The sequence below is a fragment of the Colias philodice genome, chromosome 7 (genome assembly GCF_061535455.1).
Source record: "Colias philodice isolate Cphi_HAF_F1 chromosome 7, ilColPhil1 Martin Lab GWU primary, whole genome shotgun sequence".
NCBI classification, from domain to species: domain Eukaryota; kingdom Metazoa; phylum Arthropoda; class Insecta; order Lepidoptera; family Pieridae; genus Colias; species Colias philodice.
The window spans coordinates 2,719,292-3,007,649 of NC_143092.1; the positions used below are offsets into that span (position 1 = coordinate 2,719,292).

At 32.6% G+C, this 288,358-nt stretch overlaps 12 protein-coding genes and 3 long non-coding RNA genes across 18 annotated transcripts; 6 read left to right on the forward strand and 9 right to left on the reverse strand.

Annotated features, from left to right (window-relative positions):
- Positions 1–4,526: 4,526 nt before the first annotated feature.
- LOC149486939 (uncharacterized) lies at positions 4,527–22,426 on the reverse strand. The gene is made up of 8 exons (XM_089697003.1): positions 22,145–22,426; positions 18,389–18,599; positions 16,073–16,429; positions 12,776–12,961; positions 11,991–12,112; positions 11,185–11,346; positions 5,378–5,548; positions 4,527–5,102 (listed from the first exon to the last, which is right to left on the reverse strand). The coding sequence occupies exons 1-8, from the start codon at positions 22,322–22,324 to the stop codon at positions 4,812–4,814; spliced, it is 1,680 nt and encodes a 559-aa protein (XP_089553129.1). The 5' UTR covers positions 22,325–22,426; the 3' UTR covers positions 4,527–4,811.
- LOC149486940 (uncharacterized) lies at positions 8,725–95,734 on the forward strand. The gene is made up of 2 exons (XR_016315827.1): positions 8,725–9,347; positions 94,966–95,734. It is a non-coding gene; the product is annotated as an uncharacterized LOC149486940 (long non-coding RNA).
- On the reverse strand, positions 29,842–47,614 carry LOC149486941 (uncharacterized). The gene is made up of 10 exons (XM_089697002.1): positions 47,503–47,614; positions 45,702–45,969; positions 41,581–41,791; positions 40,956–41,318; positions 40,008–40,193; positions 37,941–38,062; positions 36,738–36,899; positions 35,751–35,918; positions 34,916–35,173; positions 29,842–30,269 (listed from the first exon to the last, which is right to left on the reverse strand). Exons 2-10 carry the CDS (start codon positions 45,906–45,908, stop codon positions 30,237–30,239), a joined length of 1,710 nt encoding a protein of 569 aa, XP_089553128.1. The 5' UTR covers positions 45,909–45,969; positions 47,503–47,614; the 3' UTR covers positions 29,842–30,236.
- LOC149486942 (uncharacterized) lies at positions 50,850–65,251 on the reverse strand. The gene is made up of 9 exons (XM_089697180.1): positions 65,003–65,251; positions 58,573–58,783; positions 57,740–58,102; positions 56,355–56,540; positions 53,761–53,882; positions 52,739–52,909; positions 52,212–52,382; positions 51,836–51,917; positions 50,850–51,469 (listed from the first exon to the last, which is right to left on the reverse strand). Exons 1-9 carry the CDS (start codon positions 65,195–65,197, stop codon positions 51,261–51,263), a joined length of 1,710 nt encoding a protein of 569 aa, XP_089553306.1. The 5' UTR covers positions 65,198–65,251; the 3' UTR covers positions 50,850–51,260.
- Positions 66,922–67,916, reverse strand: LOC149486943 (uncharacterized). The gene is made up of 2 exons (XR_016315858.1): positions 67,636–67,916; positions 66,922–67,179 (listed from the first exon to the last, which is right to left on the reverse strand). It is a non-coding gene; the product is annotated as an uncharacterized LOC149486943 (long non-coding RNA).
- LOC149486944 (uncharacterized) lies at positions 70,313–76,560 on the reverse strand. 3 transcript variants are annotated; one of them, XM_089697181.1, is made up of 9 exons: positions 76,246–76,560; positions 75,842–76,061; positions 75,265–75,475; positions 74,072–74,428; positions 73,761–73,946; positions 72,595–72,713; positions 72,131–72,295; positions 71,735–71,905; positions 70,313–70,734 (listed from the first exon to the last, which is right to left on the reverse strand). In XM_089697181.1, exons 2-9 carry the CDS (start codon positions 76,031–76,033, stop codon positions 70,444–70,446), a joined length of 1,692 nt encoding a protein of 563 aa, XP_089553307.1. In that variant the 5' UTR covers positions 76,034–76,061; positions 76,246–76,560; the 3' UTR covers positions 70,313–70,443. The 3 variants fall into 3 exon arrangements, with proteins under 3 accessions (XP_089553307.1, XP_089553308.1, XP_089553309.1); XM_089697182.1 differs by having other exon boundaries at positions 76,242–76,560; XM_089697183.1 differs by lacking the exon at positions 76,246–76,560 and adding an exon at positions 76,136–76,158.
- LOC149486945 (uncharacterized) lies at positions 77,248–79,753 on the forward strand. Its single transcript, XM_089697091.1, has 2 exons — positions 77,248–77,415; positions 77,877–79,753. The coding sequence occupies exons 1-2, from the start codon at positions 77,309–77,311 to the stop codon at positions 79,603–79,605; spliced, it is 1,836 nt and encodes a 611-aa protein (XP_089553217.1). The 5' UTR covers positions 77,248–77,308; the 3' UTR covers positions 79,606–79,753.
- LOC149486946 (mitochondrial genome maintenance exonuclease 1-like) lies at positions 81,421–88,241 on the reverse strand. Of its 2 annotated transcripts, none has more exons than XM_089697041.1 (5): positions 88,115–88,241; positions 85,712–86,173; positions 84,200–84,413; positions 83,472–83,817; positions 81,421–82,724 (listed from the first exon to the last, which is right to left on the reverse strand). In XM_089697041.1, exons 1-4 carry the CDS (start codon positions 88,224–88,226, stop codon positions 83,481–83,483), a joined length of 1,125 nt encoding a protein of 374 aa, XP_089553167.1. In that variant the 5' UTR covers positions 88,227–88,241; the 3' UTR covers positions 81,421–82,724; positions 83,472–83,480. The 2 variants fall into 2 exon arrangements, with proteins under 2 accessions (XP_089553167.1, XP_089553166.1); XM_089697040.1 differs by lacking the exon at positions 88,115–88,241 and adding an exon at positions 86,395–86,733.
- Positions 88,344–95,734, forward strand: Sou (required for meiotic nuclear division 5 protein souji). Its single transcript, XM_089697042.1, has 9 exons — positions 88,344–88,435; positions 88,518–88,660; positions 89,258–89,350; positions 90,496–90,656; positions 91,020–91,226; positions 91,468–91,645; positions 91,845–92,029; positions 92,906–93,057; positions 94,183–95,734. Exons 2-9 carry the CDS (start codon positions 88,525–88,527, stop codon positions 94,247–94,249), a joined length of 1,179 nt encoding a protein of 392 aa, XP_089553168.1. The 5' UTR covers positions 88,344–88,435; positions 88,518–88,524; the 3' UTR covers positions 94,250–95,734.
- Positions 95,735–97,359: 1,625 nt separating this feature from the next.
- On the reverse strand, positions 97,360–135,248 carry LOC149486948 (forkhead box protein N3-like). Its single transcript, XM_089697047.1, has 8 exons — positions 135,128–135,248; positions 126,717–126,931; positions 106,789–106,889; positions 106,172–106,239; positions 105,510–105,788; positions 104,926–105,000; positions 103,420–103,602; positions 97,360–102,726 (listed from the first exon to the last, which is right to left on the reverse strand). The coding sequence occupies exons 2-8, from the start codon at positions 126,929–126,931 to the stop codon at positions 102,586–102,588; spliced, it is 1,062 nt and encodes a 353-aa protein (XP_089553173.1). The 5' UTR covers positions 135,128–135,248; the 3' UTR covers positions 97,360–102,585.
- Positions 135,249–137,310: 2,062 nt separating this feature from the next.
- On the forward strand, positions 137,311–147,452 carry Grp170 (hypoxia up-regulated Grp170 co-chaperone protein). Its single transcript, XM_089696975.1, has 9 exons — positions 137,311–137,489; positions 137,594–137,910; positions 138,269–138,411; positions 139,238–139,398; positions 139,874–140,028; positions 141,791–142,001; positions 144,011–144,243; positions 144,987–145,098; positions 145,316–147,452. The coding sequence occupies exons 1-9, from the start codon at positions 137,475–137,477 to the stop codon at positions 146,711–146,713; spliced, it is 2,745 nt and encodes a 914-aa protein (XP_089553101.1). The 5' UTR covers positions 137,311–137,474; the 3' UTR covers positions 146,714–147,452.
- On the reverse strand, positions 140,798–141,525 carry LOC149486950 (uncharacterized). The gene is made up of 2 exons (XR_016315828.1): positions 141,286–141,525; positions 140,798–140,982 (listed from the first exon to the last, which is right to left on the reverse strand). It is a non-coding gene; the product is annotated as an uncharacterized LOC149486950 (long non-coding RNA).
- A 5,794-nt stretch (positions 147,453–153,246) lies between the features above and the next one.
- Positions 153,247–201,068, forward strand: LOC149486951 (interference hedgehog-like). The gene is made up of 17 exons (XM_089696990.1): positions 153,247–153,425; positions 172,391–172,462; positions 176,362–176,597; positions 177,727–177,921; positions 178,361–178,533; positions 180,086–180,290; positions 182,335–182,548; positions 183,303–183,433; positions 185,330–185,417; positions 186,151–186,257; positions 187,388–187,506; positions 189,814–189,970; positions 192,367–192,447; positions 193,027–193,146; positions 193,712–193,895; positions 197,371–197,450; positions 199,395–201,068. The coding sequence occupies exons 2-17, from the start codon at positions 172,405–172,407 to the stop codon at positions 199,512–199,514; spliced, it is 2,268 nt and encodes a 755-aa protein (XP_089553116.1). The 5' UTR covers positions 153,247–153,425; positions 172,391–172,404; the 3' UTR covers positions 199,515–201,068.
- A 36,787-nt stretch (positions 201,069–237,855) lies between these two features.
- Positions 237,856–243,078, forward strand: LOC149486952 (uncharacterized). The gene is made up of 3 exons (XM_089697300.1): positions 237,856–239,152; positions 239,197–239,840; positions 240,053–243,078. Exons 1-3 carry the CDS (start codon positions 237,888–237,890, stop codon positions 243,076–243,078), a joined length of 4,935 nt encoding a protein of 1,644 aa, XP_089553426.1. The 5' UTR covers positions 237,856–237,887.
- Positions 243,079–255,419: 12,341 nt separating this feature from the next.
- On the reverse strand, positions 255,420–256,954 carry LOC149486953 (uncharacterized). Its single transcript, XM_089697092.1, has one exon. The coding sequence runs from the start codon at positions 256,554–256,556 to the stop codon at positions 255,633–255,635; it is 924 nt and encodes a 307-aa protein (XP_089553218.1). The 5' UTR covers positions 256,557–256,954; the 3' UTR covers positions 255,420–255,632.
- Positions 256,955–288,358: the final 31,404 nt, after the last annotated feature.

A 288,358-nucleotide genomic window follows, 5' to 3' on the forward strand; every position in this document is an offset into this window, starting at 1 on the left:
TAAACTACTGAACCAATTTGCATGAAATTTGGTATGGAGATAAGTATTTTGATACCCAAGAAAGGACATAGGCTACCTTTTATTGCGAAATATGTACCACGGGCGAAGCCGGGGCGGACCTCTAGTAATATATAAAGGTTAGACCTTATTTCTCATTATCACGTACATAAAATAAACCTTAAGAACATTTCTCGAATTCATGCAAAATTTCTGTAACGTATTTCTTTATGTAAAGCTCCGTAAGTGTACAATAATTTCTAAATATTATCATTATTCGTTTAATAAAATTCCAAGTGACAAACAGCCGAAAATTCAAGGAATGTCACAACGTAATTATTATTGCTGTAAACAAGTTAAGTATATTTTAATATTACACATTTCTTGTAAATTCTTCTCATTGTCAAGATTTTAAATAACTAATATGTTAGCCTGTGACCTATTGACGCTCATAAAATTTCGAGTCAAAACATTACATAAAAATGACAATCATCTACTATCACTATCTGAATTATTATTTATTTATTGTATTGTTAATTTATTTATTTCTTTTTCAAAAATAGCGACGCAGTTATATGTAAATAAAAGATAAACACACCAAATATTTTCCGAGACCGGTTTGTTTTTTTTTTTCAAAATATCGTAAGTAAACATATATAAAATAAAGTTATAAAAACAGGAAACGTGTTTTGTTATATATTATGTTTATTACCATTTATTTACGCATTTTATATAATATTATAACGCTTTATTTGTAATGAAGTTACGGAAACAGTAAAGCTTACAATTTATGAATAGAATCTTGTTCCGGCACGTATGTGAAAACTTGTACATAGTATACCTAATTTAAAATAATTACAATAAATGAGCATATAATTTTTTCTAGCAATAAGTATCTGTCAATAAAAATATTTTGAAGAAAAACAATGAAAATAATGACACAAACAGAGTTCAAAAAAAGGAGAAAGTTCTCAATTCTTCGGAATCTTTTTTTAATAAGTATATTATTTTTTTTATATACATATATTACAGACAATCGAAGCCAATGGAAAATCTAACACAAATGCAAAGCAATTTAAGCTGTGAGAACTTCTTTGAAGACGATATCACAAAAATTCAAATTAAGCAGCCCTCGGAGTCAAAGCCATTATAATGTCAAAGCTACTACGAAACGTAAACAAAATACCAATATAATAATAGCGAGGAATTCCAATTTTACATTGGAATTCAAATAAATCGTCTCAATCAATTTGGATATCCCATAAAGACGCAAAATCGTGGCGCCTACATTCTTAGCATTGTCATAATAATATGATCGTAGGAGCCGACTGACCGTTTACGTTTATTTGTTTTTTCCGCTTCTATAAATTACGTTATTAGCTATATTAAATCGGCTATTCACCTACCTACAGCAGGGGCAATATTGAAATTACACCCTTAATTGCGATGTGTATTGTCTATACACATCATAATTAGGGGCAATTTAGAGAACTCTGAAATTGCTCCGACCGCCGACCAACCGAGATTGCCCCAATATAATATAATATTGCCCCTGCGGCAGGTACGTGAATAGCCGGAATTATAGTGTACTAGATTTCCGCCCGCGGCTTCGCCCGCGTTTTCAAAGGAAAACCCGCATAGTTCCCGTTCCCGTGGGATTTCCGGGATAAAACCTATCCTATGTGTTAATCCAAGTTACCCTCTATATGTGTGCTAAATTTCATTGTAATCGGTTCAGTAGTTTTTACGTGAAAGAGTAACAAACATCCATACATCCATACATCCATACATCCATACATCCATACATCCTTACAAACTTTCGCCTTTATAATAGTATTAAGATTAAGATTAAGATGGGCAATTTATAAAACTTGCGTCTTTAATAATCCTTTCGTCGATGAATTTATAAGTTTGTGACTTTATTATTTTAATACATAGGCATGTTTCTATGGACTATTGATCAGAAAATACCCAAATTATTATACTGTTATAAATTCGGACATAAAAATATTTTAGAGCACATCCGTTATGTTAAATCACAGAAAATACCTAATATCATGTTAGTAGCGTATAAGTAGGAAGAAACGGAAATTTTTGTCAAATATCCATAGACCGGTCATAGTTCTAAATTCCAGACACTTTATGAGAAAAACAAAACCCTTTCAGCCATTTTACATCTCAAAACACAACATGTTTATTTGCGACTATTTAAATTTTAAACAATCTAAAATAAAATTACAAATTCATTATATTACTTTAATATTATCTAAATTTTCGGGTTGTCTGGCAGAAATCGCTTTCAGCGATAAGACCGCCCTCTCTACATGTTATACTTGTATGGCTCTTAGTTTATAATCCTGTATTAAGTGTGCAATAAAGTATTTTTCATTTCATTCATTTCATTTCATTAAACAACAGACTATATACACGCAAAAGTATATTGTTTTTTCAAAAAATCTGTGGAGTCAAATCGTGAACTCTGGGAAATACCAAAGCCCACGCCGCGGCCCAATATCCGACTGTTTTTACCTACCAAATATGGAAAAACAATATTCGCCTTCCAAATAGAATATTCAACATGTGCTGTTTGATTAAGATTGGATTCAGGATATGAACATTTCCTGGATAGTAGCGTTCAGATGTTCGATATTAAATTTCGTTTTTAAATACAGTTCCGAAAGAATGAAATATTTAACCAATAAAATTGTTTGACTGTAAAAGGCTTTAATTTTACGCATACGACGTTAAAATGATATATATAAGGTAAATCTACCAATAATTTATACGTATTAACATTTTTCAACATTTATTACGGCAATTCATTTACTTAAAGACGCAGGGAATGCATATCTTCTAGAATAATTGTAATTTAATTAAAATACAAGACATGTGACAGTCATTAACAACGAGGTGTGTATTATTTTATGTATTTTATTTCTTCATACGTACATATGTAAAAACACTACTGTATGTACAAGTTATCCTTGTACATTTAATACACATAGTTTCAAAGAAAAAAGTGAAGATGAAAAATAAATATAATATGTAATATCCCATAGTATAAAAGAACGTCTGTGATCGGCACGTGTCAAAAGTGAAACTTCTTTGGCAAGATTGATCAAAATCGTCCCCTTACTCAATGATGTGACGGTATTGCCATGACGTGACTTGAAATTTTACTCTCAACGCGCCTAAAGAAGTTTCGCTGATAAAGCGCACTATGCGGATATTAAATAAATTTGCATATAATAAATAAACTCCTTGAATGTCACCTGGAATCAAGAGTAATTTACTTGATGGGATCATTTATTTAACTTAAATAAATCACCCATACAATGTCGCATTAAAGCGTCAAGTATGTATTTATCGTTTTTTGCAACAAAAACTTGCAACATCTTCACAGAAAAAACATTTGATTTCCTCTTATAATCTACTAGCATTCTTCAACACGATGAGTACACTTGATGTCTTCATAATAAAAGGATATAGAAAAATTATATTTTTTGCAAATATTGATTTATTATTAATTTCTTTTTGCATCGTAAAAAAAACAAAGCAATGCGTCGTGGTCATCTTTATTTTAACCTATAGGTAAAGATAATATAATACTATATTCTATAGTAATGTCGACTGTCTGTTGGAATAGTGGTTAGCATGAAGTTGTTACAACTTTATAGGAGTATATATGAATAAAAGTCGTGAAAATACCACATATTTGACAGAGGCTTCTCTTTTTAATCATAACTATAACAATAACACTAAATAAATCAATGAATCAGGGATTTATTAACTATTCTATGAAGTCCTTGAGACATATTATTATACAACATGGTCTATCATCATCTATCAAAGTTCATTTTAATTTAGAGGTAAGGCTGACATGAATCACTCTAAATTACACAAGCAAAAAATATCGAAATTGCTGTGCGTACTTCAAATATTATGTAATGATGATCAATGAGAGGAACCGCGTGTACAATTCGAGATTTGTTTTGATCAATTGAAAATATCAAAATTTCTAAGATAGATCATTCAAATAGAAAATACCTCTGAATTTTTATTTATCTGTGTCATTTCTATGTCTGGAAAAATCTAACGATGGTCTATATTTGCTCGATTAATGCGATAAGGCGATCGTCATCATTTATTTTCTAGAAAACTCGAAAAGGTTTGTGAAAAAAATCATACAAATGCATTTGGGCTTTAGTATCCTTGTATTTAATAAGTAAGTATTTTATATCTAAGCTGATAACTTATTCCCACCCGATATTTTACAAGATCCATAAAATTACCCATAAGTCCCTGTGACACTTGAAATTATCTGATGGAAATAACAAATACTTTTATGTTTAAAACCTAGTTGATAAAGCAAGGTAATTCATTTAAGGTAAACTTAAGACTGCCACATTTGGAGAAGGTAAGTATGAATATTTATCATTATTACCCAGATCTTGAGACGTTTCAGATAATTGTTTAATCCATGGATATTTTTCTTCTCTTCGGATATTTATGTTTGAAATAAAATACAGTTAAACCATTTTGGAACATTTTATTTGTCAGCACATAAAAAACCTCACGTTCAAAATGTAAGTCTTCCAAAAAGGGAAGCTCATAAACAAGAGCATAAACAACTCTCTAAAACTTTCTATTTACATTTGCAACAATATTTTATTACCATAACATAGTTTATTTTTCAGAACCAGTTCAAGATAATTTAATACCCATCAACACAATTTTATAAAAAAGCTTGATACAAAAACATTTGGAATAACATCTTATATTAGACTGTCCTCCGCATTTCATCGATACATATTTCAACAATATTTCTCTACGAGAACTCTTCTTAGTATTTTACCAGACGGATTCTTAGGAATTTCTTTGAGGAAAACTATTTCTTTAATTCTCTTGTAAGGGGCAACTCGTTTGCTTACAAATTCCAATATTTCTGATTCAGTTACATTTCTATTCTCGTACAAAACAACGAATGCTTTTGGTTTTTGACCCGTGGCAGGATCAGGTACCGGGACGACAGCAGCATCGAAGATATCTTGATGTTCTTTTAGAACGCTTTCTAACTCTGCTGGTGGTACTTGATAAGCGTTTACCTGCAAGCATCATTTATAAATTAAGTATATGAACTACATGAAATATATTTCGTACTAACAAGCACTCCAAATTCGTTTAGATCTCTATCATTCATACCGTCATCACATATTAGTAAAAAATAATATGCAAAAAGTATTTGTACATCGTCATGCAGTTCGTCATAAACAAGTAGGTACCTAGGTATACGCAATTGTTCATCTTTTATTAGTATTAATGATGTTATATGGAAAATACGTAGTATATTGACTTGCAATTTTAATTCTTATACATATACCTTTATAAGTTCTTTCAGTCTATCAGCAATAATAACAGAGCCATCTTCAGCTATCCTGGCTTGATCTCCGCTACGGAACCATTTATCTTCAAGGAATACTTGGCTATTTGCTTCTGGATTGTTCTTGTATCCTTTCATGACATGAGGACCTTTTATGAGAAGTTCGCCAACCTGAAAATTAACTTCAATTAATAAAAGCAAGACCACACATTCACGTATTCATTAAATAGTTTACAAATCGTACACAATAAATGTAATTAAAAGAAATTGTTGTTGTTTCAATGTTATAAATACCGAATTAAGTCACAATAAAACCTCTATCATTACGTTAATGTTCCGCTATTGTTTTACATTTTAACAATTGTAGCAATTATTATATTTATATTTGTATAGGTATGTGAACGGAATCAATTATACGGCAAAATTTTGTTTCCATTAATCCCAATATTTTACAATTAGCAATTATCATTTAAATTCAAAAGAATTATTTCAGAAATCAGACTTGAATTTGTAAGAATTATCAATAATTATGATGTATAAATGAGAATGATCAATAGAAGTGTGCAGGTACATATATTGATACATTTCATAGTATTTTAAGCAAGGTTTAATTATTGAATTTTATTTTTGAGTTCTGGTCACGTGTAATGATAAATTACAGTCTAGAATAATATAATTTCAGCTACTCATTATCTATACATAATTTCACATACTAATGACTACGATTCTACTGAAGCCAAAAATTATCTGTTTGCAACAATTTTAGTCTTTAACTATACATATTAAAGGTCAAAACTAAAAAAAATCTTTACTTCAAAACACAACTCGACACTCATGTGCATCAAGCCTTATAGTATACTACTTATAATATACAGGGTGTCCCAAAAAGTATGGATGAACTGAAGCCAGGAGGTAGAGGACCTAGAGGGCTATCCGAATCACCCCCATGTATGTTATGCGATTTTTCGTAGTTTCGGAGTTATGACTCTTTTTTCAATTTTTCACTTATCGCCGAGTACGATGAGATTTTGACTCATGGTGACGTCAGTTATAGCGGTAGATGCTTGATTTTTTTTTGTGTGCTAAGCTGAAAGATAGGCCAATTCAGTATGGTAACATTTACTGTCGTAAGATCTTTGAATGGAATAAAAAAAAGAATTAAATGCCAAGAAAGATAAAATCACCCAGTAAGTTCACAACTTCAAGGGCCCGTAAAAAAATAAAATTACATAAAAAAAAGTTTTCCGTTTGGCATTTAAAAACTTGCTCTATCCATCAGGTAGCTACGCTAAAAATTTTATTTTATTATTCAGAAGGCTTCAATCGAAAAATTGAAATCTAAATGTGATAAGTGCAAAAATTTAATTAACATGATGATTAATAAAAACAAATTAAAACCAATAAAAAGGTGTTCAATTACCAGAAATTTTTAAAATAACCCCGCTGTTAGTCGATTCAAGTGCCACACCACCATAAAAAGTTGTCTTTTAAATGTCTGAATGCCAATTTATCATTTTAATGGTTTCTTCTGCTATTATGAATTTCCGGGTTATTTCGTCCAAATTGTGGCATTCTCTCAAGTAGCCGAGGTCTTTGTAGTATCCCCATTGAAATAAATGAATGGGGTTTAGGTCGAGGGACCGTGGAGGCCAGGCTTTAAGGCAGGCGTCACCGGCGCATGCGCAGGCTGCAACGACCAATCCATCTTAAGCTTTGGTCTGGTGATCATGACGCACAACGCTGAGGTATGCGCCCCAACGCAGCGTCACGACGCAGCATTTACCTTCCCTGCGGAGAGGTGGTCAGTTGATTTTGCCGCAGCTACCAAGGTAGACGTGAACGTGAACAATTTTGCTGTAATTATCAAACTTTTATGTTTTTTGTCTTTATTTTTATATAAAGAAGGATAGCTGCGAACTAATTCTATTAAATTGTCTTCGAAAAAATTCATATTGTCGCATTCATATATGCCGTGACGCATACCCGCACACCGCAGCGTTCAATCGAGAATGACGCCGCGCTGTGCGGGAGTACACCTCCCCACTCACCGCGCTTGCCCTTCGCCGCGGACGCATACTGCGACGGAACAAGAGAACATTGTCGACGTTTTTCATATGATTGAGTGTCCGGCATCGCAAACCGTATACCTCAGCGTTGTGCGTCATGATCACCAGACCAAAGCTTTACAGGGTATCTTTGCCCTTTAACCTGGCCTACACGGTCCCCAGACAAAAATCCCATTGATTTTTTTCCGTGGGAATACTACAAAAACGAGAGAAAGCCACAATTTGGACGAAATAACCCCGAAATTCATAGTAGCAAAAGAAACCATTAAAAATGATAAAAGGGCATTCAGACATTTAAAGACAACTTTTTACGGTGATGTCGCACTTGCATTGACCAACAGCGGGGTTATTTTAAAAATTTCTGGTAATTAAGCACCTTTTTATTGGTTTTAATTTGTTTTTATTAATCATCATGTTAATTAAATTTTTGCACTTATCACATTTAGATTTCAATTTTTCGATTGAAGCCTTCTGAATAATAAAATTAAATTTTTAGGGTAGCTACCTGATGGATAGAGCAAGTTTTTAAATGCCAAACGGAAAACTTTTTTTATGTGATTTTATTTTTTTACGGGCCCTTGAAGTTGTGAACTTACTGGGTGATTTTATATTTCTTGGCATTTAATTCTTTTTTTTATTCCATTCAAAGATCTTACGACGGTAAATGTAACCATACTGAATTGGCCTATCTTTCAGCTTAGCACACAAAAAAAATCAAGCATCTACCGCAATAATTGACGTCACCATGAGTCAAAATCTCATCGTACTCGGCAATAAGTGAAAAATTGAAAAAAGAGTCATAACTCCGAAACTACGAAAAATCGCATAACATACATGGGGGTGATTCGGATAGCCCTCTAGATCCTCTACCTCTTGGCTTCAGTTCATCCATACTTTTTGGGACACCCTGTATGTATTATAAGAATTAATTTTATTCAATACGGATCGAATACCATAAACTTGTATGGATGTATTAAAATTGTATGAATAAACTAATGACGATCTTATATAATAAAGCAAACTTTTTAACGTCAATCCTTATGATACGATGATGATGTCAATATTAAGCAATTTAGAACCTATCTCAAAAAGTATTGTTTATTTTACAATTAGTATAGTTAAAATGCTATTGACTCCGAACTCCAAGAAGGTAACGTCATATTTTAAAAAAAGAAATAGTGTTAACAAACCGTTTATAACACCATTACTTCAATGTAAATAAATTTCTTTTCTAATATTAAATATTATATTTAAATGAAATTACTTCGCATTTACAAAATTTTCTTGTAACTCTATAAAATAATTATATAATTTACCAACGCATTTTATATAATTTGGTCAAAAACTTAGTAACATAATATACCTACACAACAACAGGAACATTCAAAATTAAACATCTCATAACATACTTTCGTCTTTATATACTTTTCTAGCATGGACGTATAAAAAAAGACGGACGCCGTATGACGAACAAACAACGTGAAGCCACCATAGTAAGCTAGCGATCGTGTAAAGACAATGAACACGCACACACTCTCACCATAGTAAGCTAGTCGGCCGCCATTACGTCGTGAACTACCGACTGATTAACTGCGTCACTGTTTCACAAAAAATATTTAAAATGCTGTCTTGCGTGGTTAAATGGTGTCGCAAAAGTACAATTTTAAATAACAAAACACAAGGGATTACATTCCACAGGGAAGCAAGTTATTTCTTTTATGTTTTAATGACAAAATTATTACGGCAAAATTTATAGAAAAAAAATACAGCCGCCATTGTCATCAGGACAGCTGTTGCCATGGCAACATGGCACACACACATGGATGTTTCGCCGCCATTACTAGGCTTCACTCAATGTTTAGGCGATATACCGTCCGTCTTTTTTTATACGTCCATGTTTTCTAGTATTAAAACATCATAAATATAATCTATTTACACAACGCATGGCAATACGGTTACAACCAAAACAAACTGTGATCTTTCAAAATAAACGTCTGATAAATGCATTACACAAACAATATACAATTTGTAATAAATACACATAACCTAACACTAAGTTTTTCATGTTTCTGATAAGAATATTAAATATTTATCACATGTTTTTCCCATAATTGGCGCCAAAACCCACTTTGCAACAGACTGGGGTCACTAACCTGTATCAATAACTTCGTCTAGGAATTATATCTAGGGCAATAGGAATTCTAAGAGGTGTTTAATATATAAATGTATTCAACCGCAAACTAGTTGTTACGTATATTGTTACCGACCTATAATCACATGTTAACTGTATCTAATTCAACGTTTAGTCCTTTCAATGTTTTGTGGTATACATAACTCAGCATAGTATAAACTATAAGCTATAAGTACATTTATTTCTCATTTCAAATTCCTAGGTAATCTTTAATTGCCTACTGGAATTTATACTACATAATAATCCTACTAATCCTACTAATAGTAATATGTATTATAAATGCGAAAGTTTGTGAGGATGTGTATGTATGTGTTTGTTACTCTTTCACGTAAAAACTACTGAACCGATTACAATGAAATTTAGCACACATATAGAGGGTAACTTGGATTAACACATAGGATAGGTTTTATCCCGGAAATCCCACGGGAACGGGAACTATGCGGGTTTTCCTTTGAAACGCGGGCGAAGCCGCGGGCGGAAATCTAGTAGTAATATGTATTATAAATGCGAAAGTTTGTGAGGATGTGTATGTATGTGTTTGTTACTCTTTCACGATAATACTACTGAACAGATTGCAATGAAATCGAAAATCCCACGGGAATGGGAACTATGCTGGTTTTTCTTTGAAAACGCGGGCGATGCCGCGGGTGGAAAGCTAGAATGTTTATATGGTTTTAAAGTATTGTATCTAGTTGGGGTGGTTGATACCTTCATTGAAAGCAACGATTTAAATATTATACCCTCGTGTAATAATTATTGTAAGCCTCTTATTGTCTCTATTTTTTTCTGTTTTCATACCCAAATTTGAAACCAAATTCATAAGTAAACAAGTTCTTATTAATATAGGAAAAAATTGTCCTGTTTCGAAAATACAGGAGAGTTTATTTGTATTTAGGTCGATTCAATTGCTACCTCACAGAAAAGATCTCCTCTAGGGAGACAATACGTTAAATATTAACGATAGCAACGTCTCTTTAAAAGGAAACTTTATTTTCAAGGTAAATAAAAACGTGAGTAATATAATATATGGAAGTCCCATTTAATCCTGAAAAAATATGTGGCCTATATACAAATTGTTTATTTATTCAAAACTGAAATCTTGCATTAATAGTAATCTGTTCCATCTAACACTAAATGATTTTTGTCTTGAATACAAGAATCTGTAGAAATTAGCTACAATTTTTTGTTGTGCATGTTCCGCAAAAACGTCATTCTTAATCAACCGAAACTTCGCAAAAAACTCGTAATACTGATCATTTATTGACGAACATAATATCTACCAAGCATTTAGCTAATAACCGCCTCCGCCTCCTTGGTTCAGTGGTTGACGCCTGAATATAGAACCGAGGGATCCTGGGTTCGATTCCCGGTGGAGACGAAGAAAAAAAAATGTCTCAGTCTGGCAGGACACAGAAAGCTGATCACCTAGCTACTTGTCCCTAAACAAAATCGATCAGTGAAAATGATGTAAGGATAATGCATCTGCCCCTTACCCCACTCGGGAACACGGGACTTCACTTAATTTAGCTAATAATGTAAGTTTAATTTACCTCATTAGGTCCCATATTGTTGAACTTTTCATCCACCACCCTTAACTGTGTATTTGATAAAGCAAATCCCACACTAGTATAGTTCTTAAATCCTATCGGGCTGATTGTGGCAAGAGGACTGGTTTCAGTCAGCCCGTAACCTTGTCCGACATGTAAGTCCCTCTGTAATAATAACAAAGATTATAATTCTATAGTTTAGTAACAAAGTACAGAATTTAAAAATTAGTATTTAGAGAAATAAAGAAAAAAAAAATACACCTTATGTTTAAATAATGGCAATAATGTGTAAGGCTATTTTAGCTCTTATCTTCTGAAGTAATAGAATAAGTAGTCATTGCGTTAATGACAGAACTTATGCACCAAAACTCATATTCAGATAAGGCAACATGCATTTTAAATCTACTTGGCTTGCTACTATCATATCTATACTAATATTATAAAGCTGAAGAGTTTGTTTGTTTGAACCCGCTAATCTCAGGAACTACTGGTCCGATTTGAAAAATTCTTTCGGTGTTTGATAGCCCATTTATTGAGGAAGGCTATAGGCTATATTATATCATCACGCTAAGACCAACACGAGTGGAGCAATGCGGGTGAAACCGCGCGGCACAGCTAGTAAGTTATAAATCTTCTTTGTCCTCCAGCCCACGTACCATGATGTCTTAAAGCAATATTATTTCCATTGTGGAAAAATAACGTGTCATCGCTTTCCCACACTCAATAATACTGCTATAAGTCGTCATCAACTATTAATGCGACTTATTCTTAATAAGGGATAAGGGATTAACGGTTAACCACATACTCACATTCATTTTTCTTAAAAACGTCTCAACATCAACTTTCGGTAGAGGAGCTGCTCCGATAGTGACAGATCTCAAGCGATCCAAGTGTTTTGCTTTTACTTGAGGGTAGGTTGATAGAAATAGTACTGGAATAAATTATTTTGTATTTACAAATGGTAAGCAACATTGATCGTCCGTTCTATATAGGTATTTTTAACTGTATACAATATACATGATATGAAAAATATGAAATAATAATAAATGGTACAGTTGCAATATTTTTCTAGAAGAAACCTTATAATAAACACAATGCCGCAAAACGGCTAAAAATATAAAAGTTAAGCTATCGACCTAGCTTAGGTTTTATTCCAACCCAGAAAGTCACGTCTCATAATAAAGCTTTTTGAAGACTTTTGCTGAATGAAATAGACGTTGATCACTAATTTAAGTCAAGGCTATAAAGCTAGAAAAATAATGTCATATAGATTTAGTATTAATGGTCTTTTCTAATAAACTTTATAATATAAAGCCAATTTATAATATACTAGATTTCCGCCCGCGGCTTCGCCCGCGTTTGCAAAGGAAAACCCGCATAGTTCCCGTTCCCGTGGGATTTCCGGGATAAAAACTATCCTATGTGTTAATCCAAGTTACCCTCTATATGTGTGCTAAATTTCATTGTAATCGGTTCAGTAGTTTTTACGTGAAAGAGTAACAAACATCCATACATCCATACATCCATACATCCTTACAAACTTTCGCCTTTATAATATACATGATTAGATATATTAGATTCTCTGGATACTCACACAACGGTGGTGCTAAGAAGAAGAGCTCCATCTTATGCTTCTCTAGAGCTTCACAGAAAGTGTCAGGTTTGAATTTCGGCAGTGTCACCAGTCTCGTACCAACAGACAGCTTATGAATTGTAACTATACTAAGACCATAGGAATGGAACATGGGTAAGATGGCTAGAGTGGAATCCTGGTTTGAACCTGGAAAGAAATAAATGGCATATTTTAATTAAAATTCTTATTACGGTACGGTATGATGTGGATGTTTGGTGCTTCTTCATGCAATTTGATTTGACAGAAATTTAAGGCAGCAGTTGTTTATTATTTTGTTTTTAACACCACATGATTACGAAGTAGATAATAATTGAAGTAAATCTATCTCCCTTTGGTCTGTAGTTAAATTTTTTTATTTGAATAAGTAGATAATCTGTTCAGAATAACGCAAAATTGTCAGAAGAACGAACGAATAAAACATCAGAATAAGGCTTCTTATTCAACTATACATACATAGCAATTTCCACATCTTAAGTCTAGAATCTAGATTCAATAAAACCACTATATAAGTAATAACTTCAAGTAAGTCTAATACTGAGAACCCTACAAACGTACAGACGGTAAGATTGGCAAACGAACGTGTTTCCAGAATTGTAAGAGTGATTACACAGCGGGATTAAAAACAACACCATTGTTGTTTGCGTCTTCAGACAGGGGTAATATTTCTAGGGGTGATGACAAAGCGTAATCCTCGTATATAATATGTTACCAGTAGTTTGGTATGGGGTATAATGGTTAACTTATACGTTAAACTGTCTAATAAGTTTGTTTATAGGATTTATATAGGGTCAACCGGGGCAAATGCAACTATGGGGCTATGGCAACTAGTTATCATAACTAATTTATTAGAGTTGTTGTAATAAATCGCCACCTATGATTCAATAACTCAACGACTAATAAATCTTACAAGTAATAGATGGTGCCCCTACGATGAAAACTATTTGATTGATAGGCCATTGTGTCAAACCGCTATTTTGAAGTTGGTGTGCGTAAAAACAGGTGTCGAGTTTTGCAGACAAAAAAATTGTTTAGGAGTGATTTTTTGCAGGTGTTTTTGATTGGACACGATTATCACAAGCCGTTAAGCTTATTTCATTTATATTTTTAGTGCGTTAGTTGAGTCTATTTTGTGTTATTGATGCAGTTACAATTGCCTCATGAAAATTTCACTGTGGGGTTATTGCAACTGTGAGGTTAGTTACAATAGCCCCTTATATTTTTGTATGAAACTAAAAACACTAGTGATGTGACAGTGTCGATATTTTTATTATGTATCCTTCTTGGTAGTCAAAATATACTCTCTTTATGATTAATTAAAGAAGAACCATCGATTATTTCTTCGATATTATACCCAGAGACGGGTTCATAAGTAAAATTCAAATTAGATAAAGCGTGGTTAAAGAATATAAGTAACTAAAAACGATAGGTAGGATAGTTCTGTGATTGTTCAAGTAATTTTGAGTAAACGGTTGATTAACTAATAAACGTATTTTGTTTGGTTTACGTTTTTAACAATATTTAACACAAAGAATATTATTTGTTCTGACCAAAAACTAAAATTGACTTAGTAGGTAGTACACTGTTATTTTTTTTGTTGCGATTTAAAGTGGTAAATCAAAGTAGGTACATGAGTTTTTCCTCTAAATAATGCGGCGCCATCTACGATCGCAACGTTATTGTATAGATAACGTTATTGTATATATATATAGAATAATAAAAATATATCGATGAATAAGTTTTTTGCATTCCCCACACTAATTCTCTAACAAATAGTTGCATTTGCCCCACAATCAGAAAAATAAGATTTTTCCTGAAAACTCGTCCTTGCTACACGGTAATCCAGTTCAAACTCCTATGAATAACATGAAATCTCATAAATATATTCTTTATTCGTTGTTTTATATGAAATAGAAGAAGAGCTATGGCAGTTAGTTGCATTTACCCCCGACTAGGGGTTAATGTAACTTTTTCTACCAATTTTAGGAAATATTCTCACTACCAGTTATTTATAAGACTACTGTATTGCTTGATTGGTTGAAAATAATCTTGAATAAATACAAAAATCACTAAATGGGTCAAATAAATGACCAAATATAAAAGGAGATAACTGCAACCGATCAAACTTGAAACTTGTTATTTTTTAGTTGCATTTGCCCCGGTTGACCCTACCAAAGATTACAACTAGGTTACAACCACTTTTTTTAAGGGAAAATATACACCTTATGTGATACATCAGTTAATGTAACAACAGATTTGAGCTATTGTGTGTATGACTACAATTCAGAACGAGAGGAGTCTTGAATGGACAGTTTCTTAAAATAAATCTGTTGTTATTAAAATGTGCAGCACTTTCGATAGTTTTTGTTTGACCATATGCATCATGATTTTCGATACATTCATAATAGCAATCTAGTGAAATTGATTTTATAAATAAATTAAATTGATAAACGCAATCAATAATTAAATTGATGAACGCAATCAAAAATATTAATAACAGAAATTAAATACATGAAATGGTAACTATATTGGAGCAAAACTGTAGCATTTTATCCGTTACATTTGTCGTAGTAACCAGGTATACAGCTCTAGTAAACAAAAACCTTTTCATCACTTTCACACTACGAACATTTACATATTTTCTTACAGATAATAATTATAGCATTAAGTTTATTTAACCTGTGGTCAATCGGAAGTGTAATATAGTAAATATAATGTATTTACATTGACACACTAATATGAATTGCAAATATTGAATATGTTAATCGAATTGTGTGACATTACGTAGTATGGATTGTTTTAACAAAATTGCCATATATATAGTCTGATTTAAAAAAAAAAACAGTGGCAGTTTTTAAGATTTGTTCCTAAAATTATTATCTGCCCTTCGAATATATTATCGTAAGTTTTAAATGATTTTTACAGAATATATTCATCAAAGATATTAAGAGCGACTGTTGGTGTCAGAAATCATTCTAGATTAGAATGAATTTTTCAGGTCTACAGTCCACAATAGCCATTAAGAAAGATCTTCTGCTGCGTTACCACAATTATTCGACAGCCTCATCTCACAAACAATTCAAAGAATAGAAATATAGAAAAATCCTGCTTTAAACTATTTACTAGTAGCGTTCAAAGCTGTGTATTTGAAAACACAGACGTTATTTGCATTTGAATGCATAAAAGTCTAAAAATAAAGTCTTAAACTCTACTATCAACATCAGACACGTTCGTTTAATTTAATCATAAAATAAAAATTACCTGTTGTATCCGTATGTAGCTTGCATTCATAATTTTGCTGTTGACAATTAGTAACTATGTTATGATGAGTCAGTTCAACTCCTTTAGGTAATCCCGTGGTACCGCTTGAATATGGTAAGAAGGCTACGTCATCGAATTTTCGTTTAACTTCTTTTAAAATACTAATATCTATGTTTGTATTATTAATTATCTCTTTATAAGATATTGTTCCTTCTGGTCTATTACTGATTGTATCCATTGATATAATTGGTATACTTTTTTTGTTCAATTCAAGCGCTTCTCTGACGACTGGGACGATATCTGGTATTGTTATTATCAGTTTTGCTTCTGATAACTCGATCTGTCTTTGAACTTCATCTGGAAAATAAAAGAGTATTTCTTAGTAGGTAAATAATTAAATTATTAATTCATCGTTGTCTATACCTTCATTTAAATGACTATTTCGGAGATGATCTAATATCTAATATATATTATAAAGGCGAAAGTTTGTAAGGACGTATGGATGTATGGATGTTTGTTTCTCTTTCACGTAAAACCTACTGAACCGATTACAATGAAATTTAGCACACATATAGAGGGTAACTTGGATCTAGTTCCTAATAATTTCCTTAATAACTTACATGTTTAAATAGCTAAATAATGACATTTTATTAGAACTTAGATTTTAACTAGCTTTCCGCCCGCGGCTTCCATAAACCCGCATAGTTCCCGTTCCCGTGGGATTTCTGGGTTGAAACCTATCCTATGTGTTAATCCAAGTTACCCTCTATATGTGTGCTAAATTTCATTATAATCGGTTCAGTAGTATTTGCGTGAAAGAATAACCAACACACACACATCCTCACAAACTTTCGCATTTATAATATTAGTAGGATTAATAACAATAATTAATAAAAACTCTTTTAATCCTACGTCTGGACAAGTTTTTATGGTAAGTTATTTTCTTTTATTTTTATTGGCAGCTGATTTTCAAAAACAAAACTGTTAAATTAAAATATTATTTTGTATAATTAAATTATTGTTCTCTTACAATTTTTTTCCACCGCAACTCTAAATGAAATAACAGGTATAAAGATAGATCAAAATAAATATGAGATGCACAAGTCACTAAAAAAATTATTTCATAACTTATTATGGTGTAGTGAGTTTTTTAAGGAATGGTACAACCTGGTAGTAATTATTATTGTAATTATTGTAAGAGCAGTAATTATCTCAATTATCTCGAATCCTCTTTTTTAGCACAAATAAAGGTCTCATCTCAACTGTTGAAGTACCATGCTTTTCGAAATATGTACTTACAAATTTTATAAAAGCGAAAGTTTATATGTATGGATGAATGGATGTTTGTAACTCTTTCACGTTTTAACTACATAATATTTAATTACTGGACGGATTTGGATGAAACTTAACAGGAATATAGATTTACATTTTTATGTTTTATCAGAATAAAAATGAATTTTAGTGATAAGTCAGCGGGTGAAACCGCGCGGCACAGCTAGTGTAAATAATAATAATATAATGTAAACTACTAGAGCTTTTAACGTAAAATTAATATTAAATTCAATTACCAAACCATAAAATCACTTACTGAATAACAGAGCAATGCGCGTCGCAAATATTAATTAAACTAATACAAAAGCATTAAATGGAAATTTAATCAACAATGTACTGAAATATTATTGAAATAGACAAAAGCGCTTACTATTAAAGTTCTTTAAATACATGTATTTAATATAGTTAAAGTGATTAGAGATGTGGTATGAAAGTTAAATGCGTTCAAAAGTCTTTTCATCAATCTATTATTATTTTTGCACTAATTTGATCAATAAGAGTCGCCCTAACATAAGCAGAGGCGCTAACTATCATCTTTTCAAGATTTAGGAGATATGTATGTAAGAATGTAGCACAAATACCTGTACGTGTAATATTTTATTTATAATTTTATACGTAAATACAATTTTGTGACAATAAGCAATTGCAATTTTCCCTGAAGTTGTTGTTGATAATCGTGAGGAGATTATTAAAAATACGTTTCCATTATTCGTTAATTTTAATTCATGTTTGTTTATTTTCATTAAAAAGTCTGACAAAATAAAATCTAATAGTTCTAATAGTTAAGTATTTTATTTTTATTTCGGTGACATTACCTAAATGATGGTCTCATACTATGTTAAATAATTTATAAGTAATAATCACCAACAGTATCGTTGCACACAGCGATAAAAAGAATGACAATGCAAAAATTGCAAAAAAGCAGGATTATACGGATTAATTTGTCTGACATATTATAAAATTAATAATCTAAAATGGACTTACATGCTGTATAAATAGGGTTCAAAGTCGTGACAACTCCACCCGCAGACAGTATCCCGAATATAGTTATAGGGTATTCTGGCAAGTTTGGCATCATAATAGCAACAGTGTCGCCATCTTTTACACCGAAGTTCTTTCGTAAATGTGCTCCCAGTATTTGCGAGTGCTTGTGGAGCTGTGCGTATGTGTACTTTCGTTCTGTAACCCCGCATTGCTTGAAAATAATATTTTAATAATTAAATTAAAACAAAAATAGAAATTAAAAAACATCATGAGGAGGGAATTAAACTCGCGGTTTTCGCCGTCTGGTAAATATTTTCTAATCTTAAAGTTTTGGTGTAGACACTAGACACATAAATTATCATAGGCGTATCATAAAATATACCATGTTTGAATTATCATTAAATATTATAATAAATTCTTTTATTTTCCAGTAGTGAAAATCTAATCTACATTCTTCAGTGCGTTATAAATTATAATTATTGCACCTGTTAGTAATAGATAATAAAAATCAATCAATCCCTTAATATATGATGAGGTCAATAAAATTTATTTATCAATATTACATTTTATACAACACGGCTTAACTTCGCTGGGCGTAAAAAATATTGTTATTTTCCATTTATATCACAAACAAAATATTATCAACCAAGAATTCTGTAAAATTCAAAAAGTCTAGCAAACTGCGTTACTATGTTAATACCTACTTAAAATACTGTAAACTCAAAACTTTATTAAGATAATAAATGAGTAAACAAATCATTTAAATTCTAAAATATATTTTAATGGAATATGAGCTGAAACATAAATCTACTAGTTATTTGCGAGTAATTCAAAAACTCTGTTAATTTGTAATGTTCATATATGTATAATTTCATCTCTATTACAAAAACTGCATCAATGTCAAAATCATTACAGTATTGAAAAGATACAAAGTCATACAGCAAGTAATACGGGTATATTATTCTCTAGATTGGTCAATTTGTAAACTATTATTTAATTTAATGGTTATTTACTTATTTTCATGTTGTGGTAGGAAGTTGTAAATTATAGCTGTTGAAAACTATAGTAGACGAAATAATAATAGAACAGAGTCTGTTTGTTTATGTTTTTGTTTACTTTGTCGTGTCATTATTACTATCTCTATTTTGTATGTTATGGAGCAAGTTAGGAATAGAGGCAATTTTCATTATGTCCATGCATAGAATATACACCATTTTAGGTGAACATAATAATCAATACGTTAATGAAAATATGAAACAAAAACTCCTAGAGTTAAACTACATTTGGCCACAAATACAACAAATTAAAAATCATTATCAAATATTATAAACCACTCCACATTTAGGATAAAATCTTTCTCGAGATCGTAAAGCATTATAATTATATACGAGCTAAAAATAAGTTGAAGAATTTAGTAATTTTCTGAATTATCTTATTTTTTAACAGAAGCCGAAAACCACTTATATTAATTACTTGATGAATCCTTACATACGTCCAACTCTTGATAAAAAGCTATATGTATTTCAATTAAACTTATTTATTTTTTACCAAAGTTGAACTAAAAGATCATTGTAATTACCAACATACATTTGTTTACATTTTCTTAACCCTTAAAACTACGGGGCTCAATGCCCCGAACGGCCCGATCGGTCCACGACACAATAGATTTTCTATTGTGTCTGTGATTCCGGGGCCTGAGTTATTAAAATTGAAACAATAAAAATTTTACTCACACAAATAGCAAGAAATTATTATTACTATAAAAAATTGCCATTGTTAATAATGACTGGGAAAACGCTTCATAATTATTGATTTGATTTTTTGAGTGATTCGATTAAGTAACTGTTTATCAAACTGTAAAAATATATAATATTGATTGATTATTTATTGCATTTATTGAGGATACTACTGTTACTGTATAATATATTATGATGTATTTTGTAAAATTGTAAAACTGACATGTTTTAAAAGAGCAACTATGGAGTTTCTTACCGGTTCTTCTCCGTAGATACTGCTTTCCGAATCGGTGGTAAATTTTAAAATATGTAATGACGTTTCAAAAGTGCTTCTATAAGAAGTCTAATTGAATGAATAAATGTTTGAGTTGAGTTTGAGTTTACTTGCTGATAATGGTTGCTTACCACGACAAGTATTTAAGGAATTTTATTAGTTCCACGCCGCAATACAGCACAGTTATTGTAGTTTTGAAAGTTTTTAACTTTCCTAACTATCATTTGGAGACAAATCCGATTAAGTTTGGTTATCATCGAACTTATGAACTTCATTAAAATCTCAGCAGCTCTCGGTTTATTCGTGATGTTACTAACATGACTTTCCTTAAAAATATACATTACCTAGAGGTCATTTTAGCCACCGGTGGTTATGAAATATGTTCATAGATGCAATATTGTAGAATCGCAACTACAAGTTTCTCACAAAAATCAGTTAATACACATCATAAAAGTAAACAGTTGTCGTTAGCATTGTTGTCTACATAGTTTTTGTCTTTTCCTTCAAAAAACCACATACCTAATAACTTTTTGCTCCCATATCTCCTAATTCTACCTGCCTAAACTATTTGCCAAGGTCGATAAATTATAAAAACTGTGTCTTAAGATTTTTTGTGTTATCATCGGTGCAAAGCGATCTAGAAACTAGTAAGAAACAATTTTTTAGATTTAGAGCAATATTTTTTGTATGAATGTGTAGTTCTATCACGCGTGTCGCAACAACTAGGTATCCACAGGTGTCATTATACTTCAAAAACAATACTATTGGTATTTCAAATAGTTTAAAATCGTAAGTAATACCATATACAGTGCGGAAATTTTCGATGGGCCCTGGAGGGAAAGTACTTGAAATACTGAAGATAGCGAATTTTGCTGAAAGGAAACATTCCATTATTTTTAAAACAAAATAGAACAGCTTTCAAAGATTTTCAAAAATTCACTTGCTTCGACCGGGAATCGGGAATCTTTAACTGATATTATCTAAAATAAAATTTATATATTTATTTTATGGTAGGTATAAATAATGCAAATCATTATTGTTATTAAAAGGAGATTGATAACATTTCATATCGATACATTAGTTCATAATTTTCCTGAATATGAGATAAAAACTTAAATTATTAATTCCAGACATGATTCTGAATTGTCGTTATTATCGAATTTCTTAACCTGTTATAAATCTAAATAATAACATTCGCATTTAATTGATAATATTTATCACATTATATTTATTAATTATTTTATTTATATTTTTCTCAAAAGTTTGCATTTATCGTCGGTTATTTTTTATTATTACCTACTAGCGGTCCGCCCCGGCTTCGCCCGTGTTACATAATATTTACGTTTTCTCTACATAAGAACCATCCTCGTACTTCAAGGAATATAATAAAAAAAAGAATTATCGAAATCGGTTCAGCCGTTCAGCGTTCTCGAGTTATGCGCTTACCAACACATTTTGCGATTCATTTTTATATATAAGATATGAGAAATATTTTAAAGAAGAAAACAAACATTATAAAAACTTTTTGATTGCCCGGCAAGATTAAATTAATTTTAATGTAAGCCGTTTGTAATTTGTATACATATAAAAATATACGCGCAACAAAAATACAATAAAAAACCATACGCGTATAAATCCTATATAAACTAATTTATTGTGTCAAACTATCTGCTCACCGCAGTTCCGTCCTAGACTTCTTTTTACAAATTATTCAATACATATATACAGAGATCATAAAATACATACCACTGCAGTTTTATCCGCCCATTTATTAATATTATCCCAAACATACTCCGGCAGTGTGACCTCTGGTATATTTACATCCCGGAACGGTGATTTGACGACATTCCCTTTAGTCCACACATGGTTTCTTCTAAAATAACACAACACTCCATTGCCTAAACTCGTTTCCAAGCGCCTAAACATGATTGGAATTTATTTTTAATTTAACGTAATAATAATGGGTCGTTTACATGCTATGTTAAGACGCGCGACCGGTATGGTAGTATCGCTTAGCTGGTAGATTATACCTGACGAACGGATTTTTTACACCGAATCGAATATTACGACTTCGGTGGGGACACTGGTCGGACTTTGAATAGATGTACACATTGTATCGTATGTAATTAGTAAATGATTTAATGATCGTATGAATTATAAGGAAGAACACATAGTACCTAACTATATTTATTTATTTATTTTGGTAAAGTTTTGATATACAAAATATATGATTGATTGTATAGTTACTAAAACATACGTGTAGTATATTATTATTAGTCTGTGCTAAAACTAATAATTCTTCTCGTAATAAAAATTACTGCAAAACATCGAAACACGTAGGTTTACCTTTGTCATATTAATATTGCATGTTATTATAATATTTAAGTGTCGAATAAACTTTTGTTACGCTACGGTGTAAGTAATAAACCTAAATATATTCTATAAAGATAGTGGCACAATGGGATAAAAACATTGTAATAACAATAACACTTAATGGTTAGGGAGAGGAACAGTATTTGGCACTTCATAATTATAAATCAGTCAATGATAGAATAATTATAAAGCGTGTGTATGTGTAAGTAGACAATCATCATCATCATCATCATCAATACATATAATAAAATTCTAGAAAAGTGGTGTCTGTACAATGAAAATATGTAAAAAAAATTTAGCAGGGGTTATTACTAAATCGATCCCAAACCCAAAACTGTCGTTAAAATTTTTTTTGTCTGTTTGTCTGTTTGTCCGTTTGTCTGTTTGTCTGTATGTTTGAACACGCTAATCTCAGAAACGGCTTATTCGATTTAAATGCGGTTTTCACTAATATATTTTGGTAATCTTCATTTAACATTTAGTGTTTATTTCATGTCAATCAGTTTATAAATAAAAAAGTTATGACCATTTAAGTATTCACGGCGAACATTTGCATTCTATGGTACACTATTATACAGTGTACGATAAAACGTAAGTTATCTGTTATACGCTACAGTTATTTCTGGTGGTGGGGGTGGGGGTGAGGGGGTAAGCTGAGGTAGTAGGGGGGGAGGGGCAAATTAAAATTATGCTTATTTTTAGGTAAATTTTATACATAAAATGTCCTTTAAATTATGTCGTACTACATATATTTTTAAGCCCCGACGCAAAAATATGAGTGATAAGTGTTTGACCGCTATGTGTGTCTGTGTGTGTGTATCTGTTTGTTCCACCGTAGCTCGCTAACAGGTAATCCGAATAAGATGCAGTTTTTTGTAAGGCAGCATATTTTCCGACGCTGGTTCTTAGATAAAGTGTATCAAAATCGGTTCATCCATTTATTATACCTACCTATAGGGGTAAAAGTCGGAATGAAAAAAATTAAAGTTGTCGAATCTAAGTCATATATATTAAACTAGATTTCCGCCCGCGGCTTCGCCCGCGTTTTCAAAGGAAAACCCGCATAGTTCCCGTTCCCGTGGGATTTCCGGGATAAAACCTATCCTATGTGTTAATCCAAGTTACCCTCTATATGTGTGCTAAATTTCATTGTAATCGGTTCAGTAGTTTTTACGTGAAAGAGTAACAAACATCCATACATCCATACATCCATAAATCCTTACAAACTTTCGTATTAAGAAGATTAAGATGAAAGTGAACGTTTTATCAAAATCGGTTCATCCATTTATTTGATATAGGGGTAAAAGTAGGAATAAATAAATGAATTTTATCTGAGGAAAATTCGTATAAGTCCAGAAAATTTCCATACGCCAGGAAAAATTCTATACGTCGGGAAAATTTATATAAGCCAGGAAAATTTCTATACGTCAGGAAAAATTTCTATAAGGTGGAAAAGGATAGGTTAGGTTAGGTTAGGTTAGGAAAATTTTTCTAAGTCTGGGAAAATTTTCATACGCCAGGAAAATTTCTATACGTCCGGAAAATTTATATAAGCCAGGAAAATTTCTATACGTCAGGAAAATTTATATAAGCCAGGAAAATTTCTATACGTCAGGAAAAATTTCTATAAGGTGGATAAGGATAGGTTAGGTTAGGTTAGGTTAGGTTAGGTTAGGTTAGGTTAGGTTTGGTTAGGTTAGGAAAAATTTTCTAAGTCCGGAAAATTTCCATACGCCAGGAAAATTTCTATACGTCAGGAAAATTTTCTATAAGGTGGAAAAGGATAGGTTAGGTTAGGTTAGGTTAGGTTAGGAAAATTTTTCTAAGTCCGGAAAATTTCCATACGCCAGGAATATTTCTATACGTCAGGAAAATTTATATAAGCCAGGAAAATTTCTATACGTCAGGAAAATTTTCTATAAGGTGGAAAAGGATAGGTTAGGTTAGGTTAGGTTAGGTTAGGTTAGGAAAATTTTTCTAAGTCCGGAAAATTTCCATACGCCAGGAAAATTTCTATACGTCAGGAAAATTTATATAAGCCAGGAAAATTTCTATACGTCAGGAAAAATTTCTATAAGGTGGAAAGTTAGGTTAGGTTAGGTTAGGTTAGGAAAATTTTTCTAAGTCTGGGAAAATTTCCATACGCCAGGAAAATTTCTATACGTCCGGAAAATTTATATAAGCCAGGAAAATTTCTATACGTCAGGAAAAATTTCTATAAGGTGGAAAAGGATAGGTTAGGTTAGGAAAATTTTTCTAAGTCCGGAAAATTTCCATACGCCAGGAAAATTTCTATACGTCAGGAAAATTTATATAAGCCAGAAAAATTTCTATACGTCAGGAAAAATTTCTATAAGGTGGAAAAGGATAGGTTAGGTTAGGTTAGGTTAGGTTAGGTTAGGAAAATTTTTCTAAGTCCGGAAAATTTCCATTCGTCAGGAAAATTTCTATACGTCCGGAAAATTTATATAAGCCAGGAAAATTTCTATACGTCAGGAAAAATTTATATTAGGTGGAAAAGGATAAGTTAGGTTAGGTTAGGTTAGGTTAGGTTAGGAAAATTTTTCTAAGTCCGGAAAATTTCCATACGCCAGGAATATTTCTATACGTCAGGAAAATTTATATAAGCCAGGAAAATTTCTATACGTCAGGAAAAATTTCTATAAGGTGGAAAAGGATAGGTTAGGTTAGGTTAGGTTAGGAAAATTTTTGTAAGTCCGGAAAATTTCCATACGCCAGGAAAATTTCTATACGTCCGGAAAATTTATATAAGCCAGGAAAATTTCTATACGTCAGGAAAAATTTCTATAAGGTGGAAAAGGATAGGTTAGGTTAGGTTAGGTTAGGAAAATTTTTCTTAGTCCGGAAAATTTCCATACGCCAGGAAAATTTCTATACGTCAGGAAAATTTATATAAGCCAGGAAAATTTCTATACGTCAGGAAATATTTCTATAAGGTGGAAAAGGATAGGTTAGGTTAGGTTAGGTTAGGTTAGGTTAGGAAAATTTTTCTAAGTCCGGAAAATTTACTATTTTTCGATAATATATTACCCATGTTTTATACCTAACCTAACCTTAACACACGCACACACACACACAGAAACCTAACTTTTAGTACATTGAGGTACCTATTTTTGTTGTTGAATAGCCGAATGTTTTTTTGAAATTTTCCGAGAAAAGAGAAACGAAACAGCTAATATATATATAGTTTTAAAAAATTACTAACCTAACCTAAACACAAACCTAACTAATAAATCGTCACACAGAAACCAAACTATTAGTACATTGAGGTACCTGTTTTTGTTGTTGAACAGCCGAATTTTTTCGATTTTGAAAAATTTCGAATTTTCCGAGAAAAGAGAGACGAAACAGCTAATATTACGATTATAAATTTCGTGGCCAGAAATAATTTAGTTTTAAAAAGCTAACCTAACCTAACCTAACCTAACCTAACCTAACCTAACCTTACCTAACCTAACCTAACCTAACCTAAACACAAACCTAACTATTAAATCGTCACACATAAACCTAACTATTATTACATTGAGGTTCAAATTTATGTCTATCAAAATTTAACGCCCTCTTTTGTTGTTGTCGTCGTTGTGTTGATTCAGCTTCTTATAGCTTTTTGTGTATCAGTTTGTTTGTTTGTTTGAACGCGCTAATCTCGGGAACTACTGGTCCAATTTGAAAAATTCTTTCGGTGTTAGATAGCCCATTTATCGAGGAAGGCTATATCCATACTAATATTATAAATGCGAAAGTAACTCTGTCTGTCTGTCTGTTACTCAATCACGCCTTAACTACTGAACCAATTTGCATGAAATTTGGTATAGAGATATTTTGATACCCGAGAAAGGACATAGGATAGGTTTTATCCCGGAAATCCTACGGGAACGGGTTTTTCTTTGAAAACGCGGGCGAAGCCGCGGGCGGAAAGCTAGTATTGAAATAAATAAATCTTATTTCGCGAATATTTAACTACAATATCCACCATAACAATTGCTATATTTTCAATCAATACTTCTAATGATTCCTTTATAAATGAGTATTAATTAAGGTCATTATTTTTTATGATAACTCGGTGTATCACCAGCCTTACTTGCAAGGTCATATACCCTACTCATTATCATTTTATTACGTTATCATTATAACACAGCATTATCACAAATCAAAACACAACATTATATTCATATATGGTTATTATTGTTTTAAGATATTTTTCATATTTTAATGTAATGATGAGAGTAAGGGGGCGTCCATAAATTACGTGAGTTGTTTTAGGGGGGGAGGGGGTCGAGTAAAATCTCATCTAACCTTACGTTGGGGAGAGGGGGGGTGTCGGCAAATATCACGCAATTTTTTTTTAATTGAAACAAAACAAATTATACTCTTTTGGTCCATTTAATCCATTTAAATATTCTATTGTTATCTTGTTACACTAAGGGCCGACTCTTCAATGCTTGAATAAAACTTATTCGTCGAATAATGTATAAAACTACCATTTTAAAAACGTATTCTAATTGCCCGTATTTGACAGTTTACGTGACATTTTAATATTATCGTGTAATACTTTATTGGACGGATAAAGTTTCATCCAAACACTGAAAAATCGGCCCTTATTATAACTTTCAGCAATATTAATTACTATTTTTAACTAGTCGTAACCAAAAGCACGAAGCAATTTTTTTTTATTTTTACAATGACAAATAAACATAAGAAACCCACATTTTGAAAAATCTCACGTGAGATGGGGGCATGGGGGAGGGGGTTCAATCAAATCTCATTATATCTCACCAGAGGGGGAGGGAGGGTCAAAAAATGGGCAAAAACACCTCACATAATTTATGGACGCTCCCTAAGTTAAAATTATTTTGTGAGTGAATGTGTAAAATAATTATTAAATACTAAAGATATGTAAGTATATGGATTTTATTCTATAGTCACGGCTATTAACGAAATGTCGAATTAAAATTAAAGGTAGGACGTGCTAAATTCAATTCTTGAAAAAAGAAAACTTATCGACTTATACTTAATTTTTAATCCTCATTAAAGTTCCACTAAATTAAAAATTTGTCCCCGAGTATTTCCATAATATGTTTACACCGTTAGAAGAAAATAATGTGTTATGAACAAACAGATTGCGATACCATTTGTGCCAGTTAATGACCTAGTGTTTTTCATTAAGATCATTGACCTCAAAATATTTGACAATTCAATAGCACGTGTACCCTTGACCCCTTATAATCTTTTCTTTAAATACTACTGTCTACTAGCTTTCAGCCAGCGGCTTCGCCCGCTTTGTCTAAAAACTAATAAATTATATATGTATAAACCTTGCTCGAGAATCACTCTATCTTTTAAAAAGCATCAAAATCCGTTGCGTAGTTTTAAAGATTTAAGCATACATTGGGACAGAGAAAGCGACTTTGTTTTATACTTTGAGGAGAAGAGTTCTCTTTGTATGTAGTGATTTAAGCTGTAGGTATCTTAGCGTTATGATATTATAATATAGCCTATAGCTTTCGTAGATTGAGAACTAAGAATCGATTCTAGTGATTACAAAAAATTTTAGATAATTAGTAATACAATAACTTTGTATTGTTCTTAATTTTTTTTTCAAATAGCTCACTATCAGTATTATCGCATAGATATTATCATTAAAATTACCTTATCTAGCATTAGAGAGTTTATGAAATAGGTACATACTTGTTAATTATATGTTAATATTTTATTACGTTTATCTACATACTAGCGGTCCGCCCCGGCTTCGCCCGTGGTACATATTTCGCAATAAAAGGTAGCCTATGTTCTTTCTCAGGGTCTAAAGATTATCTGTGCTAAATTTCATCAAAATCGGTCCAGTAGTTTATGCGTGAAAACCATACATACATACATACATACATACATACAAACCTTTCCTCTTTATAATATTAGTATAGATTACGTTTTAACTTGCTACCAAGATGTTATTATGTACTGATGTGTACTTGTTGTATTTGTCATCATTTTAAACGTCTACTATATGTATCTATGTAATTGATCAAACTTAATACTAATAGGTATATGCAAATGATTATGAATAACCTTGCTGGTCATATGTTTTGTGTTCATAATAATAATGTGATCACTATATCAAACGAAAGAGACAATAAAACGCCAAAATATGTGTTATTATTTTATTATAAACTTCATAGTATGTATTATTTTTACATATAAAAATATAAGATACAAAAACAGCCTTCTCTTAATAATTTTCTTATACTTACATATACATTTCTGTTTACTTATATTATAAAAATAAATCATATACATATCCAAATTAATATTTGTGACATAAATGCACTTAAAATTAGTAGCCACTTTTTACAATTACTCGGATTTTTTACATCTTCTAGTTCACACAACAATATTATTATGAAGCGTAAGCATATATTTAAATTTTTAATACAATTTGTGGTATGTTATACACATTTATATTTCATTAGCGGTCCGCCCCGGCTTCGCCCGTGGTACATATTTACGTTTTCTCTACATAAGAACCATCCTCGTACTTCAAGGAATATAATAAAAAAAGAATTATCGAAATCGGTTCAGCCGTTCACACGTGATGCCGTGACAACGCGAAACGGGTTTCATTTATATATACGTACATATATATAGATTACATATGTACATTTTACAGGTTATAACAAGTTTATCTACAGATTAATAGAACATTTTGAATATGTTTATTTCGTTTTTTACAATTGAATTAGATTTGAAATCTTAATTTCACAAACGTGAATTTGAAATGTTTATAAGACTTCTTTGACATAAAAATTGTCGCTCAACGTTGTAAGTCAACTTTAATAAAACATTATTTTATCATTCTTATTTACAAATAGATACTTATCTGAAATATAAGGTTTCCATATTATGACTCATAATCATATTATGAGTGTATTTTATATCACCATGGATTAACCAGAATGCAGCCATCATTTTTTATCTATGGTCTTTACAAAACCTATTTCCATGGCATAGAAATAATGTCCTCTGAATTCCATCAAAATATCGGGGGTTTCGAGCATGATGTCTAAGTAAACAAATACCTATAGTTTACAACATTTTAGAAAATTATTTGAATTAACTTTTAAAGAAAAAAAAGTCGGTAAAATTCCAAAGTCAATTAATTGGCCTTAGGTCTCAAATATTTTTAAGCAAATTAAATGCTGTAAAACAAATAATTAAAATTCAACATATAACAATTTCCAATACGCACTTGATCACTTAAATTCTCTGAGCATCCTGTTTACAGTTTGTCTATTCTTACTTACTTACTCCTATTGCCCGTAAACCCCAAAGTGGGTCTATTATAAGTGGTTGTCTATTATTAACAAAATATATTATAGCCTATAGGTACTTATAACGACCCTTTTCCAAATTCATACCAAGAAATCAAACATAACCCACAAATTTAAACCTAACAATACTTAGCCTTCAAATCCTTTTTAAGTATCTAGTTACGCATCCACCGCAACCCTCTGTATTAGGTTGAGCAATAGCCTTCCGCTGGCCTCAGCAAGACCACCGGAGAGTTCTTGCAATTTAGCATAAGCGTTGCAGTTATTGAAAAACATTTATTTCGCAATAAGGTAACGATTGTATCATTGCATGTAATTCTGGCATTAACATTTGTGACTCCAAATCGTCCACTTGTTATAGTTAATAATTAAATAAGTTTAATTTTAATTTTATTTTATTTTTTTAAAAAAAGTCAAATCGCTCCCGCAAAGTTTAACTGGCGCAGCCGGTAGGATAGCCATATAAGGTCTGCATGTCTAGAGGTCTTCAAAATTAGCCCTAGAACATTGCTATAAAGGCCGTGCTATCCTAAAAGAACCGAAAAATAAATTTGTTAAACGACCACGACGAGGAATAATGGGATCGACGATCGGTTGGTGAGTAAAACTTTTTGCCATCCTTTCTGATATATTCCCATATCCTTTTCACGAGAGTGTAATTTTGACTTTTAACTATTTTTAACTGTTATTTTGGGATTGAACGTCTCGCATTATAACGGATCTGGTTTTAATATGAAATTCTATTAAATCAGTAATTAGTTATAACTTATACATAAGAAATATCGTATTAAATTCTAAGAATTGTCTTGCATAAAACTCTGCACAGACTAATTAACTATAGAGTGTAACTTAATTAAAAGTTTTAAATTATAAAATTAAATGATTTTTGAATAAAGAAATATTAATATTAATTGATTTAATTGATCTCAAAATCGATCGTAATTCAATTAATAATTTTTATATTTTATATGTGATTTTATACCTTACTTCAAGTTTTAATTTTTATAGTAATTGATAACATATATTTTTTTATTGTGCTATATTTTAAGAATTTTTATTATATTGTGTTTTAAATTGATTTCTGTGTGTGTGTGATTTTTATAATTCGAAATTATTGTAATTGGTTAAAGACTTCAGAACTTTAATTACTCTGTACTTATTTAACATGGAAAGCGTAAACGTAATAACAATTCCGAGTGATATGTTAAAGCTTATTCCTCTTTTTGGTGGAGACAAAAGAATTTTGAATCTATTCTTTCGAAAATGTGAATATATAATTAATAAATTTAGAGGACATGAAGAGCAGAATATTTACGTTTTACATGCTATAACTAGTAGATTAATAGGCGATGCCGCCGCGTTATTATCCGAGCGCGAAGATATTAATACTTGGCCCGCGCTAAAAGAATTACTGGAACAACATTTTGGCGATCCGCGAACTGAGGATTGCATAAAAATCTCTCTCGAGTCCTGTAAAATAAAATCCGGGGAAAGTTAACTTGAATTTTGTAATAGGATACAGAATATTAGATCGTTACTAATATCGAAGGTTAATTTATCGGTAGATACGGAAATTAAACGCGCGAAAATTGCGATTTATAATCATACAGCCCTGAACGTTTTCTTGTATAATTTGCCCGAAAGCATGGTGCGAATTGTTAGACTAAAATCGCCTAATACATTAGAACAGGCTCTAGAAATTGTGTTAGAAGAAGTTAATTTTCACGAACAATATCAGTCGCGCAATCGTACCCATAATAATACAACGGTGCCCCAATTTTTACAAAATCGTCAACAAAGATTTAATTTTGGGACACCAAATGTACCTCAAAAATTTGGTTTTAAATTCACACCCCAACAACCGTTTAATAAAAATCCACAATTTGGTTATAAGCCACCGTTTAATAAAAACCCACAGTTCGGGTATAGGCCTTCATTCAATCAAAATCCACAATTTGGTTATAGACCAACATTAAATCAAAATCCACAATTTGGTTATAGGCCAACATTTAATCAAAACCCACAATTTGGTTATAGGCCTCCTGAAACTTTTGGTATGACGCCACAGAATTTCGGTCAAAGACCTCCTCAAAATAACCGCTTTGAGTCTACTGACGTTTCCATGAGGACGGCACCCCCTCGACCACAAAATATAACTCAGCCAGGTTTCAGAGTGAATGAAACCGACTTACATAATGACAATTCACTATATGATAATTATTACTATGGCTATAATCCTTACGACTATACGAATTATTATGGCTGTAATCCTTACGATACGAATTACGAATACGTCGCGAATGAGATTTATACACCCACTGACGATAATCAAGACGTTAATGTGCTTCCGTCTGATGAAGAAAATTTTCAAACGAAAGCCTCTACAAGGAAAAAATCATAGAATCAAATTGCGATCCAAATCTGAAATTTCCACACAATTATATTCCTGAAACTAATTCCAAATTTATGGTTGATACTGGGAAGCAAAATTTTAACGCGGACGCTTTATCTAGAATTAGAGTTAACGCTACGCATTCCGATAATGAAAACGAATCCATGGTTGTTAATATAGGCGATAAAGACAATAGGCCAAGAGCGCGTAACGACTCTAGTACAATTACTATATCAGAACGCGATTCTAGTGAAACGATATCTATTCCCGACTCTGAAACTTTATCGGCGCTAAGTTCTCCTAGAACATGTGACTACCCAGTCAGGTCACCTCGGACATCTGTAACGTCAAAATCGGATACAGTTCATTCAGCTAATATAGTAGAATCGTCCGGTATACCTATATTACATGAAGCAATAGATACGAAACCAAATCAAATTTTAGTATATACGTGGTTTAAGAACGAAATGCAAGTTCACGACCTTTCACGTGAAAAGCAAAAAGTAAAGGATAGGAGAGGTGGTGAAGATCAAATCAGTCTCCCTTTAGGAAAAATTATATTTGCGAAAGACGTTAATAAGCGAAAAAGCAAGGATAAGCCACGATTCCATAAAGCTAAGGTTATAGGTCAAGGTTCAAGGAACGTTATACCGATAGAGATTGGTAAAAGGAAGACTATGGTCCCTATCAAAAATGTAAAACGCCTGCCGCGTTGTGGTGTTGGCTGATAGTGACGAAGTCCGCGCTGCCCCTTCAACTACAACCTCTTAAACATAACCGGAAATTTAGACTATAGTGACGCAATGAGATACAATAAACTTACAGCTAAACTTGAAAACGATCAAACTATCATTAGAAATAAAATTACTTTAATATCTAAAATGCTCGATATTTTTATCAATTCTACTGAAGTCTTAAATCAAAATTCTAATATATTAGATAAGCGTTTAAAAATTGTAGAATCTATGATTAAGGAATTAGCATCTAAGGATAATCATTGGGTTTATACTACTTATGTTGTAAGCCTTTTAAATTTATTTGTTAGTAATTTTCGTTCTATTTTTATAAAATTAGGAGAAATAGGGACTGCTCTAGCATTTAGTAAAGTATCCATATTACATCAAAGTATTATTAATTCTACTGAGCTGTTGCAACATTTAATTCTTATATCTCAAACTGAAAATTTAGTGTTTAAAGCGAGTGAGGCAAATTTAGTAAAACTAGAAGAAACTATTAATGTTAAATCGTATATTAAACAAAACCAGATTACGTTCATAATGGAGGTTCCAATTACAGATAATTATACTTATAACTATTACAAATTATACTCTATACCTATGTACCGTGAATCCGATAGCAATACCGTTTCCATTTTTCCTAAATATCCTTACCTGTTGGCAAAGGGGATGAAATACTTACCGGTCGTAAAACCGTGCCGATCGCTCGCTGCTGGAGAACAATTTCTATGCGATGAACAAAATCAAACGCCATATCCTGAAACTACTTGCATAGAACAACTGCTTAAATTTGAAGGAAACCCAATGCACTGCGAACAACAGCTAATCAATATAGAGAATGTAAGAATTCAAAGAATCACACCTATAAGTTGGATACTTTTCTCAAAATACAGAAATACTCTGACTCAAATTTGCAATGGTGATGTCAGCAAATATCCCGTCGTGGGCACATACATAATGACCATCGACGAACCATGTAGCATCGAGATCCAGAATATAACGATTCGCCCTCACCAAGTAATCACTGAGAATGATCCTGTGGAACCAACAAAAATTATAGTTTTGCCGCAATTACCTGTGAATAGAACTCCAATATTATCCAGTACACGTGTACTCAATATGCGAGGCATCAACTTGGACGAAGTTAAATATATGTCAACGATATTAAAGCAATCAGTGTTCAGTGATAGTGAAATGGTTAACAGTGAAAGAAATTTTAGATTCAGTGCTACTTTAGGCTATACGTCTCTATTTTTAATCTTTGTACTTGTAATTCTATTTTTACTTTACTTACTTCGTTATAAGATATTAAATGTAACATGTCTGCGAAATCATCGGATAGTTATTAAAAATGAACAAACCGATAATTTCGCACTTAAGGAGGGAGGAGTTACGCATCCACCGCAACCCTCTGTATTAGGTTGAGCAATAGCCTTCCGCTGGCCTCAGCAAGACCACCGGAGAGTTCTTGCAATTTAGCATAAGCGTTGCAGTTATTGAAAAACATTTATTTCGCAATAAGGTAACGATTGTATCATTGCATGTAATTCTGGCATTAACATTTGTGACTCCAAATCGTCCACTTGTTATAGTTAATAATTAAATAAGTTTAATTTTAATTTTATTTTATTTTTTTAAAAAAAGTCAAATCGCTCCCGCAAAGTTTAACTATCTTTCCCGCAGCAGATTTCGGAATACTATCAACAAAAACAACATCATCTATATGTTTAAATGCCGCGACTTTTTCGTTAACAAAATTACAAATATCTCTAACATCATTTTTAGCGTTTTCTTTAATAACTACAAATGCTTTGGGAGTCTCGCCTTTAGTTAGATGTGGAACTCCGATTACTGCGGCGTCTTTGACAGATGGATGATCTCTTAAAAGTGCTTCTAGTTCCGCTGGTGGTACTTGGAAGCCTTTTACCTGGGAAATATTAATATAGAAATTATAGTCTTTTAAGCGGATTTTAAACGCGATTTTAAACCTATTACCGTGAATATAGTCTCTTTGGGACCATGCTCGCTGTGTTCGGAACTTCAGGTTAATGATATAATAAATAAATCGCGTTTAAAACCTGTCAAAATGTCTATGATACCTCAATAGTATTAGTTACAATATTATCTAAATGATGTATTGTACACTTTAAATTTCATTTTTATTGACTTCAAAATCGTTAACAATGCTATCTGTGGAAATATTGTTGTTCTATCCAAACTGTTCTACTACAAATATTATTTAAGGAAGTAATTAGAAAGTTTCATTATAACGTGCAGTAATTATCGAATAATACGTGATAATAATACTTGGCACATTCATATTTAATGCTATATTTTATTCTATAAGTGATTTCCATAGTTCTATAGGTTAATATTTTAAAATGCTATCTGTACTTTCGACCATTGAAATGAAATGAAATAACTTTATTTGCTATCTCTACTTTAACTAAATCCTTAACCTTTCCAATTTTACAAAACTGCCTCTAATAATTTAATATTCTTACCTTTATAAGTTCCTTAATCCGATCAACAATTTTAACAACTCCATTTTCATCAGCGACCGCCATATCTCCAGTTAGGAACCAACCGTCAGAAAACGCTTCTGCATTGGCTTTAGGATTATTCCTATATCCTTTCATTACTTGAGGACCTCTTACTAGAAGTTCACCAGTCTGAAATGTATTTAGTTTTGGTTATATTTTAGTTCTAAGATCTTTTGTTTTGATAGCAAATTTTACAATGAGATGAAATCGTCTATAATCTGATTCTATTGCAGAAGTAAAGTCAAGGTTCCTGGATTATAGCAATTTTTACACTGACGCAAAAATAATACTTTTAATAACATTTTTTTTTTGTTCATTGATTACCTATAGCAATTTTCATAGATTAAGTCTAATGAAGTAGGTATATTTCAATTGTTCGGTTGCATAATTAATACAAGTGGTAGTTACAAGGTCAGCAATTTGCAATATTAAAAACAACATTGTTTTTAGATATCAACATCATTACGTAATGTTTGGGAATACATAGTTATTGAACTTGGGAAGAACAGATACAATGGCGATGACTTCGAAAAGGTAAGTTACACACACACGAAAAAAATTACGAATTGTGATACTATTTACAACAAATATTAACGTCATTAATAGTTTCTTATAACAGAGGACCCTTATAAATTATCAACCTATCTATTAGAATAATTGTAACCCATGTTAGAAATTTTAAGCCATTGTATTCCTTCGTTCCTACGTTCGAAATTTTGTGTCAGTGTTTCGGGTCATTTGTAACAGGATGGCGGTTCTACAGGGGTCTTAGTACGCAATGACAAAAATGAAAATGATGGTCAGAACGCTGATACCGGATACCTTAAGATACTGTAATATTTTATAGTAGAGAATATTAAAATAAAATATTATAGTATCTTCACCGTGTGTGACGCGCTTTACTCCGCATTCAATATAAATCTATCCATTACCAGATTTAATATTTACCTGACCAGGTCCCAAAGGCTTCCCATCACTCCCAACAATCTTTACTTCAGTACTAGGCACGGGAGGACCAACAGCGCTATAGTCCTCCGAGTCTATAGGCGCTACACACACTACAGGAGACGTTTCTGTTAAACCATAGCCTTGGTTGAATCGGATTTTACGCTGGAATTATTAAATCTTGAATTAATATAGCTAAAAATTACAGTTATGAAGTGAAACAGGCACGTTGAGAGTAAAATTTAAAGGTCGCGCCATAGCAATACCGTCACGTCATGGAGTAAGGCGACGATTTTGGTATCTTTTAATTTTTCCAGAGAAGTTCCACTATTGACACGTGTGTTTGGTACACTGTACACACGCTCTTTTTTTGTTTTAAGTTTGCGTTTATTTTGCACGCAACTACAACTATTCTTGTCGGCTATTTGGACAAAAAATATAGCAATTTTAAACCCTTGTACAAGTGAAAGAAATAATTTTCAAATCACATTTTATCGTTCGTTAGTCGGTACCTTAGATAGTACTTAACATTTAGTTGAGAAACGTGTGCTTCATTGTATTACCATGAATATTAAACATATTTTCCTATTAGATAAAACAGTAGGGAGTAATTTTCCGATATCATCTAATTTATTCACACAATTGCATTTTAAAGAATCAAATTACGCTCATTGAGAGATACCTGAGTCATAGCGCATATAGCTTCGTTCGTCAATAATGTAATTGTTGACATGGTTCATTTTCATGTTAGTATCAGATAGAAATAGACTTCGAACAAACCTTACAATTATTTACTTAAAATATCTGAAACGGGAAAAAAATATATCGGGATTACACTTTTAAGAACATGTCCAGTTTAGGTATATTTTGTCAAATGACTGAGATGATGAAAGAACCAGAAAACGAGCTGTAATTTTAAGAAGTTTTCGTTCTATGACTATTGCGTTATAGTACGTACAACATAATATTATACATATACTATTCGTAGAAATAGCTAGTGGTTTTATAGCAACTATATTTTCAATTTCTATTCTATGCCTTTCCCATTAATTTTATTTCATGAATTGTTTAAAATCATATACCTTAACCACAGAATACATAATAGTAGCTACCTTAACTTTAAAGTTGTGTACGATCTTATATACTTATGTAATTTCTACTCTATTACCTTCTGAATAAAGTTAATATTCCAATAACTATATTTACCTGAACTTTACTCAAGAACCGTTCAGCATCAGACGGCGCCATTGGAGCCGCGCCGTTTATCACCATTTGTAAGTGACGATATGTTTTTGGTGAAGCTGCAGGGTGAGATGCCATCAGGAGTACTGAAAATTTTGTCCAATACGATAAATCTATACTAATATTATAAAGCTGAAGAGTTTGTTTGTTTGTTTGAACGCGCTTATCTCAAGAAATACTGGTCAAATTTAAAAAATTCTTTCGGTGTTAGATAGCCCATTTATTGTGGAAGGCTATAAGCTCACTAATCACTATCATCACGCTAAGACCAACAGGAGCGGAGCCACAGCTAGTAAATAATAATTAAACATTTGAGTTTCAAAGAATAGAAAAAATCGATCATGAGGCGAGATTCGAATTCGCGTCTCTCGCCTAATGATGTCGTGATCGAATTTTTACTATTATTTTAAATTTTATCATTTATAACGAATGCTATAAAACTAAATTTTGAACATCATATAAGTTGAAAAATGGTTAGATTCTATTTATACACGGGGGAGAATCTCATCTCACATTAAAAAAATAATAATTACATACTTAATTATTCAAAATCAATACAAATTGCATTACCTGTTAATCGAGAACATTTTTTAGCATAATAATATAATCTTATTAGAAGTTCTATGTGAATAAAACACGCACATCATTGTGTGCAAATGTCTGTTGCAAAAAATAGCAGACAGATAAAATAAGAATGCTTCATGCATATTAAATAATACTGTGTTAAAACATGATTAACTCTGCCAATAATACTTTATTATTTATATATTTTTTAATGTTTTATTGATTATGCAAAAAGAATCTAATCAAACTGCTAAAATTCTCATATGCTATGCTTCGTGCAGAATCTAATAGTGTTTTCAGTACTGGGATGAAAAACATCCATAGCTAGGCAAAAACTCATATACCTATACCAGAATATACTTATCAGATAAATCTAATATATAATACTTATTTCGAGCAAGTTATAACACCGAAAAATACGTAGGATTCTTCGATAGAACACAACAATTACCGTTATGTCAATGCATTAGAACTAAGTATAGCTATTGTTACCTGAATATATCTACAAACATTGCATATTCCTGAAGCCGTATTCATAGTAAACATTTGTTAAGCAAAAAATTAAATTAATTGAAAAGTTAAATTATTTCTGTGTTAGTTAACATTTAATTAAAGTTAAAACGACACGTTAAGAACGTGTCAAACCATACTTAAGAGCGCATATTCTATTTAACGCAAGTCAAAAACTCCGCGATCTATTACGATAGATCGCGGCTTGCGCTATCCTTTTACTATGAACAGCATAGGTCCACAGGAGAGCGCCGAGCAACATGTCCTCTCTCTGGAAAGGCTCGCTGCCGACTGATTTTAATCGGGTCGCGCGCAGTGTTTTATAGTACTTTAAAAAAATTTGTAGAAAAATAATAGAGGTACCTTAGTTGATTTTTTAAATTTTATCTTATAAGTAAGACATTCTTTTATTGCAATATGTATAAATTATATTCAATAAAGTCAAATATCTTGGTGAAAATAATCATTTTGTCGACTATAATTTCTAAAAAAAATCACATTGTTCGGATTTTAATTTCGTAAGTTAGGAGTCCAAAATAAAAAAATCTTTTAACTAACTATTTTAATAAGGATTTTTGCAGTTAGTTAAAAATAATTGTGTGTTAGATCTGTCAGCAATTTCAGATATTTTTGGCTTCGAAATTGACACTAAAAGTGAAATCAAGTAATCATCGGCTCAGTTATCTTGATGGTATTCAGAAATACTGTATTAATTGAAAAAAACTCTTAACTAACTACATAGACAATAAAATTTCCTAAAATTATTAGTAATTCATATGTTTGTAAGATAAGTGGTTGATGGACAATCTGGTTTGAAAAATCACATATTTGAGCCAAACAGCGCACGGACCGCGTACACGGCCTTAAACGCTGCTTAACTAATTTCTAGTATTTTATAATATCTACTTCTCAAACCTTTATCAATTCGACTCTCAATTCATACAATGTATTACTTACCTAGAGGTGGTGCAACAAACACCAAATTAGTTTTATATTTCTCCAAGGCGTTCACAAAATGGTCTGGGTTCATTTTGGGCATCGTCACCAATTTGATACCATGCGACATTTTGTGAAACATCAACACTGTGGCTGCGTAAATGTGGAAGAATGGCAGCACTGACATTACTGAATCTTGGTGGGTAGCTGAAAAGTTATTTTATAACATTAATACTTAACGATGAACCGGAACATACAGAGCCGTCAGTAATTATTATAGAGAATAAAAGTAATTTAAATACCCAAGGTGTCTATTAGTCTGAAAATTCTACATTATTTAACAGAATTTAAACAATTTATTGAGATATTGTGCATTTAATGGGTATAGATAATGCGAAAGACTGAATAAAAACTTCTGACAATCCATGAAATCGTTATATAAAAATATAAAAAATCCAAAAGTGGATCTTTGTATTTTTTACATTTTAAGGAAATGATACAAAAACGAATTATTGTCTTATGTACCAGTAAGATTCTAAACAGCCAATAGATAGTAAAAGGTGAATTAACAATAGCGTGGACGAGGTCCACCTCAAAATTACGTAATCTGCGATATCATTCCAGCATAACTAGATAATGTTGTTTATATCCGAATATTTGAATTCTATCATTATTAGTTTTGTGCAAAACTACTTATTAATTAGGTACACATCAAGAACATTTTTACACGGTCGTATTTTAATTAAAATGCCTAAGGTTATCTTAATTGGCTTACTTAATAGTCAATATATATGAAGCCTAATTAAATTCGAAAGTAATTTTGGAGTTAGATTATATCCTCTATTTTGAAATATGTACATTACATGTAATTTCCTTTCACGAAAAAAATATGTAATTCGACAACTTGCCAAATATTTTTAATAATTACGGTTACACAATTCTATTTAGATATTATAGATTAAATCTTACCTGTAGTTTCGTTGTATAATTGAATTTTCGGCTCGTTAATTTGTTCGCAATTTGCTGTTATATTCTTACTGGTCAATTCTACGCCTTTCGGTAGACCAGTTGTACCACTTGAATATGGCAGAAAGCAAATATCATTAGGTGACCTTCGAACTTCTTTCAAACAAGATGTATCTACATGAACATCTTCACTGAGGTCATTAAATGCTATGGTACCTTCTGGAATGGATTCTCCATTTGTCTTAACAACAATAAGTGGTATTTCTATTTTGGCCAGGGCAAATGCATTTTTTATTACTCCTACTAATTCTGGTAATGTTACTATAGCTTTAGCTTCGGACATTTGGAGCAAACGGTGCACTTCATCTGGAAAGGATTTATTTTTTAACACCTTCTATTTGCAATATTTTTAAAAGTGACCTTTGAAATGTAGTCTTAATGACCTTTACCACAGTGTGTATGATACGTAATTGTCTAAAATAACGAACGAACGAGTACAGTATTATACATTTTGCGAAATAAATTGTAACTTCTAGTTATAATTAAGGCAATAAGGAAATAACGTGTCGTTTTTATAAAAAAAAATGCTATAATAATTGTATTTTTATCGTCATAGGACACTACTTACTTGCGGTATAAATCGGATTTATGGTAGTGATAACACCTCCAGCCTGTAATATGCCCAGAGATACAAGGGGGTAATCAGGTACATTCGGTAACATAATCGCAACGGTATCTCCATCTCTGATATTCAACTTTTTTCTTAGATTTGCAGCAAAGGCGTTTGACAGTTTGAATGCTTGTTCGTAGGTGTAGCCTCGGCCTGTGATGGCACATACCTGGAATTAGCATTTTAGATTAAATTGGTGTATCTCTGGCCTTATAAATTACGGTTTGAATTACTTATTTTTCAGTATCACTTTTACATTATAATTTATTGCTCATGCTTATATTTATTGCATGCTATATATTCATGATCATCGTTGGAAAAGGCAGCTCTGTAACAAAAGGCATTGTCTTCTAGGCTAATGATAATGCAAATTGTGAAGTTCTGCTGTCTACTAGAACAAGTATTCAGTCAATAAATTATATGATTTGGTCTGAGGATACGACACAGTTAAAATAATCTGTGTCTTCCATAATGGTAGATGTATGGTCAGGAATCCGTGTCAATACATAGATTCCCTTTACAAATAAGTAGTTTGCAGTGCTAGAACTGCGTGCAAACCTGTTAATTTTATTTCGTAATCTAACCAAGACTAAGCGAGATCTTTATAAAATATCACATTTTAATGATATTTTTTAGATAGCATAAATATTTTTATTATTGTCTACTTTATCTAATCTGTCTTTCTTATTACACAAATATCATAAATTTTACTTTTCCATTGGCAGATAATAACCATAATGAAGTAACCAAAATAATAATTACAACATATTAAAATTCTCTGAAGGGCCTCCTCCTATATCTCCACGTAGGCTTTCCAAAAGGACAGGGTCTTTCCCGTGAATTATGGGGAGAAATATAATAATATAAATAAATAATAGGTTCCTAATTGAGTGCTATTGGTTGGAATTCATGGCTAATAATTCCTCATATACCTATGTATATGTAGCAAAAAGAAATAGAAGTTTGTCGAAAAGAAGATGAATTGTTTTCCTCAAAACATACGTGACTCTTATGTATGTCAAAATATTGGATTCTCATTAAAAACTCATTAACTTCGACATTAATTACGACTTTTTGTTTTTGTTTTACGGTATCTCATTAACCATTGACGTATCAAACTGATATGAAATAAATATTGACATTTTAAATGGTAATAATTAGACAATATTGCGGTTTAAAAAATAAATTTAGTAATAGAGTCCCTTAGTAGAGTCCTAATTGCCACAGGGCGCATAATAGCAGAATTTCAAAACATAAGTAATTTTACACGGTAATTTTATAAATTTCGATGGACGTTGTGTTTGTAAGTTAAGCATTTATAGTAATTTTATAAATTTCGGTGGACATTTTAAGTTAGGCATTTAATTAAATTTTACTTTGCTGCCGAATTGCTATCTAGATTCTGCAATAATTATTTTTTAAACATAATACCTACATATTATAGTAGATAGTCGTTAAAACAACGTTGCAACTTTCAGCGTTCTGTAACGGCTAAAAGATGAAAGTAGGACAATAATAATTAATGTTGGTATATTTAATTTTACTTCTTGCAACTAAATTAAACAACTGCAATTTCACATAAAGGACAGCAACTTTATATCTACATGTATAAAAACTACAAATAAAATTATCTCGGCTTTAGCCTGTAATTTAATAAATATTTTTTCTTATTAATAAATTAGATTAACCTATTCGTAAGTTTCTGTAAAGAATTGAAGAAAAACTGAGTAGAGTAAAAATTTAGAGTTAATAAGTTTAAAAGTAGAGTTCTCCTACCTCTGCATATTCTGTAGTCGTTCGTCGAATTTATATTAGTTGTCTATTTTTTTACAGATAGCATTGTACCTACTCGCAGTAGGTTTTTATTCAATACATATAATTATTTAAATAAAATTGTACTACAAAAACATAATTGGATCGTGAATATACAAGGTCATTGAGAATATTCATAATGGAAAAACTTGCCCAAAACAAAGGAAGCCTATTAGACTAGAGTAGATAATTTTTGAAACAAAAAAAAATCGCAGTCGGATGAAACCCATTAGAAAAGGAGGGGAATATGATAAAAATGTAAGGAAAAATAAATTACGGTCAATCCGAGTTCGGGAAGCGGGAGGGGGGAGCTTTTAAGAGAAAAAAATGGTTTCTCTCGATTTCCGACAAAACTACAAGTCCTATAGAAAAAAGTTCAATGGCAAAGTTGTAGGTAATTAAAAGTTCTACAACTTTTTTATTCACAATTTTTTCACATAACCTAAAAATTTAGGTGAAAAATTCAAAAAACCAAGTTTTTGGTCTTTTATTTCTATCTACTTCAAAATTTATTTTTTTTCTACGAAATTTGGTGGAAACTTACTTTATTATGTCCCAAATACACTGTAATTTATTTGATTGAAAATATTTATTTTTTCGCCTTATTTTGAATGAATACCAAAAAAACAACCTAATTTTCAATCGAAAAGTCACCCGTCAAAATATCAGCTTTTTTCAAAAACTTGGGGTGCCTTTTATTCATTGAAATCTCTACTTTCATATGGTGTAAAAAAAAATAAACACCACCATAGTAAATGTTCTCAGGAAATGCATACAAACAGTCTGAAAATTTGCTTTTACCAAATCAGGCACACTTCTCGAACTACCTGAAATGTTTTTATCGACATCATTTTGCTTTTGAATATGCTGTAAAATATTAAACTTAGAACAGATAATTATTTTTCTTTTGAAATATTACCGAAAAGCCGATACAAGAGAAGATATAGAGTTCAAGAAATGTGCCTGATTTAGTAAAAGCTCATTATCACACTGTTTGTATGCATTTCCTGAGAACATTTACTATAGTGGTGTTTATTTTTTTTACACCATATGAAAGCAGAGATTTCAATGAATAAAAGGCACCCCGAGTTTTTGAAAAAAGCTGATATTTTGACGGGTGACTTTTCGATTGAAAATTAGGTTGTTTTTTTGGTATTAATTCAAAATAAGGCGAAAAAATAAATATTTTCAATCAAATAAATTACAGTGTATTTGGGACATAATAAAGTAAGTTTCCACCAAATTTCGTAGAAAAAAAATAAATTTTGAAGTAGATAGAAATAAAAGACCAAAAACTTGGTTTTTTGAATTTTTCACCTAAATTTTTAGGTTATGTGAAAAAATTGTGAATAAAAAAGTTGTAGAACTTTTAATTACCTACAACTTTGCCATTGAACTTTTTTCTATAGGACTTGTAGTTTTGTCGGAAATCGAGAGAAACCATTTTTTTCTCTTAAAAGCTCCCCCCTCCCGCTTCCCGAACTCGGATTGACCGTAATTTATTTTTCCTTACATTTTTATCATATTCCCCTCCTTTTCTAATGGGTTTCATCCGACTGCGATTTTTTTTATCTTTTCATTATTTTCAAAGGCTTCTACCCCAGTCTATATGTTATGAATCATAATAATATTATGTTTCTTCTGGTAAAAAACTCTATTATTATTTTTTATTTAAATTTAATTGTACTAGTAGTCAGTAGAGTCATGCTCACATAAAAATTGGGGAAGTCGGTATGTCTGCCCCCCTAGACAAGTGGCTTTCTATAGCGTAAAGTTGAATAGAATAGATTATGAATGTATGAGATTGACGTTTGATTACGACGACGACGACGATTGATTATTTGTAAATAATTATTTGGAAGTATTGTAATTGTAAGTATTTGGAAATAATTGTGGTTATAGGTACTTAACTAGCAAAATATAAAAGATTATAAGGAAAATTTATGCGTCGGTACGAAGTTCAGCTCAACTATCTACTAACGTCTTTATTTCATAATTAGGTACATTTCTTAATAAAATTCAGTCATATATATTATTTTGATGTACATAGTTTAAAATTGAATCAGCGATGGAGAAACTCATGGCTGGCCAACATGTTCGAATAAGAATAAGAATTTAATGTGTTTAATTGTATGAATGAATGAATGAATGAAAACGCTTTATTTTCCCCCTTACAATTAGAAAAAGACACACATATGTATACAGAAGAGAGAGTAGACACATGCACAAATGTATGTTAACTCTTTGGAACACTAAAAAATACTTACAGACAGTGTCCTTTCGGGCCATCTTTCCAAATTCTGCCACACGTAGTCATACAAGGTACAATTAGGAACCTGTATATCCTTAAAAGGTGATCTAATTACTCCATCATTAGTCCAAACACTATTATGCCTCACACACATGACAGAGCATTTTGAACTCTTATTGTATTTAATTAAAGTCCTTTGTGCACTGCGTAGAACCTTCTCCATATTGCACGTCGTGATTTGAAGAGAATATGTTTATTACTGACTATTATCTGCTCAAAACAAACTATAAGGTGATAAATTAATTGATAAATGTGTTACTGAGGCACTTATGTTTTTCCTATCAATAACAAAATAAGACCATAAAACCATAACCATAAAATATACACTAACATAGTATCGTAAATCTTCAAGACTAGGCCATTATGTAATTATTATTTATCTATGTGTCCAGCTGAAGAGCGATGAATACCTATCTGCTGTAAAAATACATTCATAATCTGGTTAATTACCGACGTCGCCTCTTTTTTTTTACTTATTTGTTGATTTAATTTTGAAAAATATAAAGAAACTATAGGTATTTTACAGTTTTCGAAGGTGTTTCAGAGAGCGCAATTACAATCAGTTAATCTTTTTTTCTTTCGATACCTATTCATTTATTATCATAGATTCTACGCTAATCTATAATATTATAATCATTTTTGCACAATCAAACTTTTATATTTATAAAAATGTTTATCTGTTCGTAATTTCTATTTACCTACCACGATTTTATCGTAGACAAAACCGGAAAAAATTTAAGTTCGATGCCTATTTTACGAGTAAAATTACCATAAACATATTTTCTTTAAAAACGTTACTTGAGTATAAACAGGCGGATACACAATATGGTTTCTGAATAATATGAAATACATATTTATATGCTTATCTCATTTAATAGCACAAAACGTGAAAATGACGTAAATCGGGCTCATAAAATTAAAATTGTTATTACGTTTATGACATGGTGGTTTTAAGTTTCCGTTACTTCATCAGTTTTTAAGCTATATCAATAGTTAATTGTAGATTGAAATTTTGTTAAAATTAAGAATACTCTATAGTCTATATTATCTACTGTAAGAATAGTTTCTACTATAATATCTATAAGTACTCTATTTGCCTATTTATTCTGTACAACTGGACTCTAGGTGTGTGGATCCGACTCGCTCTTAACCGGCTTTTCTTATTTAATAATATTACAAGCTGTTGTTTACGTCCTATATTAACAAAGGTGGCCTTGGATATTCGCAAATAGTGATACATAATGTAAACACTAAGCTTCATCACAATACAGCTTGCGAAATAACATTAAAGCTATTTTTAGATTTCAAGGATTATCACTTTATATTTGCTGGTCAATGTTTATCTTGTTTTATTGTCATTATAAAAGCTTTAATTATGAACATATTTTCAGCAAAAAAATAGTCCAAACATGGACCTTTTCATAAAATAATATTCAAACAGGCCTTCCTCTTCCTTCATCTTAAAATTCTCTAGACGATTTCAATTGACTCACGTAAAAGTACACCTAAGAACAAATTTATTTTAGTGGACATTGCTTTAAGTACTCAAAAAATTGACAATACACCGGAAAATTTCAACAACAACAACAACAACAAGTTACAAGACAGTTTAACGGTCAATCGTGACTATTAAAAATTAATCGACTTGATTCCGATTAACTTATAACGCATAAACAGACACATATAAACTTGCTTAAAATGTTTCATACTAGAATTCACATTGCACTATCCTATAAAATCCATAGAGCATCCTATACCTTTATACCTAACTGTAATAAAAACAAAACATAAACAATAACAAAAGCGCTATAAACTTGATCAAGGTTTTTTACCACGCGTGTGAACGCGCCCGATACCGGTATTATACTGAATACTGATGCTAAATGCTACTAGCATTGAATATAAACACATATTAATGCATACGAAGCAGTGTATTTTAGTGCAACAGTCAAGTGCAATTTGTTTACAAAAATAAATGGATCAACTGAATAAAATTTAGCGAGTGCTTCCTCGTTCGTTGACCTATAATGCTCAATGATTGACGGAGAGCAATATTTCACAGGAAACAACAGATAATTTAATACTTATACTACAGTGAACGAATAAACTGTATTCCTAGAAATTTTTTGGTGACCCGTAAATTTCAGCAATGTAAGTTTGGTAACCTTAGGACTCCTACAAATACTAAAAGTTCATTATCTTAGGGTACCTATTTTTTAAATCAGCTCCCCTTAAAGATAATAGAAGGACTCTACAATTACTAAACTGTTTCCCGTTGTCTGTCTGTCCCTAGGTATCCTGAGATTATTTTTAACTTTTAACTTTAAAACTACGCAACGGATTGTGATGCGTTTTTTTAAATAGACAGAGTTGTTCAAGAGACACATTTTAGTATTTTATTTGTTTTAGACATCGCGAGCGAAACCGCGTGTGGAAAATATATAATGGGTAAATCACACGCCTATAAAATCTAAACGCCCACATAGCAATGTATTACCGCAGATAATATAACATACTAGGTATTACGTATTGCGGTCATATTGGTTTAAACATTCATGCAGTTCTACTATTGACCTACGATAAGGCAATGAGTCGGTTTACGTTTTCATAAATATTAATTTTAAATGTTATTTCTTATTAAATAAGGTTGAAATTTCAACGGTACAGCCGAGATTACAAATATTGTACATTCTAAATATTGAATGAAACCGACCTCATCACACAAAATCAAGAGGAAAATGTTGACAAATACCTACACTATTTTTTATTTTGAAATAGGGTGTATACCTACTTGAAATTATAACTGACCCTTAGACTCAACTGCACTTCAAAAGCAAATCATCTCTAGTAGGCACTTCTTGCAAAATATACTCCCGCTAAAATAGATTGTATAATTTGCTCTTCCTGTATAAGTAGATTGTATTTGAACGATTTTCATTCTAGAGGAACTGCTACTCTTTTCTACTTCCGGAAAATTTAAAATAAAATGAAAAAATGCAGGCTATTGATATACATGGTTAACGTGATGGCAAATTTTATCTAGGGTATCTCTATTTATTCAAATATCTTAATTTGTGTAAATTCATATTTAAAGCGAAATAACAAATTGTTAAATTGTTATCGAAGTAAATCAAATACAATTCAGAAAGTATAATAATATTATCCAGGTATTTCAGTATTACTTCATGATTCCAATTGCAGAAAAAACTGATAATAATTAGAATGACTGTTCTAGTAAATACATAGATGTGTTTTTGTTTCAAGGCGCAACAAAATCCATAGAACTCGTTATATCAATTTTGTACATGTTTCTCATTTTGTTTTTTTTTTATTTTTTTACTTGAGCTACTTGGTAGTTAAAAAATAAAATTACTTAAATTGAAAACAAAAATTTATTTTCCAATTTATAAGTGCCTATTCGAAAAATATATATACATATAAAATTTGATACAACATGATATTAATAATAAATTTGATAGTCAACAATATATTATACAGGGTGTCCCAAAAAGTAGTGATGAACGGAAGCTGGGAGGTAGAGGACCAAGAGGGCTATCCGAATCACCCCCATGTGTGTTATGCGATTTTTCGTATTTTCGGAGTTATTACATTTTTTTCAATTTTTCATCTATCGCCGAGTACGATGAGATTTTTATTTATGGTGACGTGAATTATTGCGCTAGATGCTTGTTTTTTTTGTGTGCTAAGCTGAAAGATAGGCCAATTCAGTTTGGTAACATTTACTATCGTTAGATCTTCGAATGGAATAAAAAAAAGAATTAAATGCCAAGAAAGATAAAATTACCCAGTATGTTCATAACTTCAAGGGCCCATAAAAAAATAAAATCACATAAAAAAGGTTTTCCATTTGGCTTTTAAAAACTTGCTCTATCGATCAGGTAGCCACCATAAAAATTTCATTTTATTATTCTGAAGGCTTCAATCGAAAAATTGAAATCTAAATGTGGTAAGTGCAAAATTTTTATTAACATGATGATCATTAAAACCAATAAATAGGTGTTTAATTACCAGAATTTTTTTAAATAGCCCCGCTGTTGCTCAGTGCAAGTGCGACATCACCGTAAAAAGTTGTCTTTTAAATGTCTGAATGCTTTTTTATCATTTTTAATGGTTTCTTCTGCTACTATGAATTTCCGGGTTATTTCGTCCAAATTGGGGCATTCTCTCAAGTAGCCGAGGTCTTTTTAGTATCCCCATTGAAAAAAAATCAATGGGGTTTATTCGAGGGACCGTGGAGGCCAGGCTTTAAAGCAGGCGTCACCGGCGCATGCGCAGGCTGCAACGACCAATCCATCTTTCAGGGTATTTTTGCCCTTTAGCCTGGCCTCCACGGTCTCCGGACATAAACCCTATTGAATTTTTTCCGTGGGGATACTACAAAGACGAGAGACTGCCACAATTTGGACGAAATAACCCGGAAATTCATAGTAGCAGAAGAAACCATTAAAAATGATAAAAGAGCATTCAGACATTAAAAAGACAACTTTTTACGGTGATGTCGCACTTGCATTGAGCAACAGCGGGGCTATTTAAAAAAAATTCATTTTTAAACACCTATTTATTGGTTTTAATAATCATCATGTTAATAAAAATTTTGCACTTACCACATTTAGATTTCAATTTTTCGATTGAAGCCTTCAGAATAATAAAATGAAATTTTTAAGGTAGCTACCTGATCGATAGAGCAAGTTTTTAAAAGCCAAATGGAAAACCTTTTTTATGTGATTTTATTTTTTTATGGGCCCTTGAAGTTATGAACATACTGGGTAATTTTATCTTTCATAGCATTTAATTCTTTTTTTTATTCCATTCGAAGATCTAACGATAGTAAATGTTACCATACTGAATTGGCCTATCTTTCAGCTTAGCACACAAAAAAAAACAAGCATCTAGCGCAATAATTCACGTCACCATAAATAAAAATCTCATCGTACTCGGCGATAGATGAAAAATTGAAAAAAATGTAATAACTCCGAAAATACGAAAAATCGCATAACACACATGGGGGTGATTCGGATAGTCCTCTAAGTCCTCTACCTCCCAGCTTCAGTATATCACTACTTTTTGGGACACCCTGTATATCATTAAAATGTTCACATGTATAAAGATAGAAATTTGAGAAGATTCGAATATGACTTGACAAGAAAAAAATAAGAAACTTTTGTAAATGTTTTTTTAATCAAAAAACACGTCAAAATAATTAAAAACTACTCTATAAAGAACATCATCAACATCATACCATCTCAAATTTCAATCTAATAAACAGGTTTGTATAGGACGGATTTAACCTTTCAAAATTTTAATAGCAAAAACGACAAGCTAAAAATTTGTAATTAAAATTTTCCCATTAAAAATATAAACTCTCTTAACTGACTTCTTAAGTCATGATGGAATAAAAAATACTAAAAATAGATTTAATTTCTTAAACATCTATAAAGTAATTTCATCCAAGCATTTGATTCAGTCTCTCTTATGAAACTTATATATTATTTCACTAAGCGTACATTTTTTTCAAATCCTTCCTTAAAATCTTTCCTGTACTAGTTTTAGGGATTTCATTTACGAAAACAACTTCTTCTATTTTCTTGAAAGAGGCGACTTGGTTCGCGACAAAGTCTTGGAGTTCCTCAGGGGTCGCGCTGAGACCATTTTTCTTTATAATAAATGCTTTTGGAACTTCGCCGTGGAATTCGTGGGGTACTCCTAGAATTTAAGAATGCAAATGTATGAATTTAAAAACAATTTAAACAACCGTCTAGAGTTTAGACTAAATATTTTTATAAGGTGTATAGTATAGTATGCATATTACTACGCATTTTTTTAAATATATATTATAAAAACTAAACATTTGACTTTTAAAATATTAACTACATTATACCTACTAAATACAACCAATTAATAATATTCATCCAATATAAAATTTCTAATGTTGCTTGAAAATAATTAAAGCACCATTTATTAACTGATAAAATGTTTGTTTTGTGAAATTTTAAGAAACCCAATAGGTACAGTTTTAATCTTGTTTTCTTGTACATTAAGTTATACATATAGCTGTACTAAATTCCTTACCAATAACAGCAGCATCCTGAACGGCTGGATGCGATCGGAGCAAACTTTCCAGTTCCGCTGGTGCTACTTGCATTCCTTTAACCTGAAATAAATTAGTACCATATGTTGTTACATTCCATTTAATTATGTTGATAAATAAATTAAACAATACAACCTTTAAATATCAACTATTGAATTAAAAGAACAAATATAATATATTAAAAGGCATTTTTCATAATCGGTCGGTTTTACCAATTTCTTATTATTGTTCCAAATACTTTTCAATTCATTTATTATTTAGCAAAACAGAACATATCCAAACTACCATAACAATAATTGATGTCCTTTTTTATCTTTTTAAGTATCCACATAATTATGTTTTTATTAAACAACAAACCTTAATAAGTTCCTTAATCCTATCAGTCACGTACAATCCGACATTAGGCTTATAATACCCAAGGTCTCCAGTTTTGAAGAAACCATCTTCAGTAATTGATTCTTTAGTTGCTTTCTCGTTTTTGTGGTAACCTTTCATTAGGGTTGGTGATCTTACTAACAATTCTCCCGACTGAAAATTAAATATGGGAATTCGTCATAGAAGTGTTATTTCTCTAAGTTAAGCTCATTAAACAAATAAAAAACTATCGACAACATGACAAGAATTCATTTATTTCAGATCACCATGTTTTAACATTAGCAAGATAAAAAATTCAATCATGATACAGGATTCAAACCCATCATACATTTTAACAATCTTTTTACTCTTTCGATTTTATAGAATAAAATTTAAAGACATTTAATTTGAAGAAATACAATTTCACTTGCATCTGAAATGATATATTAGGTAACAAAAATATTACTTTAACTTTAGGATTTTTATAATATCAGCTATATGTATTATAAATTGCATTTATTAATACTTACTTCACCAATAGGCACATCATTTCCAGTAACCGGATCAACAAACTTCAACTCAACATTAACCATCGGTTCGCCACACGACGAATAGTCTTCTATCTTTGTGTCTATAAATGTGGTAGTTGTTAGCGAACACGTTTCTGTTGCTCCGAAACCTTGTCCGAACGCTAGGTTCGACTAGAAATTGTTAATTTTAAGTTAAATTATTAAGGGCCGATTTTTCAATGCTTGGATAAAACTTATCCGTCCAATAAAGTATAACACGATAATATTAAAATGTCATGTAAAGTGTCACATACGGGCAATTAGAATACATTTTGGTGTTTTATATACATTATTCGGCGAATAAGTTTTATCCAAGCATTGAAAAATCGGCCCTTATAAGAACAATCAGTGTTTCCAAAATCTATTTAGTTTTATTTCCTTGGATAGTATTATTCAAGTAGTATTATTCAATAAAATAGATGGATTAATTCTGTATCATTGTAACAAGCAATCAATATAAAAAAACCTTCTGTTCCTTACTAGACTATAAGCTTGTTCTACAACTTCTGATGATGGTCTGTATTGTCGGTTAGTTAAAACTTCAAATTAAAATTTTAGCAATGAGTCGTCAAGCTGGCCTTATCAGTACTCAATTACATATTACTACTTATAATATTGAAGTGAAACTTCTTTAGGCGCGTTGAGGGTAAAATTTCAAGACCATCACATCATCAAGTAAGGTGACGATTTTCGTATCTTTGAATCTTGCCAAAGATTTCTGACACGTGTTTACATCCGTCTTTTTTTTCTTCTATTAAACCTTTGATTTTTGAAGTGAAACTTCTTTATCGGGGTTGGACACAAATTTAGTGTAACATTTTTGCGTTACGCCGTACGCGTGACATTTTTGCGTTACGCCGTACGCGTGACATTTTTGCGTTACGCCATACTCGTGACATTTTTAAGGTCATAAAGAAGTTTCACTTCTTACGTGTGTAGTCTAGTACACGCATACATTTTTTTTCTACTATTTCTATACTCACCTTACTCTTTTCCAGGATAGCATCAGCATCAGATGCTGCTAGCGGTGCGGCTCCACATATAATTCTACGAACATTTGTGAAATGTTCTGCTTTTACATCGGGATGTTTTCCTAACAGAATCACTGAAAGAATAATATCTATATATATCTAAAACTCAAAGGTGACTGATATAGTGATCTATCAACGCACAGCCCAAACCACTGGATGTATCGGGCTGAAATTTGGCATGCAGGTAGATGTTAGGACGTAGGCATCCGCTAAGAAAGGATTTCCCGAAATTCTTGCGGGAACGGGGAAAAAGGGGAATGCACGTACAAAGTCGTGGGCGGAAGCTAGTTTATATATAAAGTATTTGTTTCAAATTTTATTACTATAACCTAAGACTATAAAATTATCAATTTGTGCAATCTAATGATAATTACTAAATTTACGGTATGATTAACATTGAAAAGAATGCAATTCTTATCAAATCCTCAGATTAATATGAAAAATTTGGAATAACGTCAACATTCTTTAATTATTGTTATGCAATATAAAGCTTTTGGTAGATTTTAGATCTTCCGGAGAATGTTCTATCATCATGATTATATCTAAGACTAGCGGTCCGCCCCGGCTTCGCCCGTGGTACATGTTTACGTTTTCTCTACATAAGAACCATCCTCGTACTTCAAGGAATATAATAAAAAAAGAATTATCGAAATCGGTTCAGCCGTTCTCGAGTTATGCGCTTACCAACACATTTTGCGATTCATTTTTATATATATAATCCAGTCTGTAGGTATTTATGCTCTACAAAAGGTGGGGTAGAAAATGTTTTGAAACGATATTGTTTAGGTATGAAAGGTTAATCAAAATCCAAGTTTTCGACCTTGACGGACCCAGGCGCTAGCCGCCATCTTGAATTAAAGGTGCTAAAATTAGGTATATTTTAAATAACTTCTCAATTGTTTACTAAATCACAAAAGTGTCTATGAGGGGTTCAAAGAAGACAAAATTACCTACATTTTTTTCATACATGATTATTCTGTAAGTCTTAAAGGTAAAAAGTTACAAGCGACGGAAATAATAATATTTACAGAAATCATATAATTTTAATTTTGTTTAAAAATTGTATAGCTATCATTTTTTAATTCTCTTTGATGGCCCGGGCTGGTTAATGATGGCTTCTTCATTATCGTCGCTGAAATTTTCTGTTTCATTGTCTGTATTTTTAGTTTCCAACCATGAAATTTCGTCATCATGACCAGAAGAAATCGAAGACGCTGGAGCACGTTTTCTAGTAACTTTTTACGGAGGGGACATGGATAAGGAATCCTTAGAAGATATCCGATATGAACGATTCGTAAAGTTATCAATAAAAAGTAAATTTAATCGACGAAATTTCATGGTTGGAAACTAAAAATACAGACAATGAAACAGAAAATTTCAGCGACGATAATGAAGAAGCCACCATTAACCAGCCCGGGCCATCAAAAAGAATAAAAAAAGATTGCTGCACAATTTTTAAACAAAATTAAAATTATATGATTTCTGTAAATATTATTATTTCCGTCGCTTGTAACTTTTTACCTTTAAGACTTACAGAATAATCATGTATGAAAAAAATGTAGGTAATTTTGTCTTCTTTGAACCCCTCATAGACACTTTTGTGATTTAGTAAACAATTGAGAAGTTATTTAAAATATACCTAATTTTAGCACCTTTAATTCAAGATGGCGGCTAGCGCCTGGGTCCGTCAAGGTCGAAAACTTGGATTTTGATTAACCTTTCATACCTAAACAATATCGTTTCAAAACATTTTCTACGCCACCTTTTGTAGAGCAGAGGCTTTTAAATTTCCCCACAGACTGGACTAATATATGTATAAGAGAAGATTGTCCATTATTGTTTTATTAGTCCCAACTCCCATAACATATTATGTATGTACCTATATTGTATATTGCAACATTACGTCAACTTTTTTTATGATTTGGGAATTCACCTTACACCTTTCATTGGCGTAATCTATAGATAGATGGCCACTTAAATGAATGCAATACTGGCAATCTTTTTACATTGCTAGCTCTTGTTTATTATTTATTTCATTTATAGTGAGAATTATTAATGCATTTAGCTAACACAAAAAAAATAAACTTAATAAATATAAAAAATGCTACATCAAAGACAAGTGTTCTTAAGTACCTAATTAATGGTCTCTATTAAGAATAATTTTGAAACATCATTAAAATGCAAACTAACTGATTGACTCATATTTTCCTCCTAGATTATCATCTTAAAAAGGGGTGTCCTTGCGCGACGTTAAAACGACTTCCTTAAATCAGTTTAAAACAATATTATAATTGATAACTGTATTTTTACTATTATTATATCTTAAAAAACTATGACGGTCACAATATATTTTTGAAGTGAAACTTCTTTAGGCGCTTTGAGAGTAAAATTTCAAGGTCGCGTCATGGCAATACCGTCACGTCATGGAGTAAGGCGATGATTTCAGTATCTTTGAATCTTGCTAAAGAAGTTTCACTTCTGACACGTATGCTCAGCACACACGCTCTTATTTATTTTCTTTATATGTTTGATATTTTTTAACTCACCAATAGGCGGAACCACATACAAGAGATGTGGTTTATCGTTCTTCAGAACATCAAAGAAGGTAGTTGCAGAAAATCGTGGCATTGTGACCAATTGGCAACCCTTGGTTATATGGCCTATTAAAGTTACCACTAGCCCATAGATGTGGAAGAATGGCAGGATACAGGGCACTATGTCTTGATAATTTGCTGAAATATATTCAAAAAAACTTTTATGAATATTACATAACAGCAAATTATGTATTATTAACTGAAATTGTCAAAATCTAAATAAATAGGTAATTATTAATTTACAAATGAATATACCTAAACAATTTTTTGCGTAATATTTGCTAAATCATGAGTCTACTAAAATTAACGACAAGTATGTAAATTTATAGATGAATGCACAAATTCTCACATTAGTTGTATTGCGTTTATTTAATAGAAATAACCGTATATGAGTTAAATTAATTAGGTACTTATTAAAATAAAATCAATTGTACAACAATTGATGCATACAATTGAGTCATGAAATCCAACAATTCAGAATATGATGATGATTCGTTTATGAAACTGAAAATGTATTTTTTACTAATAAAATCTACTCGACTTCTTAAATACGTTAAAAATAGAAAACTATTTATAAAACGAACCGTACAAGAAATGATGTAAGTACATAATCGTTTGAGTATAGACCTAAACCAGTAATTATTAACTACGAAGTCGATACCTTAGTTACTTAAAAACTAGTTTTAGTAACTGGGTCTCGATAGTTACATTGTAGAGTTGTATAATTTGCTATCCGTATAAGAACATCTATACTTAGTAGATTTAACAGTTTAACAGATAGAATTGAATGACGGTATTAATCAACATATTATGAGACCAAAAAAATAAACTGCAGTTGGCAAAATATTGCCACTCTCTAGTAAAATTCTTGTTTCTTTATACTTAATTTTCCTGATAGCTTATTTTTAAATTTACATTTGTTTGTGGAGTTCTGGTGTATTGATTATTTTATTCATTTTAAATTCATACATTTATCTTACAACTAGCTTTCCGCCTGCGGCTTCGCCCGCGTTTTCAAAAAAAAAACCCGCATAGTTCCCGTTCCCGTGGGATTTCCGGGATAAAACCTAGCCTATGTCACTCAGAAATGATGTAGCTTTCCAACAGTGAAAGAATTTTTCAAATCTGCCAAGTAGTTTCGGAGCCTATTCAATTCATACAAACAAACAAACAAACAAAAAATCAAACCTTTCCTCTTTATAATATTTGTATAGATGTATAGATAATTAACGTACTAACAATTTTTTTTTATGTATCGATTAAAATTTCCATTTATTTACTATGTAGTAATCAAAACACTATCTAGATACTCAATTACTACTCAAGGAACAACTTACCATCGGCCATCAACGCGAAATCATTAGGCTTTTGGCTCATCAATGTACTACTGGCTAGTAAATTCCCATGCGTTATATCAACTCCTTTAGGAAGACCTGTTGTTCCACTAGAAAACGGTATAAAAGCAACATCATCTTTCTTCCTCTCTATTTTTTCCAACATAGCATAATCAGCCTCTGCATTTTCAGCGATTTCAGAAAATCTTATCGCTCCATCTGGTAAGGTTTTGTTTGGTTTATCTAATAGAACAATTTTAGCTTGACTTTTAGCACTTTGAAGACCCTTTCTAAGGTTATCGTAACATTCGGAAATTGTGACCACCACTTTTGGATTTGTTGTCGCCACTTGATGGCCTATCTCCACTGGAATTATAAAAATCAAACTTTATTAATAATTATTTTTTGTTCTAATTCAATAAAAATATTTTAAATAAAATATAAAAGATATTATTAACGTAAGTAATAGCAAGTTATTAACCTTGACAATTTTTAATTGTTTTGAAATTCACGTTATTGTTATAAGGACTTTTTTACACTTTCAATCTATTTTTATTAATGTCATTTAAAACGCAAAAATAAATCTACATTTAGTATTCTATTATTAGTAAATTCATTTTTCAGCAAAATGTCTCACGTTTTTCATGTTCACGAGTAAATAATTTAGGTATCATCAATATTTTTTATTATAAATACATAATTAATTTCCTATTTTGCTTCTATTACACGTGTCTATATTTGCATGTCAATTGGTTCTTCAAGTATCAGATTACAGTTTATATTGAGTAAACTGCAAACTACCTTTTCAACGCTAAAGGATATTAAACAATTCTTACTTTCTTTATAAATAGGGTTTATTGTAGTCACAATACATCCTGCCTTTAGAGATCCAAAGGCAACTACAGGAAACTCTGGACAATTAGGTAACATCACTGCTACAACATCGTTTGCTTGTAACCCTAATTTCTTCCGAAGGGATGTCGCGAATACTGCTGTATACTTCCATAACTCTGCAAACGTGTAGGTCTTCTTTGTTTCTGCACATTTCTGGAATAGATTAGATAAGGATATTAGTGGCTACACTTCACTTGGTATCAATATTCTAGCATAATATATGATGAATATATTGTTAAGTACGAGCAGTGGGGAGGACCTCGGACTTCAAATCGGTAAGTCGGGGGCTGAAGACCAGGTGAGTACGCCGGAAATAAATTGTTTTTTCAATTTATCTGCGCATGTTGATGATATAACCACTGTTCAAAACGGTGAAGGAAATCATTGTGATGAAACCGACATGTCGAAAAATCAAAAAGTTCGACGATATGTGACATCTTCCAACCCGCACTTGTGCACCGTGGTTGTTAGTGAATGCAATTGAGAATGACTGAGACTACTGAGACGATTGAGACTGCAGGTTTACGAGCCCGAATCCTGCAGTGAGAACATAATAGGATGATGATGATGAAATCATTAACTGTTAATTTTGTTTTATTTAGCTATCAAATTGTCAAACAATTTCTTATTTAAGAAGATGTGTATTGCATGTTGAACATCTTTATGCATGTATTTCCACTTAGTTCCTTGCAATTTTCAGCAATTTGGTAAATTGTACTATAGATTGTTTACTTAAGTGTGTAGACATAACAATAATCACGCTAAGGTCGTCTAATGTCGATATTATTGCTGAGACTGTCTCGTAGTATTAATAATGTACTATGTGGTCTCGTAATCCATTTATCATTTAGAGATATTGGCAAATCCTCTTTAATTACTATTTTATCTGACTTCGTGTAAACTCATTATTTCATTATTAATCAACTAGATTTCCGCCCGCGGCTTCGCCCGCGTTTGTTTTTTTTTTCCCGTTCCCGTGGGATTTCCGGGATAAAAACCAAGTGTAAAAACCAATATGTGTTAATCCAAGTTACCCTCTATATGTGTGCTAAATTTCATTGTAATCGGTTGAGTAGTTTTTACGTGAAAGAGTAACAAACATCCATACATCCATACATCCATACAAACTTTCGCCTTTATAATAAGTATATATATTAGAATATTAGATATTAGATTTAGAAAGTTAAATAGCAGTTGTAGAAGAATATAAATTTTAATTTCATGTTAAGGCTTCTCTGTGATCGTTCAAATAATACCTACTTACGAAGTAGGTATGCAAAAAGTCAATTGTTTTTATCGTTTTAATTTAATCAAAACATTAACTTGTACACACCTTCATTCGTTTATCTGTCATCAAAACCGCTATCAGTTATGGTATCACCACTCGCATATTTTAATCTTATTTACTTTATAATGTGCGATTACATTATCTTTTTTGGGCTATCAAGCTTTGAGTCATTTTTTTTTTAATTTTAGCAAAATTTTACGATACTATCGCTAGGCCTAATGTCTGAAATTCATTTCATTATTTCTGTTATCTGACATCAGACGCTGATAAAAATGTAATTAAGTAAAAAATCCCAATGAGGGGCTACAATTTATCATGTAGACCTAATATTATGAATATTTTGACTTTTTCATGTAATTATTTTTAAATTCCGTGTGAATTGAGCATTTTTTCACGAAAAATGTATGTGTGTATGAAAAATCGTCAAACCTATCTGACAATTATAAAGCCTTATCAGATAGGTATCATAGAAATATTTTGACTCACGGGGTCATTATTCCTTTATCAGCATACATTACAATTATAGCTATATAGGTACATTATCAAACTAAAAATTCGGGAACTAGGTATTATGAATGCCGTGTGCATTCCTACAAAATTCCTACACCAACTATGGATTCAGGATTTGCAAGGCTGGCAAGATTGCTTCCTAGCACAAAATAGAATGTCCAAAACCATTCACTTATCAGTTTGAGCAATACAAATGAAGATAAAACTGCGTTATATTGTGAAGTTCTCGAAAATTCGACTGTAACTAACTATTTATTTTTTTAAAGGAAATAATAATAGGAAATAGGTAGTTTTAATATATATTTTTTAATTTAATGTAATATTAAATTCAACTTCCTAGAAAATATTACTACTTTTTGATTAATATAATAACGAGAAATAAGTACTTCCATAATTATCGTATAGAGGAGAAGTCAAGGAAAAAAAGTAGCCTTAACTTACTCAACTTTATAGCTATTGTAATAACTATCATTGGAATTTTCAACATAATATTATATTTAAATTCCTAGTAAGCTATAGATAAATATATGTTTATCTATACTAATTCTATAAATGCGAAAGTAACTCTGTCTGTCTGTTATTCAATCACGCCTAAACTACTGAACCAATTTGCATGAAATTTTGTATGGAGATATTTTGATACCCGAGAAAGGACATAGGCTACCTTTTATTTCGAAATATGTACCACGGGCGAAGCCGGGGCGGACCACTAGTTGGTAATAAATATGTGTCAATAGATTACTTTTAATCACTACATATATAATATGATACTATAGAGTAAACAGGTAGTCAGGCCTATACCAAATGTAAATTGTAAAATTCTCCTCGATGATTCATGATTTCAAGAATTATTTATATTGATTTAATTTTATACTAAACGTAAACATAATATTATGTACACACCTACATCATGTTATATAGAGGTTATGTTGATATATTTTATCGTTTTTTCTTAGATTTGTTCATAGAACTACCGTAAACAAGTTGTGAACTTGTTTGTTACGATAGCTACGTCATAATATTACCAAATCTAGGAAAATTTTATTTCTATAAATATTAATGCAAAAAAGTCGATTGATACTTAATAATAATAATATAATGTTCGACTCTACCTTTGAACAGAACTGAGCAATTTTTCGGTAACCAATAACCATATTATAACATAAGTACATATACGTATGTTATAATATGTATTTACTGCTCATCAGGCGACCGTGCGACGATATTATTATAGCTATTTAATAAATTTCATCTAGGTATACTATATTTATAACAGTCATCATCTTATTGTCAATACATCCATATCTATACTAATACTAGCGGCCCGCCCCGGCTTCGCCCGTGGTACATATGAAAAATAGATGTTGGCCGATTCTCAGACTTACCCGATATGCACAGAAAATTTCATGAGAATCGGTCCACCCGTTTCGGAGGAGTATGCAGACTAACATTGTGACACGAGAATTTTATATATAAGATTCTAAAGAGGAAAGGTTTGTATGTATGTATGTATGGTTTTCACGCATAAACTACTGGACCGATTTTGATGAAATTTGGCACAGATAATCTTTAGACCCTGAGAAAGAACATAGGCTACCTTTTATTGCGAAATATGTACCACGGGCGGCTAGTATCAAATATTCCGTAAAATCATCGTCTCGAAAGCCGAGTTCACATAAACGGAAGTTACAGTATGACATAATAGACAAAATCTGCATAACCTCAACCTTGATAGTTTCTGCTCATTTTATTATTCGGCTTACGCTAAATGACCTCGTCGCCAAATTAGCGTTGCGTGTATTATTTATTTTTACCGGTAAATACGATCGTCTTTTGGGAAAACTGTATTTCCTTCTACGAAATGTAATTGTAAAATATATTTAATTTAAGTCTTGTTTTACTAACCTTTAAACTGTTTTAATTAATGTATTTGTGATTCATATAACGTTACAGATTACTTAGTTATTTATTAACCTATTTGTCTTTATCATAATATATGACGGGGAAAATGAGGAGATTATTTCGTTCGTAGTCATTTCATGAATGTAGAGTACCTAGTAGAGAAATATTAGGAAATATTAGTTACAGATTTTTAAACGTTAAAATTGCTTTTTTATCATTTGGTCGTAACTATTGTAGGTATACTATTTATACAGGTGGGTGACATTTAATTTCAAAATTTAAGAAGTATAGAATATAAAATATTTTTAAACTAGCTGCGCTAGCTATCTATGAGGTAGATTAGATGCGTACCTAACTTTTTGTTTGAAATCTTTTAAATTGGATAAATATTTCGTCTCATACTTATCTTATCGAAAGTAATAAATATTTAAAGATTTATTATAAAAACGTCTACCTAGGTAAAATGAGAGAGAATAAAAAGGCCAAAGATTATTTATTGTCTCGTTAGATTTTTCAGGTGACAAACAACAGTTTCAACACAAGATATATTTAACCTGATATTGTTTATAATCTTTTTACAAGGCCACAACTAATACGTAAATCTGCTTATCTTATCTGCAAACGTGTGGACTTTGAACAATTATGCCAAAGTCCACATGCAATAAAATTAAAAATATAAAAATAGCCTAGGAATAGCACGTTATGTTGTAAAGAACGAATCTGGATGGTGAAATTTTCCATAAGGAAAAAACCATAGGTATGGTGTCCACCTTCTGCATAATATAAATAGTACACTATAATAATTACTTATTATGATATACCTAAGGGCTTTAATATTATTGAATAAAAATAACAAAGTTATTCAAAAATTAATGAATATTCGTATGAAATAATATCAATTCTTTATGGAACCCAATAAAGATAAAATATTATGATATGAAATTGATATTATGTTTCACATCATAGTGAATAGTGATATAGGGGCGAAAACTAATTAAGTATATGCTTTTGATTTTAAATAACTGACTCTGAAGCTACCTACATTCGTGTTAATTTTACGCAAGTAACAGTGACTTAATTTGATTCCAATATTATCGGTTTATCTAACTATAACTAATTAATAAATATTTTTCGATAACAATAAAAAAGTTGTCCGATTTTGAAACATTTTATTTCATACGAAAACTGTTTCAGATTTAAAGATTTCAGACATTTCCCTCATCTTAATAGAATTGAGATTTACAATATAACGTTATAACTTTCAAAATAAGTATTTAGGATATCTAGGTAGTAGGTACATATCAAATCTCTCAATCAGAAAATCCTGCATGCTTGATTTGCTCATTGCCTTTTTTGCCATGTTGACATTACCTATTTGGATAAAAATTTATTTTTTGAATTAACACCTTTCTGAATATAGTATACGGTCTACACACGTTATAATGTAGGTACTTATATACAATGTAATTATATTTATATATGTATTTCATTTACAATGTAATTATTGTCTTCTGCAATATCACGTAATAATGCCCATAAAATTATTTATAAAGGCAATAAAAACATCGTAAAAATTACGATACATATTTATATAAGTATACCTATAGTTACAGGACAAAATATACATAACATATTTAATACCTACTTCATTCTTTATTTAGATATTATGTAGCTATACCTGCTAAAATAATTATATTAATCAAAGATGTGTCAAGAACCAACGAATAGGTGGTAATAATAGATTATTTTCATAATCATTAGAAATGGGTTAGGGTCATCCAATTGGTGGAAAAACGAAAGTAAATTATTTATTTTTACAAGGGTCAGTATTGATATGGTATTGATAATAAATCAGTCCGGACCATCGGTCCGGACATCTATAGGTACTTATTTTTTTATTTTCTATTAGATACTCGCTTTTATTATATTCTCTCTATTTCTTATATTTCATACAACGCTTTGAGAGACAGAGCTGTAAAAGCTAGAAGGCATGCTATACAAGATGACTTATTGTGTTTCTAACGATGGCAAATCACTTATTGTTCTTTACTTCCTGAATTTATAAATGCAATTGCCCCAAACATTGGTTATATGTAGGTACCTGGTAACAAGGTAAATATTTGGAGATCCTGGTTCTATATCAAATTAGTTCAAAAATAGTTCGTAAAATTTTAAAAATAATGAGCAGGAAATAAGAGAAATATTTAAATTTTCTAGTTTTTATAACACGGAAATAATAAAAAATATATTATGTATATTATATATTGAACAAAGTGACGTTTTCGATTCAGTCTCACGCACATTCGCAAAAACCTGCCCTTGATGCGAAGTTTTTATTATTATATTATTTTGTATTGTGTAAGTATGTCATTAATTAAGTTTTAAAATCTTATCCACTATCCGCAAACTATAAACATTGTGGACAATGGACATGTTACAGGAGGCCGATTAGCTAAGATAATCGGTATAAACCTGAGTAGTATCTGAAATTGCATAATATTCCTCAAGCTGCAAGCATGGCCTGTGACTTATATGTAATATCCCAGTTGAAATGTACAACCTTTTGTTACATCTAAACAAAAACGATGTAGAAATCAATTTATGTTAGTGTACCTAATGTATATTTTATTTCATGTTTTATACTTTATTGAAGGTTTATTGTTAGAACTTACAAGAGCGATATGGTTGCTATTCCATCGATGAGAATCAATCCAAAGCCGGTCTAAAAATTTCATATCCGGAACAACTACATCAGGAATCGATGATTTGACTATAAATTGTTCATTTTTATTCAATTTCACACTCGCAGACAATTTTCTAACAGATTTCAATTCTTTTATTTCACGTAACAATAATTTTCGCGCCATATTTACAAATTCGCGCGCGCTTTTCTCAACAGCGAATTGTAGACTGAAGAGCTTCGCGAATCGCGAGTCGCGTTTTACGCAAACTTTATAATACTGCTAATTTGAGCTGTGCGAAATGAATGAATCCAGAATATTTTTTATTTGTTTATTAACAAAATACTTTTAATAGTGAAGGTGGAGCATTTATGTTTCATTTATATATGCACTTAATCAATATAATATTGTATAATTATAATTATTATCTTACACATAATGCATAATAAGGCCAATCCTATCCGTGCGACTTTTATATTAGTTTTTCGAAGTATTTGAGCAAAAAATATGTTTAATCTGCAATATAAAAATAATTACTATATATTAGTAGATTCATATTTTAGGTAGGTACTTAATAATAATCGAAGGACTGATTTGTAATAAGTACATTATATTATTATTATGTTTCTATGTCCGAACTCCGAAACTGATAGCGAAACGCCCCTGTATTCGGGTAATTTTTTTTTTTCAATGAGCATACATATACGTATCCCGTATAGACTTTTTCCAAGATTAGATACTTAATAGGTACCTATAAAATATGCAATAGCAAATTTGAATCTATAGCACATATTACGAAATAGTTACTTTACCCTTTGTTAATTGAGTTTTTTTATAAATATTTTGCGACTAACATGCGACCCGGATATTCGTACTTAAAATTATTTATCTTCAACAATTCATTGCCCCCTAAAGATTAAAAAATATGACGGCTAGAAAGTACGTACAGATAAGATAAAATAATAATAACGATATAATTCGTTTCAATGTTTTTTAGTCACAGAATTTTGCGATAAAGTGCTAAATTTTAATACAACATAATTTAATATTTGTATTACTTTGCGAGCAGTTGTTATTATCATCAAAATATGCCGATGTTTATGTATACCCCATATCTGCTGTTTATATACAGCAGATATGGGGAAATTTGTGTATGCCAACTTCAGTAGATCATTTGATTGTAAGTATCAAACTCAAACATTAATTTATTCAATTAGACTACTATTTAGTAGCACTTTCGAATCGTCATTACATAAGTATTTTTAACATTTACCACCGATTCGGAAAGCAGTATCTATGGAGAAGAATCGGCAAGAAACTCCATAGTTCGTATCGGGTAAGTACACTATGAGAATATACAGGACTACAGGTTTGATAATAATTATTACAGCAGTCATACTATTATATTTTGATTTACCTTTTCATTAACAATAATTCTGGTATAGCTTTTAATGGCTTTGGAATTACCAGGAAATAAAAGCATCCACTTTAAATTTTAACTTAGGCGACCATTGTTTCTAAATTTTAACTGCTATGCTACTTTTTTAATATATAGGGTAACGGCACCAGTGGTCAGCCTCATAACAGCTTTTTGAAGTTTTGACAATTGCCATTTCTACAACAATCGTCGAATAAAAAAACGTACAACATGTATGGATTTATTGTTTATTGTAGTTTCGAATCAGCGTTTATCAAAAACAATAATTCTCTTAGTAAAATATATAATTAATTTTAAACAAAAAATGGCCCAGTGTCCCAGTGAACAGCCTCTAAAAACCAATAAACAGCCTTGTTGAACCCAGTGTTCAGCCTTTAGTAAGTATAACTAATTATGAGATCAAAATAAACAATGTTATATCAAAATCAACTATATTAATCACATTTTTATAGCAACGATTCACTTAGCACGAAAAAATATATATCGTACATAATACAAATATTATTTTAAACATACTATTACAATCTCTTTGTGTCTTCTTATTTTCTAGGAACTTCTTATTATTTATCATAAAAACAGCAATAATTCTTTTAAAAAAAATCAGCGATATTAGTTTATAATATTATTGATGTATCTATAATCCACAATATATATAATTATAATCAACCACAGGAGGATCTCTTTCGGAGGATTTCTCTGGAGGATACTGTTGTCTTGGCGGCATTTTTAGCTAGAAAAAAAGGGAACAATAATAACTTTTGGATATGAATACACATAATACCATTATTTCAGGTAAAACTTAACTAACATGAAGTATTACTTATATATTTAAACACAAACATTCGCATTTATACTTAAAATATTATTTCAATAACATCGTGGCTGAATACTGGATCATTGAGACCACAGATTGAGATCCAGTGGTCAGCCGCTTGAAAAAATATTTTGAAATGCGGCTGACCACTGGGTTTTCTAACAATTAGGAATAATCCCAGTAATCAGCCCCAGGGGCTGTCCATTGGATCTTTCATAAAAAATCAGTATCCAATGGTCAGCCCCTCAAATTTTTAAGTAAAAAAACAATATTTTTTATCAAATTTCATAAAATTAAATGCTCTAAGTAATCTATAAAGTTATTATCTATAAAACACAATCACATTTCATACTAAAATATGTTATTTCTCACCTTTCAAAAGAGCACCACGTGAAACAAAAAATATTGCAGACATGACACTTTTGCTCTTGTCGGCGGACAGCACCTGTACGAACGTGTTTACTTCTCTCCCCTGACCCCCTGCTGCTCCTATCGCGTGATGCATGAACCAATAACGAAACAGAGCTTCTATTTAAGTGCGCGTGATTTGGTTATTTTGATTACAGCGATATTTATGGCGAATAAACAACGCAATAGGCTGATCACTGGTGCCTGGCTGACCACTGGTGCCGTTACCCTACCTACGATACGAATATAAGCCACAGCGATTTTTTTTAACTAAAATTGGATGTGAGTCTTTCAAAAAAATTAAACACATTATTATAATAATTATCTTTTTAGTTTTTAATAAAAGGCAGGTTATAAAAACATTACATAACATAATAACAATAATCATTTTTATAAAGATCCATTATATGGATTAAACAAGCACCAATAAAAACACTTTAATATACGTACGTATTTTATGATATGTTTGATTTAACTCCATAATATAAAGAGATAATATTTTTTTAACAAGCGTTAAGTATAAAATCAAAGAAAAAGAAGATGCATTTTTTTTACTATTGGCAACAAAAATAGAACAATAGCTCATTTTAAATATTAAAATATTTAATAAAAAATTATGCAAAATACAATTAAAGCAAATATACGAAAACATGTTTAGAACGACGGAGATTCTTAAATCTTATAAAATATAAACCATTATTATTTATGCCAATACTTCAATAATCGTATTTTTATACAAAACTATGATATTCCGATTTATTAGATATTTAAATATTATAATCATACATTGTTCTTCGATATATTTAAGGTATTTAAAAATATGCTTAAAGCTAAAATGTATTCAAAATAACATCAGGCTTAACCCTAATTTTAAAAGAATAATTATTATAGACTAGTATACTTTTAAGGCACTTTGTAAAACTAAAGTAAATGTAAAAAATTAATAACAAATCCAAGTACTTATACCTCAACCGATAAAAAATATATTTCTAGCTTATAATAGTAGCTTAATAACTTTTATATTACATGCAAATATATTCTTCAGTGTAAATAGATATTTTGTATGATAAAAATTTTGATTAAAATTGACCTGGACCCCTTCTGAGTTCACCTAATCAATTTTCTTTATAATGTAATATTTTGTAACCACTACTGACAGTACCAAGGAGGGTAAAATGTATGATGTGTATTTTTGAAAAATATTAGAGATGAAATCGTCAATAATCTGATTCTATTGCAGAAGTGAAGTCAAGGTTCCTGGATTATAGCAATTTTTACACTGATGAAAATACACTCACTTGTGCAAAAAAATGTGTGCGTGTACTAGTGTACACACGTAAGAAGTGAAACTTCTTTATGACCTTATTTTTCAAAAAATAATTTACTGTATGCAACTTTACGGAAATACGTCGAATCACGCGTGGTAGGGATAAGAAAAAGATGGCGCGTAACGGAAAAATGTCACGCGTAACGAAAAAATGTTACACTAAATTTTTTTCCAACCTCGATAAAGAAGTTTCACTTCAAAAATACGAAACAAGTTATATAGATAATGAAGCAGCAGTGATAGAATATTCTAAAAGATTTTTTTTAATACATATAAAGTGAAATTTACCATAATTTCCTTGAATTAGTACAAAAATATTTATTAAAAGTCCAAACTCAAAGGATCTCTTTCCCTTTTATATTATTGAACGTGAAAAAAAAGGAAGTCAATATCAAGTTTAAATTATTGATTTGTCAGTAATCACTATTTTTAATCGATCTCTTGGAAAAGATGTATTAGCTACATTTGAATTGGATAGAAAATTACTATTTCAGTCTTGTGTCATAATACGTTGTGTTGTCTGTAAATGCATTTTTAAAAAATAATCAAAAATAGTCAAAAATGTTGCATATAGTTGCGTTCAGCGAAGTTATAATAATACAGGGTTAGTTTTCAATGACCGGCCAAATTTTCAGAAATGGTTCAGAATCGATAACATTTTCGATCTAATGAAAAAAAAAAGACGTGTGGCACTCGGGGACTGCCGCGGTAAAGCATAGCATGCCTTCAAGACACACCTCCGTGTCCGTCGGAGTGGGGAGCGTGAGGTTTTTCGTTACGGAATATCTCGATTCGGTCCCCGCGCTCAAGGTCCGCGATAGAAGCTATGCAATAGCTTAAAAACGTTTTTTTTTTTAATTAGATTTCATTCCTGTCCGCCACTAAAAAGCGAACGTGTGAACATTACAAAAGCACAATTCAGTTCAACAACCTAGATAGGTAGAAGTTAGCACACACATAAATTTGGCGATGCGCGCACGCACACAAGTGCATTGATTCTCAATACATGAAAATTAATGTAAAATTAAAATTAATTCTCAATTCTCGCGTGTTTACGATTTAGGAAATTTTTAAGACATTTTCAAATGAATGCTATTATTTTTTTTTTTATTCGACAATAATATTTCAAATGTACCTTTGGTTTAATATCTAGATCTTAATTTTAAATTTTGGTTGGTCATTGAAAACTAACCCTGTAGACAGCTTTTGTTTTACATAAAAGATTGTAAAATAAACGTAAAAGAATTATGTATAAAATTAATCGTAAATTATGCAATGACAAACTAATACGTGCTTATACATAGTACATCTTAGTTTTTACATAGATACATTAATAATTTCCATACAAAAAGGTGATGACACGATTAATTCTAATTCTGTTTTTGTTCTTTATTCAAATCTTCATTCGTCATAAAAAAGCTGCATATATAATCTGTAGTCCTTAACTAGCAATACTTGGCCTTTAGATCTTTCCTCAATATTTTTCCCGCCGGATTTTTCGGGATCGAATCAACGAATTGCACTTCTTTTATATTCTTAAATGCTACGACTTGTTTGTTCACGAATTCGAGTATTTCTTTCGGGTCCAATGTTTGTTTCGGCTGAGTTACTATGAAGGCTTTTGGCGCTTCTCCCGTAATATCGTCTTTAATTCCTATGACTGCACAATCTAGAACTTTAGGATGCATTCGGAGTATTGTTTCTAGTTCCGCTGGTGGCACTTGGAAACCTTTTACCTGGAATTTCATATTAATATTAGTAGTACTGTAGAAGGATATTGGGAACAATGTTTAGAACTTTTATCAAAAGTAAGAGCTCTGAGATTATTATCTACTAGCTATCCGCTCGCGGTTACGTCCGCTTTATCTAAAACCTAATAAATAATGTACTTTAAAGCTTAAATCATTAAGTAATGGATAACACTCACAGGCGTTTCCCCTGTTGCCGAGGTATAAGATTACTACCGCATCAAAATCCGTTGTGTAGTTTTAAAGATTTAAATTTTAAGCATACATGGGGACATAGGGACAGAAAAAGCTTTGTTTTATACTATGTAGTGATACTAGCTCCTAAATTACATTAACTGTGTAGATAATGTGCATATATGAACAATATTAACTGCACATTATCTTCTCAACTATTTCGATTGTTGAAGGAAAAGATCATCAGAAACATCAGGAGAGCCAAAAGTTCGACATATAACATCTGCATTTTATGAAAACGTTATTTTTTAACGTGATAACGTTTTTAAAATCGTTTTAGTCGGGTGACATGTTCAGAAACTTGTGTCACACCAAAACCTCACGAGCGCGATCGCAGGTATAACGAGAGAGAGACGGACCGATCTCCCGTCTCATCTCGAGCGCTGCCACCAATAAGACGTTATCACGTAAACATCTCGATCGTAAACCTACTTTACAAACAACCAATTTTTATATGTAAAAGCGAATTACTGAATAATGAAGCGATCACCATGAGTACTCACAAAGTGAGGCTGGCTCATGGCTGTGACTGATTATAACCCAGCAAAAAATCTTCTCAATTAAACTAGTAAGTAAATTAGACTCTCCTTTTTGTTATTGCAATTAAGTTTTAATAAGTCTGACCTTGTTTAAAAGATTAATAGTTGCAATATTATTACTCAAATAAAATACTTACATATTTTACTAAAGTTTTATCAGGAAAAATGAAGTTTTATGAGAAAAAATTACGGAAAATATTCATAAAAAATAATACCTTTATTAATTCCTTAAGCCGGTCAGTAATATACAAGTATTTATCATCATCATATTTCCCAATATCACCAGTTTTGAACCATCCATCTTCTGTGAAAACTTCCTTATTAGCTGCGTCATTTTCATAGTAACCTTGCATCATTATTGGACCACGGAACCAGATTTCACCCTCCTGTTGAAAACAGTGAATATTTCGTTCAGAACTTGTTACATTCACTAATAATAAATTAGGCGAAATCTATACAATTAATTAAACAAAAAAAATGTGTGTAGTTACTCTTATGGTTAAATTTTGATTCGTTAGAATTGCTCTCCGCTCGGATTACAAAATAATATCTGTAAAAAATGTGAAAAACTTACAAGCGGGTAGTTTAAAAGTAACATAAAACAAACAAACCTCATTAGGACCCAAAGCTTCCTGTGTCTGCAAGTCGGCAATCTTGACTTCGCAACTCCCAAAAACATGGCCGACAGCCGCGTGGTTATTATCTCCCTTCTTACCTACCGAAATTCCTCCGTTTGTCTCAGTCAGTCCGTAGCCTTGGCGGAAGTTGATGTTCCTCTGAAAATATATTTATTTATTTAGAAAAAAATCATGGTACATAACGCATTTTGGTTGATATTATATACTTTTGCTGTTTTTACGCATGGCAGAACAAAACTAAAATCATCGACAATTTAAAAAAAAATGTGTGCCTTTACCATTATTTTGACATTACTCCTGTTTGATAATGCTTGTATTATAATATATCAGCAATACTCTTAACTTAAAACACTCAAATATTCGGACAAAAGACATTTTCCATAAAAAAACGTAACGAACAAACACCCATATATTTTACCCGCATGCAGCATACCTACATTTTTCTTTAGCAGAGCCTCTGCGTCGCTTCTGGCCAAAGACGCCGCTCCACAAACAATAGTTTTTAACGATTGGACGTGTGCTGGAGTAACCGCAGAATGCTTACCTAGGAATATTACTGAAAAAGATTAAAATAAAAATTACTATGGGAGAAAACAATAAGAAATATTTTTGCCATGATTTTTTCGGAATAAATGGAAAAAAAGGAAAAGATCAGGCCTTGCTTATAATTGAAACTCCTAATTCTTCGAAAAAAAAGATTAAGAATAATTCTTAGAACGGTTACCACAATGACTATATTAATCAGAACATTTACTTCTCTTTAATTAAAGTTCAATTACAGACTGGGATTCATATAAAACGGACAAATAAGGAAAACCTTATAAATAAAAAGGTCACACTGTTTGATACAATATTTATTGTTGTCAAAAACACTTGAAATTATGATAGCTGAAGATGATGATGAACAATTTGTCCTGATAGGATAAGATAAACCAACATTTGAAAATAATATTTTTGTTATTTTTCCTAACCAAAGGTTTCCTTTTATAGCATTTCGCGATTAAACCTATTTCTTGTTTGTGACATTGTTCACACAATACTTTCATATCCTATACAAAAGAGTGTCCCATTGTATTGATTTTATAATTATTTATCTGCATGGTTTTTATGCCTCCTCTAATAAATACGACAATTTTCACATGTTAGAATATTTCAAATGTACTTTAAATATTTTATTTGATAAGTTTAATTGATTATAATAAAAAATTATGAAGGCAAAAAAAATGCAAAGGCAAAACACAAACACGCGCTAAAATTTAATTATTTTATAAATAATGTGAATACGAAAGCTTGGAGGAAAAACTCCTCATAAAAAACTATTAATATAAAAAGTGAAGAAAAATTGATTAAATTGTTATTAAAGTAAATAGGAATTTAAAATAACTAGCTTTCCACCTGCGTCGTCGCGTTTTCTAAAACATAACAAATCAGATACAAAAACCTTCCTCGAGATTCGATATTGGAGAAAACGGAATGAAAATTTTGTTTTTGAGTTTATTGCGAAAAGACAGAAAGTCAGCGAGGAGCGTGTTGTATAAACTATAGTGATAAAATAAAAATATATTTAAAATTGTTAACTATGTAAACAGTAAAAAATGCTTACTCATTGGTGGTACAGCATACATATGTTGTGCTCTGTGTCGCACGATTGTTTCCAAAAATACCTCAGGTTTGAAAGAGCTGAGCGTCACCAATTTCACTCCCACACACATTAGATTCAACATTAACGCGTTGAAACCAAATATATGGAAGAACGGTAATATTCCTGGCAACACTGATTGGTAGTTTGCTGCAAAAAAATTACAGGAAATGAAATTATTTTTTTTTTTTTGAGGTCTGTTCTTTTTCTAGGAATTTTTTGCTAGTAATAGTTTTTTCAAGCAAAATAAATACATTTTAAACTATTATATTTACCTGATGCCTCTTCTATCGCGACGATATTAGGATCCAGAATAGCTTTATTGAAGGACACAACAGATTTATGTGTACAAACAACTGCTTTAGGAAAACCAGTGGTGCCACTTGAAAACGGCATGATAGCTACATCTTTGGGACTCCTTTTAACTGACTTCAAACAATCTATATCCACATTTAGATCGTTAGCAAATTCGGCAAACTTTATCGTTCCTTCAGGAAGCGAATCATGGTCAATAAGAATAACTGGCAGATTCTTATTCATAGCACTTAGTGCTTCTGAAATATTCGCGTATGAAATTTTCGAGGCAACTATGGCTTTGCATTTTATTTGTTCCAATTGTCGTTTCAGTTCGTCTGTTGAATAAAAAATTATAATGATTGATATTATTTATTGCATTCCAGAAATTGAATTCATAATATAATTACCATTTACTATGAATCACACTCAATTTGGTAAAACCATCAAAACAAATTGAATCAATTTCATATACAGATATATTAAGATGTGAAATAGGGCGCAGGCTCTGCCTAATGCAATTTAAAATTGATATACTACAGGCTGAACCTAATAAATTTAGCTAATAAATACTAAACCACATTTAATATAAGTTTTTCTTAACAATGATTGTAGATGTACTTTATATATTTGTTTTTTTAGCTAATCTTAAGTAGATTATGGGGAGGTATTACAAATAATTTAATCATACATTTTGCAGTGAATTGCTTATTTCAATGAGATAAGATTATAATATTTTATATGATATGGTTTTATCATTTGTATCTCACTCAAGGTGTGGCAATTGTCAATTGAACCATCAATCAATTAATAATGTTTATTATTTTTATCAAACGGTAAACACTTTGTACCTCGGTTCAAGAAACTGGATTGGCAACAACATTGAAATATAATCACACTGAATTAATGGGAATTTGTAGAAATTTCCTGTATGTAGATACATAATGAATTTTGTTACACTACAAATGTTTCCAAAAAACATTAGTTTCTGATAAAAAAATTGTTTAGGAAGCAAACCTATATGTACATTCGCAAAGTAAGTAAAAAATAATTTAGGAAGCTGTATATTCGCATATTAGTAATAATTTCAACAGCATGCAATCTAACACAATTTGGTGCAAGTAATATATTAGGTGTCTTAGCTTAAGAATTAGTGTAATAAGTTCAAACTCACGAGCATTATATGCCGGATTCATCATACTGATCACACATCCAGCTTCCAGAATACCCAATGTTATACAAGGGTATTCCGGAACATTTGGCAATATGATAGCAACTGTATCATCATTCTTTAGCTTTAATTTTGTTCGCAGAGATGCTGCAAATGTTATAGACATGCGGTATGTTTGTGCATAAGTATATCCATGTCCAGTTGTGGCACATACCTAAAATCATGATTAATATTTCAAAACTATCGGAAAAAAGACACACAAGCAATTTTATTTCTAATTGAATGTCACTCTGTCTGCTAGTTACTTTATACAAAAACAATGTATCTATATTAATAACAAAAAACTATAAATTAAATATGTATATTCATTTTAAGCATATTATAGAAGTCAATAATATATTTTAGGAAGTAAAACAATAAAAATACAATTTGTCTTTTAAATTTAAAATTGTATAGGTACTTACTTTAAATTAAAGTTTTATTAGTCATAGAAAAAATTGTATATGTATAATGTGACATTGCAGAGTGCAGACTTAGCCCCAAATATACATTTACAGTTGGTAAAAAAAAATAAACTTACTGTAAAAGTTTTGTCTGGCCATCTGTCCAAATTTTGCCACACAAATTCATTAACTGTGTAATTGGTATCCTCAACATTTTTAAACACTGATTTAAGTATTTTAGAATCTGTGCTCTGCTGAAGTATGGAGGAAAAATAAATATTTCTTTTATTTATTGCTTGCGAAACTGTTCGTCTTAGTGTTGAAGCCATATTTACTAAATGTATTTTTAAGCAGCAGCTGTAGATAAAGAGAAAAACATATAATTAATTTCTCTACTTCAAAATAACTTCGTGCTTAAATATTTTTATTACTTCTGTTATAATATATTCATAGAACTCGTTTACGAATGACTGGTTTTTATTATTGTGATTGAACTCATTTCATTTAGAATATTTTAAATATGGCTAAAGAACTTACTTACTTGTCTTTTTGGTAGCTGCCTATTAGTCCTATATGCCCACACTCTACCTATCGAATTAGACTTTGTACTGGTGCTCAAATTAACATATTGTTTCTCTGATTGGCCTTGTTGTAAAAAAGAAATATACGTCCTATCTTCTAAACATTAACAATAGTTCTGTTTCACTTTTAACGTTATTAAATATATATAAAAAAACAAATTCCAATAATAAAGATAATCAAATGATAAGAAAATAAACAAATGATAAAAAAAACTCCGTTTATCAACAACAAGTAGACAACAAGTAGGTACCCACTCCAAATAGAATAGAAGTTAAACCGTAAACGTCAGTGAAGTGAAACTTGTCGTCTGTCAAGAAACGAAAACGTCATATTAAATACGTAGTGCATAACGGAATACACCCTACAGTATATAAGTATAACCCGAGCTGCGAGCAGATAGTACTATATTACTTGCTCTGTGGATAGAGAATAGATCTGAAGATGGCGTTCGCTCGTTCTCGCTCACTCTCTTTCGCTGTCTATACTCACACAGTGAGGTACAAACAAACAAACAAAAATACTTTATTGTACTGTATTGCACAAGAAATAAAAATTACACAAGTAAATACATATTATATAAAAGAAATAGACACAGTTGAGCACAACAGGCGGTCTTATCGCTAAGACAGCGATCTCTTCCAGACAACCTGGTGGTCAAGGAAAAACAGTGTAAGTACTTGAGTAGTACACTTGCAAACACCTCCAAGTTACTTTTTTTATTAAATCGGCTGGCGGGTGTTTTGAATTAGTACTCGTATCAACAAACACACTCATTTAACAATACTACAGCAAACACCGCTAACTGTCGTACAAATTTGAAATAAAAAGTGGATCCTGTTTCAAAACTCTCTAAGTTAAACCAAGTGACAGTTGCAAAGACCGCTTACTCAAACGCCACTTGCAAAAGTCCCTATGTTAATTGTGTCCACCAACAAAGACCGCCATCTTGTTAGTGTTCATTTCTGTGTTCTACGCGGTGGTGTGAATATTGCTGTTACTTTTAGTTAATTTAAATTGTGAAAATGGAGGAGACCCAAGAACAAGAAGTTAATTTCGCAGCTCCGGGGAAGGGTCGTAAAAAGATAAAAGACAAATCATCGTGGAAACGAGAGAAGGCAAAAATTGAAAGGTAGGAAAACAATACATAACCTTAAAATTTTTCTTTTCAATCTCAGTTTTATTATGTTACAAGTGTTTCCAGTATTTAATTATAGATTCCCCACTAGCTACGTTTTAACATTCCCCGGATATTTTTAGATATCATCTAAGTTATCCGTACAGTACCCGGATATTTTTAGATATTATCATCTAAGTTATCCGTACAGTAGGAAAGTGGCAACACAATACCAATTACTGTCAATTATTATACTTAAGTACCTCATACAACTTGCGTTAGATTGGGTATAGTGTTGCCACTCTCCCACTACACAGATATCGTGGATGATCTCTATTTTATTTCATAAATTATTGACTGAACGTATCATGGATAGGTAACTAAAAAAATTGTTACACGGTACGCTTTTTGGTACAACATTTTGTAAGTCTAGTTGGTCGGCTGGGAAAGATAATAATAACGTTTTTTCGTTTCAGGCACAAACCTAAAGGGCTACCCAGGCTCCCTAAATGTGAGCATGGTAATAAAAAGCAGGGATATCGATGTGACGAATTGATGATTCAGGATGTCAGCAGATTTCATAGACATTTTTATGAAAATTGTGATAAAATCAAACAAGATACTTTCTTGCTAAAATATTGCTGTGCTAAGACTCCAAATAAAAAAGGTGGCAATAATAAAAGGAAACAAACTATTACATATTTTATACCTAAAGCAGAAAACACGGAGCAAGGACGAAAAATAAAATTAATCAAAGTGTGTCAAAAATTTATGACAACAGTTCTTGGTATATCCAAAGATCGCATTCAAAGAATATGCAAACAAAATTTAACCACAATGTCACTGCCAAAAGAAAACCGTGGTGGTGACAGAAGGTCGAGTAAATATGCTGGTTGCACGGAATCAGTTAAGAAGTTCATAAAAAACTTGAAATCATTAGAATCTCATTACACACGAGGGAGATCTCAAGTCCAATATCTGAGCAGTGACCTCAGTATACGTAAACTGTGGAGAACTTACAATAATACTCATGAAAAGCCAGTAAAATATGAGTTTTTTCGACGCATTTTTACTACAAAGTTTAACTTAAGTTTTAAAACGCCCGCCACAGATGCCTGTTCAAAGTGTGCTGAGATGAAAGAACTTATAAAAAATGAAAAAGTCCAAAGCCGCAAAATTCTTTTGATGGCTCAGTTACGGGTACATAAACTTCGAGCAAAATGGTTTTACAAATACCTTGGGTTGCAGAACGATGATGAGATAACCTTTACATTCGACTGCCAGAAAAACTTGCCAGTACCAAAGCTACCAGACCAAGCCACTTACTATAGCCGACAGTTGTATGTATACAACTTCACAATTTGTCAAGGCTCGTCTCGTGCTAAGCAAAGTCCGAGCAATACATTTATTTATACTTGGCTTGAATCAGAAGCACCAAAAGGAGCCAACCAAATTGCGTCTGCAGTGTATCATAGACTCATAAATACAGATTATCCAGAAAACGTGTCTCACATACGTCTCATGTGTGATGGCTGTGGGGGCCAAAATAAAAACACTATCCTCTTTGGCATGTTGGCTTACTGGCTCAAAGTAAAGGCCCCTAAACACATACAGAAGATTTCTGTGGTATTTCCCATAGTTGGGCATAGTTTTCTTCCGCCTGACCGAATTTTCGGTAACATTGAACGGCAAATAAGAAAAAATGAGATCATATTATTACCGAACGAATATTTTGAGCATTTTGCAGTCTACGGAACTGTTCTACGGTTGGGTCAAGAATTTCAATGTTATGATTGGAAACAATCAGTGAAACTAACTCTGAAACCACCTGGGTCTTGGCACTTCGGTTTCAAAAAGACAAAACTATTCACAATGATGAAAAATGATAACGGTCGTATCGTTGTGAAAGGAGAGGATAAGTACATATCACAAAATTCTAATTATGGCAGTATAGTAAAGAAAAACAAAACCTTGATAAACATGAACCCATTAAGAATTGATGTTGGTCATCCAGTTAACCCTGCTAAACTAAAAGACGTGCAGGCTCTCCTCAGAAAGCATTTTGGTGAGCAATGGCAAAATCTTGGATGTTTGCAATTTTTTGTGGCTTTACTAAATCAAGATCCAGCCGTTGAACCTATAGCTGATGATGAGACTGATAACGAGTCAACACTGATGGAAGAATCAGAAGATCTTAGTGTGTAAGAAATGACATTCGTGTTTTATGATAAAAAAATGTTTTAAATATTAAGGAAAGTTGATTTTTGATTTGTATGATCGCTTAATTAAAACTATTGCATAACTAGCTAAGTTATTTTATTACACTAACAAAAACCTCTAAGTTTAATATTCACTTTCAAAACTAGCTAAGTTGAATTATAATTCACGATTAATGAATCCTTTTATTTCTAATCGCGGCTTATTCCTGATATAAGAACAACAGTAATAACCCATTCTTTTGGGTAAACTCATTTAAATTACTGGCAACACCAATTATGTCGTGTGACAGTTTTTTCCGTTTTACTCGAAACTATGACGAAGATACTTAGCTGCGTTTGCAAGTGTACTACTCACTTATAAGTTTTTAAGAGGTGCATTTATAAAGTTAAAATACATAAACACAAAGAACATAATATATATATATATATATATATATACACATCCATATTATACACATACATATACATACCTAAAACACATACATACATAAAAGTAGTAAAGGTACGTAGATAAAATAATATAAAAATCTTAGAGTATATAATTATTATTACAGTAGTATATATTATACTCTAAGATAAGAATACAAAGTACATAAATACATCCATATTATATACATACATATATATTATATACTCGTACAAACATACATACACATAGAAATGAGCTAATTAGCCCAGTCATTTAAGGTTAAATTAGGTAAGAATCTCGGAATTCGAGATACCCAGCTGTAAGTCTGTAAATACTTGAATATTGATCGGCGGCGCATACGGCGCGCTCTCCGCCCTCTATCTCGAAAACGGTTCACCGTAATAAAAAAAATTTAAACAAAATTTGTAGAGAACTTTCTATTCTACAATATTGATAATAAATACAAATAGCAAAAAACCCATCGGAAATGAGATATTTAAAAAAAAAACGATTTTTGTGACCTTTGACCTTGAAATTTAATAGTTGCTTACACCCTACCATAATTATGTAGGTTTTGACTTTTGAGACAACTTTTATGGTGCTAATATACAAGTATATACAGACTTACAGTTGGGTATCTCGAATTCCGTGGTGAACTTCCTTTAATGACTGGATCAAATGAAGTACACGTTGCAAAAAAATAATCAGGCGGGATTCGCTTTCTAAGTTATACTTAGTTGTTTTTATTGATATTGTTGTTTTTGTTGAGTTCGATTGTTATATTGTTTGCGTTTCATTTGATTGTTATTTATTTTCGTTAAGTTTTTGTTACAAAATTTAAAAACAAATGGATGAACCAAAAACTGTTGATAGTACGTTTGAAAAACGGTGCAAATATTTGTAGAAGAAAAAAATATTGGCGACATTCGTAGAGACGAAATTTTAACAGACAACAGTTTTTGATTTTGAAACACTCGAACCGTGCTGTTTCTAAATTGTTGTCCAGAATAGGGTTAAATTAAAAATAAATATACAATCATATTTTTAAACTTTTTATTAAACAAAAATGGCGTGTTTACAGAGACGGCTGAATAAATGCTGTTATAATAATTATTAACATATAAAATTGTGAGTGAAGTACAAACAAGATGACTAGTCTTTAACTATTTGGCGGGAAAAAGCAAACGGATTACGGAACTTACAGAATCTAGGTAAGTAATTATTGATAACACATTTTTTCACGAAAATCATCAAATTTATAACACGTTTTTCTAGTTTAAAAAAGAATGACGCATCATTCTCTCTTAATATTGATGTTTAAAGAGTTACAATAGGTATAGGTAGGTATAATGACTAATAACCTAACTGTTTAAAACTCCCACATTTTTGGTAGGTAAGTACCTAATAATGAATAAGTATTCTAATTTTTTTACTAGCGAATTTTTGGTTATCAAACATCCTTTAAATTTACTGAACAATAATTTAAATAGAATAACATTTAACAATATGTATTTTACTTAATTAAAAGCCAAGAAATTAAGAGAAGACATACCTACTTCATTGGTCTTTCTATCTTTACACATTGAAAAAGCTATGGGGAATTAACATTAGGAGAAAGTTTTCATCTTATCAAAAAATTGGTTGTCTGTAAAGTCGGTTTACTGACGATAGTTGAACGTGACAACGTCTTAAGGCCGATTGTGCTTCTTTGTCGCTCGTTCCGCGCTCTCACTTGCACTTCAAGCCTTACATGGAACGCCTCAGAGCGAGGTAACGCCGCATGAGTCATGTTTTTTCGAGCGTGCAGCCTGCTCAATCGAATTATAAGACGTTGTCACGTCAAAATTACAATGTCTTATCAAGTGATATTGAGACATCCTAATCAAAACTTTTCTGTAACTTTTTGGGAAGCAAATTCTTACTAAACTATTAAACACTAGACACTAGATTATGGTTTTTAACTCTATATGTATAGACTATATAAATTAGAGATACAAGTAATCAACCATCACAATAACATACCAGTCTTTTCCACATTCAATTATTTACGCCTCTAATTTCTTACTTATGTGCAATCTTTGAAGATTCTATGAATTGCAAACTACTAACAATATAATAATAATTGATATTGGAATCTTCAATATTGTACATAAGAAAGAATTATCCAACACTACTCATACACTCACAATAGTCATGTTATTTATTTCCTTTTATATATAAACTGGGTGAAAACTGAACAGAACATAAAAATACATATATACATACCAATATCAAAGTAATAATAAAGGAACACATATAATATGAAATAATACAAAATCAAAGAATATTTCAATCAAATCCTAGAACTTGCGAACAATATCATCTTACACCAATACCATTTTTTTTCTATTGTAATATTTTTCTACAAATAAACTCTGTGACATTTATGATCATCTATATTAAAGAGTACATTTTTTTGCGCTTGGTTTAGCTTTACAATCAGCGTTCTATCCTTATCTTATAACATAAAAAAAGGTTTTATTATGGCAATGGAATTTTCGAGTACTGAGTATAAGAGATATGTAAGATTGTTTATTTGTTCACAAGTGCTATTGACATAAACTTTATAGTATCCTCCCATTGTAACATGAGAGAGAGTAGCTCTAAGCATGAAAGTCTTTTATTCGAAGTATGTTCAATCGAGATGATTCTGCCTCCTGAAAGTAATATTATTATGATATATTGCGAACAAATTGATAAAAATTAGGTGTATTTTTCAAAATTGATGAACATCCAACAAATTGATCTTACCGTTGCCGCACACGAGCCACGGGCCACAGCCACAAACGCCGCCACGAGAAGCTAGACGTAGCTACAAAAGTAGCTAATGCGCGCGACAGCCCCTTGTGGCCGGTGGTCGCCACTTGTGGTCAGTGGCTGCTATTTTTTTAACCATGCAAATACAATGCAGTTATCATAATGGACTCAGACGAAGAAGGTTAAATTGCGCTGCTTCTGATAAGAACACGTTGTAGAAGGAGACGAAACCGTAGTTATTGGATACATCCAATTTTAACAAATGTACATAATTGGAATCGCGCGAGTGGCGTGTGGCGACGTTTTGTGTCGGCGTTTGTGGCCGTTACGGGCCACAAGAAGCGAGCAGCGACGATAAGAAGCGTGTGGCGGCCACCGGCGTCAACCGTGTGCGGCGAGTCCATATAAAATGTATGAAAAGTGTAGGAACAATGCCGGTGGCGGCGTTTTGTGGCAGGTGGCCGGTGGCCCGTGTGCGGTAGCCCTTAGGCTATATATATTAAATTAGTGGAGACTAGATAAATCGAAATTTTGGTCTTGCAATGCAAACTTTAAAAATCATAATAATCAATTAAGTTTAAATAAAACAGCAGCACTGAATTTATAATTTGCAAAAACAGCTAAAAAAACCATGTAATAAAACTTACCAACATTATTTAGAGATTCTCTAATTCCACTTCGAAAAGCCGTTTGCCACCTTTCAAAAACTTCTCAGATTCATTGTTGTGAGTTTTCATATACTCTTCTAGTCTTATTAACCACTGCGCCCAATGTTCCCTTAACTTGTCTGTATGTAAGTGATATACGTCAGCTTTCGATCCATCAGTGTATGCAATGACTAGTAACGCGTCTCGCACATTTAAATGTTTGTAGTTCAGATCATTGCACACGGCCCCAAAGTACGCAGCTAGCTGTACGGGATTGTCGTAAGTGAGTGCTAACGATTTTCGAGGCTTGTCGGATTTCTTCCATTCAATTAATGTAGGTTTGTCTCTATAAAAAATAAAAGTACACATTTTTTTTAATTCTTGCTGCTGAGATTAATCATATTTCACTTAAGATATACTTTATCATTAAATTACCACAATATATTTATTATGTTTATATATTATAGCAGGATAAAGAATATCAAACAAATTTTATGATTGTTTTTTATTGTTGAAGGAAAATGTTTACAATAAACTGGAATTACTAACAAAACCAGCAGTATTTTTTTAAATAATGAATAAAATAAAGGTAAATAAGGCAATATTTTCTAATTTATTGGAAACATAATTACAACATAGGAAATTCTGTCTTCTTCTGTTGCCTCATAATAAAAGAAATACTACAATATTAATTGTGCAGGCCATTAATAATATAAAACAAAACTTACTCATAATCAGCTATAGCATCGAAAATCCCCCTATACTTCAATACAGGATGAATAACATTGGATTCTATTGCCTTCGGTGAGGATATATTTTTCAATACCTCTGACACTGAGACCCACACACCCTCTACATCTTTCTCAATTCGCAACTGCGTTTGTGGTTGAGTAAAATAGTTTTTTAATGTGCTATGAAACTTTGTTCCAACCGCCATTTGTGCTGAAAATAACAATGTACACATTTGTCAGTATTTACAGCCAAGAATGTGTGACATAAAAACAATAGTCTTGTAAAAAAAACAACAAATTAAATGATATTGAGAAGGTAGCTACTGCTTAGTAATTGTGTCTATGTAAATGTTAACAATATATAGAAATAGATTTTACAACTTCAGTATTTATAAGCATATCACAATAATGTACCGATAGCAATGCAAATCTAAAACAATGCCTAGAACAATAAGTAGTATAAATAACACCTATGTAAATATTATAGAACTAATTTTATCAGTATATCAATTTTCATTCTTATTTATCATCACACATAATCTTGTCTTCTTATATATAAAAATGAATCGCAAAATGTGTTGGTAAGCGCATAACTCGAGAACGGCTGAACCGATTTCGGTAATTCTTTTTTTATTATATTACTTGAAGTACGAGGATGGTTTTTGTGTAGAGAAAACGTAAATATGTACCACGGGCGAAGCCGGGGCGGACCGCTAGTTATGAATACATTTAAATCAATTTATGTATCTATTCTATACATAGTGTTTTAGTAATGTGACTATACAAGGGGATAGAGAAAATAGTAATACTGTTTCAATCAATATATGGTTGATTTACAGTAACCAAATTGGAACATAAATTGGCATCGGTTTGAATAGTAAACATACTTTGTAATACATGCAATATTTACATGTCACCTTCAAGACAATACAGTCCGAGTGCAATGTCCTTTATTCAAATGCACTTGTGCCGATAATATAAGCGTAGAAAATTACAATAAGTATGAGTTTTTGATTCCTTCCTAATAACAAATAACAATCCGATTTATTTATATTATTGTGCAGTAAGCACTAAAGAAATGTAATTATAATACTTTAATGTTATCAAATAGGACCGATTATTGCTTTAAAAATTTTAATAGACATTCATGTTCTTAAAGTACAGTAAGAACATATGTTCAAGTGGTTGACCTTGTTATGCAAGTTTGTTGGGTGAATTACTGCAGGGTATATTTGGTTATAACTGGTTGACCATTCCTAGCCCTGAGCAATTTACACATTGAAGCTATGCAGATCCAGATGCCGAGTTATAATTATATTAAAAGAATACTCTTATTTCCCAATTGATTAAAAATAAATTGATTTGGCATTGTGTTTTATACATACAATTTATGATATAATATTTTATGTATTGTCTGTTTTAATTAGGCTGGGCAAATCACTGGTATTGCATACACACAAGGTATTGGAAATGACACTAATTAAATTAATCAAACCAAAAACAACTCACCTTCATAGAACATATTAAATTCTTCTAAGCCCATCTCTTCTATTCTTTCCTTTTTCCACTTTTCTAATGCCTTCTTCGAATCTTCAGTCATTGTTTTGTTCAAAATAAGAGTAACAGATGGATACTGCTGAGCATAGTCATTTCTGTGCTGCTTTATTTGGAGAATCTTATCTTCACTTACAAAGCCAGGCTCTGCTGGAATACTCTTAGTTGCATTCACCAAAGAGGATGTCCGTAACCCTCTGATTGGAACATTATTCAACACTGCACCAGCAAAATTCAAAATGTTCCGCGTATTTTGATACATCATGTTTCTTACACTCGAAAACAAGTATGGCTTGCTTCTTCTGAATCCTACTGAATACAGAGCGTCTAAAACATTGTTATTCGATGTTTCTAAATATTTTTGCGTACTCTCACTTTGCACTTTTGTTCTGTTGTTTTGATGTGTACTATTTTTAGCTGCGAAAGATAATTTTATATATAGTGAATGTTAATGCGTATTTATCACACGGCGCTACTGTCATATGATAATGTGTATTGGCAAAAACACCATGCACGAGTTCAGTATACTATTATTTAATGCGTAGTATGAATTGTCATTTGTCACAGTTTCTCACGGTTTCCTATGAACGACTATCGTATTCGTAGTTAACTAAAACCTTGAAAGTGAATGCACTAACCTTCTTTTTTCAATCGGCTCTTTTTTTGCTTGTTAGTTTCTATTAGGGGACCAAAAAGTTCTTTATTTTCTTTATTGTAAAGCTTTAATTTTTCCGCAGGTTTCAAAAGGGACGCGGGTCGAACCACCTTGTTTCTAATAAATTTTTGTTGCACAGAAATATTACAACCAATTTTAGTAATCGGTCGAAACATATTGAATATGGATATTACAATTGTTACTCATCACCATTAACTAGCGAAGAATGCTGCCTGTAATTACTATTTTAACAAATCTTCACGTAAATCTATATTTTAAGTTTGAGAGCTAAAAATAAAGTATCGTTTCACTTTTTAGTTTTCTCCATAGAACTCTGTGCATAGAACCACCATAGAACTTGAATTGAAAATGAAAATTGCATCAAAGAGTATAGTAACTATTTAGGGAAAATTGCATATTATACCATAGGACATAGACCGTGATAAGACCAAAAATTGTTTTAAAAGATAACAGCTTTTATTTAAGTCCAGAAATATTAAATAATTTCATACTTACAGTGCGACACAAAAGAGATGAAAATAAATGAGGGCGCCACCGTCGCTCATATAGCAACACTGATACTACGACGCAAGCGATCTTGATACTATAGAATAAAAATCCAAAAATCTATATATATATTCTAAAATAAATACCGCGATTTAAACCGTTATAATTGTTTCATTGTAGCAATAGTGTAAATTTAAGACAAAAATACATTAGTATTTTAATTGACCTACCTAGGTCAAATTTTACTTAAATGTATTTGGAATTAGTTATTTTATAAAAATCGGTCAAGTGCTTAGACTGCAGAGGCGCACATAGAATCAAACATACAAACAAACAAGCATACATGCAGCTCAAACACATTACCCTCTTTCTGGGTCCGTCGGGTAGAAAAAAACAAGGCGATTTGAAAACCACATATTTTTATTTTTTTTGTAGATAAATTTTGTACATTAATATAATTCATCAAAATCTAAATATTCTACTCCTTCAAAGGACTGATCATCACTCTGTTTCGAAGTACTGGCAAGAGGGTACGGGGCATCTTCAGTATCTGTAAATATGATACAGTAAATATGATTTTTTTTCTTATGGTTTGATTGATTAATAGATAGATAGCTGTATGAAAACAGTTATCACTATACTTTGTAGTAAAATCTAAACTAGGTACTTTATTTGAGGCTGGTTGGATTGGATATAACTTCTTGACTCAAATTGTGCTGGTCGCACTATAAAAACTAGTTTTTGTTTACATACAAATAACCTCAAATTAAATTGCGAAAACGTAATAATCGCCATACATACATACATTAAACACTCGTCACTAATGGAATATTCTATTTTACGTAGTACTGAGCAAAAATAAATGGAATCTCACCGGTATATTCTGCTGTACGTTTGTAAACGTTTTCCAAATCAGTCAATAAATTTCCAGCTTGAAATTCGGACAAACACCGAATAAAAACTTTATACACCACATCACGGACACCGCTACGTTTAACCTTTTCATGATGTCTCCTTTTTTATTTAAATTTCTTGTTCTAAATAACAATTTTATCTCAATAATTCTCCACTTCACGAAAAAAACAACAAATTTTTATTCAACTTGACAGCTACATTGCCAATTCAGGGTTGCCAGGTAATGAAAAACGAATTAGTTCCAAAATAATTAATTTCATCTCTTTTATGTCGTACTATACACACACTTACTACAGAATAATATATAAAAATATTTTTATAACACAAATTACTGTAGCATTGAATTTCCGTGGAATTTCCATTCTCTCCCGAAACTGTGGGGACTGGGGCCATAAACAATGAGAATTGAGAAGAGAAGATAATATTTGTACGACATGTCAAGAATGACAAATAACACTGACAGCTATACATTTGACAAATTGATATGTCATAAGTGATTGAAAATAAAAAGGTGAAAACTGAATCAAAAGCAAAGCAGTCAAAGAATATAAATATGCTTCTGCATTGAAAATATTATCAAAATTCATTTCGATAAACCAAAGGTATCAACACTTACGATATCTAGTCTTAAAGTAAATACAATATTGAAAGTTTACGTAATATAGTTTTGAATATACATTCAAGCAAAACAATGGATTCGTGTCTTGGTGTTGAACAAGATTTAGACAAAGCAACGACAAAATTTACGGGTATAAGCGATCATACAAATAAAGTCCTGCAAGATTTGATAACTCAAGTGGAGAATTTAAAACAGGAGATATCTCAACGTAAGTACCATCTATCAGTAGGTATATTTGGTATAACAGGATTCATGAACATGATTTGACATTTTTGTTTGTATTATTTGAATTTTATGACCCTAATTTGCCGATGTTCCAAATGTGTTTATGAGACCATATTACAAGTAAATTATCAAACATTCTGTCTTCAAGGAGAGTTTATTCAATTCACATAGTTAAATAGATTTCAGGTTTCTTTATTAAGTAATTCTTGTTTTAAGTTTCATTTGGAACACTATGTATTTGTATGAATGTGTTGATTATTTAAACTACAACAAATAATTACAATGTAATTTTAATATTTTATGAAAAAGTGAAAGTTTTGGTACTAATTAACTTCTTTAATATTTTAACAGTTATTTTTTGTGATCTGGTTAAGAAACTTTGCTCATATTACAATAGTATAAGTCCCTTACTCTTATCATTTAGGGGTATTAGAGATGTTGATTGATTCACAGACCTACCCAATAGCCACAGCAAATTTCATGAGAATTGAAAAAAGCAGATTACCATTACACACTGTAACATAAGAATGTTCGATTTTCAAGCTTCAATATAATTTAAAGTTTAAAATTATTATTCCAGAGCCAGAAAATGAAAAGCTTTCTGAAGCGCAGGCAATGTTGGTTACTGAACTAGCTGCAACACTAAAACAAACTGTGTTTCAGATGTCTACAGGTATGTAATTAAATTAAATCAAATTTGAAATACAATAAAATTATTTATAAACATTATAAAGCATTTTTTTAAATATGTATTGTGTAACTATTGATGAATGTAGTCCAATCCATAAATACAGTAGATGTCTATCAATGGATAATGAATAAAGAGAGTATGGTATATACTTTTTGTGTAACAGGCCTCAGAATTTGTTTCAAAAGTGAGAATAATATATGATTGAATATGTGGAGGTGTATATTCAAATTTAACCACTATACCTAAAATTATTATAACATTTATAATTTATTTGCATAGTAGAAGCATAGTTGAAAATTTGAGATTTTTGAGGATGTAATATGGTATATATTATTAACTAGCTGCTCCGCGCGGTTTCACCCCCATGGCTCCACTCCTGTTGCCCGTAGCGTGATGAAATATAGCCTATAGCCTTCCTCGATAAATGGGCTATCTAACACCGAAAGAATTTTTCAAATCAGACCAGTAGTTCCCGAGATTAGTGCGTTCAAACAAACAAACAAACTCTTCAGCTTTATAATATTAGTATAGATGAAGAGTTTTAAAATTGAATAAAATCTTTTCACAAAGACATTCACTAGGTATTGTAAAACTAAATTGTAGTGTACTATGCTTTCAAACTACGCTATAATTTGTGTCGAAAATAAAAATAAACAATAACTTATGTTTGAAGTGAATTGATGACTGGAAACAGGTTATTATTGAAACCTATTTCAACTGACCTTTTCTATTAAACAAACAGGTTTTTAATCACCTTAAGGAATGTGAATTGCTTTGATTTATTAAGTGTAATAATTTTCAGCATAACACACAAATAACATTGAAACATAATGGATGTAGCACTGAGATTTTGATGTTGATACTATGTACTAAGTAAAAAAATAAAGATTCTTTTTTTCTAAAACATTTTGAAAATCAATCAAGTTCAGTAAAATCAATTAGTTCTTCCATTATATCTTAATTTTTGAAAATAATTAATGAAAAATAATACTTTTCCATTTTCTCTATATTATTTCATAATTCTGCAAAAATATATGCAGACTATGAAACTCAAGTTTCATAGTCTTTATAAAGGTCTGATACAAAGAATATATATTTTTTAATTTATATTCTACATGCAATTTCAGAGCATCGTGAGTTACACGCAACAGTGTCTCGTGTCGGCAAATCAATTGACAGGCATTTTATAGCTGACTATGCGTCTGTTGCGCCCAAAGCAGAGTCCTTCTGCAATGATACCAACAGGCCTATTATGGAACAGGCTATCGCTCAGCATTTGTATAGACAGGTTTGTGTTTAGTGTTAATAGTTATGTTGTTATGTTACGCTGATGATCGAAAACGCTCATTGATCGAAAAAATTCGTTGTGATCATATTAACAGATCCTCTTCGTGAAATTTGTCGTACATTTTTTTTTTATTTTGATTCGTATTTGTTTTTGTAATTTATAATATAATTATTAAACCAAACAATTACAGGGTCTAGAAAATATAAATTAACCATGACCATGTTTGCTGCAAAGTGTGCGAAACGTGGGGTTAATAATATAATGAATAAATCGCGTTTAAAATCCGTTAAAATATTTAATTTCTAAATAATACTCGCGTAAAATAAAATAAAATAAAATCAAACCATAAGTTACTAATTACAGGGTCTAGAAGAAGTGGGTGACATATTCGTCGCCGAAGCACAGATACCACCCGTAGAGCGCACATGCACGTTTGCGCAGCTGCAGCGTTGTGCGGCCGCGCTCGCGGAGGGAGATCCTTCTTTAGCATTAGAGTGGGTGGAGAAGAGGAGCCAGGAGCTTGCACACTCGCCGCTGCCATTCACTTTGCATAGGATGCAGGCGTTGAAGGTGGATTACTTATTCAGGGTCATATTACAATCACATGTTATGTTTTTGGTTTGCAATCCGATGGTATTTTTGCTGGATTAAAATTTTCTATCAAGTATTCAGCGAGATTCTCAGAGATCATTCAGCTGAATTTTAAAACGTTTATCGATAATTTAAGTTTTTGATTATTTTTTTGATTCTGCAAGTAAATGTTTTGTGTCAACGTTGCGTTTTTCCTTTTTAAATTCTCAATTTTTCGCAGCTCGCGCGCGAACAAGGCGTAGTGGCGGCTATAGAGTACGCGCGGCGGCAGTTCCCGGCGCACGCGGCGCGGCACGAGCGCCAGCTGCAGGCGGCGGTGTGCGCGCTCGCCTGGTGCACGCCCGGCGCGCCGCCCGCCCCCGCGCACTACGCGCACCTGCTCGACCCCAGGGCGCTGGGTGAGTGTGGTAGTGTATCGAATACGCGCGGCAGTTGCCGAGCACACGTGCCAGAAGTGAAACTTTTTTGGCAAGATTCAAAGATACAGAAAATCGTCGCCTCACCTCATGACGTGACGATATTGCTACGATGCGACCTTCAAATTTTACTCAACGCGCCAAAAAAAGTTTCAATTGAATAAATAATGTATCGTTTCAGGTCTGGAAGCATCCGAGCTGTTCATATCGGAGGCGTGCTCGGCGCTGCGGCTGGCGGCGCTGTCCCCGCTGGCGGGCGGCGTGGCGGCGGGCGCGCGCGTGCTGCCCGCGCTGCACGACATCCGCAACAAGATGGCGCACCCGCACGTCATCGCCGCCTGGGCGGACGACGAGCTGCCGCTAGAGGTTATACACAAACAAACAAAAACTTTATATATAAAGCCAACAAAAACTTAGATATAAGACGCGTCGCCGCATGGGCGGACGACGAGCTGCCGCTTGAGGTTATACCACAGAATGTATAATAAGTACTAGCTTTCCGTCCGCGGCTTCAACAGCGTTTTCAAAGAAAAACCCCCATAGTTCCCGTTCCCATGGGAATTCCGGGATAAAACCTATCCTTTGTGTTAATCCAAGTTACCCTCTATATGTGTGCTTTATTAAATTGTAATCGGTTCAGCAGTATTTGCGTGAAAGAGTAACAAACACACACATACACATCCTCACAAACTTTCGTATCTATAATTGCAAAAAAGTGATACCGCGTGTTGCAGCATCATGCTGCGTGGTGCGTGATGCCGCGTGCTGCCGCGCACCACGCACATCACGCACCACTCTGCATCACGCACTACTCTGCATCACGCACCACTCTGCATCACGCACCTCTCTGCATCACGCACTACTCTGCATCACGCACCACTCTGCATCATGCAACACTCTGCATCACGCACCACGCGGCATCACGCACCACTCTGCATCACGCACTACTCTGCATCACGCACCACTCTGCATCACGCACCACGCGTCACCACGCGGCTTGATGCAGCAACACGCGGCATCATGCACCACGCAGCATCACGCGGCATGATGCAGCAACACGTGCTATCACGCACCACGCAGTATTACGCCGCAACACGCGGCAGTCGGCACCCACCGACACACTTGTTCACACGGGAAGCGAATCAAATTTTAAATCGGTTCGGTAGTTTTTGAGTCCATCGCGGACAAACAAAGTGCCACGTACTTTTTATATATATAAATAATACTCATACTTTGTGTCAGGTGGAGCTGGGCGCGGACGGCGGCGGCTACCACTCGGTGTTCGCGTGCCCCATCCTGCGGCAGCAGGCGTCCGACGCCAACCCGCCCATGCGCCTGCTGTGCGGACACGTCATCTCGCGGGACGCGCTCAACAAGCTCGCTATGGGCGTCAAGTGAGTTGTGTCACAGAATACATAATAGTAGCTAAACGCTACAGAACGGACACTCTCCGCCTCCCGCCAAAATTAAACACTTACCTCACCCCGCACGATCAGGCTAATAATGGGCCACATTTTTCTGCAAGGACGATACGCAACGAAGATTGACAACATTAATCAAATTGATTTAAAGTATGTAATTGTATTATTTTGGATTTGCGATTATCGTTTTTCGTAGAAAATGGTTAGATATTGTGCTGTTTACGGATGTATTTCAGCAGAAAAACGCGAATTTTTTTACGCTAGTCACAAATGTGCCAACCATAAAGCGTTAACACACACATTTGCAGTTTCTACAGTGTGACCGTCAAAACGGTAATTTTGTATGGAGTGTCCGGGGTGTGGTTGTATAATAATTAGAAAAAAAAATGTGTGCGTGCACTAGTGTACACACGTAAGAAGTGAAACTTCTTTATGACCTTTCAAAAAATAATTTACTATATGCAACTTTACAGAAATACGTCGAATCACGCGTGGTATGGATAAGAAAAAGATGGCGTGTAACGGAAAAATGTCACGCGTAACGAAAAAATTTTACACTAAATTTTTTTTAACCCCGATAAAGAAGTTTCACTTCAAAATAAAAAATTAATAAACATACCTTTGGGAAAATATGTGATTGATGAATCATCATCATACATAATACGACTTTTTTTTAACGTTTCGCGACAAGTCCTGAACCTGTCGCGCTGCTATTGCGCGGCTATCTGCTGATTTTTAAAGATTGCTAATTTTTAAAAAATGCTTGATTTTCCTGCTAATAAGGATAATAGGGCCGGTTTGCGACCGCTCGGCTAGTTGATAAACACAGGGCTTGCACAACGCACGCGTCTTGTTTATGACTATAGCTGTGCTTCCCTCTTATTGGTCTTAGGGTGATTGTAACACATAATTATAGCCTTCTACAATAAATAAGTAATCAAACACTGAAGTAATTTTTCTAATCATATCTGAGGTTATCGCGTTCAACCGAACAAAAACATCTTTGATGATATAATTCTAGATCACATTATTTTTTTACCTTTTCATTCATTGTGAAAAATAAATAAAACAAAAATAAATACATAATATTGTTTTCAGGTTGAAATGCCCGTACTGCCCCATGGAGCAGTCGCCGGCTGAAGCGAGACAGATCTACTTCTCTTGAACTAGTGCATTTGAATATTGTAGACTTTTTGTTAAGTTGTACGGCTCTATGTATAGTCTACTCTTTGGTAGAATTACGTGATAATTGTTGTTGAATAAATTTTATTTTGTTGCAATGATGTTTTATATACCTAAATATGTTGTGAGTGAGTTGAAAATATAACTTTTTTTGTTGTTTTGCACATAAAAATAATCTCCTATATTGTATGTGTTACTGTCATGATTTAAAAGGAAAAAAAAACATTTATTTTAAGGCATACAGTATAAGAAATATGCGAAAGACTGGGTTCGATAGATACCTATTACTACAAAAGTTTGTGCGATGAATTTAATAATTTTTGCAATGTATGTGTGTATGAAAACATGTATTTATTTATGAATTACGCCATGTTTGGGAATTGCTTGTGCAGAATATTTGAGATATTTATTTTAAAATAAACTGTATTTTATCCTTCGCATTAACTTAATGTAGGTAAGTATCATGCAACTAAATAAAGTTTATTTGATGATAAAAATCAACTATTAATGAAGTAGATGCAATTTTTATAATTATTATTGTTATGTCTTTGAAAAAAAATGTGTCGTTTGTGATGAAATTCGTCGACGCTCAAAAAATTGGAATACAAAACTCAATTATTAAATGGACATAATATGTAATATGTTGTCTTATTTTTTGTTTACATTATATGAGAACTAGTGGACAGCTGCTTACTAGAGGTATATTTTTCTCTTGGAATTTGTCTATTTGAGCGTCCCAATAACGTTTTGACAGCTGTCAGCCAGTAATGGCCGTTCCCAATATCATATCAGCTATCTTACGATAGATAGAACCTTACTAGCTATCGGAGATAGCTGTCTATCTATAACCGTAGTTTGAATATTGGGAACGGCCATTAAACGCATTACTATTCGGAAGACTTAATTAAATATCAGTCTTACTATGACAATATATTATATGTATAAAACACACGGATCCTTTGATAGTCAGATCGTTATAAAACAGAATATTATAACGGATTTTAATCATCATTCTAAGAAACATTTTCATTTTAGCACAAATTTAAAATCAATTTAATTAAAATTTAAAAATTTTTAATGTATAAATTCAAATTCAATTTTAATATTTTTTTTAACTATCAATTAACAGAGTTTAATTTTTAACGAATTATTGTTGTGAGCAAGAAAATATTTATATTATATTTTTAATTCAAACGTGTATTATAGTATTATGTAAAATATTTATAGTCGTGTTTTACGTGCAGTAAGTAATGATAGACATAATATTCTAGATTTTTCTAAATAAGGCAGTTTATATAAAATAGAGTAACAGTATGAATTTTCATGTAACATTGATGTCAAATTAATATTATCTTTAATATCAATAGGAAGTTATTTTTATTCAGTAAACATTCTAGTAATATGAAAATGTATTCAATCGACAGGTTGTAGAAAACTATCGTTTTTGTAATAAACAATTACTAAATTATGAAGTGTTTTATTTCAGAATACTTTTGACATTACAATTTACAAATGCAAGAATCTTAAGGTTTTCTTCCCTAACTCAGTTAAAGAAATCCTCAAATTCAGACCATAATCTATTTTCTCACAATATTATCAAACAAATCCGATCACTACTTTTTGTTTGTGGTCAAACTTTACATACCAAAATTCGCAAATTTCCATAAAGCTGAAAATTGGTTAAAAAGTCCCCTGCCATCTGACCCTTCGCATATTATAATCACAAAGCTATTTGCGTTTTATAACTGAACTTTTGTGGTATAATAGACTCACAAAACATGCATACATACTTATTCATAATTTTACAGGCATTGAAACAGACTTTTAACATTATTTCTATGTGTTTAGGTTCAAAGTTTGTTGGCGAAGAAAAGCCGAATTTTTTCGAATTTGTATTTTTCTGAGCAAAATGAAACTAAACATCTCATGTACCTGGGGATGTTATTCGAAAATAAACCGTAGAACCGGGAGTTAGGGTACTATAAAAATGCTGTATTTATTTTTTAAAGTTAGTTTTCACTAAAATGAAGCTGTCCAATAAAAGGCATAGTTTACTTGTGTGTACTGTTTAGCTATAGGTAGCTTTTTACTATTTGGCAACAGTGGTTTTCATACTAATTATGACATTATAGCACTTCTATAGTGTCTTGTTATTTAGATTTCTATGATTGAAACTGTCTTGAAAACGAAATAATTTATTTAGATAGTTGAATTAATAGAGCACTACCTCTCCGATGTGTACAAAACATGGATAACATTACCACGCCGGTAGTCTCATACATTGTATGAGAACATTTCCAGTTTGTACAATCGTACTTTTTTTTACCTACTGAAATATTTAAATGTAAGCAGCCTAAGGTAAGCAGCATCCCTTCGCTCGGTCACGCTTGGTTATTGCTTGAGAGACTGCGCTGTCGCATTAGGATCGAATTATTATTAGGGCGTCGAATTTTTTTACGGTTAATTTTAACACGCAACTGTCATCTTGAAAAAAAAAATGTTGGTGGATTATATGAGCAGGTAACCTTTTTTGTATGGAGCGATTTATCCTATTACGTTGCAACTATTAAGTATTAAGTAATCTGTGGTATGGTGGTATGATTTTGATATAAGCCTTTCAAGTGTTAAAAAAGTATGTATGTATGTATTATGATTACAATAGTTGAACATATTGGCCAATATATATTTTTTTTGCTTTTTAGGTTGATGAAAGCTTTTATCTAATTTTTAACAAATCAACAATCCTTGAGGTATATTTACTTTGAGTAGTAATCTCTAGATATTCTTGTTTTTTCTGATAATTAATATGTACCTTCACGTGATAATCTATCTTTCTAATAGCAAAATATAGGTCAAGTCGTTTTCGAGTTCATTCGTTACATACAAAATTGCAATTTTTATTCCTAAATTATATACTTACAAAAAACCTCCTTGCAAATTATATTATATTTTATAATATCCATAGTGACCATATTATAGTCCTTGATCATAATGATCCAGTGATTATGCATTTGCAGCGATCACATGGCATTTGTTTGTGTACTTAAATTAAAGGGAGGAACAGGGTGAGGATATTAAAATAAAAGATAAATATCGTCGGTACATAATTTATTTAATGGATATGTACAAAGACAAAAAGATTTTTGACAAATAAAAATTTTGGCAATAATTTTCAACAATAGCAATAAATATTAATTAATTGGTGTGTCATTTGCAAGCCGGCGAAAATATTAACAACAACAACATTATACTTAAATTATAGTTCGGACATACCAACTTAAGCTAAGTGGCGCCATCTTTAGTCGCAGTGACTGACTCCTTGCAATATGTTAGAATTATCAGCCAAAACGCAAAAAATGACGCCGTAAAATTCATAAAACCATCACTCCAAATAAAAATCAACAAATTACATTATTTAAAGTGTTTTCGTTTTACGAACCGATCACTATAGGAAATAAGAATAACAATTTTACTAACCTAAATAAAAAATAAATTAATCGTTAAATTATTTAGATAAATGAGCCGCGTAACAATTTTAATATCATATTGATATAACTCTTCAGAGATATTTTGGAAGCATAAACAATTTTTACAGCAACTCCGTTTAAAACGTCGCCAATACGAATATTGTTTAAGGTTACACAATTAAGATAGCACTTATTAAATAAACCGCAGTGTATCACACATAATATAAACCTACGAGCAAAAATCTACATTATGTACTAATTATTGCTGTAAAATTTTTCCTCTACATTATGTTTATAACATCAAAAGAAAGGCTAATAGGCGAGTCGTGTCCAAAAGCCACTCCGTAAACCCGTAAAGAGACACACAGCAAAACGTATATCGATAAAAGTTATATCTAAAATTATTATATTTTAGTTGCGTCGACTTTTCGACACGACCGTATTTACTTCTACGAGAAAATTATGGGTAAGATGGAAGACGCTTCTAAATACAGCAAAAATGTATGTAATTCATTTTAGCATTAAATTATATCTATATCACTTATAGCCTAAAACTATGTGTTTAAATATATAAATAGTTATATACTGGTATCTATTTATTTGGATTTGCTTGCAATAGGATTTCTCATTTGGCACAGGTGATCTCATTTAGATATGAAAATATCATATAGCCATCGCAAATCAGTAAACATAAAATGTATGCACATGAGTTATGAACATAATTTATTTTCTACTAATAAATAATATTGCTTTACGATTCAGTCGTTGCCTCAGTCTATTTATACTTTCTACTACTTTTATTGTAAAGATACAAGAGCATCGTATAGAAGACGCGAAATTAGTATTTATTACATGTTCAATTACGCCTACTTTAAAATTGTTAACATATTTGACACACACTACAGCTACTACACTTCATACGGTTATTATGCAAAGAACAAATTCCAAAAACTTTGAAAAGAGCTAGTCATGATAGTGTCAAACGTTTTATTATAATTCCGTTGCCTTTCTTTATGAAGACATTTTTTACAAATTTATATTCGAAAGCGAACGATTCATAAGAAATTGATTATTTAGAAGAATAAGAAATACGCGATACAAAGCAGGCACTTGGTAGCTTTTATCAGAGTATTGACCGATCAAATTATCGTCTCGAAATATCAATCTCCGTATACCTTAAAGATATATGTATTTGTAACAGATGAACGACCGAGAAACATTTTGAATGACGTATCGATGGTACAGAAATGAAACGAATATTTAAAGCGATGACAGTAAAGATCACATAGCTATGAACACAAAACGCTTTGCTTACAGCTACGAAATATATTTTATATACATCTGTTTAAATATAATTCACAGATCACACACAGTACTCTTTATAACTAGATTGCTCAGTTTTGTGTGGGAGTGTAGCTAAACCGGAATCGATAGGACTATTCACTTTTTATCATGATAAAAGAACGTTTAAACATTGCGAAAAAAAAATAAAAGCGTTATTATTTTTTCTAATTTTATTGTTATTTCGTATCGATTCCGATTAATTACATCCCTTATTTAGAATATAGTTTTCATTTCTTAAAGTACACTTATCAGCACGAATCGATGAAGCTACACATCTAATCCCCATACCTCTCGCTAGTGGGATAGGGCAGACATGTTTTCCCATATTCTATTAATTTTCCTTTTATTACTGGCAAGAAAGATTAACTTTAAATACCGGTATTGCGTTATATAGCTATTAAAGTACATAACAGTTTCCAATTCCCATTTCTATAACTATTTAAGAACGGTCAAACTAAATGCAACGTAATCTACATTATCATAAGGTTTACTTTCGGTCACTGTTATATAAAATATATAATTTGTATCGTCTCTATTATCTATTATATACTATTGAAGTTAAATATGAAATTGAGTAACTATTATAATACTTTATGGCAAAATTACTATTAAATCGAAGTACCTATTATTATTAAGTGTTTCTAGAACTGTGATGCATTTTTCTCTGAAAAGAATTGAGTAAATAATAAAAATATATGAATTTTATACCTATATTATAGTTATATTTTCTTATTAATTATTATCTACTAATATATTATATGTCTGTATCAATGAAAATGAAAATGTCTTAACAGGACTAGAGAATGGTAAACGTTTTATTTGTTTATTACTAGAGGCGGCCATTTCGAAGCCAAATATTAAAGGACCTTTGTTTATTGAGACTGACCCAAGATATAATTTTGAATGTCATGTTTAAAGGCCCGTCATCTATTATGCCGAATTAACATAACTCTGTCTCTTTCTTCGCATGTAAACGTCGTATAATAGAGCGAGACAGGAAGTTTGCTACTAGCCAGCATTCTTTCTCGCTCAAACATATGAAATTTCTATACGATAGAAAGATTTAAAGCTATCAGTTATTACGAAAATAGTCAAATTGATATAGTTTTGACAAATCACACGTCAAAATTTATTGGAATATACAAGGCGTTTATCGAATTGAATGGGAGAAAAATCCATGACTTTTAGTCCAATATTTTAATAATTTTTTTAGTTACATTTTAATAATGTAACATCACTGTGTGAATAGGCTAAGCCCGAGTTGGGAAGTAATAAATTTAATCATGACCTAACAATAACTTAATTTAGAATGTTTATATGTTTGAGCAGTTAACAAGGAAAGTAAAACTTAAGGAATAAAATTATAAGTAGATGTGAATGGGAGTATGTTATAAAAATATTATGGCATTACATTGCTAAAGTGAGGAAATTAATATTAAAATATCCGTAAACAAAACCTTACAGATTATTAGTCTATTAAATCATAAGTTAAATTTCTTTATAAAAATTGTCTACATTTGAAATGATGTCGGTAACTTATAATATCATCAGAAATTTTAAGATTTATATATTTGTTTTAACCTGTACAATGCAATCATAAAAATAAATATTGAATTTAGGTATTTATCCAAATGCCACCCTGACAATAAATTAACTAAGTAATAAACTAAGTATAATCGACAAAATCAATACAGAGGTGGTGAACCTTTTACTCCCGTAAGATTTAAAAGTAAAAAGGGGATAACCGCAAATCTATAGAAAAATATTTTTACATACGAACATACAGAAGCTGAATGATATAAATGTCTTATTAAATATACTACAGGATTAAAATCTAAACTTGTCGCGAGGTTGACAACCCCTGCATTGTTCATCTACATTTGTACCTAAATTTCCGTACTGATGTATTTGGAAAACGATTTAATATATTCGACCCAGAAGGTTTATAGAAAAAGCCTTTAAATAAACACTATTTACAGAAATCATTATTTCCTAGTTTACTTCACCTGGATAACAAACAAATGTGTAAAGAAAAAAGAATAACTGGCTTACAAGAATTCATTGCGAATGACTTCTATAAATTTAACTAAATTATGAATTTTTCAAAAAAGTTATACCACCACAATACTATCTGTCATTTCAATAGGTTTAACACCCCTGTATTACTAGCGTAAATCTCCTACCTACCTATCATAAGGTTCACCACCACTATACTATCGGAAACTTTTCACAATCCATTCTCATACAAACGGTTGACGACCCCTGCACTATTCAGATAACATCTATTTGCACTGGTGCACTTACTTCCTTAATGTTCACTACCCCTGCTCTGTTAATTTAACTATCAATACCCATTTAATTCAAGGTGCGACACCCCTGCACTTTACCATACGACTTCCACTTTACACCTTGCACTATCATGAGATAACTTTCAACACCTACACTTTACTCAAGGCCTTCTGCACTGTATTACCATATTTCTTCGACACCTATATTAACAGTTAAGACGCGTAACCCTTATTAAACCTAGACCCTTTTTAACCCTACACTGCTGATATTTGCATCGCAATGACCCGTATTTAAATGCCGACTACTGAGCAATGGGCAAAATGTTGTGTGTCATTTTATGTAGTTAACCTCTGGTGGATTATTATTAGCCAACGAGAACTTAAAGCAGACGTCGTACTGCATCTTGGCACTAATCTAGCTGGCAGCAAGATATAAATAAATAAATAAATATTATAGGACATTATTACACAAATCGACCTAGTCCCACAGTAAGCTCAATTAAGGCTTGTATTGTGGGTACTAGGCGACGATAAATATAGTATTTTATAAATACATATATAGATAAACACCCAGACCCAAGAACAAATAATTGAGTTCATCACACCAATATTTGCCCTGATCGGGGATCGAACCCGGGACCGTCGGCTCAGTAGACAATTACTTTACCACTGCGCCAACCGCGTCGTCGAATATGGCGGTGTTCGGAGCGTTAACCGACTAGCAACGCTAAGTAGCGTTGTGTAGTTAGATGCCAGATGACTAGCAGCTAAATGCCGTGTGATTAGCGGTGAGCAGTTTGATGCCCGGATCGCTATATATCGAGATAGCGATGCCAGTTGTAGTGATACGGACAGCTAGGTACCAGTCACGCGATGCAGGTAGGGGTCGCTAAGTACCGTTTCTATCTAGATGTCCAGGGGCAGCAATACAAGTCTTCTATCTAGCTGTTCGGCAGCGATGTTCAGATAGATACCGGTCACTCGATAACTGGGGCTAGTTACGCAAGTGTGTCTAGCTAGCTGTCCGACACCGATGGGCAATTAGATACCGGTCACGCAATGTAGGTCGTTTCAATCTAGATGTCCAGGGGCAGTAATGCAGGTGTATCTATGCGTCCGGGGGCAACTAGGTGCCAGTCACATGTACTAGAAACAGATATAGAGGCAGCAATGCAGATGTTCATGAGCAGTGATGCAGGTGTCTACCTATCAGGTTACCGCTAGCTGAGCGCTGGGGGCGGACAGGCCACACCGGCCAGGTTGAGCAGCGCCTCGGCCGTGCGCCGCTCCTCGCCGCCGCCGCTGTACGAGTGCTCGTCGCGCGCGCAGCGGGAGATCACCAGGTGCGCCTCGGGCGGCAGCTGCGAAACGAACACAACAGATTATATTATATACATGCCTCAGTCAAATGTTATTTTTGGGAAAATACATTAACAAATAAAATTATTGAATTTGATATTTTTTGGTTTTACCACATTCAAATCTATACTACTATTATGAAGCTGAAGAGTTTGTTTGTTTGAACGCGCTAATCTTAGGAACTACTGGTCCGGTTTTAAAATAGCCCATTACTCGTCCGCGCCGGGCTCGGGCCGGTCCTGTGCCACACTACACACACGCACCTGGTCCATGACGCGCGGCCCGTACTTCATGGCGAGCACGGTGGCGGCGGCCAGGTACTCGTCCGCGCCGGGCTCGGGCCGGTCCTGTGCCACACTACACACACGCACCTGGTCCATGACGCGCGGCCCGTACTTCATGGCGAGCACGGTGGCGGCGGCCAGGTACTCGTCCGCGCCGGGCTCGGGCCGGTCCTGTGCCACACTACACACACGCACCTGGTCCATGACGCGCGGCCCGTACTTCATGGCGAGCACGGTGGCGGCGGCCAGGTACTCGTCCGCGCCGGGCTCGGGCCGGTCCTGTGCCACACTACACACACGCACCTGGTCCATGACGCGCGGCCCGTACTTCATGGCGAGCACGGTGGCGGCGGCCAGGTACTCGTCCGCGCCGGGCTCGGGCCGGTCCTGTGCCACACTACACACACGCACCTGGTCCATGACGCGCGGCCCGTACTTCATGGCGAGCACGGTGGCGGCGGCCAGGTACTCGTCCGCGCCGGGCTCGGGCCGCTCGGCCAGGCGCCGCGCGAGGTGCGGGAACAGCGCGGGGTCGGGCGTGTTCTTGTGCTCGCTCTCAGCCTCCACCGGCGGCACCGGCTGCCGGCCGAACGCCTGCAAATTAAAAAATATAAAGACTAGCTGTCCCGGCGAATTTTGTTCTATCTTACTCTGTCGCTCAATTCTTAAACTTACCCGATATGCACACAAATAACGCGACATGATAATTTAGTATATATTAAATCTCATTTTTTTTTTTTTTTTTTTTTTTTTATTAGAGATTAGGCAAGCATTTGACCATCGCTTCGCCTGATGGAAAGCGATAAGCATGGTCTAGGATGGAGCATGCTGACCTAATAGATGCCTATTCACTTTTCTTTTGAATAAGTCCAGATTGTAATTATCAGGAAACACGCAGGCCGGAAGATTGTTCCATTCCCTACTGGTACGCACGAGAAAGGAAGAAGCGTAACGCTTAGTGCGTATAGGTGGAATGTCGATGACATAGGGGTGGAGACCAGCACCGCGTCGACTCGACCGGTGGTGAAAAGGAGAAGCAGGTATCAGGTTGTGCAGTTCTTCAGCACATTCACCATGATAGATCCTGTAGAAGACTGCCAAACTAGCCACTTTTCGACGATGTTCTAAGCTGTGCAATTTCGAGGTCGTGAGGGCCTCATTCCCGATAAGCCTTATCGCTCGTTTTTCAATCGAGTCCAAGGCGCTAAGTTGGTATTTTGCTGCACCAGCCCAAAGGTGAGAACAATACTCCACACCCGACCGAACTTGAGCTTTATAAAGGTTTAGGAGCTGTTCCGGTGTGAAGAATTGCGCCACTTTGGAGAGAATTCCCAGCTTCTTGGCGGCAACTTGCACCTTGGACTCAATGAAGGTTTTGAAGTTGAGGTTAGAGGAGAGCTTTAGGCCTAGAAGCTCCAGTTCATTGGACAATTCCAGGGACACATCCTGAAAACTAGGTGTTAAATTTATTGAAGAGAATCATTTGAAGTGAAGGCACGCTTTTTCAAAAGAAAATTGACAAAATAGAAACTGACCATTACCAAGTAACACTATCGCGTTGTGCAAAGCAATTATTATATCTGTTAGTATTTTCCTATACAATATTTCTGTCATTATCGTTCGGGGCTCGACAAGAAAGTCATCGCGCGTCATTTGTGACATAGGTACAAAAATAAGAATACATCACTTTCATTCATGTTTGGGTGGGGCAAAAAAGGGATTATTAAATTTTTTTTAACTACGATAAAGAAGGTAGGTTGGTAGGAGTCATGAAACAACAAAAAATAAAATTTTCAATGGCAACAAGTAATAAAATGTCTGGTAATGATAAAACTTGGCTACAAAGAAATTCGGTAAGGAAATTGAATATTGGACATTTAAATTATTTGTATAACTTTCTTATGACATAATACAGACCTGTAACAGTGTGGAACGATGCTGTGGGTCTACAGTCCACAGTGAACCTTTGCCAACACCGGGCGCGGCTGCAACCTAAAAAATAATAGTATAAAATTTATTAAATGCATACAGGAATAAATTTTAAAATTTTCAAGCAGGTTTTTTAATACAATAGGGTTATATATATACATTCCAAAGCGAGTTTAATATATTTTTAATCTCCGTTTGTCTCCGTTTGTGACAAAAGATACATTTAATGTATATCTAAAAGCATTATCAGCATGACTTTGGTCACAAACAGTGACAACAGTTTAGTGAAAGCTTGTGCCCCTATATACAAACCGAAACCATATCTCTCTTGTCATAAGGGAAGTACTGTTAAAAGTCGAACACTTTTATGGTCAATTTAACACTATAAGAGATAAGAAATACATATTTGTTCGACTTATTAATTGCATAAAATTTACATGTTTCATACAGTTTTTTGCTCGACATACTCTGCAGAAATTACTTTCCAGATTAATTTAATTCTATTATAACAATTCTAAATCGCTTTCAAACTAAGTCTACCCAAAATATTAGTTTATTTTAATCCAACATACCTTATGAAAGCACTTATTCAACGACAGGTTATGCCGCACGCTATTCTTCCAGCCTTGCGGCGCGTGTTTAAAGTATGGAAAGTGTCGAATAATCCAAGCATATATTTCCTTAACCGGTAAGGCTCTGGCCGGAGCAGCTTCTATCGCCATGAAAATGAGGCACGAGAAGGAGTAGGGGGGTTTGGTGTGCGTGTGCGCGGGAGGGGAGGGGGGAGCCTTGCACGGCGTGCGAGGGGGGGAAGGTACGCGGGCTAGGGGAGGGGGGGTTTTTGATTCTGTCTGTAAGAGATAGACGGATACGATGGTTAATCGTCTTCGCACTATAAAAATGTGAAAAGTTAATGAATAATAAAATAAAATGGCTATTAAAAAAAAATATCAGCTTCTTTTTATGTTCATTTTTAAGTGAAGACAAAAGATCATGTATGTATCAAAAATAATTGTGATAGATTGTTACATTATTAAACAAAAGATTATCGAAAATGATCATACTGGCTCTGTTCTAAAAGATTTCGAGTAAAGCAGATAAATTTCGACGTAATAAGACTGGCCATTTTATTTAATACTGGCTAAAACAATTACCCTAACCCATTAACGCAACCCTGTCTCCACCTGGTACACTCATAAATTTAATTAAAGTAAGCAATTCAACTCTTATTTACCTTGATAATAACTTCGTTCCTTATTATTTTTGTGTCTTCCATGTCACTTTTTGTTGTTAGATTGATACCTGAAATGAAAAAAATCTGATATGAAATATCTAGTGAGATAAAAATATGTTCATACATACAAGGTTTCCTTTACATATTTTATGGAATTTTAAGCTTAAGATAAATCGCGGTCAATGTGATTTTTATAGATACATAGTTACGTCAGATATATTTAAAGATCAATCAAGTAAGTTGCCATCTATTTTCTCGTGTATGAGTCGGCATCTGCGTGATATAAAATTCCTCCATTTACAGACAAATATTATTAGTATTTTAAAATAAGTAAGAAATACACACAAGATCTAACATCGCAACAAAAATAAATATGTACAATAAATACAAAAGTGTTTCTTATTTTTAACCGACTTCCAAAAACAAAAGGAGGAAGTTCTATATTCGTCTGCATGTAATTTTTTTTCATAATATCAAAATTCAAACCTCATTACTTTAAAAGATTTCTGCTGTGAAATTACAGTTATCTTCAACATCCTAATAGCAATAGAATTCGCCAATGTCTCTACCGAACTAAAAACGCTTAAAACCTAGAGAAACAAACAACATTCAATTACCTCTTAATAGATTTCTGTCCTGTAACCAGCTGAGGCTTGTGAGGTCGTCGTCATGGTCCGCGGGCGGGAGGTTGCCGGCATTACCGGCGCAGGCCACTCTTCTGTTCAATTAATTACATAATTATTTAGTGTTAAAGTGATATCTATAGTCTATACTATCTATAGTAATATTATAAAGCTGAAGAATTTGTTTGTTTGAACGCGCTAATCTCAAGAACTACTGGTCCGATTTGAATAATTCTTTCGGTGTTAAGGGCTTGGTCTAGTAGTGCAAACAAATGCATCCTATCATCCTATATGTAAATCATGGACTAATAGAATCTAAAGAGGACTGATGATTGTCATACTAGAGATCGTACCCCGTAATTTCAGCTTATTGCTAGATGGCGCTCTCATTTGAGCTTATTATTTAATTTGCAGTTTTAAAAGCGCCACCTAGTGACCAATTTTAGAACTAAGGAAACAGCAAACTATCGATTTTCAATTATTACATCTAGAGGGCGTTGTTTTAAAAACTCCGGTGTTTTTGAATTATTATTTTAATTTTTAGGGAGCATCTAAGGAAGTGAGTACCTCTATTACGATTTCGACACCCACTACAAACATTCGACATAGTGATCAGAGTAGTGTATATAATATAATTATTAATTATATTATATATATTCTTTATTTTCTGTTAAAAAAATGTCTATATCTTTTTTCTTCTTAAGTATTCCCTTGTAAACAGTATTATTTATATGACCATAAAATACGGGAAAAGAAAAAAAAATGTGGATGTACAGCGATGATTTGAACCAGCATCTATCGATTTTAAAGTACGAGACTCAGTCAACACAGCTACAGGCACTTATACGTCTTACATTGAAAAATATGCTCTAATTGTTCGAGTATTTCTTTGATAAATACAGTTCATAGCAACGCGGTGGTGGAGCATCTTAAGGAAGTGAGTACCTTTAATAAGATTTCGACACCCACTACAAACATTCAACATAGTGATCAGAGTAGTGTATATTATATATATTCTTTATTTTCTGTTAAAAAAAATGTCTTTTCTTTTTTCTTCTTAAGTATTCTCTTGTAAACAGTATTATTTATATGACCCTTAAAATACGGGAAAAGAAAAAAAAATGTGGATGAACAGCGATGATTTGAACCAGCATCTATCGATTTTAAAGTACGAGACTCAGTCAACACAGCTACCGGCACTTATACGTCTTACATTGAAAGGAGATTGCCCAAGTGACTATGGCACTTGGTATCGCAATCAAACTTATTGTGTCAAGATGAAATATAGCTCAATTTAAAGCTTGATGTTAGTACTTTTAGAAACGATTAAAGTTTTTATGTAAATAAGCCGCAGTTCACGACAATAAAAATAAAACAATAGTTTTATTCAACGCTTCAAAAAAATACTTTATCGAGTTTATACTAACGATGAACGTTAAGTTTTACATTTATTACATAGGTAATATTTTAATTTACAAGACAAATGTGAAAAGTAAATCGTAATAAACATTATAATTCAAAATAAATAACGTCGAACAATGCGTCGAACACATTCATTCAACTATGACATATGACGCAGGACGCTTGCAAGAGAGATAGATATAATGTGTCAAAACAGAAACTTTTACTTTTATTTCTATTTATTCGGTATAATTACGACTTAATAGTGATAAATATGATCATTATAAATACAAATAGGAATTAACAATATCACGAACACGTGACACAACTAGTATTTTACCGATTCCATACGTGGTCATACATGTTTCAAAAGAATAACTTTTACTATTATTTCAATTTATCCGGTATAATTAAGACTTAATATTGATACATATGATCATTATAAATACAAATAGGAATTAACAATATCACGAATACGTGGCACAACTAAAATTTTACCGATACCACCCGTGGTCATTCTCCTTTATGCTCTAATTGTTCGAGTATTTCTTTGATAAATACAGTTCATAGCAACGCGGTGGTGGAGCATCATAGAGTAACTTATATAGGATTGTGGAGCATCTTAAGGAAGAGAGTACCTTTAATAAGATTTCGACACCCACTACAAACATTCGACATAGTGATCAGAGTAGTGTATATCTTTATAATATAAAAATGAATCCCAAAATGTGTTGGTAAGCGCATAACTTGAGAACGGATTAACCGATTTCGTTAATTCTTTTTTTATAATATTCCTTGAAGTTCGAGGATGGTTCTTATGTCGAGAAAACGTGAATATGTACCACGGGCGAAGCCGGGGCGGACTGCTAGTCTTATATATAAAAATGAATCGCAAAATGTGTTGGTAAGCGCATAACTCGAGAACGGCTGAACCGATTTCGATAATTCTTTTTTTATTATATTCCTTGAAGTACGAGGATGGTTTTTATGTAGAGAAAACGTAAATATGTACCACGGGCGAAGCCGGGGCGGACCGCTAGTAATATATATTATTTAAATTCTTTATTTTCTGTTAAAAAAAAATGTCTATATCTTTTTTCTTCTTAATTATTCCCTTGTAAACAGTATTATTTATATGACCATAAAATACGGGAAAGGAAAAAAAAAAAGATGTACGGCAATGATTTGAACCAGCATCTATCGGTTTTTTAGTACGAGACTCATCAATACAGCTACGGGCACCTATACATCTTACGTAGAAATTTATGCTCTAATTGTTCGAGTAATTCTTTGACAAAAACAGTTCATAGCAACGTGGTCCATGGTCTTAGATCATTAAGTAATGGATGGAGTACGCTGGCAAATGTTCTAACTAAACTTTCTGCTGATTTTGGTGCGGGGAAGGTAACTCACACTATTGAAACACAATCACACATTCACAAAAATAATTTGTGTCACGAAAGTCGTAAAAATTTATGACCTTTTAAGCGACGAGTTTTTAAATTCAACTCTATCCCTAAGTTCATAAAGATTAAATTTGTATTTCATTCCAAGTTGTCTCGTGGGGAGTGCGGTTCAATATCGCGTTCTAAATTCAACTTTATAACTTAGATCATAAAGATTAAATTTGTATTTCTTTAATGCCTCAGCCCCCGGAATCACAGACACAATAGAAAATCTATTGTGTCGTGGCCCGTGGGCCGTGGTCCGATCGGGCCGCTCGGTGGTCAAGGGGCTAAAAGATAGACTCGTAAGGAATGCGGTTCATTATCGGGTTTTAAATTCAACTTTATCTCTTAGTTCATAAAGATTAAATTTGTATATTTTCTTTCCATGATAGTCTCGTGGGGCCGCATCAATGATCGAGTAAACGACTCGATTATTTGTCTTGATCATATCGCTAAACGATACATCGACGATTGTTAGAAATTGCATTTAATTAGAAATGTACGTTAAAAAAATATACACAAATGAAAGGTTATTCCATCTTTTTTAATATTCGACATGTTTGAATTGCTTCTGCAAGGCTTGACAGTGCAAAACGGCATTTTTAGCGGAGCACTCGCAGACGTCCTTTCGATGTTTTAGCCTAGGAAAACGCAGAGTGTTTGTAATCGATTACGCAAGTAGTTTTTATGAAAGCATAAGATTTTTCGATTCGAATAATCTTATACCTCGACAAAAGGGGAAACACCTGCGAGTGTTATCGATTACTTAATGATCTAAGTCCATGGTGGTCACGAAGTCACTCTCGAACAGCGATGAACGAAGTGACAAAAATAGGCGGTCCATCCTAAGGAGCGCTGGTGCAGTGAACTCCCATAAATAATTATAATAAAGTTGTGCTCATTCATTTAACAATTAATATATCTTTAATTTTAAATTAAATTTATCGTATACCTAAACTCCAATACGAATATCAAATGCCTAAATACGGAATCCAATAAGAGGTTAAGAGAAATTTTCAGTCCTTCGCGAAACAAAAGATCACGTAAACATAGCGCAATCCATTTTATAGATCATCTTCATACTTGATAGTATTATTTTTTTATATTTTTATTGAAATTGATTCCAGAAGATAACTTTAAAAATTCATTTTGTTACTTTTATTAGTGATCCATTGAAATGTTACATTTTTTAGCCCTAACCTTGCATTTTTTAGAGGACGCAATTTTGTTTTTTTGATGTGTAGGGGGGGTCAGTGTGAAGCTAAAACCAAGTTTGTGGGGTCGCCACCCTTGTCCCACGGCCGCCATCTTGAAAATAGCGGTTGAAATGGTATTTACGATATATCTCTTAAACTATTTAACTGATAAAAAATATCGTTAACATTATTTGTTGCAAATCGAAATATTCCAATTATTTGTAACTAGCGGTCCGCCCCGGCTTCGCCCGTGGTACATATTTACGTTTTCTCTACATAAAAACCATCCTCGTACTTCAAGGAATATAATAAAAAAAGAATTATCGAAATCGGTTCAGCCGTTCTCGAGTTATGCGCTTACCAACACATTTTGCGATTCATTTTTATATATAAAGATTTAAGATATTACTTTGTTCTCATGCTTTGAGTTAAAATTGTACCGTAAAATAGCGTTTTTTGTTAAAAATCTGTAATAGCACCCTTATTGTGGTGCTTTTTTTTTGTAATGAATTTACTACGCTACTGTATTTTCTTTGTTTTAGACTTTAGTTCAATACTTAATTAAACACCCATACAATTTTGTCACGAGTCGCCTCTGGTCAAACTAACCGTTATTAGTGTTACGTTTACTCAAAATACAAAAATGAAGAAAGTATTATTTTACGCTTATTAAATCTTTAAAACTAAAACAAAATGATGTGGAGGTAGGGAGGTGGATTTCCTCAATCGAAAAAGGGAGAGACTAGTCTACTCGACCGGCCGGCCGTAAAGGCCCCGATTATTAATGGCGGAAAGTTGTATATATGCTCTGTAACGAAAACATTTCGCTTGCGCGATTCAGAGCAAAAAATAACATTTAAATAAAAATATTTTTTTGCGTATTATATTTTACGTATTATATTTTACGTTTTTTGCGTATTATATTTTACGTCAAGATACTATTTGGCACATTGATTTTTTTTGTAGCGACATCTCTTAGCTTCATTAAACCGACTTAATGCTCTAAGGCGACATCTAGTTCTTAAACGTATAAAAAAGCTTATAAAAATGCCAAATGCTACTGTGAGTGACATCTATCGACAAAATTGGGAACTGAGAAACGAGTTACGTTTTTTACTATGGCGATTGTAAGTCTTCTTGAGTGTATTAGTCTATGATGTAAATAATACAAATGTACTAAGGGAAAGTTGCTCCACTTAATTTTTAAAAATTAAATCATTCGTATAATTTAATATTCGTAATAAGTACCAAAAATGACAATTTGAAACAATTTTCGTGAAAATTACACCGGGTGATTTTTTTTTATCAGTACACAAAATTTGCGAATACTTTCTATTGATATCTTCAACTTCATGTTTATATAACTGATCAACTTTTACAAAGAAATTTGGACGAAATATAAAAAAAAAATAAGCTTTCCATACAAAATGCATAACTCTATACATTTTTTTCGACCTAAGTTTCTTAGTGAAAGTTGTTCAGTTTAACTAATAAAACGGATAAACAAATTTTGTATTTAATAAAAAAAATGTAATGTTTGTGTTAAAAAATTATAAAATAGAAAAATACGCAAATGAAAACAAAAGATATTTATTTCTGACTAGCTTCCGCCCGCGACTCCGTCCGCGCGGATGTCAGTCTTCGCGTCTTCTACAGATTTATTATATTATGTATAATATATAGATTTATATTGATAAACCTAATAAATATTTTGCTAGCATTCTGATGCTTTATCGGTTGCACTGGATTTATCTCTTTTTTTTCAATCGCTTGAATGATATAGGATGGGTCCTTGATGGGCATCGAATGCTGAAGTCTCGAATCAATCAATTCTGACAGTAGGCAATTTATGTAAAATCTTGATAATGGTCCATCATTTTATTTTGCCTAAACGTTACATACTTTTTTTATATATTCTATTTTTAACGAATGATTCACTCCAGTCCAAACAGCAAATAAGCAGACTTCTGCTTCTGCAACGTTTAGTTGTCCCTGAATTTGGAAAAAATAGTCATGATTCTTATCTATGACAAAAGTGTTATTTTTTGCATTGTATTTCAAATATTAAATTTTTTTTAACCGCATCTTCCGCATTCATGTCTTTTGCCGGAATTAGACATTTAACTTCTACTAGTCCCATTTTCCCTTTTTGATAAAAAAATTTACTTTATACACTCCCAAGTGTATAAAGTAAATTTTTTAGATATTTCTCGTTATACTTTTAAAAAGTTATTATTGTCATTTTGCTCATTAGGTAAAGTAATTTCGATATCAGTTTTAAGTTTTTTGATACCTGCAATAATAACGTCATAATCGCCTGCACATACTTATCGATTACACCCTGTATACAATCCACCATCCACATTCATAATGTTTTCCTGTCCTCCTCTCCTTTACGCTGTTCACCGATACATTTTAAATGAGTAAATCTGCTACCACTGAAGGATGTTTCATTGTGATCAGCAAATTTTCACCACTGTTGTCGATTATTTGTTTTTCATTTTTAATCAGCAATTGGGAATCATCAGTTTTTTTTTTGCAGATTGGTGATGTACCCTAACAATACGTCGAAAAGGGAAAGCATCAACGAATTATCGTTTTCGTCCTCTTTTTTTATTCTTCGCGTCTCTGTTACTTCTGTTTGTTTAGTTCTCAACCCCACTGAATTTTGATGATGTGATGATAATCCATTCGTTTTAATATTGGTACTTAGAGTTGGTAGACTAAACTAGAAATGGTGGACAAAATTTGTCAGCGCGTCTGTAAGATCAGAATATAAAACCAACATATTTAAGTTACAAAATTAATAATCAAACAACATGCCGCTACGTTGAAAATGACTAGAAGAAAAAATTAAAACACCTCGGATCAATTTTGGAGTAAACAAATCATTTTCCCCGTATGGGGATTTCCCCGGATGAACTTGGGAAGTTCAAGTTCTCAATACAAGTTTATATTATATTTCGTATTTCTCAAACGAAAAATAAACATTTTTGGAACTTCAAAAAAATTATATTATAAGAAAATTTATGAGCTTACTTTAGTTTTAAAGAAATATACATCCCTTTACTGACACCCCGTAAAATAAAGAAATTGTTGCCAATCACCTTTGCAATCTATTTGGTTTCATTAACTTTATGTTCGAAGATAATTTTTTTTCTAGTAGTTACACGCGTATTTTTTTCGTTTATTTTCCATATCGAAATCAAATGTTTAAAAATACGAATATTTGCACAAAACTAAGATAAAAATAATCAATTAACAAAAATATTAAATTTAATGAAGTAGAGCAACTTTCACTTCGGTATGAAGGAAAATCGAGCGTAGAGCACACGTCATAACGCTCCGGCCCAAGGAGCGCGACTAAAGAAATTCGCTAGGATTTTTCCTTATTATTTTAAATATTTTTTTAATATTTAAAGAATTATCAAAATTCAAAAAAAAATTTTTTAAAGGATTAATACTCATTGGTCTTCAACCAACTCGAATAAATTAATGGAAAAAATAACTTTTAGCAGTATTTATCAATCGATTTTGTGAGGCAAAAAATGGGAAATTTAATGAATTTATAACGTTCTAATTAAGAAAATCATAAGTTTTTCGGCAATTGTATTCAGCAGTTTTTAATAACGACTATATAAGGATAATAATGCGCTGATCAGATTGTGTAAATTGTAATCGGTTGCAACGTAGTGAGTGCACAAACTTAGCTCGAAATGATTTTGGGGGAAAGAGACTTATCTTGAAGGCCTGATTAAGGTAACATAAAGTAACTTTATAAATGTGAAAAAATTCACGCGCATTGCGTATATAACACTAATTGATAAACAAGAAAAAAAAATTCAGTTTATCATTTCATTAGCCGGGAAAAAATTGTCAAATAACTTGTTGAAAACGCAATTTTGCTAGACTGCAGCCTTAAGGCTATAGGCTATATATCATCACACACATAAGACCAACAGGAACGGAGCCACGCGGGTTAGTAATAGATATAAAGATACTTTATTGATACTGTAATCTGAACAATTTATGCTGTTGTTAAAGGTTAACAAATTACATGTTTCGTTTTAAGGTCATCAGTATGATTTTAGTCAATGTTTAAATTTCCTGAAAGTGAATAAAACGCGTAATATTGCGTGTTATTCAGATCGACGTTATCTTTTCCATATACACTGAGAAAATTTTGCTTTAGCAAAGTACCAATTTAGCTCGGTTAAAAATTATTCTGCTGCATTCAATCAAGACATATTTAAAATGTGCATTAAAGCTTTGCTAGTATTATACAAGCAAGTATTGCTAAATATTCTTAGCTATTATTAAAAAAGTACTTATTTATTTCAAAATTAACGACTCGGTCAATATTACCTTTACCGAATTAGGTTCAAAATAGACAAGCTTACGTTATTATTTAATGATAAGTAAGTTATTTATTTTTAGACTTAACTATAGTTGGCTACTATTTACACAGAGTTCGGTTAAAAATAAACAAGCTTACATTATCATTGAATGACAAGTAAATCATTTAAATTTAGACATAATATTATTTGGCTAAAATTAAATCACTTGCTATGAAGCATATAACCGTGTTTCTTACTTAAAAACAAACAAGTAACTTATCTATTGGTACATAAGCATAGCTCGGCAATTAACAACGGAGCGAATACTATTTTTGACCGAGTAACTTGATAAAAATTAAACAAGGAATTGGCTGCGTAGCCTGCAAAGTCGGCCATTTCTATCAAATCATAGTCGAGTGACGAACGTGTCTGTTGAAGCGCCGCCTCAGCACCTACAAGGCAGATTCAAATTTACATTAAAAACAATAATTTTTCATCATCATTTTGAATTTTAATCAAACTATTATAGAAGAGCAAGATGCAGAAGACAAACTATTATGGCTCAAAAACTCCTCTGAGCCATGGACAGCCGTAGAACTAAAGTGGCAAGAAACTACAGAGACGAGGCTAATTGCTGCAAAAGAGTTAACCATAGCTCCAATACCTCAATACAATGAATATGCTGCTCTTAAAAAACCCAAAGGATATCTTCTGGTGAGTTAAGTTTTTTAGAATATTTTGTCTGCTTTAGTTTAATTACTTTTGTATACTTACTTACGTTTTTTTTATTTGTTTACAGCTAGAAAAAGATATGAAAAGCAAAGGACAATATACCGAAATCACTGAAAGCTTCCCCACAATCAAACCAAAAATAAATTTGAATTAGTAAGTTACTTCTGATCAAGCATCATATTGTCATATATACCTATTACTTTAATATGTAAATTACATAAGGTAGGTACGATATAGTTCCGATATGATATCTGCATATCTACACATCAAATTTGTAACGAGGTTCAACCAGAATATTTTATAATAGAAAACGAACAATATGTTCTTATTGTAAGCTTATTGTACTTAAATTTTTTTTGGTGCAAAAAATGTTTAAGTTTTAGCATTTATGATCATTTTCCCGAAGACGAATGTGAATTATGTTTCAATGAGAATAAATTTAAATGTTTAAAAAAAATGACGGATTTACTTGTTGGGTTGTAATAAAATTATTAGATCAAAAAGATTACTTATTCTCCTAGCTTATTCCATGGTTTTTGCCTAAACTTTTGACTTATCAAATACATTAATTATAAGTACAATTTAGGTGTATTAACTTGCTTACATTACCATAATGGTTGTTTGTTTTTATGTAAACAAACCTAAACCACTTTCATTAGAGAACAAACTCCAACATCGCGAAATAAAATCAGCTGTTCCGTAGATTTTGACATAGTAGATAATTCCACTTTTGTATATTATGAAACAGCTGATATTTCTTTTACGATGTTGGATTTGGTCCTATACCTAATTAAAGTTGTTCAGGTTTAGTCTGAGTCATTCCTTAAAAGTTTGCTCATGATTTATATTTCACCCTGTTATTGTGAAAATTAAAACACAGAACTCCAGTATCGTTTCTTGACATTGTGAATTGTGTACTATTTTTAAAAGTAGTAGTATTTAATAATTTAAGTGTAAGTAGTAGATATGTTACTTGAAATGATTGTATCATGTACTGAATAAAGTTAATTTCATTAATGTGCATAATTTTCTTTCAGTTTCTTCTAAGTTTTTGGTGTGTCGGGAAATTAGTGTTGTTTTCCTACATGAACGTTTCATTGGCTTTTTTTCCGACATGCCAAAATTTTTCCCACTGTATTAATAATGGTAGAAATGACAACATATCGAACTAGATAAATATTTTCAGTATGAGCTGACCTCACATTGTATACAGAGTGTAACAGAAAGGGGGTACACATCTAATCAGGGCGTGATGTACTGATGAAACTGAACAGTACATCACGCCCTGTTCGGATGTGTATATCCCCTTACACCTTGTATAGGTTTTACGAACATTCACAGGTCAGCTTATACTGAAAATATATAGCTTATTATGTGTCGTTTGAATTATTACTTGCAACCAAGTATTTTAGCTATGGTTACCTAATAAACCCGCCTAAGAATTCAAAGTAACTTGGCTAAATATACCAATCTTAATTGACTAGAAAGAACAGAGTATATTTAGTTATAGTTACCCAATGAACACGATTGACAGTACCCAGTAACTTGGCTACGTATACAAATTTTTAATTGAGTAGAAGTAACAAAGTAGATTGGCTGTCCCTACCCAATAAATATGATTAACATTATTGTGTTACTTAGCTAGTTTTACAAAGCAACATATTTGAAATCACTGAATTACTTTGCTAAAAACAACAGAGCACGTTGGGTATTGTTAACAGAGTAACACGATTGACTATAGTAAATAGGTTTGTTAAGTTTACTGAGTGAATAGGTTAAAAGCAACAAACCCTAAATACGTATTTTTTGACCACCTTAGTGGGCTTATATTACCAACATACGTTAACAAAGTTGACTTGTATAATTTTAGCAACAAACTTTGCAGGCTCCCTCCGAAGCAAGTTACTCGGTTGTAAATAGCAGCAACTTGATTATTTATAGCCGTTACGTTTTCTCAGTGTAGATGACAGTTCCTAGTTGTATGAAATAAACATTGTTTTAACTTAGCGACAAATGTCGAAGGGATAATAATATTTTTGAGTAGAAAGGGAAATTGTTTAAATGATATTTCCTGCGAGCATAAAACTTAGTTTTTAGTTGTCGCAGTAGGTACACATGTTTAGAGAGATAGCTAATGTTACATTAGGAAACAATTTGCAGTAATGATGGAAATAAGCAATTCTGTTTACAAAAAAATACAACTCAGTTTCTCAGTTCTTACCCAGTAACCTAAAAACTTATAATCAGCGTTATCAGCTGGTGCCGTACAATTGGCGTTGATCGATCGAGTCTCTGACTGAATCACTGATAACACAATAATCTTCTTGCATGTCTTGGAATTAATTCGCTTGTTACACGCTTGTGACGTAAGAAAATACAAATGTTTGTTGATCACATGGTTAAAATTTTATAGATGTGTATGTTTCTGTTGGCCGTATTTTCACATATATTATTTTCTAACTTATATACGTACTAGCTTACCGCCCGCGGCTTCGCCCGCTTTGTCTAAAACCTAATAAATTATATCTAATAACCTTCCTCTTGAATCACTCTATCTATTAAAAAACCGCATCAAAATCCGTTGCTCACTCTTAAATACTACTTTTCTTTAATTGTATGCAAAGATGAATATCACAAAAACATTTTGTTAAGATCTAATTGGTGTGTTTGTTTTTCAACATACGTTTTTGTTAACAGATTTTAGGTTGTTTTAATATTAAATTCACATGCTTCGAATTATCTTTACATATTCTCTAGGTCTAGGATGTTAGCATAACCAGCTTTTCATTTAAATACGGCTGGTCCATTATTAATGACGTAGACTTATGGAATACCACATAAAAATGAAAAATATAAACACATAGTATGGATAAATTGGCTTTGTAAATTAAACAATATCTATACAATGACTGGATAATATACATGTAGTTATCTATGATAATACTTATTATAGTTGGGGTGACGTCGCGGATGTCAAGCGCAGTGCATACGTCTAATGCGAAATATTAATTTAAAATCCTTAAGTACAGTTATACTTACCTGTTTCAAGAATAAAGTGCACAGAATTGTTAAGTGAAGTTTATCGAATGTTCGGAAGTGACTTTTTAAATTCTATCGTGAATATAAACAAAGTTATAAGTGCTTAATTAAACTGATCACTATACATTATATTTTAATCTACCCAAAATATTAATGGTGCTATACCCTCGTTTTGATTAACTTTATAATCAAAGCACAGATAACGCAAATATAGATCTTTTAACTTAGACATCAACCCATTCACTGCTGCCATCTAGTGTGGATACGCTGAACTCCAATCAAAATGGTTAAATGCAATTCTTGTGGTAAATTCTTGTCACAGATAGAGGGCGTTAAATGTATGGGATGCGCTTTAGTGTATCACCGGAGTTGTCTGGGTATAAATTCAAAAACAAACATACCACAAACTTGGAAATGCTCAGATTGCAGGAAAAATCATCCTAAGACTACACCGGTTAAAGGTGCACACCCCAATGTCTTATCAGTTAATTTGCCGGGAAATGAATCAGATGAAGACCGAAATATTTCGTTTCAGTCAACTTGCTCTGTTGAAGACGGACAGCTAGATTTGGCTCGAGAAATACGGCTATGTCGAGATGAAATGCGGACTATTAGATCTGAATTGCGGGACTTTCGTCAGGAAATGCAAAGCGTCGCTTCGTCAATATCATTATTTGAGCAACGTATGGATGTCTTAGAGAATAGAGTGAGTACCTTGGAAGATGACTTAAATATAGTTAAGAATCAAAGAAACGTCGAATCTATAAGTAAACTCGAAAATACTATCGCGATTTTACAGTCGGACCTTCGTTCTCGTGATCAAGATCTATTACTAAACGACATAGAGATCAGCAACATTCCGGAGCTAAATAATGAGAATGTGTATCACACTGTTGCGTTAGTTGCCGCGAAAATTTCAATTAAGTATGATGAGCAGGATATAATACATGCTTATCGAGTTGGATTACGCAACAAGGATGTTACCGAGGGCACTCCTCAACGCCCTCGACCGATAGTTGTACGTTTGGCTCGAAAAAAGATACGAGACGAATTTCTTAAAAATGCTAGGATTCGTCGTGGATTGACAACGGAGAACATGGATCTAGTAGGTGAAACAAAAAAGTTTTATATAAATGAACGCCTTACAAAATACAACAAGCAATTATTCTTCAACGCGCGTCAAACATGCATGCGCTTAAGGTGGAAATATTCTTGGACAAGAGAAGGCAAAATATTTGTTAGACAAGAAAGTAATAAACCAGCCTTCATTATTCGCGAAGAGTCTGATATAATGAGTGTTTTTGGTTCACATGAAGTTAGCTCTAATAAATAATTGTACAGTTTTGTCACCCCATAATTTCCCACTTAGATTAATGTTTTTTAGATATTTAAGTTTACATATTTTTTTATATAGCTTTATTTCCAGATATGAACTGCATATTATACACTTTTCGTGTCAACGCAGACTTATTTTATTTTTAGTATTACTGTTATATGCTATTTTTTTATTTATGTTTAGTAAATTAACAATTACCATCAAAGATAAAAACATTAGAATTCCTCATTGTATTTATCTTTATACGTTAACTTCACTGCTGATTCTAAGATTGCTTTCTTATATTTGTATGCTAATAAACATGGTAAACTTTTTCTTCACCTGTAAATTAGGGACTGAACGATATTTAATTAAAAATATGATAAGGCTTGAAATGTATGTAAAACCCATCAATGTTATTACATTTATGAATCGTGCAAATTTTGTAACATTAAATTATGTATATTTTGTTGTTCGGCAAATATTCTGTATCTTGTATCTTAACCATTTCTTTTTTATAATTATAAGAATTGTTAATGTTAATAGAAGTCGATCATATTGTTATGCTGAGATAATGTTATTGATGTTATGTTCAAGCGTTAACAAACTTTATAGATGTTTTATTTCTGTTTTAGTTTATACAATATATTGGTTCTTTATATATTGTGATAGTAGTTTTTGTTATAACTATATACATTTATATAATTTAATTATTTATTTATTTATTATCTGTTTTTGCTTGGTAATAAATGATAGGGAATAAACACATTAAATTAGGATTATTGAATGCTTGCTCTCTTGGCTCTAATCAGGATGAATTCCTAGTAGCTATGGCTCAGTATTCGGTTGACATCATGGCCATCAATGAAACATGGCTACGGCCAGGAGAGGATGGTCGCGCGCCTACAGTCCCCGGATATAATTTGAAACATGTGCCTCGCCCAGTCCATATCCGTGGCGGAAGAGGGGGAGGTGTTGCTTTTTATGTGAAATGCGGTGTTAATGTGCGAGTTCTTGCTCATCCTGCACACCGAGATGTGGAACAATTATGGTTGTCACTTAACCTTAACAGCACTAAAACGATAATCGGTACCGCTTATAGACCACCTTGGTTAAATTTGGACGTTTTTATTGATGGTTTAACAGATAGCATTACCTCTCTAGCACCCTATGATAAAATTATTCTACTTGGGGATTTTAATGTTAATATGTTGAACGAAGAGAACATTAATACAAAAAAGATTAAAGATTTTCTCAATATTTTTGCTTTAAATCAAATTGTTTGTTCACCGACTCATTTTATAGGCGATAGTAGTTCTTTAATAGATATTATTTGTACGGATGTTGATTGCAAAAACGTTACTGTTGATCATATTTCAGAACTTGGCCATCATTGTTTTATTGCATTTGAAACTGTATTTAAAAAACAAAAGTTAAAACCTAAAACAATTACTTTTCGACCCATAAAAAATATATCGTTTGACTCATTCTCAAAAGACCTTGAACTAATTCCATGGTATAGGATAATTAATAATTGTTCTGATGTTAATGCAAAGGTTCATCTACTACAAACATACATTTTACAGCTTTTTGATGCTCACGCCCCCCTGAAGGTCAGAAAATTTAAAACACCCCCAACACCTTGGATTACTGATAACGTAAAATTGTTGTTTAGATTAAGAAATAACGCTAAAAAGAAGTTCCGTAAATCTAAGTCTGATATTGACAAGAAATATTATTTGGATCTAAAACATCAAGCTAATGTTGTATTGCAAAACGATAAAACGGCATACTTTCAGAAACATATAAATGATAACATTAATAATGCCAAGTCTCTGTGGAAAAACCTGAAGTCCCAAGTATTACCCTCTCATACTAGTAGCTGTGTCCCGGATTGTTTTGATAACCCTGATAAATTAAATGAAGACTTTTTAAACGTACCAGGATCCATAGACGAAAGTGCTTGTGCTACACAGTTGAAATTTTTTAAGGAGAATAAATATAGTATAGCTGAATTTAAAATAAAACCAGTAAGCGAGGATACAGTCTTGAAAATTATTAACAACATTAAAACAAATGCTCAAGGAATAGATAACATAAATATAGACATGATTAAACTTACTTTACCAAACTCACTCAAAGCCATCACTGATATAGTAAATACTTCCATAACTTCTGGTATATTCCCTGAGTTTTGGCGTCGTGCTATAGTACGACCCATTCCCAAATCGTGTAATCCAACAACTTCAAAGGATTTGAGACCTATAAGTATCTTGCCATGTCTCTCAAAAGTTTTGGAACGAGTAATATACACGCAGGCGGTAGAGTTCATAAATAAGCATCGTATCCTTCCAGAATTTCAATCGGGGTTTAGAAAAGGGCATGGGACCGTTACTGCTCTGAGTGATGTAGTAGGTAACATATTGGAAGCCTGTGATGAGGGGGAAGGCACGATGCTTGTTCTATTGGATTATACGCGTGCATTTGATGCAATTAACATAAACTTGCTCTTATCAAAATTGGCGTACTATGGCTTTTCGGGTAACTCTCACAAATGGTTCACAAGTTACTTATCTATGAGATCACAGATTGTTGAGATACGTAATGAAAACGGATCATTGCTCAAATCTTCCCCGCGAGCTATTTGTAGAGGTGTACCACAGGGATCCATTCTGGGACCCCTTCTTTATATTATCTATAGTGCTGACATAACTAAATGTTTTCGTTACTGTAGATATCATATGTACGCAGATGATATCCAGCTTTATATTTCCTGTAAGCCAAATTGCACACCTTTAGCTGTACAGAAAATAAATGAAGAACTGCAGAGGATTGTAGAATGGTCTGAACAAAATTCTCTAATGCTGAATCCGCAGAAGTCGAAATATATTGTTCTTGGAAGTAGGAAACAAGTTAAATCTATCATTAACGCTAAACCCCAAATTGTTATTAACTGTAGTGTAATTGAAGGTGTCAAAGTCGCGTGCAACTTAGGTCTTACAATTGACCCACAGCTCCGGTTTGAAATTCATTTAAATAATGTTGTGAGAAATTGTTTCTATAGGCTAAAAATATTATACTCATTTCGAAATTTTATAACCATTTCACTTCGTAAAAAATTAGTTGAAAGCTTGATTTTATCCAAACTTAATTATTGTGATGCAGTTTATGGTCCATGCTTGTTGGTTAGAACTGAGCGAATGATTCAGAGAGTTCAAAACGCTTGCGCACGATACTGCTTTGGAATACCAAAAAGAAATCATGTAACTCCTTATCTCAATAATAATAATATTTTAAAAATGGCTGCAAGGAGGAGACTACATCTGGCTAATATGGTATTTTCAATTATCAAAACGGAGTCACCTAAATATCTTTACGATAAAATTAAATGGAGAGAACAATCAAATGTGTACCCTACAAGAACAACGACGAATCCTCTTATAGTACCTAAGTATCGTACAAGCGCTTTTCGAGGTAGCTACAAATGGGCAGCAACGCATTGTTGGAACGATTTACCTCCGCCTATTCGAGATAAAAAGTCAAAATTTTCATTTAATAAGAATTTAACAGCATACCTTTTATGTAAACAGAAAAACATTTAAACATTTTATAGCACATTGTAACTACATACACACAATATATTATTCTCGTCATGGTTTCATTGTATATTTTTATCACACGTATTTATATATTTATTAACACAATATGTTTATTTATTTAAAAATAGATATTACTATTTATTATTTTATTTATTCTTTTTATTTATTTTTATCTATTTATTTATTTATTATATTGAATCTTAGAATTAGATATCGCTGTATAATTAGGTGTCGCTGAAAATCAGCTCTACAATGAAGGCCTGTGCTTTTCATTGTAAAATGCTGAGCGGCAATCCTTTTAGCATTTAGGTTGTTAGATTAAGTAGATTGTAAGTACTTAAATTGTTACCTATCTGCTAATAAAAAGTTTTATTATTATTTTTTTTTTAGTTATTATCTATTTTGGCTTCGATAAGTATTAAACATTCGAGTCAGTGTGAAAAAGATAATCATTTTTATCAAATATTTAGCTGAATAATATTGTTTTGGAATAGTTATATTATGTATTGGACTACATAGATATATTGAGGGTCATGGCCTAAATAATATAGATTGAGATATCCCCTTTAAATAATAAAGGTTTTTAGGCAGTAATATTAGTCCTGAAATATCATTTAAACAGATTGTTTTACGCATAAAGGGCTGTATTCGCATATGAATTGTAAATAACAAATCATTGTTTAGAATCAAACAAAAAAGTTATTATTCACGATTTTCATACATATTTCCGTGTTTGAAAATGGAAGTTCATTTGACTAGAATTTGGAGTATGTATTGCTATAGGCTGTTGAATCGGAATAATCATGTGCTATGCCTATTTCGTATGAGGCAAAGGAATGTTTCGGAATTTAATTTCTGTATACATACATTACGGTTCGAGTGAAATCTTAATCAAAAGCTTGATTAAACTAATATAAATTTGTGTGAAACGAATAATTTCAATAACTAATCAATTGATTTACAAATTATTTTACCATAAGATAGCAATAAATAATAATAGCTTATTTACAATAAAAAAGGCAATTTATTCTATCTCGGTTAAACCCGGGTAAAGGGCATGTTAATCTCTTTTCTCATTAAAACCACTGGATCGATATGAATTATAAAAATTGCTTAGACCTTAAAGGACCTTGAAGGCTACTTAAAGACATCAAAATAAAACATAAACAATTGGAAATAGAAGGTGGAACTTTGTTAATTGCTTGCAAGCTGCAAGCGTGCGAAGCGAAGCTAATTTTAATACGGAAACATAAATTAATGAAGGGAAAATAGCAAAGAATTTGTGATAAAGTTATAATCAATCATTCTGATTAAAAACCTTAATTGATTATATATAAAGTGCGTAAAATACTTCTATTATTTCTATTAAGACTACAAGTATATACGTAGACATGTACATTAAGCATCACAAGTCGTTGAATAAATTAATATTTATAATGTAAGTACACGTTTTTCAAGGGCTGTTTTAATTTGTTTAGCGACTTATGTTGACTGTACTACATACTCGGTTGCTACGTATACAACTTAAAAATCGTTAAAACTTTAATGAGTTAAAGTTTTAGTGGGTTAAAAGATTCAACGATCGAAGTATTAGAAAGTTATTTACATTCTTGTTTTCCTGTTTATCTGGGAAATTCTGATTAATTTGTAATAAAAATTCATAGAGGTTCACAAACAGTGAAGGCTTCTTACGCTTTGTAACAACATTTTGTATCTTACATAACCCGTAGCAATCAATAAGCCAACTTTCATACACCTTTCACATTAAAAGTGAATGCTATTCATTAATTTAACATGTATAATGCATACTATTTTAATCTTTTAATACATATTTATATTAGTACAACATATAAAGAACTGTAAGAAGGATAATGGAGAAGTTTTGTATACAGTAATAATAGGATCAAACTATTTACATGTAATAATTGTTCCATAAACAATTTACCAAAATCAAATTTAATCAAAACGATCTACTTGACCCAGCGAACTTCCTACGGTTGCATCATGAATTTGTAGTTTGTTTTTTTACGTGTTTCTTTTACTTTCTTATCTATATACATCTATTAATAGAAAAATCAAATATGCATCCCAAAAACAGTTCAGCTTAGTTTATAAATAGTTTTACTAACATTCGTTTACACATAATAAAGCTAAGGTTAACTTTTTAATGCCTATTTTTTGTACAATTTTGAAGGAGTATTCAAAACATTTATATAGTAAGAAAGTCGTGTAATAAAGTCCGGTCTATAACGTTATGCAACCGTCTACTGAACATGTCTGCGGTTAAATGCGAACGAAATCTCAATTTATACGCAAATTTATCAAACTAGCAGGAAAATTTTATATACTCGATTCTATACATTATACAATATATAAGCTTGCCAATTGTACAGCGTGATATTTAAAATATGTTAAACGTTCAATCTAACAGGAGCGACTGAATCAGTACATTAAAAAATCACAGCATGTGCTGAGTTAACTGTTAAATTCTTATAGATAAATCACCTAAATCTCAAAGATAGTGTATTTATAAATTTTAAAGAAGACTGATAAGAAGCTGACCAAGGATTTAAACTGGGGATTCAATACACACACGGTGCATGCATCTACAAATGAATTGCATACAACAACAAAAAAATATCGCAGTCTATGCTTCATGTCTACAAACAAAAACTTACGCAGGTTGCGGGGTTTCCTTATCCGATTCATCCGAATCTATGTCACCGAAGTTGTCTATGACTCGGCCAGAGACATAAAGCCTGCGGAGGGACCGGCCGCTAGAGGCCAGGTGCCTCACAATCTGGATGAGTCGGCGAACCAGGCGTGCTATAGCCAGTTTACTAACAAATACTTACGCAGGTTGCGGGGTTTCCATATCCGATTCATCCGATCCGTCGTCTATGTCGTCGAAGTTGTCTATGATTCGGCCAGAGACTTCCAGTCTACGGAGGGACCGGCCGCTAGAGGCCACGTGCCTCGCGATCTGGCGGATGAGTCGACGAGGCAGCGGCAGAGAGGCGCGCGCGCCGCGGGCCGGGGAGCCGCCTCGCTCGCCGCGCATTGGTGCCATCTGGTGGTAGATTGGTGGTTTATTAGTTTGTATATTTGATTAAATTTGATGAGGCAGTGAACATAATATTTATAACCAGCGTGTGTCTCTGTATATTTTCTGTTTAGCATGTCAGTTTAAATGACATAAAGCTAAGCCATTACACAAAAATAAAAAGCTAAAAAATTACTACAACCATGGACAAACTAATATCGTGTGTAAAATAATCTATAATTATATCCAAACAGTATAAATATCAATAAGTGTTGGCATTTGTTGCAAAAACAACGTTTCTTCCCCCTTTAATTAATCTATGGAGAGCAGTTTCATGTCTTTATTGTCATTTTTATGTTTATGAGATTTCGCATAAATTATGCATGATGAGTCAAGGGGCTTCTTCAAAGGGTTTTACCAAGGTCACAGTTGCAATTAGTGTTGCCGAACTATCGATAGTTTGACTATCGATAGTTGACCTTGAAAATAAGTCAGAATATCGATAGCACTATCGATAGTATCGATATTATCGATACTATCGATACTATCGATAGCGTTAATCATGGAATACTATTGATGAACTGCAATAGTATCGATAAAATCGATAGTATTGATTGCCAATAGTTGCTATACTATCGATACTGTCGATAGTATCGATACTATTGCTACTGAATATTGCAACTACAATCGATACTATCGATAGTACTGATACTATCGATAGTAGTAAATTGTGCAATAGTATTGTTCACGATTTCTTGGTATAATGGGTCAGTCAATGGGCTTATTGGATTACGAATTAACGAACTAAAAAAAATGGATTGTACAAAGCGCCAATAGATAACTTGAAAAGTATTATAACCAAACATCTAGTTCTGTCATCCACTATAATATTATTGATAAAGCAATACTATCGAGAAAAAGGTCACTATCGATGGGACGATATTATCGATAGTATCGACACTATCGATAGTATCGATAGTTCGTTCGATATTGAGCTTCGATAGTATCGACACTATCGATAGTATCGATAGTTCGTTCGATATTGAGCTTCGATAGTATCGATACTATCGATGGTATTGCTATGTGTCGATAGTATTTACGCTTATAGGACTATCGATACTATCGATAGTATCGACACTATCGATAGTATCGATAGTGCTATCGATACTATTGCTTTTCCCCAACTATCGATAGTTAATCGATAGACTATCGATAGTGGACTATCGAGCGGCAACACTAGTTGCAATCAACGTCGTCGGCAAGTCGAATATCAATTTGTATACTTATCAATGTTAGCAATATTTTGTAAACAGTAAACACAATTGAAAGTTTAATAGAAATTGTTAACCAATTAATAATACTGTAATAAATATAGAATCGAGCTGTCACGCAATGTATTATTATAAGGTATTTATATTTTTATTTACATTTGAATGACTGGAAAAAGTCATTTATAAAAGTGAAGAGGCCGCTCTCTTTGCTATTGATTCAGGTGTTTAAGTGGATTTTAGTACAATAAGCATTGTAAAATATTCTTCTAATGATCATACAAATGAGAATATTATTTTGAGTTTGTCGCTTTGTCCTTTGTTCAAACTGAAACCGACAAACTGATTGGCGTAATAATCAATGCATAGACAAACTCAGTACCGGAAAGTGACAGGTTTCTTTCCTTGTATAATCGATCCAAACCGCGGATTAAACTGAGTATGGAAAGCATTTGAGTCTGTTTATTAAAACATCTACATACATCATAAATTCAATACATTAAAGGCTTTGTCAGACAGGACGCGTACTTAGCGCGCGTCAGAGCGTTAAGTTGACGCCGCGATATGACGCTAAGATGTGTTCTACTATCATCGTAGAATACCGTCAAACAGAGCGCCGGCGCTAGCAGTACGCAACGCTCTGTCGCGGCGTTGGGACGCTTTAACGTCGGGTGTTGTATTTTTTTACAAATTTTATTTTAGCGTCGGAGTTAATAGGCGTAAAATAATAATAAAATACTGCATAATGACCAAAAATTTGATAGAATTGGTTAGAAAATATCCATGCTTATATAATACGAAGGATAGTTCATATAAACTATAAATATATATCAATGAAGGCAAAATTGTGGGCACAAATTGGAGAAGAAATTAATGAAACTGTTAAGTAAAAAATTCTTCCGACTCCGGAGTTAATATCGCTGTACCTTGTTTTGTTCGTAAGTAATAATTATGTAAACAACATGCAGCTTTAATAATATCAATTGCTGTGTCCTAACGCGCGCTAAAGCGTTCTGTTTGACGAAGCCTCGCGCGACGTTAAAACAGGACGCTGTAGCGCTACTACGCAGCGCTAAAATACGCGTCCTATCTGACAAAGCCTTTATTCCAAAAATAAAAGCGCTCGTAACTTTGGTTTTTGATTACGTTTTCGTCAGAATACGTTACAGTTGTTTAATATTTAAACATGGTAAATATCTAATTGATATTCATTTAGGTTGCATATCGAGTCTAGAACCACTGGTGTTAGATTGCGCAACATTTTGAGATACATTGGAATACAAAGACGATCGTAATTAACGAATCGACGTAGAATCTATATTATATTATCTGTTGTAGAATGTTGCATTCAATTAATTGCACATTGCATTGATTCATACACGTCTTCTTGATGATTTTAGTGTGGGAGACTTCATTGTCACAAACAATCTCTACTTCATTATTGCACACATGCTTTGTGGTACAAAACGCTCGATTTAATTACTCCTTTATACGTCTTGAGATCTAAGGTTAATTAGTTAGGACACGTGTTTAAGACATTATTTCTTATCGGTTCATATTTAGAATCCATACTATAATATTATAAATGCGAAAGTAACTCTGTCTGTCTGTCTGTTACTCAATCACGCCTAAACTACTGAACCAATTTTTATGAAATTTGGTATGGAGATATTTTGATACCCGATAAAGGACAAAGGCTACTTTTTATCCCGGGAAAATGACGCAATCCCGGAAATCCCACGGGAACGGGAACTATGCTGGTTTTTCTTTGACTGCGCGGGCGAAGCCGCGGGCGGAAACCTAGTAGTATATAATTTAAACGAACCATTGTATTAAATAATTAGAAATACGTATTATAATAAAAATTAGAGCTACAGAACAATAAAATATTATTATGAAGTTTCCCTTTCAATTGTTATGATACCTTTCCTGTAACAATTGAAAAAATAACCTTAAAATCGTATCATTGCTGAATAGAGTAGCAGAAAAGATTAGCAGCATTTAGGTCAAAAGAAGCATTAATCAAATTAAAAGATATCGAACGTTTTGTGCCACCGTGGCGGAGGAACGTTCGTTTCGGCCTTGAAATTAAAGCTAAATAAATAGATATACACGCGTGGCGTCAATAGCTAGTTTATTCTGAATAATTTGAGTGAATTCTCAAACGTTCGGCACACTGACCCACTGACTGACTGATAGACGAAGTTTGTCGAGTTGGCACTGAATCTGTTACAACAATGTGATAAGAATTCCAAAGATATAAAAAGATGCGTGTGTGTATTATGTGATTATGTAACGTACATAGATAATAAATTTTACAGTAGTAAATACTTATTGCTAAGTGGCTTATCGGTTCTACGCGATTGTAGGTATTACTTCGACATGTTATACTTATACGTGATTAGTTTAATTAGAACATATTTTCTTACTTCACTATTTAATATATTAGGTAGGTCATTATGGAATAGCCTTCCCGCGGCGACATTTCCTAATGGCTACAACTTGAGTGTCTTCAAGAAGAGAGTGTACCTCCACCTTAAAAAGTCGGCAACGCATCTGCAGAAGCCCCTGTAGATGAATATGGGCGGTAGACTGGCATTCCACAAGCCCGTTTGCCCACTCAATAGTAGCTCAATTATAAATTCAACGTGTCGTAGTACTAATTTTAGTTAAAAAATAAAAAGATGGCGCATCGGAGATTATAATTTCATTGTCCTTCACCAATGTTAAATGTATTCATAAGAAATGTAACCAGTGATTCAATATTATATTGAAAAGTCTACGCTATATTAAAATGCCAATAACCCGCATTTCCCAGGCATCTCATATTTCTAACAATAATTTCGCTCGACCGATACTCCCGTTACTCAATAGTCAATACAGGTTCCATTTGAATACTAAAGGTCACTCCAGTGACGTCAGCACTCAGTCCTATCTTGATATTTCGGCTTCAGCATTGCTACACGTTTATCTAAGACTTATAAAAATTAAGATAATAAATCGTCGCATAAATGACACGCTCGTCGAAAAAATAATTTATTCACCAAGGAAATATATCTCTTCTTTTATGTTTAACAGCCGATTGACCTTTCAGTGTATTATCTAAATATTAATTTTAATATTGTACATTATTATAAAATAGCACGTTTGTTAAATTCTTCTTGTAGATATAAGATACGCCGATATCCAAATATTTTGACATCATCTTTATTGCGACGAAGAATTTTATTCATTGTCTCAGCTATTGCACGCCTCATAAGCGAAGCGTTGAGGTGGGTACTACTGTCACTTCGCGCAAAACATCTGATTTTTCAAACTTAAAATGTCTTTATGTATCATACATTGCACTTGTAAGATAATACATACACACACATATTAAGAAAAAACACTATTTTTAACGTTCATGATATTTTTGATGTCATTTTTGTTATTTAAACTAGTTAAAAAACAGTTTAAAAAAGTTCTGTCTTGGACGTCCGTGTGTCTGTATGTGCGGATCCTTTTTCTTGTTAACACGATAGCGACCGAAATACTTTACTAATCGAGTCTTTTTTTTTCTCTTACGCTTGAGTATGCTCAGGAATAGAACCCTTTCATTTTTCAGGGTCTGATTCGATGTGGTTTAATTGTTATTAAATAAACAAAAATAATAATTAATAAATATTTATTATAAAAAAATTATGAGGCGTGCACTTTTGGATTTTCCAAATTATTTTGAGATTATGAATGCGAAAGTATTGTAGGAACCTATTTTATATTTTCCCTTTTCACGCCTAGACTAGCCAAGTGTTTGTTTTGAAGTTTGGTAGCTAGGTACCTACTAGCACAGATTAGATACTAGCTACTAGTCCGTATCTTTATAGCAAAATTCATTTGACACATATGCTGATTGACTGATGTACTGGGAACAAGATTAAAAAAAAAAGGTAATTTTTGTGAGATAAACTAACCATAGACGTAGCAAACAATTACCTACCAAAAACATCTAAGCCGGTCTCAATTTAAATTTAAAACACATGTACTTACAACCAACGTAACAAAAATGTTAACAATTTGTGCGGAATTGATGTAAAAAACGCTACAAATCGATGTAGAGCACATTTTAGATTGAGCTAGGTTAGTAACAAGCAATGTTATAATACGTCATCCACTCTGATACCAACAGCATGGAGCCATCGATGAAATGAGGAAAATGACGTAATTCTTATAAACGGTGAACTGAACAGGAAGTCAAAACAAAAATAGAAACGACCTCAGATACTGTAAATGATATTTTTATACTAAAAATGCACTTATTGGAATCCTATTAACCTAGGCCCTAGGGTCTAGTCCATGTCTAGTCACTAGTGTTAACTAGGAAATAAATTATCTAAAATGCAGTTCGGTAGAGAAATCGCTACCAGTTTAAATGAGAATGTGTGGAAATACCCAATGGGAATACCATAGCGCATAGGTGGGTTAAAACTTAAAACCTAGACCGTCATTGAATAAACAAAAATTTACGATAAAATGTTGGAGACGATCAATGAAAACAGTTACATGAAATATTGTATTTCAGTAAGCATGTGTTTACATTAGAACAACAATGTTGTCATTTGATTGAAATCTAACACCAAAGGAATTGAAATAATGTCTCATAAGAACTTGCCTGACCACTCCTACTACAAATATATATACCTACATAGATATGTTTGTTTGCAAGTTATCCGATAAACAGGATATAACATTACGAGACATAATTAACAAAATATATGGAACCTTAATGACGTCAAGAGTACCATAACATAACGTAGGGATTTACCGTAATAACATTGTTACGAGAACAACCAAAAATGTAGGTAGGTAGTTTATCTGGGTAAAAATATCAGAAAAATTACGACACAATGTTTGCGTTTACCTCCTTGACGTGTACTTACGCTCGTTGCGTAATATATTGTATTTAGGATAATAATGGGCGAATGTACGATGAGAAAAATTGATAGGGTTGCTGAAATGGATGGGCAGACGTTTTATATGAGCCGATTGGATAACGGCATGCATTATTTACTCCCATAATTTATTATTAATTTAGGAAAAATGTAGAAAGTGTGAGTGTGTCACACCTAATATTTTTAAATCAATAGGTTTACATCAATAATTGTTACGATGTCATAATAGCAAATGGCGCTACACGGCGCCGCACAAAAGTATAAACGACGCTACATTCTATGACGTACAACGCAGTAACACTCAATGATAACTACTCTAATGAAGATGACAAACAAAATTTACGTAAAAAAATACAAAGGGCCGTCGTTTATTAAGATGCAAATGGCCTTGCTTATGATAATTTGTACATTGTATAAAACATGTTATGGTTGTGAAAAAAAATGCAATAAAATCTTATAAGCTTAATATTATAATGAAATTAAACAATATTTCTTATACCTACCTATATTAAAAAATTGAAAATTAAAATGTAAGTGAAGGAAAACATTAATTAGCCGTGGTCATTATTATAATTAACTAGCGGTCCGCCCCGGCTTCGCCCGTGGTACATAATATTTACGTTTTCTCTACATAAGAACCATCCTCGTACTTCAAGGAATATAATAAAAAAAGAATTATCGAAATCGGTTCAGCCGTTCTCGAGTTATGCGCTTACCAACACATTTTGCGATTCATTTTTATATATAAGATTTACATTGTTCAGGACTTTTTCCGTAAAATTTAATTCTGCATACCTACTGAATATTTCACATGCAATTCTAAATAAAAAATTAAATTAAATAACAAATTTGATATTGTTAAATTAATTAAGTAGTGCCTATGGTATGCCTAGGTATTTGTTGTATAACTAAAATTTTACAACCATAATATGATACATACTTACATCATGAAAGAAATCACACTACGCAGAACAGTTATCTTTTTATAATATGGTATGTTGCCTTGAAAATATTCTTTTATCAGATTAGGAAAATGTATTGATGCTATTGTCCAATATCTCAAACAGCTCAAATTGAGTTTACAATGTCTGAGAGATTAGACAAAAATATAATTAGTCAAATTTAAACTAGAGCATGACACCGCAGTCAATTTATTTTTAGGTTCCCAATAGGAAGTGTTAAACAGAATGTAGGTCATGTTAAGGTCTCCACTGTTAACGACATTACCATAGACTATCTTTAAATTCTTTAGATTGTGATAAATTAAGACTGTTTAATTGTTTATGCAATATCATGGTCGTCAAGGTTGATAAATGCAACTAAAAAAAATCTACTCTAATACTCACAAGGATTAGTTGTTGTTCAAAGTCCATACAATAAAATATTGTGGATTCGATTTTAATGTTATGGCTAATCAAAATACCTAGCAACGTAAGTAACGCGAAAATAGCGACGCGTGGACGATAATGTGATGTAACAACGATTACCATGTGTTTTTGTGTTCATTGGGTCAGTGGTGGCGTCAACAACGTGTTGCTAGGAAACTAGGGGTTTTGGAAGTACGGAATACTGAGTGCGGCCGCGTGCGTCGCAACTAGCCTCTCTACGTGGAACCTCCGCGTGCCCACACCGTATGCACGTGCTGACACGCATTTCTAAGGGCCATTACATAACTGCAGGGACACCGAACGTCCCCGAGCATGCCGTGGACATTACAAATAAGATGCGAATACGACTCGTTCCATTTTTAGAAAGAGCGAATCCGACAGCGTCTCTACTATACTCGTGCGTCCCGTCACATTTTTAGAACCGCATGTAAACGATACTGCACACCCCACGCTGTTTTGAACACGCGCAACGTGATATCCAATCAATGCTCATCAAGGAACAAAATCCAAAATGCGTATATAAATGTTAATGCGTCGTCTTCATCTATCCATTTATTTTCGAATTGCACAACAGAAAAAATGCTTCTGATATTTACAAAAATTCTCGGCAATAACAATTTCTATGTATCATTAACTTACCTTTGTATGTTTATCGCACTAATTAAAATTTAATAACAATAAACAGCATAACGCTGTCTCCGTTGTTAAAATCAACACTCAACAAACACCTCAACACCCAATCAATTCATAAACTAAAGAGTAACCTACATAAATAAACATATGATTTTGATATTGGCAAAATTGTCTATGGTAGATAGAAATGTCAAAATGAAAATAAAGCAAAAAACAAACAGTTAGGTAAGTTATAGATAATCGAAGGTTAAATCGGCACGTTTAAAAATTATAATAAGACAATATTGAATGTGAAATTGCGTTTTAATATGTTCGAAATGTAGATCGAGAAAAATTTACCTATTTTTGTGAGGTAGTATTATTTTTCCTTAGTATTTTTCATTGTATATATTATACTACCTATAGAGTGCGAACAACGAAGTGGGAACAGTTCTCCTGTCTTATCGAAATTTATCTGACTTGTGGATTTTCCTGACTTATAGAAATTTTTGCGGCAAAGAAAAATTTTCCTCACGTATAGAAATTTTCCTGGCTTATAGAATTTTTATTGGCGTAAATAATTTTTCCTGAATTATACAAATTTTGCTGGCTTATAGAAATTTTGCTGGCTTATAGAAATTTTCCCGGCTTATAGAAATTTTCCTGACGTATAGAAATTTTCCCGACGTATAGAAATTTTCCGGGCGTATAGAAATTTTCCCAACGTATTTAAATTTTCCTGGCGTATAGAAATTTTCCGGACTTATACAAATTTTTCCCGGCGTATATAAATTTCCTGGCGTATAAAAATTTTCCTGACGTATAGAAATTTTCCTGGCTTATAGAAATTTTCCTGACGTATAGTAATTTTCCTGGCTTATAGAATTTTTCCTGGCGTATATAATTTTTCCTGACATACAAATTTTTCCCGACGTATATAAATTTTCCTGGCGTATAAAAATTTTCCTGGCTTATAGAAATTTTGCTGGCTTATAGAAATTTTCCTGACGCATAGAAATTTTCCTGGCTTATAGAATTTTTCCTGGCGTATAGAAATTTTCCTGACTTATACAAATTTTTCCCGACGTATATAAATTTTCCTGGCGTATAAAAATTTTCCTGACGTATAGAAATTTTCCTGGCTCATAGAAATTTTCCTGACGTATAGAAATTTTCCCGACGTATAGAAATTTTCCTTGTTCATAGAAATTTTCCTGGCGTATAGAAATTTTCCTTTCTTATGGAAATTTTCCAGCTTATAGAAATTTTCCTGGCGTATAGAAATTTTCCTTTCTTATGGAAATTTTCCAGCTTATAGAAATTATCCCGACTTATAGAAATTTTCCTTATAGAAATTTTTGCGGCAAAGAGAAATTTTCTTCACGTATAAAAAATTTTCCTGGCTTATAGAATTTTTCCTGGCCTATATAATTTTTCCTGACTTATACAAATTTTCCCGACGTATATAACTTTTCCTGGCGTATAGAAATTTTCCTGACGTATAGAAATTTTCCAGCTTATAGAAATTTTCCTTTCTTATGGAAATTTTCCTGTCTAATAGAAATTTTCCTGGCGTATAGAAATAGAAATTTTTGCGGCAAAGAGAAATTTTCCTCACGTATAGAAATTTTCCAGGCTTATAGAATTTTTCCTGGCGTATATAATTTTTCCTGACTTATACAAATTTTTCCGACGTATATAAATTTTCCTGGCATATAGAAATTTGCAAATTCAATGGCCCGTAAAAAAATAAAATCACATCTTCTTATATATAAAAATGAATCGCAAAATGTGTTGGTAAGCGCATAACTCGAGAACGGCTGAACCGATTTCGATAATTCTTTTTTTATTAGATTCCTTGAAGTACGAGGATGGTTCTTATGTAGAGAAAACGTAAATATGTACCACGGGCGAAGCCGGGGCGGACCGCTAGTGAGAAATAAAAATCTGTTTGGCCTTAGATTAAGGATTGGTCTCCACTATCTTTAGATCTTTGAATGGATTATAAAAAGGAATTTAATTATTTTAAAGCCAAAAAGATAAACTTACCCAGTATGTTCACAAATTCAATGGCCATGTTTGGTGGCGTTTCATATAATAAAAATATTCATTGGAAATAATTATTTTTTTTTGTTGTAGTACAAGTGTTGTACAATGTCTAAGAAATATTTATTTTTGTATCTGGCTACATAAAATGCTATTGACTTGTGAATTGTAGGTAACCAAAAAGAAGAAAACACGTTAAAATTGACGTGGACGATAGTAGCTGGCTTAAATAGAAAACTCAATAATGTACGCGAATTTCTAATAATTGTACTATCGAGGAAGAATAAATCAGTTGAAATACATTACTTAATGTGATTAAGAAATAAATATGGCTTTACATTTCGTAAGTTCATAGTTTTATTAAAATATCAGTGCGTATTTACAATCGGTAATATTCTTCGATCTGTTTTCAGTCAGTTTTCATATATATTTTTACAAATTTTACAGAAAATGTATGGTGTGGTGTGTTCCGTGTTATTATCTCTATTATTAAGTCAAAATGTGGATGCAGCGGCGGTCATATCCATTGATTTTGGATCGGAATGGATGAAGATCGGAATTGTTTCGCCGGGAGTACCTATGGAAATAGTGCTCAATAAAGAATCAAAGCGGAAAACGCCAGCTGTTGTTGCGTTTAGAGATGGTGTAAGAACATTCGGTGAAGATGCGGTAACCGTTGGAGTACGATTCCCGAAGAATTCGTATAAATATTTGCTCGATCTATTGGGCAAACCATTTGATCACCCATTAGTGAAAGCCTACAGGTATGAATCTAATAAGTACCGTTACCTACTTTGACGTGTTTCAACTTTGGCGGCTTTGTGTGATAAAATGTGCTTGAGTTTTACTTTTACCAGGCTTTTTTGGATGCATTATCAGTAAGAATGACTTGGCAAGAATTTTTTAACAAAAGTACGATTGCAATTATATTTTAAAATAAATCATATTCATTTATTTATACTTCGAATTTAGAGAACATTTTGGAAACATCTATATAAATCTGACTTATTATGATAATAATGATAATGTGAATAAATTATTAGAGGGAATAAAAAAATAGTTGGTTCAAAATAATTTATAGGTTAGACTGTTACATGTTTTATAACTTGTTCCTCATTGTAGAGAGCGCTTCCCATACTATGAGATGGTGGCTTCAGAACGAGGCACACCAGAGTTCATTCATGATGAGAACACAAGATTTACACCTGAAGAGCTGGTAGCTCAGTTACTTGGAAAAGCTAAGGAGTTCGCTGAAATTAGCCATGGTAAGTTCTTAGAATATTTCTCATCTATATGTTCAACTAAATCAGTTCTATTTTCACAGTAGGGAATAAAACTAAGGATGGTGAGCAATAAGATAACTAATTAGGAGTTTAAAAATTTTGACAGCTAAAATTTCCAGTCATCCTGTGGTTGAATGTTTCCACGAACATGTGATTTAGACAAAATTAAATTATGTTAATTTTAGGTTGATAGTGAATTATTGAGTCAGATATTGATTACATATCTAGTTCTTTGATTAAGGTATAAACTTTCAAGCTAGAATCATTTGAAATTTTTGGAATAATAAATCAAACTAATAAAATTAATTGATAGTGAATAAGATTTTGAATCTCATAAAAAGTTTTATGCCTGATAAATACATTGTAATAAATAGGAAATTTCTGGGTACATAAAAAAAAGTAGGATTTCAATATGATGTTACAATAGCTACTATAATATAAATAGAAGTATTAATGCACAAATTCACGGTTAAATTAGATTTGAAAGTAGGCATTAAACATTGTGATTATTACTTATTTAATGGTGTTCCGCATGGATAGGAAATTCCAGAATTTTCTTTACAGCATTTAATTATCTATAATATAAAAATGAATCGCAAAATGTGTTGGTAAGCGCATAACTCGAGAACGGGTGGACCAATTTCGATACTTAATTCTTTTTTTATTATATTCCTTGAAGTACCAGGATGGTTCTTATGTAGAGAAAACATAAATATGTACCACGGGCGAAGCCGGGGCGGACCGCTAGTTTTATATAAAAATAGTTTCAACACCAACAAGTTAGTTTAAAATTTTATAATCTTTACAGGTCAACCAATTACCGAGTGTGTTATAACTATACCTGGTTACTTCAACCAAGCGGAACGCAGGGCTATGAAAGAAGCCGCCACATTGGCTGGCTTGAATGTGCTGCAATTGATCAATGATTATACAGCTATTGCTATTAACTATGGAATATTCCGGAGAAAGGTAAGAATGTATTTCTATGTCTCATGGAAATAAGCATTTAAATAGAATTTTTAGAGGACATTTTTTACAAGACATTGTCTATTTCAAAAATATGGGTTTACTAGATTTCCGCCCGCGGCTTCGCCCGCGTTAGCAAAGGAAAACCCGCATAGTTCCCGTTCCCGTGGGATTTCCGGGATAAAAACTATCCTATGTGTTAATCCAAGTTACCCTCTATATGTGTGCTAAATTTCATTGTAATCGGTTCAGTAGTTTTTACGTGAAAGAGTAACAAACATCCATACATCCATACATCCATACATCCTTACAAACTTTCGCCTTTATATATTAGATATATTTCTTTTTAGTTCTTGCCATGGTTTTTAAAATATTATTGAATGTAATGTAATGTCATTACTTGCTGCTTTTTATATATTAAATGATTTTAAAAAGGCATATTATTTTTATTCTGAAATATAAAACAACTTTTTTTTAGGAAATTAATGAAACAGCATGGCACACACTGTTCTTCGACATGGGAGCGGCGTCAACCAAGGCAGCTCTGGTTGAATACAAAACAGTGAAAACAAAGGAAAAGGGCTATGTTGAAACTGTGCCGCAGTTGCAAGTTATCGGCGTTGGTTTTGATAGGTATGTTCTGTGATGGAGTTAAATTTAATTCTTTTGCAAGTTTTAAGTTGTATGAGATTATAACAAGTTGTTCTGAAGGATTACTGCAATAAATTCACAATTTAAAGTCATCTGTTAATTCATTATTTTTTCGTTTCTCTAACCGATTTCAAATAAACATCAATTCGTATTGTATCAGCAGTCGTAGCACTAGGTTATAACCACAGAACAGTAAAAACATATAGAAGTGCTGTAATGTCTAATTAGTATGAAAACCAGTGTCGCCAAACCCACACATTTAAACCGATAGTTATACAGTTCACTACAAGTAAACTATGCCTTTGATTGGACAGCTTAATTTGAGTAAAAACTGACTTAGGTTATAAATTCAGCATTTCAATATGTACCCTAACGCACCATGTTACGGTTTATTTTAGTATATAACATCCCTAGGTATATTAGCTGTTTTGTTTCTCATTGCACAGAAATTCCAAATTCGAAAACATTCAGCTACTCCACAACAGAGGGCGTTAGTTTTCGATAGATATAAATTTGAAACGCAACACATAGAGATAAGGTTGAAATTTGTGTCACTCAACATTAATGACATTAACTTGATATTTATCTGAGGGATGTCAGCCTTGTTATCGATAATTCACAAATAAATATTTTTTGTGTATTTTTTTTTCTTTCTTTTATATGAGTATAGTATAATGCGTCACATTTTGGAGTATGTTTATTACTACTAAGTACGTCTTTTTATATTATTATTATTAAATAAAAAACGGAATAGAATAGTATAAATCTATATTTACAAAATACAAACAGAAAATATGCATTATTTTAAATCTTGGAACTGCTGTAGGTTTGATGTATCGGTGGCCTTTGTTAGACCGCTTAGTACTGTTCGGCATCCAGTTAACTCGTCACGTTGCATTTATCCTTTTCTCTTTTAAATTAGCCTCTTTGGGAAATCTATAAATAAATTAGACAAATGAAAGCTAAGGAAAAATAAAATAAAATTTAATATTTATAATGTTTGTCTTTTCTAAAGTATCGATACTGTCGATATGCACCACAAGCATCACTAAAGCGAAATTCGTTTGTTTATTACAATAATATTCCAGAAAGTCTTGTTTGCTGTTCAATCTATAATAGTACTAATTTCTTATGGATTAAGGTTCATTTTGACTAGATATTTGTATACAATTTTGACAAATTACGACAAGCGAAGTTATAACATAAAATATAATTAAAATAAATTAAAATAAGACTTACCGACGGTATGAAATGCCTTCATTGCTGATATTATTTCGTCTGCTATCATTTTTGCACTCTTTATACCGAACAACACGTCCTAATTAATGAATAAATATGGAAAAAAGGTTTGACAGCTGACAACCGACTCGAATATTTTTCTGCGCACAACTGAGAGCAAGTTAGGTGATCTAAACTTATCATTGACACGTGGGCCACGCCCACATCACACTTCTATCTACTTTACTGTTCTGTGGTTATAACAGAAACTCGAATGCTAACAACAAAAAAAAAATCTTATAATATAAAAATGAATCCCAAGATGTGTTGGTAAGCGCATAACTTGAGAAGGGCTGAACCGATTTCGTTACTTCTTTTTTTTATTATATTCCTTGAAGTACGAGGATGGTTCTTATGTAGAGAAAACGTAAATATGTACCACGGGCGAAGCCGGGGCGGACTGCTAGTACTTTAATAAATTCAGTTAAACAAATGGAAATGACACAAAAGATTAATTATATTACAGAACTCTTGGTGGTTTGGAAATGACATTACGTCTTCGTGAACACCTCATCAAATCTTGGGAGGCCAACGGTGGGGGTGATGTTAGGGCTTCGCCCCGCGCTATGGAGAAGTTGATGCGCGAAGCAGAGCGTCTGAAGATTGTTCTCTCGGCTAATTCTGAACACTATGCGCAGATTGAAAGCCTATTGGACGATAAGGACTTCAAGTTATTGGTATGTTTTTGTTGTAAAAATGCGTTTATGAGCGTTTCGTATTGGATAGAGTGTTTGGCTCATTCTTGTATGTAATTAATGATTGGATAGGAATGAATGAATAGGAAAGGTTTGGTCGTAGAAACTTCACATTATCAACTGATTAACAAAATTCATTTAATAGTAATAAATGTGTAAAATTTTTACTTCTCTTTGCTGCATTTAAGAATTATATTTCCAACACAATAATATAATTTTGGCGAAATTTTCCGTATAAATTTTATAACAGGAAATAATATAGTAAATAATAATAACAACAAATTAAATATATAAAACTTGTGAAAATGATTACTGAAGTTTTTTACATCACTGCAATACACTGAATTGAATTGAATTGTTTTACCATTTGAAGAGCAATGGAGAATGTTCACTAATTTTGATTATTAGCATTCCATATTCTCTGTCAAAAATAAAAAATACTAGTGAAAAAATTACTTCGATACGTCAATTAGTTTCCGATTTAGAAGTAAAACAAGTTGTAAACGCCCGGTGATGGTGTGACGTCACACCACAACACGCTCAATCTGGCTCACTCAGTCCGCTAGCGATCGCGCGCCCGTGCCGTCGAAATTATAATTAAATACTTTTAAAAATGTCCAATCCAAATACCAGAAAATCATGTGTTGTTCCTAAATGTAAAAATACAACTACCAATTCGCCAGATAAGTTGTTTTTTATAGTTGCAAAGGACGTAAACAAAAAATGGTCAGAGGTGCAAAACCTTTGGTGTCAGAATTTTCCGTGTTCTTACATAGTAAGTACTACATATTATAATATTTTGAGAACATTGCAGCTGTTTTGTGTTATCCTTTGTTTTCTATACAAGTTTTAATCTATACTAGACTGTGCTTCTGCTCTGCTCGTATGGGCTAAGTATAGGTAGATGGCTAGTAAGATTTTTTCTTGTTTTAAGTTGAGAATGATATGGAGAACTATACTAAAATATAAGTTGGTTGGGGGAAGAATTAAACAAAAACAGGGTATAGTTCCACACAAATTCAAATGTCAACAGGAAAATGAAGATAAACCTCAGAGATCAGCAGTGCAAAAACGCAATCGTATAGAATATTTTGAGAAACTATTAAATAAAGATGAAACTTTGGCATGACTGTTATTTTATTAAACGAATAATAATTACTATTATTGGACTATTAACGAAATTCGCGGACGAAAACCCATCAAAATACTGCGCAAGCTATAACACCTACTACAGCGCTGCCGACTTGATACGCGCGGGGGCGCGGCCGCGCGGCGCGTTGTGACGTGACGTCACAAGCGGTCACGTGACTATTAGCGGGACTCGATATTTTTCGAAACTTTGAATGCGTATAAAATCAAAACTACTTGGTATTTTTGACTACGACAAAAACTAGTGTATTTGTATACATACAGGCTTTACTGAGACACAATTTCAAGGGATTTGGCATACCTAGTAACATTCTTCATTCTTTGAAAGTGTTATTTGTTTTTGATTTCTTGGTTGTTTCCATTGTTATGTATTCTAAACATTGAGATTTTTCTTTGAACCCATGTTTACATACCTTAATTAATTATTGAATAAGCTTACTATATTAACAGCAATAGCCTTTTCATCTACACTAATATTATAAAGAGGAAAACTTTGTTTGTTTGTTTGTTTGATTGTAATGAATAGGCTCATAAACTACTGGACCGATTTTAAAAATTCTTTCACCATTCGAAAGCTACATTATCCACGAGTAACATAGGCTAGGTTTTATCCCGGAAATCCCACGGGAACGGGAACTATGCGGGTTTTTCTTAGAAAACGCGGGCGAAGCCGCAGGCGGAAAGCTAGTTATTTAATAATTTTAATTCTGTATGAGTGCCTATTAGATATTTTATCATACATACATTTTTGTTATTCACTAAAGTTAAAAAAATAGTTATAGATAAAACCGTAACTATTGTTTTACAAAACAATAACATTTATCAAAACTTTATTCTTTCAGGTAACCCGCGCAGACCTAGAAGCCCTATGCACAGATCTATGGGACAGAGTATCTAACGTGATTCAACGAGCCATTTCTTCAGCGGGTGGTTCAGGAGCCGGTGCCAAAGTGATTGTGGCCGGTGGAGCGTCCAGAGTACCCGCAGTACTAGAGGCTTTGCGTAAAGCTGCTGGTGTCGAACCACACAAGTCTATCAATGCTGATGAAGCCGCTACTATGGGAGCTGTCTATAGGTTAGTTAGTCTGTGTTGATGTTTTTGTATGTAAAGTGATAGTGGCCGGTGGAGCGTCCAGAGTACCTGCAGTACTAGAGGCTTTACGCAAGGCAGCTGGTGTGGAACCACACAAGTCTATCAATGCTGATGAAGCCGCTACTATGGGAGCTGTCTATAGGTTAGTTAGTCTATGTTTATGTTTTGTATGTGGTCAAGGTGATTGTGGCCGGTGGAGCGTCCAGAGTACCCGCAGTATTAGAGGCTTTGCGTAAAGCTGCTGGTGTCGAACCGCATATTAAGTCTTTCAATGCTGAGCTGTCTATTAGTTAGGTTAGTTAGTCTGTGGAAATAATGTTCTTGTATTGGATTCCACCAAATGAATGTCCTCAGCTATTATAATTTGAAGCAATTGGTTTTTGTGAGATTTTGTTGAATAGATCGTAATGCTTTACAACAATAAAAATGTTTATCATGCAAATCTATACTAATATTATAAAGAGGAAAAGTTTGTAATTATGTATGATTGTATGTATGTATGTACCTATGGTTATCACGCATAAACTACTGGACCGATTTCAATGAAATTTAGCACACATAAAGAGGGTAATTTGTATTAATACATAGGCTTGGTTTTATCCCGGAAATCCCACGGGAACGGGAGATACGCAGGTTTTTCTTTAAAACGCGGGCGAAGCCGTGGGCGGAAAGCTAGTGTATAATAAACTCGATTGAAATCACATTATTATTTTTAATTTATTCAGGGCTGCATCTCTCGCTACGGGTTATAAGGTCGCTGCTCTGAATGTACGTGATGCTGTATTGCTGCCCGTTCAAGTTGTTTTCACCAGGAATGTTGATGGAAATGATAAATTGGTAAGTATTTTATTGTTTAATTGTTGAAATTCATTTGATAATTATTTATGTCGTAGTTCAAAGCAAAATATTATATGGCTTTGTTTCATTTCAGGAAGAGGTAAGAATTTTATTATATTAATGGTGAATTGTGATTTTTTGAAAGGGGTTTTAAAATTGCTACAAATTGTACTGTATTTTTCTATTTTTCCTAATACAATATTTTTGTTACTTACAGATCAGGAGGACACTTTTCGGCCCAATGAATCCCTATCCACAAAAGAAAGTTATCACCTTCAACAAACATACAGACGACTTCAGTTTCAATGTAAACTACGCGGAATTAGACCACATTCCTTCCAATGAACTCAATTTGATTGGCCCATTGAATCTTTCACAAGTCGTCCTAAGTGGAGTCAACGAAGCATTGAACAAGAACACAGGAGAAAATGTTGAGAGTAAAGGCATTAAAGCACACTTTAATATGGACGACTCTGGTTTATTGAATCTAGTGAATGTTGAATTCGTAGCTGAAAAGACAGTGACGGAAGATGAAGACAAAGATAGCACGCTCTCAAAGATTGGAAGCACTATTAGCAAACTTTTCGGTTCAGACTCAGAACTTCCCGACAAACCAGACCTTAAACCCGAGGAACAACCGCAAGAACCAGAGAAGAATGAAACAACAAAGGCCAATGAAACTAAAACCGAAAAACAAAACGCTACCGAACCCGAGACAAAGCCCAAACCAAAAATAGTCGTGTTGAAAGAACCCATCAAGTCTGAGGAGCAAATACTTAATTTGCTACCATTGACTCCAGAACAATTCAAAACTTCTAAGACAAAGATTATTGAATTACACAACATTGATAGGAAGCGCATTGAAAGAGAAACGGCACTAAATAACTTGGAAGCGTTTGTGGTTGATGCACAAATGAAGGTAGATATGGAAGAATACGCTGAATGTGGAACTCCAGAACAAATTGAAGAAATCAAAAAAATGTGCAACGAAGTTTCCGAGTGGCTGTACGATGACGGTTACGATGCACAAACTGAAATGTTCGAAGAGAAACTGAACAATATCAAGGAAAAGACCAATTCGATATTCTACAAACACTGGGAGCATAAAGAAAGGCCTGACGCGGTCGCAGCTATACGTAGCATGCTCAACAATTCCCAGGAATTCTTGAAAATGGCAAAGAATTACACTAAAGAAGCTAATGTCGATAGAGATGTGTTCACCCAAGTAGAAATTACAGTTTTGGAAAAGAAAATTGAAGAAACTGAAGCGTGGTTGAGCAAATCTATCAAGGAACAAGACGCGCTGAAGAAGAATGAAGATATTAAACTGACAGTTGAAAGCATAAGGGAGAAGATAACGAATTTGGACCGCGAAGTCAAATATTTGCTTAACAAATTAAAGATTTGGCGGCCAAAGAAGGTCAAGAAGGAAGAAAATAAGACAGAAACTGTGATAGAGTCAGAGAATTCTGAGAAAACGGAGACACAGGAAGAAAAACCGGCTGATTCTGATGCAGAATCGGTTGCACAAGAACCAGAAAAATCGACTGAAAAAGAGGCCGAAACTACAGAAATACCGCAGTTAGATAGTAATAGTGAACATTCCGAGTTATAATGTTGAGGAGTAATTTAATTTATTTAGTATAATTTATTTTCTACGTGATAGGGCGTTCGTTTTTTGTATCGTAGTCGAAGCACAAGGGTTTTTCTACGTTGATTTTGTCATTGTTGATGTGCTATTTGTTATAACATGTTGTTATATAGAAAACAGGTGAAGAAGTCATCCTTGCAATTATTTTTGGCGACAATCAGTCTATAGGTTTAATATATTTACCATTTGCAAGAATTTCAATAATTAGATTTTATTTGTATATATTTTTGGTCATAACGTGTTGGTTTATCGGTATTCTTTTAAGTACTAATAGAGTACAAAAAACGAACACGCCCAATGTAACCCAGGCTTAACTCAACTGCAGTTTCACTTTTTTATTTATCCATATCTGTACCAAAATGTTGCACATTCGGACTGAATTTAATAGATTATTTGCGTCTTGTATTTTTGATCTTTTTATGGTTGTTGAAAATGAGGAATTATATGACCCCAAGGAATTTTTCATTATTGTATGTTAAAATGTGGATTGAACTGATTGTCTATTTATCTATGTGGCCGTATATAATCTTTCTTTAATAACTTTAACTAGTAAAGAGAATTTCCTTAAATTCTCGTAAATGATTCTGGATAGAATTAAATGACGTGATAGGTACAACGGTCTGTGAATGTTCAGTGTATTATGTAAGTGAGATTTAACAAGTACCCAGTCGCAAAGAAATTATAAATAAATTATTGGAAATTATTTGTTGTTTCATTTTGTATATCGTTAATTTAAACGTTACCTTTATATAGTCGATACTAAAAGCGTAATTTTTTCAACCAATCTCATTAGAAATATATTATGTAACTAATGAATCAGTGTAATTCAATATTGTATACGAAAGGAAAATATACATAATTCCCTTTGCGCTAATAAGTAATAACTTCTGTAAAAAGGGTTATTACAGAATTTAAAAATTAACAAAGGCCCGTAGGCAAACAAACCCCGTTACAAACAATAAACATTAATAATATCTCAAGATAATTAGAAATATTACCTACCCTAAGTGCCATTTCGGCGTCTGAATTAATGTTGCCACTTTAGCGTCGCAACTTCCCTCGAAGCTTCCCCTTTTTACATTCTTGATTGATTGACTTGCGCAAAATTGCTATAATTGAAACACAGAAAGAGGAATAGGGATTAATATTACAGAGGAACAATTAAAAAGAATTATAAGTTAACCTTATTAACCTTAACAGTATGTTTATAAGTTTCATTTCATAAGCAATAGAAAAATTTCAATACGGATCTGTTTTGCAGCACTTGTGGAATCAAGAGAGTGCAAAAAACATGAATTATGTAATTATCTATTTTATAAACATCCTATCTTTTAAAAACATGCTACAGGCACAGCCTACAATATTATGGTAAAATAAACTACCTACTTTATGAACTGAAAGTTCAACGCCCTTTGATTCAAGTTTGTTTTAACGTTTTTGTAATCTCGGTATTTAATTTAATGTGACATAAGGATTTACATAACAAACATAAACCGATCGCAGGGAACACGGTTACATACTGATAAATTAGATTCTATAAAGCAGCTATGTAAATATACAGTATTGTTTATTCTTATAGATAACGTTTTGTGGTAGCAACCCATGAGCTTAAAATAAGGCTTTGTTTACAATGAAGCAAGTTTAAGTCTAGAGAAGTACCTAATTAATCAAAGAAGTGGGAAAAACAATTTGATAAACAACTCTGATATATTATGCAGTTTTGTAAATTTATTATTGTGAGTCTTCCCTAACACTCGCAAGTTAGAACCAGGGCAAATGTCCAACTAGGCTTATTGGCTATATAACCAGAATATAGAGAAGCGGGAATTTAAGTTGTTATATTTGTTTATTAGATACTAATGTGTAATCCATACTAATATTATAAATGCGAAAGTAACTCTGTCTGTCTGTCTGTTACTCAATCACGCCTAAACTACTGAACCAATTTTCATGAAATTTGGTATGGAGATATTTTGATACCCGAGAAAGGACATAGGCTACTTTTTATCCCGGGAAAATGACGCAATCCCGGAAATCCCACGGGAACGGGAAAAAATGATGCGGGTTTTTCTTTGACTGCGCGGGCGAAGCCGCGGGCGGAAAACTAGTGTGTAATATAATAATGTGGTCGCGAGATAGACTATACAATTTTCTACCTTCCCACGAACAATTTAATTCAATTACCGTTCGAATTGTCGCTATGAACGAGTCTCAGTTTTTAATGTTTACTCTTGTCTCTTATTGTATAATAACTGCAGTAAACACTGCGACATGAACTATTTTCTATCGAGTTTATTTAAACTCTAAATTAATGGGCACTTTTAGATATCACTGCTGTTAACAATATTTTTTTAGCGTAATTGATCACAGATTAAGTGCTATTTAGTCATTGAGATAATATTACTACGTATGGAGGAGACACCACGAACAAAATCTGTGCGCCATTTTTTTGCTCTAACTAAGTTTTAAAAATTATTATCTAGTAAAGTAGGTACTTACCGATGAAAGTTATTCCTTTGCACTTTTCCGTATTATTTGTATTATTTGTGCAATATCGTAACATACACGAAGGCATATTTGATGCGTTTCACTTTAAAACCATTAAAAAAAACCGCTCAACATACGCCACATGGCGTATGTTGAGCGGCGGAACATAAGTGATGTAGGCGGTGTCGTCTCCATATTAATATTATCTCAATGTATTTAGTACATAATATAAGATATGTAATGTTAACAATATGTAACAGAAATTTCTTGCCACATAATATATCCATAAGTTTCTTACGTAAGTACTCTTAGAAATATTTCTTATAACTAAGTGGTAAGTGCAAAGATATATGATTCCGACTCCGTGCCGGATTTAAACCAAAGGCACTCTTGACTCTAAAGCCTAGCGCCCAGGGCGGGATAATTTGGAGAGAGAGACTTTATTTTCTTCACAATAATTACTTAAATCTCGTTCTGAAATTTTCGTAGTCGTAAGCAATTTCTTTATAGGTACTTAATGTCGCCTATTTAATTCCTAACTTCATTACTTATATCAAAGTTAGTGAAATATTCGTAGCATTAACAATAATGGCCCATATGACTTAAGTGCCTCGCTTATCTGCAATCAGAGTGGTATATCAGTGTCACTCAGTTGCTAAAGGCTTAACATAATTAATGTAAAGGGATTGAAGTCGACATCTGAAGTCGTGGTATGTCCTTCCGTTCCCAACGTTTACAAGTTGTACAGTCACAAAGAAAACATCATTAAAGTCATTTTCTTCACTTTAAATTTATCTTAGTAGTTACCTACCTATACCAATATTATAATGCTTCTAATGCATAAAATGCAACGTGTACTATCAAAAAAATAAGGGCAAGCTATTATTTTTTTGAGAGTAAACGTTGCCGAGATCAGTTAGTTTAATAAATAAAAAAAAACCCCCCGGCCGAATTGATAACTTCCTCCTTTTTTTTGAAATCGGTTAAAAAGGACGCGATTGACTTACGTATCAGAGAAATCATTAACAATTTAGACGTTGCTAATGACTTACAAAAACACTATGAGGAAAACCTACGTAGGTATGCGGTGTTTTAGCTTTAGGATAGATATCTATCTTTGGACATTTTGATCATGGCCGATGTCACGATGTGCCGTAATATTAGTTTCAAAACACTACATAAGAAAACTGATTATAACTGTAACACTATAAAAGTTGTGTGTAAATGAAGTTGCTTCCGAAGTTCAGTTGCTGACCGCGAAAAGTTTAATAAATATGTATGTATTTAGTTCAACTTCTTTCATGTGGTGGTTCTTTGATATTTTGTTTTGTTTATCATAATATTATTGCCAAGTTGGCACTTGGCATGTAAGCAGAATCAAGACATAAAAAGACAATAACGAGAAAATCGAGAAGGTACATTCTACTAATTCTTAAAAGAGCGGATATTCAAATATTTTACAAACAGAGAATTTTTAAAAATCAACCTTAAACACTTTTCAGCTCGACTGTATTTGTCACTCTCGTACATCACCGAGGCAAAAACTTACTGAGGAAACTATTGAAAAATAATAGCCAAGATTAATAGATATTTTATGAATTTATTACCACAGGAATGTTTGTACTCGTTTAATGAATGGCTCATGCAGTTTTTACAGCAATGGTTTTATAACCATAAGTATATCAAAGTTGCTGATTGTATCTGAACCATGCTTATCGTATTTTATGATGCTTGGGAAAATATTAACTAAGATAAAACTATTTATGTATGTAATAATTCATATATTCCTACTTCTTGGTGTGCAAAAGATAATATTTAGTTTAGACTAAAACGAGAAGCTATAAAAACTATTATTAGTGTAGGTATAGTAGAGCCATTTTAATAGGCAACATTTGACAGTTCAACAAAATTCTACAACGTAACCTAGTAACGACAACATAGAATAACATGATATTTCTTTCTGTTAGATCTGCACATTTGCTTAACTTTTTTCAATAACGATTACATATTTATAATAATAATGACCGATACAAGTAATTTTAAGATTTCATTTTACTGATGAACCATTCTAAACATAATAAACAATTTCTGAATTGAAGAACTGACGTCGCTACAATTTTGTGTCAATAAACCTTTTTTCTTTTTAAATACTAGAGATGTTACTCTAAAAATCGAGATCTGACATCTAGAATCGAATGCATTGATTACTTTTGAACAAAAATCATCATAAATTAATAAATTCGATTTACAAATGTTTCAAATCCGTATCGATTAATTCACTTTAATCGATGTTTTTAAGCAGGTTACCTCTCTTCGAAGATAAAATTGATAGACGTCAAATGTTGCCTATTATATCCATGCTGAATACGAGCTAGTTACCTATCACAAGTATCGTGTAATGTTAAAGATTATATGGGCCATAAACAAAAAAGAAGAAGAAGAAGAAGATTATATGAATTGGAAGATTGTTTGAATGTTAAAAAAAATGTGTGCGTGTACTAGTGTAGGTACACACGTAAGAAGTGAAACTTCTTTATGACCTTATTTTTCAAAAAATAATTTACTATATGCAACTTTACAGAAATACGTCGAATCACGCGTGGTAGGGATAAGAAAAAGATGGCGCGTAACGGAAAAATGTCACGCGTAACGAAAAAATGTTACACTAAATTTTTTTCCAACCCCGATAAAGAAGTTTCACTTCAATTAGCATTACCTAAATTTAATTAGATACATAAAATATTTTGGATAAATTGTAGCTAGGTAACCACCTGCGTAGGTATAAACTATAAAGTAATTGCAATTATATTTGCCAGGAAATTGTTATAAATAATGAATGAAAACAGGTAATAAAGGTCTAGATAAAAGTTGGCTTTCAATATTATTTCCCTTTTATAAATATTCGAAAATGTATCATTGTATGAACGTTTCACTTGTAGGTATTATTTAATGAAATTTTACCTTTATGTAGTTTAATTATTAAAGTTATATAGGTAATTCAAAAACATTGTGTTGAATTGCTTATAATATTGCGCGGTTCTGTATTGTTTCCAAAAGTAAGTACATAATTTTTTATTCATTTTGCGGCAGTTTTGCTGGAATATTACTCAGAAACAAAAATTTCATCCGTGACTTCTCGAGAATTATTATGAATCTCTTTTTACGATTGTTGCTTCATCATCATTGTTTAAAATTTAAAAAATATTTCCGCTGCTTTTCATTTCTCTGAACGCGCAACTTTTTAAGCTTGTTTTATAATTACAGTATTTATTCTAAAGGATGCATTAAGATATTTTCTTGTATTAATATTTCACTTCTAGGTCGCGGTAGGTATATACGTAGAATAATTTCTTACATCTTATATATAAAAATGAATCGCAAAATGTGTTGGTAAGCGCATAACTCGAGAACGGCTGAACCGATTTCGATAATTCTTTTTTTATTATATTCCTTGAAGTACGAGGATGGTTCTTATGTAGAGAAAACGTAAACATGTACCACGGGCGAAGCCGGGGCGGACCGCTAGTTTTGAATAATATTATAAATTAAAAATACTGGAGATAAAAACATTCAACGTGGTAGGAAGGTAGGTTTAGCAGCGGGATAATTTTATGATAATATTCAGAACTTGAATCAAATGGACTTCGATAAATTTATTTGTTTTGAATGTGAAGATGTCAAACTTGTTTTGTGATTTTAAAGACATAATAAATTAATAACTTAAAAGATTAGGTGCAATTCAATATCTTCATTAGCACTTAGCAACAGGCTCGTCTTTAAAACGTTTAAGTCACACTGTCCATTACACCAAAGACACCTGAGGGCTCAAAGGCCCATTACCAACAACTTGTTTTAAAAGAGCTTTTGTTTTGCTCCAACCATCCCGAAGGAAGAAGTCGGCGCCCGCGCTGTGCATTGGCGCCTTTCTTTCCTAAAACGAGACGGCTATACGATTCCCGCGTGCAGAAAAGAGACAAAACAAAAGCATTCCACGCCGGACGGTCGGTCCGAATGAATCCAGTTTGCTTGTTATACGCCGGTTATTCGGTTGTGTATTTTGGTACCCACGCGACAATTAGGAAGTGATGTTAAACAAAAGCTTAATTAACGTGTGTGTTTAAAAACAGTTTGACGAGGTGACAAACGGATATGTGTTAGGTGACTTCTGTGTTGAGTGTCCCGAGGGAAGGTAAGGACAAGAATGCAGGCTTACACCCTCTCCCGTCTCTCAAGAATGCAACGACTCGAGCGCACCTTGCGTTCACGAAAACTTGAATCAATACAATTACATCGTAATCGATTGTTGTGGAACTAGCTGTTGGGTCAGATACCTCAACTTCCTCGAATATCAAACAAAGAGTTATCGATTATCAACGTGAATCTTAATTTGTTAGATAATATTAGGAAGTTCATTCATAATTTTATTGACAAACAAAAATGTTACTCAAGAGACCGTTTTGTGATTTATTATATCAATATAACATTTTTAGACTATTTTTTCTTCGATTGAAGTATTGGTATTCTTAGTGAAAGATTTGCTGTTGTTTACTTTATTTTATAACCAGTAATGCGGGTAGTCAATGCAATGCGTGACCATAGTATACAAAAAAGGAAGCTATAAAAACCCAAATTTAAATATAATTTAGTGGGTTTATTGGTATGTATAGCTGAGATAGGTCATGTTTTAAAACGAAGCATTCTTATTGTTATCTCGGATGTAAGTGACCTTAATAATGCACGAGATTGACGATAATAATAATATAGTTCGATTAATGTTAAATTTAATACCTATATGCGAATTGGTCTATTTTATTATTGCTATTTTAATTAATCAATTGGCACAAAAACTCAACTCAAGAAAATAACAAAGAAGTAAAATCCATCTAATTAATTTAATGGCAAGTTGGCAACTAAGAAAATTTAAAGCAATAAAATATAGCAAACTTAAAGTAGTATTCTAGCTAGCTGAATTAAAACAAAAAAAAAAACAAATGCTAACCACTTATAAAATTCGACTCTTTAAAATATACCTAAATGTCCACCGTAGTTACTTACGCGGAGATTAATTTCTTCATAATCTTTTTGTAAGAACATTGTTTACGGAATGCGGAATGCAGATGGAATGACACATTGCGATCGTCCGGCCATTTTTGCAAACCATTTTTGGAAAGCATCCATGTGATTATGAGACATCGTGCAAATATTGTCACCATGTGATTGTGTATTTAGACTCTATGTACTTGAAATAGAGTGCATTATTGAATGTATGTTTTGGGAACTGTGATATGGAATATTTTCTTAGGATACCTACGTATTTTTTCTTGTTTGAGTAGGGATGATGTCTTTATTAAGTTTGAATTTAGGATGTCGACTTATATTCGTATTAAGCAAAATTGTTTCTATTTACATATTTGTTCTTCATATTTCGAGATTTGGAAAATTACGTTTTTAGGTAGGTATCACGTTTACCTTCGTAGTTCGTGTAGCTTTACCACAGGCTTTACTCCGTTCAATGTTTTATATTATAATCTACGTCCTATATCATTAACACCTGTCCAATGTCCTTTTTATAAAAAAAAAATACTTAATTGAGGTAAGTAGTAGGTATTTAAAAGTTTTATTTATTCACATCAAGACTGATTAATGGGTAGGAAAAGCAATTTGTATAGGTAGGTTTTTACCTATTTAAAATAATATTGAATATCTATACATAATCTACAAATACAAATACTCAGAACTGACTACCTACTGCATTTAACCATAGTATAAATACTATGATTTAACTCTCCTGTAGAAAATGAAACATTTCTCTGCGAGCGGAAGCCGTTTACATGTAATCATATATGAAAACGTAACAATTCTCGCAAGACGCGAAATAATACACCTCTTAAATTTATTACGTAGGAGGACACTGCGCCTACCGCGGTACATTTTTATTATACCCAATGGAAAGCTTTTCTTGAATTCTGGATGCGCTTAGAAAAACTTCCATTACTTAGATTAGGTAGGTACCTATATGAAATGAACAATGAAGATGACGTAAGATGTTGGGATGTATTCAATACCATAGATACCTACAATTAATTAGAAGTTAGAACATAATAGCTAGGTTTAAATTGTAAAAAGATTGTTATATATACCTATAGAAGTTGTACCTATGTAGTTAATACATGATAACAGTTACCACGCAAAGCATTATACCAAAATATTGATAATATCTATACATATAATAAATCTGTAGAAGGGTCAATTCTGTACATTGAAAATATTGAAAAAATAAATAGCAGAGGGTGTTACTGGATCGATACCAAACCCAAATATGTGATAAAAAAAATTTTTGTCTGTCTGTCTGTCTGTCTGTATGTGAAGGCATCACGTGAAAACTAACTGTTCGATTTCGATGAAACTTGGTATAATTATACCTTATTATCCTGGGCATAAAATAGGATACTTTTTATCCCGGAAAAATACGTAGAAAAAAAATAAATCTTATTTTTTCCGCGCGGACGGAGTCGCGGGCGGAAGCTAGTTGTTATTAAATGTATTAACTGTCTTCCCTTTTATACCATTTGAAACCCATCGTAAGTAATACTTTAGACCGGGAGATACTGACACAAAATTTCGAGTCATTTGTAACAGGATGTCGGTTCTACAGGGTTCTTAGTACGCAATGACAAAAAGAAAAATGATGGTGTGAACGCTGGTACCGGCGGCTTAGTCGCGTGGGTGTTAGTCGAACTCATCGGAAAATAGCGAAAGTCAAACGATTTGTAACAGTATGGCACTTATTTTTCCTGTAAGTTTGAGGATCAACGAATATAAATACAAAATTTCAAAGATCTAGGTGTTGGAAATCTTCACTTATATAAATTAATAATAAATTTATTTCTCAAGTATGACAGCACTTTTTCCCCCTACTAGAAGTATGGCAAATATAATAATGGTCACATTTTATCAAATACTCTCCAAAAAGCCAAATGCAATACTGGTACAAAAAGATAGGCGAAATAAAAAAAATTTGCACATTTTCGGCGGTATGGCGACCATTTGGAATCGTCCGAAAAGTATGGCATGGCGATTTTCGTAAATGGCTGCACAACGATGGTTACCTGTGCAAAAGTTAGCTTGGTACAAATGGTTGAATAATTGTTTTTTTTAAATCAACACATTCGCGTCGGTATGGCGGGCTGTAAGTCATACCGGAAAAGTATGGCATGACACTACCGCCTACTTCTTTTTTATGGGCTATCGGTAAATTCTAAAATTTTTGTGTTACAAATCGTTTGACTTTCGCTATTTTTCCGACGAGTTCGACTAACGCCCACGCGACTAACCCACCGGTACCAGCGTTCACACCATCATTTTTATTTTTGTCATTGCGTACTAAGACCCCTGTAGAACCGCCATCCTGTTACAAATGACTCGAAATTTTGTGTCAGTATCTCCCGGTCTACTTCGTTGGTTTCAATTTAATGTATTTGCATATTTACACAATCGTAGCAGAAACTCTTAGCAAGCAATCTTTTTAAACGACGCTCTTACATTTCGCACAAAATGCTCTACGCGTGTACATAATAAAAGCTATGTTAATGTTCATGTAGAAAATGTATGGCAAATACTCAAGCCTGAACTCCATTTAATACACGAACCAGTAAGATAATAGCAGATAATTTTTGCGCAATCAGTATTTCTCGAAACCATCTTCCCAAAAGCTTTTATTATTTTCGACGGTCGTAAAGTTTCTCCATTAATTTTAACATTCATCATCGTCAACTTTTACGATGACGCCTCTGATTAAAGAAATTGACCTTCAGGACATTATTTTGATTACTCTGCGCGCTGAAATAAAGAAATGTCTGTCATAAATTAGCTTCGCGGTCATAAAAGGGTCGATTTATATTAAAATATCGCTTACTTAATGGTACGAAACGTTTGTCGATTGCAAATACGAATTTTGGTAATAATTATAACAGAAAACAAATTAAAATGGAGTTAGAGTTAAAAATACTGCCCATTAGCATCGACTCTAAATCTTCTTAAACATTTCCTGTAAATGATACGAGCAATCGACAATCGTATGTCCCAGAATAAAAAAAAAAACTAACCTTTGACGTACGCAAATATTTTAAAAACTAAATGTAGTTCCTGGAATTACAACATGAAATGGAATGACAGGAAAGAATCTTTCAACTAAGTTAACTAACAAAAACAGTTGTAAAAATTGCTCATCGTAATATTATTTAAAAGTTAAACTATTCGTGTATAATGCAGTAGCTGTTTTTCGTAATAAATGTTATATACAATATTAATAGAGTTATTTAGAATCACTATTATTTCAATCAACTGTTCCGAGTAATTTTCTGCTGATTTGTTTAGCGTCTACAAACAATATGTATTATATTTCTCTTCCTATTTATTTGAGTTCTCTGTATCCGCAAACATATATTATATGTAAAATGTATAATATGCGTGGGAAGCAATAATTAGCATAATATGACATTTTTTATGAACGTACAGCATGTTAGAAATCACGTAGCCATGTTCTTATCATGTAGACTTGTTTATTGTTTTATCTTATTAAATGCCCTGCGATATGATCTATTTTCTTATAACGCGTGATGTTTGTTTTGGGTTTTTACTTTTTAGTTGTGTAATGTGTGTGTAATTTGCAAATTGGTACGTTTTGCTAACGACTACAGTTACCTATAATAATTTATGGTATAGAAGTTGTGTTATGGTTAAGGTTTTTTGCTTATTTTATTAGTATTTTAGTAATAAAACCTAAATAAATCTATTATTTGATAGATTTATTATAAAGGTTCTATTTATGACCTAGGTTCATGCTTAATTTCATTCAATGCACCCTATTATTTTGCAAAGCATAGGCAACAAATACATTATAGCATTTTTTCTCGCATGATATAATACTATAAAATAAAATTACAGTTAATTACCTACTTATTTCCTGTAAAAGTTTAACACTATCACCATGGAAAAGAGTTGTGAAATATTTACCAACTATATTGTCCAAAACTATAAAAACCGATTGCAGCCCAACAAAAGCGTCTTAAAATTTTCGAGCATCAAATTTGAAACTGCCGAGCATTAAAAGTGTAACATTGGCCATGCTTCATACGACGCTTATACGAAGCTTTATGGAAAAAGCTTGTAAGAACGTAAAAACGCATTGAATCCACGGAATTGTGCTTCAGAGTCACTCATTAAAAGAGCTTTTGTCCATAGGTCGTAATGGACTGTTACTTTACGTTTGCCTTTTGAGGCGTTGTAATGGACATATTAAGCTGGGACAAATAACGATGTAGAGCTCTTGTTTTGAGTTTAAAAGAGACTTCATCTCTTTGTTGCGATTGACTTTTATCTCTAGTATATATTAAATAGGGCATACAATGGATTGCATGATTGTTACGAAGTCTTTGAGTTAGTAATATATCGTATTGTATAAATTTTCCTAGAAGCGACAGCCAGCTTCCCTTGAAAGGTCGACGTATCGATTCGTAGCACGAAATGACATTGCGTTTAATTCGATGAAAAAGAGGGCAGCCTCTTTTTGCCGTATATAAGATGAAATTCATATGAAAAGGTTCAAGTTTTATCCTATTATTAAAATCTGCTGTGCATTTTGTTGCTTCCATGAAAATATAATCAAACCTTTCATGCTATTACTATGATTTTTACTACGTATTGTTTAATAATAAAAAGCGTATTATTTTATTAAAGAGAGTATAAGAATTCGGCGAATTAAGGATCGTAAATAAATGACCTGATGATAATACATGCAGACGAGCTTGAATACCGCACACTAATTTCATTACTGAGTATACAAATAGTTCAAAGTGTATTACCTGATTCAGTCATACTAATATAATTATTACGGGCTCATTTGCACACATTCGCCACAACTCACATACATAATAGCTCACATAAGCAATGGGCTGGAATTCCATCAAGATAACCTAACAGGACGCCTGTACAATCTTCATAGCCATAATTAATCTGACGCGCCACATAAGATGGATCTCAGAGACTATCATATAACCCGTTTATCTATGAGAAAGATTAATTAATATAATTACCGCTTGTGATGTTTGGATGCCACGAAATGTGAAATCTAGCAAATAATCTTTGAGGTTTTATTATATTTACATTTTGTGGATTGACCATCTTACGTTTTTGTAGCAGGTCAGGTGAAAATATGATTGTTTCATGAAACTGATATGTGGTATATATAGTTCTTAATAAAAGATTATTTGCATGCATATTAAGGCAATATAATATAATATTCTCTTTCGTAGTTAGCTAGTTTTAATAGAAATTGAGCATCTTAAAAATAGAACATAAATTAGCAAAAGTTTCTTTCTTTGCAACAGTAATCGCATTCCGTTAGGCGCGGGACATATACAAGCGGCGCGGCGCGCCGCGGGCGCGCTGCCGGCGTGCATCGGGTGCGCTATTGGCATTTTGTATGAAATAATTTTGGAAAGGCGCAACCTTGGCGCAACCTTGGCACAACCGTGGCGTGCCGTCTCGACGCCTGTCCAAAATTCTTTCATACAAAATGTATAAGAAGGACGTGGTGCAAAACAGATTCAAGAGGTGCGCTTATGGCACGCCCGCGCCCGCGCCGCTTGTGTTTGACCCGCGCCTTAGGTATACCAAACCTTGAATCTGTGTCGAGAGGTTCAATAGTTATGTTAAATGTATATCATCTACATATTATTATAATTTTAGAATTAGATATTAATAAGAATTATTGCTAATAAATAAATTAATAAAAATAATGTCTATTATATTTGTGCGTCTCTACAATATTAATATTATGTATTAGATATTTATGAACAAAATATTGTCAAACAACTATTATTATTTATTATCTTATAACCGATATAACGACGATTTGAAGAAATTAATTTTAGTAACAAGTTTGTCCTGTATATAAATTGATGTTTTTGTATGATTTCAATAATTTATTATTAAAGCTAATGTAAATTATTATTGCTTGGACGTAATTAGTTTTTTCATCTGCTAATGCAACCGTTTATTTAATAGTAAAGGAAATTACATCGAAAGGTTGATTCAGAAAATTAGCTCAAAAACTTTTAAATTGCTCAACAGTGACTCATAAAGAACGAAGTGTTTTTAATATAGGTAGATATTATAAAAAGCATATCTTCTATCTTAATCGAGTTATTTAATTCGATTCTCTAATAATTTTTTAAATAAAATAACCATTCAAGGAAATATAAAAAAAAAAAACAAATCAGTTCGAAGCACGTTCGCCTATCTTAAAATTATATCGGACTATACGAAAAAAAATGTGATCTGCAATTCGAAGCGGCTTTTATCCTACATAAAAATAATATAATGTCAAATTCAGCTTAGTATCTGGCAAAAGTACTCCGCCTATCCAATTATATTTACGAAGTTGAACTCGCTGTAACATGGCTAATTCGTTACAGCTTTTAGCCTAAAATTTTCACAAAGCCAAGCATCACAAATCACAATATGCGAGATAAAGCCGATGCTACACTGCACCGTGTCACTCTAAACACAATATAGGGCGAGCACGCCTTAAAAAGCCTGCACGTGTGGATAGTACTTAAGGCACGAGCTACAGACAATCTAGCCCTTCAGCGGATTTTGAACCCTATCGTTCTATTCTGGCCGGAAAAAATCTCGATTCTTGGTGGTCTTTGAAAGAGGAAAGTCGAAAGGGTGAATTTTATAAATGGAACGAGAGCTTTTAAACGGAGTGCCGTCCGAACATCGTAGATCCCGGACTAAATGAAGTATGCTTAATTATCACTGGGTTACGCTCCGTTAAAATATCCAAGAGATAGTAGATAAAACATCGTCCGACTAAATGGTAAACATGGGAACAAATTATTTTGCGCAGTTGATTTTCGAGAATATTTATACGTCGTATTTTGTGCCTAATTTAGCGTGCCGGCTGAGAGGGATTACTGAAAAGGTCTTTTGAGGAAATATTGAGAAAGTTTGCGCGGGTAAATGTTCCAAACAAGAAGTCCGTTCGGATTTTTCCCCACTCCATAAGAATAGGATACATTCATTAATTATTCTGTTGTGTGTAGAGTTTGAGCTTGCTTTTTAAGAGCTTCGCGATTTATAGTGAAATTTATTTGCGTAAAGTGGGAAAGAGGCCTTTTGTTGTTATTTTTCAAAATGGTATATAACTGGATATAATGGAATGGATTGAAATTTTATCAACCTTGCCAATTTGTTACAGAAGAGATTCTTTAAAAAGATTTCTATTTTTAAAACGGTTATTATATAAGCAAATGTAGAACAACATATTTATTTTAATAGAACATAAGCCAAAATACATAAGATATGAAATACATAACTATAAGAATAAACAAAACTGTGCCAAGACGAAGGCTGTATAGGACACGTTCAAAACTGCATTAAGGTCTTCACAGAATCAGATTAACTATTGTTTGGAAGAGAGCGCTCAAACGACGCTGAAAGCTTCTACATATTGTACGGTATGCGAAGGCTCGATTCAAGGAAAATATTTGTATGGGAATTTGGTTCTTATAAATATGTAACGTGATGACATAGTTGGGTGCAGCATGTAAGCTAGACAAGTGTATTCAGGGTATTGTTGTTCTATCGGGAGTACACTTTGTTTACGGTTGCAAGAACTCTATCAATTTGGCTCCTCACACTTTATGGAAAATACTAGTTTTAATGTACATACATGATATTATATTGATTATGCATGTATATTTATTAAACAAGTCAATCCTTAGATTTAGTAAACCTGAAAATACAAAAAAAGTTATATGGTAAGTATCAACTAATTATTAATATTCAATTAAATATTTTTACAACAAATATTGTCCAACAAACCCATTTTAACAACAGTTGCCTCAAAAAAGGTTAATAGAAAATACGTGAGTAGTAGTCGCTATTGTTATGCGAAACTAGAGGATTTCAGGCTTTTGTTTGCTCCAAGTTTTACTTTGCTTAATATCGCGGTAAATGCGGGATAACGTGATCAAAAATTGCTCCCATTTGAATTTATTGAGATATCTTAAAACTCGTTAAAGTTAGGGCTGTTAAAACTTTCGTGAATGCTATCATTATGTGAATAAAAGTTCAAGGGATCGTTCTGATGATTATGTTTAAATACGGAGCAAATTTGTTTTTCCGCTTAGAAGTTTTGTGCGTTCGTTTATCTCAATCATTTTGAGGGGATTTTGAAACAATTCAACAAATTGTGATTACATTTTATTATTTGAAAGATTCAGTGAGAGTTGGGTTTAGGGGTAGTACTGAAAAAAATCGAATTACACACGATATATAAATGTAATATAGAATTTATCTACGACAATCCCTAATTCAATTACTTAATTGAAACTTAGATAAATTAGAGTGTAATCTTCTGTTAATTCTTGATCGTTACAGACTACATGTAATTAATAATAGTGTTATATTTTATAGATGTTATCAGGAGATTGCTTTGTAAGCAATGTAATTACATTATATTAGTTAATATGGGAACATGTGGATACGGATAGCTAATATGTAACTTATAATTATTATTAATTAGATATATTGATTTTGTTTTATAATATGGATTAACTTTACCTTATACAAATATATAGCAAATTATGATTTTAAAACGCCTTTCGTTCATTAAATTCATATAAATTATTAATATTATACATTTGAAGTTTAACAAACTTGTTTGTTGTTTGTGTTTGACACACCTGAACCGCTAAACTAATTTGAATTAGTTTTGGTATTTTGATAGACATTTGGAAAACAAAGTCTCTGAAGAAATATAAATATTGAAGGGAGTAAGATAGGAATCGAAAGAGGAAATAATTGAAATCATCATCATTATAAAAATATTGTAAGAATTTATTCACAAATAATGCACACCTTAAACAAAAATAATTATAACGAAGTATATGTATCTATTAACAAAATCTTATAACAGGATTCGGTTGATTATTCAATGATCTATTAATAATAAAATAATACATTATTGGGCGTGACATTTAGAAACATAATTTGGTATTTAACGTTTTTTAAACGGTTGGCATTAATAAGATATATCAGCTATGGGTATGTTGTATTGTCTGCGATTTTTTTAACCTTTGACCATGAATAACAATAAATTTATGTTTGGTTGCCATTTAGAAAGGGGTTTGTGGGAACAATGTTAAAATAATACGAAAGCTGGACTAATATCTACCGTACAAAATTTTCTACGAATTCAAAAATTATAATTATAATTATAATTATAGTTCTTTCGATATTTATCGAATAAACCTTTTTATAAAAACCCTGAAATGCAGCAAAGTGCAGTGACTGAAACAGCGATGGTTGAAAAGATACTGTATCTTCAAAAATAAATACACAAGAGTTTCCTAACAAGCTGCAGGGACTAATCCGTTATCAGCTCTCAATATGAAGATATCCTGTAAACGAATTGCAACTTATGCACGTCCCCGATTGCAACAAATCGATAATCGGTTCTCAAGTGCAGGTTATTTTGAAACTCGATCGTGTCATCGATCGTTGGGACCACACACCGGCATTTCCGGGTTAGTTCGAGTTACCCTGACACTATTTACTCGATTCAATCGATTCGCAATCGAGTTTTGCGATTTAATTATGCAATTTACGGTGTTTGCGCTCTGCATCTGCTAACAAGCATGGGTTTGCATACAAATTTAGGGAATGTTTACACTGTGTGAGAATTTTGAGCCTTTTTATTGTTTTAAAAATAGTATAATATACCAACTTTATCTCGCCATTGTTAATATTTTGTTTGTGGGCTGTGGCGAACCACTTTTCGAAATTGATATTGTCTGAAGGGCATTTGAAATTGTTTATCGTTTACTGTCTCATAACAATTGGGAGTAAGTTTTAGGTGCCCTCTATAGCAAAGGGCGTTCAGCTGAAATGTCACTATATCATAGTTCAACTTTTCAGTGCTCCCTATGAATTATTATAATCTTTTCATAGTATTACTCTTTTTGACTTAAATATAAACGGAGTGTATTTTGTGTTACATGATGATGGCACACACTTTGAAATGTATATTTTTATCGATTTATTGCATCTTCAAACATATATAGAAATATTATTTATTATGTATATATATTTCTAAGTATGTATGACAAATACCTTAACAAATGGCCGTAGGTGTGTTTTCAATCGAGTAAGATTGAATGCAATTGAAGTACAAGTATCTACTTAGTGCAAGCTTAGCTCGTCATATCTCCGTATTCCTATTCTATTGTGTTAGTAAGCCGGCACAATAAGCCAGATTGAACGTCACAAAAAGTAGGCATGCTTGACATGGCCAGTCCATAAATTATAATATATAACATCAGTATTCAGTATCTTTATAAAAATATCGAAGTTACGCTTTACATATTAAACTTTTGTAACAATTACATATTTCTGGTCAGATTTATTTCGATAGTACTTTATACCAAGAAATGAAAACATTCAGTAAATTAAAGATTCTGTAAACAAATGGTTCGGAAAATGTTATCAACATTGTAATATGTAAGCTGTATTTAATATTTCTCATAAAAGTTTAAAATAGCCCATTGTTTCCACCGCGCCCTAATTAGTGAACAAAGTAATATGTAGACACGTTTCTTTGTACATTGTTCTAAATAACTGTATTCTTGGGCTAAGGCCTGGAACAAAACGTAGTTGGCTTTAGTAATAACGTATTTAGGTTAGGGATTGTGCGGGGCTTGGCTTGCTTCTATACTTTATTGAATCCAGCTTGCATCGTGAGCTCGGATTTGAAATGGATAATGAGAATAATTTTATTTCCAACTCGCTTTATTGACAGGAATATTAAATATTCGCTGTGGGATATCATGTCGAGCGAACAAACACTATTGGATTTAAGTATAACATTTTGTCAAATAGATACTTGGTATTGATTTTTCTAAAATTTTATCTGAATATTTTATGTTTATAAATTAAAGGATTGGCAGCGTTTGAGAAATGAAATTTATTTGATTTGAACTCTACTTTTGCATACATGTCTACAAGTTAATAACAGAAATCTTTATTCTTAATAATTATTTGTCTATAACCGGAAGAGCCGTGGCAAGTGACTAGTATAATGTAAAACTAGTATTAGCTAACTCTTCTTTACAAATTAGATTCTCTCAGTGTCCAGGAGGTACGTATGAAAGTTACAAATTAAACGAAGTACTTTAACTTCCAGAATTCTCTTCTCTACAGAGTCAAAGACACGTGAGTTGAATGAGTTCAGTTGGATAAATCTAGTTCATTGTTTTGTCTTACTTGTATATTTAGAACAACAACGTGTTGACGGGAACTTAAAACAAAAGATAGACTTAGTAACCAACTAATTTTCAAAGATATTGTTTATTAAAAAGAACAATAATAATTATGAATTATCACACAATATAGATCATCCATAAATTATCTATTCAAAATATACAATACCAAGAAACAACCAGCCTTCCGAGCGCCGTCTGTTCCGCTGCAAATATTAAAGTTTATCAAAGTCCAAACTACCAAATAGACTGTGTAAAACGGAATTTAATAAGGAACGTAGCTCGTGCTTGCAGCTTCAAATATTTGCTAAATATTCTCAAACCGCTATCGTTTACAGGCGGTCAATATTGACGGAGTTCATTTGAATAAATTGTTTACAACTCACAATGCACTCGCAATCAAATCAATTGCTCTTTCAATTGAATAGAGGAACGCGCTGAAAAATGCTCGCAAGCTGTTTGAGAAATACCTATCATGTTTGCATTCATAGAGGTTGAATCGCGACGTTAATTTGACGCGGTTTTATTGGGTCATGTTGTTCAACTTGAATGTACTATTTACCCTGGGAATTTTGTTAATTGTATTTAGTAGGTACATTATGTGCTTTGTGTATGTGTATTGGTGGAAAAGTGGGCAAAAAGCACGACAAAGCAGGCAACTATCATACGAGCAATGATATTATTATTATTATAATATAACAAATAATTTATTTTAAAATAAACATTTGAATTTAGCATAAACCGTTAAATGTATTTCTTAAATTACATGATGATATTTCAAATCTTATAAGACTGTATAAAATCTGATGAAATAGGATTTTTTGTACTATTTTACTGAATTACCGCAGAAACGCATCAGTACTTGTACCTATAAATAAATACATAAAGAAACAGTTAAAATTCCCACTTTCACTTATATCTCGGGTAACCAGTTAAATAAGTGTCGAATAAAAATCTTTGACATACAAAGGCAATTCTTTTCATTTGCATTGCGTGGTTTTTATGAGCAAGCATAATATTGAATGTAAACGCATGCGGGCGCATATAAAGCTCTCGTAAAAAATACATCTTTATGAATTGTTACGCATTCTTGGAGGTCCAGTAATGTATTGAAAGTTTATGTGAGTCTATAGCTGTTTTTATAGCAGATATAATTTCTATTGTGCAGCACTGGCTTTAATTTCAGTAATGATGCAGTGAAAGCTTTTAGACTTTACTTTCCATGTAGGTAGGTTAATAAAAGTTATTGTTGTTGTTTATGAGTAGTTCTTAATAATATTTTACTAAACTTAAGGGTATAATTGATCACCATTAATATTTTAATGGTTTTTATAAATTAAGACTTTAATATCGTATATCTTAAATGCACGTCTTTTAAACAATAAATTACAAATGTACGTTCTTCAAAGCACCATAAAGAAACATCATCCGTATCATGTTACGAATGAATCACTGATAATAATAAGAAATATAATACTAAACATTAAAATGAAATTATTGCCTGAAACAAAATACGTGCAAACGTCTTTAAACAAGCTGCCACAGAAAACTTTTATGGGCAATAACAAGCCGTTTAGATAGTAATAACTTCGCCTATTTCACTAATTAATCACGTTCGTGTCCCAATTCTCAGCCAATTACTGGAATATCGGCCTATTGTCCAATAACGGTTCATATGTGCATGTAACTTAAGTAACGATGTAGTATGGAGAACGTAGAGCAGTCTACACTCTGATATATATGCAATCATATTAAGAGAAGACGCTGATTCATTTATCTCAGAGGGAAATATTGTTAGGAGCTGTTCTTTCCCTGTCAAAAATTTTATAAGTCACATCCAGTTGTCAATTATTAAAATGGAAGTAATTTAAAAAGTAAAGAACGTGTAGCAATGTCATCTACGGTAAGCAAGCCATACGCAGCTAATAAATATATAATTGATTATTTTCTAGAAATAACGGTCGTATCAATATTAGGCCAACACTTGTCAATCGCGGCATTGACACACGCGTTCCTTATACAGAATGCGTCCGCTGTCACCTTCAAGGATGCATAAAACAGAATCGCGCCAATGGGACAGGATTAGCGAGGATATGTCAATAATATAGTGGATATGTCCTGTGTCCGCGTCGTGAATAACAAAATGTTTTTGATAGCGTTTGAATTATGAATGACGTGTCCCGTTTAATTTTACATACGATCAGATTTGAGGTTGTGAATGAAAACAAAGCAACGTTTTAATTGTGTAGTTTTAAGTTGTGGTACAGTCAAGAATTACATTCTTGTTAGGAAATTATCTTTAAAGGTTTTATCAGTAATGTGTATAATATTAGGTACCGGTAAAACCTGCTAGCTTTGCCAACGGTTGCAGACTTTGCCATAGCCAACTTCTGATGGAAAAAGTGTTGTCACATCTTAATATCAGTTTTTTGTCATGTATGCATGCCTTTATAGTAAAATTTATGAGTTAAATGGCAAAACCGAATGAGATGTGGCAGCCCAGCTTGTTTTTGAGATGTCATTTTCGGCGGTTACTTTTTTCGAATGTTGGCGGTATGAAACTTAGTGCTCCGGAACTTTTACAAAAACAAACGGGAAAAGCATTGCCTACGTAAGTATTTTTTTGATATTATGTTAACATAATGTTCTTTAGCTAAATAAAAGCTGATTTACTGTGCTACAAGCTACCTTTACTTCGCAATTGGTATTGGTAAATTCAACAACCCCAATCACAACGTCTGTGATGGTGACTTTGCCATGTTTTGTTGGAGGTTAGGGCTGCCACAAAATTTCTGATGAATATTTTAATTAAATTGTCATTGTAAGTACCTACTGACTGGTGAAAAAAAAATATAAATAGTTAGGTAGCCAGGTATGAAATACACAGTGCATGTGCTAAGATGAAGGTTGTTTTACAAAAGGTATTTATTTAATTAATTATTTATTGCACACACAAAAGAAATAGAGACACATAAAGTACAGCTAATAGGAAATAATGTGTACAAACGGATTTTAAAACTTGATTGGATTGGTTCCTAATCCTCCTAATCCTCCTTGATTATGTTTTTTTTTTTACTTTTACTAAATTGTTCCTGCTACGAAAACATTTTTATTTGACAACCCTAACCCTAACTTCTTCACATATAGGAAATATTTTGGAAAGGTTGGTGAATTTGCCACCTTCTTAGAGAGTTAAATTACCAGTGCTAAATAATATAAAGTTTTTACTTTATTTTACGGGATATAGGAAGAGTGCAAATATATTACTTTTTAACCTCATAAACTCCAAAAATTTCATTTTTTCTTTCATATGGCAAATTTACCAGAAGTGACAGCTAACTTTGCCATAATTGTTTTTATGCTTAAAATATTATAATTTACAAAAATGAAATAGATATTTAGTAATAATGTAAATTTTCATGAAATTTACTACGTCTAGGTGCAGGTTACTCATTACGTTTTCATACAATTATATTTTTTTAAAGCGAATCAAACTTTTTGACACATGAAAAAGTGGCAAAGTAAGCAGGTTTCACGGTACTCTATGTGATCATACATAATAAAGGATTCTTTTTGTGAGTTAATATAAGTCCATGCATACGTAAGTACAAAGTTAGCGACTATGAAGTTTATTAGACTGAAACGCAAAAGTGTTTATAACGTATTACATTTCCATGAAAGAAATTTCATAGATGCTATTCCCGTAATGTGCGAAAAACGATACTTTTTAAGAACGACTGCATTTAAATAGATTCGAAGCAACAATATAAAAGTTTACTAAGGAGTTTTCAATTAAAACCTATACTATAATACTGTATAGGAATCCACTGTTTACTCGTTCCTCCCATTTCTTCTGAGCTTGAAGGATTCTTTTAAAATAGAATTTGCTTATTCGCCATTGCATTTTAAAATTGCTAATTACTTTTCTATGCCCGTCTGTATACTTCCGTTTTAAATTCGCAAGTTTTTAGGAGAAGTTTAAATTGCTTGTATCGTTATTGGCTTTTATTTTGGTCATTATACAAGTAATAGTACATTTGAATTTTACATATAGATATTACTCGATACCTTTTGGTAACTTGGAAATTGGAAAAAAATCTTATTTCTATATGTGTTCGTAATTTGAATGGCATAGGTACGTTCTAAATATAAAAATGTGGATTATAACATCTACCTATCTCGTCTATTTCAATAATTAATTAATTAACAAGGAAACTTATCCCAATCGCTTAACTTATGTATAAATTCCTGTTATGACATTGAATAATGATAAATTATTGTCCATACGAATCAAATGAAAATTATGATCATGAAGCGTGTAATTTTTGCAAAATAATATTATAATTGGCAATTTTATAATATCGCTTTGTTAAATCGAAATTGAATGAACCACAATAATTATTGTTGTGTATTCATTTAAAGAGGAAAATTATAATATACTAGAGAATACCTTGTCACTTTTTTTTTTTTTTTCAAGTGGGGAAATCTTGCCTAAGAATACCTTGTCACTAACCCAAGATTATTAAATTTACCGTCATAGTTCATAGACTGCAACAATTTCTCCACATGAATGGTTATTGTAGATACCACTGCTAAATTCATTTCAGGCACAAGTTATCGACCCAAAATATATTCCGATTTGGTTATGTCATTCGTGTACAATTACTAAGTACTGACCTTATGGTTATCTGATGAGAATATCAAGTTACAGGCCAGTTGAGCGCTCATTTAAATACAAATGGACGTATCGACCATAAACAAACTGATGTAGTGTTGCCACTGCGTAGATAGCATCTATTAACGCTGTTCACTGTTACCAATGATTTAATGAGATTGCCAATTTCTTGTCTGCTTAAAGTTGTACGGATCGATAATGTTATATCCACATTTTGAGCTGTTGGGAAGTGTAAAGAATCCTCAAAGTTTTTAAGCTATTGCATAGCTTCTATCGCGGGTCTTGAGCGCGGGGACCAAATCCAGAAATTCCGTAACGAAAAAACCTCATGCTCCCCACTCCGACGGGCACGGAGGTGTGGCTTGAAGGCATAGCATGCAATAGCTTTACCGCGGCAGTACCCGAGTGCCACACGTCTTTTTTTTTTAATTTTGCTATTGCCAAAGATCGAAATTTGTTCCACATTTGCAGAAGTCGGTGTAATGTATAATGAAATAATCTTTTAATGCGTCAATTAAATAAAATTTGTTCCGCCCCGTTAGTAAAGTGTTCATCAAAATATAATCTTAAAAATTAAATAATATTAAATATCTTTTTTTTTTAAATAGCTATAGCCCGTAGGTGGCACAAAATCTTTTTTGTTTGTATGTAAACTGAGTAGGCAACTCGCTACTCAAATGATACAAAGAGAAAATGTTAGGCATTCTAAAACCGCCGTGTTCATGAATTTAAAATATGCTGAACCTCAACCCGATAAAACCATTTATAATGTAGATTTAAATGTAAATATAACCTGACTTAACGATTCCCAATGTAACAATATAAAGGCAATTTGATGTCTCGAGCGACAGATACTTTCTAACGGTTATACAGGGTGTCCCACTATTGGTATACTAAGCGCGAAGGAACTTGTAGTTTTGCATACACTGATCACGTAAAAAATACTTTAAAAAAAAATTACGTCCAAAATTTTTTGCTAAATTTTTCCTGAAAATCCATGTTTTCTTCTCTAGCTTCGCGCAGCCGGCATATACCGCTTCTCTAATATGAGCATTTTATCTATGAAAACATAATCTTAAACGATAGCTCACGTGCTGGTGGCAAAGTTGGGCGGCTCGCTTGTTATGGGTGTACACATAGAGTTTAAGAATTCATCTATTTGAAAAAAAAATGCGTCTGGAATTTTTTAATTATTTTTTACGTACTCAGCGTATGCAAAACTATAACCTCCTTTGAGCTTAGTATACCAACAGTGGGACACCCTGTATAGGAATCTGGAATGAAGTAAATTATTTATTGGTTCCCATTTTGAACAGATTGTGGAATCTTACACATAAAATCAATTACCTGAAACCGGTCAATAAACTTTTTAATGAAAGCGCTTATAAGGCGTAGGCTTCGCTTGTTTTGTACCTAGGTCGTATACAAGATAAAATTATTTGATGCTAACAAAGAAACTACCTTAAACGTATTTCTTGTTTAGATAAATCGTTAAATCAATTAATTATAGATTTCTACAAATATAATATTGTATTCGGATAATATTTAGATTTTCTGTGATAAGTGATAAGTAATACACTTATTGTCCTGTCATGTTTATAATTATTAAACACTAGCTTTCCGCCCGCGGCTTCGCCCGCGTTTTCAAAGAAAAACCCGTTCCCGTGGGATTTCCGGGATAAAACCTATCCTATGTGTTAATCCAAGTTACCCTCTATATGTGTGCTTAATTTCATTGTAATCGGTTCAGTAGTATTTGCGTGAAAGAGTAACAGACATCCATACATACAAACTTTCGCCTTTATAATAGTACAATTAGGATTAGGATTAATTTTCGCATTACTATGTCATATTCAAACTGAATACATATTTGAATAGTCTATATTTATTTAAAAATATTAATCATAATTTATTTTTAAACAATATGCATCAAAGTGTTAAAAGATTTGCATTACCTGTGATGGCTAATAGTAAACATCTGTTACTATCTGTATAATCTGTGACTTGTTTATGGTTTTCTGTGTTTTGGCGCGAAATTATTCTAATCTGTTTCATTTTTCAAATTATTGTTAAGTATTATAATTTGAGATAGTAAGTACCTAAATATGTGTTTTTTATCATTTTATATTTATGTTTTTGTTTTTATTGCAGGGCTTTTTCCTAAAATGGGACTTCGACGGGTTATTCATTTGCTGGTGGCAGTGATCGTACCAGTACTTGGTGGTGAGTTTAGATTTTATTCATTTTACTAATTGTTAAATTTATTTAACACCTTATTAATATAATTCGATAGTTAAAAATTAAAATTTATTGTTTGAACGTATGTGTGATAGGTGATAATAATATAATACAGGTACAATATCATTTTACAAACCTTATAAAAATTATTTGATTTCAGTAGCTTATAAAAAGTAATTTTTTACATATTTTAGCACACAATTATGATGATATTTACAATCATCCCTTTAACATTTTGACAAGATCAATACCAGTCACAAACAGCACACACACAGACATGTATATTTAAGATCTTGATACATGTCTGTGAGCACACAATTCAACAAAAGGGTCATGATTTTTAAGCGTTACACTTAGAAACTGGGTGGCTTTGTTCTAACTAGCGTCGCATATAGGCCACCGCACTAACGAGTACTTAACTTGTGTAAAGTTTTAATCTCTATGCATGCTGACAAAAATTGAAACGAGGTTCCGAACTACGGGGATAATCCTGCTAATGTCATAAATCAGAAAGTGGATAGAAATAGGTTTATGTTTCGAACAAAAGTGAAGAGACACGATTTGCCGAATTTGCTATGCACATAGATGCACTTTGTTCTATTTTGTATCCATATAGCAAAGCTATAAAAGTAAAATACCTTAAAATGTCTAATGAATAAATCCTATCATTTGTACGATTTTTTCCAAAATAAATAAAATCATAATATTTTTTATGCAAGCTTAAAGTCAATTTAAAATGACGGAACTTGTGCCAAGTTTCAAAATGACCACTGCCGGAGATTCCGTGATGAGCGTGCGAATGACGATATTCGATATTTTCATCTTGAATTTCTCCTTAGGTTAAACTTTTATTTTCGTTAAACTAATACTGTAGGTACAATAGTGCCCTTTTAGATATTCTCAGAATGACTACCTACCCAAACTTCGATTTGTTTACTCATTAAAATAAATTGCCTACACAATTATCTACTTTTTAATCCCGTACAAATTGATGGGGCCAGTCAAACGTACATCGTGCCGTTTAAACGATAAGTATCTTGTTTGAAATTCCATGTCAAATATCCATCGGCGGTTCAAGAGGAGTGATTTATCATTTGTTACCGACTGAAGTAGCGATGTATTAGATCAGAATAGTTTTTTTTGTTTCGGTCTCGAGTCTCGGCGGATGCAGCAGGTAGTTACTCACACATTGACAGGAGTTTATTGTTAGTAAATAATCCGGTAGCGGGTTTGGGTAATGTGTTACCGTGACAGTTTTGAGGCAAAAAAATTCAACCATATACTATCGCCGTAAGATGGTATTAAAAATTGAATGTCATGCACCTTTATTAAAATCTTTGCAATGATTTAGCTCTATAGTAAAGCGCTTTATATATTTTTTGTAACAAAATTCACAGCCCATTAAAAGTTTAAAGAAAATAATACTTAGGTACTACGAAATTAGTATAATAACATTTGTAAATCAAATATTCATAAAGTTAAATATATTATTCCTTCAATAAATCTTTCAGCAAATTTTCAAAAAACTATAAAGTAATTTGATTAAGTTTATTCTGTAAATTATTAAATCGCTAACTAAACACAATAAATTAAATATTGACTACAATGTACAAACTCGACTATAGGATAATAAGTACTGTGAATATTAATTTGAAGAAACACTTCTACTATCAACAATTATTTTTACGCACGTAAGGGTCGAAAATACTTATGATACGGTAATTACAGGAGAATTGATTTTTTATAGTAAATATTTTGTAGCCCGACAAAGCGATCCCCATAGCACGAGTAATTTCACGGTTACTTCTCATTATGTTGTCTTTCCCATTAGTGGCGCGATTAGTTGCCGACTACCGGCTTTGTGGTTTCTTTGAAACGAATGGTTATTGTTGAATCAGCGTATTATGGATAGAATAATAGAGCGCCCTTACGGTGGAGGATTAGTTCAAGTATAAATAGATTTAAATTTGTTGCATTATGAATTGTTTGTTTCACTCCTGTTTTTCACCTCAAATTGTTTTGCTTTAACAGAGAAATTCGTCCAACGAAAACACCCATACAATTTAATTTAGTTTTATTTTATAACAGTTATTTATTTTAATTACTTAATAAGAAGTCGTGTAACATGATCATACAATCAAGGTCGGTTTATTTCGTGTTTCGTTACAGCTCACATACATAGTTACTAAGAATAGCTTTCAATTAAAATAGTGCTATAAAATAAATTAAATTATCACGGAATTTCACCTACTTCCATATCTACCAATACTCATTTTACATTATAAGGAGTCAAAGTAACACCAATATTTTAGCATAAACGGCGTATCATTTAACGACAAATGTAAATTTTATCTTCAATTTTCACATAATTTAACAATTCCACATCGTTAAGAACATAACAGACGAAGTTTATGTTAGCTGTGAATATATTAATAGATTAACTTGAGATTCTATAGAATTTTATGGCGCAACGGTTTTCAGCGTAGAATATTACATTTGTAATGAAATGGTAAATAATTAAGTGACATAATAGTCTCTATATAAATGAAACAAGGGATGAAACCTACTTATATTTAAATCTCTCGAGAGCAATGAAGCTGAACATTATATCTAACAAGAAAATAAAACAAAGTAATTACTATGTTTGATTAAATGGCGGTCCTTGAAAAAGATCATATTAACGAAGTACAAAAACAATTTCGAGTTGGGATGATATTGTATAAAAATATAGTCTTAATTGGATTATAGTCAAGTATAAAAATAATCGTAAAAATTGCATTATTTATAAAAGCTTTAGAGTTAAAATCGTTTTGTTTATATAAAAGCATTGCGATTACAACATTTGAATACGAGCCGGTTTGAATTTAATTATCGTGCTATGTTCTACAAAAAATCCGGCGGTTACTTTTGAGAAATCCATGCATGGTATAAATCTATAATGACTAACCATTACGAGCCCACGATTAATGTTTGTAACGAATGACTCAACAACGAATAAAAATTGATATTTAAAATTCTCCAAACGGTCATTGCCACGTGAGAAAAATCTGATACACGCTTTATTTGAGAAGGTAATAAGTTGGCAGGTACGTCTGCGATCTTGATATAAGGCTCGATTTCTGGTATTAACTGGCAAGGATGCGTCATTCAACAATTGGAGATTAAAACATGAAGGTAATAGCGTTTCAAGGCCGGCAGGATTGTTTCTTATTTTAGGCTGTGCAAAGGAATGCAAATAAAAAGCAAGCGCTTTTAGCTCGCGTACAGGCGCATACTTGGCGGGATGTTTTTTAGAAAACAATAATGTCTTCATCGTTGCAGTGGTTGTTTCGATTTCATTTTTTATCATGTTTATTGCAGAGATGTGATTTAATGGCATGATGATTTTGGTTTTATTTTAGTAGTTACTTCTAAACGGTGGTTTCGCTTTATGAACAATCTTTGTTTTTTTCTTATTCAAACCAATATTAGATGATGTTAGATGCGAAATTATTTACGAAAAAAGATATATCTTATGGAGCTTATATTAAGCACAGAGGAATTAACCTATCTACTTAAATATTAATAGAAATCCATTATTAGGTAGCATAGTTAAAATATATTCGATACGTTCGTAGAATTATAAGTAATCATCAGAAATAAGGAAATAAGGGTTTATATTTCCTTATTTCTGATCCATCCTCATCCATAATCTGGTCTATTTTTATTCTGTATTACATTCTCTGATCTAATTCTATCTATTCTTAATCTTATTGCTAAAAAAACTCTACCGAAAGTTATTTGTATAAAATAATGCAAATTCATAGATAAGCTAAAGACCACCCAGAACAGACCATGCAATTTTATTTCTTACACAATTTACACCATATTTTCAACCATTTCAGAAATCGAAATGGAATTCACGAAATACCCAGAGTCGGTGACAGCTCCCGTTGGAGACGAGGTGACCTTCGAATGTGCAGTGCGTGTTCCTGGTGAACGGCTGCAGTGGAGGTGGAGACCAGCTAGCGATAGCGACTGGAGCCATTGGAAGGAGGTAGCTGGCACCAGCGATAAGGACAGTATAGCTACTAAACTAGTGGTCGAAGTTAAGGACGATACACCAGATGGGTTTTATCAGGTTAGTTTGATTGCATTTTCCTATATATTGATGAATTTTTCTGAATCCCCGAGCTCCCGAAAATTGTTTGGACAGTAAATTATAAAACCAAGTAATATAAGTATTAAAGCTTGTGCTATTTTCGTTTGATAATTACGCTTCATATTGAATAGTTTATGTAATCCTTCTCATTTAAAGACCCTTACAATTTATCTAGGTCACATATTTCATATGAGATCATTGGCGTCGAATTATAAATGCTTAGTTGAAAATAGACGCCAGCTAAATAATACTCTTTTGATTCAAACCAGGCTAATTAGGAACTAGTGTCAAACTATTTCTAATTTTTTAATTAAGGTTATATTAAGAACTGTTATATGTCAGGTTATTTATTGTAAGTTCATAGTTTTGATATAAAATATGATTAAATGCTATTGTGATCACAACGGGCAATTTCGCAATTTTAGATAGAGCACTTCGAAGCTATGCATTCCAAACTTTGTCTCAGCTGAGATATTAAATGTGTAGCCAATATAAGCGTCTGTGTAAGTTATTGACCGAAGCCACCGATTGCTTGTGATGTCCATTCGATCGATTGTCCGCCAGAACGATGACAGGAATGTCCGAATTGAAACCGAACTCAGGTTACTGGTTCCAATAAAGAATCCTTTTAAGTCGGGATGTAGGTAGAATTTTCCAATTTTTCCCGAACACGATATTCATTTTATATAGTCTAGCAACGGGTTCGCTTATAGTTCCAATTATGTGCAAACTTTTTGCTAGATATACACTTTTCCTTTTTCTAATTTAAAAGCTGACGCTTCCAGATATTTCCGGAATATTTTCATTGTGTTGCTACGTTTTTGAATTCTATCCAATTAATAAAAAGTTTTGCTATTCTGTTCTATCTATTTCTGCTATCTACACATAAATTTTGTGAGCGTTATTTTTTTTTTGATTTCGTGAAATTTTGTAGCTGAAAAATAAATCACTTTACTGTTTAGCACATAACAGCTGTGTTTTTTTCTCGTTATGATTTTCGTCTATGACTGAGGCATAATTGAACATTCCCAAATTTAAAAATTATTACGATCAGAATAACCAGTAGATACGATTTAATTCCCTCATTAATGATATAAATTATTTTTAGTGCGTGGTGTGGTACGGCGCGATAAGTCTGGTCTCAATACCTGCGAAGCTTTCAATAGCCAGGATAGATTTGAGCCAGAATACAGCAGAAAAGCGTGTGATAACAGCGCCTCTTTACAACACGGTTGTGTTGCATTGCAAGGAGCCGATATCCGAACCGCCCGCTGTTCTGACCTGGTGGAAAGAAAATGGAAAGGTATTAATAATTTATTATGTAATGATTCTTCATGAACTGCAATTTAATTGTGCAATTGTTTTTGTTTGATGTGTTAATAATTCATTTGTATCTATTTTGTCAAAAATTGCTAAACATTAACGTTTGTACTTATATTCTGAATTTAAACGTTTAGATAAAAATTAAAGACAAAATTGCACTTGATTGATCCATACAATTTTGTTCTTTCAGTACTTACGTTTAATATTTATATATGGATAGATTTTTTTCTTTTGTTTTAATTTCTTTTTATTGTTATTCTATACCGTCGAAGTGTCTATTTTATACCATCTTATTAGATACTTTATATTTGAGCAAAATAACATTCTACATCTACCGACTCACCGACACATATTATCGAACATATTACGAATTCATTATTAGACAACTAGAGTTAGAACTGACTGTCCAAAATTCTTAGGGTCCAAGGAAGCAGTTAGACACTCCCTACGGAGTACTCGTAATCCACAACGCGACATCATCTGACGATGGTACATACGGATGTACAGCCACAAATGAGTTGAATGGGCAAAGTGTGGACCTGCCTGAGAGGACCTACTTGAGGGTACAGCATGAGGGCAATGGTGGGGTTAGGTGAGTTGTGGAAAGATCAAATGATGAAAATGTAACAAGCCATAACACACGCACCCACATACATATACATCTTAAACACAATCTCTTCACAAAAACATTCGTACGTCAATACGCGCAAGATTACTCACACACACATACACACGCAAGACAAATCGCACTCACTCATACACTATACACACAAACAGACTTTTAAAAATATAACAAGTGGTTATTTATTTTTGAATCATTTTATTAAATCACATTTATATTTAAACAAATACATATGTAAAAATGTGATATTTGACATCATTATGTATATGAAACTTAGGGCATTGAAATTCATTCCCAATTGTCTTATACATTGGGGTAATTTACAGGACATTCAATAACGTTTTTATTATTATCACTTATTTTATCTAAATGTTATGTTTCGCAAACGCCGTGAACTGCGGGATAGTAAGTGTTTATGAGCGTCGGTAATAGCTTTACCCGAGGTGACCTGCATACTAATTTGCTTAAAAAGATTATTGTGACGTGTTTTCTTAGGGATGATCAGATTTTCATATAAAAATATCAACTTGATGCTCGATGTTTTAGAATTTTGTCGCCATACATCAAAGCACCTGCAAATTGCGTCGGTAAAATATATTTCAGCAAAAGTTATTTCTTGTTGGCAAGTTGTAGAATTTTTCTAAGAATTCCACGTCAAGGTCAAGACGTTCTCAGAGAGTTTTTTTATTAATATTTTTATTAGCATGAGTTAATATCTGATAAGGTAGGAGAATATATGTTATAATACGTATAATTCTTTAGATATATTTTAAATGATAAGACAGCTGTCAACTAAAACAGGCAGACTGACAGACTAACGGCTATATTAGGAAGGAAACAGGTAAATTTCGGTACTATATGTTATAATACGTATAACAAGCTTAGAAAATACCGTGTCATATCCTTTATAAAGACTTCATCTCCAAAAATTGAGGGTCCAATTTTGTTTGTTTTCATTTACGCTAGCTTAGTGACCATCTAATAAATTAAACATAAAGTGTTGATCTTCCTGAAAGGATTCTATTGCGAAATAAGCTTACGGGAAATTGGAACACATAATGGGAACTTTGTTTATGTTTATCCAAAACATAGTTTTCCTCTTGGTCTGTAGTATTACTTAACAATAAACAGGGCATCAAGGAATAAGTGAATCTTTTTGTATTTGTAAAATATATTGTTCGGTATCGATTTATATAATTAATCAATTGTGTTAAAGAGTGCTGCTATCGTGATTTGTCCAATTTTATATTATACAAATTGACTACAGACTTCCTTCTTGTAAAAACAGGTAAAATGCTGCTTTAAGAATCGGTGGTAAAACTATATTATGGCGATTCAAAAGTGCTTCTAGAAGACGTCTAATTGAATAAATAACTATTTGATTTTGAGTTTATCGTATTTACCAACCTGATTTTGTATTTTTAGTGTGTTGGTCAATAAGTATGAGAAAAAATTTATATCCTTTTTGGACTAATAGATTTCTACATTTATACAGATTATCCAATAATGCAATATTCCACAGGTTTCTAGAGACAGAAGACTACGTCGGTACAAAAGATAACGATGTATTAACAATGCCAGTTCGACCGGACGAATCTCTACGATTATGGTGCGGAGTAGTTGGAACACCTCCTCCTAAAGTCACCTGGACTAAAGAAGGCTCACCAAGCTTACCGAAAAGACATGAACATGCCCTAACCATTTCTCCTTTTACCTCAGAAAACGAGGTAAGAATTTTCCCCTTTTATTTTCTCTTGTAATCCAGTTCTTTATGAAATTTTAAAGCACGTGGACCAAGTCACGAGGCCCAGTGACGAAATATATATTACTCCATTTATCACGTAGGTAACAGAAGAACTCGCGGGCGATATTAAGGCAAAATGTCAAGACACGTGTTTTACTGACAGGAATAAAGCCCTCTTAAATATTTCTTGTGAAATTTTCGGGTACTTTTATACTTTGCTTTGCGCGAATGATTTCATAAACCTTAGAAATGTTATTTCGTTATTTTTATTTTGTATAACAAGAGTTTTAAAGCTTCTCGTCATTGTATTTAATGCTGTTGTGTTTGTACAATTTCATAATATTATTTGTATCGCATTTTCGTTTATGTACAATTTAAACACCCACTTTATTTCGTCGAACTTATACTTAAATTATCTACATGTGACAATTGAATGGGATCGATTTTGAAAGACCCTGTAGGCACTTCACATAGTGTGACGTAGGTTTACGACTTCTCTAAGTTGGAAGAAACGAAAAAGGAATGAAATTTATGAGGTCTATTTTGAATGCGATATGCGAATGAATAATTTGATACTAATTTGTCTGTAAACGGAAGTTTGTTGGTCGTAAAACTCTCTATTCGACAAATTTTTTCTCTAACATTCAACAAAATAAACTTCTAGAAAGTGCAAAGAACTTTGGTACAGGAAAAGTTCTTTTCTAATAAGTCGTCGATCTGGCCAATTGCTACGGCATGATCTCTAGCATACAGTGGTATTACTTGCTCGATGTACCTCACCCAATGCGCGCTGTAGCAGGCACTAAACAAGTTTTCGACGATATTTCCTAATCCCAATAATAACTTCCTCATAAGGAAACTCAAGATTTCTCAGCGCGTGGAAGATTTAAGCCGATTTCGGAGCATGTCTTTATTTACTCGTATTGCGAGCACTTGACATTTCGCTCTAAGCGGATTTAAACGATTGCAACGTTCCACATTTGATGACATTATTTCAGGGATTTGAAACGTTGTGACTGTAATTAATTTAAGGATGGAGGGACTTTCTTATAATGGGATGCGTAAATGGCTTATACCTTTTAAGCTGTGATTTATGCGCGTATATTTCCATGCTGTAATTATTTGTGCTTATTTAACAAATATTTTTAAAGGTCCCTTTTGGGAATGTGTAATAGCATGTTTACGTGAAATTGGATTATGAATTTGCTTTAAAATTATTTCTAAATACTAATTAATTGTCTTTCGTCTTTTAACAATAAGTTGTAAGGCAAATATCTTAGGTACTAAAATTAATGTTTTCTTATCTATAGTCACGTCCTTGTAAAAGTTCAGTAACCATTATACCGAAGAGGTCTTGAAGTTCTGTTTAGTATTGATTCGATGCGGAATCACAGATCAGCTCATATCGCTTGAACTCCTCAGAAGTTAGGCCATCATTTTCAATACAGACTAGATTAGATTAACTTATGCTTTCGATAAAATGGAAGTAGTTACTGCCGGATAACTGTAATTTATTTATTATGTGGAGTAGTTCGTATCTTCTATGTAATATAGTTGAAATGTTGGCAAATACGAACATGAGATTTTTCCTAAAGGATATTCAATGAAATTGTATCAATAGTGTATAACATTTCTTCGTACTTGATCTATGTCATAGAAAATGTGAACATAAAATAGAGACGACTGGATGTATATTCGTATAAGCTATATTTATTAAAACTTTTGAATTTTAGTAGCTTTCTATGAGTCAAAAGAATTTGATATAGAATTGAATTTGATTTGACGATAGAAACCTTTTCATATGGATTCTATTATTTTCTTTATTTTTTGCATTTTGAGATAAGAAGTTTGAGGTAACCTTTACGTTAACACTTTTTAACTAGGTGTTGTACAATGTGAGTGGATCGGCGGTATTTATAATATGTATTATGAATGTGCCTTTTACTCAATATATCAATTGTGCCATATTTTTTGACCAGTTTTTAAGCATTTCTAAAAATTTCACCTTATTTTTCTCTTCTATTTAGGGCATTTACTCCTGTTCAGCGAACGGCATCCGTCGATCATGGAAAGCCATAGCCCTCCAGCCACCACACTGGGAGGGTTCTGTGGGTAGTGTGAACGCGTCTGAAGGGGCCAGTGCTAGAGTGGCGTGTGGCAGGTTGTATGGACAGCCAGCACCTACTGTGCATTGGTTGTTGAACGCGCAGATTGTTAGTGGGAAAGGAGTTCATACTACTGGTAAGTAAGGAGTGGGTTAGAGGCAAGAAGCTTATATCTAATACACTGGAGATTTCAGTATGAACATTAACTTGTAATAAGAAAATATGACGTTGAATGACGCCTGTATGTTTTTTATCCCTTTCACACCCACTTGCCCAGTTAGGTGTGAAAGGGATAAAAAAACATAACAGGCGTCATTCAACGTCATATTTTCTTATTACAAGTTAATGTTCATACTGAAATCTCCAGTGTATTAGATATAAGCTTCTTGGTTAGAGGGAACGGATTATATACTGCTGAATACACGAAGTGGTATATGTTAACCATAAGCGACCTATGGTGCATTAAACCTCGCGTTCTTATTTCAGAACGCAAGATTTCACCACTTATTGCCTAATGCTTCATAATATCGTTGATATTTTTGATCGCACTGCAATTAGTATTATCATTTTGGATAATGTGAAATTAATACGTTACCTACTGTTTATTATTATAAATTATATTTACGTTATATTTGTAATTATTAAAAAATGTGTATATTTTTATACAATACTTTCACGATACTTTCTATAAAATAATGCTCAAAGTGGTATTCACAAGTTTTCGAGAAAACGAAATTCTTCTATTGCACTGAATTTTTAAATGTTATCTATGTTTGTTTGCTTTATCTGTATTAAAGTAGTGTTAAATTTTCTCGCTACTTAAAAATTTTAAACTTTTCTATTTCCAATAAACCATGAATATAAATTTTATATTCTAATTTTCCATACAGACTCAGAATTATACATGGAGCGTGCTGAAAAGCGTCACGCGGGCATCGTGCAATGTATCGCGTGCAATGCGCTCGGTTGTGCATATGACGCCGCCATGCTTACTGTCGTACCTGTGCAAATATCTGATGCGGTGAGTGACAACTCACAATATAAACTTTCAGTAATACTCAAACACAATAATTGTTATATGTATTATTCACGCTTGTACTTACTCTTGAAATAATACTCTCACACTTGCAACAAGTGTGAGTGTAAATATTATTATATGATATCTCACAATATAAACTTGCAATAATACTCAAACACTATAATTGTTATATTATTCACACTTGTACTTACACTTGAAATAATACTCTCACACTTGCAACTAGTGTGAGTGTAAGTATTATTATATGATAACTCACAATATAAACTTCCAATAATACTCAAACACAATAATTGTTATATTATTCACTCTTGTACTTACACTTGAAATAATACTCTCACACTTGCAACTAGTGTGAGTGTAAGTATTATTATATGATAACTCACAATATAAACTTCCAATAATACTCAAACACAATAATTGTTATATTATTCACTCTTGTACTTACACTTGAAATAATACTCGAGCACACTTGCAACAAGTGTGAGTGTAAGTATTATTATATGTATGTTATTATTGTTTCATAATATATAATACTCACACGGAGTCAGTACTGACACTTACAATAAAACTCACACTCACACTAACACATGCGATATTTTTCACACTTATACTTGCAATATTTTTGCAAGTATAAGAGTAAGTGTCGGAACACTCACACTATAGAGAACATTTATTTATTTATTTCTGATTCCTTACAGCTATTCATACAATAATTACATACTAATAAATCAAATACACCAATTAAGACTTAAGAGGAACATCTACATCATTTACCCTTAATCTAACATTTTACATTATACTTTCATCAAAATACTCTAAACACGTATTCAGCCCACGACATTACATATTTATTTTTATTTATTATAATCATTCTACGGAGTGGAAGACAATCTCTTGTGTATGGAAACAACCGCAGTTAAAATGTCACTGTTACAACGTACATTTAAAATAATGTGGCAAGGTAAGTTTTATATGCTCTAAAAGTTTATAGCTTTTCACTTTTGACGAGACAAATTTCAGCATTTTCTAGATTGAAAATATTTTATTACAATTCAATCATTATTTTATTTTTAGCGTACGACTTGTCTCAAATTGTAGCTCTAATTCTTATTTCTTAATTTAATAACTTCAGTAGAGCATTTTTTTAAAGAGAATTATTATAAGAAACGAAAAGATTACCCAATAATACATACAATTAATTACATGTCTAGTCCTTGAATGTTATTTTTCTCAAATTAAACAAAAGAAAATGGTTTATTTCGACAAAAATGGAATGTCGTTTAACATTATGTTGCCGTTGGGCGCAGTCATTTAGCTAAAAGTATTCCCGAGAAACATGTTCTAAAATTAAAGTTAGGAAACTTATTATAATGAATAACTATATTATAAGTACAATTGTACTTATAATACTATATTATAAGTACAATTGTTATAAGTACAATTATTATTATGAGTTACTATTCAATAAAAATATATATGAATAAATATACATTTACCGTATCATCATTATTTGTGTATAAGTCTGTTTGCTTAGATCTGTAAAACTACGCAGCGGTTGAATATTCGTATTTTTAATAGATGTATTGGATTGGTTTTTAGTATATAGCTAGCTCGTTAATATATTTAATTAGCATGTGGTAGAGTTTCACAAATGTGCTATAGAATAAATCGACATATTTGATAGCGTTTCGTCCGCGTCGTCCGTTACACTTTTTGTTATCACGCTAATTAAGTTTAAAATTTTTATTTCTTAAAATATTTAATAGACCATTCAACTTGACAAGTAATCTTGTTGAACAATATTTGAAACCAATTAAAATTATTCTTTATTGAGTATGTATGAATGAACTGTACCTAAACCTATATCTATTGTTACAGGACTATTCAGCGGAAATGCCCAAAACAATGCACATACCATCGCAACCTCCGAAACGACACAGCCGTAAGAACTTACGGAAACATAAAGGTAAATACAATAATACGATCATAATAAAATTATACCAGAAACAAGATTTTATAGTATAAAGGGAAATACAAAGTATATATGTAATGGAAATTTGTGTAAGACGAGCACAACAAATATTTGCATCAAAATTTATAAAAAGTCACAATTTGATATTTTCGTCTGTATCCTTTATTACATAATTGGCTGTTTAAATAAGCTTTTTTGTTAATGTAAAAGATTTAAAATGGAAATTGAACATTTAATTGTAAAATCTGATGTTTAAAATATCGTTTGAAATACGTTTGGGAAGATTTTAATCGCTACGAATGTTGATTGATAGCTGCTTTGTCCAAATCTAAATTTAACATAACACAATAATATAAAATTCGTATGGAAAAATTGATAACACAGTTGTAGGTACCGTATACTGAATTAAATTGATTAGTTTTGCAAACATATGTTTGTAATGGTTATATGACTATATTATCTACTTATATGTTTGTCTGTCTTTCTATGTGTCTAGAGACGGAGCTAGAGATTGACAAAGGTTTTGAAGTGTAACTTCTGTAAATGAAACTTCCTTGGCAACATTCAAAGATATCAAAATCGTCGCCTTACTCCATGACGTGACGGTATTGCCATGACGCGACCTTGAAATTTTACTCCAAAGAAGTTTCACTTCAAAAATACACTGGCATTTTTTAATAATAATTTTAAAATATAACGTATATAAAATGAATAATTATTGATATAGCGGTGCTAATAGCGCCATCCCGTCCGAACGTGACGCGTCTGTCGGACGAAAGCGTCATGGTTTCCTGGTCGCACTCCAACCACGGCCTGCCCATACAGTTCTATAAGGTAATCAAGCTTATTTATATTAATATTGTAAGTTTTTTAAGGCATAAAAGTGTTATCTTCTATATAATTATATTATAAATTATTAATACATATTATAAAGCTGAGGAGTTTGTTTGTTTGTTTGAACGCGCTATCTCAGGAACTACTGGTCCGATTTGAAAAATTATTTCGATGTTAGATAGCCCATTTATCGAGGAAGGTTATAGGCTGTATATCATCACGCTAAGATAAACAGGAGCGGAGTACTGGGGGTCAAACCGCGGCGCACAGCTTGTTATAAATCTCATAGGTACAGGATTATCAATATTAGTATTATAAATTGTCTTTTGAACGAGTTAATAATATCAATATGTTGCCGCAACAAAATCGTGCGGAACGGAGCGTTGCTACTGCGTCATCGCGGCGTCACGTCGCGGCGCCGTGCGATTGGCCGCGGATGACCCTACCACTGTCCTCTACGACTTCGCCTTGCCACGCAACCGCCGAGCAGGCAGCACTCCCTCGCAAAAATTAATAGTCTAAACGCACTTTGTAATTTTGATCATTAAACTATATACGCGCAAGTTTACTTTCGTCTTCTTTCGCCACCCTAAATCCAGAGACCAGTACGCTACACAATAGGCAAACCTACAGAGATTATTTGCTATATGATAACTGAGTTCGATAACGTTTAGATAGAAATGCAGAAAGCAACATTTTTTGTTTTCATCAAAATAGCTACTTTTCTCCGTTGAGTAATTTTTGATATGTCTACTAGTTTAGTCAGCATTGAATTAGAGCGAAGCGTCAACGAAAAATGTTATATAAAAAAAATATTATACGTATATCAATAAATACATACACACACACACAAACACAATTTCACATAAAATATGCGTTATAAAGCTGGCATTAAGTCATATGGAGTGGAAAGCGTCGATCGACTATAGCACAGGTCTAGTACCTAGTTTAGTCGACCGTCATGTCTTTGTTATTGTGTAAAATTTTGTAATGTGTAATCATCAATAAATATTTTTTCCTTTTTTTTTACGTCATTAACGAATTTCACCTAACCAATTCTCTTTTAAACAATTGAATGACGTTTACTAATAATACCTAACATGTAATTTATTTTATTTTCATTACTTTAGGTCCAATACCGTGAAGCAAGTAATTCCTCTGGAGCGCAGTGGCACACAGCTAACTACGATATTCCGGCTTACATACATTCGTATGAAATCGATGGTTTACTACCCGATAGATATTACAAGTAAGTAGATTTATAATTTTTGTTAAGGTTATTAGGCTGCTTTTCCACTAATAATGTTCGAGGATGTGTAGAGGGGAATGTGTTTATCAATCACTACATAGTATAAAACAAAGTCGCTTTCTCTGTCCCTATGTCCCTTTGTATGATTAAATCTTTAAAACTACGCAACGGATTTTGATGTGTTTTTTTTTAATAGATAGAGTGATTCAAGAGGTAAGTTTTAGTATATAATTTATTAGGTTTTAGGCAAAGCGGGCGAAGCCGCGGGCGGTAAGCTAGTAACCAATAATATCGCTTTGAAAGATAAACGCTTCAAACTTCAAACTAAATGAAGCGATAAGAAAAGTTTTTACAAACACATTCTTCGCTACACATTCGTGGAAAAGCACCTTAAAGGTTAAGAATATTTAATTTAATGTTATATGTTAAATTAGTTTTGTGTTTTATTAATTGGTCTGGATTTGATAGCCTATAAAATATTATATACTAGCTTTGCCGCGCAGTTTCACCCAGTTTAAAATTAAGTATTTGTATAGCACATGTATTATTTTTATTATGTATTACTGTAAAGTGCTTCCAAATGCTTCCAGTAGTTTTTTTGTGAAAGAGTACCAAACATTCAAACTTTCGCGTTTATAATATTATTAGAATAAAGACATCTTCTATCGCAAAATTTATACCTAATAAAAAACAACACAATTTATTCACACAAAACTAAACTACACCGCAGCCGTTCAAATGTTTTATGATACAAATTAAATTATTATCTAAAATTTGTACGTTAAATTTAGACGCATATTGCAACATTTTGGGCAAATTTAATTCTATTGTATGCACCGGTTATTTGTTCCGCGGTCGCACATTATATCAAACTGATGTATTGACCAAACTAACTCTGTTTCGTAAGCACGATACAAATAGTTTTATAACACTAGTGAGTTGCCAAGGTTTTGTTTAGAAAAATAAACATGTACCTATGGAAACATTGTATGAATTAAGATGTACCTAATAAACTCAGGATGTACTTTATTTTAGTAACAGTTTACAAACTTTTATAATATTTTGCCTATTAAATCGAGTTAAAACGAGTAACGTATAATAGGTCAGAACTTCAATACATACTATACAATCATAAAGTTTAGTGAGGTTTTTAGTAGTGAATTTGGTAAATAATAAGTTGTGTATAAGATTTAACACGCTCCTTGATTCTTCACATTATTTTTTCTAGTCGATATCGAATTCAATTATTGATACTTGATACGTAAATATACAGATGTCGATCAGTTACAATTTGATTGTATGTAAGTAATATATTTAGCGCACTGGCCTATGAATAATTTAAATGATATTATTGATTTTAACCCGATTATGGTTGCCGAAAATGTAATAACTGATTTGTGTTTGTTTAAAACTTGTGTTGATTGAATTTATTTAATTTATCCGTTGCATTATTAAATCGTTTAATGTAAGCGCTTTCATATGAATAACGATGATATAATAAGGATTATAATGCATCGTATTTTTCGTTGTGAATAATTTTCAATGATACGATGTCATGAATTAATATGCTTTAAACTTTTCATCTCATTAAAATTGAAATATTAATCACGCATGTCTGTTTTGTTTGTTTGTATTTTAAATTGGCTCTTATTTATTTATTTATTTCAAGAGCATAGTGGCTTGCAGTCATGCCAAAGCACCACTATGCTATACAATACAAAATTATTATTAACACAATTCAAGTCAAAATACAAAAGAAAAATATGTGATTATAAAAAAGAATACAAACATACAGATATAATAGAATACAATACAATAGAAATTTATAGAAATAGAAGACAGACAGATTAGACAGATCAGATTATTATTTAATTATGTTTAAATTTAAAGCAATAGTTGATAAACTTTGATTAAAAATTGCTATTTTTTACATTTTACAACAGCTTTTTCAATAGTTGCAAAAAAGTCATAGATTCTATGCCGCGGTATATTCGAACAGGGCCTGGTTCTAATATACCACGCATAATAATAAGATTGGCATCAATAGTAGCAAGTTCGACCATACTGTATCAATACAAATGTACCTACTAACTCACCCATTTTTAAGCTATTGCATAGCTTCTATCGCGGCCTTGAGCGCGGGGACCGAATCCGTAACGAAAAACCTCACGCTCCCCACTCCGACGGGCGCGGAGGTGTGGCTTAAAGGCATAGCATGCAATAGCTTTACCGCGGCAGTCCCCGAGTGCCATACGTCTTTTTTTTTACCATATTCATTAAATAAAAACATGGTCAACTAACTCACAGGTTCCGTATAGCGGCAGTATACTCGAACCAAGACAACAAACTCGGCCGCAGCAGCAGCAAGTTCTACTTACAGCGCGGTGCAAGTCGCGGCCCTCGAGCTCCCGCTTTGGATAAAGCGACTGCATTGTCACCTCACTCTATACAGTTGAATTGGACGGTGAGTGGTAAAAACACACTAACATACTCACATAATAAATAATAATAAATACACTTTATTCAGCACCAAGTAAATACATGTAAAAAAAAGAAACAGACAATATGTTATAAAGCTAAAAAGGCGGCCTTATCGCTACTAAGCGATTTCTACCAGGCAAAGGTTCTGTGTAGTCGCCGTATATTCACCAGCACCTGTTTAATAGGACGGCTTTATCCCATCACTCTATACAAATATTCAGATTAAGTGAAAGGTAAAACACTGTAAAAACTCATAGGTTCTGCATAGCTGCGTTATATAAAAACGATATAAAAACGTATTGTGTAGTGTATTCACATGTGGGATACTCGACAAGGCATTATCATATTCTAAACATTTTCTTTTGATTCTGAGTGAATAAAAATGGGGAAAAAGGTGGTACCGATTCAAAGGTTTCCAAAACTAAGACTACCAACTCTTTATTTACATCGTGATTCACAACAAAGTGACGGTGTTATCACCTCACTCCATACAGGAGTGGGTCAGTGAGTTGGAAAACAAATAAGTAGGATGAAAATCAATATGCAATCTATTATTTTCGCAATTACATAAAATGAAAAACTATTTAGATAAGTGTTCTTAAAAAAACATCACGTTCTACCATCACACACGTGCAAACAGTGGGCAGTATCGTTAAATATGTAGTAAAAAACTTATATATTAGATTAAAACTAATACGAAGCTTAGCGCCAAGTTCCACTAACACTCTGATAAGACTTTGATAAGTTTGTAGCAGCGCAGCAAATAACCTAATTGGATAGTGTTAGCCGTCATAATATGCCCTGGGAGTGCAAAATGTTTAGACAATCCGGCTTTGCAGTTTAATCAAATCCAATTTATTGAATAAACAGCCAAATATAATTTATGCCAAATGAAACTGGACAATCCATTAAAATATGATTTTAAAGTACCGATAACTTTTATATTGCCCTTTTGATATTCGAATATGAATACGGTCATTTGGAGTTCTTTTAAATCTTTAAATCACAAGAAGAGTACGTTGCTACAGAAAAAGGAAAAGTCATTAAAATTCTCATATTATTGCATAACCATAACCTTATATGCATAATAATAAAGTCCATTTTCAAACACAATAAGCTTATTCATATTAAGAATCGAGTGTCCAATAATGTAGTTAAACCGTAGTTTTCTGAAATTCTGAGATTATTTAAATTATTTGCATGCTATATTCGACCTTATTCGTTAAAATTTAAGGTACATTTTGCTGCTATTGCTACAAGCTAACAGTCTGGTTTAATCTATAAATACATGGCAACAAGGGAATCCGTAGTTAGGTTAAGTGATTCACAGTTTCTAGTTAAAGTGGGTCGTATGATCTTGAACAATTATACAGGTTTAATCTAAATTTATTTAAACTTAACTACAAACAAGGGAATAATAAGAGGGAAAGGGACTCGTTAATTCTAAAACGGTGTTTGTATTACATTATTATAATACGAAATATTTAGGTAATACCTAAATAAATAAAGTGTGAGCCACACACACACACACACATCATATAGCTAAAAATTTTGTAAAAATGTTTTTTGATAATTCTGGTAAATTACCTGTTAGAAACGTCGTAAAAATACACAGATAATAGTCACAAATCATCAACATTAAAAAAAATATATAATTTTAAATAACATAAGGCTAGCTCATAGAATGGCACAATTTAAATCAGATCAATAATTCTTAAAGTCCCCTATTCATCGAGGCTTACAAACTATTATAATATCAGTTAGAGAAGACTGTCCAACCCAGCTTCTTTTAAAAGTTGTTCGGAAAGAAACCTTACTGTTTATCTTTCTATCTTATAAAATTTCTCCGTATTTTATAATTCTTCGGAATTTAGCTACTCAATACATTTTATTTGTCCATTTTTTATAAAGTTATTAAATTAAGTATAACACTAAATGCATAGTGTTATTCCATAAGTACTTCCCGACAAGGGGGTACTTTAAGGAGAAGGAAATTGAGTTTTCAGCTAATATCCGTATTCCGGATATTTGTAAATAATTAATATTAGGTAGTATTACTATATTATGTATAGTATTTCAAATCTTGATTATATTGTAGGTTAAATTAACAGTTAAAATATTTAATCTTGGATATAGGTAAATTTGTCAAGAAATCCAGTTAAATTTTCCCTCAGAAAGCTAAAAATAACATGATGCTTATTGTTTTTATCCTATCTGTTTAATTTCAATTTTGTAAGTTTATATCTTTCGGAAATCCAATTTGCCATTTACAACGGTACTTAGTATATTATGTGATTAAAAAAAGTAGGTACCTTACTTATCATATACGAGCAAAATAAAGATTAGATTTGTCCAAAATGAGCAAGTTCCTTTGTCCAGTGGTCAAGTGAGGGCGGCGTGGAGGCGGAAGGCTTCTACGTGTACTTCCGAGCTGTTTCCTCCGCCGGAGCATACGAAAAGGTAATATAAATGTTGGGCTTTAAACGACCCTTTTTATTGTTAACTCGATTTACTTGATAGAGAATAATGAGCGGGTTTCGTGGAGTGAAGTTAAACGTGTATTAGGGATGATGATTTGTTTTATTACGTAGTATGTTGGCTTGTTATAATGCGGCTATCACCTAATAATGTACTTGAGCTTGTTAAAGTTAAAACATATGTTATACAATCAAAAACACACCCTAGTGTAAAAACAATAAGGTTCAAGTTCTCTATCAGGTGACAGTAGCTTGCCACATTGTAACAAAATCTAATAAAAATTTATATTATTTTAATAATACAATAAATTTCAATTTCACTATCATCTTATCATAGGTATAGTGTCAAAAAATGCAATGATACCCAAATAACAACGCAATAAAGCTCAACTTCACTCTCATCTGACACTAATAAGATTGTAAAAAAAAATGACAATCAAAAACACACCCTGTCACAATGCAATAAAGTTCAACATCACTATAATTTAATACCATTCAAACGTTAAAAAAGCACAATCAAAAATACACCCTATCGCAATACAATAAGATTCACAATTCCCAGGTGACAGTAGCTGGATCAGCGCGTAGCGTGTCATTAGCGCATTTGGCGCCCGATACAGCGTACGAGTTGAAACTGCAGGCGTATTCTGCGCAAGCGCCGTCTGACTTTAGTGCTATACTTGTAAGTATAATTTTATATGGTGTATTAAAATATAATCTTCTTCTCTTTCTTATATTGCAATTCCCAAAAATAAATACATAAAGAATGTATTTTTTCTTTTTTGATTTTACGGGAGTAATTATTACTACTTACATTAAATTTAGAAAAGACTTTTTATGGTTTTTAAATGCGATGTATTCTATTATATTATTTATCTCAAAGTTTTGAATACTTTAAAGGGTGGTCACGGGGAGTAATGCCGGGGCAAACAATGAAATTAATCATTAACAAGTGTTTAATTTCTAGATCCAATTGCGTTTTTTGACGTGATAACGTTTTTAAAATCGTTTTAGTCGGGTGACATGTTCAGAAACTTGTGTCACACCAAAACCTCACGAGCGCGATCGCAGGTATAACGAGAGAGAGACGGACCGACCTCCCGTCTCATCTCGAGCGCTGCCACTGCATTATGTTATCACGTAAACATCTCGATTGTAAACCTACTTTACAAACAACCATTTTTTTGTCATAAAAAGATTATTTATTTTTTCTATTTTCATTTCTTTAAATTTTATTCACAAACCAGGTGGCCAAAACCCAACGTTCCGCGTCATCCGAGAACAGCAGCAGCAGCACCCCAGCCCCCGCGGACGCGAAGCCCGAGAGCCGCACACTGGTGACCGCGGGCGGAGCCCTAGGGGCTGCTGCTTTGCTGCTCGTGCTCGCTGCTACGCTGCTGCTGTGCAAGCGGAGTCGGAGGCACCCTGCTAGTGAGTATTGCTCTATACATATGTACAAGAAGCTTATATCTAATACACTGGAGATTTCAGTATTAACATTAACTTGTAATAAGAAAATATGACGTTGAATGACGCCTGTATGTTCTTGTATCCCTTTCACACCAACTTGCCAATTAGGTATAATATTAATAATAAAAATAATATTATTAATATTTTACAATGCCAATATGACGAAGTGATAACGATAGGCGGCAGAAACCTTGGCAGAAACTTTAAAAGCATAATGTCTAAAATCAACACGAACAATACTCAGTCACGTCTACTTCTACAGAACTAATATAGCTAATGAGCACCATAAACACATTCAACTTACAACTTCACAAACGCGCTTTATCAAAACTACACGAGCCCGTCTTAAAATTATCCTTTATCTTGCCAACGATATAATTACATTCGTGCAAATGTACAAAGTGTCGTTACGCTAACCGCCGCCACATTTGATAACTGCCCGAACTACAATACAACTACAGTACGACTGTTATTTACAAATTGTGCACATTTCCTTTGAAACGTCTAAAAATGAGCCCACAAAATGTTAGCTGCGGTTTTAACTGAAACATTTTGTTTGTTAACCCCGCTCGGTGTTCCACATTGCATTTTCGTTTTAATTCGGCATCGACAGTAATCGTCTGTGTTATGCCTGTGAAATCTTTTGCGAAATGCTCAACTGCTAAAGTTTCATCAAGTCAAAAGAGTTTTGTTTTAAGAGAAAAGGTTTCTTCGTGTACTGTTTAGGTTAATTAACACCCATTTTATATTTGGTTTCGATGAATTCGTTTGTTCTTAAACAGTTATGGATCAAAATGTTCTATATTAGGGAAATATACGAAACTTTTATTACAATAGTCGTTGTAGTTATGTTTATGTTTTTACGTTATTGCTCTCTCTGTACTGCGTAGCTGAGCTAACAATTGTCGTAATAGAACGTTAAAATTAAGGGGGTCTACTTTGTGCCGCGCGTTCGAACTAATTTTCATGCTATACTTTTAAAAATAATATTATTTTGAAGTAGTTAAATAAGCTGAAGAGCTTTGGGCGACTTACAGGTAGTGTTCATTTATCCAAAAAGCTAATGTTTGTGTATATTATCCCGTTATTAATTCAAGGAGCTTGTTCTAATGAAAATACCAGCTTTACCTCGTACCGTGGTTTACTGAAAAATATAAGAAACAACATTAAATTCTAACAAACTATGCATTTACTCTATTCATCTAATACAGCGCTAATAAACCCTGTCTGGGCTTATAAATTACCTGAACGCCGCTATTTGTTTATGTAAAATATTAACTCGCTTAGTAAATGAATGGATAAAGGAACGGAATAAAGTGTAATAAATGCCAGCTGTAAAAAATGCGCGCCGATAACTGAACGATTGAACGAATAATAAACGAATGAGAGTATTCCAGAACGAATGTTATGACCGACGATACAGATTCTCATTTCCCGTTGCGTTATTTTTATATTATTCGGATACAATGGGCTATAAAGTAAACAAGCACTCGTATTGAGTATGCTTATCGCTCGTAAAGCTAACAAAAATAGATGCTATAAAGTGTCAACTCGACGGTAATAAGGTTAAGTTTTATTCGAGGTTGCCACTATCCGTCTTCTTCCCTCTGGCCGTTTTATTCGAGCCCGAGATTGTGTGCTTAACGACCACCACGTGGCAATAACATTTCATTATCATTCTAAGTTTTATAGACCGGGAGATACTGACACAAAATTTCGAGTCATTTGTAACAGGATGGCGGTTCTACAGGGGTCTTAGTACGCAATGACAAAAAGAAAAACGATGGCGTGAACGCTGGTACCGGCGGCTTAGTCGCGTGGGCGTTAGTCGAACTCGTCGGAAAATAGCGAAAGTCAAACGATTTGTAACAGTATGGCACTTATTTTTCCTGTAAGTTTGAGGATCAACAAATATAAATACAAAATTTCAAAGATCTATGTGTTGGAAATCTTCACTTATATAAATTAATAATAAATTAAGTTTTCAAGTATGACAGCACTTTTTCCCCCTACTAGAAGTATGGCAAATATAATAATGGTCACATTTTATCAAATACTCTCCAAAAATCCAAATGCAATACTGATACAAAAAGTTTGGCGAAATAAAAATTTTTTGCAGATTTTCGGCGGTATGGCGACCATTTGGAATCGTCCGAAAAGTATGGCATGGCGATTTTCGTAAATGGCTGCACGACGATAGTTACCTGTGCAAAAGTTAGCCTGGTACAAATGGTTGAAAGATTGTTTTATTTAAATCAACACATTCGCATCGGTATGGCGGGCTGTAAGTCACACCGGAAAAGTATGGCATGACACTACCGCCTACTCCTTTTTTATGGGCTATCGGTAAATTCTAAAATTTTTGTGTTACAAATCGTTTGACTTTCGCTATTTTTCCGACGAGTTCGACAAACGCCCACGCGACTAAGCCACCGGTACCAGCGTTCACACCATCATTTTTCTTTTTGTCATTGCGTACTAAGACCCCTGTAGAACCGCCATCCTTGTTACAAATGACTCGAAATTTTGTGTCAGTATCTCCCGGTCTATTATGTGCGAGCCTCGGAAGCGCTTTATACTCTAAAATCTGATAAGAGAACTGCGATCTTTAGTTTTGCTCCAGAGCAGAGCACACAACATAGTAATGCAGTGTTTCTTTTAGCAGTTCGTTCTTTTTGTGTAATGGAAGTAGGTTAGTCGCGACGTTACAGTTACATCTTTTATTCAAGCTATGCTTTGCTACGTATTTTTTTCACTAACACACTAATTAACATATTTAATCATGCTGCAATGAAGTCTACCTTAAGCAAAAATTAATTCCATATGTGTGTCAGAAATTTGAATCACAGAGTTAGTCGTGAAAACAGACAAAGGTACATAGAATTATTTTTGCAATTTCAATCTTATGGATTCAAAAGACTATCTACTTACCGACAGAAGGCCTGCATTACAGATCACCTTATCTAAATGTTACCTGCAAAAAAAATGTGTGCGTGTACTGGTGTACACAACACACGTAAGAAGTGAAACTTCTTTATAACCTTATTTTTCAAAAAATAATTTACTATATGCAACTTGACAGAAATACGTAGAATCACGCGTAGTAGGGATAAGAACAAGATGGCGCGTAACGGAAAAATGCCACGCGTAACGAAAAAATGTTACACTAAATTTTTTTCCAACCCCGATAAAGAAGTTTAACTTCAAAAAAAAAGACGGGTTGCACTGGGGGAGTGCCGGCAGAAGTGAAAACTTGATTATTAACGTTGAGCATGTTTGATATCCATCCGTCTTACGCTTTTTCGATCAGGTCACGTGTCCTGACGCGAGTTTAAGATTTTATACCCATTACAGAAAAAGCTCAACGCCGCTAAAGAAGTTTTCACTTCAAAAATCACAAAATCCGGCAAAAATTGAAAGCTCATGTTATTTACAGAGGAGAAGGGATCCGGCGAGGGCGGGTACATCGCGGCCAAAGTGCCCATCACCATTACGGCCAACCCGATGCACTCTGAGGTGAGACCAATGTATTATGTAGTGGGACAATTTTAAATAAATTATACTTAGGGTTGTCAATTGATTAAAAATGTTGGAGTTTTTGTTAAAAGTAAAAAATAAAGTTTCATTTTTGGTATTTCTTAGACCTTTTGTCGGGAATATCGAACTGTGATGTTTTGTATGTATTAAGTTTTGGCTTCTTTTAATTTGTGTATATTTATTTGGTCGATTTAAATACATAAAAAATAATATAAAAAAAAAGTTATTAGAATCAGCCAAACTTGGGCTTTTGGCGCAAAATTTAATTAACATTACGTAAATTCCAAACGATCAAAAAGAGTAATTATTTATTAATATGAAGGATTTCAAAGAGCCAATACGAATATAGGGAGTATGAAAACAATAACCTCAAATTGATCACGCAGTGTACTTTTAATATGTTGACTTTATTCTGATTTGTGTTATTAATTCCTTGTATGATATGTTACAAAATGAGATAGAATAATTATTTCTGATTTCAATATGTGAGCGAACTAAACTTAGGGTTGCCAACTTTGCCAACTTTAAAGTGGAATAATTTTAATTATTCAAACTATTCAATTATGTTATTTCAGAATTTATTCATTAAGTTTAAAGGGTTCCCAATTCTGGATTTATAAACAGTTTTAATATATAAATAACTATAAAGTTAGAGAGGATAAAATCTCATGTTGCTAAGCGATCTTATTTTAAAGTGGTACTACTCATAAATACTTTAACTTGTTTATTAAATTTAGTTTACTATAAAACTAGCATTTGCTTAATGGTTTTTAATATTTAATAATGCTGCGCTATTTTATGCATCAAGCAATGTAGCTCCGAGGTGAAAGCACTTATCTTACATTTTCTTTATATAAGTATACTAGCTTTCCGCCCCTGGCTTCGCCCGCTTTCTCTTCAACCTAATAAATTATAAAGAAATACCTTCCTCTTGAATTACTCTATCTATTAACGCATCAAAATCCGTTGCGTAGTTTAATAGACATATAGATTATAGACACAAGGAACATAGGGACAGAGAAAGCGACTTTGTTTTATACTATGTAGTGATTTATAAAGTTTGCCATATAATAATTACTTTTTACTTCCAAATATATCGATGAAATATGCTAAATTTACATACGGGCGTGTATTTATACAGACTACGTAATTAGGGATTACGTATTATTGGTTGTGAATGTGATTTGTTGTGAGATACATGCTTGCCGATTTTAAAACGTTATAGGTTTATGTTAATTGAGTTTTGCTAATTATTAATTGAAAACATGCGGATTATCTATAAAATATCTCTGTTTATAATATACATATTATAATATGTATTTAAATACATAGATATAGCCCTCTACATATTCATTCTTTTAATTTTGCATTCATTCAAATGTTATTGGTTCTAGCTTCTAGCCTAGTTTAGAAGAAATATTCAACGTTGTAGTTTAGTTTAGGATAAACGAGTAATACATTTCCTAATATGCAACGTTGGGTTAAATTGAAAGGTTGTCCTTTTCAAATACAATCTCAATCGGTTAACTTACTTGGGGTGGGGAAATATACTGAAAGAAAAAAATAAACATTTCAATTTTAGTCACTTTTTATTTAATACATAATAATAAAAGACATTGGCATATAGTGTAGTTATAAGAATAATTTTATATAATATTATGTTATTTATACTTAAAAATTACACTTATTAAACTAAGTTTTTGAATTTTATATCACAGCATTGCAAGATAGGAGTGATACAGTGCAAAAGGATCTATTTCACCTATCCTGCAAATAATTGCATCCAACGCTAAGACCGACAAATCAACAGAACACATGTTTAAATTGTATACAACACCACGTTAAAAAGAATAGAAGAGCTATGCGGGTAAAACCGCGGGGCACAGTTTGTTATAAATAAATATACATTTAACATTTTTCCAGGGTGGAGACGCAGGAGTGGAAATGTCGTTCCTTCACAACAACAACTGCGGCAACAACACGAGCAGTGACGACACATTACCGCATTCAAGAAAAAATGGACCTTCACGACAATACGTATAGAGTATAAATAAATTCCAATCGAACAAGACTGCAATAAAAAATCTACCATTTTGGTAGCTATAGTAGTTTTCGAGTGTATATGTGATAGTGCACGGATTTTGACAGTACAAAAATAAAAATATATTTATTTCTAGTTAAAGTGTGGATGCAGTGGTGTAGCATTTATTTAATTTTAGATAATTTTATGTTCTGACTAGTATTAAGAAATCAAGCCTGACATAAATAATATGTTATATAACTTTATATCCAAAATTAACCGAAAAATACCTAAGAGTGTATGACATTTACAGGCTTTTTAAAAAATTTCAAAATACCCTAATTTTTAACTGAAGTGTAAGTGCCAGGCTATTTAACTGTATTTGTTAAGCTAAGTCGTTTATTTATATTGTAAATGCTTAGATCTGAATTTAGTTTTAAGCTACATTCCCAGTTTAAATATAAAAAAATGGTAGTAAATGGTAGAATGTGATTTATCGATGCTCATTTCATAGCGCATTCTCGACAGCTGCGGTCGACGCAAATTATATGGAAACTTAAAAATTTTTCATATAAAAATAATTGTTGGTGATTTAGATTCAAGAAAAATGTATTGGAAAATATTATATTCTCTAACGGTACGTTCACACAGTGTCGAGTGTTTACCTACCGTATCAGTTTTTGCAGGACTCGGTTTAGTGGTATCAGTATTTCAATGAATGAGTTCACACATGCATTCAGTTTCTAGACACGGTAAAAAAAACGAATTTTGCTGAAGTTGACATCAGATTTTGCGACTACATACCGATCCGACCGTACTGCAAAATGTTTAAACACTCGACATTTGGATGTATTGGTGTTGGAGGAAGGTAGAATTCCTCCTTCGAATAACTCCTCGACCAGTCAACTCGACTGGCCGGCCGGTAAGGCCCCGATGGAAGATGTCGGAAAGTTGTATATATGCCCTGTAGCGAAAAAATTTCGCTTGCGCGATTCAGAGTTGCTATCAATGATTGTTGCATTGCTGCCTCGGGCTCCGGTTTCTTTGTTTTATTCGATATTATGTTCAACTCCACAATTACTATTAGCCTCACATTTATCAATAATATCAATATGAATCGGGAATATAAAAGCACCATTCACCAAGCGAATTTTTGTTAACCACGACATTTTAAACTCCGCTTGCCATGGCTTCTATGTAGTTCATCATATCGGCTAATGTTCTTGTGTAAAAAGTATCATTCACAAATAATTTATACTAAATAGTCAAAATGCATTTAACAGTGCTCAAAATTTGTATGAATGCTTTCGTTTGCTTGAACTTCATTTTTACTTTAAGTTAATGCAATTAGATTAAGTTGGCAGGGTACTTAATAAAAATGGCCGATGCCGTTTTGTTGCATTTATTTGTGTTTTCATGAATGCTTTGAACAATGAAAATAAACGGTTGTGACGAGGATTTTAATAAAAACATATTTGTAATGTGTTTCTTTTACACTAAATTTAATTTAGTCGTGAATGCCTGGATAATACTTAACAAAAATTCACTATTACTTTTATTAAAACTCGTTTATCTGTTACGCATTTAATTTGTTAATTGAGTTCGTTTTGCATATAAATACGGAAGGAAAGAAGTATAAAATTCGCGGGTAAAAGTTTCGTAAAAATTCATCATATTATTACGATATTTTTAATGAATTTATGCGAACGAGATATCTTAATACTTTAAAATAATTAATAAGGCACTAATTACATTTACCAATAAATTAATTTTGGTCTGTTTCGTTCGCTTTAGATTTATTTATTTGACCTGAAAAACAAGGTGATTAGTAAAACATTGATTACAAAGTTTTTACAAAAAGAATTTATGGTATTCCAACTAAGTAAAAGTAGTCATTCATTTAGACTTTTAAAGTTATTTAATAAAGACTATTTGAATTTCAATACAAAAAGAGCTAAAATATTTCATTTCATTTTAACTTTCAAATTTTGATTTTTTAGGACTACGACTCGACTAAATTAAATTTAGTTTGTTAAGAGAATCACTTAAATGGACTTAACAATATTTTGTCAATGCAATTTTGTATACTTTGAAAAAGTAACATTATACAATATACGTGTATTAAAAAATACTACAGACTGATGTGTTTTATTATTTTGAACAAAATAAGTTGAATTATGATTTTTATATTTATTAAAAAGAATAAAATAGTATGATATTTTGCTAACAATTTATTACTTCGACAATTAAATTTAACATAGTAGAGGATAATACCGTCAGATTTCAACTTATGTGTTATATACCTGAGGTGTTGAGGGTAGTATATTTAAGTAAATTAACTCTGATTATGAATAAAGTATAAATAATAGCTATGTAACTATTCCTACTGAAAAAAACTCGAACTGATAGATTTTAACACTAGGAGTGGAGTATTCATTTCCATACGATATCAAGAGTTTTCAACTTGAGTGAATGAAATTGTGAAACGTTATTATTTTTCAACACTTTAAAATTGCTTTAAAAGTAACATTTCTGAAGCTTAATATTTCAGGTAAAAAAATTGATACTGTCTTATAATACATAATAACGAATACAAAAAACAGACATAAAAATCGTATTTAATATAATTCTGTGATAACTTGGAAACTCATTAAAACAATAAATGAGAGAACTCATTTTTAAATCTATTACACTGAAATGTATTCGAGGCGTTACCAAGTGAAATTCCAACTCGATATTCTCAATAAAAGTTATCGGGAGTCTATAGAAAAAGTTTCCATGAATTCCTTGAATGACGTAATAAGTTTGGAATACATTACCGAACGATAAGTACGTGTTTACTAACTCATTGTTTACTGTATTCAATGTATTTTTGGATATTTTGCAGGTTTTTCGTAAATAAAATGTGATTTTTTTTAATAATTCATGTTTAGACTATATCTTTTGCTTTACAACTAGCAGATGGTACTTAATATTATTAAATTTATTGGCATTTTAGTTTAAAAAAATAATGGATTACTAATATACGTGTATAAAGACGCAATATATGTGTAAAAGTTACTACATAGGTAATTGATATTTTTAGTTATTCTTCTTCAGTTCACATTAACGCTAGATATTAAGTATAAAGATTTTTTATTAATCACATTTTAATACAAATTCAATTTCTCTCCAAGAATAAGCGAAATCTGGTTCATTAACTCGCACATATCATCACACACACATCATCATTCATCGCTTAGTTGCAATCTACCGATGTTTACATTGAATCACATCAGTAAATACTTGCTAACGCCTTACCTACAAACTACATACACTATGTACAGTAAAATAAATGATTACAATAACAAATGTGTTTTATTACCTATCTACAAACAATACACGATGAAATAAATAATTACAATAATAAATGTGTTTTATTATACCCTCCAATTTATTGCGTAATTAGGTACAAGGATATAATAGGCGATTAATATCTAGCTGTCGAACAATTCTTCGTGGGATTGTAGCCGTAGCTCGTAGGATTGTATGGCGTTCTGCCAAATCGGCGCCGCTCCAGGTGTCCGACAGGAGACAAAGATTGAGGACTCATTTGAACTAAATTAATTTTGATGTACCGCTCTATTGGGTTTTGTAGCTTAGGTACAGGCAAATTAGAGATAAATATCGAAAGAATTGAAATATTGTCATACGATACTTTGGCAGGGATTACGCAGTGATGTCTCTTACTCCTGTTCAAAAAAACTGTATTTAAAATCTTGCCCCTGAAAAAAGTACTATCTTATTGTTTGTAGATCAACTTCATTTTTAAAGTACCCAAGTATATTATTCTCTCACTATTTTACATACATTATTTTAGTACGTGGTTCCCACCGCACTAAATAAATAGTTTAAAATAAAATGTGAGACTGGGGTTTAGCTCTTAAGCTCTGGAATATTTTACAGACTAGATTAGAAAATGTATTGGCCAATTAAATTTAAACTGTTGAATAAATTTACTAGAAATACGGTAGGATTAAAACTTGGTAATGTTTTGCATTAGAGTTCAAGCTTTATAAGCTATAAGTAAATATTTATATTTTTAAGTTCATTGGATTACCAATCTAGTGGTTACGGCGTTAGCACGAAGACTGGAATTTAATTAGTTCCATGTTTAGCGAAAATACAAATAATTTAAGAGCAAGCGTTACTTGCAAAGTAATTTATTCACCAGGATCTTTTTCAGAAAAGCTCCGCTTTATCGAAAGAAAACTTTCGTACGCTTTCAGACGGAAAAAATAATTCTTAAGATACAATATTTTGATGCTAGCATTAGTATGTATTATGATAATTGAAACTACGAATTTGATTTGGTATCTATGATGGTATCTTTCATATCTATGATGGAATGTTTTCGTGTTAAGGTCTATTTAATTTAACAAAATAACATTATTTATCAAAGAGAACTTAGACTGCTTAAAATGACATTGAAATCTTTTTTGTAAAATAATATATGAAATTAGCTCTCTTTTTTTATTACATAATATCTAACTACATGATGTAGATGGGAGCCTATAATGTAGTCTTCCAACAGTATAATTCATTCTACTATTATAACGTCATACCTATATATATGTATAGGATAGAGGAGTACACATTCTGAACAGTGCCGGTGTAAGGGCCACTGACATCCCGGGCGAAAATATTGTGGCGCCCACTTGAGATGTTCTGAAGGTTTGCACCAGGAGAGGCAAGAGACTCCAACTTCAGACCTTGGCGCCCCCCAGAATTTGTCGCCCTGGGCCATCGCCCCCTAACGCCGGCACTGATTCTGAGGACAATTCACCAATAATACAGTTACATCTGAGTTATTGTTCGCGAATCCATCGTCCACAGATGGCATGATATTTGCTGACAGCTGCCAATTAGCCTAACCGGAGCTAATTAATACATTGATGACCGCAATCATTACCGATAATTAACTAAATGTCTTAATAATATTGGATTATGTACCTAGCCTGGTAGACTGTGGTCTAACAAGAACAACTTTTATACTTATTATTTTCTTAGCTTTACCACAGATAAGATATCAAATAATAGGAATGTAGACTACTTTGCTTACTTTAAAAAAATGTAATATACCTTTTATTTAGAAGAATATCTTGGACCAAGTCAGTCGTATATAAACATAACTTATATATAAGTATTACTTCACTTCAGATAAGTTCGTTTAATTGTATAATTATAACAATATGATTTTGATTTTCAAGTTATTTTACCTATATTACGTAGGTAATTATAACCTTACCTTAATCCCTAAAAATGTTCAATTCCTAACCAAATAGGCACCCAAAAAGCTTTGAAGTCCTAATATTCTTTTGAGTAGGACGTAAACAGAGTTATGTTATTATGGATTACGAGCAAGCATTTCAGAAAGGTAGGATCGCTGGTTCACCGCTTAATGGGGCAATACAAACAAAATAGCCCTCACAAACCTTCCTATAACATACCTATCTAAATTACAATGTGTCAATCTGGTATATGGATATATCCTTATAATTTAAGGACGTAGACTTGTGCATAAGAATAATGATCATGAATATAGATACTTTAAACAATAATTCGTGGTTTCAATTTTAAATCTGTAATTTTGTGAAATATTTGAAACTAGCTTCCGCCCACGACTTTGTACGTGCATCCCCGTTTTTCCCCGTTCCCGCAAGAATTTCGGGAAATCCTTTCTTAGCGGATGCCTACGTGATACGTCCTAACATCTACCTGCATGCCAAATTTCAGCCCGATACGTCCAGTGGTTTGGGCTGTGCGTTGATAGATCACTATATCAGTCACCTTTGAGTTTTATATATATAGAATATAGATGTAATAAACATCAGTAAAAAAATCATGTAAAAATAGTGTTTGTCGTTTATCAATATAACTCAATCCCACTTAATAACAAAATTAATCCAGTCCATAATTAGTCATCTAGAATTCGGTGAAATAAACTGAAATGCAAAATAATTGAATAAAAATATAAATTAATTATAATACCATAAAAGCCGCTTCACTCCAATATGAAATTATATGGACGAGATGCATTTACCTGTAAATTCACCCAAGTGTTAAACTTTTAATATTCAGGTTTGTTAACGCCTCCGTGAAATTTGTTTTTCCCAAAAACATATTAATTCATTTCTCATGTAAAGATCAAAAGTGTCATAATTATTATGTCTATTAATGGCATTAGAGAGAGTCTTAAATTATATAATATAGTACTTAGTCAAAAGATTACAGAGCACATTGACCAAAGATATCTACATATTTTGATGCAAATATTCTAAATTCTACATTCATCTTCGGAGGGAAGGTTGAAATTATATAATCTATTGTAATCATACAGTTGGGTGGAAATACAAAAAAACATAAGACAACGCTGTTTTCATTTTTCCATGAATTAAACAGCTTAAGGGGATTCGGTTAAACATCTTAAACTCTTCAAAGAACTGTGTATTACGCATGAGAAAATTTGTACAAGAATGTGGTAGGCTTAACGTTTTCCAAAATTTCCGTAATCATGCAAATTTGAATGTTTGAGCATTTACAAAACCATTGTCTATAAAAATAAAGCTAATAAAAAACGTTATAATGAATCTTATTTAAAGCACAGACCATGCCACATACCTTTATCTAACAGTTAGTTTAAAACAACATACAACCAATATGCTAAGTAAAAGACAAGGAGCTATTGATGCAATCAAACACTCGATCTGGGCAGAGCCTTTGTGCACCGTTGTTTATACTCAACGAAGCAAATTGTTAAATCAGAATCGTTCTCAAAGGATTAACAAGCGTATCTCTGCTCACTTGAGTTACATACAGTGCATTGATACGGAAATCTGAGATTTCATAAAGAGATCTTGCGTTAAGATGCCCATTGTTTCATGTTTGGAAACTATCAACCGGTTAAACATGAAAGGAAGTAATATTCGTTTGTCTTCAATCTTTTCTTAGACTTCATTTCTGAGGTATCCTGTGTGCTTAGTTCGAATCCTGGGGGAGATAGTAAGGGTAACGAGAATTCTAGAAGGTCACAGAAAGTTATAGTATTCTCACAGAATAACTTATTCGGCTATTTCAAGATCGATTAGGGAAACAGATGTTGTAGATGAAAATAGTCTCTACAAAAGACGTGACACTAATGTGAATCAATTTTTTCTTTATTCGATTATAAAGAAAATATATCGATGTAATCGTTTAGAGGTTGTAATTTTAACAAATAATTCGTTAAAATAAACTTTGTGATTTGCGTAGATTTAAGTGGAGAATTTTAAAATTAAAGTGTTCTTCTGTTTTCACTACTAATTACTACGCTGTTATGTAGATGCAATACAAATAGTTCCACACCGCATATAGCTCTATTAACACACTATTTTAATTTATTTCGATAGTAATAACGTTCTAACAGGCTTGAGGTTTCCACTTAATGGGCTAAATGTAATCATATCATTTACATACAAATATGAATATCGTATCTAATTTGCATATGATTCTGTACGCTATTGTGCTCTTGTACCTAGTACAAACTATTTAGACTAACGTATTATTAACCCCAAAAAATGGCACATTTATAAGGATATGTATATTCGTTTATTCGACTACCATTTTACTTCCATATTTGCATATTTATTTTTGATGTTGGAGAAAAACTACCAAACACAAAAGCTCAGAACGTGAATAAATCCTTCCGTTAATATTTCTAATTATAAATACGTAAAAGGAGGTATAAAATATTAATTAACCTGGTTAAAACAAAATATTAAATTAATTTCTTATTGATGAAATGTTCGATATTAAATTATCAATACGCTGACCTATTTTTTAAAATAGAACTTAATTATGAATTATCCAGACCAAGTTATTTATATTCCTGGCTATTCCTGTTTATTAAATATAACATAAGTAGTAATTGTGATGTTCCTGACAAGAAACATTATATTTATACAATACAAAATCCTTTATTTAACACACACATAGAGACAAGAAAAAAAAAAGAAAATTCAAAGAGAGAAAAACATTATAAAATGTTAAATAGACGACCTTTTCGCTTCTAAGCGATCTCTGCCAGGCAACGTTTGGATGGGATTAGTCTTATGTAATAAAATTTTATTGTATTGTATTATCATTATAATACAATATAATTCATTTAATCAATTATATTATAAGCAACAATTAAGTAATGGAGATTCAAAAACTAAATGAATGAATTCATTCATTTGTCTATTTTAACATAAAGGTCAGAACCTTAACAATAGTAACTATGCGGTTACAGTAAATGTGAACTCTTTTTACGTCGCTACAAAATAGATTGAATAGGGTATTTTTAAACCATGTTGTGAATTGTTGGACCATTTACAGTACGGATAATTTACAATCTATTACCAATTGTGGATTTTTTATTGTGATTTGTAACAACTTGGAAATATGTCTTTTAGTTTTTAATAAGTGCGATTATATTTTTACTGCCTCATGCAAATATGTATCTGGTAGTTGTTTTCCCCTTAAACAAACTTTGTCCTGAAAATATCAAACAAAACAAAAAATATCCAATTTTTAGGATTTCGGAACTATATGGGTACACACATTTCGAGGTTTATTTATATAGATTTCGTATATAGAAGGAGAAACAATATACAATGCATTAGTAAGTGCTAAGCCTCTACAAAGCTGTGCGTAGCAAATCTCATATGGGTTGGAAATTATAATTTATGACTGTGGCGTGGATGAACGGAATAGAATTGTTCGTAGCACATCGTAGCGTAAGCTTGATTCGTAGCATATGGTAGCAAGTTCAACTCTCACACTCGTCACGACAAGTATTCCTTTGCTTCAAATTTATTTATCTTAATTCTAATTTATCGGAAGTATTGTGTTTCTTCACAAAATATGAACTCAAGAAATATTACGTATATTCAAGAAATATGAACAAAAAATAATAAAACGATTTTCAAAGCATTTATATATCGTTCAAAATGATTTTATACGGAAGCTCAATGAATGCAGATGTTTTTTTGTCTTTTGAAAGCATACTTATTATACAAAATGTTGCTGAATATTTAACAAAGAAATTAATACAAACAAAAGCAAAGTGATCTACCTATATACAAGGAAGAACTACAAGAGGCCGGCTTTTCCAAGTATTAACAAGTCGTTGAGAGCTCAAGCTATCATGGCTAAGAGTTTACTCACATAAATTATTAGAGACTAAGTCTCTGATCATAAATCTTGTGCAATAGTCGAGACAGCCTCTGTTCTCGATTGCAAGTGTGACTAATAGTTTCTGGGACACTCATTTTGATAGAAAAGTTTTTTCTTTTTAAACTGCTTTCAAATGTAGAGTAATTGTTTCGTGCTCTGCTAGGATAATTGCGAAAATATATAGGATACTTATAATATTGTATTAGATTAGATGAATTTCATGGAAAAATTAATTTAATAAAAGTATGATAAGAAAATACAAATTGTTTTTTATTTCCACAAATACCTTCATTTGTTACGAGCAATTAAAATGCGGGTAAGACTCAGATGATAATTGAATATTCAATACACTAATGATGATGAGAAGCTTTCTCGAATTAATAATGGATTCTGTACTCTTTCTAACCTTGTAGTAAATAGTAATCAGTCATACGTATTCATAATAACGCTATTATTTAATACTAGCTGCGTGGTTTCACCCGCGTGGCTCCGCTCCTGTTAGTGATGATAATATATAGCCTATAGCCTTCCTCGATAAATGGGCTATCTAACACCGAAAGAATTTTTCAAATCGGACCAGTAGTTCCTGAGATTAGCGCGTTCAAACAAACAAGCTCTTCAGCTTTATACTATTACTTTAATAAGTATAGATTTAGTTTGCCAACCATAACAGCACGAAATAATCATCCACAGAAATACACTTGCATGAAGTAAACACATATATAACCCAGGAATCCATATAATGTTTATAAACAGTAACCTATAAACCAAACGAACTGAGCAATAAACTGCAATCATATTCCGACAACAGCGCTGCATTCGAAGCAATCATTTGATTCACAAAGGTCGCGGTGTAAGTGTAAACAATGCGAACAGCTGTAGCCTGATTAAGCCATAAATATGCAGCGTGGGTATGAAACACCCGGCTCAGGGGTGCTTCACCATTTTATTAAAAACATCACTCGCGGGAACGGTCAAATGGGACGACTATGGGCTGAGATGGTGGATGCTGCTTATAGTGTTATTACTCTTAACTATACAAACGAAACTAAATTAAGGATTATACATACTATTATTATTGTGGATTAATGTTCCTTTGAATGTGTAAAGCTTGTGTAAAGGTTCTAATCTTGATAGTTTCTGATTAGCAGAGGCCATTAAAATCTGTATTCTATTTGTTCATTATAACCTTAAATTTCAGAAAAAATTAATCCAATATGAAATCAAAGTATCAATAAATTATTATAAACAAATTAAAGCAAAATATGATGATACAATTATAAAATAAATTGATAAATGTTCGTACAGTACCGACAGTCACTGATTAAAATTCGCGGCAATACTGAAATTGTATTACCATCGCAGTATTTCCCATACATTTAAAAGTCAGCTACGATTCAATCGAACAACTTTATTAATATCATAATTCTTGCATTATGTTCTGGGTTTTAATTTTAACGGAATGCACGCAGAAGTGGGATGAAAGTTCATAGTTTGAGTTAAACGGTTTCGTGGTGAAAACTATGCACAATTTCAACACTCTGAACTTTTAATATACAACTTTTGAAGTTTCCGCACAGTAATGAGGTAACTTGTTTAATAGTGATATCGTTTATAGCACGTCACTCTAGACTTGTGCTAATTAGAATCCGATGTCGGTCTAGAATGTTCGTACCTATTTCTAGCGGATAGGAATATTTTATGTGTTATCCGGTATATAAATGCCTTTCAATTTTGCTATGATAATAATCAAGATAATAATAGTATTACAGACCTGTTTAGCCATGGCAAACGATCACGAGTGACACTTGTTAACTGTGAGGGAGATTTGACTTTTTTCCTAATTCTTTCTTTCTTATTATAAAGTGCAACGAGGATGAACAGAATTTCTTTTAAACATTATGTTTATTACTATTTAAATAAACGATATTTACTAGCGTTGCAGTAAAGCTGTAAAAATGATAAATATTACAAGAGTCTTATATTAAAAAAAAAACATTAAAATTATTCCATTACTAAGCTAACACGTCTCCACATAAAAAATAAAAAATCAACCTCAAAAAATAACCACAAGCTGACCTATCGGACCTGTCACTAGTCACTACTCCTAGGACTGAAAGACCACACATTAGATCTAGTATTCTAATTATTTTCACATCATTACATTATCTGAATACATTAAAGCAAGTACAACAATAGACAGTACAAAGTCCATGAATGTAAAGCCGTCACGGAGTCAATTTGTGATAAAAATTTATATAAAAGAGATTGTCCCTAATGGAAATACATTCATGGCTCTAACAATAGATTAAAAGATGAATACGACAGATTTAATTTGTCGAATAAAAAACGTTGAGGAAGACAAATTCCGTGCCTCAATTTGGACACGTCAAATATAACCTCGGCAAATTTAATGGGTTTTCAGTTTGGTCTTTGTTATTTTTAATTTATTTCGAGATACGACAGGTTAATTAAATTACGCTGTGATGTGGGTTTTAAGGTTTATCAAATGTAGCTGGTTATAAGTTGCGGGGAATTCTTAAAAATAATGGGAATTTTTAAGCCCATTTTAAATCAGGAAAAAGGTAGGGTCAATGTACCACTAGCTGACCAAGCGCCAATACATGACCTAAATTCAAATATACGCGCCAATTAAGAAAATACGGCAGCCCCAGATGATAGTTTATTGTTTTTTCTATAAAGCAACATCATCTATAAAATAAAAACAAACCTTGGTCAGAAATATTGACATTTTTTCAACACGAAGATGTAATTAAGTAGGTGCCCCGTAAGTAATCACATTTTTTACTAAGAGTTTTTTATCGGGAGTTGATTGGGAAATCTTAATTTATCTTGAATGCAATCGATTACTCTTTATATGTCTTGTTATAGGCATAATGTTGAACCATTCTGTTATAGACTTTCGGCTTCATTTTTGGCATGAACAGTTTTTCATGATTTTTAGCGGCCTGGTTATCTTTTGGAGCAACGAAAACAATTTTTCGCCTATTGTTGACCAGTATGGTCAGCTCTTGGTTCTTTATATTTTGCTAAGAAAGACTTGCTTTGGTTTGTGCTTATACCTACCTAATTTAAGCCATAGCTTTACCTAAGTTAAGTCATAGCTTTATGTTGCATATTTCCAAAAGCTGACCACCGTAAGATTTTTATACCGAACTTAGTTGGTCAGGTTTCGGGGCCGAGAATAATTATTATTAACCTTGAGTTGTCCACTTGATTTCCGTGACCAAGTGGTTTGATTTCATCAACCTATCTTTATTTATTAAATAATATATTTATTTATTAAACAAAACTAATGTTCGAAGAAGGACATTTTGTCCATTTTGAAAATGGTCAACTTTTAGAGTAATGATGGTCAGATATTGGTGATCAGTGGTCAAGTAATGGTGTTTTTAGCAGAAATAACTTTCAGAGTAGTTTTCATAAAACCTTTGAAGGTTATCAAATTGATATTAAGAACAATAGTTACAGTGAGTATTCAATTATCTGTGTCCCAAAAATAACATTGAACGTAAAACAAATAACCCGTTTTTTATATATAGCTAAAGATAAAACCGCTTAAATGGTCAACTAGTGGTACATCCACCCTATTCTGTTTAAAAAAATATAGATTTTTACGCACTTCAAATAAAACTGCTTTTCATTTCATTTAATGTATTTTTTTAATCTACATAGAATAATTGAAGAAAAAATACTGACTAACTATATGAGTAATCGATGAATCTCCAGCAACATCGAATGATTATTCGATTAAAACCCAACCAAGTTTTATTAATTGTGAAATATCATAGGCATTACATAGTCTTAATTCTTGTTACGAAGCTTGTTACGTGTTCCGAGCTTAGCGCAGGAATTCAGAACAATGTGCTTGCGGTTACTATTAGTTCTCTTTAAATAGAAGCCAGGGAAATGGCGGCTATAACGTGCCCGGCTCTTGATAATTAAACTGTAATAATTCTGATATTTAATTTTAACTGTATCTATATTAGGTTTAATCAGGTATTTTGATAGGTATCATGAACTATTTTGTTATGTTGTGCAAGTTTATTTTCGGTAACAATTTTTAAATTAAGATGTTATTTTTAAAGTAAGGATAAGTAAGTTTAAGTATATTTAAAGTGTTTTTAATTAAGTCGCAAGATTGGTCTCGTATGTAAATTAGTTAAGTGAAGTTTGTGAAGATGCGATTAAAGCCTTAATAAAAAAAAAAGAAATATGGTTTCATATTTTTTTAATTAGCGTTCAATACCTGTACTTGATATTAAAGAACCAGATAATGCACAAAATCGCACAGTCCATAACAGACGACAATTTTGAGACCTGATGAAGAGGACTATGATTTTCTAGAAAATGGAATATTTTAACACAAATATCTCAATTAAGGACCACAATAATATTACGCTTATGTTTTAGAACGCTAACCAAAATTGCGAACCACACTGAGGTTATAATCACATCGTATTTTGTGGCCAGAACCTTAAGCACACGGCAGCAGATTCTTAGCGCGATTCCAAATAAGTTCGTCCGTCGCTTACGGAATCCCTTTAATTAAATGAGAAAATGTTTATAGTGACGTGGATTTGTGCGGGCTTAGATTGGAGCGTGCATTGTGGCTTTGCAGTTGTTGAACATGTACTTAGTCATTAGTGTTATATGTTAGGGGTGAAGTAACACTGAGGCGGCATTTTCTTATGTTTGCGTGTTCTTCATTCATGTGGATGTTATTTTGTTGTTTTCAGTTATTGTAGTCTAAATCACATTACGAGGTCAAAGCTTTATTTTTTACTAGCTTTCCGCCCGCGGCTTCGCCCACTTTGTCTTAAACGTAATAAATTATATACTAAAACTCTTGAAGCACTCTATCTATTAAAAAAACTGCATCAAAATCTGTTGCGCATTAGTTATGAAGATTTAAGCATACAAAGGGACAGAGAAAGCGACTTTGTTTTATACTATGTAGTGATTTTTTGTATTTCTGGTGACGTTAATTTGAATAATGGGAGTTTTATACGTTTTTATAAATATATAAGGTTTTGATGGAAGTAGGTATTATTATAGCCAAAACAAAAGAAGAGAGAGTATCTCTGTACTTAAGATAAACGACCTATATTGCACAATCTTAAACGATATCATAATACAAATTACAAAGTACAAATTACTGTATCCTAACTATATCTTACCTATCGGCTATATCACTATACAATGATTAGTACTGAGTACATTACATAAGATATAAGTATAGAAATACTTGATTTAACCGCGCGTTTTACGTGAATCCACGCGGTGCAGTTACTATTGTTTATAAGTAATCCATAGACGTAACCATACCCAATGATGAGTAACTAATACACCCATCTACTATTAATTGGCAACTAGAGCTATATAATCCCAAATGGAGGCAGTGCGTGCAGCCACGGTGACCATAACGGGCAATACTCGCCAAATGACTGACGCAGATCATCTTTCGTTCCAAACCGATCATGGTTGAAATGGTAGCCAATTATCCAATTATATGCATAACGTGACATGACAATTATTTAGCTTGTTAGTTAAAATGTTACTTTAATTATCTTACACCTATCTATAAATTAAAAAGTAGAGTTCACTACGATAAGAACTTTTATGGGTAAATACTGAGGCTTTTTTAAATAATAAATACACTTATCTAACCTAATGCTATCGAACTCGTTGGAAAAAAAAATCAAATATATATCGAAAATTCGGGATAATTTTATAAATACTTACTGAACTTATAAAGGTTTAAGAAATAGTATCGTAAGCAATAGAACTTGAAACGCAAGGTTATCAATCGATTTTCTAGAGAAGGTATTCTGACTGAAAATGGCTCCTGGGAGTTGCGCTCAATAAAATTCTTAGCGATGCATGAAGGTTTCTATTTATTGTTATACCTACTTACGTGTATCTTCCTTGCCAAATATCTTTATGGATACACAACGACCGGAAAAATTTCGCTTCAAGTATTTTTTTCTATGTATTGTGGAAACGGTAAAATAACATATTTGCATAGAAAAATTCGCTTTCTTTGTTGTGAGCGTTGTTGAAGAACAACGATGTTTTTGTTCCATTTTTATTCTGAAGCCGCTACTGGATTAATATGAAGCTAATATTCAAAGTAATGTTTATTTATAACTCAAACAAGTAAAAGTCCAATGAATATTGTTCACATTCATTTCATAACCAATAATTAAAGTTATACACTGGTTATATTTGATTAGACATTTAAAAAGTTGTCCTGAAATAGAAGTTTTCTGGGCCATTTGTTATGAAATGGTTTTAATTTACTTAGGCATAATAAAAGTTAGTAGTAACTTATAATAAAAGTACGAAACATTATGATGACTTTAAAACTAATTTATTTTTTTTGTATTTAAAATGGCAGCTATTTTTGCAGTAAACTGTGCCTATATTTAAAACGTAAGTATATGTTCACGTACTCTAATAAATTTATTTCTATACTTGATTTGTATTTTATTAATATAATGTTCTTCAAAATTTCTTCTCTTAATAGTTCCTAATGGTAATTAACTAAGAATTTTGCCATGTCTAAATCATATAACATGAAGTGTATGAGAAAATGATACACAATCGAATGAACTGTCGTTTAAACTTAGCTATCAAATTTAATTAAAAATTATATAGGTTTAAAGCATTCTGTGTTTATTAAAGTGGGATATTGCTCTAGTTTGAAGTGCCTGCATCCTAAGGTAAAGTTATGGTATTAATATTCTCAAAGACGGTCTTATTAGCCGTTTTCTTCTACCGTTGTCCGCCTCGACTAAGCCCAACGGTAAGCTGGCTTTTAATTTTATAGAAAATGCTTTGGGACATAATATTTCTTTAACGTCCCGTTAACAGAGTATTTTTTAATTCATGCTTTGTTTAGAGCTCTTAGAGAGCTCAATATTCGATGAATAATATTTTCTCAAGAAATTTTAACCATTAATTTAATTATACTTGTATGACGTAATCTTCGTAGCTCTATTGCAAGAATGAAATATATTCAATGTAACAACTAAAAAAGTGTTTAAAGGAGGAGCAGATTTAATGGATAATAATAATGTTTGATTGAATTTTATTGTACGAATTGAGTATATTGGGGAAAATTATAACCACTAAAGGATAGGTAAGTTATTCGCCTTGCACTTGTATTTATCTTAGGTTTTATAGCGCTTTTCTGTCAAATAAATAATAAATAGATTCTAAGCGTCCTACTTCCAGCGTGGCCCAATAGTTAGCCTACATAGTTACTGTTGTATAAATGATGTTACTACTTCAGTCTCCGGACTTTATGCCGTAACGGAAATTGAAAACCATCCAATGTTGGGGTTTAAGCAAATGGAGGGAAATATATTCAAAATACTTGATATACGGCTACGTAAAATACTTCGGTTTATGACGTATAGGCGGATACATGTAAGATATCCGAGCTAGGAAAATATTTACGCGATTTGGTAATCAGTATAAAATTTTATTCCACCAATAAGGTATTGCATTGTGGACAATTTGTAAGCTAATATGAAATTGGTGCAGTGGGAGTGTAGGGTTAAATTGTAGTTCCGCGAAGGGATGAATCTTGTTAACTTTTTTGTATATATTGTACGATTTAAATGAAGCTTAATGAAACATACATTGGTACATCAATATCAGCTATTTATTTATTTATTTATTTAAGGCACAGTTACAGGATATAATCCAAGAACATTTACATCAACTTACTAAATTTAACAATATTAAGATTACGATCCAATTAAAACTGCACACAACATTTAAATCATTACAATAACATAAAAAAGTGAATACAGTAACTACATACCATCATTAATTATCAAGTCAAATGTTTTATCAATATATCACACAAAAAGTACTCATTAATTAAAATAACAAAAATAATTTAAATTAATTATAAGTGTTAACTTGAATTTTATTCATCATTTAAATTAATATCTATTTTATTTCTAAATTGATACAAATTATATAGGAAAATATCATTATTGTCACAAATCTCATTATAAAGCCTACACATTCGGATCAAAGGGCTGTTCTGAGAGACCATGTTTTTTGTAGTTGGCAAGGCAAATAATTTATAGGACCTTTTGGACCGACTTGGAACATTAATATTTATTTCATCTAATAAATATATTTATTGAAATATAGCTGAGGTTTAAATAATTATTCTAAAATACTATGATACTTGTAAAATTAAATGAAATAAGCGGATTAGTCGAACCTAATAATGCATGTAGCATAACAGGAATATGAGGTAATATGAGGTATGCGTGGCTTTCCATTTTGACTCTATTAATAATCCATACCAATATCCAACACGTGCTCCAAATCTAGCGAATATTATGAAATATTTCTAGCCATCCATACTATTTGAAGTATCTTGTGTGTTAATTCAGATTCTGATATGTAGTGTATAATGTTTCAAGTGAAATTTGCGGTGTAGTTTACTCAATAAAAGTTGAGTTTCAGCGATATCAAGTATCTCATATAAAGAATTATTGTAATGTGTAAGAATTAATTTAAGTCTAGATTTATTATAATTGAGCAATTAACGTGTATACTTTAATTAAATTCGAAGCAATCGAATTACTCGGTTATATGGCTGGTAGAATTTATACAAAGGTTTACTATAGATCTACATTAGAAGCTAAGGACGCTAAGGTTTGAAAGTCATGTATCCTCTAGAATCTAGGGTATACATCCTACTAATCACATAATCCTCTTTCACGTAAAAACTACTGAATGGATTTGAATGAAACTTTACCACAATATAGCTTATACATCAGAATAACACATAGGATAGGTTTTATCCCAGAAATCCCACGGGAACGGGAACTATGCGGGTTTTCCTTTGAAAACGCGGGCGAAGCCGCGGGCGGAAATCTAGTAATTACATATTACTACTATATTACTTGCTCTGTGCATATTACGTAAATTTTGTGTGTTAACATGCTCAGTTGGTTCTTCAGTTTCTTCTGCGAAATGAATCTAGTAGGGTAAGTGCACCAATAAATGAACACACCCCAGTGAATGAACGGAACGTGGTTTTTTCTCCAGAATAAGAAAATAAACAACTTCTACCAACCTACTTTGTATTTTTTTCATTGGCAACATTGTTTCGGAGATAGTTACACCAATTCTTGTTAAATAGATAGCTTAGTTGCAAAATGGCATCAATGGAAAGTTAACGCGTGTGAGGCAAATATATTTTGTATGGACAGGAATTTAGGATCCAGGTAAGACACTGTTATTCATATCGTAGCTTTGTAGTCATATTTCAAGGTTTTAGACTGGTTTTTGTTTACATAGAGGTTGTAGATAAATTATTCCTTATATTTTCAGTCAATTTTATTCATATTTGCTAGTAGAATTTGAATAAAGCACGTGTTCATGCACTAGCTCTAAAAATTGCCAAAATCCTAGTGAATGAACGGCCGTTCATTCACTGGGACATCAAAAATTTTAAAGATTTGTTAATAAGTTAACTTCGGCTGATGGTAATAAGTTTATTTTTACAAATCACGTTCCGAAAATGATTTCAAATCTTTTGGCTAGTATTGGAACACAGGTGTTCATTCATTGGTTTTTAAAATCCATCGAATGGACTATGAAAAACTGACGTGTTCAATTACCGGTAATTTAACTTTTATTGATCCAATGAATGAACGAAAATCAAATTTTACTTTGTGATTGCTAATTATTATGTAGGTAGGTCGTATTCGGCTGATAGCTGGCCATGGCAAGACACTATAAATGTAACTATATATTTCAAAATTATTGTTTTATTGTTTAAGGCAAATTATACAATGGATCCCATCAAAAAGTCATATACTAGATTTCGGTACAGCCAAGAGACACTGGAGAAAGCACTGAATGCTATAATCAGAGGTGAAACTAGTATAAATAAGGCGAGCAAAACATATATAACATACCAAAGTCAACTCTACACAACAAAATCAACAATAAAGTTCCGTGGCAACGAAAAATGGGTCCAGTGTCGCAGCTAACGTTTGAAGAAGAGCGAAAACTTGCTCGCTGGATTTTAAATAAAGCCAAGGTTGGTTTTCCTATGCATCCAGAAGAGGTTTATGATACAGTTAAAAATTTATTGGACACAAATCAAAGAAATACCAAATTCACTAATAATAGACCTGGTAAAAGTGTAGGTTTATATGACAATCAATCAAAGTCGAAATTGTACAAAAGGCATTCAAGACTTGTGGGCTATTTCCTATTGACCCAAATGCAGTTGACTATTCTAAGTGCATCAATACAAGAAGACAACAAATAGCTAAAGATATGGACGCGAGCATTACTGATGATCAAAAGGACGATTTAAGAAGTACAATGAAGGTGATCGAATACGAAGTTGGACACACTATCAAAAACGAATTTATGCAGTCTTATATTACTAATCGAGCTCATGTACACCATTTATATGCTTTATGGAGTAAATGTAAGGCAAAACTTGAGAACCGACGTCAACCTATGAAACCCCCACCAGCCACAGATACTCCACTTGATTTATCTAATGCGTCTGCTGAAAATCAAGAGACTAATTCTTTCGTTGACCAAGAGCCTCATCTTTCCTCACCTAATCCAAGCAGTCCTGTCGTGTTGACTATTACTGAATCAGCCCAAATTCATGTATGCACTGAGGAAAATGAAGTCAATCCATCCGTTCGGAATGAGACTTGCAGCATTCTTCTTGACGACAACATTCTATTCGACACTAGTAATAAGTCACGGCTTGAGACCACAGATGACATAGTAAACTTTATTATCCAAAATGAAACAAACAATTACAATTATGAAAAACTTAGAAGTCCTATACCATTGCCGTGGTATGATACTTTACCACACCACCAATTACAATTACCAATTACAACCAATGACACCAGTCACCAATAGTTCAATTACTGTCCCAAGTCACCATGACCGCGAATATTTTTTTTCCAAAAATTCACATATAATCGTTAATTTTGAGACTGAATTGTCAGATTAAGCATATCTTTATTGAATTTAATAATTACGTTGAAGAACACTTTTTAAGTTTAATTTTTAAAGACTGAGAGGTAGATTTTAGTTGGTTTTATAGTCTTAAGACAGTGGTTGAAATAAGGCTTTAAAAAATTTTTATAAATAATACCTAGGTACTTATTGTTGATTGCCTGCTGTTGTTTTTTCATACTTTAATAAATACAATATTTGTGTTCATTTACTGGTTTTTATTGGGTTCATTTACTAGAAAATGGCGTTCATTCACTGGTGTTTTAGGGTATTTTCGGTTAAATTATCAAATATTTTGATAACGGTTCTAATTGTAGCTCGAAACATGCGTTTTAATAAATCTTGAATAGTTTGCAGTCACGATGGTAGAGGTCATGATGCTATATTACTGAAATTGTTTTTAATTACCCGCATCAAAGTTGAGAATTGCCTTAAGGTTTCATTCACTGGTGCACTTACCCTATCTATGCGCGGTTGTTATATTTGAGCGCTAATTATACCGAGCTAATTAATAAGTACCGAGAAGGTAGTCCAATAATGCGATCTGAATTTAATATTACCATAAATTACACGAAGGCTGAACGTAGCCTCTATAGAAGACCCTAGACGTTAATTATGGCGTTTACCTGAATCGTTACGCTGCAATATCGTGACCAAAGTTAAATCATGCATTTTTAAAGAGATTGCGTCCATCCTGAGTAAAGTGCGTGTAGGACTTTTGCATGACGTACACCGATCTAAAAGATCATGCTGCATGTCAGTCATACTTGCAGGATAGAAAAATAAAAAGCTTCATCAATCAGCTGCCTGCACGTTGTTATGTCATTCATATCAATCATCGATCTAAATGATCATTCATGCATGACACCATAGGTTTCATATATAAATATCGCTATAATCTCAATACATATATATCTACTACATTATCGCCTAGGGACGACTAAAAAGCTTTTCAAATTGCACCTTACATCCAGTAAAACAGTATCGAGTCACAGTTCATTACAAAACTGCCAAATACCGTTGAATTAAATAATATTTCACGCTTAAGTATCCTTCAAAGCTGACAATTATTGGTGCAAGTGCCGCGTGCAGCCATGAACATTTATTATATAGACCTTATAGCGGTGTGGTCATCGAATTGCCACCTACAGTAACACTATGTTACTCTCTTTATGGGCCATAGACTACGCTATACATTGCACGACTAGTTACTGTATGTACATTTGGATATGTATTACGCAGCTATGGAATACGGAATTAGGGATTTACACGTTTGAGGGATTAGTGCATCTTCTTCCTCTTATTTCTTTCTTTTTTTAATATTTGCACACCCAATCGATGGGTAGAATGTATTAGCCACATAATATTGCAATTAAAACATCTATCATTTATAACTACATTCTAGAGCGTGTGTGCCCAGCACAGAAATGAAACTTCTTTGGCGAGATTCAAAGATTCAAACTCGTCAAACATCGTCGGACGAGACCAATATCGTCGCCTTACTCCATGTCGTGACGGTATTGCCATGACGCGACCTTGAAATTATACTCTCAACGCGCTTTAAGAAGCGTCACTCCAAAAAATAATTGCACTATATAGAAATTAGAATATGAATATTCCGAGAAGAATGTACTGTTCAGAGCATGAATATATTATATTAACCCTCTAGAATCTAGAGTCTAGAATACAAGTTTTAAAACGTGAATAAAAAAATGTTAACAAAAAGATTTAAAGTCAAAATTCGAAGAAATACTACAATAAGAAAATATTCAACAAGCCAAATGAATTCATGTTTAAAAATTTTGTCCTGGTTGTTTTGTTAACTTAGAATTAGAAGAGAGTAAAAATGTTTGTAATATACGTCTTGTATTTCAGAATTTAAAGAAGAAAAAAGCCAGCTTAGAACTGAGAATTTAAATGAAAAGCAATTAACTTTAAAAGTGGCGTTCAAAACAATTTCGAATACAAAAATGCGACTCAATTACGATTATCTTAACCATTTTATGTACCCTGCAGTTAAAAAATTATAAAAAACCCTAATTAGTGATTTTTTGAACCAGTTTAATCGTTGACCTTAAGTAAATTGCCTCTAATTCAACAGCAGTGGCCCTTTTGTTTAGAGTTCAGCGATAAATTGAACAAAATGGTTTCGCGCTAAAGCTTATATTTAACGAATTTCTGCTTTATTTATTAAAATTAATCGCCGTGGTTATTTTATTTACTTTGTTCCCGCCTTCCGCGGTTCCGAAGTTCAAAAGAGTTAAAATTACTTAATAAGAAGTACATTTTACATTGTGAAGGTAAACAAAGATTTGTCAGGAAATTTCTAAATTTCTTGACGTTTATCTTACGGGGAACGCTTGTGGATAAAATAAATTAATTTTATAAATGAAAATTAAATTAATGGACACGCTTAAAAGACAATAACAAGTAGGTACTTAGATTGCATATTCAATGTTCATCAAAAATCATTCAGTACTTTCGTCGTAATTGAAACATACATTCAAATATCTATACATCTATTCGTCCAAACATTTAATCAAAGTATTATAGATTATTGTAACACCCAAAATTACTACTGGTAAAATAATTCAGAAAAAGGTCGAGTAGTTTCGCGTTAAAACAGAACAAACAAACAATCAAACCTTTCCTCTCCATAATAGTTTAGGCATATCTTTATTACACAGCTAAGTGCCTAACTACGAGGATTCAACGTAATAGCTAGAGAGCTAGCGCAAAGCTACCTGTATGTATTTGACCAGACCTGGATTTTTGTGTGTTGATTCCCCTATACCTACTATACATGAGATGAGGAGTCACTAAGCCCAGAGTGGTGGACGGGGCGCGCGCTCAGGTAAGACGGGTGGAAATTTTTGGCGAACTTTGAAACCATTTGACCACGTCTGCCATTTTGATATTTGAAAATAGATTATTATTACTATCGGAAAATAACAATGGCAGACCATTATCACGCGGATAACATTCTGGCAGACACTTATGAAAGTGCGGAGAAAAATACAATTTTGAAAGTATTTGACCAGATCTGCCATTCATATATTTTATTTATTAGGGTCTTAAAAACTTATTTTCGAAACGGCAGACATTTTCAGTGCGTACAGACTTCAGCAGACAACAAAACTTTACAGACTTCAGCAGTCAACAAGACTTAGCTTCTACATGGTCAGATGTATATATGTATTACGTTCCCTGACCTTACATCAATGATTTACTTTATTAATGTTTTTATGGTCATTTACATTTAATTTTGAAAACTATGGAATAAAATTTATAAATTTGATGATACAAAACTAAATACATTCGTAAAGAATCTCAAATATAAAGTTGTGTTGCAAATAACAAATCATCATTTAAATATTTAGTTAATTTCTTTATTTAAGAAACAATTAACAATTACAAAACAACATAAAAAAAACACGCATGCATTTATTGAAATGTTCATTCATCATCACTATCGTATGACTCGTCTTCATAATCCATTGAATCTGATTCTGTAAAAGTAAAACGTAAATTATATTATAATAAAAGAAATGAGTAAATTCAAAAATAATTATTAAAGAATTAATCATTGCAAACTTACCTAGTAAGGCAATGCCTTTGATGTCGCACGATGCCGCCGCGGCCGCGCCGCCAGTGTAGGTGCTTCTGCTGCTACATGAAAATATGCTAGGGTTGCAACAAATGGGAAATAAAACAATTGTGATTATTACTATTATGATGTAATCATTTATTCATATGTTCATTCAAAACAATTGCGATTATTAAATCTGATGTAATTATTTTATCATAAATATATGTAATTAATAATTATTATTAATTACATAATATATTGCACTGTGAAATATAGACGTATCACTTTATTTTTGATGTTCTTAATTGTCTTTTATAAAATTTAAGTGACGCATTCGCATTGGGATCAACAATCCGATAAGAAAAGAATGGAGACAACATATACATAGCTTTGATTTCAATTCTACAGATACAAAATATACAATCTATCTAAAATGATACAACGGATGTTTCCTGCGTTTTCTCGTCAAAATACCGAAACAACGTAATTATTGTATAGTAGTTGGGCGTGAAAGTAAAAAAACAAATGAAAAGTTTAGTAACCGAGAATTCAGAGAAGGATTAAAGAAAATACCTGCCTGATCATTTTATCAAACTCTAAAAGAATTATGGTTATTTCGCATCACTCGGTTTATTAGTTTAGTAATAATTATTAAAGGTACAACCCTAGCCATTGAGTCGAACGGTAGGCAACACAATATCGACTTTGTGCGGGTACATATGGTACATTTCTTCTTGCTGTGAAGCGTAATTATTATTATTAAGATTTTTTAGGCTATTTATAGCGTAGTAATTTTCACTTTTGCATGGAAGTGATGTATCTGCTAGTATCTAATCTGTACTGAAAACATCTGGCAATAACCGTTAGAGTGGGAACCGAAAAGAGCCCTCTCAGGTATAAAACCTAGACTATTTGAATGCTAGTAACTATATAAAATAAAAATACTATAGGCTAGAGTGAGAATAATATTGATATATATGGAAAAAAAATAGCTACAGAGATAGTACATGCATAGATCTGACCATGTAGTAGCTAGTTTTTGTTGTCTGCTGAAGTCTGTACGCAATGAAAATGTCTGCCGTTTCGAAAATAAGTTTTTAAGACCCTAATAAATAAAATATATGAATGGCAGATCTGGTCAAATACTTTCAAAATTGTATTTTTTTCAGCACTTTTATAAGTGTCTGCCAGAATGTTATCCGCGTGATAATGGTCTGCCATTGTTATTTTCCGATAGTAATAATAATCTATTTTCAAATATCAAAATGGCAGACGTGGTCAAATGGTTTCAAAGTTCGCCAAAAATTTCCACCCGTCTTACCTGAGCGCGCGCCCCGTCCACCACTCTGGGCTTAGTGACTCCTCATCTCATGTATAGTAGGTATAGGGGAATCAACACACAAAAATCCAGGTCTGGTCAAATACATACAGGTAGCTTTGCGCTAGCTCTCTAGCTATAAACTATAAAAGTATATCGTGAAACGCTTAAAAAGGGTTCATTAGATCCGGTCATGATGGAATCTACACTAATATTATAAAGAGGAAAACTTTGTTTGTTTGTTTGTTTGATTGTAATGAATAGGCTCATAAACTACTGGACCGATTTTAAAAATTCTTTCACCATTCGAAAGCTACATTATCCACGAGTAACATAGGCTAGGTTTTATCCCGGAAATCCCACGGAAACGGGAACTATGCGGGTTTTTCTTTGAAAACGCGGGCGAAGCCGCAGGCGGAAAGCTAGTTATTCATAAAGTGAAGTTCTAACTAGGTGGTTAGTGAGGTAAAGCATACTTTAATGGTAGGACGGGAAATCACTCCATTCTCCTCGGCCGGCGTGCGATAAATCGTCACAACTTTTCTTTCATGTCCGTGAAATGCTTTTGATGTACTATGATGGAGTTGCGGCAAGTCTAGAAAGTTCTTTTTTTGCGTTTTTAATGTCGGTCGGCTCAAATTTCTTATAAATACGACTATAAAGACAAACGGCTGGAAGGGAACGAAATAAGGTTGAATAAGAAATAAATAATACGTAAAAAAATCTAAAAATAAATGCGATATCCTAATCTCAGTAAAAGCATAATCACCACTTAGAACATCAATTTGTAGGGAGCTTTACGAAAAGATGAGACGCAGACGATTCACAATAAATGTAACAGAATTTGTGTACACAAATACCGTTTATAACATGTCGTTTATTCATTATACAATGTACATCCTATTCCATTCTATTCCAAACAGGCATGTTTACGACGGTCTATTTCATTGTCTGAAATTACATAGCGAAAATGTTATAAGTTTGCGCGAAAATCCGTGTTATACATAGGTAATGCGGATATTTCCCTAGCAACAGTACAATGGCTGCGTATTTCGGAAAGGAATTCTTTTAGGTCACGTACTGTGACGGATCGAGGACCGAGGAGATAGGCCTGCACATATCCGATATATTTCACCGATCAACGTTGGCCGTGGAATTTGTTTTTCGCTGGCTTTTGCGGTTGATACGTTACAATGCTCGACAGTGGCTAGTTTTTTTTGGGTTTCGTTTTTTTATATAAAAAAGAGCGTGTGTGCCGAGCACACGTGTTAAAAGTGAAACTTCTTTAGCAAGATTAAAAGATACCATAATTGTCGCCTTCCTCCATGACGTGCCGGTATTGCCATGACGCGACCTTGAAATTTTACTCTCAACCATTGCTCTCACTTTAACAGTTCTCGTTATTCGCAGAGTATACCAGGTAAAAAGTAACAAGGTAAATGCTCTCCTATTTATATAAATATACATTTTCTACAAAATGATGCTAAAAGAACACTGTTATAAAGGCTTCGCTGTTAGTCTCTTCTATCAAAGGGCTTGTATAGAAGTGTTTATGAGCTACATTATTTTAGCACAATGTTATATTATTTATAACGAGATAATAAGAACAAAATATAAGGATAGCTTTGTACCTATCCGATTTCAGCTTGTATTTCACAGATTTTGTGTAAAAAAGATAATCACAATAGCTTGTATTCTAAACAGAGGTTCAATTGAGAAGAAAATGGAGATTATAAACATTGTTTTTAAATCCTTATTAATTTCTAAAAATACTCTTATAAATGTAACACATAGTGTATAAATAAAATCTTTGTTAGGTTCCTTTTTGCGAAGAAAAATGACTTATTTATAAAAATACTTTCATAAAACGCAAGATGTGTGTCATAAATGTGTATGACTAATTTCCTATCTGTTACTAATATAATGACTATTAAATACTTAAAGACACATTTCATTACTACATTCTATATTATATAAATCATTCAAATCCATCAAATCAATTGAAATAGAATTACGGGCAGGAAACAATATTCCATACTAGTAATTAAAGTCATTATATATATATACAGCTCAAAATATGTCGATAATTTATGAAATAACTTCACATATGACATAAATAGCGTACATACCTAAGTAGATACTTTGCTCTACAAATCGTATTTATTTCCAATAATTCCTAATTTATTACGTAATTACTGCGATCTGAAGATATTTTGATTCTGAGTGAATTCACATGTATCATGGGCTTCAGCCCACACCCATACATATTTTATCATTCGGTTTGCTTGCGTTTCGCAAATGTAGAAAATAAAGTATAATCCTCTGGGTACGGTTAATCCTTTCGCTTTCAAAAATTCATTACATTGCTCACGTTCTTATTTCACGGTTCAAACGAGATCAAAAAGTACTAAATAGAAATGTTTTACGTGTTAGTGTAGTGCGGGTACTCAAACTATGTGTGAATAAATCTATGGGGATTACATTTATGATGGTTTATGAATTCGTGTGTAGCTCTTAGATGATTTTCTCTTATTTTTTACCCGACTGCCAAAGAAGGAGGGTAATGTTTTTCGAGTGTATGTAAGTATGTATGTATGTCTTTTCCTTTGTGACCACCTGTAGCCTAAACGGCTTGATGGGTTTTGATGTATGAGGTATCGTTAGATTTGTCTTGATTACGGGAGTGTCATAGGATACATTTTATCCTAAAAGTCCCACGGGATAAAGACATAATAATATTTTTTCTAAATTTCCCTTTATTTAGTGTGCAGTCGGGTATTTTGTTTTTTTAATAATAATCTTGTCTTATATTTATTTTTAAGCTATTGCATAGCTTCTATCGCGGGCTTTGAGCACGGGGACCGAATCGAGAAATTCCGTAACGAAAATACCTCACGCTCCCCACTCCGACGGACACGGAGGTGTGGCTTGAAGGCATGCTATGCAATAGCTTTACCGCGGCAGTCCCCGAGTGCCACACGTCTTTTTAATTTTACATTTTCATTAAAATTGATTACAAAATCTATGTTATAATGGCTAACGGTTTGTTACAAAGTATTGTAATTTTTAGAAAGACTATCAGTTTAGTTATTAATGAAATGCTATTCACATTATAAAATGTGTTATTTTACATAAAAGCACACACGCTCTATTTACACGTTCATAAACTAACACAACAAACACTACTTTCATATGTCCACAAAACTTATATTATCTGTGCGATCAAAAGAAATACCCGTGTATAGTCTGTGACGTTGACATAAAGGTTGTTGCGTGACCCATCGTGTGTCAACGGATCTGATGAATGCCTTGCTAAAACTGTTTTTAGCTACGGAAATATCCTTTCTATTCAACTGGCTGTTGACTTGACTAGACAAGGGAACTCACCCCATAGGGACATGGGACTTTTAACTAGTTTAAAAATTAGAAGGTGAAATAGTTGAAGGTAAATTCCGAACATTGTTTTTGTATATATAAATACACAAAATTCATTTTTTATACTGAAACATTGAGATAATATTACTTCGTACTGAAAAAGGATTCTCAGTTTACAATTAATGCAAAGTGCACAATAAGTATTGCTGATGTTTGAATTTTTATTTTCAGTGATATTTTAAGCATTCAATGTAAAAATGAATTATAGAGGATAAAAGATTAAAATAAAATCACAACGCCTTAATAATACAATTTTATTTAAATACAATTTTATGAGTATAATCTGTATTTCTGAGTATCGTTATAAATTGTATCAAAACGCCAATTAAGGAATAAATAAAATGATTGCAAAAAAATTTGTTACACAACCTATCTACGTAGCTACCTAACAATGTAATAAAAAAATTTCAGTAACACGAATTTACTAATATTTATCTGTTTCGCATAACAATTGTTTCTTTTTTATTAAAAAATAACGGTGTTTATTTACGGCATGCCAACAGGATGGTTTCTAAAGAAAAAATATTGATAAAATACGAATAAGGTGATAGGATTCTCACATCCCACGCGAATTTCTTTATTAGTTAGGTATGCTTTCAATACATTTGTACGAAAATATAAGAATATATCGAAGCACCACAATAACGGTTTTATAAAAATAAACCTATATTAACAAATTTCATTACTTTTCTTATTTCTTAGAATACTTAATTAAGATCTATCCTAATTAACTCCTATCTGTGACAAGGCTAATATGCTAACATGGACCATAGTAGGTACTATATCTTCATAATAACAGATTTATTGCACAGAATAAATCGAAAACCATCAATATATTACTTTACGAAAATATTGAGTTTCCACAAATTAACAATTACTGTTTATACATCAAATAATGTTTGTGTACTAAACTCGCTACCCAAATTTGTATTCATACGAACAAGCACAAAGTGAAATGAAATATTGTATTTACTTTTATTTCTTACCGGGAAAGTTTTTATGAAAAACTTTGCTAATATTCAGGTACTTTTATTAAACAAGCCATGTTAAAGCACTGTATAAACTAATTTTAGCGAGAAGCGGCTACTGGGTCGGCTTCGCAGTTCGCAGATAAAAGGTGCTTGCGAAATGAATATTTTAAGTAATTAGTACATTTAAAAAATTCATTCAGTGTTTCATTTAGTTTTTATCACACCTCTATGTTCTAAGGTATAATATGTTAGTGAAACTAGTTATTTTGTTAAACTCTTTCAATGTGGAAATGTTCGTCTATGTACGGTTAAATATTTACTAATATTATAAAGCTGAAGAGTTTGTTTTTTTTTTTTTTTTTTTTTTTTTTGGGCGGTAGGCGTAAAAAAGTACACACGCAATTAATTTACTCCATGCTATTTAATTGGTATTTATTTTTAAAAGTATAATAAATAATGCTATAAACCACCTACGTACTTACCGGACCATTTTCCCACAAAATTAACACTCAAACTCATAGTATAAACCAACAATTTCACTACTTTTTTTTTTTTTACTTTGTCATTCATAACCTCTCTGGACTTCACTTTTACAAACTGTACAATGAATGAAAACACAGATTTATTGTCAATTAAAGAATCCATGGCACAGATGTCGGAGATGTTTAACAAAAGAATGCTGGAATTCCAAGAGGATCTTAAAAAAACATCCACTACCACTTCGTTGGCCAGTCCCCCGACTAGGTTGGCATCCGATTTTACAGCTTTCCGCTCCTTCGTTATAACATCCCTGCAATGTCTACAGACTCAGGTTGATTGCCTTTATAAGTTATATGACAATCAGGAGATGAGAAGTAGAAGGAAGATTTTATTGCTGCATGGTGTTCCGGAGCACAAAGATGAAAATGTGACCTCTGAAACTTTGAATGTATTATCCACCCACTTAAAATTGCCTAATTTGTCAAGCAATGGAGTGAGTCGCTGCCATAGGTTGGGAAGCCCCAAAGAGAACAAACCACGACCAATTCTCTGTAAACTCCGTAACTTGTCCGACAAGGAGCTCATCTGGTCATCCAAAATAAGTCTCAAGGGTACGGGAATCACTCTCTCGGAGTTTCTTACCAAAAGCAGACATGAGGTTTTTATGGCTGCTCGGGAACATTTTGGTGTCACTAAATGCTGGACAAGAAATGGCCACATATTTGTCATCGGATCCGGAGGTGTTCGCCATCGCGTGGAGAGTATCGCTGATTTTAAGCCTATATCTGCATCACAAGACAAACCCAATCCAGGTACCTCTGCTTCATCCCATATTTCCACCAAAGATAGTAAGATAGTCGTTCGCTCAAAAAGGCTTGTTAAAGGCACCAAATAACAATAGTACCAAATAATATAATATTTATTATGTACATTGTTCAAATGATCATCCTTTTCAATGTTTCCGTTTCTTCTATTATGTATTATTAGTTATTACCGTTTTTATCAATTGTCTTTATATGTTAGTTCCACCATTTGATACTACTATATAAATATACAACGTCTATCTACCTTCTGCTATATTAAATTATGTTTTACTACCTTCTTTTTAATTAACTGCGTTTACTTTTGTTTGTTTACGTTTTACAATTTGTATTCTGTTAAAAGTTGTCAACTGTCAAGTGTCAATTTATTGTCAATGTAAGTCTGTCAAATGTCAAATTCTTATTTTAAGATAATGTTGCCATTTGTAAATTAGCTCTTGGAATTGTCATTTACCTTTAAGTTTCGTTTTTTTTTTTTTATTTTATTACTTTTTGGCTTGTATACTTGTTTAATTTATAGATAAATTCCGGAGAGTACGAGGTGTAAAGTATAAATACGTTTATTTTTATTTTTTTAGCTGATATTAGTTATCTATTCTGTTTTTTTAAATATTATTTTATTTTTATTTTTTATTATATAAGTAGTATATTATTATTATTATTAATCTTTATATTTTTTATAATGTTAAATATCAGTTCTGAACATTCCGAGTATCATGATTGCAGTCAAACAACGTCACCGGATTCTTTAAGCAGCGATGAGAATAGTTTTCATAGTGCTTCCTCTCCCCTCTCCCTTGCTCTCCCTACTCTGTTTAATAATCTTCAGAAAAATTTTAATGTCGTTCACATTAATGCACAGAGCATTCCGGCTCACTTTCCTGATATGCTTGCATCATTCGTATCCAATAATATCCACGCTATCCTGGTTTCCGAATCATGGCTCAAGCCTTCCCTTCCTTCAGCCAATTATTCCCTTCCCGGTTTCCATCTTATCCGAAACGATCGTATTGGCAGAGGTGGTGGTGGAGTAGCAATTTATCTTCGGACTCATATCCCCTTCAAAATGATCCAATCTTCCTCCCAACCCCCTCCAAGCAATACTACCGAACATCTCCTTATAGAAGTCCAACTTCCTCATTCCAAAATTCTCCTCGGCGTCTTCTATAGTCCTTCTTTGACCAATAACTATTTCTCTTCCTTTGACCTTCTCCTTGATGACCTTACTCCTGAGTATAATCATCTTATTCTCATGGGCGACTTTAATACATGCTTACTTAAGAATGACCACCGAAGTAAGAAATTATACTCTCTCCTAAATTCACATAATCTCCATATACTGCCGCTTAATCCTACACATTTTTCTCCTGGCTGCTCCCCTTCCCTTCTTGATCTCATCATTGTCTCCTCTCCCCTTTCCGTATCCAAACATGGTCAGTGCTCTGCTGATGAATTTTCCTATCACGACCTCATCTTCTTATCCTATAAACTCCGTCCTCCTAAGCTCAAACCTTCATCTATCCTGCTGCGTAATTTTGCCGGTATGGATCACGACCAACTTCGACTTGATGCTTCTGAGTGTGATTGGCAAACAGTTTTTGACGCAGATACAATGGATCTCAAAGTGAACTTATTCAACGATATTATGCTCGCACTGTATGATAAACATGCTCCTTTAAGACCTGTTAGGAAAAAACACACACCTGCTCCGTGGCTGTCTCCAGAAATAAAATCCCTTCTTAGTAAAAAACATCGTGCTAAGACCAAACTGAAGATGGCCAAATCCACTGAGATGCAGGATAAATATAAAACTATACGTAATCGTTGCAACGTATTGTGTAGGGATGCACAAAGACGTCATATTCACAAGTCGGTCGAGAACGGCGACCCTGTTAAAATATGGAAATTTTTAAAATCTCTAGGAGTTGGTAAATCTTCCCATACCTTCCCTTCATGTAACATCAACCTGGATAATTTAAATTCTCACTTTGCTTCTTCATCTTCACTTAACGCCACTGTAAAAATTAACTCTACCCTTAATAATCTTTCTACCGCTTCTACTCCTGATTTTCCTCCGTTTATTTTTAAACAAAGTTCTGTTGATGAAGTTAAGAGGGCTACCCTGTCCATATCGTCGAATGCCATCGGTACTGATCTTATCAGTCGTAATATGATCATTCCTATCCTTGATATCATTATTCCCGTCATTACCCATATCCTAAATTTTTCAATCATCTCCGGAACTTTTCCTAGCTCCTGGAAGGATGCTCACATCATTCCCCTCCCCAAAAAACCTAATCCATCAAACTTATCCGATTTCCGTCCTATTTCCATCCTACCATTTTTGTCCAAAGTACTCGAGCGCCTTATCCATTCCCAGCTTAGCACTTTCCTTAACATTAATAATATCCTTAGTCCTTATCAGTCTGGTTTCCGTCCTGGTCATAGTACGACCACTGCACTTGTTAAAGTTACAGATGACATTCGTTACGGTATGGATAGCAAGCAACTCACAGTTTTAGCACTTCTTGATTTTAGCAATGCCTTCAACATGGTAAATCATGATATTCTGCTGAGTTTGCTTCGTCTCATTAACTTTTCATCGACAGTTCTTGATTGGTTTTCAAGTTACCTGGGCGATCGGCGGCAGCGTGTTTTGTTGGATGAAAAACAGTCAACTTGGTGCGCAGTTTCCGCCGGTGTGCCTCAGGGTGGCGTCTTGTCACCTCTTCTCTTTGCCATTTTCATAAATAATCTCACTTCTCAATTAACTTCTCCCTACCATATGTTTGCTGACGACTTACAAATTTATACCCATTCTACGCTCGATGAACTACCAAATGCTGTTCATTTTATTAACAATGAACTGGCTAAAATTGTCATTTGGTGCGATCAATTCGGCCTTAAGATCAACCCCGCAAAAAGCCAGGTTATTGTAGTTGGTAGTCCTTACCAAATATCTGAGGTTGACTGGGGTATATTGCCTGCTGTACATATTAACGGTGTTATAATACCTTTTAGTAAGCATGTTAAAAACTTAGGTATTCACTTAGATCAAACTTTATCTTGGTCTCACCAGATTCAAGAACTTGGTCGGAAATTTTACGCCGCGTCTAGTTCTCTACGACGTCTGCGTAACTTCTTACCCATACCGACAAAAATTATGTTAGCACAGTCCCTACTCCTTCCCATTATTGATTACGCTGATGCATGCTTTCCTGATTTAACAGTTGAGCAACTAGACAAACTTGAGCGACTTCAGAATTACGGTATTCGGTTCGTATTTGGTCTCCGTAAATACGACCACGTCTCCTCTTTCCGCAAGAAACTCAAGTGGCTCCCAATTCGTCTTCGCCGGAATGTGCATTATTTGCTTCTCCTGTACCGTATCCTTTTTGACCCTAAGACCCCCTCCTATCTTAAAACGAAATTCAACTTCCTGCATTGTGAAAGCTATTCTCTTCGTTCGGTCGATAGGCTTGTTCTGTCTACTCCTTTTCGTCGCACTCATTACTTTGGTAATTCCTTTACAGTCACTGCTATAAACCTATGGAATGAACTGCCGATAAACATCAGACAAGCCCAATCCCTTGCTTGTTTTAAAAATCTCGTCCGAAATCACTATTTAAATTTGGCTTTTGACTCGGTATAGCATATTTAGCTCATTATATGTATTATAATATGTATATTATTTCTTTAATGACTCCTTGTCCTTTGTCTTTTATTATTTTATATGTATATGTATTCATATGTATGTAAATGTATATATATATATATAGGTATATATTTTTTTACTTATGTTATGTTTATTTTTGTTTATGTATGTGTTTATTTTATAGTGTTTAGTTTATCTATAATCTTTATTTAATAGTATTTTGTTATCTTTGTATAACATTATTATTTATTTATCTTTGCGTATACTTTCTACCTACCTACCTCCTATTTCTAGTTTATTATTTATCCTTTCTATCAGTTGGTTGCCTGGAAGAGATCACTCTTAAGTGATAAGGCCGCCTTCTGTGCTGTTTTTCTCTTAGAATAAGTTTTGTTTGTATTTTATGTATTTTGGCAGCACAATAAAGAGTATAAATAAATAAATAAATAAATATATAACTTAAAGCGACAAGACATTCGTAAATGTCTGTTGTTGCTTTCATCACAACCACACAACCACGGTGTTTTCGCGTATATGTTTTCGTTTTTGTCGTACATTTTTGCGTAAGATCAAGTTCAAGCCGTGGCGGTCCCTTAGCTTTACATTCAAGCCGAATTTGTAACGTTTTATCACACTTTTTAATGAACGCCACATTATAATTATTGTTCATTTTAACACTCACAAGTAATACTGATAACTACAGGCTATTTCAACACGTATTTTATAATTTTAATTAGAAAATTGCATGAATCGCGCGCGTGCATTGAAGTTGACTCGAGAGTCGAGTGTTTGTTTATATTATAGACGTGGCAACTGGCAACGTCGCAATCGCTGTCCTGCAGGGCGGTAAAAACGAACCGGCAACGTTTGCGGGTGCGGCGCTCCGAATTTTGCTACTTTTCCATAGAAAATCTTTAGTTTCACGCGCAGGGCTCTGGCAAAACCCTCTCTTTCACTCCTATTGGATTTCGTATTAGGAAATGTACTAAATCTTTTTTCATTGGAGCGCAATCGTGAGCGCTCCGCTTCGCGCGTTACATAATACAGTAGGTATTATACAGGTGTATGGGATGATGGAATGATGGATATATTCATGGGTATTAACAGTAGTTTTAAAGATTACGATTGATTTTAAATAGTAATAATTAATGTTAATAATTAAATTAAGGAGTATGATTTTATTATAATTATTTATGGGAGTTCACTGCACCAGCGCTCCTTAGGGCGAGCCGCCTCTGGATTATGGTATATAAAATAATAAATACACTATGACAGACTAAACTTTAAATAATCACTAGTTTCCCCCGAAATGTACAAAGTACTAGATTATGCTTCTAGACTCCAGAGAGTTCTTGCAAAGTTGTATAGAACAGGGACATGGTTTAAAGTAATTATAATTAAAAAAGTTGCGGAATGTTGATTTTTTGTATTTTTATGATTTATGGTCACAATATTTACTTGCTTTTTTATTAAGGGTCGATCCTATGTGAAGATATTGTAGTAAATAATAGGAATTTTGATTTGAATAACGCATTTCAAGAGTTTATTGCCTCTTCTTGAAGTAACTGCTTTCGAAACAATATCTATATGTCTGTAATCAATTTTTATATGATGATGCAAAACCGCATGTAAAAGAAACAGCTTAGCTCTTGTAAACAGATTCTTTAGTTTTTAATCAAACGGCTCTAGGTACTGAATCTTAAAGCAGGTGAAAGCGGGATTATCTTGAATCTAGATAAATATAAATACTGTTAATTCATTTTTACTGTGAACTCAGTAATATTAAGTAGATATTTTTTTTGTTCCACGACCCCGAGCTTTTTCTACTTAATTTTAATTTTGATATGAAAGTCTTCTCTGAGTAACAAATACCTAAGTCTATTCCAAACGTAATCATGTATTAACTTGCGATTCACCTCAAATTACATACAAATCACATTAAATCTACCGTGCATTCACACCATCCGATGCGATATATCGGACGATAAAATCGGAGACAGTAAAATTACTAAATATCCCTGTATATTTCTAATGAGGTACAGTCGTAACAGTAAGATTGTGTGCTGTAATTTTTATATCGAGTTAAAAAAAATCACTTACTATCCTGCTATTACTAATGAATTAGGTACATAGAAAAGGACGCCATTTTCATCTCATTCTAGCGATTCTACATTTCACTCGTCTAACTTTTCAATTGGCTTACAATAACAATATCGTATCGCATATGAAACTTCGATTAACATAATCTAAACTAAGCTAAGTCGATAAACTAACACGTACTAAAAGTTATTAACGTGATTAAGGTAGGTAACGTCTACCATCTAAATATAACGAGCCGCGCTTGTGACATCGACTTTGCGTTGGCTAGATAACTTTAATTAGTTTTTTAAGCCACGAAATTGTATGCGGGCAGCAGTTTATATTATTTCAACGCGAGATAACAGATTAACAGCTTAGTTTATATCTGGATTTCACCGGATTTTAGTGGAACTTAACTAGTTTACAAGAATAATATTATCTCAAGAATGTTTTGAAATTAAAGGGTTTATAACATCGCGCTATGATCTTTAGGGTGTTGTTAGTTTGGTGAAATTAATTAAAGGCCTTTATATAATAATTAATCATGGCGTTCATTTCTATATTTAGATGAAATCGATGTGGATTCTTATGTAGACATGGTAACGATGTTAAACATATTTATTATGTATTATTCATGCTTGTAAATTTAGATATGCCAAAGAAATTGTTGTATAGAAAATTGAGTTAAGTATTGAACAAAATTAATACTCATCTCGATTTTCCAATATCCTGCTTAATTTCATTATATTTTTCATTCCTTGAAGAAGTTTTACTCATCGAAAACTTTAATAAGCTTTAGTGAAGTGATATTATCTATTATTGACGAACTTCATTCGACGTTATATTAATATATTTGCAGTGATAAATATTACAATGTTTTACATTTCATTTTTCATACGAACCATTTGAAGATCTGCTTTAGTTTTCCAGTATTATTTTGAAGATCAAAAGAGTTTGTTTACGACGTATGTTTTTCGACCTACCGTCACTTTATGTTATATTTTTATTGTTCACACGAATTGCGATTTGCATTGTCATTACTCATTATCACTTGTGTCATCTTAACGTTTTGTTGGAAGGAATTAAATTGAAAGCGATACATAAAAAAGGAGTTTTTGTTCATGGTCCTTACGATTGCCGGATATAATATATAATATATAACGATACTGGAGAATACTGGCTTTGGAGTTACGACAATATCGATGAAATTATTATTGGTGGATTACGACTAATAGTACGTACATACAACTATAACGGTCAGCGTGACATCGAGTTGGGTGTTCTATCATCGCGTCTTCACATCTGCATCTGGAGGTTATTTTGTGTATAAGTGCTGTGAGTGAGTAAATAAGTGGACAAACCGTGAGTACATTCGAGATATCTTAATACATAATTGGACTTTTATATATTGGGACTTTAAGTAAATCGTATATAAAACTTGCTAATTGCTATTACAAAATAAATTGATTTGTACTTTAAAGATTGACGTGTTAAATAGGTCAAGGTTACGTGTTTCGCTGAAACTTAAAACGTAATAACCTAAGTACTTATTATAATCTGTGAATGCGTATCAGTCTATGAATATTGTATTTTAAATCTTTGTCGGATTTGTCGGATTATAGTAAATATCAAGTTAATATATTTAATTTATTAGATTACATATGTACAATATTTAACCTATAAATTTTTATAAAGTTTTTTGTATATTCATTTTGTTTGTGTATTCATTTTGTTTGTTAGTTTTTGTATTTGAAAGATGGAATCTTATATTAAAGTGCAAAACAATATATATGATCGAATTACAAAAGCTAGATCTAATTTTAAGAAATCGCCTAAAGAACGTTTAGCGAATGATGCGTATTTATCGACAAGATTAGATGCGCTTGAAGAACTTTGGTCTCAGTTTTTGCAAACTCACACGCAAATTATTCAAGTTTCGGAAAGTGATAAATTGAATGCTACTACTTATGTCAAGGCTGATACATATGGCAATTGCGAAGAACAATACATCGATTATAAGTATGAGTTGAGGGAAGCTCGAGCTAATTTAGCGGTTAAATCAACCACTGTACATCATGCGCCAGATGGCAGCACCACAGCTTCAGATTCGAATCAACAAGGTTTTAAATTACCAAAGATTACTATTCCACATTTCTCCGGGAAATATGCAGAATGGACGAGCTTCCGAGACCTGTTTTTGTCACTGGTACATAGTAACCCTACATTGGATGATGTTCAACGTTTACATTATTTAAAATGTCAACTCACTGGAGAAGCGGAACAGTTCTTGCGACACATACCAATAACTGCAGAAAATTATAATTTATGTTGGAAACAGCTTGAAGATCGGTACAGCAACAAAAAGTATCTTGCCAATTGTATCTTAAAGAAATTTATGAATCAAAAAACGGTAACAACTGAATCAGCTACAGCGTTACGCGAAATATTAGATACTACTAATGAATGTATGTTTGCACTTAAAAATTTGTCAATAGATGTAAGTACTTGGGACACTATTGTTATTTATATTGTAAGCTTAAAATTAGACTCCGAGTCCCGTAAGCAGTGGGAACTGCAAAGTAGTAAAAATTGTAATTTATTACCAACATATAAAGAATTTATAGAATTTTTAGAAATCCGCTCACGTTCATTAGAATTTATTGATCCTAAGGTAGCTAAACAAAATAGTCAACAATATAGAACGAATGTTACTCCGAAAGCGTTTCATATTTCTAATTTAAAATGTATTTATTGTTCTGATGATCATCATTTGCGAAATTGTAAAAGTTTTTCAAGGGAAATGACTGATACTCGACGGAATTTTGTCCAATCACATAATCTTTGTTTTAATTGTCTTGGTGCAGGTCACAATGTATATTCGTGTCGCCAGTCTTCCAGGTGTCGTATTTGCAAGAAGAAACATCATTCTTTACTACATCCCAAAAATGTATCGCTTCCGTCGCAGCCTCAAATGAGTGAGGCAGAATCAGATGCTAAGCAACAGCATCTACATCAACACAGGTAAAAAATATTAATAATATCAAAGCCTGCTTTTCACGTTTCAGTGGACAAGTTTTACTTGCCACCGCATTAGTTAATGCCAGGTCACACACAGGCTCATTGATCACGTTAAGATGTCTCATTGATCAAGGATCACAGGCTTCATTTTTGACTGAAGCTGCCGTTCAACTTCTTGGGCTAAGAAAGATTCCACACAAAAGCTCCATTATTGGTTTGGGTAGTGACCACTCAAGTTCTGTTGCCTCTAAAGCGAGGGTAGAAATTGAGATTCAATCACGCCATTGCAACTTTAAAATTTGCGTTCAAGCTTTTGTGCTCAATAAGCTCACCTCAGTACTTCCGGAAAGGAATGCTGTTGTTAATCTTAGTCCTGAAGTTTCTAAATTAGTTTTAGCAGATCCTTTCTTTGCAACACCAAATAAAATTGACATGCTCCTTGGAGCAGATGTTTATGGGCAGATTTTGCTTGAAGGTCTGATCAAGGATTCACCCAGTGCATTAATCGCGCAAAATACACAGCTGGGTTGGATTCTATCGGGTCCAATTCAATCCAGATCGAGCTCCAGCACTATTTGGTGCAATCATATTCATCAAAATGATGACTACGAACTTATGAAGAAGTTTTGGGAGCTTGAATCGGATCAATTTGCCTCTGATAAATCACTTCTTACAGAGGAGGAAATTAAATGTGAGAGTCACACAACACATCAACTACTAGGAGAGATAGTTCAGGACGCTATATAGTTAATTTACCTTTTCGAACCGATGATCCAAATTGCAAATATGGTAATTCAAAGGCTATTGCAATAAAACAATTTAATCGGCTTGAGAATAATTTATTAAAAAATCCCAAACTTAAGGCTGAGTATACTGCTGTCATAGAAGAATATAAAAATTTAGGTCACTTGGAAACTGTGCCAGCTCATGAAGAAGATTCGGCTGATGCTGTATACTTACCTCACCATGCAGTGATCCGAGAGGATAAGGATACTATCACGGTCCGAGTTGTCTTCAACGCTTCTTGTCCAGGAACCAATGGCATCACATTGAATGACGAACTTATGGTAGGCCCATCGCTACAACCTGACTTACGTCACATTATAATGCGTTGGCGTCAATATCCAATTTGTCTTGTCGCTGACATTATAAAAATGTATAGACAGGTAAAAATATCTGAATTACATACAGATTTTCAACGTTTTGTGTGGCGCGAAGATCCAGATCAAGGACTGCAGCATCTGCGCCTCTTACGAGTTACCTTTGGAACGGCTTCAGCACCTTATCTCGCTGTGAAATCATTACAGCAAGTTGCACACGACGATGGAGTAAAGTATCCGCTGGCTGCTGAAAGGGTACTTCATGATTTTTACATGGATGATTTTATGTCAGGCTGCTTTTCGGTGGAAGAAGGTAAGCAAATTTATAAGGAAATAACCCAACTTCTCCAAGGAGGTGGATTTGTTTTGCAAAAATGGAGCAGTAATAGCGAAGAAATAAAAGAGATTAATGAAGATGTTGAAGATCAAGCAGAAAACCTGAAACTAAAAATAGATGAAATCATGAAAATTTTAGGACTTACCTGGAACAGAAGAAGTGATGAATTTGAATACGTATTAAAGCTTCCACCGCTCTCTCCTCCTGTAACAAAAAGAAAAGTTATTTCAGAAATTTCTCGATTATTTGATCCTGTTGGTTGGCTTGCGCCAGTAATAATTTCAGCCAAAGTTTTTATACAAAAATTATGGCTCTCGGGAATTGAGTGGGATGATGAACTTCCTGCACAATTACTGAAGGACTGGCTCAAGTATAGAAGTGAATTAGATACACTTACCAAATTTAGTATCCCACGCTGGATTAACATCAATAATGATGATACAGTTCGCGAATTGCATGGCTTCTGCGATGCTTCAAATGTTGCATTTGCGGCAGTTGTGTACTTGCGAGTGGTTAACTCCAATGGGAAGGTTAATGTTGCATTAATCGCTTCCAAAACAAAGGTAGCGCCCATTAACCAAGTTTCGATTCCGAGATTGGAGCTTTGTGGAGCTGTACTACTCACAAGACTGCTACTAGAAGTGTCTCAAGTCATGGGTATGGAGAAATCTTCTATTCATGCGTGGACCGACTCACAAATTGTGCTCGCTTGGCTTCAAGGACAACCTAGTCGTTGGAAAACCTTTGTCGCCAACCGTGTGTCGGAGATTATTACTTCGTTGGAACCGCAGCAATGGCAACACGTATCTACAAAAGATAATCCTGCAGATTGTGCATCGCGTGGCGGAACGCAATGGGATGTTCAACTCTGGAAGGAAGGGCCGAAGTGGCTGCAAGAAAAGGATATAAATTTTACAAGAGGTCAAATAGAAGATACACATCTAGAAGAAAGAAAAATGAAAATTTGTTTAATAAATACTCACGATGATGAAGCAGATCCCGAAGAAGAAATATACTCACGGTTTTCATCTTTGAGAAGACTGCTCCGGGTTACTGCACTCTGTAAAAGACTAATTAAAAGGATGAGAAAAAAGGAAGTAGAAGATCATAAGGATTGGATAACAAGTTTTGAAATAAGAGAAAGTTTAAAAGTATGTATTAAAAGATGCCAAGAAAAACATTTCGGTGAAGAGCTTGCAGATTTAAGAAATAAAAAAGAAATAAATAAAAAAAGTAGACTTACCTCACTCAATCCAATAGTTGACGAAGACGGTATTCTACGAGTAGGTGGCAGACTGCAGCAGGCAATCCTTAGTGATGAGAGAAAACATCCTATCATTCTTCCGCGCAAATCACAGTTTACAACTTTGATTATTGCGGATGCTCATGAGAGAACATTTCACGGCGGTCCCCAATTGATGCAAAATTATTTGCAATCAAAATACTGGATAATAGGTGCGAAGGATTTAGTACGACTGTGTGTTCGTAAATGCGTTCGTTGTGTACGATATGCCGCTCGCACAAGACACCAGTTGATGGGACAACTACCGGTTGAAAGATCTACTGCTTGTCGACCTTTCTTAAAGAGTGGAGTAGACTATGCAGGGCCTATTAATATAAGAACCTCTAAAGGCAGAGGTAATCGGTCATTCAAGGGATATATTTGCTTATTCATTTGTATGGCCACACGCGCTATCCATCTCGAAGCAGTAAGTGACCTTACAGCTCAGGGATTTCTAGCAGCGTTTAAGCGTTTTATAGCACGCCGTGGTCATTGCGCTGAAGTATGGAGCGATAATGGGACAAATTTTGTGGGTGCTGCACGAGAACTCAAATCTTTGTATGCTCATGAGAGGTCGAGTATAGCGCAGGAAATTGCAGATCAACTGGCTACAAATGGGACTGAATGGCATTTTATCCCTCCCCATTCCCCAAATTTTGGAGGACTATGGGAGGCAGGGGTAAAATCGACGAAACATCATTTAAGACGCATGGTTGGGAATTCAACTTTAACATTCGAAGAAATGACAACATTACTTTGTCAAATAGAATCTTGTCTGAATTCTCGGCCTATTTCTAAAATTACTGAGAATCCAGACAATCCAATCCCACTGACACCAGGACACTTTTTGGTGGGAGAACCTCTGGTTTTACCCCCTGATGTCAATTACGAAACATCCAATATCACAAACCTCAGACGGTGGCAAATGACTCAAAAAATGACACAAGATTTTTGGCGTCGTTGGTCAAATGAATATTTGACTCAGTTCTACCATCGTTATAAATGGAACAATATTGTTCCTGAACCTACAATTGGAGATTTAGTGTTAGTAGTGGAGGATGATCTTCCACCTGGAAGATGGTTGTATGGTATTATAGTTGAAAAACATCCCGGATTGGACGGAATTACGCGAGTTGTCAGTCTTAAATGTAAAAACAATGTAATTAAACGTCCTGTTTCTAAATTGTGTTTTTTGCCAATTACCAACTAATGTTGATTTTTTTTGTTGGCTCTCGAGCCTCATATTATGTTCGTATTAGCACGTATTAGTAAGAAAGCATGCAATGTGGTAATATTTTATTTTGTATTTTTTATGTATTTGATGTTAAATTCGTGTAAAGACTTTCGTTAGTATTCATGTTTTGATCGGTTAATTGTATTAAGGAAAATTTTGAAAAGAGTTAGAGCCGCTATATTTAAATAAGATTCCTTCCTTCTATTCAGAAAGATTTATATAAATCAGCAGTCAAATCTATACTAATATTATAAAGCTGAAGAGTTTGTTTGTTTGTTTGTATGAACGCGCTAATCTCGGGAAATACTGGTCCGATTTGAAAAATTCTTTCGGTGTTAGATAGCTCATTTATCGAGGAAGGCTTTAGGCTATATACCATCACGCTACGACCAACAGGAGAGGAGCTATGGGGGTGAAACTGCGCGGAGCGGCTAGTTAAAGATACAGCTTTTTAATACGTTTACCAATTAACATTCTCCTTGAATGTTCTATTTCTCTTAAAATATTTGTCACATATTCACACATCGGTATAAAGCCATAATACCTTTTAACTCATTTTCACTGGACACTGCTGGACTCCACTCGCTCGCAGACTCCTGATAAAATTAAATTATTAACAACACAGTTAACATTGAGATATTTTCCGCATTTGCAGTAAAACTCATTTACAATATGTAACGCCTACAGCGAGATACTTTAAAATTACCGATGTTTATTATGCAAATGTAATAATATTCAGTTCAATGCAGTGACTGTGCTGGCATGAATTATTTTTATTAACGCTTCCAAGTAAATAATACAGTATGAAGAACAGAGAGTGTTAAGATAATATTGTTTCTGCTTTTACTATAGCTCATATTATGTAAAACTTCATCAACATAAATATAGGAAGACGTTGTAGCGTGATGAAGCTACAAAATACCTTTATACGCACGCACACAAACACATATCCATACGCGTATTTCCAAACTATACATAGCCAGAACGCAACCATAGGAAACTGCTCGTGTATACTTTGTAATGCTGTTTTTAAGTTTGTTATTACAATATATACACGAATTTTGCGTACTGATCGTGTATACTTTGTAACGCGGATGCTTGCTTCTTCGTTCCAAACTATACACGATCAGTACCCAAAATATGTATAACGAAATATGGCTACTACACCACTTACGCTTGAGCGAAATAATAAATATATAGGCAATCAAAGACTTGTACAGCTATATCTATCTACTTTTATTCTTTTTGATTGATTCAGTAAAATATGGAATAAAAATATTATTAGGTAAGCTTAGAAAAATAAAAGGGTTACCTATGGGTTAGGTTAGGTTCGTGTTTTTTTTAACTACACAAAAATAGGAGCCCCGCGAAGCGGGGCTCCGTCGCCTCGCAACCGTCTTCTTCTGGACTTATTAGATTCTTACATTTTAGCACTATTGTCAATTGTAAGTCGTGCAGTATAGTCGGGAACGAAGACACAAGCATCCTCGATACAAAAAATATACGATCAGTACGCAACATTATATACACAATACACATGCATTTTAATAATAGATTTCAAAACAGCAATACAATAATATAAACGCGAGCAATGGAAAGACGCCGCGCTTACTCCGAAACATACACGATTAGTCCGCATGCGTACTGGCGCTGTATATTTTGGAGCGCTATTCTTTACTTACTTCACTACAAAGTATACGCGAGTATTTGCGTACTGCTGTTGTATAGATTGGAAGAACTTTGTAAAAAAGTTATTTCCAAACTATACGTGATTAGTTTCACACCGTTGCGTACTGGCCTTGTATAGTTTGGAAAGACGCTATCCATACATGTACGCAAATTTTGTATAAAATTTTGGCTACTATAATGTACTCGTAGGTGAAATTTAGACCCATTTTAGACCACTCTGTCTTGTTTTATTCAAAGCTTTGCTACAGTTTAATGCGTGAGCGTAGTTCTGAGTAGAACTGAGCGGGTTCCAGGGCTCAATTCCCGGTGGAGACTAATAAACAAAATATACCTGGGTCAGACAGGACAAGGCTGGTCATCTACTGGGTCATAAAGGAAAATGGAGCAGAAACTAATGTTTGTGAATTCAAAATGAAGGAAAGTTATCTTTAGTTCATATAAAATTATCTACATATCATATTATAAAAATCAATTGAATAGTTTATTACTATTATGCCAATATAAAACTGCTGGCTGGGATAATATAAAATTGAACAAACGTCACCGCGGCTGCAGGTGGAAAGAATTTTAAATGACAGCTGGGAGAATAAATGTTACTAAAATTGTATTGGAATACTGAAGAAAACCGATTTGATAGAAGGCAGTATAGAAAACATTGCAGGTAGGTACTCAATCGTCATCAAGGTCTCGTCATGACAATACGTCATGTAGTAAGGCGACGATTTTTGCATCTTTGAATCTTGCCAAAGAAGTTTCACTTCTGACACGTGTGCTCAGCATACGCTCTTTTTTATATTATAGAGTTGTCGTATGATTTTTTTTACCATGAGTATGTATTTTGTGGATATCAAACAATTTTACCTTCAATTAGATGGAGCATTAATAAAAGCGTAATTACTGAGAGTGCTATAAAAATAAAACTCAATTTCCTGGTTTAATATCGGGCTTTCTAATGGATAAAAATTTTACTTCGTCGTAAGTTACAAAATCAATTAGCCAAAACTCACGTTAATTGGCGTCTGCAGAGCCCAGATACACAAAAACAATATTAAACAGCTTATCGAAAAAACTGGAACCTTCGCGGGCTGAATTAAGTTTCTGGAAAATTCTAATGAAGTCGGCCGGTTAGTTAAGGCGAATAGCTAATGACCTATAATGAAAAGGGTTTCGTTGATAACGTCACTTATTTATAAATTAAAGATGTAAGTTTGTACGTAATGTATCCTCTCAAGACTGTTTCTAAATTATTCACTATTTAAATAAACCAGTGAGTCAATATTAGTGACGTTGTATTTACTTGTGTTTGATATTACGCGAGTATTATACATTTATAAATGAAAGATTATAACGGATTTTAAACGCGATTTATTCATTATTGATAATATCATCATCCCGACGTTTCGCACTCTTTGCAGCGAGCGTGGTCACGGGGAGACTAAGACACGTTTAAAATCCTTTAAAATCTTTGATTTCTAAAGTATAATACTGGCATAAAATCAAACACAACTACAACGTCATTCAAAACTCACTGGTTTATCTAAATAGAGAGAATAATTTAGAAACAGTCTTGAGACGATACATTACGTACATACATTTTCAGTCGCTCGAAACTGATTGTGTCAAGTGTTAACTGTCATTTATATCGATATGAGAGAAATTAGAGTGCTCGAATAGGATAATATTACTATTATAGTCCTTTCCACCTAAGATGAGTTCTGTGACACATCGATTTTTGACACGTGTAGAGATGTCTTTACTGAAATCATATCAATTTTTTCCGATAATCGATAATATTTTATATGGAAATGAAATCGATTTGAATAAAGTACCAAAATTAGTTTTTTCGGCATTTCGCCAACAATTAACTAAGGAAACTTAGCAAACAACAGCAACAAAAAGTCAACAATAACAATTAGTAACAATAACAGAATACCACGTAAAGTATCAATACAAAAATGCAACTTGTATACAAGGCTGACGCACTCGTACAGACGATTGACTCGATTGACAAACGATCACAAGATAGGCGCCGATTATATGATTTTCCAACTCTATGATTTTTCAACGATCCATTTCATGTACACAAATTGCGTAGGTATTATATTTTGGTGTTATTTTATTTTATTTTTCATTATATTAAACTAAACAATACTGTTTTTGATTTATAAGCTTAAGATGTTTCATTTTTATATTCTTGGCAATAATGCCGCCATAAAATATGATATTATGCACTAAAATTATTTTGGCGTTTTAAACATAAAATACGTAATTCGGAACACGATGAAGTGTCACAGGAATCATCCTAGTTGAAAAGGACTATAGTGTAGGAGTTATAATGTTATGGTACATATTGTATATTATTTAGTCTTAGTCGTTATTTCAAATGTATGAGGAGAATGTTTGTTTAAAAATTAATTTGTTATCTGTAGCTTATAAAATTTTCTAAAATAATTCAGGGAGAACAGACATTCTACGTGCAATTAAAAAATTCAGAGACAAAATATGCTCTATGCGGGATTAGGTATTACTCGGTCAGAGAACTTTTTGGTCCTTCGATATCTTGGTTTCATCTCGATGTTTTCCTTCACCTTCAGAAGTGCTGTGAAAAAATATTAATATAAACATTATTTGATAAAAGTGTAATAAAATATAGTACTTGTTTCTGGTTCTTTGTTAAACGAGCGCCGAGCGTGATCACAAAATAAACAGTTATTCTAATTTCTAAATAGGACTATTAATCGTCTTAAAATAGTATTAAGTATTATTCGAATTTTTTATGTTTATTTAAAAATAGTACGTACCTATACCAATTACTAGCTAAGAGATAATGACCCCTACTAGAAAAATAAAAACAATCTATTTTGAGAGCAAATTAGTGAATTCGCTTGTCGGGCACTTTTATTTTTATCCACTAACAAAAATGATTTTACCATTTTATGAGAACGAAACACGAACAAATTTCATCAAAAATCGTATTTTATCTATGGTACTTAAATTATTTTAGTAAGCTATAATACCCTGTAATATTTTGTGTATGTGGTATAAAACTAAAATATTCAAATAAAATATTCAAATAATTAATACATCTTTAACATCTCAATTTAGAAGCATTCATTATTTAACGTCAATGGGAGCGCACACAAAACGCCACTAGAAAATGCTTCGTAATTAATTAAGTTCTACATTAAGTATATAAAATGCAAATTCTAAATCTCTCTGATTTAAATATGTAAATATTGTGCCTTAAGAAGCATGCACGAGTATACCGCAGTGTCTCATCTACTTTATTTAATTAAACCGACGCTCTGAACAATTGTATAAGTCTAAACCAAACCATTTTAGCTTCTACCACGTTCTAGAAGGCCTATATTATATGGATTTGAATCCTGTGGGGTTTAAGACATCGTGTAATGTAGGAATATGTACTTAAATGGGAATATACAAACGGTTACATATTGTAAATATTAGTAATTTAACTTAATTATTTCAATATTCAATAATTTTCACACATACTAATACATTAATGTATTTGTTTGAAATATTATAAGTACCTATACAAAACATTAATTAATTTTACTTTGAAACGGATAATGATTACAGGCACACACATTCTTCATTACAAGTACACACCCCAAATTCTTCGTATCAAATTACTCCCAGATTAAACAGATATACAATAACAGTTATACTGCGCTCGATGGCTGTCACCTTGAGCTGTCACTTATCGCACACAGCCGCAAACGCGCCACTTCAAACTAAACCCTTTCAAGCAACGCGTTTCATGTTTACGTAATCCGTGACCAACAAATACGGGTCAAAGTGACCCGGCGAATCTTGTATTCGTAATTAATTCCAAGTACTATGGGGCTAGAAGCGGGCAGTTGTCACGTGACGCCTGCAAGCTACGATAAAATAGAGGCTGTTTAATTTTGGCTCTATTCCATCTATGTGGCGTTTGAAGCAAATAGTTTATAGCGTCCGAGGATTAAGTCTAGTTAAACGTTATTTCATTATGACATCGCATTGAGTGTGAAAGACGGTGCTCTATAGATGTACCTATATTTTATAGTTCCTTTGGATTAGTGGATCTGATAATTTTGTGCTGGTTGCTTGTATACAAAACGGGTCTTTGTGCTATTGAATTAAGTGGGATGTTTATTCAAAAGATCTAGATATGGCTAGCTTTATGCCCGCGGTGGCACTCGCGTGCACTTCGCGTTATCGCGCTGTCGCGTTTTCATGGAAATTTCCCCCTTCAAGTTATTTTGGTGACCTTAGGTTGCCTAGTTTCTTCTAGTTAAATCATTTCTTGCATAATTCAAGAAAAATGGTTCAATATGATATTATGTACCTAATGCAATAAATTTATTAGAAATTACATATAATATTTTTATCTACAAATTTCCCTTTGACATAATAATAATTATGTTATACGATCGTCAACACAGAAATTTACCGAGAATTAACCCTTTTTAATCGTTGACATGCCTGTCTGCCTACCATCGTAGACACTTCCGTAGACCTTCTACGAAACTGCTACGATTTAGGAAAAACATGTTTATAATATATACTATTTGGTTATCTTTTACAACATAAATATTATTAAATATAAATAAGTTGTGCTATATAAAAAAAGAACCATTGAATAGAAGTTGAGTGTATTCGTATGTCATATAGCAAATATTTCAAATTTCCTTATAACATACAGATATCTTAATTTGTTTTAAATGCTAAAATATTCATTGTTATCACTTGTACAGCCGTGGCTTGAAATAATTGCCTTGACATAAGAAGCTTACAGTTCCACGTCGAAGTTGGCATTACTCAAAGCGAATGGCTTGTGTGCTGTGTGTGTTTCTATTTCATATTATCTTATTGAAACTAATTTACGTCTCAATAGGTTAAGACGTAGTAAATGTGGGATTATAATTAAGTAGCTTATTTTTATTTACATTTTATGCTTTAACGTTATTGGCTATTAAAATGATATTATACTTAAAGAATTTAGTTGCATTCAATAAAAAAAAAAACAGTTAGGTAATCAAAACTTTCATTAAGAAATACAGCACAGAAGGCAGTTTTAGAAATGATCTCTTTCAAATAAATCACTTAATTTATAATGATATTTCTTGTAAATTTTTGTCCGGTGTTTAACTTGTAGAATAATACCAAATAATACCAAAATTTGCCAAATGACTGCTATATAAATTATTATTATTAACAAAACCATTCTCAACAAAGCGTTGTCGTTATATTCAGGTTTGTGGGTGGTCAGAATACCAATAAAGATATCAAATCCAACGCACGTTATATTTCAGTATTCCATAATATAATAGAAATGTGGGGCAGCCTGTCCACGGGACACCATTTAAAAGATCTATTGTGTTTTGCCGGGTTTTAAGATAATGAGTCCTTATAGGCGTATTCAGCTTTGATCGTGGTCACTTGATTTACAAACGCCATATCTATTAAAAGGGGAAAAATAATTATTCCACTTCCTTTGATTGCAGACGTTTAGGATAAATTCTTTTAATTTGTTTATGTATGGGGAAATTAAAATTAATAATGACAATACTTACGGATGGCTGTTATGTTGTTGTAAGTAGATAGTATTATAAAATACTACATATATTAACTTTGTGAATGTAGAATATTATTAGCATATAAGCAATATGCAAAAACAAATTAAACGTGATAATGAAATTAAAAACAAAATCACACTTTAGTTTTGAAATGTTTTGTACTGTTCTAGGAAGAGAGCTGACATTTCGTACTCGTGACATTTTCGAAGGGAATGAGGGTGGGTGGCTCTAATTTTAAACAAAAGCATTTTATACAAATTAGTTCTGTTGTATGTAAGTAAGCTTGAACGTAGAATAATTAAGAAACATTAGAATTAATCATTGGTATATTTTCTATTTAGGAATTGGAATATTTTTACGAGAGCCCCAGTCTATCTTTTAACAGAGGGTAGTGCTGAAAACGTCATTTTTTTTTAAACGTAAAACGTCAACGCATTTAATTTCATCTTCCTGCTACAATGTGGAATTAGCTTTAATTGTAAAAACATAGCAGTGGCGTCAAATGAATTATTAACTATAAAATAAACGTACAAAGAACAGTTTTGAACCTCGACACTATTTTAAATTGTTTCGTAGGAAGTTTCTACACAGAAAACATATCTATAATACAGTTAAATCGCTTATAATATGTTTTTCATAATAACTTTTTATTCAATCACGTCACCATTCACGTAAATAAAAATACAATTATAAACGTCTTTGATAAAGCATTGACAAGGGTGCGTTCAAAATGTTGACTCAACGTCGCGCCGCGGCACATCACTTGACAGCTGACAGTTCGAACGAACAAACATGGCGGACAATCGGCCTGTCAAAAGAAATATTTACCCACACTTGACACGGTCAACTCGGAACTTTGTTACGGTAAAGATTTACGTTTGTGGTATGCGAACTAAAGGTTATATTGCGTATTAACAATTCAGGTTGGCGGTCAGTTTTGGATTAAAACGGAATTGTAGATTTACACACAACATATCTGTACCAACAGATTAATAATTATTATACTACATAAATAATTTAATTTATAATTTGGTTCGGACAGATCCATACTATATTAATATTATAAATGCGAAAGTAACTCTGTCTGTCTGTCTGTTACTCAATCACGCCTTAACTACTGAACCAATTTGCATGAAATTTGGTATAGAGATATTTTGATTCCCGAGAAAGGACATAGGCTACTTTTTACCCCGGGAAATAGGATAGGTTTCATCCCGGAAATCCCACGGGAGCGGGAACTGTGCGGGTTTTTCTTTGACTGCGCGGGCGAAGCTGCGGGTGGAAAGCTAGTATTACATAATTTACAAAATATATACACATTTGCAGTTATAACATTCGTTCAGTAATATCTATTTGATCACTAATACAAAGTAGGTACACGTAGACTACATGGTTTCCATCCTAACCTAATAGATTTATGTATTTATATATAAACAATATTATTATATTATGTTTATATAAATACTATTTAAATAAATAAATAAATAAAATAAAATAAATCTTTATTTCACCTTTAGATTATACAAAATTGAATATAAGGCTCTGGTTCTCTTGCTAGGCATAGCCTGTGTTAAGAGAGCCAGTCCCTTCCCTTGATACATCTTGGTCTTGTTAAAGGTAAAAATGAAAAGAAAATTTATACAAAGACAAAATTTAAAATAAAAATAAAAATAAAAGGGAGAATAGCCAACTCTGTGAATGTGTGCTGTGTGTGTTTGTGTGTGTGTTTGCGTGTGTGTATGTGTATGTATGTGTGTGAGTGTGGGTGGATGTGTGTGAATGTGTGTGTGTGTTTTATTTATTTGAGTAACGAGTGAACGTGTTGTGTAGTAGGTATAATTGCGGTGAGTTACATTAAGAATAATTTATTTAACTTGTGAGATAAGGAGATTTTCTAAGCCATCGTAATCATATTCGTCTAGCCATGATAAAACTGTTTTCTTAAAGGTGTTCCTATTTAGCTTTTTTACATTAATTTTATTGTTCAATTTGTTGTATATACGAGGAGCTAGTACTCTGTATGATTTGTTAGCAAATTTACTTTTAATAGCAGGTACAGGGCATCGATCTATCCGTTTATTCGCTACTTGAAGCGTAGGTACAGTATTAATATGGTATCTCTGGAGAATATTTAAGAAATATAATTTGCGGACACTAAGCACCTGTGCTTCTTTGAGAACTGCAGTGGTAGGACATCTAAATGGAAGTTTCAAGGCAACTTTAATAAGGCAACGTTGTGCTCGTTCCACTTGTATTAAGTGCGTTTTTGCCATACCACCCCAAGTGCATATGCAGTAGCGAAGCAAACTTTCGCACAACGCTTTGTAGGCCAGAATCAAGATGTTCTTGTTGGCAACAGCATTAAGTGACTTAAAAATATACACCAGGCGCCGCATTTTAGTCGCTAGGTAATTCGCTTGCGGTATCCATCTTAGGTTATGGTCTATTTGAATGCCTAGATATTTACAGTGCTCTACACGCGTTAAGTTTATACAAGCACAACTACTGGTATAGTGATGATGTCTGTTACACGGATAGGTATGTAATTTAATATTAAAATCACTAGTAGGCAATCCAGTTTTTGTTTTTGCGAAACAGATAAGATTTGATTTTCTTATGTTGAGCGATAGAAGGTTGTCCTCAAGCCATCTAGATGTCGCCGCCAATCCTGCCTCTGTAGCTATTTTGACGTCACGCCAGTTTCTGTGGTGGAATAGGATGACAGTGTCGTCGGCGAACATAGTAATGTCAGCGTTGGGTATCTGCATCATGCACAGTGGGTTAATGTAGATCAAAAATAAGATTGGCGCGATCGTACTTCCTTGAGGGATACCGTACCGAGAGCTAGTTGCCTCGTTGCTAAACTGGCCATCTACTTTAACACGCTGTGATCTGTCAGTAAGATAGTCCTGGAACCAATTCAAGACCACTCCTCTGATTCCAATATTTTGCAATTTAGCAATGAGGATTCTAGACGACACGGTATCAAACGCCTTTTGGAGATCTAAAAATATTCCCAGGCACTTCTCACCACGATCCAGATATGTAGTTATAAGTTCGGTAAGTCTTAGCGTCGCATCCTCAGTTGAGACTCCAGAACGGAAACCAAACTGGTGTCGTGAAATTATATTATTTACATTTAGGAAGTCGATCAGTCTTTTGGTAACAACTTTTTCTAAAATTTTAGAAATACTGGGTAGTAAGGAGATCGGTCGGTAATTGGAAGGTTCTGTAGCAGTACCCGACTTGAAAATTGGTACTATTACTGATTTTTTTAAAGACGAAGGAAAAATTCCAGAGCTCATACTAAGATTGCATAAAAAGGTTATTGGGTCAACTAGAATTTGAGAGAACTTTTGTAGTATATGAGAAGTCAAACCGTCCCACCCCGGCGAACTACTCTTTTTCATTGAGTGAATGATCTTATTAACTTCATATGAGTCTGTTGGTATTAAAGCCATGGAGTGGAGCGGCCCGTCCTTACTTGTCGCGTTTCTGGAAAGTTCGTCCTCTGTTTTATCAATAGAATTTAAAATTTTGTTTGCTAAATCCTGCCCTACCCCAGTGAAGAACTTGTTAACAATATCAAGAGACTCAACCGCATTTGTATTGTTACATAATAAATTATTAGAAGTTGCCGTTTTTTTGTTCATATTGCAAATTTCTTTTATCGTATTCCAAGTGTTTTTGATATTCCGATTATTAGAAAGTAACTGATTTCTATAATATTGATTTTTTTGTGTCTTAATGATTCTGTTGCACGTATTCCTATAGCGTAAATAATTCAAATGCATAATTTCATTCTTCGGTTGTTTTTTAAGTTTTTTATGCATTGCGTCTCTTTTTCTAATAGATCTCAATATTGCAGGTGTGATCCAGGGTTTCAGAATTCGTTTATTTTTAGGTATTGTTTTATTTATAGAGCTTGCAACTATAGAATCTTTAATACAATTTAAAAGTATATTTGTTGCTAGGTTTACATCCGTCATATCATAAAAGTTAAATTTCAACCAAGGCTTTTCATTTAGTTTATCACCGAGTATTTTCATGTCAATGTTGCACTTACTGTTAGTCTGGATTTGGTTGGATATGGGTTTTGTTTCTTCAATAAAGAGAACTATGGGCTTGTGATCAGTCAATTCAGGCAATACAACAGTTTGAAAAGGTTTTGAGGTTTTTATCATAAAGTGGTCTAAACAGGCATTTTTACGAGTTGGTAAGTTGATTCCTTCAATTAAACCGTGCATTGCAATAATATTCAGATAGTCGTTTGTGTGGTTACTTTTAAGTTCGTTAATTGCGTCAAGGTTCATATCCCCGGTGAGTATGATTTCTTTAGATTTAATATTTTGTAGTATTGTGTCTAATGAATGAAGGTAAGGTGAGGCGTTGGAAAAGCTGGGCGGTCTATAGGAACAAACGATGCTGCAGGTACCATTAATAGTTAATACGAGGCAGTTGCCTTCTACCATGTGCGGTTCATGGCACATAGTATTCAAACCTCTCCTTACATAGGCCACAATGCCGTCGTTTTGGTTTAAGCTGTGTTGTGAGTAGAACATATCGTACTGGTCAATTGTCGGTGGCGTACTGTCAGCATTCGTCCAGCACTCGGTGAGCACGATGACGTCCAGTTGCATATCCATAGCGCTAATGTGAGCTATTAATTGGTCGAAGTTACAGTTTATACTTCGTATATTAGCTGTTAGTATGGTGAAGCCTCGCTTGGTATGCCATTTGAGCACAAAACGGCATTCTGAATATGTATCGACATTTACACATGTTGGTTTAATATAATTATCCAGATCCGAATTAATATTGTTAACTAAGACATTGAATGTAAAAATAATATAAGATAAATGACTCTAAAGTAAATGAAAACACGTAAGTTTTATTAAGAATAAACGTTTGATATAATTCGTGGAAGAATGAAAAAATTAGAATTTTAAACGCCTGGCACGTTCTTGGAGAAATATATGTGTTTGTACGTATTTGATAAATGATAATTTGTAGGCGCAAGAAATTTAAATAGCAACCTCTAGTAAACGTAATAAATTGAAATTGTGTATAATTAATAAAGTTGTGGTGTGTAGTAATAGTATTGTATAATTTCTGTATGCGTTTAATTTGTGTTTTGTGTGAGTTGGGGTGATAGGAGTTGGCTTTTATTAAATAAATTATAACTATTTTATTGACATGGTGTAACATAAACAATGAAAATGTGAAAGAATTGTTAGCAACAATGAGAACAAACACTAGTCATATATCTCTTTTGATTTGTCTGAGTTGGTCTTCATTTTTTATTAGTATATGCGGTGATCCTTCTTTTTGGCGTAGATAGATTCTTCCATTTGACATCCAACAAAAAGCGTATGATTCAGATTTTGCGAATTCCCTTGCACAGTAGAACATGCGTCTGTCTACTGGGGTCAGATAGTCCGATACATAGGCTGGAGAAGGCTGCCCCTCGAAGCCGAAATGATTGGTATTAATTTTAGGACTTCCCGTCTTCTTATTGAATTTCTTGATAGCATCCAACACTTTGTCCTTGGACTGGGTATCAGTAAACTCCACAATTACAGGTGAGTCATGGGCTTCTTTCCGGCTTGGAAGGCGAAAGACATCGCGTATGTTTGAATACAGAGATTGTAATGAAAGGCTGTTGAGTAAGTGTTCTGCGTTTACAAATAAGTCGTTCTTTCTTTCATTTACCTTTTTAGGCAACTTCCTTATTTCTATGCTTGTTTTTCGGTTGCCTCGCTCCAGATTGTTCATCCTATCTTCTATGGTATTTAGTCTAATATCTATATTCTTTGATTCATTTTTTATCACCTTTATTTGATCATGTAAGTCTTCTATTTTATCAGATAAAAAGTTTATGGACACCTCGATGTCCTTATTAGTATTTTTAACCGATATTATGTTTTTATCTAGTTCGGAAATAGTTTTTTCCAGCTTATCCAGGCGACAATTTTGATTATTTGACAATTTGTTGAACATTTCAAGGAGCATGTCATGCATTTCTGACTTGAATATTGCAAACTCGTTCTTTTCATCGCCTGATAATCGTCTCCTTTTTTCGCATCTTAGCGTAATATTCGAGTCAAAGGCGCCTTCCTCTGAATTCAAATTTAATTGTGGCGCCGAAAGCGTTTTATTTGCATGTGGAGGTGAATGATACATGATATGGTAAAATTGTTTTGTCGTTATAGCCGATTCAACGTAGAACGTGAGAAAAAAAAAAAAAAAAAAAAAAATCAAATAAATCAGAAGGTAGGAAAGAAATTCTTCGATCAGTACTTCTCTTTCGCTCGCGTTGCGTACAGGCAGTTGTCAAAGCTTCACTGGCACACGTGTTGTTTGCAACTTGAGTGGTGAGTAAATGCTTCGAGTGTTAGCGGGATGTAATGATGATAGTACTCACTGGATAACTGCGGTACCATGGGAACACGTAGCGAGGAGATTATATTGTAAGTTGTTCGAACTTATGCTTTATTATTATTTACCGTGGAATTGTTTTAATTAAATTCAGAATTGAAAAGTAGTACACACGTCCGTACGTCTCTGCGATCGCCGAGGGAAGGGGAGGGGTATTAGTTTATATAAACATAATATAATAATATTAGTTTACGAAAAGCTTGATAATTAATATCCTTCTTACGTTCTTAGTTTATACGAGAATGCTTATTCTCTGTTTACTGAACGAAGAATTAATTTAATCTTTAGGAAATTTCCATAAGATTGTATACCTAGTTGGAGTTGTTATTAATTTAATCGCTTTTATAAACAAAAACCAATGTACAGAAATTTATTATGATATTAGATTTTTATTGTCAGCGATCTTGATTGATATAATTCTAAAAGCATGCTATGGCTTATAAACATTAGAACTTATATGTATGTTTTTACAGATTAGATAAATTTTGTATTAATTATTGGGTTATACTTGTGGCTTCCCTGAACATTAAAGAAATAAAAGCTTTATGCAATAAAATTTAAATGTAACAGAATACATTAATGATAAAAAAGTTTTATTAGCTTTTAGGTGCGCATGTTAATTTTGATGATATGGACAAGACATGCACTATGGTATTTAGTTCTAAATAAAAATAATAAAGTTCGGAAAATTAAAAGCTTGGTGATATGATAGACTTGTGCTATACCTATAGCTAATTATAAGCTTTATGATCGATATAAATCGAAGTTTACCTAACTGTTTAATAGCTTGATGTGATTAGAAGTAGATTTCTTTCATTTTCCTATTTACATATTTTAAATAGAGAAATACAATAACAAATACCAACAATTTTCTACATGTTACTTATTTATGTCCTACCATGACGAGTTTATTTCAAATATCCGGCGTCCAACTACAAAAAATGTACATCGTTTCCTTTTCATTTGAGCGTAGGCACTAGTGTCAATATGTACGTATCAGAAAAGCTAGCTAATATCCGCTTGGCAGCATCCACAATAAATATTTTGATAGCGCCCGCTAGCTCGCCGATAATCCGTCTTAAAATTGGATTTAATTGTTTTGTAATTGCGTTATAATTTGCTGGATGCGAATGTATCGATGTTCTGCTTTTTGCGTGTATGTTAAGTAATAGTTGTATACGTAGTATATTATTATTAGTCTGTGGTAATAGGTATAGGTTACATTTGAATGGGGGATATTGAAATCAATTATTAGGGAATGAAAAATCTCTTCTGAGAATGGAGTCTTTTCTGTCTTTTATATAGTCTTGTATAGCGTAAAATATCTGCTATTCTTATCAAAATTAATATTTGAACCAAATATTTAAAAGTCAAATACAACTCGCATTTTCCTAAATTATTCTTTCTCCAGCCAGGCAAGCAATATCAATGCAGACATATTCCGTCATTTTCACAAAGGACCCAAGATAGCAAGAATCTTCGCGTCAAACGAATGTCTCGCAACCCAAAGTCATAATACAAAGTAAACAAAAATATCTCGTAAAATGAGAGCGTGCAAATACATTGTCCCGTTGAACAGCAACTTTGAAATACTTTTTAGAATACTTTATCTACTCCGCGGTCTGGAAGCCGACTATTGAAGTTCTCACGATTTTTATTACAATGCTCTGTTTTGAATAGACTGTGGAGTAAATTGAAAATTATTTTTGGTACACTTTTAGTCATTTTTAGAGAGATATTAAACGATAAGAAGATATTATAAATAAGCGGATATAAATAAATAAATTAAATGATAGGCAACCATAGGTAGCCATAATAAATAATTGATTTGTAGAAATGGGAAATTTTCACCTTCTGTTGTACTAAATTTAATATTGATAATTAAAAATATTATAACGTTACTATATATTTAAGAATTTTTCAAAATAATATATAATCAAATAATCTCAATCTGGAACGATATTCTATCATTCTGTCTGTTTTATATAAGTACCTATACCTTTTAAAAATATTTAAACTGAATACATAATGAAATATTAAATCATTTTCACGGTATGGTTTATTGAATTTCGTGTATTTAATCTCTTAAAGTGTGTTTAATTAAAATATTTTGACACGCAAATTTTCATTAATAATATTCCTTCAGATTAATTAGAAAAGGGATGGATATTTTATAGTTAGGAGCTAACGTGGTTAAATATAGTTTGTGACTATTTATTAATAAATAAGATTTGTGACTATTTATCTGTATTTATTTATTTATTTATTCATACCTACTTTATTGCTCTGAAATAACTTAACTAGGAACTTAATCGAATTATAAATAAAAACAAATGGCGGTCTTATCGTTAAATAGCGATTTCTTCCAGACAACCAGACGTAGTTTGAGGAGAGGAATAGGGCAGAGCATAAATATAATAAGTAAGAATATATTAATATGTAACTATGAGATTATCGAGAAATATAATATATATTCACAATAGTAGGTATAGGAAGGAATAATTGGACCCATTTATGTATGTTTATTTGTAATGCTATAATTGGATTTGTATAAATTATAACAAACAGAAATCGAGAAATTTGGCAGAAGGAGACTTTGTCTTAAACTTTAATACTTAAACTTTCCGTTTGAACCACTCTATCTATTTAAATACCCATCATTATTTGTTGCGTTATTTTAAAGATGTGAGCATACAGACGCATATACGGGGGAAAGCTTTGTTTGATGCAGTGTAGTGAAGGGGAATAGAACAACATTATTTAACAATATAACGTTATATTATAACATAGTTTCAGTAAGTATGCAATGTTTACCAATTTTGGGTAACAATAACATTTCACGTTAACGCAAACAACCATCGAACCAACAACTTTAAACTTATTTACTGATATTTACACTCCATAAAGTGTTAGCACGAAATAGTTAATCAGACGGTTATCTAACAGTTAAATAGTTTGGTTATAGGAACGCGGATACTCTGTGAAACTATCTCAAACTTCCTACACCTACGCTTTAGGAGTTTTTAACTGACTTCGAAAACAAAAGTTCAAAAACTATTTTTTGTCTCTTTTTATACTTTATAATAGATAAGCTGGTAGTTTTACGATACTTCAGACAATAACTCGGAAGTTTTGAGGATCCTAAAATTTTTGTGAAATAATTATTTAGTGTAAGCATTGAGATATACATAATATGGAGACGACACCTCCTACATTACTTTATATGTTCCGCTCAACATAAGCCATATGGCTTAACTGCACGCTCATTTTTTATTTGTTTTAAAGTGAAACGCATCAAATATGCCTTCGTGATATTGCAAAAATAATACACATAATACGGAAAAGTGACTAACATAACTTTTCATCGGTAAGTACCTAACTAGATAATAATTTTTAAAACTTAGTTAGAGCAAAAAAATGGCGCACAGTTTTTGTTCGTGGTGTCTCCTCCATATGTAGTAATATTATCTTAATGAGTGTAAGCTACTTTATCAACGTAGCAGTCGATAAAATCTATAATATATATTAAATCCTTACATCATCATCGACCGCATCATTGACTTCAGTCGATGATGCGGTCTTGAATAAACAGATACTTGAACAATTTAAATTTTCGTTGTGTAAATATACGTTGAAGATGCTCAAATCCCTCCAAATTAATACCAATTAATTTTATTTTGTTAAATCAGTTTTATTTCTTCATGAACAATAATATAATATTAAATTTGATGATATAAGACAACTAGGATATGAAGTATAAACGTAATAGAGAGTACAATTCTCCAAGTCGATTTGATCTGTTAAATTTAAAATAAAATTTCACAAATATGCAATTGCATAGAAATAGCCACATTGTATCGGTGTCACCAGTCCGGTTTCAAACAATACAAACTAAAGATATATGTGCTTGCAGTTCGTGAAATGAGAAGTCGTTATTCAAACTGTTATGATTTTAAACTTTTGAATGTTAGAGGCAACCGGAATATTTATAATATTATAAATAACGTTATAACATGAAAATGAATATTTTTGAAAGTAATAAATATTTTCTTAAAATCACACACTCAAAAACTTATTTTGATAAAATGCAAGTTAAATTATATACTTTGAAGACAATCCAATTTCCCAATTTGTGTGATTGTGTTAAATGGATGTCAAATATCTCTTTTACCTGTTACCATTAAATACCTAAGGTACGTAAACCATTTAATAAGGTAGGTACCTCTAGTTATGAATATCCATTTCATATAAATGTGGTACTGATAGAATGTAATTCAAAGCTGACTAGGTTTCCCGACTTGTGTGTTAACATTAGAAATAGACACGTAGATATGTATAAGTTCTAGACACGTTCAAAACACCTGATTCAAATGTGTCGAACTCGTCTGGGGGAAAGCTAATAAGCTTCGGAACTTGGCTTCTTCAAATAGTTTAGTGATTTATCAAGACTAACTTCTGTTCTACTCGCCTACGAGTTGCGAAACGCGTATAAATGAAGATACTAAATAATTAACTATTATTTTAATAATAATATGTAACTAACTAAAACGTTAAATAAAAACAATAGAAATATATACTGTGTGAAGTATTTAGGTAAAATAGAAGAAAGTTAATCGAAGTTTTTGACGTCACGGATTTTGTGTTTGTAAAATCAAAACTTCTTTGTAGATACTGGGATGTCTAGTGAGCAAATGAGCTGAAATAACCCTAGTTCATTTGAAGCTCGTTTTTGTGCAAACCAGAAAACTAATATTAGACAACTTATAAATAATCCAACGCCCACATCAGAATTTCTCTTAGGAGCGTAAAAGAGCCCACTAATAAATCTTGCAGTTGCGTCTCACTGGGATGATAGATGAAATGTAAATACGTACCGTAGGCGGCTGTGGACAAATACGTAGCTGTGAAATTAATATGAATGACGCTTATAATATCTTATGAAACACACTTTCGCTAGATAATTAACCTAATTAAATTTCTGCAATAAAATGTGATTTTTTAGGTAAAAAATTGGCTTCATGATATGTTTGTTCAGATTGATTGTTGGAATGTTTTAAGAGTCTTTTTAAATACATACACAGAAGATTATTTTAATGCAATAAGCACATTACTGTAAGCGTATATAACATATTGTAACGTCCTTCATAGTGGGCATTACAAAAATCCAGCGCTAAGTAGGATAAACGCAATAAACGACAATGGCATCTGTAATAAAGTTCCGAATGGGCAGTAATTCGTGGAACTACAAGCGTAGCAGAGCGATAATTCAATGAATTTGCACCAATTCGGTAGGTGCTTTAGCAAACAGTGTGCAATTGGGAGTTTTTCATTGGCGTATTAGCGCGCCGTCCATTACGGACGCGAATACAGAAGGGGCGCAATGGGCCAGACTCCGGTGTTATTGTACGTTTGGGATTTTTATGCAAAACATTTTTTACAAATGCGCTACGAGCTTAATGCCTACGAGAAAAAAAATGTTAATACGCTACGAGCCTACGAGCTGTTTGTTGATTTAAAAAGTATATGGGTCGATTTGTTCGGTCTATTAATAGCTTTTAGATCTCTTTGCAGCTCGGTACTATGGTGTCTAACCTTCATTTAAATATACAAATCTTCTGCACATCAACATTTATATTGATAGTTTATACCATAGAGCCTTTCACTCTATTTTATACGTATACTTTAGTTTACCTAAAAGGGAAAAATAAATCTTATTGCATTCAAGATAATAAAAGTTAAAAATGCTTTAATTCACATTCTATGATTATTCTCACGCTATCTCTAATTTTAATAATGAGAATTTATTTAAAACACTTTCATAACGTCATTTTAAGAACAAAATTTTTCATCGTTATCATGATTTTTATTAATCCGGCCCTGGTGAGAAGTTTTTTGTGAGGCCTAGCCATCTCAATAAATCTTCCTAAGTGGCTCGTTAGTTGCTCCTCGATGGAACTCACTTTACACTGGCGTTTATCGATTTTTTTAATTATCTTGGTCATTATAAAATATCAACAACACCATAAAGAATAAATAAAAAGCCCTTTAATGTACATAGCATTAGAAAATTAACAATAAACAGAAAAAAATATGGTTAATTTACAATATTAGGCGGCCTTATCGCTTAGAAGCGATTTCCTACAGGCAACCTTTGGATATGGGAATAATAAATTCCTGGAAAAGGTAGGTGCATGTGTAAAAAAGTCTACATATATACAGATATAAGTAAACAAATTTTAAAAGCAGGAGAAAAGTTTAGTAAAGAAATAAAAATTTAAAAGCGAGGAATATTAGACTACAAGCCCGCATAGGACAAAAATATGGGTCAAATGAACCACCAGGGAACATATCTAGAACGATAGCAGAGCAAAAAATAATAAGATTCATCACTATGCCGTCACTTGTAAGCTGTCCAACTGAGTGCAGATGAGAATTGAAAAGTACAGGTAGACTCGGTAAATTTTGGTCATATATTTTTGTACGGCATTCTTAACCATCGATAGATCCATTAAAAATAATAAGAAACCGCTCAGTGCCGTACAAAAATGGTGGTCCACCAAGTCGGAATTTTTATTTAATTTCCGAGAGTTACCGGGGGTAAATTTGGTCATTTGACCATGTACGGCATCTGTGTCATACTATTGCTATACTGCTTTTAATCCATTATTCCGCAACGCCGTACAAAAATCATGGGGACAAGGGGAAAAAATCGAGAGTTGTAATCCCCTCTCTTTCCCCACTCCAGGGGGTCATTTGACACAACACGAAATAAATTTATTTTTAAAGTATTTTATGCATAGATAATATTTTTTCATGTGCCGTACATTTTCGTTGGTTCAAAGGGGAAAAATCTGAAAAAGAAAAAAATCCATATAACGAAATGTTTGCTTTATATTTTTATAATAAAATATAAATATACATTAATATTAAGAAGCTCGAGGTGGTTAATTATCACCTTGGAAAGTCGGAGTCAGGTGGAATGGACTCCGTTAAATTGATGAACTAATAAAAAAGCTATGAACGAAAAGATGTGAATTATATGCAATCAGTCCATGAATACAGGTAAAGTCACAAGCAAATGCTAGTAATATATACATATTCAAAATGTACAAGTAAAGCGCTTTCAAATGATACCAAACACTGCATATTTATCTTAACTTTATTTTTTTACTCTGTATGTTTTGTCCGCTAGAGGGCGCCACATTAGATTTTGTGAAACCCCATATAGCCTTTAGCTAGCTGGTCGCTGGTTATCCAGTGAAAAATTCAGACGCGACGAATGATATGTCATTTGTCGAATTCTGATAAGTAGTTTAGAAGTTACGAGGGAATAGATGAACATACATACATGACCTGTAAACAACCATAACCCTCCTTTTGCTTTGCCGTAGTTGGGTAAAAATATGTTAATGCCGTACTGTATCAAATGGCCATAAAGCACCCTTAAAATTGTAGCTTTCGTCGCTTTCATCAGCCTAAAAGATGTGGTCTGCACAAAAATGTACGGCATCGTTTTTTCCTAATTTATCTATGTTAATACTATTTAAAACAACGGATAAAGTGTAGAAAACTATTATATTTCATTAATCTACGATGTTTAAACTTTAACAAAATTTCTGGTTTTGCATTTCTCTATAACTTTTTTTAGAACGGTTTCTTTTGAACGGCAATACTATACAACAATTGAATTTTACAATATCATGTTAAAAAAAAAGTTCCCGTACAGGGTCAAATGACCTTACAGCTCTTTATATCAAGAATTTGATGAAATTAAGATGATTATTGGTATACATTTAAAAGAACAATTATTTTTTGACGGCATTGCTTTTAATAGTACTTTTGAGTGCTAGATAATGTTTTGGAACCGAAGCCGTACTTAGTCAAATGACCCCCTGCAGTGGGGAAAGAGAGGGGATTGCAACTCTCGATTTTTTCCCCTTGTCCCCATGATTTTTGTACGGCGTTGCGGAATAAAGGATTAAAAGCAGTATAGCAATAGTATGACACAGATGCCGTACATGGTCAAATGACCAAATTTACCCCCGGTAACTCTCGGAAATTAAATAAAAATTCCGACTTGGTGGACCACCATTTTTGTACGGCACTGAGCGGTTTCTTATTATTTTTAATGGATCTATCGATGGTTAAGAATGCCGTACAAAAATATATGACCAAAATTTACCGAGTCTACCTGTACTTTTCAATTCTCATCTGCACTCAGTTGGACAGCTTACAAGTGACGGCATAGTGATGAATCTTATTATTTTTTGCTCTGCTATCGTTCTAGATATGTCCCCTGGTGGTTCATTTGACCCATATTTTTGTCCTATGCGGGCTTGTAGTCTATATAAGACAGAACAACATTCATCAACAAACAATATATATGTATAGATAACCGTTAATTAGTGAACACAATCCCATAATTTTTCTCTTTTGTTTTCATAACAAGTATCAAATAATTACTGTGAAGAGATTTTAATTAATTTCGACGGTTTCCTTTTAGTTCTTAACCTGTTTTCGTTAATTACGACACGCCATAATTTACAGGATTAAAAATTATAAATTATTGGTTGGCAAGCGAAAATATTGTGAAATTTTGTATATTTTTTAATGAGTACTTTTGATATATTTTTTATTGCATAATTATTTTTAATATTAATTGCAATTATAAGTGAAAAAGCAACAATTGCCTTACTTATAAATTTGATGAATAAAACGTAACATGTTTTGTATTGAGCGGAACGAAAGTAACTAATACGTGCTATTCTAATAAATACTACGAACTACATCAAGCCTTATTATAAACTAGGGATTTCTTTTAACATTATTCTTTTTCATCATAATGCCGAAGCTATTTGTTGATTTTCGTTGGAAAATCAAATCCGTTGTTACGTATACGAGATACGTGTAGTCGTAAGTATTATACACTAGATTTCCGCCCGCGGCTTCGCCCGCGTTTTCAAAGGAAAACCCGCATAGTTCCCGTTCCCGTGGGATTTCCGGGATAAAACTATCCTATCCTAAAACTAAACTATCCTATGTGTTAATCCAAGTTACCCTCTATATGTGTGCTAAATTTCATTGTAATCGGTTCAGTAGTTTTTACGTGAAAGAGTAACAAACATCCAGACAAACTTTCGCCTTTATAATAGTATTAAGATTAAGATATTATAATTATTATTACCCCAAGATCGATACTATGAAACTTGATTCAGTAAGTGTGAATTTCGCCCGATTTGCGTCAACAACTTGTACTATAACTTGGTAATTTTGAAGTTCTATTAAATTAGGATAGTCGATTATAGATAACAAATGATATTTCCACCCCCGGATTCGCACGTAATTAAAACACAAATCTCTTTTCACTTTTTACTACCTACCAAACATTTTTGAAGTGAAACTTCTTTAGGCGCGTTGAGAGTAAAATTTCAAGGTCGCGTCATGGCAATACCGTCACGTTAGATAGGTATAAGCTTCTTGGTCACGTCAGAAGTAAGGCGACAATTTTGGTACCTTTGAATTTTTAAAGAAGTTTTACTTCTGACACGTGTGCTCGGCACACACGCTCTTTTTATGTGATAACACAGGCCTTTGTCTAAACATCCATTATTTTTATGCTAAATTTCATGAAAACGTGAAAGCGTAAAGACAAACAGACTTTTACTATACTAGCATAAAATAGGTATGGTTATTAGAAACCCGAGAATACTATACGGAGTGCTCTGATTAGAACTTAACATAGGTAATAACTAATAATTATTCCCTCAATGATTTCATCTACATATTATAAGTACTTACATATAGTAGTGTGTATTAATTAAAGCCTGTCATAATTATAGTTGGAATGTGACCCTATTTCTAATATACCTGTTGACTTTACAAACAAAACTTATGAAAACTCAAATATTGTTCATGTAATATTTGGTTTTGTTCGTGTTTCTTCTGTTACTCATACGAACGTAAAATATTTGTCATGTAAAGGCGACTTACATAGCATTACACGTTTGGGGTTTGCTTATCTATATATTGAAGTGAAACTTCTTTAGGCGCATTGAGAGTAAAATTTCAAGTTCATGTCATGGCACTACCGTTACGTCATGGAGTAAGGCGATCATTTTGGTATCTTTCAATCTAGCCAAAGAAGTTTCACTTCTGACACGTGTGCACACTCGCTCTTTTTTATTGCTTCACTGAAATTTATGGAGAAGTTATGTGTAATACAATATATTATAAAGCTGCATATAATATCTAAAGAACAGATTAAAAAGCTTCTTTCTATTGGAACTTGCTTTCTGTTTCTCGTCTCGTATGGTTGCCTGGAAGAGATCACTACAGCTAAGTAATTTATCTTTACTAAGTAATATATCACTACTAAATAAATTTATAATCTTCATTACTCAAATTAGTCAAGATTTCCACTGCGTACTATTATATTGAAGAGTTATATAAATAAAACAATTGTTTTTTTTTGTAACGATATTATCGATATTATGTGTCCTACATAGTGCCAGTTAAGTCTTAGACTTGTCTACGATGACGTCATACACGTACTATGTATACAGGGCATGCATTTTGGATGAATGTCCAAGCATCACATTAAGCTTGTATGATTCGCCGGCTATTGTATACCATTAGCATACGATTACCGGTTGATACCGCTGTTTGCGAAGCCAATTGAAATTTAGATGTAACCACTAGATCATTGTTTATTGTGAATATTTTAGTTTATCGGACATTTGTACGTGACCGTTTATAATTTTGAACTAAATACTAAATAGCAATTACTGAATATATGTTTTGATGGAAAGTTTGGAGGTCCTGACAATTTAGTTTGATAAGGAAAGATTCTATCTATTGGTGATTGATAAATGGCATGTATGATTGATTTAAATTCGTATTAGTTTATGTATGTATCATTTATTTCTGTGAAGTATTGTTTCCTAATCACCTGATAGCTCATCTATAACCATAAAATGGCTCTACTTAAAGTAGTTTATTTTATTAGCGTTGAAGTTAAATGTTTGTGTATTCTAATAATACTTATGGGTTTAGCATAATATTGTTAAACAATAAAAACGTTACAATTATATAAGATTTCCTATATATTATGAAGTTTCATTATGATAGAGTCCAAAAAATTACAATAACAAATACATTTGATAACAGAATCTGCTCGTCACACTGTTAATTTAATTTTCTTTCGACATCTTTAAAACCTACTTGAAATGAAAATATATTCTTATTAATAACCGAAATTGATCAATTTATTCCCTTTTAACAACGATCCAAGGTTCATTCAACTGCTATAATAGTGGAGTCAAGATTATCAATATTGGAGTATAGGTCAACGGGCTTCATTATTCATAGATTTGATGTTCCGAATTCATTTGTATCCATTGCCTTTGATGATCCCCTTATCAATATGTCACCATCAAATTATAGTTCCGATTTAATTTAGATTTGATTAATATTTTAAGTTTTAACGTATGAATCATTTGTGTTGTGATGGTTTGATTTGATTTACACACAATCAAATCAATCAAAAGATGTTTTGAATACATTCGATACATTTGTTAATTTATGTTTTTTATCTATTTCAAAAATAGCGCTCTCTCTGCACATGTTTTGAAAACGTAACAAAATCAATACAACAGTTTTTGAGTAAGTATAATGAAGTTCGCGTGGAATGTAAGCCTTTTTTAAATTGAAGACGAAATTTAAATAAATACGAATGTAACGAGTTAATTGACGCTGTGATAAAGTACATTGTAAATTAAAACGTACATTTCAAAGTAGGATTAATTAGTTCGTAGTAGGTACTCCGCTCGGATTAGGTCCGATATAATATACATATATTATATCTTTAGATTTGTAAATCCTTAGATGCTTTTCAGTTTAAAATAATAATACGCTTATAAAATATGCGTATTCCATGTAATCCTACCAATATTATAAATGTGAAAGTTTGTGAGGGTGGATGGATGGATGTTTGTTACTCTTTCACTCATATACTACTGAACCGATTACAATGAAATTAAGTATGCAGGTAGCTGAAGACCCAGAATAAGACATAGGCTACTTTTTATCCCGGAAATGCCACAGGAACGGACACTATGCAAGTTTTTCTTTGAAACTCGGACGAAGCCGCAGGCGGAAATCTAGTTGATAAATAAAATATTAACTTTTCGCCTACATATTGTACACTATTAACATAGCTACGAAGTACCTATATAGTGAAGATATTTAGAGAAATCGAAGGGATTATTTTTTATACGTACGTTTCTCGGTATAAATATTAAAATATCACGTATTTTTGTGTAACAGCGAAATTCACATTGTGTGTTTGATGCTGAATGTTCTAAAAAAGCCCCTTTCCTTGTATATCCTCGTATTTAATGAAAATGTACGTAATTATGAGGATGTTAATTTATAACACGTCATTAGCGTTTTCATTTTATGTTTTCTCGTATAAACATTCACATTAAATTAAATATTTTACTTTTTTAAATAACAATTATATTTTTGCTCGTTATTTTTGCAAGTTGCGAAACGGGTTGAATTATACCTAAGTGTACCTATGTACGTGTAACTATATATTTTTATTTTATTTTGACTCTTATTTGGTATTATTTTTCATAATCCATACTAATATTATAAATGCGAAAGTAACTCTGTCTGTCTGTTACTCAATCACGCTTTAACTACTGAACCAACTTGCATGAAATTTGGTATAGAGATATTTTGACACTCGAGAAAGGACATAGGATAGGTTTTATCCCGGAAATCCTACGGGAACGGGTTTTTCTTTGAAAACGCGGGCGAAGCCGCGGGCGGAAAGCTAGTACACAATATAATAATATGTATGTATCCGTTCTTCCATGTGGAAACACTGATGTCTGATACTGTAAAATTATATTCGATCTATTTCGCTTACAAATAGCTTATTTGGCACCCGTTCAAAAGGTAAGCAAGGATGCAATTCAATAATTTGTTTTAAAAGTGTTTAAAAAGCTATACAGGGTGTTACATAACATTTGCATGTCACGGATCGCGGCGGTATCAGTTACAAAGCGCTATCGTAACGGGCCATCGGGCCCATTCAATTGTGAAAGCCTATAGCTAACGCGTGATGGATGTTGGATAACTTGTAGATTAGTTGCTGAAATTTAGGAGCACGCTGTATATGGAATTTAATTCGTAGGTATCGATTATTGATAACGGTGACAATTGACAATTGATCTTTAGGCTAGAGGTTTAAATTCGGGTGATGGCAAATCACATAAAAATATGTTTGGTTCTATATATGGCTTTATGGAAAAAGGCATATAGAGCATATGATTGAGCGTAATTATTTATTATCAACTTAATTGTGAAACTAAGAATGGGGTTATAAAAATGAAGAATGGAAATTATCATTTAGTGTGAATATGTTCACGTTTTAATGCACTCAGAGCTACTAAACTACAAAACTAAAAAAACCACTACTCATTTAAACATAATAGTTCTTTGCCTGAAAAAGAGAAAGGAATAAGGTACCTATATTTTAACCTAATAGAAAAGAACTGTAAGTGGCATAGTTGCCTGTCTGAGATAGGCAGTTGATAACAAATCACTGATAGTTGTTAGTTAAGATTAACTAAGTGAGAATAGTAGAGTCGAAATTGATTAGAATACTTGTATCAGAGCAATATGCGACCAACAATGAATACTATATTTACAAGACAAATGAACACAGTGCTATGTATTTATACTTTTACCAGAAATAAGTAAGTACTAGACAGTCTTCAAATTGAATAAATATTTAAAAGTGATAATGGGCGTTAAAAGTGTTAATAGGTATAAGTTTACACAAATATGTGCAATTAAAATTCAAGAACGTCGAAATGCATAAAAACTTAGGATAAGAAGATTTTCCCGTCTCTTATCCCGAATGAGCATGTTCTACATGTTGTCGAACTATCTACCTATCAATGCCTATCGAGTTTATTTGAAATTCAAATTTAATTCTGGACCCAACATCCTTGTATTGGGACATTATTGCTATGTCCTTCAAAGTGTTAGTTGAATATGTATCCACATTTAACGATTACATAAGTAAAGCTATGTCTATAATCTATATTATGTGAACTTACCTAAATACAATACTATTATTCAGCCTTTCTCCGTCTACTCTTGGACACAGACCTCTCTTATGGCACGTCAAGTAAATATTTTTTTAAATACATATTATTTAAATAAATAAAAAATCTGTAGTAAACGGCCTCATAGAGGGGCCATTTTATAACTATCTCCCCCATGGTGTTTGATTTATTTTAGCCCCACGCGTTGAGGATAATCGTAAGGACATCGACTCAAGTGGCTATGATCCTTTATGAGCAAACTATGGGGCGATGGATTGCCCAGTCATCAAGTGCGTGCTCCTACGGTAATAGGCCCTTTCATGTTTGCTTAGGCAGTTGTTTTATTGTGTATAATGAAGGTACTAGAAATGTATGGGTGTATTGGCGTAATTTAATAAGGCTAGAAATTGCAGGAGCTATTGGCGAATTACTTCACCATTGTGTGGTTTCTTTTATGCGCATGTATCGAGAACATTTTGTTTACTCTGATAGTCCATACAAATAGCGAAGAGCCACACAACTTCTGAATCGCGATATTTTCTCTACAGATAATATACAACTTTCCGACAATATCTTAGTATTCACGTGTATTTGTTTATAAAAATACTAGCGGTCCGCCCCGACTTCGCCCGTGGTACATAATATTTACGTTTTCTCTACATATGAACCATCCTCGTACTTCAAGGAATATAATAAAAAAAGAATTATCGAAATCGGTTCAGCCGTTCTCGAGTTATGCGCTTACCAACACATTTTGCGATTCATTTTTATATATAAGATAAGTTAAACATTACCCGCCTATTCTGGCTGTAAATCTGTATTCATCATTAAATTTTAGAACAGTATTATTAGCTCTTTCCATATAGAATTTCTCAATAGAAACCCAGACACTTGATAAAAAAATGATAATGATATTCAATTGCCTGATAACTTTTTATAAAGTAATTCAATTTCCCTCTAATATTGGCATAGTAACAAGAGAAATTATATACATTAATAGGGGTTATAATATTAATAATACAATAGATATCAGGTGTGTGATACATCCACGAATACAAGCAACCGCGTTACAAGGTTATTGAATTATGTGCGAATTGATTCAAAGCCAGGGGTATCACTTTGATCAATATCTCCAGGCTTTGTGCTACATTACACAATACCTAGAATCACGTTTCATAATAATCATATTCCTGTCTTTTTAATTTGTTACCTATCTAACTTGAAAATCCTGCGTACAAAATCGTAACCTATCTTTGTTATACTTTATTTTGTTGTATTTTCCTGTGCTTATAATATTTATCTATTATATTAGTTGATAAACAGAAATAGAGGATAAAATTCTAAGGTTACTCTTATGAAAATAAGAAAAAGAAATCATTTATTTAAATCTGTAAAGGGTTTTTACCTTCGTAATTTTCTTGGTATTCATATGGCTACTAAGTTACATATTATGTCAGTAATTGAGTCCGCTACAGAAAATATTTGAACGTAATTTAGTTAAACCTTTTCAAAGTTTAGTTTCCACAATTCAAGGCGGGTGGAGGAATTTAAATATCTTACGATTTCCTCCCAGACAATTTAAAGATGCAAATAGTTTTTTAATTAGTTTTCCCTTAATTACATTTAAAATTACTACGGATTTTATAAAAATATCATACTTTGATATTAAAGGATTAAGCAGCTCTCAGATTTATTCATTTTAATCTTAGTTTGGGAAACTTAATTATTTCACGTTTTAAAAACGAAATTGGTTGTTATTTTAAATTGTTAAATGAAATTTAATCACAATAGTACTAACTTGTTTGTTAGAAGTAAAATATTAAATCTTTAATAATTGTTAAGAAAAATACAGTTGAATTAGAAAATAATAAGTACCTAGCTACTTTCTTGTTAATAAATACAAACACAGCGGTTTTACCAATGGCACAGAATATAATTTATAATAGTACCTACTACGTACAATGGGCTTAAAATACATACGTCTGCTGTATTCAGATATAGAAAGTTCCATTATTGAGTGGTGGAGCTCTAGATTCAACGACATTTTTTTTTTCGTTGTTGAAATTTGTATCTATATATAACTAGAGGTCCGCCCCGGCTTCGCCCGTGGTACATTTCGCAATAAAAGGTAGCCTATGTCCTTCTCGGGTATCAAAATATCTCCATACCAAATTTCATGCAAATTGGTTCAGTAGTTTAGGCGTGATTGAGTAACAGACAGACAGACAGAGTTACTTTCGCATTTATAATATAAGTATGGATTGCAAATTCATAATGTTCAAACTATAATTGAGAGAAAAATTAAAAAGTGTAAAAAATATCACAATAAATGAAGGAATCATAATAATATGCTCTTTACCCCGGAGATAATTAATTAGACCAAAAAATAAAAATCAGTTTATCCCCTAGATTCAGGAAAGTGTTAAGTATTTTTTGCACGGCTTACCGTCCCTAATATATAAAATACGGGCCGAATTCGTTTAAATATATTACGAAGCTGACCTTAATTCAATTTTCTACCCTAATAAGGCGAGTCATCATCTGTTATGACTTGTAAAAACATCGTAAACGAAATCTTTAGGAGAAAAGGGATAGCTCACTCTTTGCATTTGATCCTCTTTAATAAGAAATGGGTGAAGCTAGTTTTAGAGACAGACTGCGCAGCTGGTCCCAATATTTATTGTATGTTTATGTCAGGGCCAATGCTGATACAATGCGCATCTTAAGAGTTGTGTAAAGCTTTTATGCTCTCTGTTCTTTCTAGTGTCGATTGCCGATAAAATGCACTGTATGTGAATATTTTTATTGCTACAATATGGATGATTATGTATGAAAATCTATCTTCTACTACTCTTTTTAATTCTGATATTTGTTTATTTTTTTTCTTTATTTGCAACATTTTTAATGTCATTATGTATAATAACAAACATTTGTTTGTATTGTGGGAGTCGAGCATTCTTAGGCATGAATTTGGTCAGCTCGCAACGGCGAAGGTAGAGCCAGGAAATAGTCCTTAAATCTATACTTATATTATAAAACTGAAGAGTTTGTTTGTTTGTTTGAACGCGCTTATCTCAGGAACTACCGGTCCGATTTGAAAAATTCTTTCGGTGTTGGATAGCCCATTTATCGAGAAAGGCTATAGGCTATATGCCATCACGCTAACAATTACAATTGGCTCCGCCACGCGGGCGCAGCCAGTAGTAGCATAAGAATGTTGCGATGCCCTTGTATCATGGGCACTACATATAGCTTTAGCCGCTGATATTAACAAAAAATATAAATTAAACAGATTAAATCCATTCCCTACATTTCCTAATATACTATTGTCCTGCACTATAAGACACAAATGTGTACGTGTCTAACGGCGGCCAGTTCCATAAAGCTTTGTTTGGATTACACGGATTTTTATTGCTTTTCCCACTATTCGAAGTGTCGGAGATTTACAGCTGCTCACTTGGATGTTGGAAATTCGGACACGGCTTAAAAGATTCATGTTTATTATATTTTCACTGTCCGGAGTTATGGCTCGAAGTTCTGTATCTGGTTTGATTGAAAAATATTTGCGTTGTAATAATATTGTTTCTTTACGTAATGGGATAGTGATTACGCTGGGAATTTTTTCAAAGGGTCTTGTTTACTTTTTTTAATCTTGGATAAACAGTAGGTCATATAAGGATAATGTTTGGCATTTGGATCAAGTTGTATACCAATTACAGTGTAATTGATTCGATAGTTTTTCCATATAGAACAATATTACATTTAAAGACAATATGAAATTGATACATATTTAAGTACTACATATTAAGAAAGTTTCAAAGTTTTTTTTTTTTTTTACTTAAGATAGGGAAGCGCTTGACCGCAATCTCGCCTGATGGAAAGCTAAGATGCGGTCTAAGAAGTTACATTATTAAGTGTAGAACAACGTGAAAGCATTTATAAAAGATTCCAAGATTATAACGAAAAGAAAAAAATCAATCACAGATCATCACATACTGACGGACGGACAGACAGACAGTGAAGTCTCAGTAACTGGGTTTGGTTTTACGGCTACCGATGAACTTACATTTTAACTTTTCAGATATTTCTATAGTAAAAATGAATCGTAAAATGTGTTGGTACGCGCAAAAATCGAGAACGGCTAAACCGATTTCGTTAATTATTTTTTTTATAATATTCCTGGAAGTACTAGGATGGTTCATATGTAGAGAGAACGTAAACATGTACCACGGGCGATGCCGGGACAGACCGCTAGTTAAATATATAAATGACCTTACTGCTTCACACCAACTGACAAACAAGTATAGTACTCACACATGATTACGTTTATTAGTTGCATGGTACGAATCAATCCCCAGTGAGCATGTATTAGCGTGTTTCCGTATCTTATCGTGAGCTCATGTAAACAACCCTGAAAACCTTTTTGCAGCCATTTACTGTCAAGCATAAGATATACGACTATCCCTTGTGCCTGTTCCCGGAGAAGTCGCATCAGTACATCTGTTATTTAAATATAATGATACGACAGAGAAGCTAAGTAATTTTGGGTACATTTTTAAAAATGATAGACTTTTAACGCAATATTGCTATGAAAGAAGTGTTCTTTTAGGGTGATAATGTATTAAAAAGACTCGTCAACTCGGCAATGCGTGCTACAAATCTTGCTTATACATTCGTTGATTTCTGTGATCTCCAAGCAGATTAAACAATAACAGAAAATTCGATAATTATTAATTTACTTTGGACTTTGAACCAACACCAATCTGTGTTAGTTTTAAGTATTTGGCTCCCTTGCAACAGATATCAATTGTAAAAGTGAGTTTTTCGTTTACTTTTTCTTTATGTTCACTGTGAGACGTAGAGGAAACAATTGTTAATGTTACCATTGTATATATCATTTATTTATATATTATACGGGTTTAATTGTTTCTGTAAGATCTCCAAATAAATAAATAAATAAACACACCTGACTATGAGAATGCTGAATATTAATTTTCAATATATTTCCAACTCAAGAGATTCCACCGAAAATTGATAACAAGATGAATGAAAATAAGAGAGATTTAAAATAAAGTTGTAATCTCGTTTACCAAGATCAAAGCCAACTTCTGTGGCCTGTCCCTTGTTTATTGATAAACAGTCTAATCGCTTTAGTGGTCGAGATCGGTTAATGTAGATTAACACTCGTTATAATTTTAATTTAGTTTGTGGTTATAATGGATTTCGCTTATGTACTCAGCAGTCAGTTAAGTGGACGATCATTGGATAAATGGATTTAGATTGATGTTGATAAATTTTCAATAAAATTTTTCATTAGATGTATCTTGGAATTATTCATAGAAGTTGGTATAGCAGTTTTAATAATTTTATTTAGCACTCAAAAGGGCTTAGGTAAATGCCTCATAAATACCTCATATTAATTTATAATGCAGAATTTTTTATTCCACTGAATCGTTCAATTTTTCAACACATTGAAATGTATAAGTTACCAAAATAGCACTGAAAAACCCAGTTGTTACGACAATGTATTGTCCGGTCGGAATACGTATAACAAACTTCGGCATTGTTGAAATAAATTCAGGTACAGTAAGAATTTATAAAATTCACCGAGTCGGTTTATTAAGTCCGAACAGAAAGCCTGAACATATTTACGGAACACGAATCGCCTGAAATGTTTATTTCTTTTTTAAAATAACAGATTGCGTAACTTTTTTGGTAATAGCTATTTTTCTCTTATTGTTAAAGTTTTATTTTGCGGCGTAAAACTGTTTCAATTTGTATGAACTGAAACATGACGAGATATTTAAATGTTTTGTATTACAATTCTGCTTAATTACCTTTTGTTTCAACATCATGCCCATCTGTAAGGATCTATCTGTATAAAATAGCTTTTGTTGCCAAAAAAGCAGTTGTAATTTAATCTATTCGACCAAGTTTTTTGAATTTGTATATATTATATAAGTAATTGTATATTTCTTTGATTGAAATTATCTGTAATTTTAATCATAGGGATAGATTGTTGATGACCAGGGAGTATGTCCTTTTCACTATCAGAATAGAACGACATTATTTTTGTTCACAATTAATGTTGGAATAATATTATTATGTACGCATCATGTACCTAAAATAAGAATTCCTCAACAACCAGATCTTACGCAGTCTAGTCATGTCTTATATAATATCATTAGACCATATAAAAGAATTGTACTAACAATGCTACAACACATCTTCCAAACAATACACATGTAACATAAAAGTCAGACGTCTTCAACCCCAGAGCTTCATGAGATTTAATTACCGGCGGAGTCAGCACTCACGCACGCCTGTCTGAGGACCATTGTGACGAACCTCTTTTGTAAGACCACTTTTTTAGTAAGAGTGTCCTTGCACGGTCGAATGCATTTGTGTTGATTTTAGAAAGGTGGCAACACTTTTGAGTAGATTTAGCGCACAAATTAAATAAAAAAGGTTGCGCGTGGGAAGCGATCGATTCATTTTTTTGATATTTATTATTAAAATAATATGATTTCTTACATGAAATTTAAAAATTAAAATAGTCAAATTTATAAATTGGCATTTAATTAGGTATATTTAGCAATAATACTGAACAAAGTAATAATCTAATTCATTATGCCTATATAGGTTAATGGTTAGTCTTTGTCTGGAGTAACATTTCTGCAAAATACATACAATATCCAGCACAAATTAGTTTAAAACATAATTCATACAAAAGGTTTCGTGCAAATTGCATAATAAAATAAAACAGAAAGTGATGCAACGTCGACTAATCCACTTAACGTTGTTAGCGGGATTAGACTGAACTCCGAATTAGTTGGACGTAGAAATTACAATAATTGTGGCCCGTTTCTGTTATAACGAGTGTAGGAATTATGTTAATGTTAATAAGCTTTTATTATGTTAAGTGAATGCTAAGGATATATAGAAATTGAGGTTTTAATTGTTTTGAATTCTCTAAAAACTATAATGTTCTGGAAATAAATAGTAAATTTAATGATACATGATTGATTCTAATATGATAAATACTGCGTATCAACTAAATAAATGCAATCGTTTAAAGAAGTGTAATGGCATGCCCGGCCGGCATGACATTCCGGGGTTTCTGAGGTATATTTAGTTTGGGTTGACTCAAGGGACCACCACCTGACCTATCTGCCTTTTATTGAGCATATCAATATAGCAAATATAAACGATCAGCAATATGTACAATTTTACGGGATAGCACTGTGGGCTTTTTACGGTGTCTTATCCGTTTACATGTCATTAATAGTTAAGAAAAGTTAAACCTGGTTCAGCAAAAAAATTCTAATCTATTCACTTAAATAAGCAGTGTGTATAGAAAACTCTTCGAAAAACTTTCCTTATCTATACTTACTAATATTATAAAGAGGAAAAGTTTGTAATTATTTATGTATGTATGGTTTTCACGCATAAACTACAAGACCGATTTTGATGAAATTTGGCACAGATAATCTTTAGACCCTGAGAAAGAACATAGGCTACCTTTTATTGCGAAATATTATGTACCACGGGCGAAGCCGGGGTGGACCGCTAGTTCTATTAGAAGTAGTAATATTGTCCGATTTGATAATTGAACTTCTAATAGAAGTAGTAATATCCCTTCATTATACTGTATTTAAAAGAAAAACTTACTTACTTACTAAAATTTACTACAATCGCATTGTACAGAATTGTAATTACAATACTAAAATCGTAAAAATCAAGTATTTGCTAGTTCGTAATTACCTTGTTCAATGTTTTTTGTGCCTTTTTCGATTCAACTTCAATTTAAATACGTGAATATGCTCTGACCAAAGTTTGAACGAACTAAGATAGGATTGTTTACTCTGTGTAGATTCGAAAAATATACTAGCGAATGGAGTTTTCATTGAAAGTTTGCTATGTACATGTGGTCATATAATGAACATTGAATATATAATTTTTACTTGTTCTGATTATTGATGGCTTCGATGTTGCTCTTAAAATTAAAAGAGGAACTTTAATATTAGTTAGTTTTTCTCTTGTCGCTTAATGTTCCTTAATTGTACAAATATTAGGTCGTTATGTCAATTTCGTTTTAAATATAAAAGTATTCATATTATTTTTTCCTAGAGTGTACATAATTTTATTATCCTATCCTATCCTACTAATCCTACTTCCTACTCCTACTAATATTATAAATGAGAAAATTTATGAGGATGGATGAGTGTGTATGTTTGTTACTCTTTCCAGCAATTACTACTGAACCGATTACAATGAAATTTAGCACACATATAGAGGGTAACTTGGTTTAACACATAGGATAAGTGAGATCCCAGTAATCCCACGGGAACGGCAACTATGCGGGTTTTTCTTTGAAAACGTGAGCGAAGCCGCGGGCGGAATTCTAGGTATATCTATAAGTGAATTCGTTATGAATATTTAATACTAATTTTAATCGCTCGACATAATGTTCCCTGTAATGAAATAAAATAGTTGTAAGAAATATTTATTGCTCGCCGGCCGCGGCGGCATATTTGTGGGAGTGAAAAATAAGACTGTGTGTATACGATACTGTATTTTGATTCCAGTTTATTTTTATCTTCTTAATAAAAATATTGAGTCCGACACAACAACGTTATTACGAATATATTGATTCGGAGCTTTTTATTACATCTAAATTGATATTGAATTAGTTATAGTGAACGTATATAAACGGTTATTTGGAGATATCATGAAAAATATAGATATAGATTTCGATTTTGGTTCGTAGCTTGTGTTGAAAGTATGTATATGATTTCTTAGTGTTTCTTACGTATCGGTATATTAACTAAGTTGATGAGTCTAATAAAAACATTATTAATATAAACCTCATTGGAATTATCTCAACTTTAAGGAAAAGTAAAAATAGATTATATTATAAAATGTATAAAACAAAAAAAAATATGATTGTGAATATACGTGTCAAAACATTCATGCTTATTCCTTTTACAATCTTGATGGCGAGACATAAAAATAAAAACAAAGGCGAAGGATATTTCCCAGTAAAAAAAAGATCTTATAATTGGATTATACTTTGTGTTTTATCCTTGTAGAATCGTGAACAATGGAAGTTTTCTCAATCAGACGTCGCACGTAGGCCAGGGAAATCTCCGAGTTTATGGTTAGGTATACTTATATATGGGTATTTTATTGTTCATTTAATGATGTGGTTAAAAATAACATGTGTCTTAACTCGACTCCTAAACTAAACAACGAGGTGGTGATATATTTTGGGAGTGAAAACACACGAATGACTAAATAATTATTTTTTTAACTAAACTATACCGCTTTCAATTGGTCAGAACTGGACATAAGCAAACGGAAAGCATTAACTTTCATAGAAAAAAAAGTCATTTCACCCAGTCGAAAGGTCGAAACAAACACAAAAAACGTTTACTTGGGAACCTCCTTTTTTGCAGTTGGTTAAAAGTACCGCTAATGTGATCTCAGCTTAGCAGAGAACATTAACAGAACGGCACCGTTTGCGGGAATTTCATTAGTCATTCCGAACGGAGGGCATTCTATCATAGATTCCTCACAGGCTCACGGATAAATGTAGGACTCACTGTGGATTCTACGGGATGTTTATCGTGCCTTCATTACCTTAATGAATTTATGGTGATTATTGGTTCTTGGCGGGTCTATTGTTTACTCTGACATAATGTAGGTACCTACTTGGAATCAGATAGTGATATATATTATGTAGGTACGACTAGTAAGGTATTAACTTAAAAGTTAGGTGTTTTAATTTTTTCTATTGGAAATTAGTAGTTATAAAATGTATTTAGATGTTCGTTATGTAATTTTTCCGTTATGGTATGTAACGAGAAGGTGGGTAAAGATAAAACAGACATTAAACATCCCATTTACCAGATAATTAACGCAGATACAAATAACATTTTATCCGAAACCAATATAAAACGCCAAACAACAATAATGAGACAAAAATGAATAATACCATTGCGTAATTGGCTGGCAAAGCTGGTATGTTCCAATTTTACCCTGAATGTTTTCATTCAGTGCATTAAAGAATTCCTGATCTTCCAATATATTTTAAATTCGTCAGTCTAGTTACAGTCAAAGGGAGTTCATAAAGCCCTTACCAATAAATGAATTCTGGCCCTTAATAAAGCAAAGCATTTCAATTTTCTCTTTTGTCCCCATTATTGTTATTGGGTCCTCGCTGGGTTAACAATTTTGCAACGGGGTTAAAAAATATTTAATGTTTTGTAGTTTAATAACGTTTCTCTTTCGATAGATTTACTTTAAAACTAGCCCTCGGCTGGGCCCGCTTTTTTAAAGAAAAACCCGCATAGTTACCGTTCCTGTGGATTTTCCAGGATAAAAAGCCTATGTCACAATCTAGGTCTTCAGCTACCTACATCCCAAATTTCATTGTAATCGGTTATATAGTATTTGCGTGAAAGAGTAACAAGCATCCTCCATCCTCACAAACTTTTATAATATTGGTAGGATTTGATCCGATAAATTAAGTGCAGATGGATTATGCTTTCGGCTGCCGGTGACCGGGCATGGTGGAAAACCCTGAGGGAGGCCTTTGTCCAGCAGTGGACGTCCCACGGCTGAAACGAACGATATGCTTTCGGAATAATATGTTGTTGAATGAATATAATAAGCTTCATACTTATGTTGAATTTTGGTTGACTAATTGGTCAGGTTCAGGTGGTTTCAGGAAGAGACGTATTTTGTAAGTGGATTTTCTAGGAAGCTTCATCATCCCAACAAGATAATAAAGGTATTAACAAGAATAGCATGTTATGCATTTTGCTCGATGAATGAGCAAATCAGAGCTTAAAACTTCCTCCCATGTCTCGTGTAATACCTTCAGCGGTTCATAATTAGGACATTTGGCAATATATATGCAACTAAAACCACGGATGTATGTGGGTTTATTTTAATGTAAAGAGATTCGTGGTTTACCATTAATTCGTTTATTACGAAAATTTTAGTTTTTCCAAAATATATATTATGTCGTGTTTACTCTATGTTAGGTATTAGCCATTAGGTAAGTATATCACATTGTTTTTTGGACGTAGTTGTTTTTTTCTGCATGGTCTTTTATCTGGTCGCTAAAATTCTGCTCATGTTTTAGAACACACAAGCTTATTTTGTAAATAATGTAGTTCTTTCAATAAGTCTATTTACAGTTACTTACCAGATAAATTGTTTCAGTAGGTTTTCCAAATTTTCTTTCTAGGCTTTGCTCGACGACGAAACAAGGCCGAATTAACCGTGCTCTTGCATACATAATAAGTTTTAATTTATTTGCTTGTTTTGAGTATAACATATTAATGTAATGAAAACCACGATCGCGGTCAGATTTTAGCGGATTATTTGGAGTCTGTCTTATTTGTGGTTGATTTATTCGTGTTTTGTTAATAAATGTATTCTTTGCTATGTTATTACAAAGTTGTTAACTAAATGTGGTCAGTAATTAATTTCAAACTAATACAGGAAGTATTTGTTTGTTGTGTGATTGCATAGAGTTTAAACAAATTGTTACGAAAGTTAAATATAACCTGACCTTCTCATATTTTGAAATGTATCTTTGAAAACATTGGTTGGACTTTGGTCCGTCCATGGTGCGTCCGTTGTCAATACAATTAAAAAAGAGGCATTAATCAAATAAACAGTTATGGAAAAATGCGTTTAAACAATAACTTTCTAGTTATCAGATTGTTAAATTGGATATAAAAATATCTGCGTATCATAGAAAGAGTTTTAACGCTTCACCGAACTTTCCGGAAAATCCAAAATATGTTCATCAAATGGCCAAAAATAGATCCGCACGTTTTAAAACTAATTTAGTTTCAAAGTGATAAGCTCATTCAATTATGCTCTATCTAAGCTGGTGGGAGAATGGACCCGGGAATGCGTAATGAAATACCAGACAGAAAGGAATGTAGGATGAGCAAACCAAAGGTCCACATTAAATATTCATGTCTATTTGGACATTTTAAATGATTATGCAAAGTATTATTATATGTCGCTTGTGAATTTAGAAGTTCTGAGAGGGTAAAGATTTTTTACTATTGTCTACTTCATTATTTTTATTTTTTTATTATTTAACACTTTTATAGTTGTACAAATAGGAAACCTGAGAAACCGCAGTTTTACCCGAAGTGCTGCGCTCGTGTTGGTTTTAGCGTGATGATATATAGGCTATAGCCTTCCTCGATAAATGGGATATCTAACACCGAAAGAATTTTTAGAATCGGACCAGTAGTTCCTGAAATTAGCGCTTTTCAAACAAACAAACAAACTGTTGAGCTTTATAATATTAGTATAGAATATAGATAAACAGCAGCACAAACTTTCCTGTTATCCAATATTTATAGTAACAAAAACTCCCAACTGTATAATTAATAAATGGTCAAGTAAATAGAACAATAGTTGTCTAATATAAATCAACACAACATCGAAATTGATATTTCTAGCTCATTCCATACAGAAACCGAGCAAACAGATACTACCAGGTAATTCAATTTTCCAATATTTAGATTAAATTGATTAATACATTGTTTTACTATATTTAATGTCAACGTTCGGAAATTAATCACGACAAGTATGGATGTTATTTTTCATTATATTAAGAGTACATCTAGATGAATTACATTCATTACTTTAAATTTTATGATATAAGTGCAGATCCTTTTTAATTAAGTTCAACATATTGTACTGAAGCATCCCTGCTAATATTATAAATGCGAAAGTAACTCTGTCTGTCTGTCTGTCTGTCTGTTACGCTTTCCCGCTTAAACCTCTCAACCGATTTTGATGAAATTTGGCACAGACAATCTTTAGACCCTGAGAAAGAACATAGGCGGCTTTTATCAAAACACCACGCGGGCGAAGCCGCGGGTGGAAGCTAGTAAACTATAAAGTTGTTCCTACTTACAAGATGCTATAAAAATAATTTTAATTAATAATTCATAATAATAATTTTTTTAGGTCAATTTGAGATATTTTAAATATTACATTCCTGATAAACTTGAATAAAACAGAAACGAGTTGTAAGTATTAACGTCGTAGGTGTAAAACTTTATTAACTGATAACTCTATGAATTAATTCACTTATAATAAACCAACATGCATAAAACTCCATATAAAGCTGCAGGATTGTTTTATGGACATAAAATTACGGCTATTAAAATTCAATTTCTCGAACGCTATTAAAAAGGAATAAAGAGTGCAGTTTTTATAAAACCAAAACATTTTACAGTGCTTTTCCCAATCTTCCGTTTTAAACGAAAATGTGAATCATATTATGGTTTAAAATGTTTTTAATTAATGGATAATATATTGCAATTATCAAAAATAACATCGTTTATTATACTTTCTCTTTGATGTTGGTTATATAAAAAATATACCTACATCGCAAGAAACATTATACCCAAACGAATAGAATTGCCCATTGTTAGTGTGCATATATACTACACATTTATTGAGATCTTCAAATGGGATTGTTAAGCCGGATGGGATTAGAAGATGCTTCAAGAATATTCCTTAACAAATAAGTTATTCGTGGAAGACACAATACATTACAAAGGTACGTCCGATCTTCTGTGAATTTGCGTAACACTTTGGTACAATATTTCGTATATTTTTACGTATAAATAACAGATAAAAGTTTCTTTCTCCACTTTCTACTTAATTAACTTGTGTAACAACTCATAAAATAAAACCTCTATAGTATTAAAATGAATTAACTGCTTTCAATCTTTTCCAAGCTACATAAAGTTCGCACCAGCACCCCCATTTCGCCGCTATTTCCCTGTTTTGTTGGTAAAAATCGAGATATTAAATGTGTAGCGAAGCTAAGTAATTACTTTTAACTTCCCTTATCCGACGAAAATGTTGTTCCAAACAAATTGGAAAATAAACGTCAATAAATTATGTTAACATTATTGTTACAATGAAATGGGAACTTATGAGTTTCGCAAAGTTTGTATTGAGGCATTTTTCATTGGGCGAGCCTATTCTTGTTATTTTTCTTTCGTAGGTACATGAACAATGGATGATTAAATAAGCTCTGTTTTGGTAGAATTCGATATTATACAAGCTGATAACTTCGATTGCGTTCGAATTAATTAGATAATCCTCTTACCCCCGACCACATTTTGGCATTGGTAACCAATTTCAGGAGAGATCAGCTAATTGCATAGGTGACAATCAGAATTTGATAGGCGCTTAGTATATGTACCTCGTTAGTACCCAGTATAAATGTAACGAAATAAATAATGGTATAAAATAAAATATTAAATCTACTGAAATATTAAATTAGACTACAGGCCCATGTTGAAAAAATTATGGGTCATTTGACCCACCACCTGACCTATCTAGAATGATATAAGGGCATAAAATAATAAGATTCAGCACTATGACGTCACTCGTAAGCTGTCCACCTGAGTGCAGATGAGAATTCGAAAGTTCAGGTAGAGATTTTCTCCCCTTGTCTCCATGATTTTTGTACGGCGTTGCGGAATAATGGCTTAAAAGCAGTATAGAAATAGTATGACACAGATGCCGTACAAAAATGGTGGTCCACAAAGTCGAAATTTATTTTTATTTTTCGACAGTTGCCGGGGTAAATTTGGTCATTTGATTTTGTACGGCATCTGAGTCATACTATTTCTATACTACTTTTAATCAATTATTCCGCAACGCCGTACAAAAATCATGGAGACAAGGGGAGAAAATCTCTACCTGAACCTTCGAATTCTCATCTGCACTCAGGTGGACAGCTTACAAGTGACGTCATAGTGCTGAATCTTATTATTTTATGGTCTTATATCGTTCTAGATAGGTCACCTGCTGGGTCAAATGACCCATAATTTTTTCAACACGGGCCTGTAGTCATGATTTAATTCATATAGATCAATCAGATGCAGGACTCTCCAATTTTTGTTCTTTGTTTATTTAGAACTGGAGCCTTTATTTTTGGAATTTAACATTATTTATTATTAATATAATCGAAAATAATAATTGTTGATGATACATTTAGGTATGAAAAATATTAAATACGTCATAACTCTACTGACTTATAAAACACAATAGATGGTAAAAAATGATTATAAAACCAATATAAATCTATGAAATATGTTCAATTATTATTTATAATACTCTGTGATTTTGATAAAATTTAGCGCCAAGGGTTTTATGGGTATGATAAATGGATATCAAGATGGTAGGTGAAGTTGGGTGAAGTGCTGATAAATCTATCGACTGTCATTTGAAAGGTTTTTGCTGACTAGTCTAGACCAGGTTGTAGAAAATATTTACTTTTACAATTTTTGAGTCAAGAATATGTAGTAATTTAATGTATTTTTTACTTAGTTGATGTATCTTTTGGATAAGAAGGCAATAGCTACAGAAAAATAAAATTAAAAATCAATTTAAAAGTATATTTACTTGAAATTAATTAATATATTTCATATTTCCACTGTATTTCACATTATTCATAGTCATGATCATTGTGAATTGATCTGCAAAACTGAGATGAATGAATGCATAATAATTATTTGCCGCTGCAAAATAGTTATTAGTCTGGGATTACCGCTCTTAATTAGCTTCAATGTATTAGAAAATAATTATTAGGCACACGAAAATGTATTTTATATTTTTTATGTTTAGTAGGTAAGCTAAATAAATTTATACTATACACGATTGAGGTTGTAAATTATGTATTTATTATTTTAAAAATTAGAACTAGCTTTCAGATGTTCTGCATAATATTATAAAACCATGAACTTTAAACAACTGCAAGTTTAACAAAAAAAAATGTTACTATGAAATCTTCAAAAAAAAAAAACTCGATACAAAATTGTACAAAATTATTATCCATTTTATTCTAATATCTTTAGACTTACAATTTAGATATGGATTAAAACCAATAATAATTTATTGGATAAGCTGTTTTGCTGAAAAGCTGCAAGCTAACAATGTAAAATCTTTAATCTGGATTATACCAAATTAATCTGCCGCTTAAGCTTCTAATATTGTTTTTCGTGAAAACTTTTTACTAATTTTAACAATGTTTTTATCCCGTATAATAATTTAATATCGTGCCTTACAAACTGCCTTGTAGGAATTTTAATAAGTTTAACGTTGGTTTTATTTTATAGTCTAATTAAAAACAAAAATTAAGAATAAATGTTTTATAGTCTGTGATGAATGCTAATCGATATTTCGTCTCTTTCACTCTCAAATTATTTGATGTAAGGAGAAACGTGATAACACTATGATTGATGAGATCTAATACGGTTATGCGGAGTTCATTAGTAAGGGTTCATGGATTTTAAGGTTGGTAATTTTGTACATTTAATTAGTAAAGTAGCCCTTTATAAGGTATATTAATATACTTATCTTTGTTTTAATTATAATTCATGTTTTCTAGTTCAAAAATATTTGATGAACAAGAAACTTAAGTCCGCAAATATGTTTTCTTTAAAAGTTGAGCAAATAGATGTTATAATGCTTTTTTTTAGTTTAGAAAGCCGAATAAACATATATGTATTCAAATTAAAATTGCAGTATTACTGTGGTAATACATCAAATTAATTACGCTGTCGAGCGAAAATAATACATGAAATACCTTTACGAAATTTTCATCACAATAACGGTCGTGTACGCAAATCCGCAAACAAATGCGAATTGACATCCGCAAATCAACTACAGACTCATTTGCTATTTATGGCTAAGCAATAATTGATTATTCACATAACGCATGACATACCGCAAATGACTATCCAATTAATCAACGTCTGGACAATTTATACGCACTTTTCACTCGTAAAGAATATTATTTCGTTCGAGCACAATTAATGATGCTTTTGATTTATTACAAGAATATATCGAAATACATTTGCGGTATTTATTTGTTCCTATTAATCTGTGCTTAGTGGAAATGGATGGTATGCGACTAAGTACCAACCATAGTAGAAAGAGAACAAGTAAGTTATCTTCGAACAAAGGTAAATCGCGCCGCATGTATGTGTGCGGAGCGCTTGTACACGCCCGTTCATCTACGTTCGCAAGCTTGACGCACGCACACAACGCCGCTCGGTTCCTTCTCATGGACCGTTCTCGTGAGGGCCGTACCATTCCTGTGAGCGGTTGGTGTTTGGTCATACATATCAATGTGACAAGTGACAACCACGTGCCTCGCGAGTTTAGGTATCGCTCCTAAACGCCGGGAGACGTCCTTCTTGTTCTCTTTATACTATGTACCAACTGCCATAGTATAAATTATACTATGGTACTGCTTTAACAGACTAGCGTGGCATATTTTTAGTTATATTATGCGCTGTGGATTAATTAGAAATTTGTTATACTAAAGTTTCGTTAAATATACATTTAGAAATGTTA

Excerpts from the sequence above, each read along its gene's own strand:
- LOC149486944 (XM_089697181.1), bottom strand. The coding sequence starts at position 76,033 with ATGGCTTCAACACTAAGACGAACAGTTTCGCAAGCAATAAATAAAAGA. Across the intron at positions 72,296-72,594 it reads AGGCTCTGCTAAAGAAAAAT|AGGAACATCAACTTCCGCCA; the intron begins GTAGGTATGCTG and ends ATATATTTTCAG. Across the intron at positions 71,906-72,130 it reads AAGCTTTGGGTCCTAATGAG|GAGGGTGAAATCTGGTTCCG; the intron begins GTTTGTTTGTTT and ends TGTTTTCAACAG.
- LOC149486945 (XM_089697091.1), top strand. The coding sequence starts at position 77,309 with ATGGAGGAGACCCAAGAACAAGAAGTTAATTTCGCAGCTCCGGGGAAG. Across the intron at positions 77,416-77,876 it reads GAGAAGGCAAAAATTGAAAG|GCACAAACCTAAAGGGCTAC; the intron begins GTAGGAAAACAA and ends TTTTCGTTTCAG.
- LOC149486942 (XM_089697180.1), bottom strand. The coding sequence starts at position 65,197 with ATGGCGCGAAAATTATTGTTACGTGAAATAAAAGAATTGAAATCTGTT. Across the intron at positions 58,784-65,002 it reads ATAGCAACCATATCGCTCTT|AAATGTGCAGAAACAAAGAA; the intron begins GTAAGTTCTAAC and ends AATCTATTCCAG. Across the intron at positions 58,103-58,572 it reads AAACCCTATTTATAAAGAAA|TGGAGATAGGCCATCAAGTG; the intron begins GTAAGAATTGTT and ends TTATAATTCCAG.
- LOC149486939 (XM_089697003.1), bottom strand. The coding sequence starts at position 22,324 with ATGTTTAGGCGCTTGGAAACGAGTTTAGGCAATGGAGTGTTGTGTTAT. Across the intron at positions 12,962-16,072 it reads GCTACATACGGATACAACAG|GTTCAAACCAGGATTCCACT; the intron begins GTAATTTTTATT and ends ATTTCTTTCCAG. Across the intron at positions 5,103-5,377 it reads GACTGAAAGAACTTATAAAG|GTAAACGCTTATCAAGTACC; the intron begins GTATATGTATAA and ends TGATGCTTGCAG.
- Grp170 (XM_089696975.1), top strand. Across the intron at positions 140,029-141,790 it reads ATCGGCGTTGGTTTTGATAG|AACTCTTGGTGGTTTGGAAA; the intron begins GTATGTTCTGTG and ends ATTATATTACAG. Across the intron at positions 144,244-144,986 it reads ACTATGGGAGCTGTCTATAG|GGCTGCATCTCTCGCTACGG; the intron begins GTTAGTTAGTCT and ends TAATTTATTCAG.
- LOC149486946 (XM_089697040.1), bottom strand. The coding sequence starts at position 86,587 with ATGTTTCGACCGATTACTAAAATTGGTTGTAATATTTCTGTGCAACAA. Across the intron at positions 86,174-86,394 it reads GAGCCGATTGAAAAAAGAAG|CTAAAAATAGTACACATCAA; the intron begins GTTAGTGCATTC and ends TATCTTTCGCAG. Across the intron at positions 84,414-85,711 it reads ATTTAATATGTTCTATGAAG|CACAAATGGCGGTTGGAACA; the intron begins GTGAGTTGTTTT and ends TGTTATTTTCAG.
- LOC149486953 (XM_089697092.1), bottom strand. The coding sequence starts at position 256,556 with ATGTATCATTCACCTCCACATGCAAATAAAACGCTTTCGGCGCCACAA.
- Sou (XM_089697042.1), top strand. The coding sequence starts at position 88,525 with ATGGATTCGTGTCTTGGTGTTGAACAAGATTTAGACAAAGCAACGACA. Across the intron at positions 89,351-90,495 it reads TGTGTTTCAGATGTCTACAG|AGCATCGTGAGTTACACGCA; the intron begins GTATGTAATTAA and ends ATGCAATTTCAG. Across the intron at positions 93,058-94,182 it reads AAGCTCGCTATGGGCGTCAA|GTTGAAATGCCCGTACTGCC; the intron begins GTGAGTTGTGTC and ends TATTGTTTTCAG.
- LOC149486948 (XM_089697047.1), bottom strand. The coding sequence starts at position 126,931 with ATGGCACCAATGCGCGGCGAGCGAGGCGGCTCCCCGGCCCGCGGCGCG. Across the intron at positions 105,001-105,509 it reads TGAATAAGTGCTTTCATAAG|GTTGCAGCCGCGCCCGGTGT; the intron begins GTATGTTGGATT and ends ATTATTTTTTAG. Across the intron at positions 103,603-104,925 it reads ATCGTTCCACACTGTTACAG|GCGTTCGGCCGGCAGCCGGT; the intron begins GTCTGTATTATG and ends TTTAATTTGCAG.
- LOC149486952 (XM_089697300.1), top strand. The coding sequence starts at position 237,888 with ATGGAATCTTATATTAAAGTGCAAAACAATATATATGATCGAATTACA. Across the intron at positions 239,153-239,196 it reads CAGCATCTACATCAACACAG|TGGACAAGTTTTACTTGCCA; the intron begins GTAAAAAATATT and ends TTCACGTTTCAG. Across the intron at positions 239,841-240,052 it reads TACAGAGGAGGAAATTAAAT|GTCACTTGGAAACTGTGCCA; the intron begins GTGAGAGTCACA and ends ATAAAAATTTAG.
- LOC149486941 (XM_089697002.1), bottom strand. The coding sequence starts at position 45,908 with ATGGAGAAGGTTCTACGCAGTGCACAAAGGACTTTAATTAAATACAAT. Across the intron at positions 36,900-37,940 it reads GGTTCTTGAGTAAAGTTCAG|CGTAAAATCCGATTCAACCA; the intron begins GTAAATATAGTT and ends TAATAATTCCAG. Across the intron at positions 30,270-34,915 it reads AATCTGCTGCGGGAAAGATA|CTTAAAAAGGATTTGAAGGC; the intron begins GTTAAACTTTGC and ends CGTAACTAGATA.
- LOC149486951 (XM_089696990.1), top strand. The coding sequence starts at position 172,405 with ATGGGACTTCGACGGGTTATTCATTTGCTGGTGGCAGTGATCGTACCA. Across the intron at positions 182,549-183,302 it reads GAAAGGAGTTCATACTACTG|ACTCAGAATTATACATGGAG; the intron begins GTAAGTAAGGAG and ends TTTTCCATACAG. Across the intron at positions 186,258-187,387 it reads TGCCCATACAGTTCTATAAG|GTCCAATACCGTGAAGCAAG; the intron begins GTAATCAAGCTT and ends TCATTACTTTAG.